The sequence below is a fragment of the Vipera berus genome (assembly GCF_964194415.1).
Source record: "Vipera berus genome assembly, chromosome: Z".
NCBI lineage: Eukaryota > Metazoa > Chordata > Lepidosauria > Squamata > Viperidae > Vipera > Vipera berus.
In genome coordinates, this window is record NC_138205.1 from 89,916,749 (window position 1) to 90,186,852 (window position 270,104).

The 270,104-nt window shown below is 38.3% G+C and overlaps 5 protein-coding genes across 8 annotated transcripts; 4 read left to right on the forward strand and 1 right to left on the reverse strand.

Moving 5' to 3' along the window:
* Window positions 1-5,333: 5,333 nt before the first annotated feature.
* Window positions 5,334-23,928, forward strand: DAZL (deleted in azoospermia like; the record flags this gene model as incomplete). Its single annotated transcript, XM_081346253.1, has 11 exons — window positions 5,334-5,384; window positions 6,129-6,269; window positions 6,624-6,715; window positions 7,294-7,345; window positions 10,380-10,446; window positions 11,134-11,264; window positions 15,064-15,141; window positions 18,011-18,058; window positions 21,434-21,538; window positions 22,844-22,942; window positions 23,875-23,928. The coding sequence occupies 11 exons, from the start codon at window positions 5,334-5,336 to the stop codon at window positions 23,926-23,928; spliced, it is 918 nt and encodes a 305-aa protein (XP_081202379.1).
* Window positions 23,929-36,685: 12,757 nt separating this feature from the next.
* RFTN1 (raftlin, lipid raft linker 1) lies at window positions 36,686-153,634 on the forward strand. Its single transcript, XM_081345669.1, has 10 exons — window positions 36,686-36,923; window positions 48,544-48,696; window positions 72,864-73,050; window positions 85,477-85,585; window positions 99,740-100,070; window positions 107,546-107,749; window positions 123,318-123,433; window positions 140,927-141,030; window positions 144,548-144,629; window positions 152,199-153,634. The coding sequence occupies exons 2-10, from the start codon at window positions 48,552-48,554 to the stop codon at window positions 152,628-152,630; spliced, it is 1,710 nt and encodes a 569-aa protein (XP_081201795.1). The 5' UTR covers window positions 36,686-36,923; window positions 48,544-48,551; the 3' UTR covers window positions 152,631-153,634.
* Window positions 153,635-159,291: 5,657 nt separating this feature from the next.
* Window positions 159,292-191,062, reverse strand: OXNAD1 (oxidoreductase NAD binding domain containing 1). Of its 4 annotated transcripts, XM_081346341.1 has the most exons (9): window positions 190,774-191,062; window positions 188,119-188,264; window positions 185,968-186,031; window positions 182,544-182,650; window positions 176,780-176,921; window positions 167,869-168,111; window positions 163,719-163,827; window positions 161,393-161,447; window positions 159,292-159,558 (listed from the first exon to the last, which is right to left on the reverse strand). In XM_081346341.1, the coding sequence occupies exons 2-9, from the start codon at window positions 188,238-188,240 to the stop codon at window positions 159,513-159,515; spliced, it is 888 nt and encodes a 295-aa protein (XP_081202467.1). In that variant the 5' UTR covers window positions 188,241-188,264; window positions 190,774-191,062; the 3' UTR covers window positions 159,292-159,512. The 4 variants fall into 4 exon arrangements, with proteins under 4 accessions (XP_081202467.1, XP_081202466.1, XP_081202469.1 ...); XM_081346340.1 differs by having other exon boundaries at window positions 159,292-161,447; XM_081346343.1 differs by having other exon boundaries at window positions 159,292-161,447; window positions 185,968-186,047.
* Window positions 191,063-191,792: 730 nt separating this feature from the next.
* On the forward strand, window positions 191,793-198,373 carry DPH3 (diphthamide biosynthesis 3). The gene is made up of 3 exons (XM_081342996.1): window positions 191,793-192,066; window positions 193,754-193,828; window positions 195,164-198,373. Exons 1-3 carry the CDS (start codon window positions 191,959-191,961, stop codon window positions 195,227-195,229), a joined length of 249 nt encoding a protein of 82 aa, XP_081199122.1. The 5' UTR covers window positions 191,793-191,958; the 3' UTR covers window positions 195,230-198,373.
* A 4,108-nt stretch (window positions 198,374-202,481) lies between these two features.
* On the forward strand, window positions 202,482-204,022 carry LOC308676980 (vitelline membrane outer layer protein 1 homolog; the record flags this gene model as incomplete). Its single annotated transcript, XM_081343057.1, has 3 exons — window positions 202,482-202,685; window positions 202,777-202,889; window positions 203,722-204,022. 3 exons carry the CDS (start codon window positions 202,482-202,484, stop codon window positions 204,020-204,022), a joined length of 618 nt encoding a protein of 205 aa, XP_081199183.1.
* Between the last annotated feature and the right edge of the window lie 66,082 nt (window positions 204,023-270,104).

The window sequence follows — 270,104 nt, forward strand, 5'->3', positions numbered from 1 at the left end:
AGCTGAAATAACCCTGAGTAAGTTTTCTATGTCTTCTAAACCTACTTGAGAAAAAGCAGGAAACGTATTCTTTAAGATCTGGCGTAACTCCTTCACATGGAGTGTTTGTGACGCTGAAAAATCATTCCCCATACTTACTGAATATTCGGTCCCGTCCTGCAAGATCCGATGAAGTGCACTATGCCTATGCCAGGCGTAAGTCTGAGGATCTCAAAGAATCACGTCGGGGTCACCACATGTGGTGGTCTCTCATGGAAAAAAAACCAGAGTCTTTCCTGCCTCAGGATGAGAGCCCAGAGCAATGTCCAAAGCTCCCTTTTATTCACAAGGAAATCACACTCATTGGATTGAGCTCGTGTATAACAAAAAAATCCTACTCTCCCATTGGCTCTGAACCTCCATGATAGTCCCCAGGCTTGGTTATGTCAGCTGCATCTTAATAGCCAACAATTAGCTGATTCACCTTGTGCTGAACAGGTGGTTTATCATGGCTTGTTTCAGCAGACTGAAAAACAATTGTTTCAGCTGTGCTTCTGCAGCCTGCAATAATTTCCCTACAGTCTTGAAGTTGCATGTGTTTTTTCTCTAGAGCAGAGGTCTTCAAACTCGGCCCTTTGATGACTCGTGGACTTCAAGTCCCAGAATTCCTCAGCCAGGCACCCTGGCTGAGGAATTCTGGGAGTTGAAGTCCACGAGTCATCAAAGGGCCGGGTTTGAAGACCCCTGCTCTAGAGGAATCACCCATATCAGGCCTAATAGCAGAAATAATCATGCAACAACTCAAATCCATAACTCTATCCACCATCCAACCAAAATTCTGGACACGCTAAGTTGATGACACCTTTGTCATCAACAAACAATCCAAAATTGAAGAAACAAATCATCTACTCAATAACATATTCCCTGGGATCAAATTCACACATGAAGACATCAACATAAGGAGACTAGACAACTCTGCTTGAAACTCATACAAATAGAACTTTACATGCGAGTGCAAGCACTGACAGCTTATGCAAGTGGAGCTGGATGAGCATGTTTGCCCACAGCTTGTGCAAGTGGAGCTGCATGTGCATGCTCTCCCGCCCCTTGTGCAAATGGAGCTCCGCATGTATGCTTGCCTCCTCCCCCACTTTCACAGTCCAGTTCCAAACAGGCTGCAGCCCAGTAGTGGGCTGAGCCCGAGAGTAGGGTTCCCCTGTTGTAGATGACTCCTGTTTTTTTCTTCTTGGAGCTGCTGAGTCTTTCATTTACTTAAGATGTTTTGAAGGGATTTAATTGATTTACACTGATTCCATGTGGTTGTAGTACTGTTGGTGGTTTCTGAAATATTCTTGATAAATGGCAGTGTTACTCTTTTTAGGACTTGTGTTGGTTGTGCTGTGTTGAGTAGTCAGGCACTTTTTGATAAAGTCCCGTGGATACCCATTTTGTTGGAATATGTTGTACAGATGTTCTGTTTTCTTTTTCTGCTGCTCAGGGTTGCTGCAATGAGTTTGTGCTCATCTAAATAAAGTTCTTATGCAGCTTTTCCTGTGCAACGTTAGATTGTTGCTTTGGTTGGTGTGCGAGGTTTTTCTGTATATTTGTATTTCTATTTTACCATTTTGATCTCTGCTGATCAGTATGTCCAGGAAAGTAAAGTGAGTTGTTGTTTTCTTCTTCTCTGGTAAAACTGGATTCCTTTGAAGATGTTGTTGTTCTAATTGGTACTTTTTATTATGGTGAAGGTGTCATCTACATATCTGATCTGTATTTTAGGTTGCATTTGTGGAAGTGCACTGACTTCTTCTAGACATTGCATAGTGACTTCCACTATAAGTCCTGAAAGCAGTGAGCTCATACCGTAGGTATACCTTTAATTTGTTGGTAATTTTATCCAACTAATTGGAAGTATGTGGTTAGGCAGAGGTTTACAAGATCCATAATCCTGAGTGTTTCAGTCTTGTATTTGGTTAAGTCAGATGTGCTGCGGAGCAATATGCTCATAGATTCTTTGACTAAGAATTCTTTGACTTTGACTAATTCTGGATCTATGGAGGTGTTTGTTGTGTAAACCGAAACATCTTTTTCTTAGCTTCTACTTTTCAATTCTGTTAATGTTTTCTTATCTCAAAGTTACACCAAACTTTCTTATTACACAGAATTTCTTTACCTAAAATAAATGGCATTTTATCTTTCTATACACATAGTATAAAGTAATAATCTTTTGCTACACAATATATATTCATTTGTTTAATTAAGAGTCAACTATTGACAGGAACTGGAATTTACACAAGCATCTTCCTATCACTCCAGTAGAAAATGAGAAGGGAGGAGTATTTATCTTTTTAGGAGATTTTTAGGATAGTGTTTTCAAAACAAGTCAAAGAGAAAAAGAAAGTACAAAATGTCATGAGTTATAGCTAGAGAAAGATAAATTCCCTAGAGTTATGAATCTAGGAATAAGTTAATTAATAGTGTTACAACTTTCTAAATATAAATCTTATTAATAGTAATTAATGAAATATTTAACTAGTAAACGTTTACAAGTAATATTTATCTAAAAATCAAATTACCCATAAGATATTGTGATTATTTTTATATACTGTTTATATACTGTTTTAATCCCTATGTATATGTACTTATTTAAAACTGTCTTTAAGAATAAAACTTTCCACAAAAACATTTTAAAACTGATGGTTCAAAAATTAAAACAATAAAAATTAAGAGAACCTCACAAATTTTCTGAACACTTGCAATAAAAAGATTTTTGAAACACACACACACATCCATGGAATAATTTAGCTACAGTACTGTGATTATAACACCCTTAGTAGCCATAAATTATAGATATATCTGTTTAAAACTTTGTGAAGAGTCAGAGAATTTAGCAAATCCATATAATAGAATGTTTTTAAAAATTCAAGAATGCACATAACTTTTTTACATGGTGTTGTCCCCCCCAGACTACAATTAAAGCTGAAACTGAATTATAAATTCGCTTCTTACAGCTACCATGATAAAGGTTGTCATGATTTTTTATGATTCTTACAAAGGATACATATGGATTACAACTATAACAACCTATACAAATAGCATGCTCCACATTTACAAATTTTTGAAAACTTGATCTATGAAGTTCTAAAACAAGCCCAGGTCTTAATTTACACCCATGAAATTGCATCTTTAAAAATTAATCAGAAGCTTGTAAGTTATACTTTGTCATGGATCTTCTGGTGGATTTACCAATAACACCAAAAAACGCCAAATATGTCTCTTGGAGTTTCAGTGTAAATGCCAAGACTCAGACACCTCACATTTTAAAGGAGATATCCACAAACCACAGTGGTTTTGGTGCATTACAAGGAATATATGTGATGTGTGATTGATGTGGTTTGCAAGGAATCAAAATTTAGGTTCATATTTTAACACTGGGTTGGTTATACTGTAAAGTAACATTTTTGTACTATGGTGACTCATTATAAATACATCTTTGACTAAAGAGCTGACTTCTATGGACTTGTTCCTGTGGAAAAAAAATATAAAGCTTTGTTGTGTGGATATATACTGGATTATAAATTTTTGTGCAATGGATGCTAAATCACAGAATCCATTTTATTTATCATGTGTAGAAATATGTATGTTTGGGTAGTAACTTTGTGTGGAGTATTTCCAAAAGTAAAATAGGATTTCATGACTTTGTATCATAAAAATATAGATTTGAACTTTTACAGTGCAGTCAAAAAGACAAGTATGATATACCCATCATTACTCTGGGAAGGATACTTCTAATTAGACCATTTTAACCTTCCTGGTTCGGTCTACTGAGAACAAATAAAAATAACAAAAATATTGGCCATTTCAGTGTGCTACAGTACTTCCAACTAACACGGATTACAAAAATCCTAAATGGAAAGATTAAAATGGTCTCACAATCAAGAGTTCTTTCTTCTCTTTTAAGCTGATCTGTTCAGATAAATAATAAAGAAACACTTCCATTGCTCGAATTTCAACAAGGGAGCCACAAGGCGACAACATGAAAGATAATTTTGGTTGTTGGTTAAGCACTAGGCTAGAAACGGAGATTGCGAGTTCTCGTCCCGCTTTAGGCATGAACTTGGTCAGTCACTCTGAGCGACTGACATCCACAACCGAACTCATCTCCCAGGGTTGTCGTTAGTATTAGGCTTGAGTTATTTATAAAGCCAAGATAAACATGAATAAACATGAACCAAGATGTACCTCAGCAGACGTGACGGGGGGAGTGAGGGGATGGGAGCTAACAGCGTAACATTATTAAACAGACCATGATGTTAACAGCGCTATGAGGGCTACCACCAATGGCTTAATAAAATAACAAAACACCTTCATGGGATTAAAAACGGAGGGAACACGAGTAAGAGAAAAGCTACGGTCCAAAGAATTCCCCCTCCCCTCTCCCCCCGCCTTCCTTTAAAAGGCAGCTCTCATCCACTCCCGAAGCTCTGGGTGTGGCAAAGCCTCGGCCGCTCACCTCGGGGCGGGGTCTAGGCAACTTTCTCATAAAGCGTCGGCTTAGGAGGCGCGCAGGTCGTGTTTTCGGGGGGAAGGGTGGGGGTTTTGTTGGGTTGTTACTTTAAAACGGGGAACACCCGTTTTAGTTATTGTTAGCTTTGCTCTGACGTGCGGTAAGATGGTAAGTTCAAGGAGACCATCGTATTTCATTCAGCCATGGGTTGGCTTTTCCGTGATACAACTCTTGTGTTTTAAAAAATGGCTTGAAGGTCCGGGGGAGAAAACGTAGTTTGGCATACGGGCTGCCTAAAGCTAAAAGATTTTATGAAACCCAGCTTTAAAAGCCACTTACCCTGGGAGATTTTGATGCAGGTTGCTCAGATGGACGAGACTGAAGGCCTAGGTCAAGCCCGGGCGTCGTGAAGAAGGAGGCAAGAAAAAGGCGGGAAGTGGCTGCGCTCGCCGTCCTTCGAGGTGGAGGCGTGCAAAGCATGTGTGGAGATGGTAGGCCACGTCGAGTGGCACAGGAAAGCCAAACGAAAACTAGGCGAAGACGCTCCTGAGGCGGAGGCGCGATCACCATTTTGTCGCCGCATGGGAGTCAACGATCGATTTATGTCCGCCTCGAGTCATTTTGTGGGGATCGCGCTAGACCACAGTTGTCAAAATCCTCTTTCCGTCCCTGGCCCCCTCGCCTGGGGGTATTTTATGGATGGAGAGCGCCTTAATTTTTGTTAATAGAATTTACGGGTGTGAAATTCTTACTGTGTTAGCGAAAACCCTATTTAAAGTGTCGGGAGATATGACTGGCCCCTTTTGGTTTCAATGGGAATTCTTCCAAGATAAACGTAGATTGGATGATGGCCAGTATTAAGGTATCAGGCTTCAATTCTTCCTGCACTTATCTCAAAGTAAGTCTTCAGAATTTGAAGAAATAGGTTGATCTCGGACATTGAATAGTGTTGCAAGTTTGGAATGGAAAAATAACGGCTGCCTTTCTTTTTCACTATGTTACCTGGAAACCGGCAAAGGCTCAATCCCAAAATAAATTAACAGCCAAGTTATAACTAACTTAAGAGTTCAGTATAGTGGGTTTTTTTTTCTTGAGCTTGGTATATATCAAGTATATATCGAGATTAATAAAATGGTTGTGTTTACTTAACGTGATCTGAAATTGTAGCCAATCCAAAATATATTTGATTAACTCATTTCATATAAGCTTCATTCAGCATAGCCCAAATTGGTAGTTCAACACTACACTCTTTAAAGAGGGCACTTCTGATCAGTTGATTGGTAGGTTGTTCCATAAAAGTTTGCTGAGTTCCTATTTGCGAATAGTAGCTTAAAAGAGTTAATATAAAGGATTGCTATAGTAAATTAACTCCAATGACCTTGGTTAAAAGGACCAAATTCCTGTTATCAAACTGAGCAGTTAATCTTGAAATTGAAAATACTCCAACACATAGCCCATAATTTTAGAGAAATGTAAAAACAAGGATCCTCTATTTTGGATCAGTAGAATATATGCTTGGGTATCCTTTGTATTGTCATAATTTGTGTCACATTTTATATATACAAGAGGAATATTTTCTAGATATAAATATAATAGTATTTAAGAAAAGAATTTTTTTAAAAACATAAAATTTGTTTTGCAGTCTACTTCAAATCAGGACTCTCAGAACATAAGTATTCCACGGGAAGAAAGCTCTCAGTTACCTGCTACCAGCCAAGGCTATGTTCTGCCTGAAGGAAAAATCATGCCAAATACCATTTTTGTGGGTGGAATAGATATAAGGGTATGTATTTATTTTGTAATGGGATTTCTGTTGTTAGGCTGTGGCTTGTGTTTTCACAAAAACTGGAAGCAGTTGAATTCTGCACAGTGAAGGTTGCAATCTCAAGTGAAAATAAGCCCATTGTCGATATTTTCTATGAAGAAACCCAGAATTGTAAAAGAAGTATTATTGTCTCCAAAATTTTCAGTGGAAGTTTCATATGTTCTTATGCTTAGTATGTGTTGGGAGTACTGCTGTTTAATAAGTATTTGATAGTAGTTTGGATTTTTTTTAAAGTTAAAAGTATTTTACTATAGGGCTTTCTGTAGTATTTCCTTCCTATGTTTAGTATGCCTTTACATAATTTATTCCTAGATGGATGAGACAGAAATTCGGAGCTTTTTTACACGATATGGCACAGTTAAAGAAGTGAAAATAATCACTGACAGAACTGGTGTATCTAAAGGGTAAGTTGGTTGGTTTGGATGGCATTGATAAAAAATAATTATGGATGTGTTAAGTAGCTACAGTACTTAGATCAAACACTAGTATTCAAAGATTAACTGGTTATAAATGATATTAATGTGGAATAGAATTAAAACTTTGTAAACTGCACTACAAGTTTTAGGCATAATTTTTTATTCTTCAATGGTGCTCAGTTTTAATTAGCCATTTCTTTGTTGCTATTATATTTAATTGTAATATTGTTACTTTATTGTGTATTAATCTATTGTAGAATCAAATGGAGGATTGATTTTTTAAAATAAAATAAAAATAGATAATATCACCAGAAATGGAGCCACAGATCAACTTTAAAAAGTTTTGCCTTCAATCTGCTTCATATTAAAAATAGCCATTAGTCTTCTAGTTTGAGAAGTGCATAAGATTTTCCTTGAAGATATAGGGATATAAACTTTCTTATTAATGTGATCCCTTTATGTCATACTTAGTTTTCTATTTTTCTAGATGCAGCCATTTTAATAGCATTGAATTACATAGTGGGATATTAATTGAATGTTAATATACTTTTGATTTGTCTTTGTAGATATGGATTTGTATCATTTTTGGACAATGTAGATGTACAGAAAATAGTAGAAGTAAGTTGTTAATTTGGGTTCTAAATGGAAAAGTTTAGAGACCTTGTATTGGTTTCTTTTTTGGAATGGAATCATAAGGAAAAAAATTTTAGATGAGATATTTGGTTAGACTGTTGATATTTAGAATTTGTTTACAATTCAGTTAATAGTACTTGGACCTAAGAAATGATTGGACTCACTATTTTGATCAGCTTTCAGGGTGAACAAAATGAAATAGATCAAGAAAACTGGATTCACTATTTTGATCAGCTTTCAGGGTGAACAAAATGAAATAGATTAAGAAAACTGGATAAGTGGTTTCCTTATATTGGATTCTGGCTTTCTGTATGTAATCCAAGTTGCAAAATTTGAGTTATTTTTACCAGAAAAGATGCAGGTGAAGATTAATTGGGTTTTGAAATGTCTCCCAGACTACCCTCAGTCTAGTTTATTTAAAATTATTTAAACTAGTATTTTCCTATTTGTGTTTCAATCCCCTATCTAAACGCTTTATTACTTTATGGCCTATGTATGTACCACATTAGGAGATATTGAAGAAAAATTTCATCTGTAATCAAAGTCTTCTATGTTCTATAGTGAATTGTAATATCAGTAGGATTTGGTTCTGTAGTGTCTTGGAAATTCACCTAAAGATTGGGCCACATAATAGATTTTACATTTCTTGCAGAAGCTGAGTCTTAGAAATTTTGTTTTCTGTTTAATTAGTTCTATTCAGTTAGTCAGTGATGCTCTTAATATATGTAATATAGCCTAACAAAAACTAGATGAGCTGCGTACATTGCTGCGTACATTATATACAAAGATAGTCATAGAATGCAACGCTCCTAATGAGAAGTTTAGAATAATTATTCAAATTCCTAAGCATAGATTGAAAAAGTTTGAGCAGAGAGACAGCTAGGTAGTACAATGATAACTATCAATCTTTGATGGCTTTAACATGTCAACACCTGTGCACGTGTCTGGCATAGTATCTCAGTACAAGGATGGACTTGAGATTGATTTCCTCACTAATCAGATGCCTCTCATAGTAAAAAATGGCTAAGTAGCTTTTTATTTATTATATAACATTTAGAGATTGTCCATCTCCCACATAGAGCAATTCTGGATAATGAACAAATAAATATAAAAACTATATAAATATATTAAAAACAGTTAAAATAAGAATAAAATAAATTAAAATTTCCAGAATTAAAAAATACAGGAGAGGCTTTAGTGAATTGCAAGATCAGGTTTTCAAGTATTTCTGAAAGATCAGGAGAGTTGATGCCCACCTTAGGTGGTTTTATAATCGTATTGCTAGCTCTTATGGTCGCAATGATTGCTTTTTTATTTAAGATATTTCCTGTGTGATTGATTATGTGCCATCAAGTCATTGTTGACTCATTTGTCAAATGGAAAAAATAAGCTAGATAGAAAAGGTTTTGTTCCTCTTTTCTTCTTTCTTTCTTTCTTTCTTTATTTATTAATGGGGCTTATATCCCGCCCTATCTCCCGAAGGACTCAGGGCGGCTAACAGCAATAATATACAATAAATACAGAAATTAAAATAAAATTAAAGTTAAAGGCCTCTGTACAATAAATTAAAATTAAAAATTAAATTAAAAATTAGAGTTAAAAATTGTAAACATAATTAAAATAAAAATTAAACATAATTAAATCCCTGTCAGTCCAGGTCAGCCAGTTGAAAAAGGAGTGTTTTGAGGCCGCGGCGAAAGGACTGGAGATCTGGGGCCATCCGAAACTCAGGGGGGAGCTGGTTCCACAGGGCTGGCGCTCCCACAGAGAAGGCCCTTCCCCTGGGGGTTGCCAGTCAACATTGTCTAGCCGACGGTACCCTGAGGAAGCCCTCTCTGTGTGAGTGTACTGGGCGATGGGAATTTGTTCCTGGTAGCAGATGGTCCTGCAAGTATCCCGGGCCTAAGCCATGTAGGGCTTTAAAGGTAAGTACCAGCACCTTAAATCTCACCCGGAGGGCAACCGGTAACCAATGCAGTGTTGGAATAACCATGATCTCTGTTCCTATACATGTAGCTGGCTAGTACTTTTCTGGCTAGTACTTTTCTACCATGGAAAGTCTTCAGTGAACCATGTGTAAGGAAGTAAGCCATAAACCCAGAAAACAAAGAAACCTAGGAGAGAGGTCATTTGGCTACAGCCAGATAAGGGCATAATCACAGTATTCCTTCACACCATTGGCTATTCCATTTAAGGCAAATTCTGACGCCTCCTGCAAATGATTGGTCATTACTGTATTTGAATCTACCTCTAACACCTATGTCCATTTAGGATAGTTTAGAAGAACACATGTGTAACCATGATTGGTCAATTTGAATAATAATAAAATGTGATTGGTTGCTTTTGCTATAAATAAACAAGGTCCACTGCTCCTCGTGGTCGAGTGTTCAGTGTGCATCCCAGGAGCAGCGGGGCCCTTCCCCCGAGAGATCTCTGTGTCCTTCTTTCATGGGCGCCAACCCTGGGCAGGAGCAGCCTCTGCCCAGCTTCACCAGCAGCTAATTTCTCAACCCGGCTGCACAAGCAGCAGCATCCCAGCAACAGCAGCATCCCAGCAACAGCAGCTTCCCTGCAATGCAGCCCACGCAGGAGGGGTGTAATATGGGAGTATCGGCATGCTCCCATCACTACATTTATGTTGACTTGTTCAGTACCATTGTTTTTTCTTGCTCTGCTGCTAAGCTTGTAAGCCGCCCTGAGTCTTCGGAGAAGGGCGGGATATAAATGGAATTAAAATAAAAAATAAAAATAAAAAATAACAGGTGGAGTACTGCAGCTCTTCTTACCTTCTCATTTTTGAACTTAGCTGTCTCAGAAGTCTAATACAGCTAGTCAATACAATTAAATTCATTTTTTGTAGCCTAAAAGAGAATTCTCTGGTGGTTTTTACATTTGCCAGTATGGAATTCTGTTACAAAATTGTTACAGACTTTAAGTAGTTGCATTAATCAAAACTTGATAATATTTAGTCTGTTGAGAAAAGTACATGAATCAAAACCTTTAAATTACTCTTTTCTAGTCACAAATAAACTTTCATGGGAAGAAGCTCAAATTGGGACCTGCAATAAGGAAACACCCAAACCTATGTGAGTATTGCTGAATTTGACAGGCTGTATAAAGAAAAGCTCTTGATAAAGCAAACAGTTTTGTTTCCAGATAAATATAAGGATGGTAAAAATACTTGGAAGCACAAACATATAACATTGATATTTGCTACTATTCTACCACCGGTCACCTGATTATTTTTGCAAGATGCATATGTGAAAATTTATTTATTTTATTAAATTTCTATACCACCCTTCTCCCGAAGGACTCAGGGTGGTGTACAGGGCAATAAAATGCAACATACAAAAGTTAAAAGAAAATTAAATTAATTAGCCCTAACAATAAATAGTTAAAATAAACCCAAACCCTTAGTCCAGGCCGGCCTGTTCAAACAACTAGGTCTTCAGGTCATGGCGGAAAGAGCGAAGGTCTGTCCAGAGCTCAACAGGCAGTTGATTCCAAAGGGCTGGCACGCCCACAGAGAATGCTCTCCCCCTGGGGGCTGCCAGCCAGCAATCCCTGACTGACGGCACCCTGAGGAGGCCTTCTCTGTGGGAGCGCACAGGACGAAGGGAAGTTGTCATTGTGCAATAAGTCTTGTGATGTAGTTCAGGTGCATACTGATAACTACTAATTTATGTGGCAATGTGAAATGTATTTGAGTATTGTAACATTTTTAACGTCGAAGAAATTTTGAGGATACAACTTTATTTTTCTTATCTCACAAGGTGCCTATCATGTGCCACCCAGGCCAATGCTTATTAATTCCCCTACACCTCAGTTCCATAGTGTTTGGAGTAACCAGGAAACATATATGCAGTCTCCAGCTGTGATGAGTCCTGTCACACAATATGTTCAGGTAAGGTTTTTAGAATGAAATTTAATTCATTTAATTGCATTTTAGAGAAAGTAAAATTGTACAACTAATTTAAAAAGGGTTCTGCTAAATTGGCATAATTTCAGATGCATGGGGTACAAGCTTATTAATATCTGAACATTTCATAAGAATATAGTGGAAACTATTCCCATTTTCTATTCCTACTTTGAAATATTCTGGGGATACTGTCAGTCCTTTTTTCCCCTTTTTGATCGTGGAGTCTGTCAGAGTTAAAGTTATATAATTGAGTAAGATGGAATTAATGTTTATTCATGTGTCATTTCCCGTATTACCTTCTGAAGGGGTCATACTATTTCTTGAGCATGTCTGGGATGTGGAGACATTGTCCTGGATTCATGATTACTGCTTGATGAACAAATGGAAGCTGTGGCCAGGAGAGCTTTTGCTCAGTTTTGATTGGTGTGCCAATTCTAGCCCTTTTTGGAATGGAAAGCTCTGGCTACAGTGATGCATACCTTTATCACCATGCAGTTAGACTTTTGTAAACTACTCAACATGGGGCTACTTTTGAAGATCACTTAAAGACTACAGGAGAGCCAAAGTGCAGTAGCCCACTTGCTAACTGTTGCTATTTCTTAAAATATTAAACTTATTTTTCAGACCTTGGGTTGAGTAGCCGTAGATTTCTGGGTACCATTCAAAATGCTATTTTTGACTTGTTTTATTGTATAGTATTTTATAACAAAATTACAAAAAATAATCAAAAATACAGAAAATAAACAGTGAAATTAAGATTGTTAATGAATTGAAAAAAGCTGAATAAATGCATAAAGAAAAGAAACTGAAGATTTTTTTAAAAAAAATCAAGCATGTAATAAGATAGAAGTCACTGGCTTATAAGAATTACCTTATGCTGTATTGTTATCAAATAGTGTTGTCTTAAAATAGTTGTAAATGGCTTGACATCAAAGTTTCAAGTTACCTACTTCTACTAGAAGTGACATGTCCAAGAGATCCTGCCAGGGGTGAGGGTGGCTAAGACCAATAAGTATTGCTTTTTATCATAATATCTGCATTCTGAAACAATATGGAAATGTATTGGCTCCATCAATGGCCTCTAGAAACCAGTGAAACGGAACATTTCCATTGGGTTTTTAGAATATTATTTGCCATCATTATTTCTTTTTTGTACTGTTATTGCTGATTTTTGCATTCTCAGTACTATATGGTATAAGGATGTAAGAACATTAATCTTGCAAAGGGCTGTGGACATCGAATCACTATTGTAGTTTTAGGCCATTCTTGAACAATTCTGAATGCTGTATCAAAAAGTGTGTCTTATCTCCCCATGGTTGTTGTGTTTCCCAGCTAAACATATCCAGCACCTGCGACTTTTCCTTATAACTTTTTTCTACTAGCCCCTTATGGTTGCTCTCCTATGAAACACTCCATTTTGGCAATGTTCTTCCTAAAATGCAATGGTCAAAACTGGATGCAACTATGTTAATACAATTTGACTAAAGTGGAATAGAGAGATACAATAACTTCTTTCCCTTTTGACTTAATGACTTCTGTTGATGCACTTTAGAATAATACTTCCTTTTGGGGTGAGCCACATCATAATGCTGGCTCATGTTAAGCTTGTGATTCACAAACATCCTTTTTTTTTACGTGTGATTATTCCTCACCCCTCCTTCCTACGTTTCATCTTGAATTTTCCTTTAGGACTTTGCATTTAACCTTATTGAAATACATCTTACTGGTTTTGTGTCATTGTTTCAGTTTGTAAATATCAATAGTGATATTATCTTCTAAGATTTCTCGTGTTATCTCTATATTTGTGTTAAATGAAAAGTTGATATATTTTTAAATCCCTCTTTCAAAATGTTTATATTGAATAACACAGAAGACCTATTGTATGTCACTCAACAGTTTCTTCCGTTCCAGTGCCATTCATTTATTCTTTTGGGGTATAGTTTTTCAGCCAGTTCTGTATCAATCTAATGGTTATGCAGTTTATATTTTTCCATATTTTCTAGTAGAATCTCCTAGAAGAGTTTTGGGTGCTTTGCTTGAAGTCAAGGTATATTGTATCTTCCACATCCATGGTCAACTAAACTGATATTCTATTAAATAAGATCATATTGATTTGACATGATATATTCTTGATAAATCCATGCCAAGTTCTCCAAAGTAATGAATTATTTTCTAAGTGATCAGAGACTGAGTTTATAATGGATCCTTTTCCTTGTTACCTAAAACTGATCAGTTTGTGGTTATATGGAGCTTCTCCCCCCCCCCTTTTGAACATTTGCTTTTCTCCAATGTTTTTGTGCCATACCCATCCTCTATAATTTCTCTTAACATTCTGGAAAGGGTCTCTAGAAAAAAGCTTCTTCAAAACTCTCAGATGAAATTGAATGAGATTCATTCATAATAAACTTACAGTACATTCATGATAAAAGGGTTTAAAGTTTTCCCCTGTTCATTCATGACCAACTCAAGAGAATGGTGCTCATCTCCAGTTCTCAGCTGAGGGATATTTTCATGTGACCAACATAAAAATGTGGATCATAGTAATCTTCCTGCCGAGTGGTATCTACTCACATTTGCATGATTTCGAACTGCTAGGTTGGAAGGAGCTGTTGTAATGGGAGCTCACCTGTTTCACAGCATTTGGATTTGATACCGAGGTTGTCAGCTTTGCAGCTGACAGGCCTAGTGTCTTAACTGCTAAGCCATCACACCGCCCATCATGATAGCCAGGTGCTTCCTAATCATCTATTTAATTCAAGTTTTATTCCTCGCTTTTGCTTATGCTCAATCAAACACATTTCTACTTGGGGGAGAAGGAAAGAAACAGAAGGTGTTGCGCTTTCCCCTCTAGCTCAGAGGTCCCCACTACCAGGCCATGGCCTCTGGCCACCAGGCTGTATGACTGGCTGGCCAGTGCAGCTGATGCTAGCCGAGCTGTGAGCCTCTCGCTGGCTGGTCTAGCAGCCCCATTTGTGGCGCGCGCATGCTCACAGCCCCGTTCAGGCACATGCAGCCACATTTGCTTGTGTGCACATGCACATATAAAGGTGCCTATCATTGGGCCGCCAAGTCAGAAAGGTTGGCAACCCCTGCTCTAGCTGTCACCTGTTCCTATTAAATAATTTTGCTTGTAGTAGCAGCTTCTTCCTTTTCTTTCTTTTACAACGATACAGAAAAAAGCCCTTTTTGTGTTTTTAGACACTTGCAATTCATAATTCTTTTGGTATTTTTATCTTCCTGCAGATACTAGCAATATTGGTTTCCTAAAATGCCTTCAATTTTTTTATCAGAAAATCTTGTCAATAATACATTTTTTTTCAGACTTGCAGGTACAGTTTCTATAGGTCTTTCTCATTCTAAATCTGCAGATGTATTTAGATAAAACTTTGTTGTACTGTACTGTTTTCAGACATCAGTGAAGACTTATATTCTGTTTTTGTGAACATGAAGATGAGAGAGCTACATGGTGCATTATTAGTATTTGTTAAATTTATTTGCTGCCAATCGCTGTGGCTTTTTGTGATATACACTATTACATTTGAAAATAGCAACCAACTAAGAATTGCTAACTAAAAAACAAAATGTTAACACAAAAGAATAAGATATTCATGAATTTAAAGCTTACCAACTGGTTGATGCACAAAATATAGTTTGTTTGGGATTATGAACCATGTTCTACCAATAAGATATTTTATGGTAGAATGTAGTTTTGTCAATGACTTCTATCTTATAACATTTTCAAAACAGATTTCCAGGTTAAGTAGTTCTGTTTTTGAACTTACAGGCCTACCCTTATGGTTCCCCAGCTTTATTAATTCAGCAACAAGTTCCTGTAGGATACCAGCCAACTTATAATTACCAGGTTTGAGTATATTTCAGTTTTGTTATCCAAAAATGGAAGTGAAACTTAGACGTTAAGTCCTATCTTAACGAAAGATGATTTAATATGGCTTTCAGATCATACTATGTGATATTTTGAAATGTAATTGTAGGAATAACTTAAGCAAGAAGAAGGTTGTACATATGCTGGGTGGTAGTAAGTCTTGATAAATATCAATTTTGTTTACTTTCAGCTGTGAGGTTTTTTGTTTCTAAACTGTGCAGTAATCCAGATTTTGAGGAGAAAAAATAAGGGGCTTATACCTTGCACCTGTCAGCAATTGTGGGACTTTTAAACTTATCTAAAACTGTACAATATTAAACAAAGTTAGAATCTTGGTACTTTAGGATTGTCTACTCCTGATTGCATATAAGATCAGGAGAATTCTCTTTAGGTTCCCTTTCAGAAGAGGCAATAAACAAGGTGCAGAAAAGCAAACTTTCAATTGCTGCTCCCTTTGGATCATTCTACCTGAGATCTGAGCATTCCATCTGATAACTGATAACCCAGTCCCAATGCTCCTGGGTTTTAGGAAGGCTATATATAAACACTTGGACTAGGGGAGGGAAGATATATTTTCAGGCTTTTCTCTCTTGCAATGGAGTTAAATTTATTAAGGAATTATTCAGTAAATGATAGATAATATTGCAGGTTCTTTTTTTCTTACGTATTAAATCTTATTTACAAAGAAAAATATGCATGCAAGCTGATCAGAGTTGGTATAGTTCAGAGCAAGAAATACAGTGAGGGAAAAATTATTTGATCCCTGCTGATTTTGTACATTTGCTCACCGACAAAGAAAGGATCAGTCTATAATTTTAATGGTAAGTTTATTTTAACAGTGAGAGAGAGAATAACAAAAAAAATCCAGAAAAATACATTTCAAAAAATATATAAATTGATTTGCATTTTAATAAGTGAAATAAGTATTTGATCCTCTATCAATCAGCAAGATTTCTGGTTCCCAGGTGTCTTTTATACAGGTAATTAGCTGAGATTAGGAGCACTCTTAAAGGGAGTGCTCCTAACCTTAGCTTGTTACCTGTATAAAAGACACTTCTCTACAGAAGCAATCAATTAATTCTATTCCAAACTCTCCACCATGGTGAAGAGCTGACCAAGGAGGTCAGGGACAAGATTGTAGACCTTACACAAGGCTGGAATGGGCTGCAAGACTATCACTGTGCAGCTTGGTGAGAAGGTGACAACAGTTAGTGTGATTATTCACAAATGGAAGAAACACAAAATAACTGTCAATCTCCCTTGGGACTCACCTCATGGAGTTTCAGTGACCATGAGAATGGTGAGGAATCAGCCCAGAACTACAGAGGAGGATCTTGTCAATGATCTCAAGGCAGCTGGGACCATAGACACAAAGAAAACAATTGGTAAAACACTGCGCCGTGAATGATTGAAATCCTGCACCCCCTGCTCAAGAACCCACATGTACAGGCCCATCTAAAGTTTGCCAGTGAACCATCTGAATGATTTAGAGGAGAACTGGGTGAAAGTGTTGTGATCAGATAAGACCAAAATCGAGCTCTTTGGCATCAACTCGCTGTGTTTGGAGGGGGAGGACTGCTTATGACCACAAGAACACTATTCCCACCATCAAACATGGAGGTGGAAACATTATGCTTTGGGAGTGTTTTTCTGCTAAGGGGACAGGACAACTTCACCTCATCAAAGGGACGATGGACGGGGCCATGTACCATCAAATCTTGGGTGAGAACCTCTTTCCCTTAGCCAGGGCATTGAAAAGGGATCGTGGATAGGTATTCTAGCATGGCAGTGACCCAAAACACAGCCAAGGCAACGAAGTGGCTGAAGAAGCGCATTAAGGTCCTGGAGTGGCCTAGCCAGTCTCCAGACTTTAGTCTCATAGAAAATCTGGAGGGAGCTGAAGGTTTGAGCTGCCAAATGTCAGCCTTGAAACCTTAATGACTTGGAGAGGATGTGCAAAAGGAGTGGGACAAAATCCGTCCTGAGATATATGCAAACCTGGTGGCCAACCACAAGAAATGTCTGACCTCTGATTACCAACTAGGGTTTTGCCACCAAGTACTAAGTCATGTTTTGTGAAGGGGTCAAATACTTATTTCACTCATTAAAATGCTAATTAATTTATAACTTTTTTGAAATGCATTTTTCTGGGGTTTTTTTGTTGTTCTGTCTCTCCCTGTTAAAATCTACCATTAAAATTATAAACTGATCCTTTCTTTGTCAGTTGGGAAACATACAAAATCAGCAGAGATCAAATAATTTTTCCCCTCACTATAAAAGCCTGACAAGCAAGCAAATAAATTTTATCATCCCTGTAAACTTCATCATTCATTTTACTATTCCTGTGTTTTGAGTTGTGTAAATCTGGTTGTTTAGCTTAGGGTACCAACTTTAAATTTGGAAAACATTCATATTTCTAAAAATTACTACTCAAAGATGCTCCACTGCAAGAGGGAAAAGCCTGAGGTGGTTTTCCCAAAAGGCAACTGGACTTTCTTAGTTTTTGTGTTTTGAAATTTTTCACTTTTCATCCAAGAAGCTTCTTGGAAGGCTACTACTGCTAAGCTTGTAAGCCGCCCTGAGTCTTCGGAGAAGGGCGGGATATAAATGGAATTAAAATTAAATTAAAAAAATTCAGTTCTTCAGCAAAATGTTTTCAAACAAAGTCCAGTTGCCTTTTGGAAAAAGCACCTTTGGGATAACCATGACTTGGATAATTGAGAATCTCCATAGACACTGCTACTCAAAGATGCATTACTGTATTCCTATTATTTTATCAAGCAAGTTAAATGCTGTATTCTGCTAAAAGTCTGTTAATAGTTTCTTTGCTTACTGTTTTTTTTTTAAGATTCCGCCACAGTGGCCTCCTGGAGAACTAAGAAATTACATCGTGCCGGTAAGTCACATTTCTTGTTTATATTTAAATTCAGTGGCTAATATTTACAATAATCAAAGGACACCTGCCATCCTTATTTATGTACTAGCTGCTGAGTGAATAATTTTATATTGGCATATATGTTAGTTTTACATGAACGTAATTTCTATGATATTTTATTAAACAGTGACATCAAGGTATTTTTGAAATTTAGCAGATATAGTCAAAGAATCCTCCAAAAATTACCTAAGTATTTGGACAGGTGTACCTGGGAAGAACACTTTCTTTAAGTAGCCTGGATCAGACTCTGTAGCACTTTTAAAAAATTGATGCTAATCTTTTATGTTTGTTAGAAAATTCTGTTTTATTATAGAAATGGTGGGAGAGGATTATTATATAGCCATACAGATTGGTAGCAGCGGATGTTTACATAACCGTACAGACTGAAATAAAGTGTACAGTATACAGTTAAATGGGCCTTGCTTCTTGACCATTTCAACTGTCACAGGAAACTCTCAGAACATAAGGGAACCATAGACTATAACCATAGATGCCATCTACTGGCTGATAATTCTGTAGTTGTTGCAATACAAAATACTTTCTAACATGTATTCCAACATCCCCACTCAACAACTGCTCCTTATAATAGTCCCAATTCAGCTCTTAGTTCTGTTTTCTGATTCTTATAATTCTTCTTGTCATTTTTCTTCCTCTTCTTGCTGTTCTGGTTGTCCATAGAGCTGCTGCTGCCGCTTTGGCCTTGGCTCTCCAAAGAGCTGGCACTGGAGCTGCTGGGGCTCTGGTTATGCTCTGGCTGGGCTGGTGGACCAGGGTCTCTTGTCTCTTTCTCTTTATGTCTCTGCAACATAGAACAGACTTTTGGCTGGGATGCCTTTATTGCTTCTGGTGTATCTGATTGAAACCTCTTGGGCCCAATGCCAGCTCTTCTTTCATTCCACTTAGTCTTTCTCAGTTAATTTCTTTATTATGTTAGGACTTCTGTGTCCAAGTCGTCTGTGACATTTGTGAATACAATTTGAATGTTTTTTTTCTCTTTGGCAGTATTAGTTACCTGATTGCAGTTTAGCTGATACAATCTATCTGTAATTTTAGCCTTTGTAAGTAAGATATCCCTTTTGTGATAACAAAACTTCCTCTTTAAAGGTCACTACATTGCCTTGTTTTGTGAGCTTCATTGACAAAAGATTAGTTTTCAAGAGCAAAGATAATATAGTACATTTTTCACAAATAACTTTCTGGTGACACTCTGAGAAATAGGACAGTAAAGAAAACCATCCCCTATTCCTTCTGATTATTTGCCCACTACCTGTGGTGATTTGTTTCTGTTTTACTCTGGCCAAGGTGAGTAATTAAATTTCTGTCATTAAGCGCTGTGAAAAATGTTTCATAACTTTCTGGTAAACCACTAAATAATAGTACTGCAATATGAAAATCTTTTATTTCTTCTCCTATACCTCTCCAAGGTGTACCTTATGTAATCCTACATATCCTGGCCTTTCATCAGCTTGATTTGATGTAGCTTTCTAATCAAATGGCAGTTTGTTGCTTAGATTAATTATTTCATGCACCTTTTGTAATCCTTTCCACATTTCTTTAGCAGTTTCACATTTGCATACATGTATGATTTGATCATTTTCTATGCTAAGAAAGATTATGCTCTGATCTTCTTTCTTTTTTTATTACAAGTTTTATTGATTTTTTAGTTTTACATCCAGGTATTTATGAAGCAATACAGTGGTTGGGTAGTTAAAAGTTAACAATAGTAAAAAAGTCATTTGTAGATAGCTCAAGTTACATCAACAAGAATTCCCTCTCCGATTCCCTTAGTTATGATAACATAGTCAAATTAATCAAATTAATACATTTCTAATTGTAACACAATCAATTAGAACAATTTTCAATATATTTTCACATATACATATCCATGCCCTATTTTTGAGTTTTACCTAATTGGAATAGGATATTCCGAACTAGCCTATAATATATAATTTTCGGGTAGCCTACATTTCCCCCATTTCTTTATACAGTAATTATCCTGTCTAAAATACATATATTGTTCATTACGCTCTGATCTTTCTCTATCCGTTCATCTGAAGACTGTTCTGGCCTAACTTCATTTATACATTTTCACGTACCTTCCCTTATTAGCACCATTTTCATCTTGAATTTCCAAGTCTGATAGTTCTGGTTTGTCAGGTTTGCAAATGAAATATTTGTCACTGGCCATTTTCTTCTATTTGTTTATTCTGTTACAGCAGGGGTCTTCAAACTTGGCCCTTTTATGACTTGTGGACTTCAACTCCCAGAATTCCTCAGCCAGCTTTGCTGGCTGAGGAATTCTGGGAGTTGAAGTCCACAAGTCATAAAAGGGCCAAGTTTGAAGACCCCTGTGTTACAGTCTTCTTTCTGTTGCTGTTTCTTGCACTTATTTGCTGTAGCTGGCTATAATTGGTTTACTTTGTTCTGTGCTGAACTTTATATTTCTCCTCTATTCTGGTTTTATACTGGTTTCATCTCTGTTTTTATAGTGATTTCATCTCTAGTCTACCTGGGTTGAAACTGGTTTACCAGGGTCCATAACCTGGTAGAAAATTCTGTTCTATTCCATAGAATTGGTAGCAGAGGATTATTATATAGCCATAGAGATTGGTAGCAGAGGATGGTTACACAGCCATATAGATAAAAAGTAGAGTGTGCAGTCACCAACGGCCTTGCTGCTTAACAGTTTCAACTATCACAGGAATCTAAAAGAAACAGATCCTAACTATAGATACAAACTAAACACTGTCCTATTCTGGCTGACTAATTCTGTAGTTGTTGCAATACAAAATACATTCTAAAATGTATTTCAATAAAGTTGCTGCTAGAAATGAACTTGAGCATTGGTTTACATGATTATTTTAACTAACTTGATTATAAATGAAGTCACGATTTCCAAGATGATGTCTTGGTATTTTTCAGTAGGGTCAAAATGCTACATGTCTGCCAAATATAGTGGTACATCAGTACTCATCATTAATTGGTTCTGGGAGGTGCGATGAGTACCTAACAATTTTTTCCCATAAGGAATAATGTAGTGAATCAAAGAACAGCTGACAGTGACAAGTTCTAGCTTGTGTGTTGTGTGTCAAACAATGAGTACCAGGACAAAATTTTCATGTGAAAATATGTTAAGTACCAAATTTAACAAGTTTCAAAGCAGTCAAGTATCTAGGTACCATTGTATAAGCAATAAATAAGTAAATGCTATAATTAAGCTTTATGTTTATTTCTAACTTGCAATATTGAATTTTTTTCCTGTAGTTTCTATTTCAGACTTCTTTGATCAGTTCATAAAGTGGATAGCATCCATTTCTATTAACTCTTTTTAAACAGGCATATACTACAGTGAATTATGGTAGTGAAATGGATGTAGGAACTGACCAAGCAGAGTGTTCTATGACTGACACTGCACAGTCATGTGCAAACAGTCCACAAAAGGTATAATGAATTATTGTGATTCGCCTTTACATAAAGAATAATTAAATTTTGGATGTGTAATAAATGAAAAGCAAGAAGCAAAATAAAAATAGTACAGGTAGTCTTTGTTTACCAACCACAATTGGAATTCACAATTCTGTCACTTAGTAAAGTGTTTACTAAGTAGGAAATCAGGTGATTGCAGCTGTACTTTCCAAGGTGTCAAGACTCATCCGTTTTGCATCTATGGTATTGTTTTTTTCCCTACTAACCACTCCCCATTCTTTGGAATGCTCACCTAGGGCTGGGATAATTAAAAAGAAGGGAATTAATGCTTGTATTTTCATTCAGTGGAGAGAAAAGGATTACAAGACAGTAAACGGACTCAATAGGGATTGAGCCTGAAGGCAATGGCATTTGTAGAGCTCTATGTAAACAGCCTGTTGTAGTCCCCATTATGTACTTGTTTACTCTCTTGTAGTCCCTCCCCAATTGCAGTAGAGGGCAGGTCAAATACCAGATATTCCCTATAGAAATTGCTTGGCTTTATTTCTCTTCCCCACAGTTAAAAATTTAGGTATATAGGAATTACAAGAGAGTATGCAGACATACAATTGGAACTACATCAGGTTGTATGTGCAATGCATTAGCAGCTGCCAGCATATTGCTTTCTGTTGTATTCCCCGTTGTATGCCTGCTTACTGACTGTAAAAGTGAACATGTGACTAAGAAACAAAACAGCAACAATGACCCAACAAGGCAATTGGTAAGCAAGGGCTATCTGTAGTGTGTTCATTGCTTTTTTTCTTAGTGTCTTATATGTAGGGTTATAAATTGATCTTCCAAAATGTTGAAACGTTGATCTGTTACATCTTCAACATCTACTAAAAAGCCTATAAATGGTCAGTTGCTAAAGCATGAGTTGACAATTTGTGTCCATATATGAACCCCCTGCATAGTGTTCATGGCTATCCAGGCCTTAAAATTTCGTGTTTATATTCAATGGCAAATGCCCAACTTTCTGCAGTGTAATTTTGTTTCGTTATTTTCCAAAGTTTCCAAAGGGTATAAATGGGAGCAAGATACCTCTTGAAGACAATTTTTAAAATGTCCATCCTTAATACATCTGACCCAAGATTAAATCTGACTCAGAAATTTGGCTGTTTTGTAATCAGATTTAGATTCATACATATAGGGCTTTCAAGGGATGAAAATGGAAGCAGATAAAGGAAACTGAGAGTTATCTCTTTATACAACATTTGTTCAGGCATTAGAAAACATCTAACACAATATTCATAATATATTAATAAAGTTTAATTGTTTTAGAAATCTGTGGATCGCAGCATACAGACAGTAGTATCGTGTCTATGTAATCCAGATAATCGGTTGAGGAACAATATTGTAACTCAAGAGGACTATCTTAAGGTATCAATAAAACTGAAAGATAAGACTGCTTAAGAGATCTGTTATTAAGAATTATTAGAGAAGGTCAAATTTACAGCGATAGTGTGTATGGGAAATATTCTGACTGCAGATTTGACAGATGGCTACAGTTAAGTACTCACCTCTTTTATAGATTTATTGTTGCATTCTAATTTGGTATTCAAATGCTGTTTATACTGTTTGATGATGGAAATTTGACAGCAGCTTCACACATCACAAAGAAGCTATAATAGAGAATGCATAAATAAATTCTACATTTACTTTCTACACTGCAGAATAAATGAATAAATAATGAATATATTATTGTAGTCACCAAAACAGTTTAGCGTAATTTAATATAAAATATAAAATATATGTTGCTACATTTTAGGTCAGTTTTGCATATCTAATTAGCATTTGATACTTAAATAACAGTCGAATAAATTATGAAAATAGCAGAAAGGTAGTCTTATATCTAAAACTCAACCAAGTATGTAGAATTAATGGCAGAGATAATCCCTTTTTTAAAATTTAAAAAAACCGAAAAGCCACCTTATAATTAACATAAGGAATCCTGTCTTAGAGAAAGTTTTTACATCAGTAATATTTATTTCCTTAGTGTCTTATAAAAAGAGTAATAGTTAATACCATTTATTTTAACCTTTACAATATGGACAAAAATGCTGTTCCAGAGGATCTTTATAATACAGTAAATAATTTGAATAAATAGCTTGTAATTGATAACTACTTGGTACCTTGCTAAATTGCCCCAGAGTATGGAAAGAAACTACACAGATAGCTTTTTTACTTTCAGGTTTTCCTTAAATTGGTTTGTTCTTTGATCCAAGAGCTCTGTTTTTAAAAGTAAATAATAAGACATTTTTAATTTGAATCTGGCTGCACTTTAATTTATTTTCTTTAATCTTCATTTGTAGGAGAAGAGAGCACATCATTTTAGAAGAAGCAGAGCTGTTCTTAAAACTGTTTGACTCAACAATATATACAGAAAACCTGAAATATTCATGTTTGTCATTTGTAAAGATAGAAAAACTTGCAGGTGACAAAACATACTTGACAATTATGTAGCCCTACTGGCAAAAGTTAATGAAGTTGGATGGAATTCATTTGAAGTTTGTATGTGATACGTTTCTCAATGTTTGAATTTATGTTATTTATTTCTAGACATGTTTACATGATTTATCTAATCTAGATTTTTCTGTATTCTAATTCCTAACCAAAAAATTTCATGTTTAACAGTTGGAGTTCTTAAACTTTCTAAATACTGGGTTGTGTTTCTAAGCTTTAAAATACATTTTACTGCATGTTGACATTTGTTTCTAACATTTTAGCTTTCTCCCAGCTCACACTTAAAATAGGAGGATCTTTTTTTTTCAAGAGATATTTTTAAAACTGTACTTGAATCAGGTGATTAAACAGACATCCAGTTGCATCTCAGTTACTGCCACAAATACATACTTAGTACAGTACAGTATTGCCTTACATATCCAATCAGTGGGGACTTCGTTCACTATCTATGTGTGCTGCTTAATTATCAGTTCTGAAACTGATAGGAATAAAAGTGTACTCATGGATGTAATTAATAGTATTAACTATACTTCATGTTACACTTTTTTATACTAGGCCATCCTGGCTAAAATTAAAATACCTTAAAATTGTGGAAAAAATGAGTACTATATGGTCTTGTGCTTTTTAAAACTGGTCACCAGCTTTAAATCAAAGAATTTGTAAAACTGTTTAATTATGTAGACTTTAGTTTTATATCAGTAAAGTTCCACAATAAACTCTTTTGAGGTGGATTCCTTTTGTCACTGCGGTTTAGCCAGGGAGAATTGCAACATATTTTTAAGAAAGTTGACATAAATATTAATACTGCTTGTTTTGATTTCATATACCATAATTCAAATAAGACTTACACATTGAGAAAGTAGTTTTGTTGTAAATGTTTAAACAGCCTTAAATTGAATTTACAAAGAAAAGTATTAAGATTGCGTTTATATACCTTTTGGTAAAATCATACTAACTTTAGGTTTGAGCATTTAGTGTTGGCAAGTGTAGTGTGTCTGATTCTTTTCTCAATCTTAAAGAATAAATAAATAATTCTATAGATAAAAGCACAAATGTATCCTTTAGCTTTCAGGAGATGGGGCAAATAAAACTCAAACATTTCTATTTACATTGTTACTGCTGCGTTTTCTGATTGTTTACAGCAGACATGTCAAACACAAGGCCCGGGGGCCGGATCCGGCCCGCGAAGTGGTTTCATGTGGCCCGCAAAGCCATCCTGGAAACAGTGAGGGAACGGCCCCCACTGCCTTGGCCCTGGCCCACAGACCCTCCTTCTGCCAGAGACCCACAGATCTGTCCCACTCCTGCCCAGGTCCCCATTGGCACCCTTGATGCAAACGATGTAGAGCTGGCCACGACCACCCAGTAGGCCATACGCACTCTAGCCACGCCCACCCAGTAGGCCACGCCCACCCTGGCCATACCCACCCGGCCCCCTGAGGGCAACCGCAATGCTGATGCGGCCCTCAATGAAATTGAGTTTGACACCCCTGGTTTACAGTCTCGAATTTACCAAGAATATGTTTTGGCTTTCACTAACTTTAGGATGTGAACGGAAATATCTATCCAAGATCACAGTGTATTGTGCTCTTCAGTTCTGCTTAGGTTAGGCTCATACAGGAAATGACATGGAGATGGGATGGATTTCAACACAGATTCTTCAGTCCTGCAAAAAGAAGTGGAATACACCTCATAAATGAAGAACCCTGGAAATACATTTGTTGAATTCAGGTTATTCTGAAATAAGCAGCACAAAGATAATGAAGTTTAAATTAAGGAGACAGACATATTTTAAAAAACATAATGGGGATGCCCTGCTGTTTAACTAGAAGGCATAATTTCTTGAGGTTTCAGGAAATCAACCCCACTGTCAGTTTGTGCTCCTAAACTGAAAGCCTGTTAGAAATGGTGTATGGGGATATAATTACAAGGTAATAAAAAAGTAAGATGTCCTGAAATAATTTGCACAGCACTAATGTATGAGAAAAGATTCTAGAATGATTGTATGCTGTGAATCAAATGCTGGGCAGATGAAGCTTAATGGTTGAGCCAACTGATAGTTAACATTTATGAAATCACAAAGCATTGAAGGGATGCTAGGTGGGATGCCGTAAATAAAACATGATTCAAATAAAACTGACAGCTGAAACATTAAAAATGAAAATGAACTATTACTCATATAAAAGGATACTATGATGAGTAATGATACATTTTAATCTACATTTAAGAGTTTTTCAAAACTTGATACTGGGAAAAATTGGAGAAATTTGAAAAAAAAAGACCGTTTCTCAAAGAAGCTTTAGATAAACCAATAGGCCTACGTGAAATGACTTGTATTTGTCTTGGTAGAGTCCTTTGTACTGCAAAGAGAACATTCTTCATTGATTTGAAGTGAAGATGGTGATCCTGTCTAAAGTGGGAAAAGCATTTGTGTATGAATTGATGTTTTCCCAGCTATTGGAACTGCCTGGGAGGCTTCAGAGAAGAGGAGAAATCATTGTGGTCATTTTGCTAAAAAGCACTGAGGGAGTGCTTCACTCAAGCTTCTCTTGAAGTGAAGGTTTGCAAATAATATCTTCAAAAAAACGTATTGCCAAAAATTTCTATATATTTTATAAAAAAAATTAAGGTTCAATAAAGCAGGGCTTTTCAACCAGTGGTACAGGTACCACCTGTGGTACATTGGCACCTGGCAGGTGGTATGCGACCATAGTAGAAAAGTGGTAGTGGGGTAGGGGAATGAGCTGAACCGCACAAGCACCACCGCACAAGCCTGAGCGAGAGATGGCTGGAGATGCAGGGCTGTCAGGGCTCAGTGGAAGCACCAGGATCAGCACTTCTTCGGGGCTGTCAGGGCTCAGAAGCTCCAGGATCAGCGCCAGGCTCCAGCTAGAGCTCTGCGCTGATCCTGGCACTTCTGCTGAGCCCAGAAGAAGCGCCGATCAGCTGGAATGTTGCAGCATCTCCAGGGTCTTGTCACAGTGTCCCAGGGTCATGTGAAGTGACCAAAACCTGCTGCAAACACCCAGCAGAGGGGGGGGGGAATAAAAACCAAACACCCCCCACCCCACCTCCGCTGGCAATCCTCAACAGAAATGCTCACAACAATAAAAACCTCGGGACAGGAGGAAGAGCGCTGCCAGGTGGGCAGGCAGGTGTCTTGCTCGGCTGTGGCTTGGGGGGCATTTTTTTCAGTGCCATTGTAACTTCAATCACTAAGCGAACTGTTAAGTCGAGGACTACTGTACTTCATCACTTTTTTCCTTTTTTTTGGTCAAGTTTTTGACACCTTGCTAGGCGACTGATGGTACTCGGATGTTGCCATATCCTAAAAGTGGTACAGTGCGTGAAAAGGTTGAAAAGCCCTGCAATAAAGGACTTGAAAGAACATTGACATATCCTAATGGATACAAATTTCCATGTATAGGCAATGTCCAGCTAATAAGACATTGTGTCTTATCTTACATTCTGCACTAAGCCCTTTTCCTTGTTCCCATCTAGGTTTGTTTTATCTGTCATCTATTTTGGGTTTTATAGTTTCCTTGTTTTTAAACGTTTTTCACAATTTATAAGTCACCCAGAGTTGCTGAGAGTGACATGGGTGACATGTACACGTTAAGATTAATATAAAAAGTTTTCATTTTGGGTCCACAGTTGCAAATGTTTTTAAGATGGGACTAGAGATGTATTAAAAATCAAGCAATTCATTTGAAAGATGTGCTGTTTCTTGCTCTTACAAATTTATTATGAAATTATCAAGTGCAGGAAATAAGTAGTTCAGAGTTCAAATGAATATATAGGTTTATTGCAAGTTTAACCTCTACAAGAATCTGAATTACTAAATTGGGGAGAGATAAGAGTCAATAGAATTCAAGATGAGCTGGACTTAAATCTCTTGGTGGCTTCTGTGGCTCAGCCTTGTCATTTTAAAGAAATATCAAACCAATTGTAAAAAGAGATGTAACAGCATCTTTGCTAAAGACTGCTCTCGCACACTTCAGATACTGAAAATATGTGGTCCTAGTTCTGAAAAGATACCTATCTGCTATAATTCTATTTGTTAATTAAAGAGTAAGGCAGCCATTTTAAACTATTTGTATTAAACTAATTCACTTTTCAAATTTGCTATTTTATAAATAATACAAAAAAAAAGAGTTTGGCAGAGGAAAATAAATGTCAGACTAAATACCAATTTCACTAATGTTAAACTCTTCTATCCCTATTGCAGAATAATCACTGGCCAGCAGATGGTGTATTAGACTAAATATTACTAAAATTTTAAGAGATAGCTTAGCAACCAATGTACAGTAATATACAGACCGTGGTTACTGTTGACATGAGCTTTTATCTCAGCTTACCAGCTGAGCTAAAATACATAAGATAAAAAAAAAATAGCATGAAGGAACATGTATGGAAGAAGTGTGTACATTCATTCCTAATACTAATAAACATACCTCCATAAACTCTTATCTCATTTAACACATACTTAATCCATACTTGAGTAAGTCAGTTTAAGGAGTTGAAAAGAAGCAAAGTTATTGTTTAAAATCTCTTTGTTCCCCATGACCTACCTTCCTTCCTTCCTTCCTTCCTTCCTCCCTCCCTCCCTCCCTTCCTCCCTCCCTCACTTGCCTTAAATTTTTCTTCTAGAATGTTTTAGAACTACTTGGTATAGGTAGCCTTGGCTAGTGTAAAGTTTGGTGGATTTTTTTAAAAAAAATCCTGATATATATGTGTGTTGCAATGTTATTCTTATGATAGATATTTTTTACTATGGACACCAGTGAGTGCAAAGATGCTATCCTTGCTTCCCACTCAGCTCCCTGTGCCACAAGAATTAACCTCTAATATCTCCCTTCCCCCGCAAAATTGGACCGATATAGGTCTAGTATTTTTTTAAAAAAGGTACGTAGCTGCATGCCAGGTTATGACTGGAAATTTCCTCATCTCAAAAAGACAAGTAAACATTCCAAGAAGTTTTCAGCAAATGGGAAGAAACAAGTCTAGTTTGCTTTTAGGTAAATTGTATTTTGTAGTTGATCACTCCATCATGGCAGTAGTCTTGGGAATAAACAAACCTTCCTCACAAATGTCATTCGTGAAAAAATAAAAGTTAAAGACTTTAGTTAAATAAAATAGCTAACTGATCCCTGTATTAGAATTTTATATTTTTATATTTTAATCTTCCATTCATCTTGGTACTTTTAATTAAATATATTTGAAAAATACTAAGAAATTCAAAATGATAAATTATTGTAATATGTGGCAGTGGTATATTTTTTATTTTTTATTGACTTATTCAATTTGTGTAGATGCCCAACTTAACCAAATGACTCTGGGTGACTTACAGTTCTATATTCTAAAACAATTAAACATTAAAATAATAAAAACCTCTACAAAAAATACAAATAGCAGCCGTGATGATTAATCAACTAATGATATAGCTGTAGGAGATCTGCATCTGCTCAATAAGCCTTAAAAACATATTTAATTTATATCCCACCTTCATTATTTTTAAGGTTTCATATGGCAAACGTACCTAATGTTTTTTCCTCCTATTTTACCCACAACAAACCTGTAAGGTGAGTTGGGCTGAGACTGAGTGACTGGCCAAGGTCACTCAGTTAGGCTTTCATTGGTAAGGCCAGGGCTGAACTCAAGTCTTCCAATTTCTAGCTTTGTGCCTTAACCACTAGACAATACTGGCTCTCTGATTTCTAATGATTGTACATTGTACTAAATGCAAAAATCATGCAAAATTCCTAAAAATAGTTCAATAGTACATTTAGTTCATTGTTGTCTACATTGGATTTTATGTTTTGTATTCTAAAGTATGACTTCTACTGTGGATAGCAACATTTCCATTACAAGGCAATGATCCTAGCAATTATTTTTTAAATAAACATTTTATTAATTTTCTAATTTTACATTCATGAGTACTTAATAAACAATGTGCTGTCTGGATCTGTTGGTAATTCAGTGGTATATATTGATTTTCTCAGTCTAGTTCCAATACTACACCATCCAGTGCTTCCTTGGTTCTCTCTTCTTCCAGTGGTATGCATTTTTCCACACTGGACATAGTATTCTGTTAATACATATACAATTAAATAAGACATCTTCATCACATTTTTCTGGTATTATACATAATATTGATAGTGTCAGTTTATAATATCTTTTTTATCCAGAACACATCTAAGTTGTATTTGCATTTAAAATCCATTTGTTCAATCAATATCCTGTTTTTCCCGCTTTTTAAAAATTTTAATTTCCCATCAGTGTTCAAAATATGTATCACTTATAATTTTCTCATAATAAATTATATTTGGGTAAAAAAAAGCTTCCCTTATTCAAACCCTTTTAAAATTTTCATATTTCCCATCTCATAACAAAGTATAATATTCTATCCTAATTATAATAATGCTTTTATTTCTAACAGTTATCTATTTTCTTAACCATATTCAAACATCTGTTTAATAATATAATATCTAATAGGTCAAAACCTCTATTTTCTTCAGTCTTATTCTTTCTTCCTTTGCCAAATAACTTTCCAAGTCAGTGCATTTGAATAATCAAGTAATTCTTCATATGTTTTTGTATATAGTTTGGAATGTGGAAGAGAATTTGATTGAAGTATTTTTGGAAGAACGCTCAACCCATTTATATTCATTAAACAGACTCCATCTTTCTCCTTCAGTTTTTCTTTTCATTTCTTGTTTGTCAATGTTCAGTATTTCTCCTAACAGCTTTATCAGCTGTTCGATCAGCTCTTCTTCCTTATCCTCAATATGTTCTGAGATCTTGACAAGTAAGATATCTTTTCCATTTCTGGTGTTATCACTACATCTCTGATTTTTCATTTGTATCTGTCTGTTAATTCCTTCCTTTAGGTCCTCCATCTTTGGATCCGTTTCTTCTAATTTCCCTTCTGTTTTCTGGATTACTAGTTCTTTCTTTGTAGTTATTTGTAAGGTTAGGTTAGAAAATTGTTCTTTTAACTCATTTGTGCTATTTTTTGTCTCATCATGAAATAAAACAATTGTCTCTTGGATTGATTTCAACGTAAAAAGAATTTCTGAGTTTCATTAACATTTCTTGCTTGTATATCAAGCTGGGGGCTTTGGAGACAAGTGTTAAAGATAGTTTTTTACCATTTGTGGCTAAGTATGGAACACCCATTTTCTTTTTATATGTAGTCTTTATAGTCCAATAGGGTCCCCAACAGAGTTAAGCAGCCCAACATCCCCCCCTTTTTCCAGCTGCAGTTTGTAAAAGTGAAAGTTTCCTGGAACAATGAAGAGTCTTATCTAAGTCCGGACTTCAAGCCAAGTTTCCTTTAAGCATAATAAATTGTAGTGCCATGATTTGCCAGATGTCATTGACACCATCTTCCAGCTTTCCAAATCCAAGCCTATTTTACAGACTTTCAAATATTTTTCTAAAAAAAGTCTCAAAAGTATTTTTATTTCCCAAATTTCAAAGCTATATATCTATATTAATTCCAAATTGATCTTGTAGCAATTAATTCACTGTTTCCGAGGGAGCGGGCCAAAAACTTCCCTCTCTCATCAGGAAGGATTCTTTGCTTTAGGCATTCTTTTTCCAGGAAAGTAGTGCAGAGGTCATAAAAAGAGGATAAAGTCTCACCCAGTTCCATCCATGTTGCTCAAAATTTGCTAGTTAGTACTTATCTTCAGTTGTCAGCAGCTTCTGACTGGCCACACGAATGTAGCCAGTCTTTCCCCCACTGGTTTGGAGGGCTTCCTCAGATCCAGTGGAAGGGCTGCCACCCCTCCGCGATCAACAAGAGTCCCCTCCTTCATTGCCTTCCGGGGTGACTTTCAACCCTTTTTAGGGTCCCCAGTGGGGAGAAATCAAACGTGGAAGACAAGAGTCCCGTCTTTATGCCGCAACGCCTAACCAGAAGTCAATTCTAGCAATTATTGATTTGCAAGAGTAGGATACCAGAATAGTTAAAGCATACTCTGTATTACCTAAAATGTAGCCCAAAAGCATTAATAATTAGAAAAACCTGGCTAACTGTTGCTTCTAAAATTCAAATACAGAACATCATGTTTATTCAATATTATAGAATAAATGCTATATGGCATGCTTAGAGGAGATTCTATAGTCTATCATACAATACAACCAGGAAACAAAAAAATGTGAGTTTTACAAAATGCAAATTCCCCAAACAAATTTACAAACCATCTACATTTAAAAAAGAAATAGTGCAAATATTTTCTTACACTATAGCCTAGTAGGGAAGTGAATATTTATCTTTATTGAAAAACATAGTAGAACAAGTGCAGATTGAAATCACTTTGGGATGAAATATTTTACAAACACTGTTTTATGAAAAGATAGATTTCAGCTTGTTTATTATTTATTATTTATTTATTATTATCATTTCTATACCGCCCTTCTCCCGAAGGACTCAGGGCGGTGTACAGGGCAAGAATAAAACACAGAAATTTACAAAAATTAAAAGATAATTAAATGCATGCCCGATTAAAATACAATTGATACATAGTAAAAAACCCCAATAAGAATGATAAAAAACCCCACCAATCCCCCCTCAGGCCAGGCCGGCTTGCTCGAACAAGTATGTTTTCAGATCGCGGCGAAAGGAGCGCAGATCGGGCGCCGTCCGGAGCTCAACCGGTAACTGGTTCCATAGCTCCGGGGCGCCCACAGAGAAGGATCTCCCCCTGGGGGCCACCAGACGGCATTCTCTGACCGGTGGCACCCTGAGGAGGCCCTCTCTGTGGGAACGCACAGGGCGCAGGGAGCTTGATGCCGGCAGCAGATGTTCCCTGAGGTACTCCGGCCCCATGCCATGGAGGGCTTTGAACACCATTACTAGCACCTTGAATCTCACCCGGAAGACAACTGGCAACCAATGCAGCTCACGGAGCAGAGGTGTCACGTGGGAGTATCGGGAAACTCCCAACACAACTCTCGCGGCTGCATTCTGTACCAGTTGGAGCCTCCGGGTGGTCCTCAAGGGAAGCCCCATGTAGAGAGCGTTGCAGTAGTCTAGACGAGAGGTCACGAGCGCGTGAGTGACCGTGCATAAATCATCCCGGCTTAGATAGGGCCGCAACTGGCGCACCAGGCGAACCTGGGCGAAAGCCCCCCTAGTCACGGCCACCATGTGATCTTCCAAGGTAAGCCGCGAATCTAGGAGGACTCCCAAGTTGCGAGCCCTATCTACGGGGGGTAATAATTCACCCCCCATAGAAAGAGATGGAATATCCGAATAGACCCGGGATGAAGGTATGCAAAGCCACTCGGTCTTGTCGGGGTTGAGTTGAAGTCTGTTCCTCCCCATCCAGACCCGAACCGCCTCCAGGCAACGGGACATCACGTTGAGGGCATCACTGGGGTGGTTTGGGGTAGAAAGGAAAAGCTGGGTATCATCAGCGTACTGATGATACCCAACTCCAAAGCCACGAATGATCTCACCCAGCGGTTTCATATAGATGTTGAACAGGAGAGGCGAGAGGACCGACCCCTGAGGAACTCCACAAACGAGAGACCTCGCGGTCGACCTCTGCCCTCCTGTCAACACCGACTGCGAGCGTCCCTGGAGATAGGAGGAGAACCACTGTAAAACCGTGCCTCCCACTCCCAATCCCCTGAGACGCCGCAGCAGGATACCATGGTCGATGGTATCGAAAGCCGCTGAGAGGTCCAATAGGACTAGAACAGAGGAATGACCCCTGTCCCGAGCCCTCCAGAGATCATTCACCAGCGCGACCAATGCCGTCTCCGTGCTGTGCCCGGGCCTGAAACCCGATTGGTACGGGTCTAGATAATCCGCTTCATCCAGGACCAAAGGGAGCTGATGCGCCACCACACTCTCAACAACCTTCGCAAGAAAGCGAAGGTTGGAGACCGGACGAAAGTTGTTCAATACAGCTGGGTCCAAGGCAGGCTTCTTGAGGAGGGGCCTCACCACCGCCTCTTTCAAGACGGCAGGGAAGCTACCCTCACTCAAAGAAGCTGATATAACTGCCTGGAACCAGCTGCGTGTCCTCTCCCGTCTAAGTCTAATGCTGTTGTGAAATATAAATAACTGCATCCTATATTGCTGATAGTAAAGACCAATGTGTATTGATCACCTACCCATCCTTTTATACTTCAGTACATTTCAGATGATACAGGGATTATCAGATGTTTAACTGATTTTGAATACTTTACTAGAAATATTGTTCAGGCTTTTTAAAATTCAGAGATCTGAAATTTTTAAATAAAAGGTCTGAATCCTTAGTCCTGTATCACTGAAGACTACTAGTATTAGATAGAACTGAAATTGCTCCTGACTGGAGTTCTTATAACAATATATTGGAAATGCTGCATTTTCACTCTTCTCCATAGGTTTTAACGCTACTATCAAAACCTATACAATTATAGGGTCCCCTATTGGGAGTGCATGCTGTTTTTTCACAGTCAGCTACACAAGTCAATGAGTAGGGGAAAAATGATGAGGTAAAGAAAGAGGGTGTGAGAGAAAAACTGCAAATGTAAAAAAGGAAATTCAAGAGGAGAAAGAACAAAAGATAAATCTGAATCAAAAGTCAGAAAGTAAATTGATTGGAAAATGTATAGGAATGTTTTCTAACTAAGGACAAGAGGCTGTTTATGTTTTTCTTTTTTGGCAGTTTTTAATTTTTCCTATTTTGTGCTAGATGGCAGCATAATTTATTGGTTATTTGTAAATGAGACTAATTATCCTCAATAAGCCCCCAGTGCAATTTCTTTTCCCTTGTGAGGTGACAGCACGCAAAATCTTTAAAGTATGCCTGCCCTGTCTAGTTGATTTTTTATGGCAATGATGACAAGGTTAGGAAGGCTAATTTTACTGTACTTGTTACATGGAGTAAGGCTACAGTTTACTCTAAGCAAAGTATATGTATTCAGATTCTAATGTCCTCTAATATTGATCTTTCTACTTATACCAGAAATAGTATTAAATTATGTAAGGCTCCTAGTTTTTTTTAAAGATAGATTTAGTCTGCCTATTAAATATTTACTTATGATCTAAATATGTAATTTACTATTTGTGGTTGTAAAGTATAACCTTTCATTAGGCTACTAGAAAATAATATTGAAAGAAAATTAACACTGCTTGGGTACTCTTGAAGGTGCCTTTTTCCTAATCTGTTTTTTTTACAAGCGAAACATATATATATATATATATATATATATATATATATATATATATATATATATATATATATATATATATATATATATATATACACACACACACACACACACACACACACACACACAACAATAAAACATACAGTATATCAAACATATATGCAGATTAAATGCTGCGTGGTATATTGAGAGATAATTGTAATAATAAATGATGAGAGATTGGTTTCATTGAATTTGTGAATGAATTAATATCTGAATGTCTGTTTTACTGAATTCCATTCCATAATTTCTTTATACTTGGAAAAAAGACCAGAAGCTTTAATAAATAGGTACAAATTAAATCCTTTTTCAGGAAACTAATAGACTGCACCATCACTGTTACTTAATTCCTACTCATATTTGAATGCAAAGGATTCCACTGCACATTTACAAAGGGACAAAAATGACACTGATATTAATCTAGAATGGCAGTATTATACGAGAAAATGATCTTGGAATTATAGTAATCTCAGGCTGCATAAAAGTTTGTGAGTGCCATGATGTTAAAAAAGTAAATACAATTTTAGGTTGGATCATTGTAAACATTTTTCCTCAAATCATGGCAATTTATTTTAATTTTATTAGGACTTATTCCAGTACTTTGCAAAGATCTAAACACCACAGTTCAAGAAAGGAAATAGAATTTAAGCCTTATGAAGGAAGATTAAGGAAACTAGAATGTTTAAATTTGGGTTGAGGTGGGAGGAACATGAATATTTGGAGCCCTGTTGTAGAAAAATTTGTTCTCTTTTAGTCCCATGGAATATACAGTAGTCTTCTTAGTATAGGAAGGTAGGCAATGTTAGGGAAACATCTGGACTCTCCTTTACTAGATGTATTGAAATAATGGCTGGACTGTCATCTTTGGCCCATTTGATATTTGATTGAATGGTGAGTCATGTTCAGCAAAAATTATTCTAAGTGACTTGCTTTCTAACCTTGTTTGCTCAAATTTCCTTCCTTTTTTTAGTGCAACTATGATTTGCTACTAGATCAAATCAGTCAAGTTATGTTTAATTAAATATAAAATCAGAATCTGAACACAGTTTCAAAGGTTGGTTAAGCCTGCCCAACTTGATACCCTCCCCATAAATTGGATTATGGCTTCCATCACTCTGATCAGCAAGGATTAAAATTATTCCGGAGGCTATTAACCCGATGCAATTCCGCAAGACCTTCACAGTTGGACGGCGGAGACTTTCTCGGAGAGTTGGTTTCTTTAACGCAACACAACCTCCGAGAAATCAGCGTTGAGGGCGGGAATCATTAGGCATGCCTAAGGGAGTGCCCCAGCCTTTAAAAGCAGCCTCTCTTCGGGGGCGAGAGGCGGCGACGGTTTTCCCATAGCGAGCAGCTTCACTTGGCTCCTCCCCGCCTTTAGCCCTGTAGTGAGTAGCGAGGAAGCAGCTTCTTTCGGAGACAAGGCGAAGCATCGCGGTTCTCAAGCTGGTTGGGCTGCTGCACCCACAGTTCTTCCTCGAGTCGAGGCACCTCCCAGGCCCGCTAGGGGTTCTTCCTCCGGCAACTGGTGAAGCGCCGAGTCTGCTGCTCAATTCCGAGAGGGTGGCGAGGAGCAAACTTTCAGCATTGGCGTCGCTGTGGGCTGCTCGGCGGAGTCTCTTCCCTAAGGAAAGCAAAGCGGAATAGCGGCGTCGATTCATAACGAGGGAAGGCGGGCAAGTCTCAGGTGCGGAAAAATGGGGCGGTGGGACTGTGGAGGCAAGCAAAATAACCCCTGAAGTAGGGAATTGGGAGCGAGGATCCGCCGGGGGGATTCGGAAAAGACGCTATTTCGTTTCCGAAATTTGTCTCGCCTTCTACTCTCTCGGTCTTCTGGGGCTTGGCGTTAAGGTCCTCGTGAAACTTTGCCGTTAGGCGGAAATGGAAAATGGGTATGCATCCACCTAAGTGCCCGTGCGTGCAGTGCTTCTGCTTTGTATCAGGTTTTTTTCTCCACACAGGTGTGAAATCTCACTCCCCGCGCGCTCCAGCTTATTATTTTTTATTATTTAAATTTGCGCAATAGACGACCTGCGGTTAGCGTTGGTTATTGGCGAATCTCGGAGCTTTTGCAGATCCGAGGATTCTATCCCTTCCAGGTTGAATTTGAAGCAGAACCATTTGGGAAACGGAGGGGGAAATGTTAAAGAGCTCCGCTCAAGCCGGCGTCTGTTGATTTCTTTGCAATTGAGGAAAGAAGAAAAAGAAACAGTGCGACAACGGATCGCGGCCTTTAATATTGGTTTTATTAAAGAATTTAAAGGAGGAAAGTTGAGAATTGGTGCTTGTGTTTTGCTAGCCTCTAGTATTGAATTACTCTTGAAAACATCTAAGGATAGCTTCTGAAGTTCCCATAATGAAAGGTAGTAAGAGAACAGGAAAATTAAGGACTTTTATATCTAACGCTTGAGGTATCGCGGCATATCCCATATTGAGTAAAAGTCTGTGCTGAAGAAATGGTTAGGGCAGAATGTCATTACATGCTATAGAAATGTACATTGGTATCGCAACAAAATAGGTTTAATTCCCCCCCCCCCCGCAGCTAGATATGACGCTTCCTCTGTGATAGATGTCATTGTTGAAGTCTAGCATAAACTTCGTTGAACACTTTTTTATTATTTGATGTTATCTCTGTGAAAGTCTTTTATGATTCTTAAGGAGGTCTGCAAATTTTCTGTTGATGCTTCTTTGGGCCTAATGCAAAGTATACAAGGATATATCAGTGTTGGTGATGTGTCTTATCTGCAGGCTTAAACGAAAGTTGTCAGTTATGGCTTTTTAAAAACTAGAAATATCTTTCACAGTGTTCTAGAAACAGCCATTGGTAGTTTTTTAAAAAATTTATCTAAATTTAATTTTGTCTAAATCTTAGCATTTTTTCCAATATACAGTAAACTATATCACCTTTCTTTAACTTTCTCTAATTTTCTATCTAAGTATCACCACAGTGACATTAGCAAAATATCTATTAGAGTTGAACATGCCAGGGCTTTAACATAAGAATATATGAAAATGCTGTTACGTCAAATCTATCATCTATCTAGTCAAGCACTGGACTTTCACAGTGTTAAAGCCAGTTCTGTAGCTGGTTTTTCTACTGAGATGTTCTATACTTTTTTGAGTGACAAATCGTAAGAAGACTGTTAATGTGGAGACACAAACCACTTAAAACTAAAGGATGTTGTGATTTTTACCGTATGAATGATGAAGTCAGGTCACAATAGAATAGGTGTATTGAGGTGCAGCAGTGCATATGCTATATTCAGGAAGCTAAATTGGCTTTGGGGAGAACTCTTTAAAGGATTTTCAGAATGCAGTGGATGTGGGATTGTAAGTATACTTATTTTGCTTGATAGAGAAGGCTCCTGTTGTATAAGCTAATAGCTATTACCACTTGTGCAAATAGCAATTGGATTTCTCAGATTTGTTCTACTTACTTATCCTACTAAAAATATATCTGGTAGTTAGAATGGCCTTAGAAGCAATCCTTTGAAAAGTTGGATTAAGCATTTAGGATCGGAGTGCCATCACAGCTTCCAGTTTGTGTTCCCCTGATCTAATCCAGCAAAGAAAAATTATAAATGGAGCAAAGAAGCAAAATCATACTTCTGGGGGGGAAAAGGTTGTAAATCAGTTTCACTGCTAATTTCTCTGCACAGATATTTAACCTATTTTGGATTAACAGGTCTGGAATTCCTTGGTTTCATTGGGGATGCTGGTAAAATATTTGTAGGTATATTTTTACTAGTTTTGCTATGAGCCTGTTTGAATAAATAAATGTCACTGCAATAAAACATAATCTATTTAAAATTAGTTTGGATTACTATAATGTAGTCTTTGTGGGGTTGCATTTTAAACAAGATTGGAAACTTCAGTTGATACAAGACATAGCCACAAGAATGCTGGAAAACATAATTTTTTTGAAATATGGCATACTATTTTTGTTTGATAGTATGGTTTTGTTTCCAATGCCAGTTCAAAGCACCCTAAAGCCAAAATTGTTTGGCTTGATTGTTTTGCTCATCCCCTGTGACCATGTAAGTTTATCCAGGCCTATTGAACTATTGATACGTGATTCTAGATGGGGGAATTACCAAGGCAAATACATTTTCATGGTAACCCCAAATCCAAGATGTTGCTAGGTCCATATTATGCATGTAACCATACATTGTCAAGGCATAGATTGGTCAGATTTTATGTCAACTATAAGAGAAAAATATTTGCTGCGGGAATAGCTATAATGCGCCAAAGGGATTTATCCTATGCTACTGCTGCATATTGGTAGTCCTCAACTTATGCCCATTCATTCAGTGACTGTTCAAAGATATAGCAGAGCTGGGAAAAAATGGACCTATGATCAGCCCTCAAAGTTTCATCCATTGCAGCACTTCTGTGATAATGTGATCATGATTTGGGCACTTGGATGCTTGCAATTACAACATTGCAGTGAGCTGCAGTCACATGATCACCATTTGAAACATTACATGATTGCTTCCCACAAGCAAAGTCAATTGAGAATTGGCAAGGAAGGTTACAAATTGCTCTAGCAAGTGCCCCCCAGCTTTTCTATGCTTGCACTGTGCCCTTTGCCCCATTGTCTTCCTGCACTCATCCAGCATCACAGTGCTTCCCCCCCCCCCCCGGCATCCTCCAACTCACCCATACCTGTTTCTGGCCACTATTACCACCACCCTGTGGCACCCCCACACTTCATAGTTGAGGCTCCCACTGCTTCCTGCTTAATAACCTGCACTTCTTGGGGTTATGACAACAATCAGACTGCTGGGATTGTAATCATCAAGCAATGCAGTTATGTGACATTGCCATTTACAATTGTATCCCTTAGTATTCCTGTATGGGAACAAATATCAACAAGAACAATAAGTTACTGAAGTTTTTAAGAATTTCAGTATTAAGGTGGGATATATGAAGCATTCTGAATCTTCAGAATATGCTATATAAATGCTAGATATTGTATCTATTGAATTATATGTATTAGTTTTCCATAGTTTGGTGCTTTCCAGATGTTAAAATCCTGGCTCCCATAGTTCCCATCGACACTGCAATTTTGGGGTTATGGGTCTGGGTGAAACAAATGGAAATGCATCCATACATATAATGTCCAATATCTGCATAGTTCACGTATCTTAATTAAGGTTTGATAACAGATTGTTTATATAATAAATGAGTAAATTACCCTGTAAAGTGCCTCAAGATCCTGGCCATTTTGAATTTCATAGAAATTTTGAAAACATTCTGTAGCACTATTCTTTATATCTCTCTACCCCCACCTCCTAACTTTATTTTCTTGGATTGATAAAATTAATTGCGCGGCATACTGTATATATACGGTCTGTTTCCAAGTTCAACAGAAAGATTTACCACTTTTTCTTCACAAAATCTTAAGACTTCAAGCCTTGTCAGAATATATGTAAATTTGCTGGGTTTTAATTTTATATATGATCTATCAGTGGGTTAATGTACAATAATACAGTGCAGTGTGCTATTATAGCATACTGTACAATAATATGCTTTTTTAAAAAAACAAGAGAGCATTAACACATAAAGCATTTCCTCACTAGTGGTTTATAGTATCTTGTAGTATGACCCAACTATTGTTGTTGCAATTTAAAGCATGTCCTCATATTGTTTTAGCTGTACAATGAAGGCTGGATAACTCTTGAAGACACCAAAAATCAATAGTGGAAAAATGACCATGTGTGACACCCTTCTCCCCAAATACAATATTTTTTGTGTGGGGTTTCTGACAGAAAACAGATTTAACAAGAGCAGAATGTGAATAGTGCCTTAAACATGGACCAAGTACTCTATCCCCACTTCCTATATAGTCACAAAAGAATTTTTTCCCAAATAGTCAGGCAAGGCAGGATATTTGGATGTCAGCAAATACGGTATTGAATAGGGAGGGAGAAACTCCTCTTTCCAATTATGATTGCTCTGAAAATTTCCTGCCTATTTGTTAATTTAGAAAAAAAAAATCAGTGGTATGAATGAATGCCCCTCCTTTAAGTTTACGTTACTCCCAGGAAAACTTGGGAGAGATAATCCTTGCTTCTGCAATGGAAATCCCCTGAAAATCCCTGCCATATGACTATTAAGGGGGAAAAAAACCTTCTGTACTCTAGAGATTTGCTGTACATGGTCTAACTCATGATTTCTCCTGAAAATCATTCCCCTTGGTAGACAGCTGTAAACTTTACAGGAAAACCTTGCTTTGTGCTAATGGCCGTTCCATTTTAAATGAAATGGCTATGTGGAAGAAGGATTTTCAGGGAGTTCTAATAAGAGGGAAGGGCTTTAACATTTAATGACAAGAAAATATTTTCATAGTTACGACAGCATAGTCCCATGCCTAGCAGTGTTTTTACTTGGTAAAAATAGTAAATTTCCCCTTTCCCCTTAAAAATGTTCAAAGAAAATAAAAAGCTTTATTTTATCCCAGTTGCTACTTTTTTAATTAATTAGTTTTCCTCCGCTTATGTATAGTCTTCGACTTACAACCATTCATTTACTGTCTGTTTGAAGTTACAGCGGCAATGAAAAAGTGACTTATGACCAGCTTTCACACTTGTGACCGTTGTAGCAAAGTTGGTTACATGAAGAACTGTTTCACCCCATTGGGAGTGGCTTTCCCCACCCACCAACTCTGTCGGCAGAGGAGGAATGCTGTGGGCCCCATCAGTCAAGGAATTCCAATTGGCGGGATCCAGGAGAAGAGCCTGTTTCCTGCCCTTTGGAATATCTTATCAGCTCCCACCCTTCTCCTTTCTGCAAGAGCTTGAAAACCTGGCTCTGCCTGACAGCTTGGTGCCCCAACAGAGGAGTATCACACTGAAGCTGGTTGCTGAATTAGGAGGCAGTCCCACAACCTCCCTGTACATCATGCTCCCTTCCGCACCATTTTTAACAATAGTTCTATTTTTGATTATAATTTCCATTTGTATTGTTTTAGGAATATTTATCTTTTATGCTCTTCATGCTCTAATCCACCCAGAGTTGTTTCATTATGAGATGGGTGGCAAATAAAACACTCTCTTTATGATCCTATAATCCTTAATTCAGAATACAGTCAGAGTGACTGAATGGAGCTGAGCATTTATTGGACGGATGTCCTTCCTGATTCCATGCAAAGTTGACAGCAGATATTTTCTCTTTGCGCCTTAAGAGAGAAACATCTGCCACTACCTAGGATTGAACTCTCAGCCTTTTAAATGAGAGACGAGCATCTTCCTATGCCGCTCATGGGTGACAAATTTAATAAATAAATAATAAAATAAATACAAATTTGGTGCTTTGCAACTGACATATGTTTATGACAGTTACACTGTTCCAGTGTCATGTGATTATCATTTGTAATGTTCCCAGCTAGCTTCTGATAGGCAAAGTCATTGGGGGGGGGGGGAACCAGATTCACTTAACAACCCCATTATTCACTACAGTGATTTGCCTAACAACCATGGCAAAAAAGTCATAAAATGGGGCATGGCTTATTTAACAACTGCCTTTCTAAGCAATGGAAATTTTGGGCTTAATTGTGGTCTTTAAGTCGGGGACTGCCTGTATTGTGATTTTCATTGGTGTTTATATTTTACTGTTAATCTTTTTTGTGAAATATTTAGTTTTATGTTACGATTCATATCTTCTTGTTCTGTCCATAGTTATTCATTTATATCTTGAAAATTTATATATACCACACCATACAATTTGACATTTGAGAAAAGCTATATTAAAGCAAGAGTTAGAAATAGGTACTTTTTTTTTTTACAAATACTTTTACAAATATTCTGGAGCTCGCATCCATGGCCACAGATCGATTTTGGGGTGTGCAAGCGGCCTGATCCGTGCTCCGGAGGCCTGGAAAATGCTTCTGCTGCCTGGATGTAGGGCTGCAGAGCAATTTTCCCCCCCCCCCCCAACTGATCTGGGCGGCAGAAGCGTTTTCCAAGCCTCTGGAGCTCGCATCCATGGCCGCCTGGCAATTTTGGGGCATGCATGAGGCCCAATCCGTGGTTCAGAGGCCTGGAAAATGCTTCTGCTGCCTGGATCTAGGGCTGCAGAGCGATTTCGCATACACCCGCCTGGCTGATCTGCATGCCATAGGTTCACCACCATGGCACTCCACAACTTTGTTGGAGAATTTATAGAAAGAATTGTGTGAAGCTGAAATTATTATATAGAAAAGGAAGAAATAATTTGAAGACATATATATGCATAAATACAGGTTGTCCTTCTTTAGTGACCATAGTGGGAACTTGCAGCTTGGTCACTAAATGACACAGTCACTAATTGGAAAGTCATGTTACTTCAACTGTGCTTACAACTTCAGATTTCCTTTGCAGTATCAGAAGTACATGAGCCCAAACAGCTGGATAAGCTGAATCAACAGGGAGAATTTCCATAATTTGACTAACAAGGATGCTAGATAAAGGGGCAAATCTTAAAGCTCTTTTTTCTTACTACTACGCCATTTCGAATGCTTACCTTTGTGCTGGGATATACTATATAGCAAGAAAAGAATGTTTGCATTTACATTCATTGGAAAAAAGGGATTAAAAGAGAATAAGCAGGCACAAATGGGAAATACATAACAAAAGGAATGTGCTGATGCTGGCAGTTTGCCTAGCCCTAGTGTGATCCTGGTTTCAAGTTCCAAGCCACTTAAAAACCAAAGATGTAAAATTGATTAAAATCTTGTTAGTTTCAGGCAGCAGCTGTGAACTGCCTAATTAAGATCACAGAGGTGAGCTTGTTAACCTGAGGTTAACATTTTTAGGGACATGCTGTGCTGCAGAAAAAAAAACATTTCAGGAAAAAAATAGGCAATCCCTTTGCTTTGTGACAAGGGGAAGGAAAAAAATGGGTCAGGGACCAGCAACATCAACATCAACATCAACTAATTGACTGTAATGGTGAACATTTGACTGAGAGGGAGAGGCTGCAAAGGTCATAAAGGTGAGCATTAGTTGTAAAATTATATTTTCATCACCCAAGGGACTTGTTAAGCAAACACATACATACATATACACATTATTCTATTCTGGGGAAAGCAACAAACAGAGCACCAAATAGTGAGCAGTAGAAATAAAAGGCAGAAGATATGAGATGAGAACAGGCAGTCCAGCTTAATACATCTTATTTCATTCACTAAATTTCTCCAGAATGTTGCTAATGTTCCTTGTTTTCATCATCTACGTAAATTGTTTTGTATACAATTGTATTTTTTCTTTAAATTTCACACATCTCTTCCTGGGTATCTTTTCTTTCCAACTTTAACTTCCGAATTGGCTCTCATTCTTTGCTTCCTCACAATACCATTCACTTTCCCTTTATGTTGAGTGATAACACCATTATCAAAAATTACTTTGCTGATGTATCATTTGTTGGTTCTCATGGAATGAGTTTAGAAACTACATAAAGAAAATCGATACATTTATATTTTAACTGTATTAATAGTATAAACATTGTTTAAGGCAGACGTGTCAAACACAAGCCCCGCGGGCCGGATGCGGCCCAATATGTGGTTCTATCCGGCCCAGGGACTTGCTCTGGAAAGAGCAAAGGACCAGCCCACCGCACCTTGGCCCAGCCCAGGCTGACCAGGTGCTGATCTACAACCTAGTTGCGGCCATCAAATTCAGAACGTGCTCAGCATTAAATCCATGGGGCAGTCCCGCCCCACCCCCTGGGTGCGTGCGCAAGCGGAGTCTGGCATCCCTGCTGGCTGTCTTGTCCCGCAGGCTGACTTCAGCCAGGACGCCAGTGCTGGCCGTCTCCTGTGCGCATACCTGTGGGACGGGGCAGAGGTGGCGAGGCAGCTCCTTGCTGGTTCCAGTGGATCTTAGGCCGAGTGCATTCTGGTTTTGATGGACGCAACCAGGTTGTAGATCAGCATCAACCCCCCCTACCAGCACCTCCCGCCTCGCAGCCACTAGGCATCCCTTTCAACGGGACCACCCCTGCCTCCCCACATGGTATAGGAATGGCCAGCAGCAGCATATTAGTGCTGGCAATCTCTCCCCCTCCCATCACCCCTTCCTGAGCACAGGGGAAGGAAAGAGATGAGAAGGTGAACAGAGGAAGGAAGGAAGAGAGGGTGGGAGGGAGGAAGGAACAAAGGAAGGAACAGGGAAAAAGTAATGGAGGGTGAGAGGAAGGAAGGAACAGAGGAAGGTAGGGAGAGTGGGAGGAGAGGAAAAAGGGAGGGAGGAAAGAAGGAACAGAGGAAGGAATGGAGGGTGAGAGGGAAGAAAGAAGGAACAGAGGAAGGAAGGAAGAAAGAGAGGGAGGGTGGGAGGGACCATGTCCCAGTGTGCGCCCCGGTCCCATCCTCCTCTGCCGAAGACACTCAGATCTGCCCCAGTCCTGCCCAGGCACCCCTGAAGTGAGTAATGTCGACCTGGCCACACCCCACCTGGCCACACCCATCCGGCGGGGTGGGACTGCCCCATGGATTTAATGCTGAACACGTTCTGGCTTTGATGGCCGCAACTAGGTTGTAGATCAACGCCTGGTCGGCCTGGGCTGGGCCAAGGTGCGGCGGGCCGGTCCTTTGCTCTTTCCAGAGCAAGTCCCCGGGCTGGATGGAACCACATATTGGGCTGCATCCGGCCCGCGACCCTTGTGTTTGACATGTTTGATTTAGACAGTAGATGGCTACTCTAGTTGTCCAAACCTGCTTCTAAGATTAGTAGATGAACTAGTGCTTAGGATATCTCTTTCTTTGAAAAAGGCATTGATTACAGTCTTTTTAGAATCTAATCCCCTCTTTGGTTGCTTTTGTTAGTCAGGCAGAGTACGGTTTCCATCTACAATGGTAGAGCCAGAGGATTTTGACCACTTTCTTGGGGTACTGTACACAGCTTTAGAAGTCTCCCAGATAATATTACAAGGAATCACCTCTGTCACCTTAATAAGGTTGTCTGACTTTCAGTTCAGAGTAAATGTGAGTAATTTTATTTGTGAAGTGCTTAGCCAGATAATCATAGTTTACACTGCCTGGATTTTCAGCCCACCCTTCTCCAAAAAGACACTTTCAAGAGTGCAGCTGGCCGATATTCTGCAAATGCAGAAAGGGCAGAGGAATAATTATGCCTTGACATCTTTATTGTCCCCATAGTAGGTTATCTGTGGGTTCTTATTTATACTAAATCACATTTACTGCTGCTGCTTTTTCCCCACTGTCAGTCACTCTAGCCTTCATTTCTTAGAGTTCTTCAGGAGTTACATAGAATCTACGGGAGGGGGAAGGTCAGGGAGAGATCTGTATAAACAAGTAAAAAATAAAGCAAAACAAAAGACATAATTGCCTTTCAGATCCTGATGGTTTCACCATTAAGAGTTTTACCACCCATTGTATTATATATACAATACAATTGATAGGATGTGAAAAAACAGCTGTTCCCTTGTTTTTTATTTAGTAGATCCTACTAAAGTTAGCTTATATGAGGATCTCCTTTCATTCTTATATGTACTGCATAATGATGTGTAATAGATTGGACTAAGAAAGAATCTTCCAAAATCAGTGATGCTCTATGGTAGACGACAGGCTTGAACCTAGGTCTTCCTAGTGCTAAACCAACTTTTGAAGAACTTATACCATATTGAATATCTTGATGTCCTTGGATAAACCACACAACCACTTTAAGCCATTTTTCTCTCTCTTCCATGAAAGACTGCCTATCCAATAGCTTTTTGTTTCTTGATAATGTTTCATGTTCTAGCACATAGGTTTGCTTGCTGTTGCTATTGATTATTATTGCCCAATTCTTATTGGAAGTGTTTTCCTTTATTTGCAAAATAATTTATTAGTTTCTGTTGCATCTTACAAAAGATAAATCAAGAGTTTCACAGCTAGTTGCTGTATGAAATGAGTAGTCTAACTCTCAGAAGTATATGCTGTATGTGATGAGGCAGAGTATTCTGCTTTTGATGCTACCCTTTTTTATCACAGCAAACTTTAGAAAGCATTTAATTTTAAATCTTGATGTTACATTTTTCTTCAATATTAGTGATGTTTACAATAATATATACGTTCTGTTAATAGTGTATGCAGCCTGGTATAGATTTTCAGTTATTAAAATGGTTGAGCATTTTAATGATTTAAGAGTTTCAAGATCATAGTATTCATGGGGCTATTATTGGATCACTTAAATAATTTGATCACTTAAATAAAAAAAATGAGTTTTTCTTCTGTCTATCATCTTACATTGTAGAATGTACTGTTTTAGAAATATTTTTCTGCTCATCATGTTTCATATAATCTTGTTTTCAGTTCATTTTTCATTTCATACAGTTTGAGGCTGATTACTAATTTAATTATCCAGAAATAGTTTAGGATGATGTTTGAGATTTTTCTCATTTTGTCTTTTAAAAAATAAAAATTGACTACAAGGTGGGTTTTTTTAATCCTCTGAGTAATTTTCAGGTGCACTTTAAGGAGCAGGAGATTTTTTTTAAAAAAACAACAATTATTTTAATAAATTGATGCTCTCTCCCCCCCCCCCCCTTTGTATTGGCTATTTTGCTATTCTCTGCCTGTTTGGGGCTTTTAAATAATTTACACTGTGGTCAGACGTCTTGTGGGGACAGTTTGGAGGGAGCAATGTTAAAAAGGGAAAGGATAATTCCCAGATTGAGGTTATAGTTCCTTTAAAAAATTGCTCCTCAGACTGCATAAGAAAAAAAAGTATGCCATAAGAAAATAAACTACCGGTATATACCAGACTTCTAATGAAATCTGGGAATCATAGCTTTACAGATAATTAAAGTTTAGGCTTCCCACCCTATTATGATCATGCAAAGTCAGATGTTGCTGCTAGCACCTCTTCTGTCGTATCCCTTTATTTGTTCTATCATTTGCCATTTATTGGAGAGAGATTGGGGAGCATTTCTCCTTATGAAAGATTGGAGACCCCTTGCATGTCTAAAAAGCTTATGAAACCAAGGTTTTAAATGGCATGAGGAATCCTTTTAGTAGGAAAGATAACTCTGCGACAAAGATATTCTTAGCAGATAGAAGATAGCAGGATGTGTACAGTGAGCGCATTTGGTTAATGTACTCCTTCCCATTCTTCTTACTGCTTGAGGAACATATTGCTTAAAGAAAGATAAATTCATAACCAGAGATGCATTTGATGTATAGGATTGAATGTAATTTAAGTATTTAATTATGCTGCTGAAAAGTCTATGAAAAGTTTAATGGTTCTTAATAAAATAAGTACACTTTGTATTAATGAAGTTATTTAGACAGCTCATCCATGTTTTTCTTCTCCCTTTCTTGCCACCAGCTTTTACAATGGGTTGCAGACTAAATAAATTGGAAAAACATGATGACAAACGGCCTGGAAACATATATTCCACTTTGAAGAGGCCCCAGGTTGAAACGAAAACTGATATTTTCTATGAATACCACTTTCTAGATTTTACAACTTTAAGTAATGGTAAGTCTTTCCTCTCTTTTCAACATACTATGCATATGTAAGTCAAAATGATAAAAGCTCAGCTTTAAAAGTTTTAACAGCATTGTATCAGTTCTACATAAGGGGACAAGCAAAGTTTTTGTGGCTTGTTTTTGAGAGGTATATATTATAGTAAACAGAGCAATGATATAATAATTGATGTGCAGAAGTGGAATTATGTGAGTTCTATGAGGTAGTTTGGATTTTTGGATCCAAATAACAAAGACATTATTATGCAGAAATGCTAGGTATTGCTCATAGTGGATTCTTGAATTTGGCTAAGTTGTTTCCAAAGTTCCCTCCAACATTGATATTCTATGATCTGATGAAAGAGGAAGAGAGATCTGATTTTCATTGTGCCCATGAAAGAGAGAAAGATGGCATGATGCATTTGTCTAGTAAACTTAGATAACCTTTAGATAAACAATTGTACAATTGTCTTTTAGCACTATTCATATATACGTTCAACAGTTCTGTGATTTAGCCTAAAGAAAAGAGTTATATTTCTGTGAGGCAATACAGAGTATTTGAAGTGAAACCAGCATTTGCAGTCAATAATTTATATTTTGTGTACATGTATTTTTTGTACCTACAAAACTATTTTGGTTATTTATAGCTTGTAACTCTCATATTGAATACATAAGAAAGTTTTCCATAGTTTGTACAAACTGACTTGTTATGTTGCAGTTTTTTAGAACTTGAATGACTGAAATGTGAATTATATATATTCATGCATCATGATGGTGATGATGGCGATGATGATGATGATGATAATAGCACCCAAGGCGCCTATTATTATTGGTACTACCTTTGCTTGCATTTGCCACAGTCGTTCTTATTTCTATTTGTAGGTCTTTGCATTTTGTTATCTTTCCTGGTTCTTTCTCTTCTTTTCTGCTGTCTCCAGTCACTGACAAGTCCACTATCCAGACATTTGTCTTTCTTTTTTTTATTGAAAAGTTTTACAAAAACAAAGTTTTACAATCCCCAAATCCCCCCCACCCCAAAACCACCCACTTCCCCCCCACTTCCCAGAGCTAAATACAGGATTATAGTTATAATAATCATATTCTAAATAAGAATTATACAAATATACAATTAACCAAATTCATAATGTGCTTTAACTCCCCTTTAACATAACTACAATCAAAGTACCAATAACAATATCCCACTAAAATCTACTCATAAGCTAAATGGAACTTTTTAGTCCCATATTTGTTCTAAATATAATCTATCCATCTCCTCCAAACTGAAATATATCTTTCCTGTGAATGATCTTTCAAATACACAAAAAATAAACATCTGCAAGATTCGAAACTTTAGACACCCATTCTTCTATAATAAACAAACTATCCTTCTTATATTCAACATCAAATTAGTTTCTTTAACATCACAATCTACAATAATACCCCATTATCCAGTGAATTCAAAATAAGACTAGCATCCCAAACCTTTTCTATCAAGGTACCTATGCATATTTATAACAAAAGATTCTTTCATATATTTTCTATAAGAACAAGTCTGTCTTTCATATTCCTTTCCCGCCATAATTCCAGATCTTCCTTCAAATCAAAAAAAGCTTTAGGCAATTTCGAATTAAAAAAGTTTTTAGAGGATCCCTTCTTGTCTTCAAACGGCACCAAAACTCCATTCCAGTCCCCCATCATAATAACAAATTTATAATCCAGTTCGATTAGTCTCTGATGTAAAAATTTAAAGAATTTTTACTATTGTTGACTTGGAGCATATAATCCAATAAAAAGAACTTAATACAATATGTGTCTCTTGTAAACAAACAACGTCATTTTTATGTTGTTTCAGACTTTCTTTCTTTTCTGTGGTGAATTTAAACCATTAACATTCCATGTCAGGAACTTCACCATCTCTGATGACCATGAGCCTTTGGAGCATGGCCTAAAGATCAGCTATTGCTCTCTTCGGACGTACTCCACCCCACAAGCTTTGAAACAGCCGCATCTTGCGTAATTGGGCCAGTTATAGGCTTTTGTTTTTGCTCTTTTTCCCTACGCTTATATGCAGCTCTTGTCATCCTCTGTTCTTTTGGGTCTTTCTTTAATGCCAAACTCTGCTCCATAGACTCCGCCTGCCGCATCTCCTCAAGAGGCAATGACATTGCCCCTTCACTCAATTGTTTATCTTCTTGTCTTACTTCTGTTCTTTTGATTCGAGGAGACGGTGGTAAGCCTGCTTTCAGGACCTTAGTATAAAAATCTTTTGCTTTTAAAATTGTATCCAATCTGTATCTGGTCCCTGCATAATTTACCACAATTCCAATAGGTATTTCCCATCTGAACTGGATTTGTCGCTTCTTAAGCTCATCAGACAGAAAGGCAAAATCTTTCCGTTTTCTAAGAATTTTTGGAGGTATCTCCTTTAAAATCATAATATCTTGGCCTGCAATTTGAATTTTTTCCCGATAAAAAGCCTGGATAATAGAATTTCTGGTTAATCTCCTGGAAAAATAAATCACTACATCTCTAGGTAAATTTTTTTGTCTAGCAATCCAGGAGTTAACCCTAAATGTCTTATCCATTTCCTTAAATAATTCTTCAGGTTCACATTTCAAAACAGGAGCCACTGCTCGTGCCACTTCCCATTCCAAGTCTTCTTTAGGATTCTCTTTGAGGCCTCTGATACGCAAAGCAAACTCCATATTCTTATATTCTAATATAGTAAGCTCGTCTTCTGTTCTGTCAATCTTGGCCTCTGCTCTGTCAATCTTCTGTTCAGCATCAATGATTTTATTTTCCAAATTCTCCACATACTCCATAGCTGAGTCCACACGATCATCCAGGCGTTCTATATGTACAGCCAGACCCTGAAGTGCGAGCACTATATCTTCCCTCATCTGATTGTTTTGGTTAACAAATTCTTCCCTTGTTTCCTTTATTTCCTGCTGCAAAACTTGTGTTAACTGCATCACAACTCGCTGAATATCTGTCAGTGTAAATGCAGGAGGTGGGGGGGAGGATGGTTGTACTGTAGGTTTGGAGATTGGAGGCCCTCCCCCATGTCTCGCAGCCATCTCTTAGGTTTCGATTTCCTCTTTCAAAGTTCAGGGGGAAAAAAGAAAGAAAAAGGAAAAAAAGAAGAAAAAGGGAAGAAAAAATAAAAATTCTCGCAAAGTTCTTAACCTTCGATAACAGGTTTTCAAATAATCAAAATCCGATACTGGGTAAAGTCAGTTGCAAATTGTATCTCTTGCATTATAGCAAAATATAACAGTTTTCACTTCGCACAGGAAAGAAACATTCCAGTGCCATTTTTACTCCATTTCAAACTTGAAACTTGAAGAAGATAATGAAGCTGAGTTAAAGTTATAATCCAACTTGAAAATTCAGATCTTCCTGCTTTGCTCTGCCTGCTTCTCAAAGAACAAAATACTCACAGTCCCATCTAAGCAGCAGGTGCAGTTGTCGCGTCTGGTTCTGCTCCTTTTGGAGCGAAAACGTCCTGAGAGCGGAGAAAGCCTGGGCTCCGAGGGGGCTCACCCTGTTATCCCCCAAACTACTTGGGAGAATCACAGGGGAGCTCTACCTCTACCCAGGCAGGCTCGCCTCTCCCTCTTCTCCCGAGGAAGAAGCTCCAGTGCCGCGGGACAGCTGATTTTCGCTGCCTCCGGGCGCTTTGACGCTTCCCAGGATCGGGCGGCTTCGGAACGCCGCCATTCGGCGCGGCAGCGCTACCGGAAGTCTCAGACATTTTCTTATCAACAGTTGTTAAGCCCAAGGTGTTATGTGGCAGGTGCTTGTCTGTTTGAATTGTAAAGTCCCAGAGCAATTTAAGAAAGTCATAGAAAATGAAAATGTTAAATTGTTCTGGGACTTTAGAATTCAAACAGATAAGTACCTGCCACATAACACTCTGGACTTAACAATTATTGATAAGAAAGACAAAAAAATCTGAGTAGTGGACTTGGCAGTGCCTGGAGACAGCAGAATAGGAGAGAAAGAACTGGAGAAGATAACAAAATACAAAGACCTACAAATAGAAATAGAAAGACTTTGGCAAAGGCAAGCAAGGGTAGTACCAATAGTAATAGGCGCTTTGGGTGCAATCCCAAAACAACTGGAGCACCAATTGAACACCATTGGCATTGACAAATTCACCATTAGTCAATTGCAAAAGGTGACCTTACTAGGAACTCTTTCCATCCTGCAACGATATCTGTAATACCATCAAACATCCACATCTGCCTATCCCAGGTCCTTGGTAAGGACTCGATAGGTAGACAAAAATGCCAAATCCAGTCTGAACATCTGGCTGACTGTGTAATGATCAATAATAATAGTAGAATTGGAAGGGACCTTGGAGGTCTTCTTTGTCCAACCCTCTGCTCAGGCAGAAGGTTCTTACATACATTTTGAGTTTTCCTTAGAAATTTATAATTCTTTTATTAAATATAATAATCTCAAACTAAATTGTGTTTTTAAAATTTACTTTATAATTCAAAGATATGACACCATTTCTTGATCTATTCAGTATTGTTTCTTTTTAAAAACATTTGCTGTCTTAAAATAGCTTATATGAAATGAGAGTTTGTGACTGAGAGCATAGTCATATAAAAATGCTCAGATTTGTGACTTAGCTGGCATTATTTTTGGAAAATTAAATTCTCTTCATTCAGTTGTAGCATTAAAGGTTTATTACTATTTTTACTTTGTAGGAAAAGGAAATGTAGAGTCTATAAAAAGAGTATGTGCTTCCTGTTTAAATTTCACAGTATGCAAAATGAGGCTAGTAACCATTGTGCAAAATAATAATGCGAATTTTGTGTCATGTCAAGAAATTATATTATGTAGCTTATAACAATACCTATTTTCTAGGCATTTTAAATTTGATCCATTTCCTGCTTAAACCTTTTAAATTTTTCAGATTTGCTTTGTCTTTTAATATTGGCAAACTTCAAATATATGAGCTACATATAAAATAAAATAAATGCAAAGGAAAGTAATGTAATCCACATGCTCTGGGTCTCATATAATATATCAAAGTGAATTGGGTTCAAAATGGGGTAAAATGTAGATTATATTGATGTAGTTAAAAATTTTTAGAGGGGGAAAAATTAAAGCTCATATAATCTTTTAACATTCAGTTATTTTTTTTCCAATCAGTTCAGATGAAATTTGAGCCTGGGTGGCCTGGATGGGGGATAACAGACTTCAACTGAATCTTGGCAAGACTGAATGCCTTTGGGTGCACACGCTTGCCAGGATCTTTGGCTCTGGATGAGGTGGCACTGCCCCAGATAGATCCGGTCCACAACTTGGGGATTCTCCTGCATTTGCAACTCCTGCTCAAGGAGCAGATGGTAGTCATGGCTAGGAGAGCCTTCACACAATTTTGTATTATGTGCTAGTTGTGGCCTTTCCTGGATCAGGATTCTTTGCGCTCAGTCGCTCAGTCCCTGATCATCTCACAGTTGGACTATTATAATGGGCTCTATCCTTGAAGTGCATCTGGAAGTTACAGCTGGTGCAAAGTGTGGCTACTGTTTGGGGACTATCCTTGAAGAGCATCTGGAAGCTACCGCTGATGCAGAGTGCAGCAGCACGGACTGTTTTGGTGGCCCCAAGAATGGTCCCTGCTGCTCTGCTTCTGGGTGCAATTAAAGGTGTTGTTGATCCCTTCACAGCATGGTCCAGGCTACTTGAGGGACCATCTCAGCTCACTGGGATTGGCCTGTCCCACTCCTACTGGTAGAGCAGGAGGTAGAGGACCTACTGCTGTGGGTCCTGTCAATCCAGTTATTTCAGCTGATGGGGTCCAGGAGGAGGGCCTTCTCTGTTGTTGTTCTATCTCTGATATGAGGCTGGTCCCAACCCTTCTATCCTTTCATAAGGGCAGAAGACCTGTCTCTGCCAGTTGGCTTGGGGCCCCAATGGTAGAGCAACACAGTGGAGGTGGTTAATTGAGTAACAGCATATCCCATCTACCTCCACTTTCCCCCTGCCCTCCCCATGTTACATTAGAATTTAACATTTGGTTTAAATTTATTTATGTTTTAATTTATATGTAAAAATACACTTTATGACTGTAAGCCACCAAGAGTTACTCTGTGCTAAGATGGGTGGCCAATAAATTTTATAAATTAGAATTAGAATTTATTAAATTTGTCAAATTTATTTGTCAAATAACCGAAGTGTGCATTGCACCAATTTCAAACCTCAGAGTTGAATAGTCCCAACTATATTTACTATGTGTTTATTAATAGGTTAACTTTGTACAGTATAAAACAATTTTCTTACTGAGAAATTTTGGATAGAGCTTCTTACGGCAACTTTTTTATTCCCATAACATCTTTACTGTATTAATGTACGCATGTTTATCATATAAAGTGCTCTCTATCCAAAGGTTTTCATATGTCCCAAGGTGTTGTTTCCCCTTACCATAATGAAACCTTAGATAATCCTAGATGGATTATACCGGTAATTGCTAGAATAAGGTATTGTAGAACTGCAAGAATTGCACAATGTTAAAAATATGGCTTTGTGAAATATGGCTTTGTTAATATGCTAAGTCATATGCCTCAACTTTGATAACTGATTGCAATTTTTCCTATAAATAATTCTGACACCGATTATTAAAAAAGAAATTGTATGTAACTAAATAGACACAAGAATCCTTATTTAGGACCCAATTTCTCTTTTTTTGTTTCTGTTTCAAGTGAAATAATCCTAGTAACACACAATTTTTATTCATTTTTTTCAATGGTTGTTTTGCCAAATTATTTGAGTATCTTACTTTCCAGTGTATGGAATAATATAATTACATTATTTCAATTAAAAAGCAGAAGAAATAAGAGATAAAATAAGTATCCTGTTAGTTTTTCATTCTCAGTATTCCATCTAGCCCATCTTTCTTTTTTCTTTCTGTATCAAGAAGCGTGTAGGAGTGGAGTAATAAGTGTAAAGTAGACCACAGTGATGCTGTGTAATTAGTTTCTGGCCCTTTTGCATTAAGTACCCAAGTGTTTTGAACTCTGGCAAACAGAGTATTCATTCTAGATAGATCAACTGGAGAGAGAATCATAATCTTGTAGCACATTTCCCCACTGCGTATAAAGATTGGCACAAGTATGGTGTTGCAATATCATTTTTCTTCTATTTCTTCTCCCCATCCTATGAATGAAACAAATATACATTCTCCTTGGATATTAGCCATATTTTCTTCTTAAACTGAAAGTATCCAGCATCAGTTGTAGGTTGTATAGCATCTGGGGTACTTCACTAGCTATTCTATCAGCAGTGCTGTCGAGTTATCTGTAGTGTTTTGGATTATCAGGTGCTTATTGGTCGCTTCAGGCTGATATGGGCATGCTTCCTCTGTTCTGGTGCACAGTGAGCCTCATCTGCCACCATTCCGCTGTTGTCTTTCACTGTGTCCCTTGTGGCTTTGGTTGTTTCCTGCCTGTCTTGTTTTTGGTGTTCTTAGTTTGTCAGCACTGCACTTCCTTTGACAAAACAAAATCGGGCTCAAGAGCAAAAGCAAAGCGGTTAGTGTGGAAGAAAGTTAACTAAAGAGGCAGGTGTGAGCATCCATGATGGTGGTGAGTCAGATGGTTAGTGCACATGGATGGCTGGCATAATTTTGTGCCAACTCAGAGATGGATAAGATGCCTCTTAATTCAGTAGGAAGGAAGATCCATACAAGGCCATATATACATCTCTCCCTTGCCAAATGCTGCTGATTGAAGATATGACAGTTACCTATCCCAGTTGCAAAAAAGGGGGTTGCAAGTAGCTCCTGTAGGAATAATATGTTATGATTGAATTATTATTTCCAGCATTTGGCCATTCTGATAGCTGGCACGTTTTAGAGGCAAGGAATTCAACTTTTTCAGCATGGCAGTTGCTGACAGTTCTTGGAATTGAAGTAATGTATAAAAACATCTGTAGTACAGAAAGATTGGAGAAGCTTAGCTTAAATGATCCATTTTGAATAGCAAATAGGAAGAAAAATCTACAGAGAATTATTATAAAAAGGCAAATATATTGTATGTGTGTATAAATTGTATGTGTGTGTATACACACACACATATTCTGAAATGATCTAGTACAAATTCTTTTGTAACAGCTAATTTGGATTATAGAATGATTTAAATAAAAATGAATTTCATAGTGGGTAAGAGAGCATGGCTTATATTGGAGAGCTTCAGTGCATGCTTCATTAGTAAGTCTGGGCATGGAAGAGTGCATCTTTTTCCTATATTCACTTCTCTCTCCAATGTATCAGAAATTAATACTGCCCATTCCTGTTTTCTGTTATATAGCTTATGAAAATATCCCAGGCTTCTATTTATGTACTGTTTTTATGTCTACAATTAGTCTAAGAAACAAAGTTTCAAGCCAATGATATTTTATTTTCAATTAAGCAGAGTAGTCTCCTTGGTACTTCCAAATAGCTAATCAGCAAATTGTAAGGAAAGCTTTTTCAGTAACTCTGCATATACACAGATGACTGTAAAAGTGTAGTTATACATGGTAAGCACTTACTTTGCATATAGAAAGAGGTACAAACTTAGTCGCTTAGTTAACAAACCATAGTTATATATGTGAACCTACTAACACTGGACAAAGTAATTAATTTAATAATAGGTGCTTCCATGTCTCTTATTTCTTATACTGTACATTTCCCCGTGATCTGGATAGCCCCCGCCCTGCTGGTGTTTTAAAGGGTTTTGAAGACCTGGCCCCTTGCATAGGCTTTTGGTAAGGGTAAGTATACCCCTCCCCCAAATATGTGGGTTTATTTCTGTTTTTGTCCAGTTTGTTGGCATCCTTGCCATCTTCATTCTTCATTTTTGTCTGTAATATTTTTGTTGTTTTAATCACTTTTATTTCCTTAGGATCAATCAATCAATCAGAATAGAGCTGGAAGGGACCTTGGAGGTCGTCTAGTCCAGCCCCCTGCTCAAGCAAGAGTCCCTATATCATTTCAGTCAAGTGGCTGTCCAGTCTCTTCTTTAAAACCTCGAGTGATGAAGAACTCATAAAGGAGTTAGACAGTATATAAATTTAATTAATAATAAGAAAAAAATGGTTAAGCATAAAGCTGCTAAGGCAGATATATCGTTAACAATTTACATATAATTCAGGTTACATACCTATGTTTGTGATTTGGCTTGCTCAACCTGAGGTAGCAGTTCATAAGAAAATACACACATAAACAGACACACACATATACATATACATATTATTTGAGAAGTACAGTACACAAATTGGGATAATTTTTTAATAACCAACTAAGGTAAGCTTGCAGTTTGGAGATTATGGCCAAGGTCCAACATGTGCATTTTGATAGATCATCTTGTAATAATGAGAAATTGCTTAAACACCCACACAACTGCTGCTTGATAGACAGATGGTTAAAATCTTTTTTTCCAAGTGGTGACAGCTTCCCTACTGAGAGAAGATGGGAAATCTTGTTTTTTGACTAAGAGTTAATGTAAACCAACTGATGATAGAGGAATGTACATTATTCTCATGGAGGGGAAAAATAAACTTTAGTGAATGTCACTAATGAACCAACAAAGATAAATTGTAATTGCTTTACCTGAGTAAGCAATTCACACATTTTATTCCATATGGTGTGGTTTCATTGTTTTTATGTTCATTTCAGACTGAATAAATTGTAGTGTTATTTAGAATTTGTTCTTCTTCAGCAAGTAGACTATGTCAAGCTCCTCAAAACATGGGATACACATACAAGTATGCTCCTGCAAAATGAGTTATCTTCCCTTGTTCCCTAGTAATTTTGTGTGCACTTTGAAGCATCTCCTTAAGGACTAGAAGACTTTTAAGAAAGGTATGGCAATGTGATGGGAAAGAGAGCTTGTAGTCAATGGAAGGTGAGGTAAGAAATGAGTCAAGTATAGTAGAGCAGGGGTCCTCAACACCCAGTCTGAATTGGCACCGGGCCACAGCATGCCAGAAACTGGGCTGTGAAAACAAGCAAAGCCCCATCTGCAAGATGCGGGTAGCATGCAAAACCATGCCCCCTCTGGTCCTCAGAAAAATCTCTCTCCACAGACCTTGTCCCTGATGCCCAAAGGTTTGGCGGCTGCTGCACTAGAGACTTCTAGCCTTTAAGGGCAGTACAGCAGCATTCCATAGTCAGTAATATGAAATGCTTTGGAGAAGTTTAATAGGATCAGTGGGTGTATATTTCCCCATGAAGGTTCAGATGATCATCCACCAGAACTATTAGTGCCTTTTACTAGTCTTTGCTTTCCTGGATCACTAAGCACTTGAAGCCTTGGTGGAGCAGTGGGCTAATGCCTCCTTAAGTAATACCAGCTGCCTGCAATTAGTGCAGGTTTGAGTCCCACCAGGCTCAAGGTTGACTCAGCCTTCTATCCTTCCGAGGTAGGTAAAATGACCCAGATTGTTGGGGGCAATAAGCTGACTTTGTAATAATGCCGCTTGGGGGGGGGGCAAAATCCCTAATAAGCAGGCATATACATAGAATTGATTTGTGCTTTAGATTGTAAGCCGCCCTGAGTCTTCGGAGAAGGGCGGGATATAAATGGGATTAAAAAAAAAGCCACTCTTTTGTATCTTTGTTATCTGAGTTAGACTACTACTATAGTTCATTTTTTTATGTGGTTGCCTCTGAAAAGCCCTTAGAAGCTGTAATTGGTACAGATACTTGCCTACTGAATGATAGTCTTTTTTAAAGCATTACATCTATCTTGTAAAAACTGTATTTGTCCATTGCCAGTTGGTTTCCAGACCGAATTCAGGGTGCTGGTGATAAAAGCCTGCATAACTTGGGCTCCTGTTATCTCTAGATTCATCTCTTCATGTAGAATATGCTTGCCTTAAATGCTTTAGGAAAGAAAAAAAATACCACAAGTGTCTAACCGAACAGAACTTGGAGGGTTTGGACTCTAGAGAACGATATTCTCAATAGTAGCCCTCTTACTTTAGAACAGCATTCCTCTTATGGTTCTCATTTCTATGCTCTTTCAGGGCGAGCTTACCTAGCAATTCATTTTCAGTGAATAATTTTTATTAATTATGTTTTAACCAATGTTTTTGCGTATCTAGTAAATAATATCTATACATACTGTTAACTGTCATTTCAGTTAGTTGAAGATGCAGAAAACCTGATAAATTTTCCCTACTTCCTTGATTTTTTTTTATAAATGTGGAATATCTTTGACAGAGTGAAATAAAGTAAATATAGAATTAACATTGAACTGTGACTTAGCTTTCCTTTTCAGAGTTGGTTTAGAATCTGGAACTATGTTGTTACAAAATTCAGTGATTTTAAAAATAACTTTAGATAATGTCATTACATTACAATATTAAAATTAAAATTAAATGCCACAAATGAAATTCAAACTGTACTATAAAGATCCAATATTTATTTATTATGTACATCTATTTATATAGCCATCCATGTTGCCATTGTGACTTTGGCCAATAACTGTAGAATTAGAGTCCCCAAACTCTTTAGATCATTGACCCCTTCATGAAGTTGCAGATTCTTCATTGATCACCAAACATTTATTATAGGAAAATAATTTAATACATTCTACTTTAACTAATACAGATAGCCCTTGATTAACAACCATTCGTTTAGTGAGTGTTCAAAGTTACACTGAAAAAAGTGATTTATGACCATTTTTCACACATCCATGGCAACATCCCCATGGTCACGTGATCAACAGTCAGATACTTGGCAACTAGTTTGTATTTATGATGGTTGCACTGTCCTGGGGTCATGTGGTCATCTTTTGCAACCTTCTGAAAGCAAAGTTAATGGGGAAGCCAGATTCAGTCAACAACCATAACTTAACAACAGCAGTGATTCACTTAACCAGTGTGGCAAGAAAGGTTGTAAAAGGGGACAAAACTTGGTTAAATGTCTTGCTTAGCAAAATTAGCAAAGTTTGGTCCAGTTTGCTTGCTAATTGTGGTTGTAAGTCGTAAGGACACCTATAGTACTACTTGCTATTACTATTACTAATAAAAAAGTAATTGAAACTGAACAAGATAAACTTGGATTCCTGAATACAAAGAAAGAAAGCATTGGCACATAAAAACCACAGTTTTAACTGTGATTAAAAGAAGAAAGTGTGGATAAGTGATGTGGCAATAGCCGAAGTTAATAGAATAGAAGACAAAGAATTGGAGAAAATCACGAAGTATCAATATCTGAAAATCGAAGCTGAAAGATTATGGCACAAACTGATAGTGGTGATTCCAGAAATTATTAGCATACTGAGTGCCATACCCAAAAGTCTTGGACATCACTTTAGAAAAATCTGTACATTGACAAAATTTATATTACTGCCAATTACAAAAAGCTGCACTGCTTGGATCCATGCAGATACTACGCTGATACATTATGACATTCTAGATTCTGGGGCAGAACTTGATGTGAATGGAGGCCGAGACCAGCTAAAAAACTGGCAGCTATAATTTCAGGTTGTTGAATATAATAATAATATCAAGCCCTTAGATCAGGCATGTCAAACTCACGATATTGCATTACGTATCGTGACTTTCCCCATTGCCGGCAATGGGGTGGGCGTGGTTTCGGCATGATGCATCTAGCCTGCGGGCTGGCAGTTTGACATGCATGCCTTAGATAGTCCCATCGAGCCTTGGGGTCAGTATTGATCATTTTGGGGAACCCTGGATTAAAGCCAACAAAGAAAACAAGCAAAAATTATAATACTCTAATAATGACATCTGAGGATAATCTAATCCAGTCTACACAGCTGCAGTCATATTAATAAAAGTCACATTGATAAGCTCACCCAAAACTTAGATATATGTCTGATAAAAATCCCAAATCCGCAGTGACTTAAGAAATGCTAGTAGAGTTAGGATAAAAACAAATAAATGGTTATTATAACACACACATAGAATTAGAAAAACCCTTCCAAATACATGTATAATTGCACATAAAATATTTATTAAATATTTATCCAAGGGGGTAGTTTGAAAAGAAAGCATAGAGCATTCTAAGGCATTTGGGATCTCATAAAGTGGTTTGTGTACAGCTGAACCTCCTGCAAAAAAATAATAATTCTATTAGCTATTTATCTTCTTTTAATGTAATGCTTTCTCTTGTAGCTGGAAATGTCACAGATTATCTTCCATAGTTAATTTATTTTTAAATTATAGTCTCCCTCTTTTAATCAACTACCATTTCTTCCCATGCCTTACACGGTTCTTCATTTTTTGATTTCTCAGTTGCAAAGCATGCTATTTTAAGCAATTAACATCAGCTATGCGAACAAAGAACTTTAACACTGCAGTGTGATTAAATAAAGCAGTGTGAACTATCCGTCTTCCAACAGTACTTCCTAAACTAAGTGAATACAGATACAATTATAAATTATTGTGTCAAGAATAATATACAGTATTAATTTACTCACAATATTTATTTTATTTTTTATTTTAATTCCATTTATATCCCGCCCTTCTCCGAAGACTCAGGGCGGCTTACAAGCTTAGCAGTAGCCTTCATTCTATGTATATGCCTGCTTATTAGGGCTTTAGGTGACTGACCATGATACATTTTCCAGGGAGTATATAAAAAATAAAAGCAAATTGGATGTTTCATATTTTATCACTTTTATGTTATACTGTGTGATACTCCGTAATGAACCTCCTCTGTGATATCATAATCTTTGAAAAAAATGAATGAATAGCAAAAATGTACATCATTTTAGGGAACATCATAGGACCCATATTTGGTATTAGCTTGGAAAATAAATGACATAGTACATATAATGGTTTTAGAGCATCATCACAAACATCTAGACTTGAAATTATAGAATTAATAAAGTTTCAGGGTTCTAGAAAATTGTTTAAAAATTGGCAGTATCAAACTTTAGGACTCATCTTGTTTTACTTCTAAGCACAGGTATGTGCTCAAGCCAAAACATCTTCAGTAAATCCTTGTTATGAGGAGAAAATAAATTTCAGCACATGGAGATTTTCAGATAACCTTAAAACAGGCTTTTGTAATTTCATCCAAATATGCAACATTTTCCCTTTGTTATTGTGATTAGATATTCCATCTGTATGTCCCTGTTTGAATTTTCTCTGTTAAAAAATTGTAAAACAACAGTTGTATCTAACAGGTGGCCAACAATTTTTAATTATATCTAGAATTACAATTAAATAAAACAGTTGCAGAAAAAAGGATCATCAATCTCTTTATAGACGACTTTTTAAGATGTTCATGAGATATAATCGTGGTAATAAATGCCCTAGATTTTAAAGACATCGCAATTTTTCTTACGTAATTGGAACTGGTCTCATCTCGTGATGTTATTTCATTTCCATTGTGTGTCATATTTATAATATGGCTAACAAGCCCCTGAAATATGATAGTATAAAATACAGTTTTTTACATTACATTGCTTACAAAAATATAATTTCAAAATGATAAGCAAACATGTAAAGTAGCGCATGGATGATTGTTTCTAAAGATTGCTTACTATCTAATACTTAGTTATCTGTCAAACCACCCAATCTTTTTCTCTCTCAACAAATGATGATCGCAAAACTGACAGGAAGTGTAAGGGGTGCAGTTTGATAACAAAAAGTCAGACAATAATGAAGCATTTTATTCAGTGAACATGTGGTGAAGAACAATGAAAATAATCTTGCAAATATGTTTTAATTTTAGCTATTGATCATTTGTAAAGCTTCATCAAGGCAGTCAACCCAGCTGGTTAAAAAAAAGAAGCAGAGCTACAGAGAAAAGACAGATGCTGTTTCTGAGCACAGCTTTCTGAAATAAACACAATACAGTACCAAAATAAAAATTATTCTGAAACAGTTCCAAACTTCACATAACAGCAGCTTAACAAGAGACTGCTTATCGTGCCATTCTTTCCCTCTTCTTTTCTCTTTTATTTCTTTTTTCTTTTTCAGATGCAGAGTACAAGTAGAGGTCAGTTTGTTTTGCATTTTAATAAAGAGTATGATGGGAGGTAACAAATTAATTCATACAATAACACTCCTTGTTATTCTTATATAAGAAAATGGTTGCAGTATCAGTAGCAGACTGATTTTTATTCTTTCATTATTATCTGCATCATCCCTTAACTTCTTCAAGATTCTATCGGTTTAATTTCCAGACTTCATACTTTATTCATAATTTTCAGATTAATTTATTTTGATATTTTCATTTGTAAATAAGTGACACCTATGGGACTTCTTCATTTTCAAATGTCTTAATCTTTTTAATGTGTGAAGGCTCCCTGTTATTTGAAATGAACTTTGTACAATGCCTATTATGAGAACTTGGTGAAAAGTTTGTTGCTTGGCACATCTGTCAAATTTCAGCCTAATGATCAAAGATACAGTTCATACGAGAAGCTAATGAGAGTTTTTCATTCCCTTCTAAGGTATTTCTTTCCTCGAGGAAAAAAAAGCTGTATCTGATCTTTGGAAATGTGCGGTCTCTGATTCCTTTCTAATATTTTTTCTTTGTAATATTTTGCATGAATTGCTGACAAGAACATTTCAGTTTAGAGCTATACAGATCATTTGTACTCAGGTTGGTACCCCACCTCCCCAAATGGACAGGAGCAAAAATTAAAATAGATGTCTTATACATAGATAGGAAACTTAAAAGTTTTACCTTGAGCATAAATTCAAGTAGTTTCATAGATTATTTCATACACAGAAATTAAGATACAATAATGTGTTTTACTCCTCATTCTTGGATATGACGTAAGCAAAGTGGATTGGATTGAATCAGTAAGACATAGGTCTATTTGAGATCAGTGGATGAGATTGTAATCATTTCGAGTAAAATCCTAAATCAAAATACACTGACTAAAGAGGATGGAAGCATAAGTAATTTCTGTCATCTGAAATCTTCATTTCATTTCAAAGTACTTGGTGCCAATTCATGATTTGCCAATAAGACTATGTCAAAACAATAGAGGGCAATGTCAGGTGCAAATAATAAGTGCAAAAAAGTCCAGGCATGGGAGGAGTCATGTTATATTACATATAATTTCCAGTCAGACTCATGGGTTGTGGGAACAAAGAGGAGTCAACCTCTTAAGCATTTATTAGCATGTTAAATCCTATGGGCATTCCACTCCAAATTTCTTCCTTTGAATTCTGATCTGAGACAACTTTGAATTCAGCATAGATGCAGCCAACAAAATGTTACCTCTAGTAATTTAGAATTGGGCAGTCTGCATGTCAGAGCAGTAATGTATGCACAGGTATTGCTTTTTAATGATAAATCTAGTTGACACTTTCAATTTGTGGATACATCCATGAAGTTAACAGGTGCGGCTTCTAACTTGAAGACTTTTAAGTTTATCTTATCTTGCACCTATTTTAAGTTGTTCACTGCTAAAATCCATTTGTCCTTGGTTTGCTCTTGTATTACAGCTGTGCTGTGTAGTTTCAAGGTCTTTGTGAATCACAAAAAAGATTTGGAGAGCAGGTGCTGATTATGGACTGCTTATTTTTATTTATTTATTTATTTTATTTATTTAGATTTATATACCGCCCTTTCCCGAAGGACTCAGGGCGGTTTACAGGGTATTTAAAAGAAAATCAATACAAACGTTAAAACAAATTAAAAAAGATTAAATAAAACCCTGAGAAAAATAAAAAAACCAGTTAAAATTAAAAAATTCTCAGCCTGGGCCAGAGAGCTCGAAGAGCTAGGTCTTCAGGTCCTGGCGGAATGAACGGAGGTCAGGGGCAGTCCTACGCTCCACAGGCAGCTGGTTCCACAGGGCAGGCGCACCCACTGAGAAGGCCCTACCCCTGGGTGTTACCCGCCGGCAATCTTTAACTGGCGGCACCCTGAGAAGACCCTCCCTGTGGGAGCGCACTGGACGAAGGGAGCTTGATGCTGGCAGCAGGTGTTCCCTCAAATATCCCGGACCCTCGCCATTTAGGGCTTTATAGGTCATCACCAGCACCTTGAATCTCACCCGAAGGGCAACCGGAAGCCAATGCAGCTCGCGGAGTAGAGGTGTTACATGGGAGTATCGGGAGACCCCCATCACGACTCGCGCGGCTGCATTCTGCACCAGCTGAAGCCTCCGGGTGGTCCTCAAGGGCAGCCCCATGTAGAGAGCGTTGCAGTAGTCTAGACAGGAGATCACAGGAACATGAGTGACTGTGCGTAGGGCATCTCGGTCCAGGTAGGGTCGCAACTGGCACACCAGGCGAACCTGGGCAAAAGCCCCCCTGGTCACAGCTCCTATATGATCTTCAAAAGTGAGCCACGAATCCAGGAGGACGCCCAAGTTGCGAGCCCTATCAACGGGGGGGTAACACCTCACCCCCCATCGTTAGAGATGGAATAGTCTGGTTGACCCGAGATGCCGGTATGCACAGCCACTCAGTCTTGGCAGGATTGAGACGAAGCCTGTTTCTCCCCATCCAGACCCGGACCGCTGATTTAAAGTTTCAGCTGCTTAGGTGGTAATAAACAAGGCCCTTTTACTGTTCCAGAAATGGTAACGTAGTAGAATACTTGCATAACATGTTGGATTTGTTGAGATTAATAAAGGATTTTATTACACACAAGTTAACCTTGTATACCAGAGAGCTAGCGGTTGGACCATTATCAGGCTTGCTTGTATGTTGCGTTGATAATTGTTATTGGTCATCTTGAGTGCCGAAGAAAAATGGAATGGGAGTATAATATGTGATACGTTTCAAAAATTGCCTGCTCTCTCTCTCTAATAAGATAGCATGGGAAGATAACCTATACCACATACATGGAGCTCAGCTCACCAAGGGACCTTGGAGGTCTTCTAATCCAAGGCAAGAGTTGTTATTCCATCTCAGACAAATAGTTGTTCAATCTTTTCTTGAAACCACCAAGGATGATTCACTCACAATCCTGGGAGGCAAGCTGTTCCATTGACTTATTGTTCTAACTGTCAGGAAGTTTTCTCTTTTATTCCAAGTTGGATTTATTTCTCTCTGGGTAGCTTCCACACATTGCTTCATATCCTGCCTCCTATTTTATTGTTTGTTTTGTGGGGGAGTGAGACTTTACTGGGTTTTCCTTTGCTATTGCTTTCATCTTCATTTCTTCATCGTCCTATTAAGAACATGAATGCAAAGTCCAATACAGTAATGTATCTGGCATTTGAAATAAATCTTGGTTTTGATTCTCTCATTAGCTACATTTTGGCACTTTTCATTGCACCACTCAGGCACTAGGATTTAACAGCCAACTACAGTTCATACAATTTCCTAACATTGTGATAGGGAGATATTACAGGTTCTGGGTTTTATTTCTGCTTCACAAAACAGATTACTACTAACCACATGGAAGAATAGTAGCTGTTTAAATGGGTTAGTGCAATTATATTTGTCCAATAACACTCAGGGCTTGCTGTCCTTTGACCTTAGACCTTTCCTAGCCTGCTAGAAACTGCCTTTACTGTACATTAAGGTATATTTGCATCCAAATTGATTTTTTTAAAGTTTTCCAGTGTCTGCTGAGGACATTGATCATATTAGCTCCATTAGCTGATTTTATAGTATTTGCTGAAGCATATAATAAATACTTTTTAAAAGCTGCCCTGTGAACTGAACAGAACAGAGCTTGGAGGCTTTAGCCAAATTTTTTCTTCCCATGAGAAAAGTCATAAACTCATATATAGTGTATGTCAATATCATTTAAATATATTGCAACACAACCTCTTATTATATTGTACAATGCTTACCGGTAACTATAGTGTGTTAGAACAACTGCCACATAGCCCAGCAATGGGAAGACTTGTCTTTGTTCCTTAACCTGAACTCCAGAGATCTTTAAAAGGTAAGTGCACTATTGGTAACATGGGGTAAGGAGCAGAGGATAGGATCCAATGGGGATGGGAACCAGGCACCCCAAGGGTCAGGAAGCAAACCACAGGCTGCCTTCAGGGAATGGCTCAAGGTTGACTCAGCCTTCCATCGTTCCGAAGTAGGTAAAATGAGGACCCAGATTGTTGGGGGCAATTAAGCTGACTTTGTAATAATGCCGCTTGGGGGTGTGTGTGAAAGCCCTAATAAGCAGGCATATACATAGAATGAAAGCTTGTAAGCCGCCCTGAGTCTTCGGAGAAGGGCGGGATATAAATGGAATTAAAATAAAATAAAAATAAAAATGGTGGAAACCTTGGGAGGCCTAGGTCAGGACCTGCACTATGCCTCCTGAGGCTTCCACTGGAGCCCCGAGGCACCCCAAACTCAGTTTAATGACCTACATATTCATTTAATGACTGCATCGGGGAGAGCTGGATGGAGGGTTGTAAATAATGTGACCACTTAATAGCCATCACAGTGTCTGACCATAAAGGGCAGGTTCAATTATTATCATGAGTCAAGGACTAGCTATGTAGCATGCTGAATAAAATCTTGACATTATTGGAAATAGTAGTCTGTATGTTATAATTCTTCTGAAAATTTTCTACTATTTCTAAATAAAATAATTTGGATAAAGATTTTATTAATAACAGCTAAGTTTCTTTCTCCCTCTGCTTACTCCAAAGTACTTCAGTATAAAAAATATCAATAAGAATATATATTAGTAGTTTTATTAATAAAAGAGTATATTTGTAGCTCAGAGTTGAAGAGAGGAGTCCTTGTGCTCTCTGAGCTTGGTTGTTTTCTTGCAGATGTTTCATTACAACTAGGCAACATCATTAATGCTACTGCTATTAATGCTACTGTTAGTGCTATTAACATCATTAGTGCTACTGCTTACTATCATTAGTAGTAAGAAGTGGGGTTTGCTGTCAGTTTATATTCTAGTGGCTTCCCTGGGGCAGTCTTAGAGATTTTTCAGTTGGGTTTTTGACTTAATTTAATTAAATTAAACATTAGAATTTAATGGCCATATTTGAATAGGTTCATTGGTCAGTAACCAACAATTATAGGAGCTGTATGTGCCTGAGCATTTTAGGTTGTAGTATCAAGGTAATAAAACTAAAGAATCTTTGCAATGAAGTACTAAACAAGTGGGGTGATCCTTTCCACTTGGCATTCAGTTTTCTGGCTTCATTTGCACAGTTACTTTCCCCTTTCATACCAGATTCTCTGTCAGTGATGTACACTGTGATCTCCCTAAAGTGTTGTTAATTTTAACAGGACAGCACTGTCATATATGCTTAAATAATTTCTCTGAATTTTTACAAACATTTAAAAAGTCATTAATATGTTAACAAAATCTAACATGCTTTCACTTTTTTTTTTAAACCAGGAAATGAAGTGCAAAAAATATAAGCATTGATAATTACTTTTATAATAACATCTAATCACAAAACTGTTGTATGTTACACCATAAACATCTTGGCATTAAAATATGATATATTTCCAAAAATGGCGCATAATTCACATGAGGTAGAATTTAATTGGTAGTCCCAGGGTTTCATTATTTCTTGCTTTGTTATAATTGTGAACTTAGGCCTATCTGTACAATATTTTTCTGATGACTATTATACAATTACAATAAAAAGGAGCTCACAGGCAATTCTTGCTTAACAACCATTAATTTGGTTACCATTTGAAATTACAGCAGTGTTGAACAAATAATACTTACACCTGTCCCTGAAGTTAACATCTATTGCAGTAGCTGTCCAGTTGTGTGATAAACATTTGGATATTTGATGGCTTACCCGGACTTACAATTGCAGGGGTGCTTCAACAACCTCTTCCATTTTTCTCCCCCTTCCATCTCTCACCTATTGTTCATCCTTCATAGTGGCATTCCTGGGAAAGTAGCACTGGGGCTGAAATAGTTTGGCTTTCAGCAGTCTTAACCAATTGCCACTGCCTTCAGGCCTATACTTCAGCCCCAATGCCAGTGGCATTGTTGCTGAAGTATTTTCTTGAACCCTGTGTTGTAGCAGCCAGCCCCGCACCCCAGCATAAAGTTCCAGCCATCCCTATTGTCCTTTACTTCACACACCCTGCTATGGCCAGCTGATCTTTTGTGTCTTCCTTCCACTCCTGACAAAGCACACCTGGCCTGACTCTATGTGAGGTAGCTGCTGGCTACTTTTTCCTGAGGTCAAGCATACCTTTCTCCAAATAGTACAGACTGTTCTCATGATATTTGATAAATTCCCTTTGCTTGCAAGTTTGTGTGAGGTTTTACTGTTTACATATATATTGAATATTAATTCAATACAGCAGATAAATCCTGAATCATGATTTGAAATGCAGCACAGTTAGAGTACATGGACCCTTGCAGCTAGAGCACTTTTCATGTAAAAACATTTCTTCCCATTCAGTAATAGATGTAATAAAGAGGATGCCCTGAGATCATTGGAGAGAATAACAAATTTTAAAGACTTTTTGTACATTTTATGTATTTATTTACTGTACTTATATGTGCCATAATCATAAGATTCGGGGGGGGGGGCTGGTTTAGGATTGCTAAGACAAATTAACAAACTTTTACCGTGCATTTTTGTGCAGTTTTTAGTATGAAAGCCAGCTGTTTTTCTACCAATGAATGAATGAACCTTTATTGTCAAAGTACAAACATGTATATACATTGAGATTGGCTGAGCCTCCCTTCGTGCCCCCACCCCCCAACTCACAGTGACACAAACCCTCCATCTTATTACACCATGTAAACTAATTGCACAACACACCAGCCTCGCAAGTCAATCATGCATAAAGTTTATAAAACTATTTCCCGTTCAAAAGCCTAACAGCCCATGGATAAAAGCTGTTCTTCAGCCTGTTGGTACGGCTGGCTATACTCCTGTATCTCCTACCCGATGGTAGGAGAGTAAAGAGGTACCGTCCAGAGTGTGAGTCATCCCTGAGAATTTTCCTCACTCTTCCAAGGCAGCGAGCCCTGGCGATGTCATCCAGTGGTGTCAGGGGACAGCCCACAATGTCTTGTGCTGTGCTTACCACCCTCTGTAATGCTTTCCTATCTGCAGCTGTCAGACCAGCATACCAAACCACAATACAGTACGAGAGGACGCTCTCTATAGTAGACCAGTAAAAGAGGGTCATTAGCTGTTGTTCTATCCTTCTGCAAGACCCTGAGAAAGTGAAGTCTCTGTTGGACCTTTCTGGCCACCTGGGTTGTATTAACTTTTAAGATCTTCACAGAGGTAGACTCCCAGAAATTTAAAGGAGGAAACTCACTCCACAAAGTCCTCCCCGATGTAAAGTGGGGCAGGCTCCTCCTTTTTCCTCCGGAAGTCTAGCACCATCTCTCTTGTCTAGCCAATGTTCAGGTGCAAGTTGTTACAACACCATATGGATAGTTTTTGTACCTCTGCCCTGTATGCTGTCTCATCCCCACCTGTAATAAGACCCACCACAGTAGTATCAGCTGCGAACTTAATTATCGCAGTAGATGGGTTGGATGATACACAGTCATATGTGTACAAAGAGTACAGGTAGGGGCTAAGCACGCAGCCCTGTGGCGAGCTGGTGCAAAGCTTCAGGGGGTGGACAAAGCAAACCCGTCCCTCACTGTTTGTAACCGGTCCCGAAGAAAGTCTTGAATCCAATTGCAGATGGAGGGGGGAAATTTCAAGTCAGTCAGCTTCTCGATGAGAGAGCTCGGCAAAATGGTGTTGAAAGCTGAGCTATAGTCAACAAAAAGCATCCTGACATAGCTTCTAGGTTTCCCAAGATGACTTGCTACAGAGTGTAAAGTAGTAGCTATGGCATCGTCTGTCGACCTGTTCTCGCTGTAGCCAAATTGATGTTTATCGAAATCCAGTGGGAGGCATGTCTTGAGATGTTGGAGAACCAGTCTTTCGAAGCATTTCATGATTACAGACAATGCAACAGGTCTGTAGTCATTCAGGCACTCAACTGCAGTTTTCTTGGGGACTGGGACAATGGTAGCTGCTTTCAAGCACGATGGTACACATGCCGTTTGCAAGGAGATGTTAAAAATCCTTGTCAGGACCCCTGCTAATTGGTCAGCACAGTTCCTAACCACTATCCCCAGCACCCCATCTGGGCCTGCGGCTTTCCTGGGATTCACAGCCTTCAATGCAGTTCTCACTTGGTCTTCAGATAGGGTGAGTTGCTGAAAATCAGAAGGCTGGCCAGCAGAGGCTACGAGGTCTGGTCTTTTTACCTTGTAGCGAGCAAAGAAGATATTGAGCTCCTCAGCCAACGAGGCACCGGTGTTAACCATGCTCCTTGTACTGCCCTTATAGTTGGTTAAGTGCTGCAGTCCCTACCACACTTGCCTTGGATTATTGTGTGCTCGGTGGTTCTCCACCTTGTGTTTATATTGCTGTTTACCATCCTAATGCCTCTTCTAAGATTTGCCCTGGCCTCTCTGTATGTGTCCCTGTCCCCTGCCTTAAAGGCAAAATCCCGGGCTCTCAGGAGTGTTCGTATCTCTGCAGTCATCCAGGGTTTACAGTTCCCGTAAACTAATGCACTTTTCTGTTGTTACACTATCAGTGCATGTTCTAATATAAGAGAGTACGGCATCTGTATATGCAACTGGCTGAGAGCACCCACTGGCCAGGTTTTGACCCTTTTCGTGGTCCAGTTTGGAGATCTTTTTATTGAAGGGAGAAAGCCAAAAATAGGCTGAGGCTTCCCTGTCACAATTTAGGAAAATGGGTGGCCTTCTGTAGTTTAAATTTTTGGCAACTGAGTGAGTAATGTGAGTAACATGCCCTCCAATTCCATGGAGCCCTTAGTTAAATTCTAAGATGTAAGTTATATATCTCTTCCTTACAGACTGGAAAAGAAAGAAGAAAACACATGTCAGAGAAAGAAATAGTGCTCTTACCTATCATGGATTCTGTTGTCATCTTTAAGCTTGCTTCAGCTTTGCCCCTCAGGTTGCTACAATAGCTGCTTTGTATGCTCACACAGAAAGTGACATGACAGTGATGTACTTTATGATGTTTATCAATATTCTTCATTGATATCAACAGCAGATACTTTAATTCTCAGTGAAGTACCAGGGTTTTATGGTTTTATAAGTTGGGTTACCAAAAATGCCCCAATTTTCCATTTTTAAGATAAGCTGGTGGCTATTGTATTTCACAATGTGGCGTTTTTTTCTAGTTTTTTGTACTGATAAAAGATATACTTGTAAATGTTTAAAATATTAATAATTGCAGAGAATAATTCAGGTCTATTGATAAATCTACTTTTTTCCCCCAGCAGAGTTACCAAGATCAGCAGTAATCAAGCTGTCTTCCTTACGTGATCTTCCACTTCAACTGCAAGACTTCTACTATCAGGGCTTCCATTTGGCTGCTATCTATCCCTTTCTGCAGCCACCTAATAAGAATGAGAAGACACTTCAGGAGCAAATCTTCAGGGCTGTACTGATCAAGAAAATGGAAAGGTAAATTGACAAAGAGATTTCCTACTGAACTTCGATCCAGGTCAGAAATCATAGCAGTGTCACGTTACTATTTATTGCACTAAGCATGAACATTTCTATAGGCTGACCATGTTTTGTGTGTTTAAGAATCTGTAGATTGGCAGCATTTTCTGAGGATAACAAGCTGAAAATGTGTTTCATATTTGAGTCAACCTAGGGCAGGGGTCAGCAACCTGAAACAGCAAAAGAGCCACTTGGAACCAGTTCCATCACACACACAAAAAAGTGGGAGCCACAGACTTCCGGTGGCGGCGCGGCGCCGGAGACAGCCCTTTCGGGCTGCCCGCGGCTCAGCTGTGTTATTTCCACCCGAAACAGCGCCGATCAGCTGTTCGGGTGGATTTGAAGCCCCCTCCTCGGGAGAAGAGGAGGGGGTGAGCCCCCAGGTAGGGGTTGAGTTCTCCGGGGCCGCCTGAGCTTAAAGCTTGGGCGGCTGAAGGATCGAACTCCCCCGTAGCCTGGGTTGCTCCCAGCTGGTCAGCGTCTCTGCTCCGTGATTTCTGGAGCGGAGCCAGGCGTTTGCGACCACCCCTGCCAGAAGGAAAGACTATGGAATAAAAGGAGCAGGCAGAGCGGTACAGGAGGAAAAGGTGAAGAGGACTTTTATTGCTGCTTTCTAGCTTAATGGATTTTATAAATTTAAAAGTGAAAGTGCGTAGTAAGTGAAAGTAAAGATGGCGGCTAAACCTCCTCCAAAAGCTCTTTGGAGTGCTGGAACTTCTCCGGTGCAACAGTCATCATTGCAAGCGTTGCTTCTTCCTGATGTATTGACACCGAAGGATTTACAAGATGCTCTTGGAAAATATGCCCAGGTAATTCTGGAAGCAATGGGTGATAAATTTGCAAAGATGGAGGAGAAGTTGGAGAAACTGGAGGAGAGAATAGAAGAGAGGATGGAAGAGAAGTTCAGAGTGATGAAGGTAGACATTTTGTCTTCAGTGTATAGAGTGGCTGAATGTGTGGAAGATTTGGATGAAAAAGTGGAAGATTTGACTCAAAAAAATGCCATATTAGAAGTAAAAGTACTGGAAAATGAAGATTTAAGAGACAAAATGGACAAAGAATTGAGTCTTGCTCAATATTACCAGATGCAGTATGCTGTTAGAATCAGAGGTTTAAAAGAGAATATTAAGGAAGATCTAAAGCAGCTGATTTCTGAGGCTCTGGAAGTAGTATTGAGTCAGCCAGCATCTGAAATAAAGGGAGGCATGGATAAAGTGTTTCGTGTGAATTCATGGATTGCCAGACAGAGAAAGCTACCTAGAGATGTGGTGGTTTATTTTGTAAAGAGGGAAATTAGAGATGAAGTTATTCAAGCTGCTTATGGTACTAAAGTCGTGATTGCTGATCAAGAAGTTTTGGTTCTAAAAGAAATTCCTCCAAAGATTTTAAGGAGAAGGAAGGATTTTACATTTTTAGTGCAAGAGCTCAAGCAACGAGATATAAGGTTCAGATGGGAGATTCCAGTTGGGTTGATGGTGATGCATGAAGGTAAAAGGTACCGTTTGACCACTGTGATGCAGGCGCGTGATTTTTACAATAACGTTTTAAAAGCAACCCCACTATCACTTCTGGAAGTTGCAAAGGGATCTGGACAAGGAGAACACCAAGAGGCTGAAGATGGACAGACAGAGGAGAATGGTGCTGGAGGAGATCAAGCTACAACTTCTTTGGATGATTCTAGAGAGCAGAGGGTGACGTGTGCTGCTTTAAAACGATCAAAAAAAAAATAAAAGAACAAGATCAGCAGAAGTCTATGGAATTTCCAAAATGTACTTACAGCCAAGTAGTGGGAGGAGCACGGCCTAAAAAAGATAGTCCTGTTTAAGCAGTGCTCCAAGAGCTTTGGGATGATATGCATGGCAACTAAATTTTTAATTTGGAACGTTAATGGACTAAATTCACCACAGAAGAGGAAGAAAGTTTTTTAATATTTAAAACAATTTAAGATAGATGTTATATGGTTGCAAGAAACGCATATTAGGGTTGTGGACCAAAAGTATTTATCGAACTCAAGGTTGGGCACGCAATTTGTTGTTTCTGCAATGAATAAGAAAAATGGAGTGGTTGTTTATCTTAAAAGTGCTTTAACAGCGGACTTAATTGAAGCAGATAAGCATGGAAGATACGTTATGATAGAGTTGCTGCTAGTAGGTAAAAAGATGCTTTTAGTTGGATTATATGCTCCTAATCAACAACAAGTTGACTTTTTTTAGTTTATTTCATACAAAGCTTATCCAGTTGGATTATAAAATTTTTATTTTTATGGGGGATTGGAATGGTGTTTTGGATGTTCAGATGGACAAGGCTGGAGCTTTAAAGCGCGTCCCAAGTCATGCTCGACTGCCTAAATCCTCTTTTGAAATGAAGGATGACTTGGAACTGCGAGATATTTGGTGTGAAAGACATTCGTATGAAAAGGATTATGACTAATGACTTTTTTTTAAGGATTAAGAAGGTGAAGATATGTGCAAGAACTATTTCTGATCATAGCCCAGTTTGGCTAGAGATTTATAAGGAGAATAAGGAGAATTTTTTTTTGTTTTTTTTATATATTCTATATTAATAGTGTTTGTAGTTATCCTATGTGAGCTAGAGAGTGATAGATTTTAGAGTCTATGGTTGTTAGCATATGGTTGTTTATGATTCTTTTTTTCTTTTTTATACCTTGTACTCAGCTCTGGGAAGTCGGGGTGGGGGGGGGGTGGGGAGGGGGGGAGGGGTAAGGAGGGAGGGATAGGGGAGGGGTAGGGGGGACTGTCAAAGATAAAATGTATGATAAAACTTTTCAATAAAAAGTGGGAGCCACAAAATGTGCACACGCATGTGTGCGCGCATACGTGCACGCACGCTCATGCGCAGAACAAAACGTGCACCAGCCCTGCCCCCGTCCACCTCTAGTATGGACGGCTCTGCCGTCCTGACTTTTCCTCCCTCAGAAAAAACTGCTTTCCCCTCGCCCTACGCTCTCTCTCTCTCTGGGACTTTTTTCTTTCTGCCTTTTGTGAAACTTTGGGATCAGCTGCTGCCCTGGATTGCTTGCACTGCGCCGATCCTTGGCAGCCCCGATGTCCGCGCCGCATCCTGTTGCCGCCTGGTGCCACCAGCTTACCGGGGGGGACTCGCAGGCCGAGACGACCGCGGAGGGCCACGTGAAGACAAGGAAGGAAACGTTCTTTCAGAGGATCCCGCCCGGGCCCCCTCGGAGACAGTGGGCCCTTCCCCAGCTGAAGGAAGCCTCGCGAGCGTCTCCCGCATTGCGGCTCCCCTGAGCCAGGAGGCACCTGTGCGGCAGCAGCAGTGGGTCTCCTGGCATCGGGCGCTGGGTCACGGCACCACATTCAGCCTGGGTGCCGCCGGAGCCACCTGAGTGCCCTGCTCCTCCCCCCGGGGCCTCCAAACCTCCGCCGACCCATTCTCTCAATGGGAATGGGGTGGCGGAGGTTCGGAGAGCTGCTGCCTTCATCCGCATTTCTTTCAGCCCCGAAAGAAACGCGGATGAAGGCAGCAGCTCTCCAAACCTCCACCGCCCCGTTTGCAGAGCTGTCCCATTGAGAGAATGGGGTGGCGGAGGTTTGGGGAGCTGCGCGCACAGCTCTCCAAACCTCCACCACCCCGTTTGCAGAGCTGCTGCCTTTGTCCATGTTTGACAAAGGCAGCAGCTCTCCAAACCGCTGCCGCCCGTTTGGAGAGCTGCTGCCTTCGTCAAACATGGACGAAGGCAGCAGCTCTGCAAACGGGGCGGTGGAGGTTTGGAGAGCTGCGCGCGCAGCTCTCCAAACTGCCGCCGCCCGTTTGGAGAGCTGCTGCCTTTGTCAAACATGGACAAAGGCAGCAGCTCTGCAAACGGGGTGGTGGAGGTTTGGAGAGCTGCGCGCGCAGCTCCCCAAACCTCCGCCACCCCATTCTCTCAATGGGACTTTTTTTACTCCCACTTGTTTTCCAGAACGGCGGAGGAGGACTGGGAGCCGCAGGAGATGGCTTAAAGAGCCGCATGCGGCTCCAGAGCCGTGGGTTGCCGACCCGTGACCTAGGGCATAATGTTAGGAGAAATTTCTTATATATTTTTGCTTCTTACTGTGACAGTTATTTAGTTAAGTGCGAAGTATTTTGCTCTTGAATATTTTCAGTGTATTTTTAATGGTAGGCAATAATGAAATGAAAATATTTCATATTCATATTAATTGAAATCATCTTTCAGTTAACAATTTTTCAATTTTGCATCTGCATAAATCTTTTAAAATAGGAAAATGGGTTGTCTTTGATTTCTGTAAAAACAATGAATGTTGATATATGCAATGTTGAGAGACCATGAGAACATTTGAAAAATTAGAGTTACCAAAAATTCAATGAAACTTGATAATTTGATAAACCATATTTTGAATACCAATGACTTAGAAAATCTTTCTCATAATTTTTTGGATAAAAGATGCACATTTTGGCAATCTCAAGAATTAGTTTTTAGGGTGACAAATACAATCTGTATATCACCCGTGCTAGTAAAAGAAGAATTATATATTTTATTGCTCTTTGAAGATGAAAATATTAAAAATAAAAATACTATCAAATTTATGCTTGTAGCAGCAAGAACATCTGTAGCCCACAAATGGAAGAAAAATTGCATGCAAACCTTAGACATTTGATATTATAAATATTTTTAATGGAAAAATTGAGAAATACAGTATACTCTGATATTGTAGTAACATATGACCGCTTTCACAGCCAGAAGCTATTCCTAGTTTCACTTTAGCTTAGGTGTATTGATCTGACAATATAGCTACCAAGAGGCGGAACATTCATATTCAGACTCTTATTAAATTACACAGCCTGTAACCTATGTAGACATAGGCTTTTATATGTTTTTAGATGATATATTACCAGAGTAGAAGAATCACATAAGATAACATCTGCAGTAATAACAGAATACAAAAGGAGGTTTGGATGGACAGTTTTCTGATTTATTTTCTTTATATAAAAAATAAAATAGAAATCCTTCGTTTCCACTTGAGATGGTTTTCACAGGAAAACTTGTCGCTGATGTTACATGTATGACTATGGCTTATAAATATGGCTTCCTAGGTTTCTGCTTTGGCATACATATTTTCCAGTGAAACAGTGACCGAGACAGGAAGATCATTTTATTATTATTTATTTATTCAGAACATTCTGAGTAAAAAGGATTCCTCTCATTCAAAGAGGGAACTCCAATCCCTCTTACAGTTAACACTATAGGAACGCGGTGGCTCAGTGGGTTAGGACGCTGAGCTTGTCGATCAGAAGGTCGGCAGTTTGGCGGGTCAAATCCCTAGTGCCGCGTAACATAGTAAGCGCCTGTTACTCGTCCCAGCTTTTGCCAACCTAGCAGTTCGAAAGCACATAAAAATGCAAGTAGAAAAATAGGGACCACTACAGTGAGAAGGTAACAGCGTTCTGTGTGCCTTTGGCATCTAGTCATGCCGGCCACATGACCACAGAGACGTCCTCGGACAAGCGCTGGCTCTTCGGCTTTGAAACGGAGATGAGCACCAGCCCCTAGAGTTGGAAACGACTAGCATGCATGTGCAGGGGAACCTTTTACAGTTAACACATCAAAGAAAATGCAAGAGAAAAGTTGATTGGACAGGACAAAAGTAACCCCTCCTTTTGATAGAAAATCAGTTACATGGAATCAAACAGGTTACATATTTGCAGCCCATAATATCACACTTGTTCATTTAAATGAATTTTGATGAAAATGGGCATAAAATTTAGGATGTCAATGAGGAAAAAAGTCATGAAGAGACAAACCAAATATCACTTAGTGCTAACAAGCTCTCTCTTATCAGAAGATAAACTCGAGATGTCCTGACCTGTGGAACAAAGACAGTTCTTTTATCTTGTAATTTAACCTTAGAAGTTATCAATCAAACGGTTAACATCATTTTTAAAAAGATAAAAATAAATCAAATTAAAATACAAAATACCTATGTTAGTCAGTACAACAGTAGTACCATGTTGGTACTACAAAGTCCATCCTGCGTGGCCCTCATTTCATCAGCCATTTTTATGGTTATCTGTGGAAGTAAAGCATTTTGCATCTTGTATTATTAGGATTTTCTGCAATACAGAATGAAGTATTTTCAGTTAAATTGCTTGATTAGGAAACATTTTAGCTAACAATATACAATTTTAAAAGCTGTAAAATTGTATGCAGTGATAGACAAATTATAAATTAGATGATAATAAAACATGTCTAATTCCAACATAGAGGGACGCGGTGGCTCAGTGGGTTAGGACGCTGAGCTTGTCGATCAGAAGGTCGGCAGTTTGGCGGGTCGAATCCCGAGTGCCGCGTAACAGAGTGAGCGCCTGTTACTCGTCCCAGCTTCTGCCAACCTAGCAGTTCGAAAGCACGTAAAAATGCAAGTAGAAAAATAGGGACCACTACGGTGGGAAGGTAACAGCGTTCCGTGCGCCTTTGGCGTCTAGTCATGCCGGCCACATGACCACGGAGACGTGCTCGGACAAGCGCTGGCTCTTCGGCTTTGAAACGGAGATGAGCACCGGCCCCTAGAGTCGGAAACGACTAGCACGCATGTGCGGGGGAACCTTTACCTTTTTAATTCCAACATTTTATTGAAGAGTTTATAGTTAGTGAAGATGTTTGACGTAAATAAAAACCAAGATTATTGGTGGCTCAGGTGTAAGTGCAAATTCATTAAGCAGCAATTTTTTGTCCTTTAAATGTAGTTAAGTTTGCTTACTATGCTCTAAAAGGCTTCTATCCTTCATCTGTCTGCCACACAGCACCACTTGTTTTGAAACTATTCCATACAGGGTGCAGTTTGTTTTTAACAGTGTCCCTGTGTTCCTATGGCCCTCCTTGTATCTATAGCTCATTTTTCATCTATCGCCACCTATAATTCCATATCAGAACAGGAATCATTTGCTGCTTTTTTTAAACAGAGAAATGTAATGTGTAATGTAACACTTGAAATAATATGTGCTGACATTAGTATTTTAGTTCTTGTTCTAATTTCATTTTAATCTGACAGATGAACATTTAAAGCTACAGATAGTCCTCAAATTAAGATCACAACTGAGCCCGAAAGTTCTGTCGCTAAGCAAGACAGTTGTTAAGTGAGTTTTCCCTATTTTATGCTATTTTTGCCACAGTTGTTAAGCAAATCATTTAATTGTTAAGCAAATCTGGCTTCCCCTATTGGCTTTGCTTGTTAAAAGCCAGCTGGAAAGGTTAAAAAATGGTGACCACATGACCCTGGGACAATGCAGCTGTCATAAATACACACCAAATACCAAGCACCCTAATTGTGATCTTATGACCATGGGATGATGCAATGGTTGTAACTGGGAAAACGAATCATAAATCATTCTTTAGTGCTGTTGTTACTTTGAATGATCACTAAAGAACTACCTTATTACGTATCTTGGAAAACACTTATTGAAACTAGTGATGGTCATGGTACAGTCCTCTTAGGCAGTTGTATGAATTTACTAAGCTGATTATTCAAATCCAATTCCCTGTGGTAACAGATGATTATATGAATTTTGAAAGGTCCAGTTCAAAGAATCACATGAGATTATTTTATAGGATTCACCTGATGTAGTATTTTTAAACTTGGCAACTTTAAGATTGTACTTCTACCGGCTGCTGGCTCAATAAATCTCTTAAATTTGCCAGTTTGAAAATATTAATTTGTAAGGGGCTTGGAGCTTTTTGAAACTGAAAGTATATAAATTGCAGTGATAAATACTAAATAAAAAGTTTTCAGTATAATTGTGTCATATTGTACATATTGCTAGACTACATACTTTTTAATTTAGCTTATCCCAAGCTGAAATATTCTCCAAATGTGTGTATTTTAACTTTCAGAACTTTCAGTCAACATCTCATAACCTGAAGATGGCCAGATCAAGAAAGGTTCTTCTAGCAGAATGAAGTGTTATTGTTGGTGCTGTTAATAATTCAGTGTTAATTATGAACTCAGAAATACTCATAACAGGCAGCTTAATAAAAATAGACCAACAGGTTGAAGTTTAATGCTTCCAAATTCAGAGTCATTCCGATTAAAGTATTATAGCCAGTAATAAACTTTAAAGCAAATTAAAATATGATTCAAATTTTGTAACACCAGGCATATTTTTTCATCTTCTGATTCTTTCTAAATCATACTGTGAATTTTCTTAATGTTATTATTATCTTATAGTTGAATCATTATATTATTAGTACACCATTTTCCATTTAATTCTATATGAAGCTTTGTTCATGAACAAAGGAGACTAAATTACAGACAATCCAGATTTTATACTTCAATATTTCACATACAGACTCTCTCACACAAATATAAAATCACCAAGGTCTCGAGCCAAACAATCTCATTATCACCTTTGTTTCCAGTGCTTTCTGTATAATAAGAAATAATGCCTGAAATTCACATAAGGCCTTGAAATGAACTGATGAAAATCCAAGATTTTTTTAAAATTATAAAAAACATATCAAAGGTTGATGAAGAAGTTTCAGAATTATAAAAAAAGAATTTTGTTGGTGACAGATATAAAGAGGTTGTAGATACGAATTTTCATCGAGGTGACTGCTTGTTCTCAGTGATTCTCACATGACAGAACAGATTCACACTGATTTACACTTTCAGGACAGCCCTGAGCTGAAGAGGAATTGCTAGGTGACAGTAGCTTATTAGAGTGCCTGTCTCTTTTACAATTTGATTCACTTCAGGCATATTGCTGGAATAAAAACACGAGGAAGAAGTATATCGCTAAGAAGGAAATAAATATAATAAAAAGGTCAATTATGGTTTCAGAGAAATATTTTGGCAATCTTGTTTTTTTGATTATCAGATAATCAGATAATCACTTGATGTTCAATTAAACAACAACAACAATAATAATATAATAATAATAGAGTTGGAAGGGTCCTTGGAGGTCATCTAGTTCAACCCTTTGCTCAGGCAGGAAACCCTATACCATTTCAGACAAATGGCTGCCAATCTCTTCTTAAAAATTTCCAGTGTTGGACCATTCACAGCTTCTGGAGGCAGGTTGTTCCACTGATTAATTGTTCTGTCAGGAAGTTTCTCCTTAGTTCTAAGTTGCTTCTCTCTTTTATTAGTTTCCATCTCTTGCTTCTTGTCCTGCCTTCAGGTGCTTTGGAGAATATATTGACTTCCTGAGATATTGGAACACTGCTATCATGTCACTCCACAGGCTAAGGCTGAGGGAAATAAGCTGCAGGAGGCTCCAGGCGAGAACCAGGAGCAGCTGCTACCTATTAGCAATGAGGAGGTAGTGTCCACATTTCCTCCTGATCCAAGGACAAATAGAACAGAGAGAAGACAGACACCCCAGTCAGCAACCTCACCTCTCATGAAGGGCTGCACTGCTACCTATTAGCAATGAGGAGGTAGTGTCCACATTTCCTCCTGATCCAAGGACAAATAGAACAGAGAGAAGACAGACACCCCAGTCAGCAACCTCACCTCTCATGAAGGGCTGCACTGGCATTGCCCTGGGTCCCAGTTCTGTGCCTTGTATGCTTGTGCCATGTATCCTGCCCTGTTTGACTCCTGGACTGCTTTCCTGGACTTGATGTATGCCCCCTCAGTTACCCAGTGACTCTTGTTGTATTGAGCTTGGAATCCGGACCTGCGCAACAGGGGTGATTTCGAAGGGCTTGTTGTGTGTGTGTGTGTGGGGGGGGTTGAATAAACACCTGTAGAATTCTTGCCATATGTGTGTTGGGGGGAGGAGCAGGGCAGCACATTTAGTGACCACTCGAAGTTACAACAGGACTGAAAAAAGTAACATGACCATTTTCCACAGAACTATTGCTGCAAACCCATAGTCATGTGATCAAAGTTCAGATATTTGGCAACTGACTCATATTTATTTATAACAGTTGCAGTGTCCTGGGTCATATGGTCACTTTTTGCCACCTGCTGACAAGCAAAGTTAATGGGGAAGCCAAATTCACTTAATGTTGCTAACAGTATAACTGCAGTGATTCACTTAACAGCTGTGCCAAGAAAGGTCCTAAAATGGGGCAAAAGTCACTTAACAACTGTCTTGCTAACAACATACATTTTGGGTTCAATTGTCATAAGTCAAGGACTATCTGTACTGGAAATATGGAACGATGAAAGAGTTATAGAATGTCAATTGCAGTTTCATAGGATATTTATTTAAAAGTAAGATCAGGAAAGAATATCTTTTGAGAGTAGCATAGCAGTTTAATATTTATATATCTAGAACATTCTGCCATTATACTATTCACCCATCCAAGCATAGGCCATTTTAACAGAATGGAAGGGATCTTGGAGGTCTTCCAGTCCAACCCGCTGCTCTGGTAGGAAATCTGTTCCATTTCAGATAAATGGTTGTCCAATCAATGTTATAAACAGACTACATTACGTCGTAATACATGACATTGAGTCTCTGGTTTGAGATCAGAACCCCAGGCACATAGAATGGGGCTTGATTCTGCTGTAATTCTGGTGCCTTTGGTGGTTTCCATCTGATTATCAAATGAAAATCCCTCTATGACATGTATGTTGTATTATTAACTTACATTCCTTACAAAGACAATTAATAATAAATATTCTCACTTATTAAAAAACTGAATTGCACTTAATCTTCATCCTGCAATCTCAATTACTACCCATAAAAACCTCACACAAAATAAATTGTAAACTAACATAATATTTTTATTAATTTTGCTTCCTAATCTTGTAAGAATCCAGGAGACTTTGAGGCTAGTAATCTAATATAACAGAGCATTTGAATGTATGAGCCAAAAAGAGCAAAATCAATAGGCAGGAGAGTGTGATATCTTAGTTTGTAAGTGCTGAATGATTATTGTATCAGTATTATGACTATATTAATATTAAATACTAATACTAAACAAAAATCAGAGGATTGCAGTAAAATTTAGGACGAGGAAATAATAGACTCGTTAAATTTTTGAAGATTTTTAAAGTAAAAATAAAGGTCTGTCCGTCTCCTGTCCTTACGTTAGGTTGTTCAGTATGGATGGCATATTATAGCATGAACAGTCTTCTGTCATTCTGGAGAACAAAAACTAAACCAATTCAGATTAAAAGAGTTTTGATTAATCATAACGAAGAATATTTTAACAATAAAACTGCTGAACAGTAAAACAAGAAAGTCTGGTCTGAAAAACATTTTTTTCTTAATTAGAAGCTGTTCTTATCCATTACTTCTGGAAACCGATATGATTCTTAGTTCTTTAAATATTCTGAAAGTACTTTCTGAGTACCTACTTACCCCTCTCCTGTTTATTGGATGAAAGTAGCAATTTTGTTCTACTTCCTTCAGAAAAACAAATGAAAGCTTGAAAGCTATAAAAGAACCAACTGTATCCTATAATTTTCAAACTGAATGTGTGTTGTATCATGAAATTTGTAGTTCTAAAGGTTTAGTAACAGAAAAGGATCAGGTAGGATAAAGTGATATGTTAGGGCTTCCCTCCGACCCCTTTTCCTGCCTGCTTGCTGCTATCCGTAATGTCCCATAGGTATACTCTAATCCTGGCTGTCTTGACAGACATTTTCACTTTTTAATTCCCTTGGCCATAGTTCTGAATGTGATAGAACTTTAGGACATTTATAGGATCCATTTTCTTTCTTTCTTTCTTTCTTTCTTTCTTTCTTTCTTTCTTTCTTTCTTTCTTTCTTTCTTTCTTTCTTTCTTTCTCTTCCTTCCTTCCTTCCTTCCTTCCTTCCTTCCTTCCTTCCTTCCTTCCTTCCTTCCTTCCTCCCTCTCTCTCTCTTTCTTTCTTTCTTAGCAAGGATATTCATTCATATATTTGAATGATATGTTTGGAAAACTCAAAAGATTATATTTTACTGTGCCTGCTATTTAGTTAATATTTAGTTATTATTTGGGCTCAAGAACAATATGTAGTTTTCATTCAGATTAGAACTCTACTTGATCAAGAAATTAAATTATTTAAAAATCAGATATAAAAGTGCACAACTGGATTTAAGGCAGTATGTAGAAACAAAGCAATATTTTACTAAGAGGTAATTTAAAATATATGAGAAAATTTAATGAGGTTGGAAAATGGTTGAATTATATGTAAATTAGATAAAGGTATAAATCATATTTTGTGATACTAAAAGTAAGGATTTTGTGTTTTTCAAATACATTAAATTCTGCTTCAAGACTATATTCAGCTTATTGTTATTGGAAATCTATAAATTTCTATACTTCCCTGTTGTATGATTTGATATCCTGTAATATGTTTATTGTAGAAATTAGAATCAATTATAAGATATACATTATATTATAAGCTTTGCATAAAACGTGACATTTTAGTGCTATGATATAATTGAGAGATCTTTTCTTTTTCAGACCTTTGCGAAGGGAACCTATCAATGAATGGAATTCTTTGGAGATTGAAAGTTGCTTCTTCTCAGATCAACTTTCAGATAAATCAAAAATACCAGACCTTATTAAAAAAGTAAGTTGATAGAAAATGCTTGTAAAATAATAAAATGTGAATGCAAAATCATGAACGGAAAGCCCCTAGAATTTATTACATCTCTGAAACCCATTGCTTTTCTTTATTTAAGTCTGCCATGCAATTTAAATAAATATTCTAATAACAATAGAGTTATCAAGTTCTAATTTTCCATGTGTATTTAAATTGCAGCTTTGTGGACGTGTCCATCTTCCTTTCTTTGCAACAATACACAGCTTTCTTACAGGATGTTCTTACCACTTCCCAGTGTAACTTGCATCCTGAGTATCCAAGTTGTAAAGTAATCTAATCCTTTTTTCAGAGCAGCCAAGATGACTTAGGTCCTGCCACCCAATTGAGCACTAAAATTTGATTGCTGTACAGCAAACCCTGCCCATTTTGTATATAAGAAAATGCAATGGATTGGATCTATGAAGGAGGAAAGTAGTGTGATGGAACAGTAGTGAAACAGCAGTTTTCCAGGCAGGAGGGAGCACATTCCAAGGAGGGGGAAACAAAAGACAATACAGCCAGTAACTAGTTTGGAGAAAGGGGATGAAATTTAGGTTAGCCACTCCTTTGAATCTCTCAGAGTATAATAATTAGGATTAGATTTGTATAGGCTTAGGCTGGTGAGATTCTGTCTATATGGTGCAAGTTTAATAGGTTTAATAAAAGTTAAAACGATCCAATTGATTCATAATCTCTTAGACTCAGTGTTCAGATTACCCTATAAACAAAGCAGAATCTTTTATAGCTAAGTTCTATAAATAACTTGCCTGGCAGACTTTTCTAACTTTTCTAAAATAGGTTCTCTTTTCATGGACGTGTTGAATTGTTAGAATAATTTGAGACGTCCTGAAATGCTTCATATTTATTCAATGTGCCTTGGAAAGCAATGCACAGAAAGAGCAATTGCCACACCCTGTGCTGGTAGTTGCAGTCATTTATTTCTGAGGCTGTTAAGAGTACAATCTGTTACAATAGCATAATTTGCAGATGCATTTTAACTGAGAGAATAAGATAATTGTTTGTGTGTGTGTGTGTGTGTGTGTTTTATAGTGAATAAAGATCATAGATTAACAAAGTAGAAATACTTAAACTGAAGTGATCTTTCAGCAACATTTGCTTTTGTTTTTATTATTTTACCAAACTATTAGTTAAATATTTTAATTTCATGTTTTTTGTCCAACAGGAAACTAATCTGGCACATATCTTAAGCATTAATAGTATCATAAAAATTAATATGATTAAGAATATAGTATTACTACATTGAATGTTTTTTTAGTATGCTAATATTTTTAAATTAACTTATTTCAATTATTTCAAATAATGAAATCTAAAGTGTTTTAATTGCTTAAGTATAACTGTCCAAGATTATCATGTATTACAGTAATTATTGATTGATTGATTTCTCTAATAGTTTAAGTACTATAAAAATTCAATTCAGTTTTCGTTAAAATAACAATTATAAAATAATTTAAAACCTAAATTAGAAAAGTTAAAATGAAAATATTCTAATACTTTACAATAAAGGTAGTCCTCGAGTTATAACCATAATACCTCCCCATTTTGGTTGCAAGTCAGTCCATTACAGTCTAAGTTGGGACAAATGTTGAATTGTCTCAAGTAACAACCATCTGTCTGCTTTCCCTAGTGCAATTGTTAAATGAACATGCTGGTCATTAGGTGGAGCATGGGGTGCCTCAGGGATGGGAGAAATTCTGAAGGCCTAATGCAGGTACAAGCCCAAGCCCTCTCCTACTCCCTGAGATACCCCATGTTCTGCTTCCTGCCCATTGGAGTCCCACATGCCCTTCCCCACTGATCACGCCCTTACCTTTTAATGTAAACCATGCTCTGGAAGCTCTGTCATATTCGGAATGAAACCAAGCTGTTCTATCCCTTGGTGTCCCTAGATTGCATGGCTGTGCCAGAAGCCATTTTCAGAGTAGCTGAAATGAATTGTGGACCCTTCAAAATGGTACTTGCTTCCAGAAGCAAAAGAGGAACAGCCTAGGGAAAAGAAGCTTGCTCTTCCCCAATCCTACTACTGATTTCTATGCATGCCCATTTCATAGTTGAATATCTTGTCAGCGAGAAACACTAGGGAAGGAAAACACTGGGCACCCCTGCTTTTCTGTTTCTGCCACTGTCCATCCTCCTGCCAATCTATTTCTGCCTTTCTGGAACAAAATACAAACCAGTTCCCTAGCCTTTTGGAGCTTTTTCCTGATGGCCAGCTGATTGGGGCAAAAAGTTTTGAGATCAGTCACCATTTCTGGTTGAAAATGGTGTCTGCTTCCAGGAGGCATGGGAAGCAGGCCTAAGCACTTCAGAGACCTGGGATAATGGGATGGGGAGAGAGGAGGTGGACGCTGCAGCATCCCCTTGGTCAATCGTAAAGGTGAATGACTGTGAGGACTGCAACCATCATAATTTTGAAACAGGTTTGTATGTAATCTGGGGGCATCCTTTGTAACTTTGAATAGTTGTTAAGTGAGCTGTCATATCTCAAGGACTACCTGTAAAATTCTTTTTCAAAGTACTTAATTTGGTTCCTAAGTTGTTTTTTTTTATATATTTGTTAAGTGTCCAGGAAACAATGTATTTATTGAACAATGTAGATACATAAAGGGACGCGGTAGCTCAGTGGGTTAGGACGCTGACCACGGAGACGTCCTCGGACAAGCGCTGGCTCTTCGGCTTTGAAACGGAGATGAGCACCGGCCCCTAGAGTCGGAAACGACTAGCATGCATGTGCGGGGGAACCTTTACCTTTACCTTAGATACATAAAGAAAACAATGGACAGGAATGCTACTATAATATATAGTATAACATTTTGAAAACATTTGTAAAACAAAAAAATTCTGGAAATTTTCATTGGGTACAATGGTGTGAAAACAAACATATGCTCTTGGCTATTTTTTCGAAGTACATATGTTCATTTTTACTTTGTGTTTTGCATTGAGATAGGAGCTTTGTGAATATAACAAAAGCATTTCATAATGTGCCCAGAAAATATGCTTTTAGCCTATTTTCCTGGTGACATTCTAGAAAGTTCATTTTTCTGGCTAAACTGAAAATAGATGTGGTAAAGGACTATAGTGCTTGACCCCAGCATTCCAGAAATTGTCTGAAGAACAGAGATTTTGAAATTAAAGCTTGCTATTTTGTATATGCATATATGATTTGTTCAATATACTTTGCATACTTCAAAATATAGTGCTTGAAAAGACATGCAGATTCAATGTAACATTTTTAGATTAAAGTACTTTAAAAGTCAAAATCACATATTTCTCCTGTTTTTTAATGCTCTGATCTAGTAAATCCATTATGTCTTATATCTTATATGTTATCCTGTGCAACATTTTGGATTCACGGACCAGAGGGTATTTCGAAGCAAAATAAATGAATCAATATAATAATCATTTGCAACATCTTAAACTTTTCCAAAATTGTGTTATCTGCATGCTTTGAAGCAAATTTTGGAAACAGAATCCAAAGTAGTGCATAGTCCTAAAATAAAACTCAAATATATGGTAATGCTTGAACATTATACGAAATACATTACATTAACTTCCAGATCAATGGAAGTTTTATCATTTCCTTCTAATTAGCCCAACTTGCAACGATTCCAAATCTTAGCACAGTTCCTGGCTGGCTGGTTACTTGGTGGCTTGGGGGGTTGATTAATTGTTGTGAAGTTGGGCCAAACTCAGTATTAGTTAATATGAACAGTTACCATTCATTTTAACTTGCTGCTAGTCTCAGCTTTTCCTGGGACACTCCAGTAATATCACTGATCCTTACCATCTTGCCCTTCCCCTCTCCGTTCTACTTTTTTCAACCTAGTCAAGCATTGTCATTTTTTCCAATCCATCATTCACTTCCATTACATGCCCAAATATGTGAGCATCTGCCTGTCAATTATTGCCATATAGTTTCATGAACATATATAATTTATTTTTTTGTTCGAATTGTGTATTTGATACTAATGACTCATGATCTATTCTACAGTCTGCACCTGGAAGTAACCAGTTTAATAGGTAATATCTTGCTTCCCATTTCCTTTTATGTATTTATTTTCTTTATTTCATTCTAATACTATACTGAACATTGATGCAGAATCTGTGTTTCTTTATTAATTTATACTTATTTAAACTTATTTGTATTTTCTACATGGTTTATGATCATAAAACAATAAAATAAATAAACCAATTAATGCAATACAATTATAAAAACACATTCATCAAGCCCCGTTAAAGTTCAGTCTATCTACATAGCAATGTCCTTTCTGAGAGCTCCTTGAAAAAAATGAAGCCTTAATTCTAATGATGGGAGAGAGAGGGACAAACTTTATCAAATCAGAAATACAATTGCAATGTATTTTCCATTACTTGGAACCTGGAGAATTTCCCCTTTTTGTGTGTGTGTTTGTGTGTGTAAGTATACACACACACATCAAAGCGGGCATATTCCACATGAAGCTGAAGGTCCTGAAGATAACAAGGATCCGAGCCATAAACAGAAGTGATAATCAGTATTTTGATTAGAGTCTGGAAGCAAAGCAACAGACATTTTAGCTTCTGCATGTAATAGTCACTCTGCTATACCAGTTAACCCAAATCGGTTAGCCACATTCTGTGCCAGCTATGGCTTGTAAGTTGTCTTCAAGGGGAACCTCATCTAGAATAGTTTAAGCAGGAAATAATAAGGTTCTGAGTCACTGTTTACAACTGGTGAATCACTAAAGTTGGCCACAAGCCCCTGGCCTTGATTTATCTTATTTAAAACAGATGTTGGCAATAAAACAAATTAACTTCACAAAATTCTACTAATTCTATCTCATATATTATTGCATTTATTTAGACAAAACCTTAATTACATTCAATTTCTTCTGGGCTTGTCATTTTAATAACCCATTAGTAGTAGTGTGTCATTAAGTTGCATTTATAATATTTATATATTTATTTATTTGTCCTTATATTTAGCTTTTCTCTTACCATCAAGAAAACCTTTGGGAAAAATATATTTGGAAAAAATAGAATTTTAAAATAATGGCTAAAAATTCTGAACTTCATTAACACGTACTACTTCTACAGACATTCCAAAAAATATAAATATACTTTTATACAATATGCTGTAAGTTACCATCTAACAGCAAATTATTTACTAATCAATGTGGTAGTGATTGGTGGGAGATTTTAACAGATGACTAGAGTTTAGCCATCTCCCAAGATTGAGTTTTGCACACTGTTGTGCCTAAGCAAGGTTGCAAGAGGGCTTATCCAGTCAAAATAGGAGCAAATTTTGACAGCTTTGACTACACTGCTTGAAACCTTGACTAAAATATCAATGATTAGAGAGTATGATTCATAGTTGAAGAACTTTTATTCTGGAGAGTTAACATAAATTAATAAGTTAATTTTTTATGTAGTGCATTTTTTATTTCAGCACTTAACTGCTAACAATTTGGATGGTTGCTAAATTAAGGTTCAAACTGTACTCTGTTAAATTGGTGAACCAGACATTTGAATTAAGAGAAGGCCACATTAATATTCTCTCTATAAAGACATTGCTTTGTTCATTTTCTTTCTCATATTTGTGAAGAAAGATTAATTGATTATGTGCTATCTTGCTAACTTTTGAAACAGATTTTTTCCAGGATGTTGTTGTTGTTAGTTGCAAAGTCATGTCCGACCCATCACAACCCCATGGACAATGTTCCTCCAGGCCTTCCTGTCCTTTACCATCTTCTGGAGTCCATTTAAGCTCACGCCTACTACTCCATCCAGCCACCTCATTCTCTGTCGCCCCTTTCTTCTATTGCCCTCAATCTTTCCCAGCACTAGGCTCTTCTCCAGTGAGTCTTTCCTTCTCATTAGGTGGTCAAAGGATCTGGCCTTCTAAAGAGCAGTTAGGGTTGATCTCCTCTAGAACTGACCAGTTTGATCGTCTTGCAGTCCAAGAGACTCGCAGGATTCTTCTCCAGCACCATAGTTCTCAATTCTTTGGCGCTCAGCCTTTCTTATGGTCCAACTTTCACAGCCATACATTGCAACTGGGAAGACCACAGCCTTGACTATACACACTTTTGTTGGCATGGTGATGTCTCTGCTTTTAAGTGTGCTGTCTAGATTTGCCATGGCTTTCCTTTCCAGGAGCAAGCGTCTTTTAATTTCTTGGCTACAGTCCCCTTCTGCAGTGATCTTGGAATCCAGGAAAATAAAATCAGTCACTACCTCCATTTCTTCCCCATCTATTTGCCAGGAATTGAGAGGGCCAGATGCTATGATCTTGGTTTTCTTAATGTTAAGTTTCAAGCCAACTTTGGCACTCTCCTTCTTCACCCGCAAGAAGAGGCTCTTTAGTTCTTCTTCACTTTCTGCCATTAGAGTGGTATCATCTGCATATCTTAGGTTGTTGATATTTCTCCGGGCAATCTTAATTCCAACTTCTGATTCATCTAGCCTTGCCTTTCTCATGATGTGCTCTGCATATAAGTTAAATAGGCAGGGTGACAGTATACAGCCTTGCCAGACTCCTTTCCCTATTTTGAACCAATCAGTGGTTCCGTGTCCAGTTCTCACTGTTGCTTCTTGATCCGCATATAGGTTTCTCAAGAGACAAATAAGATGGTCTGGTATTCCCATCTCTTTAAGAACTTGCCACAGTTTGTTGTGATCCGGACAATCAAACGCTTTTGCATAGTCAATGAAGCAGAAGTAGATGTTTTTCTGGAACTCCCTAGCTTTCTCCATGATCCAGTTCCTCTGCCAGTTCCTCTGCCTCTTCGAAATCCTGCCTGTACTTCTGGTAGTTCTCGATCCACATACTGCTGAAGTCTAGCTTGTAGGATTTTAAGCATGACTTTGCTAGCATGAGAAATGAGTGCAATGGTGCGATAGTTTGAACATTCTTTGGCACTGCCTTTCTTTGGAATTGGAATGTAAACTGATCTTTTCCAATCCTGTGGCCACTGTTGAGTTTTCTAAATTTGCTGGCAAATTGAGTGTAGCACTTTTACTGCATCGTCTTTTAAGATTTTGAATAGCTCAGCTGGAATACTGTCACCTCCACTAGCTTTGTTGTTGCTCAGTTTTCCTAAGGTCCACTTCACTTCACATTCTAGGATGTCTGGCTCGAGGTTGGTGACCACCTCATTGTGGTTATCAGGGACATTAAGTTCATTCTTGTATAGTTCTTCTGTGTAATTTTGCCACCTCTTCTTAATCTCTTCTGCCTCTGTTAGGTCCCTGCCATTTTAGTCCTTTATCATGCCCATTTTTGCATAAAATGTTCCCTTCATCTCTCCAATTTTCTTGAAGAGATCTCTGGTCCTCCCTATTCTATTGTTTTCTTCCATTTCTTTGCACTGTTCATTTAAGAAGGCATTCTTATCTCTTCTAGCTATTCTCTGGAATTCTGCATTCAGTTGGGCGTATCTTTCTTTTTCTCCCTTGCCTTTCGCTTTCCTCCTTTCCTCAGCTATTTGCAAAGCTTCCTCAGACAGCCATTTTGCTTTCTTGCATTTTTTTTTCTTTGGGATGGTTTTAGTTGCTACCTCTTGTACAATGTTGCGAACCTCCGTCCATAGTTCTTCAGGCACTCTTGTCTATCAGATCTAATTCCTTAAATCTATTTGTCACCTCTACTGTATATTTGTCAGGGATATGATTTAGTTCATACCTGAGTGGCCTAGTGCTTTTCCCTACTTTCTTCAGTTTAAGCCTAAATTTTGCAACGAGAAGCTCATGGTCTCAGCCACAGTCAGCTCCTGGTCTTGTTTTTATTGACTGTGCATAGAGTGCATAGAGTTTCTCCATCTTTGGCTGTATAGCACATATCCGATTTCTGTGTTGACCATCTGGTGATGTCCATGTGTAGAGCCGTCTCTTGGGTTGTTGAAAAAAAGTGTTTGCTATGACCATTGTATTCTCTTGACAAAATTCTATCAGCCTGTGCCCTGCTTCATTTTGTACTCCAAGGCCAAACTTGCCTGTTATTCCGGTTATCTTTTGGCTTCCTACTTTAGCATTCCAATCCCTCATGATGATAAGGACATCATTTTTTGGTGTTAGTTCTATAAGGTGCTGTAGGGCTTCATAGAACCGGTCAATTTCATCCTCTTCAGCACTGGTGGTTGGGGCATAGATTTGGACTACTGTGATATTGAATGGTTTGCCTTGGATTCGAACTGAGATCATTCTGTCATTTTGGGGATTGTATCCCAGTATTGCTTTCCCTACTCTTTTATTGACTATGAAGGCTACTCCATTTTTTCTGAGGGATTCTTCCCGCAGTAGTATACCTGATGGTCATCTGAATTAAATTCACACATTCCTGTCCATTTTAGTTCGCTGATTCCTAAGATGTCGATGTTCAGTCTTGTCATCTTTTGTTTGACCATGTCCGGCTTGCCTTGATTCATGGATCTTACATTTAAATCTTTCCATTATTGCTGTTATTGAATCTACTCTGTTTGTTGCTATCAGTTGCTGGTTCTGTTTCCTTCCAGCTTTGCCAGCTTTATGGATTTATCGAAAGTGCACAATAGGCTGATAATTTGCACCTGGTTATGTGAGTGTAAACATTGGATTAATTTAATCATTGATCTATTTGTATATTTTCTTGCTCCCCATTGCTTTTCTCCAACATCACAGTTCAAAAGCATAAAAATGCTTTTGTATCTGCTTCTATCTTTTGCATTAAGGGAAAATCTAATTTTATAATACAGACAAATGGTATTTGAGTATTTTTTCTAAGGTTTACATTGCTGTTCTACATGTGCTAGTCTGTATTTCTTGACTGAGGTTCTTTTACAGAATAGATTATCAGCATTTCATAGGTTATTGATGTTTCTTACTCCAGTTTTAAAGTCATGCTTATCTTCTTTCAATCCAGCATTCCTCAATAAAATTCAGCTTATAAATAAGGCCAGATTATACAGTTTTGTTTCATTCCTTTATTAACCTATGATGTAAATATGTGACCTCAACATGTTCCATCTGTACTGTAGCTTCTTGTCATGTATAAATTTTGCATTAAGATGATGATGATAAACAATAATAAAGTAATATTAGTGTGAAATACATTTAACCAGTGCTTTTTTTGTAAAAAAAAAAAAAAGATGCCGGAACTCACACAGGTCATACAACCCACCAAGGTTTACCTTTGTAGTTGGAAAAAAAAACCCTTCCGTTTTTAGTGTATCTAAAAGACTAGGATTTTGTTCAAGGTAAGTTTATAGTATACAATACATGATAGATTTGGAGATCTCAGAAATTAGTAGATTAGCCTAGTTTGCATATTGGCCTGAATAGTTCGTTGTTTAACTTTGGTTTATTGAATATACCAAATACTAGAAGTAACTGCTAGATGGATGGCAGACTCTAACCACTCTCCCCCCGCCCCCCAGCTCTCTGCTCTCCACCAATCCACTTTTTGGTTATCATAGTGATGCATTATTCTTGTTATGTACCTTTGTCATTGTTTATTTTATTGTTGTTATTTTACTTCTGTTTGCACACTTTTCATCTTTTTATTATTGAAAACTGCCTAAAGTAACCCCATGGCAAGATAGACAGCAAATAAATTTATAAATAAGTAAGAAAGTAAGTAAACCATATTTGGCAAATGTATGCAATCAACTACTAGACCATAATTAGTGGTATCTGTCCAATACATTAAGCTAATATAAAACTACATACTTGCTTAGCACAATGCATTAACTCATCTGTTAATTATCTCTCAGAATGATAGACTGAACATTATTATTTGTAAGACCATTACTTGCTATATCTATATCTTATTAGGCTAAATATCCATCAGATTTCATGGGACAGCAAGATATGAAGTCTTAGATATCCATCTGCGTTCTCTTAACTTTTTCTGAAACCATTCCCATAGTCGCAAAAAAGAGTGAGACCATAGTCTCTTTTTCTAAAACTCCTTCTGATTTCTGTTTCATTAAATTTGATAAAGCATTCAGTTATAAAATTACTGCAGATATTTTTATCATTAAATCCGAAGTAATATGTTTACCCCTATTACTATGTTAATATTGTTTTAAGACAGCATGACTGATATTTACTTGCTTTTTAAAAAAAGAACAGAAACCAAGCATATCCATAATAGAAATATTGTTGCCTTACATTTTTACTGTAAACTGGTAGGTCATTGTTATTCTTTTTTACAGATAGGATATTAGAGACCTGATTATTTTCCCATAAGAAGGTAATGATGTGAGTCAGTGCTTTATTCTTATTGTACAAATAAGGAATTCAGGCTGAAAAATTTAATACTAGCATTTTGCTGAGCTGGCAGTTTGAGTTATGTTACATCAAAGTACATAGATTTTGTCTATTCTCTCTTCTGTACCAAGCTAAGTCTGTGGTAATATTTTTTTAAAGAATATTTTTGGAAAACACACTAATACTTATGCCTGTTGCTCAATAATTACTTAGTGTTGGGAAGAGTGGTGGTTGACTAAAATATGCCACAATCTAGTTTGTTTTGTATTCAAAGATGCAATCGACTCTCTGGTTAACCATAAATAAGAAAACAAAATAGTTCAACTTTAGTAAAGCAGAAAAGGAAGGGAAATAGTAAGCTTTCCCCCAAAATTCTGTAAAATTTTCGGTGGTGCATTTTCTGTAGCTTTGGGAAATATTCATTTATAGCAATCCTTCATTACACTAAGTTGCTTTTTGTACTCACTGAAATTATTTGAATCAATGTGTATACATGATAACTATGCTTAATATTTAAATTTTATTTACATTAGAGGCAGAAGAAACAAGGTATTTGGAAGAAGATAGTACATCTGTACACTGATTCCATGTTACAAAAAGAAAACATATTTACATTGCTTTTGTTTGAGGTTTAGCTTTCTCATGCTGTTATATTTATCCCTTAGAATTTCAAAAGAATGTAGAAATAATCACTGCCATATCTGACATTCTAACTGACACATAAAACAACACAATTTTGCATTTTTTCAAGCCTGAAAAATATGCCAAAAGTTCAGCTTCTCATCTAAGTGAAGAGTGGATTTCATGATGGTGATATTGGAGGAGAAGGAAAAGGAGAAAAAGGAAAAGGAAGATCAAAAGAGAATTTAACATACCCTTTGACTTTTAGATAGTCACAAGCACATTAACAGCAAACAAGATAAAATTTAGAGTAGTACAGATCTCAGAAAACAAAAGGATCTTCCTTAGAAAAATATATAGAAAAGTAAGACTCTGAAAAAGAGATGATGCTGGTTTGATGTCTTTATAAATTCTCATATAAACAGACTCCAAGTTGCATAAAATGAGCAAATGGCTGAGATTGTATAAAAATAAAAACCACCAAGGACATAAATTAGATTGAAATACACTCAGGAAAAGAAATTAAGGACAGTTCTTAGCTAGCCTTTTATTTTTCCTCTAGAGAATAGCCTAGTCTTGGAACAGATTCTGCCTCTATGCCAATTTGTTAACATACAGAATCATTCCTGGAAATTCCACATTTATTGACTGATTAATCAATATGGCCATAAAACTTAAAAACTGACACTGGGTAGCTTCTAATTACCCAAACAAAAATGAAGTAAACGATTTGAATTAAAACAATACACTATGCTTTATCTGAGGCTGTGGAAAGATGTTATACAGTATTTCTGTACCCCAGCTTCTATTTGTATTTTGAAACTACAAAAAACATAGAGATCTTTGGCCTTTGTGAGCTGTTGGATGTATCTATCCCTTATGAAGATGTAGAATAGATTCTGTCTCCGAGATGTGTTCTCATGAGTGTGCTTTTGAGTCAGTGTTCACTCCAGATGACTACCTGGACTAGTCTTGGCAAGATTTTGAAAGTGGTTTTCCATTGCCTGCTTCCTAGGACTGAGAAAGAGTGACTGGGCCAAGATAACTTATATGGCACTGGGCCCAAGGTAGGACAAGAACTCATTATCTCCTAGTTTGTAACCTGGTTCCTGAACCACTACATCAAGCTTGTTTTCTCTGTCTGAAATGAGGGAATGTGCATTGGAATAGATGACAGTGAATGGGTAGTAAGAACTTATGTGTCCACCTACTATATACTATTTTCACCATTAAAAGGAAGGGGTTGCCACTAAGAAAAAGGAGTCAAGCTATTCTCCAAAGCACCTAAAGGCAGGAAAAGAAGCAATGGATGGAAACTAATCAAGCAGAGAAACGACCTAGAACTAAAAGAAATTTCCTGACAGTTAGAACAATTAATCAGTGGAACAACTTGCCTCCAGAAGTTGTGAATGCTCCAACACTGATTGGACAACTATTTGAAATGGTAGAGAGTTTTCTGCCTAAGCGTGGAGTTGAACTAGAAGACCTCCAAGGTCCCTTCCAACTCTTTTATTCTATTCTATTCTATTCTATTCTATTCTATTCTATTCTATTCTATTCTATTCTATTCTATTCTATTCTATTCTATTCTATTCTATTCTATTCTATTCTATTCTATTCTAATCATCTAAATGCATTTCTTGCCTTATTCTCTACAATATCTTGTGATAATCAGATCTCTTTCTTATAATTATCCAATTGTAGCCAAACCCACAGATTTTATAAATGTATTTCAGTACCGTTCAAAATGATTTCCAGATGAAATTTCTCATTGTTTTTCTATTATGCTACACACTGAGTCAGCATTTTTATTCTAGCACACACCATGCACCAAAGTCTTTTTCCTGAATCTGATCTCTGATATCAGAGACCTCAATAATCTTTTAGATTATTGTTCAAATTTCCCCCCAGCCTATATTACTATTCTATACTTGCATATAGATTGAACTGCATTTTCAATTTTAACTGCCATTTCTTTTTTCTTTTCCAAGCTTTTCATTTTCCTACCTGTTGCTATGATGTTTTCTCTGTATTTCTGCATCCACACAAAAATACAAAGATAAGTGCCACTATGATGCTGTTCCTGTAAAATACATTGATAATTAAGAAACATGCTCCTAGTCAGCAATTTTAGTTGAAAGAAATGTAAATAATTTCAGAAGTTTATAGTAGTAAGATTTTTTCTCTCTTTTGCTGGCAATGTTTAGAGATCATTTTTCTCATTTAGTAAAATATGTTTGTTTGTTTTTTTGTTTGTTTATTTATTTACTATTTTATTTAATACTTTATATTGAGATACAGAACAAAGCCCCTGACTCTTGAGAAATCATTTTTATCAAACTCACACCTAATAGGGTTACTAAAGTTATTTGATCATCCAATGACTTTATTTGCTAGTTAGTTTATTTAATTTAAAAAACCTGCATCATATGTTAAGTCAGCTGCCCAAATTGCAACCAACATTACGCAGGGTAAATTAAACCCAGACTCAGTTATTGGGAAGTGTGAGGGTAAACATTGAATTCATTCATTCAGAAGAAAAGATGTACTAGAGGAGAAATAAAAAAGAATGGTAGCATATTTATGAATTTCTGAGTTAGTAAATTTTCACTAAATGGAGTTTTATGAAGTGTAATTTTTTGATATTTTATAAAATAGGTATTGTTGCTGAAGGAATACTGCTGTACCTTTGTTTTCACTCACACATTCGTCTTTTCACCTAGCTCTCCCACATCCTGTACATAACTTCCCTATATACTACTTATATAATGCCTCACAATCACATCTCTTTTCTGAGTTTTTTATAGTTATTTTCTGCATAGTTGTGGTTTGTAGTTCTGCTTTCAGTGCTGCTGTAACATTTTCAGCAGTGCTAACATTTTCTCTCAGTGTCTTCTGATTTTCTATTAAAAATTAAATTATAAACCAATACAAAATTGAAGCAGTGCAGTCTTGGAGTTTAAGAAAAAAGTTCATTCTAATATAAGTAAGAACCATATAAACTTTTAGATTTTGGAGACTATTTACCTAATATAACATATATTATGAATTCAGTGCCTGATGATGGCAAAGTACCTAAAAATCTAAGAATTTTCTCTTATATTAGGGATCTTTTTATTTTTAAAGAAAAAAATGCTAATAGACTTCTTGGATTGTAGTATACCAGTCTAATGGGGCATTTTATGTACTAGAGAAAAATCCAACCATAAAATCCAACCATAAAATGTCCTCAAGGACATTTTATAAATTAAAATATTATCTCTCCTGATTTTATAGATTCAAGATGCTGCAAGTCGGGGCTTGAAATTTGTTGGGATAGTACCTCAGCATGTTTCCCAAATGAACTCCAAGAGTAGTAGTGCTGTAATATCTATCAGCAACAGCTCCAGAGAATTAAAAGATGACAAGAATCCATTAGATATTCCTGAAGATTGTGCTTCATTAAATCTTGAAAAAGGAAATGGCATTGATGTATGCAAAGTCCCAGCAGGAGAAGAAGAAGGTAGTAACCAGCAGGTGAACCCTAGTGAAGATCTAGGAGGTGAACAGGCGGTCACTGAGCATCTTAGCTTGAGCTCTCCTGGAGAACTTGGAGGGCAGCTTCACGGTGAGTATGCAGATTCTTCCTTAAGACTATTGAGAGTAGGTTGGGGTTATGGTCTTGACTTGCTGTTTCATAAATGTAATATTTTCAAGGAATGAAAAATACATGTTGCCATTCATTTTGTACTAATGATGATATTATTTTCTATATAACGGGTGATAAGCATAAATGTACTTTGGTACAAACAGAACATAAGAAATATATACGGTAATTACTGGTCTGTTTTGCTCAAAAATAAGCTAACATTTGTTTAAGATAAGTTATTTTTTTTACATTTGAATTTATGTATTAGATTCCCTTACTAAGAGAAATGTTTAGCGATATATATTGCAATATTATTGCAATTATTTCTGTCTTTTTCTTTGAAGGCTTAAGACATGTGTATATGAGATTCTCCCCTAATTTTGTTCCCACAAAATCAACTCTGAAGAGAGTTGAACGGAGAAAGACTGGCTGGCCCAAAGTCACCTATTAAACTCTGCTCAAATACGATCTCTGAGACTAAATCCTTACTTGCTTACAATGCCAGGAAAATCAAACTTGACTAAAGCTGGAAAATAGTTTACAAATACTTGCTTTTTCTGTGATTGGTGTTTAGTTTTAACTTGGATTTTGACTTGTTTCTGTGCCCTCTCCAAGGTTGTTATTAATCCCAGACAAAAGGAGGATAGCTATAAAAGGAAGCAGCTCTTAGATAAAATGTTCTTTTTTTGGTGTTTCTTCCACCTTTCTTATCTTTCCAGCGCTATCCTTTTCTCTCCTTAAAGAAACACAAAAATGTTGGAGGAGGACTGAATCACGTGTTAGAGCAATAATAATTACAAAGTACTTCTGGAAGGTGGAATATATGAGAAAACAATTCAGAATAATCCTGTTTTGAATTTTTTTTGGTGTAAGAAGAGTCAGAAAGAAACTTCTGATAGATTTTTAGTATTCTGCTATTACAAGTTACAACAATAAAGTAGTATTTATTGAATTTTGTGCCTGTTTCCTAATCTTACTTTGAAGGGCTAATTACTATATTCAATTTTCTTTCCTCTTCTAGAGTTCCTCCCTATAGCAGAATGAACTATGCATTATTCTTGACAAAAAACCCTATAAGTTTCATTTATGCAGAATATCATATCTAAAGCACGGCTTTTGTTGCCTTCTCATCAGTTAAAGTATCAGTATCTATTTTTATGGATAACCCTTCAGGAAACATGGGTTATGTCAGCTAGGCTAGGGATTTCCAGCCTTTATGGGCCAGTGGATGCATTAATCTGTGCCATGAATAGGATCATAAAATGGCTTCTATGAAGTGTATATGCTTGCTCACAAAATGTCTGCAATAGGGATGATGGCCAATCAGAAAATTTAGTATGTAACAAAAATATCTGTTTTATATAAAAGAAATTTGCTGGTCGTAAAAGCAAGTTACTGGCACAGGAACAAGAACTTAAGGCAGACTGTGACCTTGAAATGTCACAAACAAATCAAAATGCTTATTTCTTTGGAGGAGAATTAATAACGCTAAATTAACGCTAAAGCAAATTCTTGCAGCAGTCATGCCGTGAAACTAAGATTGGGGAACACATTTAGATTCTTATCTTGTGATTCTAGGATTTTCAAGTTATTAAAGTAGTGTAGTTCTTCATTTATTTATTTTTTAAAAAGCTTAGCATATAGCAAATATATTTAGTGACTGTTGGTATTATCTCAGTATTTTATTAACTTTCAAAACATCAGTTTGAAATTCTACTGTATATTGTCTTTCTGATGATATCACTACTACATAGCCATACCTGTGGAATTGAAAGGCTACAAAATAATCAGAAAAAGAAAAAGAATGAAGAAAGAAAAACTATAATATTTAGTAACAGAATGGTTACTTTCCTTTGTCCCAGATGTATATCCACACTTTATAAAAATACAGATTCTCCAGCCAAAGAACTTATATCCAATCCCCTTCCTACAAACACAGTTTGCTAAAATAATAACAAAAAACTTAAAATGTTACTCTGAGATAGAGGCAGAACAGTCCATAAATCAGGACTTAAGGGCTCCCCTGGGTCTTAACCAGTGCTAAGGTCCACTCTCCCAAAGTAGGTGGAGTTAAATCCATTTTTTCCAGTTTTATTATTATTTGGTGCTTTTATGATAATTCAGCTTTTTTAAAAATTGCAAGTTTATTATTCATCAGTAAAGGGTGTAATGTCAATGAAATTCACTGCCATCACTCCACCTAGTGATGGAAAATGCTCACACATCTTTGGGAAAGAGCATTCTGAAAGAAGCTAAAATTGATTGGAATAAAAAATATAGTAATAGGTAAATCAACACAAGAAAAGAGCAGAAGAAGCATTGAGATTCATTTGGAGAAAGCTACTGCACTTGGTAGACTTATTTAGGGGAATTGGTTAAGATTGGGTAGGGTCTGACATGTAACCAGATGGAAATAATTAGCATACATAAGAGGAAAGACAAATTAAAAGGATTAGATTTGCTACCATTGATTTTTGTATGTGTGTTACTTCACTTTTCTCCTTGCCAGTTTCTGCCAGATTCAGATTTATTTCCATTTACTTCTTCTTGACTGAAGATGGTGCACAAATCAGAGTTGTCTACGTCTCCTAAATAAAGGAAACAAATTTTGAAAACTGCAGTATATATGGAGTCACAAGGACATTAGACTAGCTCAAATGTTGAACACTGATAATTTGTAGATAATAATATTTGCAATTATGCAGATTAATAAAGTTTTACTTTTCATCATAAAGTAAATATTTAGACTCCATTTTTATTCAGACTTGTTTGGCCTGGCAGCATAATTACTTGAAAGAAAGAACCAAATTAGTAATATTCTTGTGTCAAAAATTTAAAACAGGTTCCCTGTAATTGTCATGTTTTATTTTTATCCTCCTCAGAGCTCTTACAAATTCTCTCTCTCTGTGTACATGGCATAGAATCTGCTGTTCTAGAAAGTATGCATTCTGGAATCTCTTTAGCGGATTTGATACTCTTCTTACAATCTCCTTAAATCATCAAATAAGCATTATCTTTTCCCCTCTAGGAATTTTTGTTTTTGTTTTTGTTGTTGTTGAAAATTGCCAATATCAGGCCACACTTCTAAATTACTCTTTGTGTTTAGAACTGCTGTTTAAAAGTTGAATTAGATCCCAAAGATATCTAATTAAATCAGAGTATTGTCATATAATACCTTTTACTAATTTTCATTATTGCCAAAACAATAGATACACAGCTTTACAGACTTAAATTAAATAATTCCTTCTGAAGAGTTAAACATTTAATAAACATAAACATAATAAACATTTAATAAAACTATTGATGTTTGGTAATCATACTGATTAGCCGAGGAGTTTAGCTATCATCTGACGGACAAAATCGCTCAGATTCGAGCTGGTTTGGATTCTGACTGGGCAGAGACTGACGGGGAGGAATCGAGCGGTCTAGAGAATGTTACCTGGAGTGAATTCGATCCTGTGACCCCAGATGAGGTGGACAGGATCATGAGGAGACTGAGTTCCGCCACGTGTTTATTGGACCCGTGCCCTTCCTGGCTGGTATATGCAGCCCGGGAGGAGACACGAGGCTGGTTCCAGGCAGTAATAACTGCTTCTTTGAGGGAGGGTACCTTCCCTGCCGCCTTGAAGGAGGCGGTGGTGAGACCCCTCCTCAAGAAGCCTGCCCTGGACCCGGCTATTTTGAACAACTATCGTCCAGTCTCCAACCTTCGCTTTCTTGCGAAGGTGGTTGAGAGCGTGGTGGCACTTCAGCTCCCTCTGTTCCTGGAGGAAACTGATTATCTGGACCCATACCAATCGGGCTTCAGGACCGGGTACAGCACGGAGACGGCATTGGTTGCGCTGGTGAATGATCTCTGCCGGGCTCGGGACAGGGGTTGTTCCTCTGTCCTAGTCCTATTAGACCTCTCAGCGGCTTTTGATACCATTAACCATGGTATCCTACTGCGGTGTCTCAGGGGGTTGGGAGTGGGGGGCACTGTTTTACAGTGGTTCTCCTACCTCCTGGGCCGCTTGCAGTCGGTGTTGACGGGAGGGCAGAGGTCCGCCCCGAGGCCTCTCGTTTGTGGAGTTCCTCAGGGGTCGGTCCTCCCCTCTTGTTCAACATCTATATGAAGCTGCTGGGTGAGCTCATTCGTGGTTTCGGGGTGGGGTATCATCAGTATGCTGATGATACCCAGCTTTTTCTTTCCACCCTGAACCAACCCAGTGATGCCGTCGACGTGATGTCCCATTGCCTGGAGGCAGTCCGGGTTTGGATGGGGAGAAACAGGCTTCGTCTCAATCCTGCCAAGACTGAGTGGCTGTGCATACCGGCATCTCAGACTAACCAATCTTTTCCATCGTTAACTATGGGGGGGTGAGGTGTTACCCCCCGTTGATAGGGCCCGCAACCTGGGCGTCCTCCTGGATTCACGGCTCAGTTTGGAAGATCATATAGGAGCCGTGGCCAGGGGGGCTTTTGCCCAGGTTCGCCTGGTGCGCCAGTTACGGCCCTATCTGGACCGAGATACCCTACGCACAGTCACCCATGCGCTCGTGACCTCCCGGCTAGACTACTGCAATGCTCTCTACATGGGGCTGCCCCTGAGGACCACTCGGAGACTTCAGCTGGTGCAGAATGCAGCCGTGCAAGTTGTGATGGGAGTCTCCCGATACTCCCATGTAACACCTCTTCTCCACGAGCTGCATTGGCTTCCGGTTGCCCTCCGGGTGAGATTCAAGGTGCTGGTGATGACCTATAAAGCCCTAAATGGCATGGGCCCAGATTATCTAAGGGAGCACCTACTGCCAGCGTCAATTTCCCATCGTCCTGTGCGCTCCCACAAGGAGGGCCTCCTCAGGGTACCACCGGTCAGGGATTGCCGACGGGCGATCCCCAGGGTGAGGGCGTTCTCTGTGGGCACGCCTGCCCTATGGAATCAACTGCCAACGGAACTCCGGACTGCCCCCGACCTTTGTTCATTTCGCCGGGACCTAAAAACCTGGCTCTTTGAGCTATCTGGTCTGAACTGAGGGGTTTAATGTTTTTAAATTGTGATTTTAATTTTTGCGGCTAGACTTAATTTAATTTAATTTTAATTTTATATTGTATTGTTTTTAAATTTTGCCTTGTAAACCGCCTTGAGTCCTTTGGGAGTAGGGTGGTATATAAACCGAATTAATAAATAAATAAAATAAATAATTTGAAAGTATACTCACCTGTCCAGGAAAGAAAGGTAACTAGTTGTTTGGGTACCTTCTGGCATTAACAAGAACAACTTCCCTATTGTCTTCCGATACATAGGCATTTTGCGCACAACTGTAGCCATCTTATGAACAGACAAGCATCCCATTCTCATAGTAAAATGTGAAAAGATTCAAATTACACTGTCAAAATTCAAATAAATAAATAAATAAATAAATAAATAAATAAATAAATAAAAATAAATAAATAAAAAATAAATAAATAAATCCATCTGCTCAGAATAGTTACCTATTCTTGTTTAAAGGAAAGGACAACTCAGTAAAGTAAGCAATTATAAGTAGAATAAATAATTTCAAATAGTTCAGTAATGTTACAGTAGCTGTATTCAAAAAGAATATACCAGAAAAAAATTATGAAGATTCTTGTGGTTATGCAACAGAAACATGGAGATGCAAACTAGACAGAGAGCAGCTCACTTTAAACGTTCTATTGACAGAAATATAGCTGTAACTGTATATAGAGAAACAGAGTGCTATTATTCCTACCTAGTTTATCAAAGTGTTGAGGAAAAGGTTAGAAGAAAAAAGCTGTTCTAAGTAAGCAAGGTCCCTTTATGATTAAAAACAATATAAAACAGTATTTTTTAGAAATTTTCCCAAGCATGAGGATAGTGAGGAGGCTGACAGAACAGCCTTCCCTAGTGAGATGTCTTCTACCATAGCTAGATGTTCTTCATAGTTAACATATCTGAAGGGGCTAATTTGGAGAAAGCTGCCACAGTATATGACCTTACCCTGTACAATATTCCATTAAAAAGTATAGCTGGTAAGAACTTATTATTATTTTGATCCTTAAAGTGGGGCTCAAATATTGTCTATATTCTGCAGTTTGAAAGAACATTCAGAGTGCTAAAAATGGGACAAGTGGAAAAGAATTTTTTTTTAACATTGTCATAATAACTAATGACAAGGGGGAAAATGTGCAGCAATTTTCCCAGAGGAAGAGAATGAACACTTTTCAAGCAGCCCCAGAATGTCTCATTTTTTTAATTATGAAAAACAAAAAGCATTATTTGTGTTATATCTACCAGTTTAAACATACTATTCAGGCAATATATAAAACACCACTTAACCATAAACAATAGGCTGGGAACTGCTGCATTGGGAAAAAATAACAAAATAAGTTATAGTTAATATAGCATTGCAGTGATTTACTTAAAGGAAAACAGGTACTTGATAAATTGTGATTTTCTGTACGCCAGACTTTTCATGCATTAAGAAAATGAAAGAAAAGCCAAGAATGGAAATTCCTAGATTTAAAGGAAGTAACTTTGCTTGCTTTTTCTGGATAATAATTCTGTATAGCGCTAGGAGGTCATGAAATCAAAATAAAGCAGCAACAAGTATTACTACTATCATAGCAGAAGTTTCTTTCATTGCAAAGATTTCTGAATGTTGAGAAATGTGCCCTAAGCCTAAGGCACCATTTGTTACTCTAAAACAGGACTATGTGTGGCAGGTATTTAATATTCAAAGTTTTATATCGTATTTTATCTTTATATTAAATTTTATTATTTATTCATATTTTCAATGTGATATACAACCACGATTTTTAGTAGGGTTCCTCAAATTTCACGATTACCAAAATTTGTATATTGCCCTCTCCCCTGGTGTTGCAAAATATTTTAAATTTTCAAGGGAAATACAGCTGGATTTGACCTCTGTCAGCTACTGCTCAAACTATTATTCAAATTAGTTCACAGGTACAGTTAGGGGTATTGTGAAAATATTTTTGAGATATTAGAGGCAATGTGTACCAAGACAGTTTTGCAACTTATGCTGTAATGTATCAACTCTTTTTACTCCTTCTGACATATAAAATAGTTTCCTACTTTATTTTATTTATGCAGTTATAGGTGGCAAGATATGATCATCAGACCAATGTTTTAATCTAAGTATGTTAACTATATAGAAATCAATGCTACATATTTATATTAACTACATTATGCAGATCATTATGTATAATTATTAAATAATTATGTTTGTATTAATTATCTAAAACTTTCAATTTCACATGAGAAAACTCAAGTTGTGCTTGTTAAATTTGTTATTATATTTCCTATAATATAATACAGTTTCCCAACGATGTTCTCCAGTTGTATAGGAATCATGCCCCAGGACTTTAGATCCTAGCACATCTGGAAAAAGATAATGCATCATATTTGCTAGTCCTACAATTATTATTTCTACTCTTATATTTTTGTATAGAAACTGAGATCTTGGCACTCTTCAACCAGCCAAAGGCCTTGCAGACATCCAGTCAATACTATACTGTAACTGTACCTGTAAGAATAATCAACAATGGAAAAAGCATTTGTGCCTTAGAAGCCAATTGGCTTGAGCACATGACAGAGCACTTCCGGAGAGGGAGTACATTGGTACATGGCATCTTCAGTCTTGGAATGATAAATGGTAAGAATTTTTTCTTCAGCTACTTGCCTTAATCTCCTTAAATGACTTAATCTGTGCCTTGCTTTCTTGCTTCAGTTTCAATTTCAACCTTTTTAATAGACTGAAATTATTAATGTTTTTTTAAAAAATTGTCCTTATTGCCCTTTGAAATTACATGCTGTTCTGAGTATGAATTATTGCAGTCAGGCAAGAACAATCTTTGAAGAAGCAGCACCTTTATAAGCTGCTCATTTAAATTTCTGTAAAACGTGCTATTTTGTGGAACAGTGCTAAATGGGAATGGTCTATTTAAAATTTAATAAAAAGCAAGTCATGTAAATGTTTCAATTCAAAGCCTATGAGATGTGTCTGAGAGAAAATGGACAGATTTAAAATCAGAAGGCATCTAGGTTCACTTTAGTGGGGGTCAGTTAAAGTGCTAACAGGCTACATACAAAGAACTGGGCATTCCTATGTATTAATGATAAATTACTGTGTGAGATAGGCAGATAACCATAACTATTACAGGTAGAACAACAATGTATCAAGCAATTGGAATAAATATTTACAGATCATTCATAGTTCAAATTTATCTTTCTCTTGTGCTAACCACATTCAGAAGAATGATTTTCATTCCTATCCATCAGCGAGTATGTTTAAAAGAAAACAGAAAAGGTTAATCAGTGAACCTGTTTATTATAAAAAGCAGGGATGGCCACAATTCCATCCAGCAACCAATAGGAATGCACACATTGCCTACTTCAGATTAAAGAACAACGGAGAAACGAGTGGTGCAAATTAGAAAACATTACATTGGTAGTATTGTAGCAAAACACATTTACTGGCTGCTTCTGGGCTAGGATTGGGGTGAGCTAAGGGTGGCATTGTCCATTCATGCCCTTTCAGGTGACTGGCTAAATAATAAATATTGAAACTTTTTTTCTTACATTCAGTCATGTAAAATTCTTGGAGATTGCAAAGACAGTACCTTCAGTTTTCATGGCAAGGCTTTTCAGAAGTGGTTTGTCATTGCCTCCTTCCTAGAATTGAAAGTAATTGGCCCTAGGCCATACAGATGTCTTTATGCCCAAAGAGGAAATAGAATATATGGTTCCTATACCAAACTGGCTTTGCTTGCCTACAATTAACAAGTTGTGTAGAAGATTTTGTCACTTGTACTAGTTTTTCCATTCCACCTAATATTTTTTTTAAAAAACACACAGATAGTCCTCAACTTATGACCACTACTAAGCCCAAAATTTCTGTTGCTAAGCAAAACAGTCGTTAAGTGAATTTTGGTCCTTTATTACCTTTTTGCCATAATTGTTAAGTGAATCATTGCAGTTGTTAAGTTAGTAATGCAGTTGCTACATATATCTGGCTTCCTCATTGACTTTGTTTGTCAGAAGATTACAAATAGATACCCAGTATATGCTGCAATTGTTTTTTTATTTTATAGATAGATAGATAGATAGATAGATAGATAGATAGATAGATAGATGATAGATAGATAGATAGATAGATAGATAGATAGATAGATAGATAGATAGATAGAGTGAGTCCTTTCGGTCCTTTCGTCGTGACCTAAAGACGTATCTTTTCCAACTGGCCGACCTGGACTGAGGATGGGGTTTTTTAATATTGTTTTAATTTTATTGGTTTTAGTAATTAATTATGGGGCTTTGTGATTTAATTCTTTTTTAATATTTGTATTACTGTTTTTTATAGCTGTTTTATTGTTGTGAGCTGCCCTGAGTCCTTCGGGAGATAGGGCGGCATATAAATCCCATAAATAAATAAATAGATATAGATATACAGAGATAGAGATAGATATCTATATCTATCTATCTATCTATCTATCTATCTATCTATCTATCTATCTATCTATCTAGTTGCTGTTGTTGTTAGCTGCGGTCATGTCTGACCCATCGCGACCCCATGGACAATGTTCCTCCAGGCCTTCCTGTCCTCTACCATCTTCTGGAGTCAATTTAAGCTCACGCCTACTGCTTCAGTGACTCCATCCAGCCACCTCATTCTCTGCCGTCCCCTTCTTCTATTGCCCTCGATCTTTCCCAGCATCAGGCTCTTCACCAGTGAGTCCTTCCTTCTCATTAGGTGGCCAAAGTATTTGAGTTTCAACTTCAGGATCTGGCCTTCTAAAGAGCAGTCAGGGTTGATCTCCTCTAGGACTGACCGGTTTGATCGCCTTGCAGTCCAAGGGACTTGCAGGAGTCTTCTCCAGTACCATAGTTCAAAGGCCTCAATTCTTTGGCGCTCAGCCTTTCTTATGGTCCAACTTTCATTGCCATACATTGCAACTGGGAAGACCATAGCCTTGACTATACGCACTTTTGTTGACAGGGTGATGTCTCTGCTTTTAGTGTGCTATCTAGATTTGCCATTGCTTTCCTCCCCAGGAGCAAGCGTCTTTTAATTTCTTGGCTACAGTCCCCAACTGCAGTGATCTTGGAACCCAGGAAAAAATATATATGTTGCAACTGTTGTAAGTGTGAAAAATTGTCATAAGTCTTTTTTTTCAGTGCCGTGTAACTGAGTAGTCACTAAACAAACTTGTAAGTCAAGGATTGCCTGTACACATACCAATATAGGCCAGCATTTACACCACTACACTAACTGGCTCTCTGTGGACACGATTCTATGCTATGCTATGCTGTGCGATATAAATACCATCAAAATTATTGGTAGCTAGAACATCCACATATTTTGCAACCTGTTGCATGACTGCTCTTGCTGAGTATTATTAAACCAGCTTTTTAGTTAATACCAAAGCTGATACATAATCAAGTTAAAAGTAACTTTGGGGTTTAATTTCCCATTAGCTTTGAATAAATAATTTTCTGAAAATCTACAATATTATTTTTAAGAAAAAATAACCTGTAGGTACAAATATATCATATGTAAATAAAAGTGCATTTTTAGAAACATAGTTTAGAATAAAATGCCTCTTTGCTATAATATGGGATCTTTTTCATAATATATTATTTTATTTATTATTTGGATTTATATACCGCCCCTCTCCCGAAGGACTCGGGGCGGTGTACAGGGCAATTAAAACACTATATACAAGACATAATATACAAAAATTAAAATAAATTAAACCAAATAGCCCTAAACAATAAAACACGTTCTAAAATGTAAAATGTAAAATTTAAAATCTAAAATCCCAGTCCCTCAGTCCAGGCCGGCAAGTTCAAATAGCCAAGTCTTCAGGTCGTGGGGGAAAGAGCAAAGGTCGGGAGCCATCTGGAGCTCAACAGGGAGCTGATTCCAGAGGGCAGGTGCACCCACAGAGAATGCTCTCCCCCTGGGGGCCGCCAGTCGACATTCCCTGACCGACGGCACCCTGAGGAGGCCCTCTCTGTGGGAGCGCACAGGACGATAGGAAGTTAACGCCGGCAAAAGGTACTCCCGTAAATAATCCGGACCCATGCCATTTAGGGCTTTATAGGTCATCACCAGCACCTTGAATCTCACCCGGAAGACAACTGGAAGCCAATGCAGCTCGCAGAGCAGAGGTGTTACATGGGAGTATCGGGAGACCCCCATCACAACTCGTGCGGCCGCATTCTGCACCAGCTGGAGCCTCCGAGTGGTATTCAAGGGCAGTCCCATGTAGAGAACGTTGCAGTAGTCTATCCGAGAGGTCACGAGCGCATGAGTGACTGTGCGTAGGGCATCTTGGTCCAAATAGGGCCGCAACTGGCGCACCAGGCGAACCTGGGAAAAAGCCCCCCTGGTCACAGCTCCTATATGATCTTCTAAACTGAGCTGTGAGTCAAGGAGGACACCCAAGTTGCAAGCCCTATCTACAGGGGGTAACACCTCACCCCCTATAGATAAAGATGGAATAGATTGGACAACCCGAGATGCCGGTATGCACAGCCACTCGGTCTTGTCAGGATTTAGCCAAAGCCTGTTCCTCCCCATCCAGACCCTCACTGCCTCCAGGCAACGGGACATCACGTCGAGGGCATCACCAGGTTGATCTGGGGTGGAAATAAAAAGCTGGGTATCATCGGCATACTGATGATACCCCACCCCAAAACCACGAATGATCTCACCCAGCAGCTTCATATAGATGTTGAACAGAAGGGGCGAGAGGACCGACCCCTGAGGGACTCCACAAACGAGAGGCCTCAAGGCCGACCTCTGCCCCCCTGCCAACACCAACTGCGAACAACCCAGGAGGTAGGAGGAGAACCACTGTAAAACAGTGCCACCCACTCCCAACCCCCTGAGGCGCCGCAGTAGGATACCATTGGTGGATGGTATCAAAAGCCGCTGAGAGGTCTAATAGGACTAGGACAGAGGAGCAACCCCTGTCCCGAGCCCGCCAGAGATCATTCACCAGTGCAACCAATGCCGTATCCGTGCTGTACCCGGGCCTAAAGCCCGATTGGTAGGGGTCCAGATAATCCGCTTCCTCCAGGAACAGAGGAAGCTGATGTGCCACCATGCTCTCAACAACCTTCGCTAAAAAGCGAAGGTTGGAGACCGGACGGTAGTTGTTCAAAATAGCTGGGTCCAGGGCAGGCTTCTTGAGGAGGGGCCTCACCACCGCCTCCTTCAAGGCGGCAGGGAAGCTACCCTCTCTCAAAGAAGCAGTTATGTCCCCTCCCGAGCTGCATAAACCAGCCAGGAGGGGCACGGGTCCAATAAACACGTGGTGGAACTCAGCCTCCCCATGATACTCTTTCCTTAAGAATAAAGCTTCTTCATATCAGCTGTTTTAGATCCCATGTAATGATTGCAAACCTTAAAGTCTTAATTCTGCAATTGCTCATTCACTTCACTATTATGTACTCTGGTAGAGGAAAGCAATGTTTTTGTCTTTTATTTATTCTGAGTGAAGAAATTGTGGCTTATATAATATCAAAGATTTAATAAATCTCATTGCTACTCCTTCCTACAGATTAATTTTGTGTGCTCTTAATTGTGTACATCTCAAGCATGCATATTATTATTATCATTGATAAATAATTATACAAGCAATTTTAGAGTACAGCTGTAAAATTGCCCAAAGTTTTTGCAAGGGACTGCTTTAGATATAATATGCAAGGTGGAAGGGAAATGTCCTTGGTGGATATTGGCAGTCCATTCATAAAAAGTTCCTTAGTTTTAGATCTTCACCCAGTAATGGTTTGTGATGATTGAGAAACTACAAGATAACGAGCCTTTTATTCTTGCTGTAATATAGTACTTGTTGATGCTATTATGAGAAGTGAACAGTTTGTTTGAGAATTTGGCTGGAGATCTAAAGATATTTAATATTATTGTCTTTCAACCTCTTAAAAATAACATTGTTTATTTAAGAATTATTTTCCTGTACTTCCATTAAAGAGTTCAAGGCAGTGTACGTGGGGATCTTAGGCAGATTCCTTTTGAATTACTGCTTCAATGCAGATGCATCTAGTTTTAGAAATCCTTTGATTTTTTTATTATTATTATAGTTTTTTTGCCTAGTGCTAGTGTTAATGAAGATGAGACCAGTATTGCCATTCTGATTGCAAGGGAGACTCTGCTATAAAAACCAACAGAAAGCAAATTCCTTTTTGTTATCTTCAAATAGATCTATTTTTGGCACCTAATTTCAGGATTTAGCACTATAGTTCCTAGCATGGCACTGAGGTAGGCTAGAGTCTTTTGGTGGCTACCTGTTCTGTACCAGCCTGCTACCGGCCCTGCATAAAAGGCAGGGACAACCCCTTTACAAACGGCAAGAGGCTGGAACTAAGCCTGCCAAATTTATTAACATAAAACAGAGCAAAACAAGACACCAACCATGAAACAGGAGCTATGAAACAGGAACTATTCAAGCGGTTGCCTTCAGCAAACCAGCCCTCCCACGCATTCCCCTTTTATACAGTTCAGGGCGTGGCTTCTCTCTGCCTCCTTCCGAGGTGCCCCATTGCCTTCCTCTGTTTACTCCTGATTGACTGCCTCCTGCGTCGGGCGTCCTTGAACAGGGCCAGCTGTGGGTCATCTTCATCCACGCTGTCAGGCTCATACAGCTGGGTCTCCATCGTGACCAGGTGGGAGGGGCCTGGCTGAGGGCTCTCATCAGCAAGCTCTTCAACACCCCCTTCCTCCTCTGAGTCGTCTTGACCCAACTGCCGAACCCACAGGCTGACCCTGAATCACAACACTACCAATGTTCTTGCCCTGACTTCTACCTTTAAAAAAAACTTATTTCTAAAAACATTGGAAAGCTTCATCAACTTTCTTAGAAAATAACAGTGCTCTCTGTGTTATCTGAAAGAATGCCCTCCTGACAGATAAAGAACAGAAAAAATCAGCATTCATCATTCAGAGGGATCAGGTTAGAAGAGTTGACATGTAGCATTATGATACTTTGGTGTTTTATGTCCCATGACAGCCATTTTTATTTTGAGAATCAAACCCCTGTGCAACTTTTCGGTGAGAGTATCTACAATAAATCATTAAATTCCAAATGTCTTCACTAAATCAAATAAGTTGAGAATTTCTGATCTAGTGCTCACTTTATTCTATGCGTAAAGTGAGTATGAGTAAGTACTATGTATATATTCCTTACCAGTGCTTTTTTTGTAAAAGAAAAAGGTGCCGGAACTCACACATGTCATACAACCTGCCTTGCCTACCCTACAAGATTCCATCCAAAAAAGGTGCCGGAACTCCGTTCTGAGCGTTCTATGACAAAAAAAGCCCTGTTCCTTACTTTTTATGCCCTATGGCACATTTAAAAACTCATCTGTGTTTATCTGAAACAGTTGCATATTCCATCCTCTTATCTCCTATTCCTTTTAGTTCATTTTTGTTCAGTTTTAGAAAAAAAGACTTCAGGATACAAGTCTATCCCCAGGGTTAATAGAAAGATTAAACAGAGAAATAATGCCTAATGCAAATCTTTAGAGTAGGCTTCAGTAACTAAAATGGATTTGAACCTTAATTCCACTGTCTTAATCTAGCATTTTATGCTGTCCATGTACCCTGCATTATATATAAATTATTTATATTTTTATTATCAGCATTATTGAAATGGCAGTATTTGTATGATAGTAGTGCTGTGTTACTTGCAGGAGAAAAACAGTACCCATTCAGAAATGGAGACAAATCAAAATATACAGGGATGAACTTTTCATTAAAATCAATTGGTACCTGTTTGAAAATTGTTTGGTATGGGATGAAACTTTGACTATCATTGTGGGAAATTTGTAGAGGTGGATTTAAAATGTTCAGGAATGGAAAGCGTTTCTAGCATGTTCATCAATTTAATCAAATATCTTCAGTTGACTACATCCCATGTGGAAACAAGGGCCAGCCAGCTAATTGGCTAAGTTGTACCAGTTTTAAAAACTACCAAGAGTGGAATTCAATGAAACATGTTAACACAGCACAAATATTTTACAGCCATATAATATTATTTATAGTATTTATAGTCTGTCTTGCTTCTGGGAGCTTTGAGTGCATCCATGAGAATCTCTCCTTATTTAAATCACCATAGCAATACACCCGTTGAGTCAGCTTGGATGAAAAAAGAATAACAGGCCCAAGGACACCCAGTAAGCTCAATGGTTGAGTGGGGATTGAATAAATGCCTCCCTGGTCTCAATGGAGCACCTTAAAAAGTAGCTTATTTTGTGAAGCAAATGAAAGAAGTTTCTAGAATTTTTCCTGTTGTGTTATAGCCATAAACACCATCACCAATTAAAATATTCAGTGAAAATCTTGTTGAAAATTATATTGAGGGAAAGATTTTTAAAAAATCTTTTAGAAAGGGAATTTGAAAGGGCACTTGAGCGAAAGCCTTCCTTCGGGTAGGGATGGGGTATTCTTTTTGGCAAAACTTATACATACTTATTTAAAGACAGATGGTTTGTTTTATTTTTATTTATTCTCACAGAAATGCATACTACAATTTCAAAAGTATGAATCATTAGACATGCCAAATTAAGTTGTTTTTTAATTGGATTTCTAGATCATTATCAATTATTGCTTAACATCTTAAATGATGCGTATGAAAAGCATTATCTTATTGTTTAAATACCATAGAATAGTGCATTTACAAGACTCTGGAGAGTTTTCCAAGGAATGAGAATTAAAATTCCTTCAGAAAGAGTATTGCATGTTGGCTTAACAGTTCATTTTTTTGCACAAGCAAAATAAGTTTAATTTTTTATAATGAGTCTTGAGAAGTAGAATTCATTGGTACAGATCAGCTTGCTTCTAGGCAAACTTTCTAATTGTAATTCTATAAACTATGATAAGCTAATATATTGCAGAGGTTAAGATTAGTTTCTGAGGAAAGTTAGATTTAATTTTCAGTCCAAAGAAAATCATGTTGTTATCAAATAAGAGCATTCTTTGCTTTCAGAATTACATTCAGATTGAAAAACCAGCAATAACATTGTAATAATAACAAGATGCATTTCCATTCTACAGGATATTTAGCAAATTTGATGTTAAATAAAGCCATCATCAAATGAAATGCTCAGTAATAAATGTGTATATTGAACTCAAGTAATTCCTATTTGTAGTTACCAGGAGGAGATGGAAAATTTGACTCATTGTAAAATTCTTACATACATATATAATTTTCATATAGGACATTCTACATATAGCTCAAATGCACAAACAGACAATGTCATGCATAACAACTATTTATGTGTCCTTGTTACTTATCAGGTTGTGGCAGAAAAGTCACTAAGCTACGATAGTTACAAATCATAATCAAGGAAAGAAACTCCCCTAATAAAAAAGCAGCCAAAGAAGTGGTTGTACATCTATAAATTTGCAGGACAAACACCTATAATATATATGGGCCAGTGAGTTTTATAGTAATAACTATAATGCAAAGGTTAAGCTTTGTATGGAGTGTTTAATAGTTCAAAGGAAACAGAGAACACAAGGAGACATTGCTTCCCAGTAGTATGATTGTCATCATTGCAGAAGATTTTTTTTTCATACTGCCTTATAAATCATGTGCAGGAACATTAAACTGACATTTTGCCTAGCAGAACAGCATAAAATATTTATGTACCCAAGTGAAAATAGTCTTTTGAGTTCAGTGAGGGAGCATCCCCCCATTAATAAAAAAATCAGTGATAATGGAACTTCTCTTTTAAAGGGAGGGATTAACCTTTTTGAAGGTAAAGAAAAATAATTATTATGGCAGCGCTTGAACCGAAGAGACTTAGTATTTAGTTTAATGATTATGTGATATGGTGATTAGAACAAATGAGACATCACTTGGCCTTTTAGCATTAAGTTTTATTTAAGTAAATAGGATATGTTGAGATATATAGGATTAATCACTCAAAAATATACCATAAGTAAAAACTACTCAGGGAGTTAGTGAAAACAAGAAGGTTTAAATAGATATTTTTAAAATACTGTAACACATCAGAAATTCAATTCTTGATGACTTTTCATAATTGCATTGTCAAAGTGTTGTGCAATTTGCCACTATAATGTAGTGGAAATATTTGTTTATCAAACAGAATTGCCATTATAGGAGCTCTAAGTATATGGAGGCAGGGTAGTTAATGCTGCATGAATAGTGGCACAAATTTGTAGATATTTTAAAAGCAATGTGCTTTAATTCATTTTTCTCTAATGTGATTTCAGTTGGAATGATGGCCTCTGTGTATTTCTCCAAGTTTTTATCAGAAAAAGTAGGCCAGAAATTGTGGTTTGATATCTTATATAGGCAAATGCTACAAAAAGACCTTAGAAAAGCATTAGTAAGTTGATTCAAGATCAGGCAGCGTAGACAGGAAGTAGAATTTAGTGGGCCTTTCTGCGGCTTGTTTTTGCCAGTTGCTGACATTCATTATTTAGACTTTCCTTCATTTCCCACCTTGCTTTCTTCTTCTTCTTCTTCTTCTTCTTCTTCTTCTTCTTCTTCTTCTTCTTCTTCTTCTTCTTCTTCTTCTTCTTCTTCTTCTTCTTCTTCTTCTTCTTCTTCTTCTTGGCAGCCTTTAAGTTCAATAGACATTAAGTCTATTAATATTCATTTGCTCTTGATATGGCTTACTCACAAGGCAGGTATTTTCCTTGGACCACATTTGCATCTATTATTTTATGGTTTACAGAGGCTTCAAATACATTGTGAGGTAGAGCGACACATGCCATAAGTATTTGTTGATTGCTTTAATCATTTTATCTTATGACTGGAATAAAAGAAATGTCTTGGTTATTTGCTGGTTTGTCCTTGGCACATCTCAGTAGATGTTGGATCTTCTTTAGTGATATAAGCTGACCACTGGGCAATCAGGATAAATAATCTACAGCTAGGTTCTCTTTCCATGGTATATATTTAATGGTGAATTGATACGGTTGTACTATCAGTGACCATCAAGTCAATGTCGTCTTAGTTTGATGTATGAAATATAACAAATTGAAGCCGGATGATTAGTGAAAAGTTTAAATGACTTCCCTATTAAATAATGTAGATGTAAAAATCCCATTAGATGGCTAGACACTCCTGTTCTATAGTGGAGTAACTTGTTTGTCAAGATAATAGTTTCCTGCTAATTAAGGCAATGGGCCTATATCCCCTAATGGACCTTGTTTGAGAATAGCTCTGATACCTATGAGGCAGCAAGTGTTATGAAAATCTGGTCTCTTGAGGAATAGAGCTTGGCATATAGCATACTTCACATTCTGAAATGCTCTGTCACGTCCCTCAGTTTGTGTAACTTCCATTGTTTAGCCTTCTGAATAAGATCAATCAAAAGAGCAACTAAACCCAAAAAATTGGGGATGAATTATTGATACCATATAGCATATTCAAAATGAATTGCTTTTTAATTATTAGTCAAACCAGATGGAGGTTGGCTTCTTCTTGAGATCTCTGTGGGTTACTATAAATCCTAAGTATTTGATATCTAAATAAGTCCAGGTTATATTTTAATAATAAACAGTATTGCCTTTAGTAAATGCTTAAAGACATGATGAAAATGTGCCAAATGATCTTGCCAGAAGTCCATAAAGATATCTGTATTATAAATAATACAGCTGTAAAGTCTATACCACTGTAGCACTAAATCCTTAAGCCCCTGAAAAGTTGTTGGACTTCATGGAATCAAAACAATATTACAATCAGTGCTTTTTTTCTAAACAAGAAGGTGCCAGAACTCTCATCTTGGCGGGTGCAGGAGGCGGGGGTGGGGTGGGGTGGTGGTGCTGCTGCAGTCACAGGTGCGAAGGGTGTTGGCGGCGGGCTCCCCTCCCTGGGGCCGGAGCCGGCGCGGCTGGTGCTGTGGGAGCAGCAGAGCCCACTCTATATGGCGGGGCTGCGCAATGCGGGCAGCGGAGGCGGTGCGGGCCAGGTGATGTTTTAATCTTATGATTTTAAAAATATATTTTTTCTATTGTAAGTTTCCCCAAACCTCACCATGTGGATTGCATACAAATATTATATAATTGGTAAATAAAGGTAGAACATATGTTAAATATACATCAAATGATAATATGCTTCCCTACAAAGCCAATTCTTGCTCAATGACAGACCAAGGAGTTAACTCAGAAAGGCAAGAGGAAAATCTAGAAGAGGTCTGTGCAGCTCTTCAACATCTTCATCAACGATTTGGATGAGGGGATAGATGGGGAACTCATCAAATTTGCAGACAACACCAAGCTGGTAGGAATAGCCAATACTCCAGAAGATAGGCTTAAGATACAGGAGGATCTGGACAGACTCGAACACTGGGCACTATCTAACAAAATGAAATTCAATTGTGAAAAAAGTAAGGTTCTACATTTAGGCAGGAAAAATCAAATGCACAGGTATAGTATAGGTGGTACCTTGCTCAATAGTAGTAACTGTGAGAGAGATCTCAGAGTCCTCGTGGATAATCACTTAAATATGAGCCAGCAGTGTGCTGCAGCTGCCAAAAAATCCAACACAGTGCTAGGCTGCATTAACAGAGGGATAGAATCAAGATCACGTGAAGTACTAATACCACTTTACAATGCCTTGGTAAGGCCACACCTGGAATACTGCATCCAGTTTTGGTCACCACGATGTAAAAAAGATGTTGAGACTCTAGAAAGAGTACAGAGAAGAGCAACAAAGATGATTGGGGGACTGGAGGCTAAAACATATAGGGAACGGTTGCTGGAATTGGGTATGTGTAGTTTAATGAAGAGAAGGATGAGGGGTGGCATGATAGCAGTGTTCCAATATCTCAGGGGCTACCACAAAGAAGAGGGAGTCAAGCTATTCTCCAAAGCACCTGAAAGCAAGACAAGAAGCAACGGATGGAAACTAGTCAAGGAGAGAAGCAACCTAGAACTAAGGAGAAATTTCCTGACAGTTAGAACAACTAACCAGTGGAACAACCTGCCTCCAGAAGTGATGAATGCTCCAAGACTGGAAGTTTTTAAGAAGAGACTGGCCAGCCATTTGTCTGAAATGGTATAGGGTTTCCTGCCTAAGCAGGGGGTTGGACTAGATGACCTATTGAACAAGTAAGGGCTATTGAACAAGTAGTTTTGGATTGGCTGCTTTTGGCCAAACAGGTCGAGGTCTCATTTAGCCTCCCACCTGCTTAAAAAAAAAAAGAATGCACAACAGGCCGACTCTCTTATGCATCCTGTCTACTTATAAAAGGTAAAGGTAAAGGTTCCCCCGCACATGCATGCTAGTCGTTTCCAACTCTAGGGGCCGGTGCTCATCTACGTTTCAAAGCCGAAGAGCCAGCGCTTGTCCGAGGACGTCTCCATGGTCATGTGGCCGGCATGACTAGACGCCAGAGGCGCACGGAACACTGTTACCTTCCCACCGGAGTGGTCCCTATTTTTCTACTTGCATTTTTACGTGCTTTCGAACTGCTAGGTTGGCAGAAGCTGGGACGAGTAACAGGCGCTCACTCTGCTACACGGCACTCGGGATTCGACTTATACAGGAGTATATAGTCAAACCACTGTAGAAATCACTCAGTCATTCTCTCTTGAACATACATACTCCAGAATGTGAATTTTCCTTACCCCAGCTGGATGCTTGTACTTCCATCCTGATAGGGCTCAACCAAACTTGTGAATTGTACTGTTCTCTGGGGGAGGGGCGGTGGTGTTTCCTACCAGTTCAACAACTTCTCGTCTACAAAGTTTCCTCATAATTATCCCTATGTTCAGGATTCTTGGGCGATGCTCCTTTGATCCTTGCTTCTGCTCAACGGAAGGAGAGATTCATAAGTGCAGATTTCGTTCCTTGGGGGGAGGGGCTGGAACGGTCCTTTCTTTAGTAGAAGCGGCCTGCTTTTGACGATGCTCTCGCATCTTCCTTGAGGACTTCCCACTGATGCTCACAAGCTGCTGTGGGAAACGGGATGCAAGAGAGTAAGCAGGAGCTGGGTCTGAGCCAAGGGAATAGCTGGGGAACCGACAGAGCCAAGAGCTATGCATTCTCCAGGAAGTAAAGAGGGCAGAGCAAGGGTTATCAAACCCAGCATGCTAGGAGTCGATACACAGAACTTCACCTCTTGGGTGTGGAGGAAGCCATCTGTGGACCCTTTCCAGGGGTGGAAAGTTGCTGATTTAAAAACAGGCTTCTTTTCCCAAGCCGGCTAACTGGGGAAGGAAAGAAGAAAAAAGATTATTTCTTCTTCTTCTTCTTCTTCTTCTTCTTCTTCTTCTTCTTCTTCTTCTTCTTCTTCTTCTTCTTCTTATTCTTATTATTATTATTATTATTATTATTATTATTATTATTATTATTATTATTATTATTATTATTATTATTATTAACTTGTAGAAAGGAAAGGCCCACACTGATAAATTAAAAATCTTTGTGGTCTGCAAAGGAATGCTGGTGGGCTAATCAATGATTTGGTGACTAGAGGAGCATCTACAGTGTTGGAGCTTGTGGTCATGGTAAGCCATGGAGGCACTAGGCAACATGACTTTCAGGGCAGTGGTGGTGATTTTATTACTTAAAAAAAAGTCTGTGCTCTGTCCAAGGGTGCTTGGTAGGCTGCATGTACAGGCCTGGTCTAGAATTTATTTTGGAGCATTCAACTATCTAGAGTAGGCATGTCAAACTCATTTTGTTTGAGGCAACTTTTTATAAAAGAATTGCCATTAATTTGTTTTAATAAAATAATTTAAATCAATTTTTCACTTGCTTTCAAATTAAATGAATGAGATTTTTTTTAGTACAATTGCCAAATGCAATAAACTGGTTTTAGGTATATGTTACTGGAAGGAAAAAAGCAATCCCTGTTGCGTTACTGATCTCAGAGAAACATTTGCATGTATGCAGGTATCCTTAGGGTGAGAAATATTGGTTGCAAAGTTGGCATTTCTGGATGTAATACAGATATTTTGGACTTATTTTTGTTTCTTTGCATGTTTGATATTTTTAAAAAGGCATATGCTACTGACTACGCTTATGCACATATGTAACATGATCACTGCTTGTCCAAAATTTTACTATACAGATAATACGGCCAGAAATTATTTTAGCCTTTTTAATAAATGTTGTTATTGATGTTAAGCTCACCAGGGAAAAACATCATATATTGTTATGTATATACTAGGTTAATTATTTAAAGACTGAAGTGCAACATAACTAGATTCTAAATAATCTATTTTTCAAAACACACAACAGTCCAAACACTAAAAGTAAAGTGCAAATTAAGAATATTTCATTCTTAAGAATTGTTTAGATTCAAAATAGTTTCCAAGAGTGTACAAAAGATACTATTTTTTTTCTACAATCAGCTAAATTAGACATATTACATTGAGAAAAATGTTTCTCATTTCTTCCCTGTTACCTTTGATTTCATTTCAGAGATGTTAACATAAGAAATAGATTATTTTGTTATCTAATTTTACCTTCCAAAAGACAGAAGCAGACGAAAAATGTGAGGTTCTTTCCTGTTGGCTTTTCTGAATTAGCTGTTTTAGATTCTAAAAGTTTAGTTCCTAAAGAAGTAATCCTGTAAATAATGTTAATGTCCTCCTCTAGTGCAGGCTTTTATGACTCAAGGACTTCAACTCCCAGAATTCCTGAGCCAGCATGGCTCAGCTTGGAAATCTCAGCATGGCTGGCTCAGGATTTCTGGGAGTTGAAGTCCACGAGTCATAAAAAAGAGCCAAGATTGCTAGCCCTGCAATAGGCTTAGGAAAACCAATTAGGGAGCTGGGTTGTTTTTGTGTGTGTGTGTGTGTGTGTGTGTGTGTGTGTGTGTGTGTGCGCAAAAAAAAAAAAAAGGTTTCGGAACGCCGTTCTGAGCATTCTATGAGAAAAAAAGCCCTGATTACAATAATGATAGTGGAAGCTCTACACTTTATTCATCAGTATGTTTGGGCATGTGAATGTTTCCCGTATGTGGTTTACTAGTACAAATTAAGTCCAGCACTTATCATAGTTACCAACAATGCATTGCAGAATTCAAATGGAAACTTACTAGTTCTATTACTATCATTCATGCTAATAAATTTTAGCCCTCCAGAGATATAATCCACCTTCTATTTTATAATATGGTAAGAAGAATCTTGGATTGTGATAAATAATGTACAGATTGTTGTTAACAAATAATAGCTAATAATACAGTTTATAGAACTTGTTTGTTTTGGACAGATACTTTCCAGGGCATGACAGATGGAGTATTCATCTTTGAAGATCCTTCTGTAGATGATAGCAGAAGTATGCAAGGCTATGATGCTATTGTTGTAGAGCAATGGACAATCTTAGATGTAAGTATATAATTTTGATCTATTTCTAATACCTTGATTCACAAATCTGAGAAATTAGAAATTTTAAACTAATGTCTGTATTTTTTTTAAAAAAATAATTGTTTTATTTTATTTTATTTTTATTTTTAATTCCATTTATATCCCGCCCTTCTCCGAAGACTCAGGGCGGCTTACAAGCTTATATCTTGCTTATGTTTTATCTTTGTTTTTCACCAATTAATTTCATACTGCATTAATGCTCCCACCAATGTTGTGATTGTTGATCAGCTTTAATATTTACTTTTTTATTGTGCATTCATCATGATTTCTGTTGTAGCCTTTTAAAAACAATTGCCAAGAAAATTCTCAGAAATAGTGTTTCTTACAGCAAATCTATGCAGAATAAAATTATTAATGCCGTCGCACATAACATTTACCTGAGACTTCTTACATTATTATCGGTTTGTATGGAATGTACACTTCATAAAACAAAGTTGTTGTTTTTTTTAAAAAAAGAAGAATCTTTATTATTATGTCAGGTCTCCTTATAATCTACTTATTCTTGCTTAGTTCCAAAATAGTTGGACAACTCTTGGACAAAATTAAACTATTTATTTAAATGAGATTTCAAAAAGAAAAATTATATAAAAACATTTATGTTCTGTGATTAATTTTCAAGAAGCAGCATATTCAAGCACTCAATTTTTTACAGTGACCTAATTAAATTAATATTAATAGAAAAAACAAATTCAATTCCTAATCAAAACTCAAAGAGCAAGTAGATACAACTTATTTATTTATTACATTGTAGGCTGGATGCGCCATGGCAAAACCACACCCACCCCATTGCCGGCAATGGAAAAAAAGTCACGATACGTTGCAACATGTCACATGACGTTGCGAGTTTGACACTCCTGATGTAAAACATTAAAATAGTAAAACAATAAATATTAATAAAATTAACATATATGGCTAAGGAAGTATACAATATACAATGGGGTAGAGGTAGAATCTTCTCTCAATTCATTGAAACCTCCAGTATGAAACATCCCTATTGGGAACCGAGGTCAATCAGCAGAACCTGTTTTAAATCTCAGAAGGCCAAGAAGGTGGGGGCGGATATCACTTTGAGGGGCATGATGTTCCGGTGGGCAGGAGCCGTGGGAGAAAAGGCTCATCACCTCACCAGCAGTATTTCAGAGAAATGTAGTTATCAGGCATCCTTTGTTTAATGAGGTACTTTAGCAAATCTAGCTGGAAAAAGTTTCTAAATGAAGAGCCTTAAAGATCAGTGTTTGTGGTGTGTGTGTGTGTGTGTGTGTGTGTGTGTGTGTGTGTGTGTATACGTACATACAGAAATATATTTTCAGTACACACACAAATACATGATTGATTTTTTTACCCAAAAATAGTCTTTTGAGAAACAAATTATGATGATCTAGTCAGGATTTAATTTGATTGTGATGATTGTAAACATTATGATAATATAAGAAGTCATCACTTGCAAAATCTTCACTGTCCAAATAAGATCAGGCTATAGTAATAAAGACTGCTTATTGTTTGGGTCAATCCTACTAGATTGACTTCATGGCTATTTTGTTGGTTTTAAAATAGCATTTTTTCACTGCTCTGATAAAAATTGAGCCAAGTTGTAATCCCTGTTAATTTGGATTTATTGCAAAAGTTTTGTTTTCATTATTCAGCCTTTCTTCTAGTTCCTGGATGGAGCTGAATATCAGAAGAGGGGGAAGTGTTGTTTATCACCCTGGTTTCTTACTGGTTTTAGGTCAATGTCTTGCTCCAAACTCCAGTCCTATGAACAAGAAAATTCCCAGGAATCAAAGAAACAGAGTCTCTCTTGAGTCAAGATCAGCTATTTTTTGGTTAACAATATGGAAGTTGTTTGCCTTCTTCTCAATTGTTTAAAAATGTCCCAGTCTAAAGTAGAAACCTGAGATTTCTTGGTATCCAGTCAAGTCCATCAAACAGGACTGTTTAGGTTTTGCAGGCATTAATAACTATTTGCAAGCTTAGGAGATGGGGAGGGAGAGTCCAAAATAAAAATGAAATCAGTTGACAGGAAGACCATAAATAAAATAATCTAATGTAGGGTAAAGGCACAGCAGAATTTGGGGGACAAAAACAAAGAAATGGAAACATAAGGAGGTACAAGAGGGTACTCTAAGGATATCAAAAGCAGCTGAGTGTTGCCTGTAAAGCTGCCAGCTGGTGGAAAAGCTGCCAGCAGGTGTAGGTTTCAAGGCTGCATAGTTCTGAGCACAAACATCTCTTGTTTACAACCATATAAAAGTAATTAAAATAAGAGGATGAGGAGCTCACTAAAAGAGCTGTCACATGGTGGCTGTCTTGCTTCCTCTCTCTCTGTTGTTTAAAATATTGTAGAACTTTATTTGTGCAGTTTTCCTGAGCCTAGTTTTCTAGGATATAGGGACAGATTCTAGGTCACCGAGATCAGAGATTTAGTCTTCTGAGCTTTTGGACTCATGCTGGAACCCATCCTCAGGGAATTTCTCTCTAGCAAAGGGATAGAAGTTCCCTGAGGATGGGCTCCAGCATGAGTCTGAAAGTGTGCAAGACTAAATCTCTGATCCTGGTAACCAACTCAGATTGGATCCTGCAACATTATTCTGGGACATGTATATTTGCCTTCATTCATGACAGATTCTAATATTTAGGAGAGGATGCCAAACAGAGTCTAGCAGTTTTCTTCATTAACTCCCTTGCCTCCAGAACTGCTTCTTGACTCAGTTTTACTTGGTCCAGCATCTGTGGCTTTACTGGTTTCTCTTGATCTTGCTTTAGCAGTTTCTACTCCACTTCTTCCTCTGAGGGTTTGTCAGAAGGAAGATAACACAGGTCAGTGATCTCATACTCCTGTGGAACTGTTTTCTTAATGTGCTATTTTTCTTCCATGATGGAATTTAGAGTGATAGATTTATTGTTAGACTCTCATTCAATAAATATTGGCTAAAAGTGGATGAAATATGCCTTCCAACTATTCTGAATTCAAAATTAGCATCACACTGAAGGCTGAAGTTCAACATTAGCAGCACACTGAAGTTCCTCTTAGTTTTTCCTTGGCTTTGTATATTGATATGGGTATGAAACTCTAGCACATCTTATAATTGTTATCATAAGAATTATGCAGAGCTTAAAATGTTTCTTTCTGAGTGGTCTGAGAAATGTAGTTCAAGTTGCATTTTCATATACAGTTTAATTCAACATGACCTTCCTTTGAATTTGAATGGGAATTGGCATTGTCATTCTAATGAAAAAAAACTTGGCATGCTTATTTTCTACAAATAGAGCAGCTTCACAAGTGTAAGCAACAAGAATATGTTCATCTTAGTACTCTGTATGTGTGTAAAATGTCAGTATGCAAAAAATGTAAACCTTCCAGCTGCCACAGTATGTGATTCTTGCCAGCAGTCAACAGGATGTAAGACAGCTGAGTTATTTAACCAAATGTAGAAGAAACTAATATATGGCTTTTAATAGCCACGTGTCCTACTTCCTAATTACTCCAGTTCTACAGATGTCAGACTCTTATTAATTCTAATAGGCTTTGTGTGATTTAGCATTAAATCTTTTTTCCTTGTTTTAGTTTTGCTTGCATAGATAGATCTATTGTGCTAGTCTAACAGTTAATTGAAGGTCAAGATAAGGTTGAGATTGGTGGATTTACCTGCAGTTAAAAAAGATCCAGTATCTCTTCCAAAGGTGAATTGGTGTTAAGAGTAGGGTCAGGTTTTGACAGATGGCTAAAATCATAGGTTTAATATCTGCAAGAAGGATGGGGTCTTCTGCTTTTCCACCTGCAGTAACTGATACGCTGGTATGGGGTGATGGAGACTGCAGTCCTCAGCATTCCGGCCCTGTGGATTAAGTAAGCAAGAGGTCTTTCCAGAAAAGTAGAAGAGGCTTTCCCCATTTACTTTTCTGAAAATTTAATGCCCCACATGGCCTGCTGATACACACAGATCAAAGGGGTTCTGAAAGAAAAAAACTGACTCTCCTCTGAGACCCCTGCACAACCTGCACATAAACTAAAAAAAAAACTACAGGGGAGTGATGTTCCTTTAAGCAGGAGTAATCATTTATTTCAGCCAACATGAATGTCCCTCTGTGACCTGACATGTTTTGGGATCTAGCAAAAGAAAATTTGATTTCAAACATTCATGATCTTCTCTTCAAGATCTACCCTGTATCCTGCTAGCATGCTGGCACTGCCCCTGCAATCTCTAGTGACAGAAGTTAGCAAAGAGAGCATTTCCAGCTATGCTTTTGTGGAAAACAGCCTTATACTATTTTTGAATAAGGAACATATAGCCCAGACTGGAAGGGCATACATCTTTCATGAATCAGAACAATAATTGAGGTATGATATCTAATACAAATTATTGACAATATGCTGTTGTACCTTAGAGCAGGGGTCCCCAACCTCTGGTCCGTGGACCAGTACCGGGCTGCGGCATGCCAGCAACCAGGCCACACATACAAGCAAAGCCCCATCTGCAAGATTCAGGCAGCACATAAAACCATGCCCACTCTGGTCCATGGAAAAACCTCTCTCCATGGAGCTGGTCCCTGGTGTCCAAAAGGTTGGGGACCTCTGCCTTAGAGAAATGAAGATTGGTCATACACCACAATTTTGTCATCCATAGACAATTAATGGCAATAGGCAACTATTAACATTATTTTTATTCTTCTCCACAACTGCTAGAAAAAAAAGAGGACAGTCCAGTTCAATGCCATTGCCATCCAGAATACAGCCTGTGGACCAAATACGCCACAGATCTATGTCAGAATAAAATGCTTGCATTCTTCTTTAATTCATATCAATATTCAGAATCATAAGGACTAGAGCCTTCATTTTTTGTTACCTTACTTGATGGACTATAAATTTTTCAATGGAAAATTTCCACTGAAAAAGCTTCCATGTTTTGTCTTTTGGCATTGGGCCAGCAAAGCTTATGTCAGGAGAGATGGCAAATGCCTCTTTCAAATCAGTTCATTACTGACCTCAGCTATGGAGATCAGAGAAAGGCTGTACTTGTCATGTACACAGCAAAACATCCTCAGTTCAGTGTTAGATGTGTAAATGTATTTGTTAAGTGCATAGGGATTGTGGGCCTGATAAACACAGTTTGATGTCAGCAGCCAGACAGTTGGAGCTCTGAGCAGCAGGAGGGCCAGTGGTGATGAGTGTGAAGTTCAATCTCCTGAAAGGTCCTATTTGCTATTTTTCAGAGTAAACTAGAAAGGAGGAAGGAAAAAATGAGGTATTTGTGGCTCGGGGATCTTTTTTCAATATATATTAAAAACAACCTATTAAGCGGTATACATATGTGGTTTCTTTGTGTGTATGTCTGCACATGTGTCTTCCTACCTTGAAAATCTTCAAAATGCCAGATGTCAAGTTTTGCAGAGATCACTGATAGATAAAACAATGTGGTTTGGCAGCAGTTTCTGTCTGTCACTGGAAGTACTGCAGTTTGAACATAAGGAGCATTTTTCACACTTTTTTAAAAATAAGATGTTTGGACTAAATAGTTGGTATAAAAGTAAACAACAGTCTGGATAAAAATAACTTTCCATTGTAGTTTTGCATATATTTTTATTGCATACATTTTAAAGACTTTTTAAAAAATTATAAAACCTTATAGAAAATGCTGTTAAACTTGGCTAAAATATATATGAGAAAATATAGTAAATATTAGATTAATTTAACATATCCCTAAACAAAGCATTATCATGATATATAAAAAGGCTTAGAATCATTTCTACACAGGTTAATATTTACTCAACTTTCTTTGTAGCATTTAATGTGAAGGTGTTAAAAGTATATATCAATTTGCATGCAAGTAGAAAAATAATACTATATATACTTTGGACAATCTATTGTGAGAGCATGCTACAGCTATGGGCTATCATGTGAGCTGTTTTTAAGTTGATAACATAGCTGATGGAAGAAGAGGTAACATATCTTTTCAGACAAAAACTTTCTCACAAAAAAGGGGAACTGAGGGGAACTAATGTACTAGCAAGAAAGAGCGAAGAACTGCATAGTGGCCCCAATAGGAACAAGTCAAAATAGATAAGATAGAAATAGAATACGTGCTTCTGGAGGAGATGAAGGAACACTCTTGAAATAGATCATGATAGGGTTAAAAAAACATAAAAGAAGGAAGATGACTAATGAGAGTCCTGTCTTCCTGATGTAAAAGGCTCCAGAGAAGATTGAAGACAGAAAATGTGTCCTACCATCTTGAAAGAAATAACTAGTTAATACAGTTAAAGCCCATATTTAGGTGGGGAATTTTGTAGAAATAGCTAATACTAACGGTAGCTAAAAATGGCACAAACTTTATTAGGGAACTTTACTAGTATAAATAGTTAATCTAGAATAGTTAATCTACCATATTAATCCTTGGCTAAGCATACATAAATCTGATCTCCCATTATTGTTTTACTCTGATCAGAGGAGTTAGTTATAGGAAGGTAGAAGAATGGAAGAGAATGCATCAGAAACAGATATAAATTTCTTAAATAAATGCAGGTAAAGTTAAAAGAATCTGTTTGCTGAAAGCAATGCTTATCTTTCTGCTCAAATAAAATGAAAAATCCATAAGGATTTTTAATTCTCTCTGTACTGGAATAAATCAAGCAAAATCTTTATTATATTGCATATAATGCTATGTTGGTTCATTTTTCTGTGAATCCATAAAGCCTTCAAGACATGAATGAAACTGCAGATTAGGAATTAAGGATTTGCCCCCTATTTATTTAGATAATATGTCATTGATTTTGCTCTTCCTGCATTTCAAGACAATTTAGGCTGTCTTGAAAAACAAATACAATTGCATGCATCTATTTGTCTTTTTTAGTAGAGGAGGAAGATATCCTTCCATTTAGTTTAGCTGGTGTATCTAAGTCAGCGAATGGAAGAATACCCATCTTTCTCTCCTTGGTTTTAAATGTTTGTCAATCTGATGCTTGTAACAGAATTAGGAGAAACTCTTTTTACCCATTTGTGAAGGAATGGGATCCCCGTAACTTACTGTAAATCTGTCCACTTTTCTAGGTTTCCTTTCTAGCCATTTCTCAATTTCCAAAGGATTTCAATCATATGATAATCTTATGGTAATTCAGCATTCAGATTTTCTTACTTGGTCTGATTGAGGACTGGTCTGTTTCTGTGATAATCATGGACTTGTTTCAGTTGTTACCAAGGATTGTTCCCTCACTGTTTTTGAATTAGGCAAGATGAGCATTTTTTCATGAGGGATGAGAACTTAACTCTCTAGTTAAGTTGCACAGATTCTATGATGACTTGCTACGTTCTGAACAGATAAAATGTTCATAAATTTATTTTATGAATTTTTTAAAAAAAAAACTTTAAAAAATGCAGGTAGCCCTAGTCTTATGACCGGTCACTTAGTGACCATTCAACATTAATGCAGTCCTGCTAGGCTGCATTAACAGAGGGCTAGAATCAAGATCACGTGAAATGTTAATATGACTTTACAATGCCTTGGTAAGGCCCCACTTGGAATACTGCATCCAGTTTTGGATACCATGATGTAAAAAAGATGTTGAGACTCTAGAAAGAGTACAGAGAATAGCAACAAAGATGATCGGGGGACTGGAGGCTAAAACATATAAGGAATGGCTGCTGGAATTGGTTATGTCTAGCTTAATGAAGAGAAGGTTGAGGGGTGACATGATAGCAGTGTTCCAATATCTCGGGTTGCCACAAAGAAGAGGGAGACAAGCTATTCTCCAAAGCACCTGAAAGCAGGACAAGAAGCAATGGATGGAAACTAGTCAAGGAGAGAAGCAACCTAGAACTAAGGAGAAATTTCCTGACAGTTAGAACAATTAATCAGTGGAACAACTTGCCTCCAGAAGGGGGGAATGATTCAACAGTGGAAGTTTTTAAGAAGAGACTGGACAGCCATTTGTCTGAGATGGTCTAGGGTTTCCTGCCTGAGCAGGGGGTTGGACTAGATGACCTCCAAGGTCCCTTCCAATTATTGTTATTAGTACTACTACTACTAGTAGTAGTAGTAGTAGTACAGTAGACATCCCAGTAGACTTGGTTTCAAAATTCCCATATCCATGTCTTCTTCATGATTGCTTGACTGCATTTGGGGCACTCTGAAACAGGCCTGCGTTTACAGCTGTGTTTACAGCACCTCACAGTCATGTGATCATGATTTATATTGTTGTTGCCAGAAATTAGCATTTACTTCCAGTTTCCAGCAAAATCCACCCTATTGCAAACAGTGGGCTTGCTTAATGACCAATGTGTTTGCTTTGCAATTGCCACATTTGCTCAACAACTTCCACTAAAAAGGTTATAAAATTGGGCCTGGTCATGTGGTGACCTGACTTATGACCATCACCATTTACGATTGTAATTGTGGGCTCAATTACAGCCGTAACTTGAGGACTACATGTAATAGCAAGTGGTTGTAGAAAGACTATTTTATATTGAAAAAATTATATCTCCCCCATTTACGCTGAACATCTCCCCATAGTCTAGTGAATGACGTTCAGTTGGTGCCATGTTAAATGCATACTCACTCTGGAAATATTTACTTGATCAGTTTCTCAACAGAGAAAATTTACCTACTTATGCCAGGTAACTGCTGAATCCAGGTAACAGCTGATCAACATATCTAGGCATTGGGAGTCTTTCATGAGGTTTGATTAATAACAACAACAACCTTTATTGTCACTTTGAATGTACACCAATCGGCATACATAAAAATGAAATTTCGTTGAATACAGCTAGCTGTCAAAGGGTCACCACCTCCAATATACAGTCCTTGTTCTTGGCCAGCTCAAGTTTCAGAACGTCCATTTTAGTCTCTAGGGAGTGAACGATGGCAAACAGGACAGATGGAAAGGGAGCTCCATGTGGATTAGCCCTCAAATTAGCTTGTACTCCTGCACGACAACCTCGCCTTCTTTCCTTTTTCTGATCCTGTCTCTTCCACCTTTTCCTTAAAGGGGCCTCGCTCCTTTTTGCCCCTGGAGCACACTGCTACCACCTCCAACTCCTCCAAAAGCCTTTCTCTCTTCCTCTGGGCCTGCCGACAGCCTCATCCAAGTTCCTTTGCTCCATAAGCCCTGGGACCCCTCCTCCTCTGCCTCCTTTGGAAACAGCCCTGATTTGCAACAGAATCTGTCGCTGGGCCAGCAGTCAGATCTTGCTGCCGGCAGAACAATTTCAAACATTGCCAACGACTTAACGGTCTCACCAATAGTTCCAAAACAGCTAAAAACTCAACATATCAGCAAAGATTGTCGGTCGTATGTTACCTTATATATACGTTAACTAATAAATCAGTTGTGCACAGAAACTGGTTTTGATATGGACAGGTATCCTCAAGTTGGGTTACTGCAAGTATTTTTCATGGCAGACTTCTTGAAATATTACTGAAAACTACAGCTGGTCATAAATGTAGAATAGGTTTTGGATACTTGACAAACAATTTCTCCACATTGCTTCCACTTCATAAAGGTCCTTTAGTATATTATAGAGTTGGAAGCAATAAAATATGTAAGATAATGCAGCAGTGTTTTCTAGTTAGAGTGCCTTTTCCCCTCATGTACTTGGAACACTTAACGTTAGAGATAGTCCAATGTAATAGAAATACTGTTGTTATTTTAGTTATGTAATATATGTACAATTGCAAGAAAAAGTATGTGAACCCTTTGGGATTATGTGGAGTTTTGCATGAATTGGCCATAAAATGCGCTCTAAACGTCATGTAAGTCACAACAATAGAAAAACACAGTCTGCTTAAAATAATACTATACAAACATTAGCTGTCATGTTTTAATTGAACATAAGATGGAAACATTCACAGTGCAGGGTGCAAAAAGTATGTGAACCCCTAGCCTAATGACTTCTCCAAGAGCTAATTGGAGCCAGGAGTGAGCCAACCTTGACTCCAATCAGTGTAATGATATTGGATGTGTTGCTGACAGCTGTCCTTCCCTTTAAAAACACACACCTGTTGTGGGTTTACTGGTCTCAAGAAGCACTGTCTGATGTGAATCATGCTTGCAGAAAAGAGCTCTCAGAAGACCTACGATCAAGAATTGTTGACTTGCATGAAGCTGGAAAGGGTTACAAAAGTATCTCCAAAAGCCTTGAAGTTCATGTGTCCACGGTAAGACAGACTGTCTACAAATGGAGAAAGTTTAGCACTTGCTACTCTCCCAAGGCGTGGTCGTCCTGTAAAAATGACTGCAAGAGCACAGCGCATAATGCTTAATGAGGTAAAGAAGAATCCTAGAGTGTCAGCTAAAAACCTACAGAAATCTCTGTACATTTTTGTTGACACATCTATAATAAGGAAAACATTAAACAAGAATGGAGTACATGGGAAGACACCACGGAGGAAGCCATTGCTGTCCAAAAAAAAATATTGCAGCACGTTTGAAGTTTGCAAAAGAGCACCTGGATGTTCCACAGCACTACTGGCAAAATATATTGTGGACAGATGAAACCAAAATTGAGTTGTTTGGGAAAAACACACAACACTATGTGTGGAGAAAAAAAGGCACAGCACACCAACATCAAAACCTCATCCCCATTGTAAAACATGGCGGAGGGAGCATCATGGTTTGGGGCTGCTTTGCTGCCTCAGGGCCTGGACGGATTGTTGTCATTGATGGGAAAATGAATTCCAGAGTTTATCAGGACATTTTACAGGAAAACGTACGACCATCTGTCCGCCAACTGAAGCTCCGCAGAGGATGGGTGATGCAACAGGACAATGACCCAAAGCATACAAGTAATTCAACAAAACAATGGCTTCAACAGAACAGAATACGCCTTCTGGAGTGGCCCAGTCAGAGTCCTGACCTCAACCCGATTGAAATGCTGTGGCATGACCTTAAGAGAGCGATTCACACCAGACATCCCAAGAATATTGCTACACTGAAACAGTTTTGTGAAGAGGAGTGGTCCAAAATTACTCCAGATCGTTGTGCAGGTCTGATCTGCAACTACAGGAAACGTTTGGTTGAGGTTATTGCTGCCAAAGGAGGGTCAACCAGTTATTAAGTCCAAAGGTTCACATACTTTTTCCACCCTGCACTGTGAATGTTTCCATCTTATGTTCAATTAAAACATGACAACAGCTAATGTTTGTGTAGTATTATTTTAAGCAGACTATGTTTTTCTATTGTTGTGACTTACATGACGTTTAGAGCGCATTTTATGGCCAATTCATGCAAAACTCCACATAATCCCAAAGGGTTCACATACTTTTTCTTGCAACTGTACAGTGTGAGATTGTGATACAGTGGGTGGTGTTTGCACTAAGGGTTACTGTTTGCTCCTTGTAGCCTTGTATCTTATCATCAATTATTTGTATTAAACATGATCCATGCCTTAAATAGATCTTAATGTAAACGCTTTTCTGTGCCAAAACTGCCCCAAATTAGGTCCTGTACCATATTAGATATAGGAATCATATATATTTGGTATTATGCAGTATAAAGTTACAAAATGTGTAAAAAACATTCTATGCAGACTTTCACAAGCTAGCATAATTCTGCTGTTGATGACATGGTGCTGGAAGAAATTTCAAAAGCACCCCAAAAGTTGTACATGTGTCATATAATATTGTACAGGTTATCCTTGAGGTACAATACGCCACTTAATAAACATCCTAAATTATGACAGACCTCCCCCCAAAACTACATATAAACCCATTTCAAAGTTACAATGGCTGCAAAAATCCTGCAGTCATAATCATAATCATAATTATTATTATAATAGTAAAGTTGGAAGGAACCTTGGAGGTCGTCTAGTCCAGGCAGGAAACCCTATACCATTTCAGACAAATGGCTATCCAATCTCTTCTTAAAAACTTCCAGTCTTGGAGCATTCACAGCTTCTGGAGGGAGGTTGTTCCACTGGTTAATTGTTCTAACTGTCAGGAAGTTTCTCCTTAATTCTAGGTTGCTTCTCTCCTTGATTAGTTTCCATCTATTGCTTCTTGTCCTGCCTTCTGGCACTTTAGAGAATAGCTTGACTCCCTCTTCTTTGTGGCAATCCCTGAGATATTGGAACACTGCTATCATGTCACCCCTCATCCTTCTCTTCATTAAACTAGACATACCCAATTCCAGCAGCCATTCCTTATATGTTTTAGCCTCCAGTCCCCTAATCATCTTTGTTGCTCTTCTCTGTACTCTTTCCAGAGGCTCAACATCTTTTTTACATCGTGGTGACCAAAACTGGATGCAGTATTCCAAGTGTGGCCTTACCACACTTCACGTGATCTTGATTCTATCCCTCTGTTAATGCAGCCTAGCACTGTGTTGGCTTTTTTGGCAGCTGCAGCACACTGCTGGCTCATATTTAAGTGATTGTCCACTAGGACTCTGAGATCCCTCTCACAGTTACTACTATTGAGCAAGGTACCCCCTATACCAGTGGTGGTGAACCTTTTAGAGACCGAGGGCCTAAACTGCGACCCAAAACCCACTTATGTATCGTCGGGTGCCGGGTGGGTGTTGCCCATTGGGTGTGTGTGGCCAATTGGGTAGGCATGGCCCATTGGGTGGGCATGGCTGAGGGACTGGGTGGGACTAAAAAGTTCAATCCATCAATTCCATTTTTGTGAGATCTTTTTTTCCCCGTGTGAAGTTGAAATTGAAAGTTTTTGGGGGTTTTTTGCACACAGCGGTGGAGGCCTAAAGTGAAAAGGTTTTATAAAACCCAGCTGAAGGCCAAGGACTGGGGCGATGGCACGCATGCCCACAGAGAGGGCTCTGCGTGCCATCTGTGGCATGCGTGCCATAGGTTCGCCACCACGGCCCTATACTATACCTGTACATTTGGTTTTTCTTGCCTAAATGTAGAACCTTACTTTTTTCACCACTGAATTTCATTTTGTTAGATAGCACCCAGTGTTCAAGTCTGTCCAGATCCTCCTGTATCTTAAGCCTGTCTTCTGGAGTGTTGGCTATTCCTGCCAGCTTGGTGTCATCTGCAAATTTGATGAGTTTCCCATCTATCCCTTCGTCCAAATTGTTGATGAAGATTTTGAAGATCACTGGGCCCAGAACAGAGCCCTGGGGCATCCCACTACACACTTCCATCCATGTAGATGCAGTTCCATTGAGGACCACACGCTGAATACGGCCGGTCAGCCAGCTACGAATCTATCTGGTGGTGATGCTGTCTAACCCACTTTTTTCTATCTTATCAAGTAGTAGGTTGTGATCTACTTTATCAAATGCCTTACTGAAGTCCAAGTAAATTATATCCACAGCATTCCTCTGATCCGTTACAGTCGCTCGCCATTACAATCCACCACAGGGTCACTGCATTACCCTTCCATCTCACTCCTTCCATTACATCCCACCGGAACTTTGCGGTGCTTGGGTCTCTTCCCCATATGTCTATCATGCACAACGGGTGTCTTTGAAGTTTTCCAGGCTTCATGTTGTTGGAGGAGGGTAGACCATGTGTCCCCAGGCCATGCGGCAGTGTTCCAAATGCAGCCACCATTTTGTCATGCCTGTTTGTGGGTAGGACAAAATGGCGACTGCCAGAAATATTGCTACATTTTGCTGCCTTAGATCTGCACAGTGTTGCAAAAGCTTTTGAGTGCTGCAGAAGCTTCTACAGCACAGAATAATTTGTTAAGGCAACAAAACAAAGCAGTTTGTTCCCAGACCATGCAGCAGTGATCCTAATGCAGCCACTTGTGGGCAGAACAAAATTCACAGCCACTTTTGCAACTGTAGCATGCAGCTGTGCAAAACAAGTCATTCTGGGGTTCTAAAAGGCTTCAGAGCTCTTCAAAAAGTAAGCGAAGAGAAGAATGTTTGGCCTGCTGGGGCGGGAATGAGACTTAAGATTCTGGTGGGAGTAGAAAAAAGCCTGTTGGGTCCCAAGGCATGGGAAATGGGTCATGGGCTGTTTGGGAGGTGGGAGGATCTTTAGGAGAGCCAGGGAAGCAGGCCTGCATCTATACTAGGCATCTTTCATCCAGAAGGCACCCCACACTCCACTTAACGATCCACACATTTGTTTATGTTTCCTTAGGAGAGTAGGGGTGGGGTGGTTATGACTGCTACAACATGTAACTGCAATGGGCAGACACCATTATAGTCATATCTCATCAACTACCTGGAGTTTAGAAATATTACTTTAGGAGTGATGCATTCAACAAAGGGCACTGCATTGTGGCTTTTGCTTATTTGATGTTTTCCAAGAAGTATTTGACAGGTAGTAATCAAGACTGCTTATTCATATATCTTCAACGTATAAAAGGTTAAACTGGATTGATAAACGTATACATCATCTCAGATTCTAAAGTTATTTCAATTCTACAGCTGCCAGACAATTTTGATCCAGAGATTGGAGAAAAATTACTTCAGATGCACTTTCTCTAGTCTTATACAAATGTGGATTGTATTATTTTGTTTATTACTGGTTTTATTTTAAAGTCTTATTATTGAAGAAAAAGGGGGAAATTGCTAATACATGTTGCTTTTCTTTATACTGACTTGGCCTAGATATTCTCCCATCCCATATCTCAAATTACATAGCTTTTTAGATTTTCCTAATGAGCCAAACTATTGCTGAGAATAGGGAAAAATTAATAAACACCAAAATCATGAATAAGATTGAATTCGTTTTATCTGCTACAAGAGAAGAAAACGGCTAGCTCAACATTCTCTAGTTTTTTGACACTCAAGGTGTGATCAGAGATTACTTACCAACTGCAAGAGAATGGGGAATGAGTTCATTAAAGCTGTGCTCCTTTTCACACATAAAAGAAAATGTCTTTCACTATGACTTGTAGATCAGTCTACACTTTTCCCCCCTTTGTACATATGCTTTCTCTTAAAAAAATATTTAGATCTTAACTGAGTTCTTTGGAGGTTTAAAAATGACTGCTATTATATATTTCCTTATATATGGTGTTGTAAATGTTAATTTTATTACATCTAAAGTTCTGTATGAATACATGTATGTATTTTCTTCTTTCAGTATTATTTTTAAGAATTAATTGGCCTTAAATGAAAGAGAAATAGAACCAAAATGGGGCCAGTAAAAAACAAATGATATGTATTAGATTAGAATGTAAAAAATACTTGTGGTTTTAAAAACAATAACAAAGTAATATCAAGACAGTGAAAACAGAAGTTATGACCAGATGCATCTTTCCACTGGTAATACGCCAATCATTACGGCAGTTTTACAGCCTCCAGATAAAAATGTATGTGTATATATAGGGTGGGCTGGCTGACTTTAACAACCCTGATGACAGTAGTTTAGAGGTAATCTATAGAGACATTTTTATTCCAGGTAATCTTTTATGTTTTGATCAAGTTAATATCTTTTACAGAGATTTGAAACGTTGAACAGATAAAGGGAGGGCTTTCTGGCCTTCTTTGGTGGGTGCTTCTTTCCATCTTTGTTTAATTCACTGTGCAAACATTGGACTATATTTAATAATGACATTGAAGAAAATTATATAGTTTTAATATCCAATCCTTAAAAAATTATTTTGTTTTAATTTTAATATTTCCCCCTTTTTTAGAAGAGAAGGGGAGACTAAAAGGTTTTTTTTTTTATTTTTATAATCCAGGGGTTTTTTTGTGGGTATTAGTATTGTGCTTTTTATTTCTTTTATCATATAGGATTTTTTTAAATAAAATAGGTTAGTATTTTTTTAAGTACGCACTCTTTTATATAGTAGTAATAATTGTCATTGTATAGTTATTGGATTTATACATTAAGTTAGTTATTTATAATTAGTGATTTTAAAGAAATATTGATTGTACTGTTTTATAGCTTGATAAAATAAAAATTGCAATAGATTTTTTTTTAAAGACTGATTCTCCATATCCCCATTTAGTCATGGAGTTTTATAAGAAGCCCAAATACTGTGTCCTACATTGTAACTCTGCCTCTATCCACGTCTGTATTTTTTCTTTAGTAGAAAAGAATTATGATGAAAATATGAAATGGCTCATAAGATCCAATACTTGGTACCCTCAGTGATAGTTCCACCATGACCGGATAGGAGCTACCAGGAGCAAAAAGGATGGTTAAATCTAAATCATCATAATAACAACAAGTTGTAGTGCACCCCAGTAATAAAAATAACCTTATGAGCCCACTTGACATGCCTATAGGGAAATCACCTCTGATAGCAAAGGGCAAATGTTATGGCTTCTGCAAAAAGCAAGCATGGGCAGTTGTATTGCACCAATACTTGAGTGCCTAGTTGTCAACAATACTTAGTCCTGCTCTGGGTCATGAGGAAAGGAGGTGACACCGCTAAAGAACGACTCCCTTCCCAGAGGCTCTTGGTCATTTAAAAACTGGCAACCCCCCCCCCCCCAGATATTTGTTTGGCAGCAAGACACTACAGAGCCATAATAACCAAGGCAGCGAATTTCTGCTTTGATTGTACATTCACTGTACAAAGTACATCCACTGTACTTTAGAGCCAAGAGGCCTTTTGAAGCCTGCTGACTGGTTTTCTAACAGTTGAAGTCCAAACCATCCTAAAGGGTGTTCCCTGAGGAAATGTTTCATTGTTACATTGAGATGGGCCAATTCTTAGCAAATCTACAATCAATTTATTGTATAAATTGTGATTCTACCTACTTTTTTTCCTATTCTAGATAAGACTTATGTATTTTGTTACATTACCATTTGAAGCCAAACAATCCTTTACCTATTGCATGTGTGGAAAATAATTCTGCTTGAGTTAGAGCCCAATGCATAAAGCTTTACTTAGTGCTTGTTTGCATACTTGCTAATGAAAAATAACAAATTGGTGATGTTCATGTGCCTATGTGTAATACAAAGAACAAAGCGAATTGCATTCATTTTGTTAGTTTGCTGCTGCTGCTGGGATGTAAATGACCTGGACTCATTATTGCCCTAATGTTGTTTAACACACCATGAAATGCTCTGGAAGTCAGAAGCCAGATTCCCCCTCCCCTGTGTGTCCTTGGCCCATCTGGTGTAAATAAAGAGCTTCTTGCTGTATTTTAGCTGTCATCGTGCTGTGTTTGTACAGTCCAAAGCAGGATTGCCCATGCTAGTAGAGCTGAGATTTTTGTATGGCTTGAATACTCTTTTGTCTGGAAGGAGGTAATTGTTCTCTTTCAGCTAATATTGCAGGAGGCCTTTCATCCAGGGAATCTCCAACAAAACTAAATGAATTATTCCTGTTGATCTGATTCATCAGCTGCCATATGGAAGGTTTTGGAGCATGGCAAGAAATGTGTTTCTCCGGTTTAAACAAGATTATTTATGCCTTCAGCAAGAACTGAAAAATGATCCTTCATTGCTTTTCTTTTGAGATATCAATTTCTTTCCCACTTTTGCTGAATTTGCAAAAGCAATCTAATCTATTAATAAACAGTCATTATAAAATAGAATCACTTTTAACATTTAATTCTAATAGTTTAATTTCTCTCTCCTAGGGGTTTCACATACAGGCAGATTACATCCCCTTGTTGAACTCTCTTGCAGTATATGGATGGCAGCTGACCTGTGTGCTTCCCACTCCAATTGTAAAGAAAAAGAGGTATAGTCAAGAAATGGCCTTTCCTTAAGTCTAAGAGTCAGTCATAAAAACTGTCATTGATCTTATAATAGAGATCTTCTTTGGAAGCTTTTGTACAGCCTGCACAGAAGCTACCTATATAACAATAGAGCATGAAGTGTTCAGCCCTTTCTCTTTTTGTGCTGATAATCTTGCAGTGGAAGTAGAAAGCAGTCTTTGGTAAGCACAGGGGAGACTATGCAAGCTGCAGATGCAAGTCCTATCAATTATCAGACATTATCAATTGTTTAATTTTCTTTTCCTGATGAAAGAGTGGATGAGGGCATTCTTCCTTGCTGGCTCATATCCCAGATTGTTCTTTAATGTAGGAGTGATATTCACCTGCACAACATTTCATACTTTCTCAAAGAGTCTTTAATCTCCAGACACAGGGATGCTTTTTGGAGGGGACTGTGGAAAGCTACAGGGGAACAGGAAAATTTCATCCCATGAATATAAATGATTGTCATATAATTCAAAAATACAAAAGCCATGTGGCTTCCATGCCATTTGCTGCTACTATCCCGTGTATGTCTGCCATTTATCTTTGTTCCTTTGAAGAAGTTTTCATCTTTAAATATCATTAGCACTGGATTCAGTGTGTGAGAATATTAAACCAGCATCTTGAGGCCAATAACAAACACAATTCCCCTGCTTCTCTAAAAAGTATGGAATTTTTGCTCATGTCCTTAAAATGGTAGCCAAGATTTAACATAGAATTACTGAGGCTCTTGAATAGCCCTCATTAGTATGATGCACTTAGTATGGATTGCTGTCCCCAACAGTTTATCCCAGTTATATGATCATGGGTGGTAGATCTTGCAATTTGAAGCATCTGGAAGGGAGTAATGCTGGGACTGCTTTAAATTGCACCTGTCAATACCAGAGGGGAAAAGCAAATACTTAATTCCCATCCTCATCCCCTTAAAGAAAGTGCTTGAGCACCATATAGAGTTGTTCTGTTTTTTCATAGAAAATGGCTAGGAAGTGATAGCTTGGCTTATCAACTTGAATTCATTTATCAACATGGATTATTGCTGATCCCATTTATTTTTACACTCTGTTTTCTATTACTTCAACTACATCTGTAGTAGTGTTGCTGTTACTAACCAGTCTGGAGGAACAAATTACATTAGAATTGAAGCACCCACATAGCGAACTTTTTCACTATGAACCTATTTAATCACATGTTTGAAAGTTAGTAATTGTCACATAATATGTCTATGATCTTGATAAACTGATTATATATTGAATGGCTATAGATGATAGGCTCAGTATTTGCAAATATCTTTGCAGCTATGGAATAAGCCACTCAAAGCATAATACTGAATGGTTAATTAGAAAGGCCTCCTTAGCAAATTTAAATAAGGAATTACCTTAAATGTCTTAATAGACCTGGTTAATATTTAAATAGAAGACTTCTATAAAATACCTAGGTTTTAAACCAGACAAAGAAATTGAAAAGATGTCTTGGAAGAAGGCACTGATAAAACACTTCTGTAACTGACACCTCCCTCAAAAAAAAGATGTATGTACATGTCCATTAGTCATCAGAAGTTGACCTTGACTGAAGGAAGACTTTATTTTAATAGTACATATAGTATAATGGAAAAAAAGTTGACAGTTGAAGATTTCCTACTTTGACCCAATTTAGCGTTGATTTCATGCCTGTTCCAGGTTAGGGTTGTAATTAGTGCTACAGAGCCTTTGTGATTGAGTGACAGTAGGAACACCAGTTTCAAATCTGCATCAGTGATAGAAGCTCACTGGGTAGCTTTGGAGTATGATAGAGAGATTCTCAGCCCAACCAACCTTAAAAGAATATTTTCAGGAAAAATGGGAGGAATGAGCATTTATACTCTGCCTTGAGCTTCTGGAAGGTACAAATTTGACAAATAAATTATATTCCAGACAATTACATAAGTATTCTGTGTGTATCAGTCCATTGCACATACCTCTTAATTGATGGGATATGGGCAACAGTATGTTGGAAGATTTTAATTAGAAAAATCTACCACTAAAAAAATGAAAAATACTTTATTAGATTCAAACATGTTTTTCTTTTCTCCTTTAGGCAAAAACAATAAACTCCAATTAGCCCTTAAACATAAATTAATTTATTATGGTGTATATGTTTTAATCTTTAAAGTGTGATCTTATTGTCAACACTGCTAACATCAAATAACATCGGAAACTTGACACTTATGTTGTATACAGTCTTACAGAAGTCTTTTAAGATTTCTCTGATGTATGAAGATCCTAGTTTTTCTTTTGCATTTGTGAACCAAGGAATGTTTAAAGAGATCTTTAAAACAAGGCCCATAGAATTTGGATGGAATGCAGTTAAAATATGTAAGACCATTTTTAAAATGGGTCTGGCACAGTTCTCCAACATGTAGTAAATTACAATATATATTATTTTTTAACCAAATCTTCTTTTGAAAACAGTGGGTTAGGACGCTGAGCTTGTCGATCAGAAGGTCGACAGTTTGGCGGGTCGAATCCCAAGTGCCGCATAACAAACAGAGTGAGTGCCTGTTACTCGTCCCAGCTTCTGCCAACCTAGCAGTTTGAAAGCACGTAAAAATGCAAGTAGAAAAATAGGGACCACTACGTTGGGAAGGTAACAGCGTTCCATACGCCTTTGGCGTCTAGTCATGCCGGCCACATGACCACGGAGACGTCCTCGGACAAGCGCTGGCTCTTTGGCTTTGAAACAGAGATGAGCACTGGCCCCTAGAGTTGGAAACGACTAGCACGCATGTGCGGGGGAACCTTCACCTTTACCTTAGTGTATGTGACTATATTTTTGGAGGGAGGTGGAGGTTGGACTGTGCTACCCCAAGCTTACAATCACACCTTACTATTGAGATTTCAGTTAAAGAAACAGTGAATTAAGATACAATCTGTATAGCTGACTGTTGTCAGGCAGTGAATACAACAGATGTTTTCTTTCCTTACATTCATAACAGTATGAGGATACCTGCCATAAGGGCTACTACACATTTTAAGAACTGTTTATTGATTAAAAGTTTATTTTTCAGTTCAAAAACATTTTAATAGCTAAACAGTTTTATGTGGTGCCCATATAAAGTCCTTTTACACCTTGGATGGACCTTCCAAAACCTGCTGTTGAAAGAACCTCTTGAAAGGTAACAGGAGGGAATTGTTATTAAATAACTGAGTAACCATATTAAATTCAACTTACATTAAATTTAAATCAATTTTAGTTTTTTAATGCAAGTCTGACACATCACTCAAGGCTCAAATTTTCTGACCAAACGTGGTGGTATACTTCAAATTGTATCACAATGAAAGAGAGTTCAAAAAAAAGCTTATAGAGAATTGACAAGAATAATCCTAATTGACTTAGTCTGGTGAAGAACTTAGTGTATGGATGTTTTAAAGCTAATTTTAGTGGATGGTCCTTAATTTTAAAGGGCAATATGTAGGTATGGAAAACATTCTCAGGCTAGTGTTTTTAATTTTTATTTTATAGAGATGGAAAACTAGCCACAAAGCAGATTGTCTTTCTTCAGAGACCTTTCCTGCCCCAGAAAACCAAGAGGAAGCATCCTAAGGTATATGGCCTTACACTGTTTGGTGTATTTGTCTTGGCATAGCTTTCCTATTTTAATTGAATAACTTATATTTTGGTAAGCAACATGTCAGTTGCTTATTATTTAACTTTGCTGTTATTTTCAATTATGGCTCAGTTGTCAAAGCTAATATACAGCAATAAAGTATATTGAAGATAAAAAAAGTGGAAGCAAGGACAAGGAACTTGTGGCTCAACACCTTTTAGATGGAGTAACACACAATTCCTCTTAGTCAGTCCAATCAGTCTTGAGGAATGCTAGGAATAATAATTTAACAGTAGTTGGAACATGGCTTGCTTCCTTTCCATCTCCCCAATGCGTTATTACTCTCCCTCCCTTTTGCCTTTACATATTTAAAGCCTGGACTCTGCTTTGGCTAATTAAAGGAAAGACATGCCAAAGGTAATGTCATGAAGTAAGATATTTCAGTTTATGATCTTTATTACCCAGGAAAAGAAAAAGAACCAAAATACCAAGTGTTATTTGATAGGAGTATGCCCGGATTCACAGGTAATAGTTTGAGACTTCACTTTGAGACTTTGGAATGGCCCATTTAATTGGAAACTGAGGCACATGTTGTCTAATTAGACCTGGAATGAGCTTATTTAAAATGGGAGAGTTGTTTGTCCTTTTGTTGACCATAAGAGAAATTTAAAAGGCTGTAGTGCTTTTGATTATGTCAAAATGCTACAGAATTTGCAGCTCAGTTTATAACAGGAATAAGATTGCCGAATATAATCAAAATATTTTGAACCTCTGCTTCTTCAACAACTATTATTTAAAATTCCTTTAATTTGACATAATTTGATTAAATTTGGACTGACAATAACTTGGTAACTCAGTATTCTAATTTTAATTAGATTGAGGACTGGTTGTGCAAGAACTATGATGTCCTTTCCTGAATGCAGTGAAGCAGGCTTCCACTCAGGCACATAAGCACATGAAAATCAGAATATTCAAATTATTTTTTTCTATGACTTGTTGTTTTATCAATGTATAAAATATAAAGAAAAATAAAACTAGGAAATTAAGAGAAAGAAAAAGAGAGGGGGAAGAAAATAAGAGGTACAAGGGAATAAAAAAAGGGTTGATTTCCAACTCTTTTTAGGACAATACAAAATAACATTACAGCCTCAACTTTTTACTTTAACACATTAGTATATAACCAGATATTTCTGTAACAACAAATCTATCTAATCAGCAAAAACAAAGTCAAAATTTCATTTTTTTTTAATCACAAGCACAAAATCCAGAAGTCATATCCAAATAAAAGACATAATTAAATATATTCTCCTCTTTGAATATAACAATTAATTTAATGATTTCTGCTTTATCTTCCTTGCTGTGGAAATAATATGTATTTCCGTTTGCACTTAATAATCTTTATAAACTCACCATTTATATTAACAAAATTCACGCTATTCTTTCAGATCCTTTAACTTTAAAGGAAGAAATGCTTCCCCCCCCATCCATTTTAAAAGACTAAACTTTTCTGTAAAAACATTTCTAAAATCAAAGCATTCTAATCTAATACATCTTTTTTAACTTCCTCTTAGTATACATACTTTAAAGTTCACTTTCAGACCAATAAAATTCCAACTCTAACTCATTAAATTTAGATCACTCCCTCCAAGCTACCCTCATAGAATAATTTTTTTCTTCTTGTATACATCCTTTTAAAAAATCTAAACTTTTCTTTAAGCTAATACATTTTTTTCTTTAACTTTCTCTTAACATAGATACTTTCAAATATACTTTCAATAATGTTTTACAAACTTTAGGAATTACTTAAGCATTATATATAAAGGAAAAAAATACATTTTCAAACTTTAAATTAAGACTTTCTTTCAATTACAAATATCAGACCGATAAAAATCCATCTTAATTCCAATTGACTCATTAAGTTTAAGTCACTCCTTCCAACTTGTCTTCATGGAATAAAATCTTTTTCTTCTCTGGAATGTTTGTCAAGTAGTTATAAGCTTCTCTTTTTCTCAAGGATTTCTCAACCTTGTTAATGTCCATGAGGAAAATGTCCCAAACTTGTCCATTTAAAAATTGCAGATTTTCTTGAAGCTCTTCTTTCAATTGTGTTGGGAGGTTTATATTTAAATCATCATAATAAAAATTGGTTTCAGATTTATATTGCATTTGTCAATTGCATTTGAGTCCTCTGCATTGTTAGCTACTTGTGAAATTGCTTCGGAGGTTTGGTAACTTTCTGTTTGCATCTCTGAAGTAGTTTGAAAAGGTTTTTTTTAACATCCTTGGGAGTGTAGCTGATTTATGAACTGATGGATTTTATTTAAATATTTTTCAAATACATCTCTAATAATTTGGTCCTCTATCTTCTTAATTCCCTTTTTAGTCAAAGAGTAGCTTTTTTGTAAGTCACTTAAGAATTGCTGGCCAATCAAGAATCATAAAAATCAGAAAGTTTTAGCCATTCACAGCAAAGCAGACCAACCTACAAATTACTAAAAATAATAAACTGGAAACATAGCGTTCTGCCTTTATATTTCTTCATCAACTTTATTTTTAAAAAAGATACTCCACACTTCCTTATTTTAGCTTGCCTTCAGCAGCCTTCTTCCTTGTTGTTTAACAATGAAGAAATCCCAAGAATGTCCCAGATCTTCAAAAAGTAACAACAGGCTATGGCTAATGAGAGCCTCTTTTAGCTTAATAAAGATTAATCGTCCTTAAAAATGATTAAGGCATTGTTAGTTTGAAAAATAAATTCTAAAACAGCTTCTTCTTCTATGAACTCATTGCAACCCTGTTCCTCAGCTTTTGGCATGCAGGTTGCTTCGAAGCACAGCTCCTAAAGCTACTTGCTTTACTGGAGGATCTTGAGGGATAATTCTAGAACTCTCCCTAACCTAGGAGATTCATATAAACTAAAGGAATGCCAGTTCCTTCTGTTGGTAAGTTAAAAAAGCTACAGTCCAGGGAAAAAACCCTTCGGGTTCCTTCCCTGGGTGTGTTGTCAGTTGGCCATCTTTTCACCAGAAGTCAGCATATTCAAATTATTTTTTGATGCATTTCACAAAGAAATAGTATTATGGTTTGAATAGGAGGGGGCAAATGGAATAGTGAAACTAAGTAGCATTCGTCATATTGCTAACAGATAGGCTCCAACCATTCTGTGACACAAAAGAGAAGGAAATAAATGTTTAGCATACCAAGCCACCAGTAGGTTGCCTTACAGCATTGATATCAAGGTGGTCTAGTTGTCCAGATCACTAGTACACACTGAATTAAGAGTGCAAAATCAGTTCCTGAAATCTAAGTATTTTACTAATTGTTCCTTCCTTTCCATCAGTCGTGATACCCCATTACTGTATCCCTATATAGTACCAGGTATGGGCTGCAGTTCTTGTATCTCTTTGCTGCCATTTAGTGATCATATGAATTTCTGCACCCATAATTTGATAGCACTGCTAAATCTATACTGTATTCTCCCCAGATTGTTCTAGCTCTGATTTCACTCTGATAAATCATTAGTATGCTCTGGCCACAGTAGAATTAATTTTTTTCATAGTTAAATGTGAATGATGTTTTTAAAAAAGAAAATCTAAAGTCAGGCTATCTATATGTTCCTTTTGAATGGACAGAAATTTGAAGAAAAAATCTTGATAAAATTGTGCTGCAAGGTGATTTCTGAACACGTCCGCATTTCTGTCAGAAAAAAGAAATAGGACATGAAAAAGATCAAACTGAACAAATTATCTGCATGAATTAGGAAAGTGTTCAGATGGATGATGTTGGTCCAGTTTAGCTAACTTACATAGTATTGAAGGATGCGGAGGAATTCATACTGCTAATCTCACCCTTAATTGTTCTGGGTGCTAGGAGTGTTCTTTGGGGAGCTTAATTAGCCAGAATATGTTAGGTAAGGAATTTGTTGGAGAGCAATTTTTTAAACTTGATTGTGTTAATTTTTTTATTATTGATCATCGCACAGTCAGCCAGATGTTCATATGGGATTTGGCATTTTTGTCTACTCGAGTCCTTACCAAGGATCTGGGATAGGCAGATGTGGATGTTTGATGGTATTACAGATACTGTTGCAGGATGGAAGCTGTTCCTAGTAAGGCCACCTTTTGCAATTGACTGATGGCAAATTTCTCAATGCCAGTGTTCAAGTGATGCCCCAGCTGTTTGGGGATTGCACCCAAAGCACCTATTACTATTGGTACTACCCTTGTTTGCCTTTGCCACAGTCATTCTATTTCTATTTGTAGGTCTTTGTATTTTGTTATGTTCTCCAGTTCTTTCTTTTCTATTCTGCTGTCTCCAGGCACTGCCATATCCACTATTCCAGACATGTCAAACACAAGGCCCGGGGGCCGGATCCGGCCCGCGAAATGGTTTCATGTGGCCCACGAAGCCATCCTGGAAACAGTGAGGGAACGGCCCCCACTGCCTTGGCCCTGGCCCCGAGACCCTCCTCCTGTCAGAGACCCTCAAGATCTGTCCCACTCCTGCCCAGGCCCCCATAAGCACCCTTGATGCCAACGATGTAGAGTTGGCCACGCCCACCCAGTAGGCCATACACACTCTAGCCACGCCCACCTAGTAGGCCACACCCACCCGGCCCCCTGAGGGCAACCGCAATGCTGATGCGGCCCTCAATGAAATTGAGTTTGACACCCCTGCACTATTCAGACTTTTTTGTCTTTCTTATTGACAATTGTTAAGTCCAAGGTGTTAGGTTGCAGATGCCTGACTGTTTGAATTCTGAAGTCCCAGAGCAATTTTTCATTTTTTTTATTGAAAAGTTTTACAATACATTTTTGAATACAAAAAAACCCCTCCTCCCCCTCCCCTCTCCCCAATCCCTCCCTACCCACCCCTCCCCCCTCCCTGACTTCCCAGAGCTGAATACAGGGTATAAAAATACAAACAAGCATAATCTAAAATATGCTAATAACAATAAAACATTAAATTCTGTCGCACTTTAACTCTCCATCATCAAAATATTAATAAAATAACTACTAACGTTATACATCATGTAGATCCACTACTTATTCAAATGCTAAATGAAACTTTTTAGTCCAATATTTATTCTGAATATATTCAATCCATCTCCTCCATTCCACAATGTATCTCTGTTGCGATTGGTCTTTCAAATACACTGATGCCTGTCTGTTTGAATTCTGAAGTCCCAGAGCAATTTTTCATTTTCTATGACTTTGTCTATTTTATGGTCCCACTAGTTCCTGCTTGCAGGCAAATGATATTTCTTACAGATCTTCCAATGCATCATTGTTGCTACTTTGTCATGTCGCTGCTTGTAGTCTGTGCGATTTTCTTGCAGCTGTTTACCAGGTGGTCCACTGTTTCTTCAGCTTCTTTGCATAGGCAGCACTTACTGTCTGTTGCTGTCTTCTCAATTTTGACTTCGTATGCATTTGTCCTTAAGGCTTGGTTTTGTTGCAGCCAGAATTAGTCCCTTGGTCTCTTTCTTCAACTTCCCTGCTCTTAGCCATTGCCAGGTCTTGTTATTATCTCCTTTCCCAGCTATTTTTTTTAATGTACTAGCCATGTAGTGCTTTGTCTTCCCATTCCTCCATTCTGTTCTTCGTTTGGTCTTTCTTCTAGGCCAGTTTGGTCTCTCCAGTAGTCAGTAAGCCTTTCTGATATACTAACTTCAGCGCATCTTAATCATTGTCCTTCAGATATTCTTCCAAAGCCATTTTTTCTTCTTCAACCATCTGATGTACTTGCAACATTTTATGTCCACCTATCTGCCTTGGGAGGTAGAGTCTGTCAATGTCACAGTGTGGATGAAAGGCACGATTCATTATCATTATTTTTCTGGTCTTCCTATCAATTGCTTTTAGTTCTGCTTGAGTCCAGTCCATTATTCCATCTGTATATCTAGTGACTGGAATTGCCCAGGTGTTGATTGCCTTCATGCTATTTGGTACATTGAGTTTGGACTTTTGAGATCTTTTTCACTCTCTTGATGTATTCACCTCTAATCTTTTACTTGACTTCAGTATGCTTGAAGTTGGCAGTTTGAAGGATACCCAAGTATTTATAGTAATCTTCCTGATCCAGACTCTTAATGTTATTTTCGTGGGGCATTTTGATTCCTTCAGTTTTCACTATTTTTCCTTATTTGATAGTAAGTGTGGCACATTATTATTATTATTATTATTATTATTATTATTATTATTATTATTATTATTATTATTATTATTATTATTATTATTATTATTATTATTATTATCAGCATCAGCATCAGCATCATCAGCATTATATAACTAAATAATAATAATGTACTAGTAGTATGGGACGTGGTGGCTCACTGGGTTAGGACTCTGAGCTTGTCGATCAGATGGTCGACAGTTTGGCGGGTCGAATCCCGAGTGCCGCGTAACAGAGTGAGCGCCTGTTACTCGTCCCAGCTTCTGCCAACCTAGCAGTTCGAAAGCATGTAAAAATGCAAGTAGAAAAATAGGGACCACTACGGTGGGAAGGTAACAGCGTTCCGTGCGCCTTTGGTGTCTAGTCATGCCGGCCACATGACCACGGAGACGTCCTCAGACAAGCGCTGGCTCTTCGGCTTTGAAATGGAGATGAGCACCGGCCCCTAGAGTTGGAAACGACTAGCACGCATGTGCGGGGGAACCTTTACCTTTACCTTAGTACTAGTAGTAATATTATTACCATTATTATTATATAATAACTGTTAATAATAATAACAACAACCAGACATCAATCATCTGCCTATCCCCATTCCTTGGAAAGGACTCCATAGATGGATAAAAATGCCAAATCCAGTCTAAACTTCTGAACCACTATTATGGTTTGTCACACAGATGTTCGGATTGATTTGGCGTTTTTGTCCACCTGTCAAGTACATGGGATAAGCAGATGTAGATATTTAATGGTGTTAGAGGTATTGTTACAGTATGTAAGTTGTTTCAAGTAAAGCTGCCTTTTGCAATTGGACTGATAGAGATTTTGTCAGTGATGTTCAGTGGTATTCAAGTGGTGCTCCAGTTGTTTTGGGATTGCAGCTAAGACAGCTATTACTATTGGTACTACCTTTATTTTATTTTCCTACATTTATTCTATCTCTATTTGCAGATCATTATTATAGTTATTTAATAAAAATAATTGGGAGTCCTCAGGCTTCCTGTTTTCATCTATTAAGAAAACATTCTAACTACAGTGAAAAGTTTTAGTTTGTGAACTAAGCACATTCTTTTAAGGAAAAAAATAACCTGCTGGAGCCACTAAATCACGATTAACACATTTTAAAAATACAACTGATAAAAGGCTGTTGACATTGGGAACTTACTTTTTTTTCTCCTGAGAAGTGTAAAGATGTATCTGCAGAACAGTATCTGACACTCAAAGTAATGCCCTTTTTTTTTCAAAATCACTTCTATTTAAAAAGCAAGAACCAGAAGATTGCGTTGTCTTGGTATAGGTTTTTAAAATTAAACTGATGTTAAGTTGGCAGTTGAAGAAGATTTCTTCTGATTTCTCTTCTTTTTCTAGCATAACCTGTACTATTATATTTGTTTTCAGTTTCACTGGAGGTTCTCTAAGCAAGATCAACACCAGAAGCAAGACAAGAAACCTCCAAAGGCAAAACTAAGTGCCAGAGTCCAACAGCAGCAGACAATAGAAAAGCAGGAGTCAGAAGCCACAAACAGAAGTAATTCAGAAACACAGTTCTCCACAAATGATTTGCAATTCCCAGTAATTTCATATCAGCAGCTGGCTTGTGCTGAAGACAGAACTATTGAGCCTTCCTACAACAATGAGATGTCTGCAGAAACGTGGAATGCAAGACAGAGTGGTGATCAAGACATGGGGGGCTTCTGTTTGAGCCAGAAAGGCACAGATAAAAATTGTGAAAGCCAGATGTTTCAGGAGCATTGCACCACAGCAGATGATGGGATATGTGAGGCAGAAGCTGCAGAAACTGGCTGGATCCCTGAGGTATCAGTTGATTGAGAGAGGCAAATATTTGCCAAAATAAAGAACTCATTTTGATTATCGCAGTTAAACATAACTCTACAGTAGACTTGGTTTGATAATGTTGACTTTTATAGGTACTTAGAAGAAACGTTAGAACTACTGTTTCTTCATTTTAGCAGTAGATCAAACTTATTCAGCCTTTTTTTTGCTAATCATGCAATTCCATGGGTAAATTGCTTTTGAATCAAACAAGAACACTTTATACTTAATATAATATTTTTAAATAAAGTGTTGATGTGTACCACTTTTTCATTCTCTTCCAGAGAATGGAATTTAGGAGTTTAGAAGCTTTAAATAACTGGTGATAATTAGAATTTGTCTTTTGTGCATCCATTTGTATTGTCTTTGGATTAAATACTCTTTTTCAGAATTTTAAAGCAATAATGGAGATTCATATCCACTAGTGATGGAGAAGCAAAGCACACAGTAATTTTCTATGTATCTATTTACTATTTAATCACTTAATAATCTAAACTATAAAACAATATGTTTGTTTTTCAAAAAAGCACCATATTAAATTGTATTAATTAAAAAAAGATTGGGTTCCTGTCATCTTCTTGTGTTGCAAAAAGAGGAAGCCTTGCTCAGAATTTCACGGAATAAATAGTATCAGAATGAAAGCCACTGTGATCTTGAAATATGTGGGTTGATAAGAAAAATAAATTTCCTACACAATGATTCCACACAATGTGACAATTTTCTCATATTTTGCAAATAGTGGTCTTTACAATAAAACTTGTGTAATTTGAATTTGTAAACCTCTATACTTGAATCTAATTGTACATATTTGTAGTTGCTTCTCTTATTACTGATTCATTATTGGCCGCTGTTCAGATTTTGTAATGTGTTTTGAAAATGCTGTCCTTATATAAATTGAAACATAGAGACTATAAAAATACTGTTTCTTTTCCCAGCTGGCTGATTCATGTTTGATAGTTCCCATTAGTTTTTCTGTAAAGTATTTTGATTCAATAAAACATGGTCTCTAGGTACACATCATGCATACTTAACCTGTTTTTTTTAAACTGTCAGCTTCATGTACAAGAAACAGCAATTTGCAGAACATTTTATAACAAATGTGGACTACTTCAAATGGATTACATAAAATATAATGGAAAAATAGCTTAAAGCATTTGTTCAATGCACACACCAAGACACTTCTATCCATCCCCCCAACAAGTGAAGAATGTTTATTCTAGTTACAGCTGCTTAGCTAACTATTAAGAAATAACTCCATTTACTTTTAGCAGTCAATAAACAAGAATTCCTGTTCCCCAAAGCAAGCCATGCCTTAAGCTTTTACTTCAGTACAAGTAACCTGTAATCTATGTGCATCCAAAGAGAACAGGAAAATAACATCATAAACAACTAGAAATATTTAAATCTGGATTTGCCAAACATTTTATTATCTAGAGTCCAGAGTCTAAAACATATCCCTACGCAAGGAATTCACAGGATATGGTAACAAAAAAGTCAAGATGGTGACCATGGCAATGTGGTTGACACTCTGCCTGTTTTTCATGTGTATTGTACATATAGCACCTGTGCTTTGTGGCTGCCATCTTGACTGTATCTACAGAACCTTTGAGGGAGAAAGTACACCCTCTTGAATCCGGTGTGCATACCAAAGGATCAGAAGCAGTTCTTCAATCACCAACTCTTCCCTATTTACTGCCATTTTAGTTCTGGTCAATTAAGTCTAGTTACCCTTTTGGCCAAATCAAACAACAACGGCTTAATATTAATGCTTTAGTTTTCTCCTGGTTTTTACAAAAGATATCCAAGTACACTTTCATTTATAAATGAAGTTTAGATTGCAGTTTAAGCAGAGCAAGATCAAAGAGAAGCTAAAGGAAGAGGAATCTTCATAAACCATGGTTTTTTCATAAATGTTACAATTGACATGGTTCTAATGATGGAGAATATGTTTACTGAGCAAAATTTTCTACACTGCATAGAACCAAAAATATGCTGAGTTGCTTCATTTTGAATTAAGAGCAGCATGCAGTTATCTACTCTATTAATACTAGTTCTCTGACAGATATTCTCTCCCCTTCATTCTAGCCAGTCTTTAAAGCTTCATTTTCTATATTGCAACTTCTGGTCTTTACTATCCAGTTTTTACTCTTCCATAGTTGGCTTGATCGATTATACCAGATCTACCAATGTTCACAGTGATACATATTCACTACACTTCTAGTTTCTAGTTTGAAACTTAACATTAAGAAAATCAAGATCATGGCATTCAGCCCTCTCAATTCCTGGCAAATAGGTGGGGAAGAAATGGAGGCAGTGACAGATTTTATTTTCCTGGGCTCCAAGATCACTGCAGATGGGGACTGCAGCCAAGAAATTAAAAGACGCTCCTGGGGAGGAAAGCCATGGCAAATCTAGACAGCACACTAAAAAGCAGAGACATCACCCTGCCAACAAAAGTGCATGTAGTCAAGGCTATGGTCTTCCCAGTTGCAATGTATGGCTGTGAAAGTTGGACCATAAAAAAGGCTGAGCACCAAAGAATTGAGGCCTTTGAACTATGGTGCTGGAGAAGACTCCTGCGAGTCCCTTTGACTGCAAGGAGATCAAACTAGTCAATCCTAGGAGATCAACCCTGACTGCTCTTTAGAAGGCCAGATCCTGAAGTTGAAACTCAAAATACTTTGGCCACCTAATCAGACAAAGCTGAACAATGGACCTCCTTGCCATAGTTTCCACCTGCCCATTCAACAATATTCTTCAGATATTGTATGAAGCTGAGAATCACTTTAACTGGTAACTTCTCCTTGGTTTAGCTTCAATCTATTTTATCCTGTCTAGATCCTCTCAACCTCCAGATGTTGGCACAAGATTTCCATGGTATCAGCCCAGGCTACAGTGGTGATTTATATTTAAGTATCACATTGTGGTGATACTGCACCACAAACTGAAAGATGATCTCTCCTAGCAGTTCCTCATAAATGTTAAACAACAGAAGGAAAAAACTGAATCCTGAAGCAACCAACGAGTGGGTAGCCACAGGGTTGACTTCTCCAATAATAAGCAACTGGAACTGCCCTCAAAAGGAAGGTGGAACATTGCCCCCAACTTTTGTAGGCAGTCCAGAAGGATATCATTGTCAATCATTTTTATAGCTGAAAGATCCAATAGGATCAAAAGCACTGCATTACATACCCACATCTAGGTCTCAACAATCATCCACCAACATACCAACATAACCAATGTTGTTTCAAACCTAAAGCCTAAATTGTGACTGAAGGGAATCCATATGACAAGCTCTAGGTCATTTTTAGAGCTGATTTCCCCATCAAGTTGTCAAGAGTCTTCCCTAAAAAGTGAAGTATGGAGGCTTCCCAGTAGTTATCAAGTATCAAATATGTGAGGAAGAGGCATTATGCAGTCTCTTTCAAAGCCATAGGTATTGTTTCCTTCTCCCATAAGAACTGGCTCCTTTCTTTGCCATGTTTGTTAGTTTTAAATCAAATTTTAATGTTAATATTTATCCTAATATTTTACTGTTTTATCATGTTGGTTTGTTCTTGGTTGTAGGCCTCCTCTAGGCAAGATGGGAGGCATATAAATTGAATAATAATAACATGTTGACAAGCTTCTCTTTGGCAAGTAAGGTGAAGATTGTGTGTCTTTCAGTTGTGTAGTTTTGCATTATGGGATCTTCCTTTTGGAGATATAACCAGTCCTTGTCCCCATCTGCATGAATAATCTACCCAATTAAGGAAGTTTCACATTGTAGGAAGAAAAGTCTTCATCATGGTTCCATCCAAGCTGGGGATAAACAACATAGTGACTGCTTTAGGAAGAAAGTTACAGTTTATTGCAGAGGAAAGCTAGACAGAAAGATGGTTCCAGCAGAAAAAGGACTGAACACATGTAGGGAGTGGGTTTTATACCCCTTGGACTCTTGTTTGGAGTTATTTCCTGTTTCAGGCTTTCCTATTTCCTGTGTCACATATTCTGACCTGAGTCTGGGTGTGCCTTTCTGGTATTCTTGATGGTTGTGGGTCAATCCTATTATGTCCAAAGGTCATATCCTGCTTTCCTGGGGCTGGGGTATGTAGATTTTAGGCCTTTGTCTTCCTAAGCTAGCTCCAGCCTTCTTGATGGTTTACATCTGCATGTCTATAGAACTGGTTTTCTGCTTGGTGGGAAGGAGACCTGGGCTATTAAGAAAACTGGGCATGGTTTTCTGGTTCTTCAATATCTTTTTAGAAAATATATTTTTCTGCCCTTCTAATATTTCCTTTTCTGGGGAGCTGACTTCCCTCAACATCAAATGAAAACGCTACACTCTTAAATCATTAAGATGCGTTAAGAAAATCCCAATGATCAAGAATTAAAGCCTCAGTACAAATTAATTAATAAACCACTTGGAGAATATAATTTTTGCAATTACACGGATATGCCCTATGTCCTTTTGCTTCAGAGGAAATATTGTAGGTGAAACAGATTTTAACCTTGTTTGAAGTGCTTGTGTTATTGAAAGAAGTATTTGTTATTGTAGAATTGAACACTTCAAGGCAATGCATCTTTCCTATCCTTAGCAGATAAAATTTTCATGGTGAAGAGTCCTTACCAAAATGTATTCCAAAACAGTAGGTACCCCGATGCCTGTGACATCCTATGATCAGAGAGACATATCCTTGTTACTGTGGTCTTCAGTGAGCAGAAATAAAGAATTACAGAGGGGAGAGGGGAAGAAATAAAGTCAGTAATAAAAGTCAAGAGGCCTTAAAGTTAGGGACTTCGTTAACTTTTTAGCAAAAAGGTAGGACTATGCACCTCCCCTTTGCTAAGAGATGGGCTACTGGAATATCCTAAAAAAGTAATCAATCACTTGTCAACTGCTTAAAATTATAAAAGAAATAGTTCCATTAAAAAGTTGCTACAGAAGACTGGTTTATAGTTCCACTTTAAGCTTTACAATGTTACTGTCACAGATAATCTCCCTTTTGAGGGAGATTAATTTCTTCAAGCTCAGTGAAAGCAAAATTGGCATTTCAAAGAAACAGCATCCTCGCTACTGTATTTATGCAAGTTGACAAGAATTCCCCTCCTGCTCTACTCTGCGGAAAGCCAAATAGTTCTGTCCCCTTCCCTCCGTCAGGGCTGTGACAAGATGAGGGGGCTTATATGAACACTGAGAGAACTAAAGTGTTCCAAATATATTCTTTACATAGCCAATTGGTGGAATATATCTAGGGTAGAATGTGTAAAAAAAAGTGGAGATTAACTTCAAAAATCTGTGGGGATAGGCTGTAATGGTTATTTTGTACTAAAGGAGCAGCTGATGAACATCTACAACATGTGACAGTTTTTAGATTGGTTCTTCCTGGGTTATATGACACCTTATACCCTGCATATATGTGTGGATGAATATATGCAAATGCTCACATGCATACCCATGCAAAACAATTTTAGATTGGTAAAATATTAAAATATGATATTTTTGATTTCTGCTGGAATAATTTTTAAATTTACTATGTTAAGCAACTGAGGCAAAAACCTGGTTAGGATTACCAGATGTCTAGCAAAAGGAAGACATGTTCTTGGTTTTTAACCTCATGTCTAGCAGGCATAGCCTTAAATAAAATATTATTCAGCTTTTTGAGTATTTTGGAGTTTTTACTCATTCATACTTAAGTGTATTGTGACCTTGTTAACTGTCTGCTTCTTTCTTTCCCTCATCTATCAACAGACTCAGCAGCTAGCTTTACATTATTTTATTTCCAGATTCCAGTAATCACCTTCAATCCAACCTCTATGATCCATGATTACTGAATGATCTATGATCATGATAGCCCACAGATCACATAATTCATCATTCTTATAGTGTAATTTTAAAAGTGCATCATCAATTTGATATTATTGCTAGCATATGTTTGTGAAAATACATTTTGTTATAAAAATATCACAATTGAAATTTTTTTTCCTGATAGCAGAAAAGTAATTTCCTCTATAATGCTAAGCACTTTTTTTGCAGTTTTGATGTGATTTTTGTTGAAGGTGCCAAGGATAAGCCCTTCTTCTCCTGCCCCCATTTGTCCTCTTTTTCAGAGGTTCATTTCTCCTTGGCCCATTCAGTTATCTGGTAAATTTAAATGTGGAACTGTTTTAAAATGCTTGTGAAGAGTTGTTTGTTACATGAATAGTTTTATAACTCGGTTCTTTTATGACAAGCACTCTGATGTTAGGATGCTACACAGTTCAAAATAATTGGGTGCAATACAATTCTTCCTGTGTTCAGATTATTGATCGATATTACAGAACGTGACCTAATACTTATGCAGTTGCATTCTCTTTCTCTCAGCTTTGGTTTCATTTCTATTGTGAAGTGAAATGTTATACAGAACATGTCCAGAAGATGTCCCAACAGTGCTAATTTCCTTTCTTTTAAGTTGAGGCAATGCAGGAGAAAATTAGATTGCCTAAAACTGAATGCCAATATATAGCAACATATGTAGATTCCCCAATTTGGTCCAGATGCCATAGAAACTTCCAGAGCTCCTGAACGAGTTTGAGATGTTTCCAAGTCTATAGATTTTATATAAGTAAATGAATATCAGGACAAAAGTTGTGGCAATTTTAAATTGCTTAGATAGTTGATATTAACAATGAAGTTATTTATTAAATATAATGCTGCCTCTCTCATCATCATGTGACTCTAGGTAGCTTACAACTTGGTAAAACAATATTTTTTAAAAAATTAAAAAACAGTAAAAGAAAAATATACATTAACATAGAAATTGCTAAAATGGGTGGGATATACAAAGGAGTGGTAAATGGGCTTTTATTTAATCCAGTACCCATCTCCAGAATGGCCCATGTCCCCATCTTGGCCTTAGGTCAACCAGCAAAGCCAGGTATGAATAATAAACATCCTCTGAATTGCCTATAGACATTAAAAATAAATTAATGAATAAATGGTATTATATGAAGAAAGCCATTTTAATTTACATTAGTAGAAAACCAAAATTTATTTTCTAACATTTATAAAAAAGCACAAAAAGCTTATGCTTTTTAATACATTTATTAGTCACAAAAATAATACCAGAATTTGATTTTTTTGTTGAATAATTAGAAAAAAGATATTTTTTTTATGAATCACTCAGGTTCTAGTCATCTCTCATCTGGATTACTGCAGTGCATTCTACATGGGACTACCACTGAAGACTGTTTGGAAGCTACACAATGCAGCTGCACAGACAGTTCTGGGGGCCCCTGGAGTGGCCCATCTCTGTTACATGAGTTATATCTGCTGTGGACCGGAGGATGTGTGGTTTTGTATGCTGCCTGCATCCTGCAGATGGGCTTTGCTTTTTTCTGTGGACTGGTTGCTGGCATGTGGTGGCCCCGTACTGATCCACGGACCAGGGGTTGGGGATCCCTGTTCTATTGTATTTGGGCCCACTTAAATTCCTTGCAATTCCTATAGTACAGACAATACTATACATAGCATTCCAGACTAAGGGAATATATAGCATAATTAAGTTTTTTTAAACTTTATACCACCAAACCACAGTATTAGTTTATTTAGTACCTTATGGTAAACTCAAAATTTCTTACATAATTTGTTCCTAATTGCTGCTAACACAGTAGTAACGCTGCAGACCCTTAGACACCAGCCCTTCATGATGAACTACATGGACTCAGTATATGGGAAAAAGAGCCAAAAACTCAGTTTTAATATTTCAAAGTAAATTCCATTGAAATAAATAGGATTGTCTTCCAAATAAAACTATTTAGACCTATTTTAGATAAGTACAGGACTTTCATAAGTTTATAATGAAGGTGCATATTTTAAGCTTGATGCAGTAGAATATAAATAATTCCAAGACTGAGTCCTGTGTGTGGTGTGCTGCTTTTGATCAGAAACAGGGCACACTTAAATGTTACTTTAAATTAAGTTCCATAACTTTGAGAACTGATAAAAGAGGTAATATTATGGAAATAAACTGGATCCAGACTCCATCATGTTTTGAGTAAACCACTGGAAATCAATAGCACTTCATTTATTCATGATTTGCTCAGCTCATTTCATTGATTTTAGTGGTTCTACCCCAGCACAATTAGTTTCAGATCCAATGTAATTACTGAAATGTACATTCAGAACTTTGTTTGCTAATAAGCTTGAGCAAGTTCTCTTTCCTGAAAATACAAGAAATTTCAAAAGCAACACCTTTCACTTTTCAACAGCCTTCAATAGAAAATACAAGGTGGACTGGAAATGGATAGATGAATTCCATCCTTTTATGGTAAGTTTGCCCTTCCCATATGAGACAATGGCTTAGATTTCAAGTCATTCTTCTCTTATCCCTATACCATGAAATATTGCATACATAATATTTAATTATATAGTTACATATTACATACCAAAGTTAATAAACTATTTAAGAAAATATTTTATTTTTAGAAATTGTCACTATTCAGTACATATACAAATTTAAATTGTTTCCTATTTGTTTTCCAAATCGGTTGTTAAAAATACATTTCATAATTTCATTATGAATTATTTTATTTCCACAAATGGAAAAAAGTTTACTTTGTGTAAACTTTCAGTGTTCATCAGTAAACATGCTTATATTATATCTTCATTTTTATTTTGCCTGGAGAGCTGCTGGATGTGCTACCACCACTTTTCAAAGAAAATATTGCTCTGAACCACCCCAAGGTTTTCAAGCAGCTTGGAGATGGATTCTATCATTGGAGGTGGTCCACAAACGTACCACAAAGTATTCTTGGAGATACATTTTTCTAGGTCACTTCCAGATAATCTTCCTTCTAGTAGAGAATACACAAAGTTAAGAAAACATTTATGAAGACATTTAATAGAACTATACTAATTTTTTGAAATGGGAGCTTCATAAATCATGCTAGTATAAGCATTTTCTTCTTGAATTGTTATAGCAGCCAGATCTTCCAGAAGGCATGACTTTACATGGATCACCGTTCTGCTAGGATGGCTAATGAAGCAGTAGTGCATATGCATGCATTTAAAACAACTGGGGAGATTCTTTAGAGAAGCCACACAAGAATTCCAGAGGAAGCTGATGCTTTAACATTTCAAAAGGTGCTTCAACCATGTCAAAATGCATGGATGTATCCCTTTCCAATGCTTGCTTAATATTTAATAATTTACAAACAGAAAGTAGGATGCTAGTGGGTCCTTTTCTGCTGCTACAGAAAATTTATAAGAATGTGTTTATAGTCCTTCATGTTAATTGCTATTAATAATATAATATCAAATTAAACATTTGCAATAAACATTTTCTTTAATGAAACTAGTATCAAGAAAATTGAATAAATCATTAAAAGAAATATCTGTAGAGGCTATCCATGTATCTTAGTAAGAGTCAACAGCAAGCAAAATATATATTAACTGCATTTGAAAACTGTTAACTTTCTTAAACATGCCATCCTTGCTCCAATGCCCATCTGGGAGTGAACTGTTGTCCATACTAGGACACATTTTTCAAAAAACATGCATAGCTTGCATAATGATTTCCCTCCTCTCCACATTTTACAGTCCTCACTTTCCAACCATTTGTTCAGACTGTTTAAAGTTAACAACAGTGCTAACAAAAATTAACTTTATGGCCCATTTACGACCTTTATCGTGCCCTACATGTTGTGGTGTGTCTGAACTGTTTTTTCTGTGTTTCCGCCTTCAACTCTGAGAGGGAAGACAAAAAAAGCAAATGATTTCTATAGCCTATGTTTCCTTTAGTAGAGGGGAAAAATTGGAGAGGAAAAGATTTCAAAGAGGAAACTATTTCCTCTCTCTATATTGAGAGCAATGCAATCATGTCAGTAGTGGGAAAGGTTCACACAAAAACAACAACAACCTGCCGATAGAAATGATCAGTGATTTAGACCAGCAACAGATGGGGAACTCATCAAATTTGCAGCTAACACCAAAATGGCAGGAATAGTCCAGAAAATAGGCTCAAGATACAAATGATCTTGACAAATTTGCACACTGGACCCTATTTAACAAAATGAAATTTAATAGTTCTACATTTGGGTAAGAAAAACCAAATTCACAAGTATAGAATAGGTGCTACCTGACTCAATAACTACAAGAGGGATATTGGACTCCTAGTAGACAATCACTTAAATATGAGACAGCAGTATGCTGCAGCTGCCAAAAATACCAACACAGTCCTAGGCTGCATTAATAAAAGGATAGAATCAAAATCATGTGAAATGTTAATACCACTTCATAATGCTTTGGTAAGACCACACTTAGAGTACTGTATCCAGTTTTGTTCATCACGGTATAAAAAAAGATGTTGAAAGTCTAGAAAAGGTTCAGAGAAGAGCAGCAAAGATGATTAGGGGACAGGAAGCTAAAACATAAAAAGAAAGGTTGCAAGAATTGGGTATATCTAGTATAATGAAAGAAGGATTAGAGGGTGACATGGTAGCAGTGTTCCAATATCTAAGGGGCTGCCTATTCTCCAAAGCACCTGAAGGCAGGTCAAGTAGCAATGGATGGAAAGTAATCAAGGAAAGAAGCAACCTCGAACTAAGAAGAAATTTCCTGACAGGTACAGCCATTAATCAGTGGAACAACTTGCCTCCAGAAGTTGTGGCTGCTCAAACACTGGAGATTTTTCAGAAGAGATTGAACAGTCATTTGTCTGAAATGGTATGGGGTTTTCTGCTTGAACAAGTGGTTGGACTAGACAACCTGCCCTTTGTCAGAGTAGAAATATTAGAGAGGAAGAAATTTTCAGAGAGTTAATCACGTGGTTTCCTAGTTAGTGACCACTTTGCCTAGAGCAGACATGTCAAACTCGTGATGTCACATGACGTCGCGCAATGTATCAGGACAATTTTGCCATTGTGGGCAATGGGGTGGGTGCGGTTTCCGCATGACGCATCCGGCCTGCGGGCCAGCAGTTTGACACCCCTGGCCTAGAGGCAAAGTTGCTAGTCTCAGTTAGGATCATTAAGTGAGAACTATCTGCATGCTATATTTACTTTTGTCCTCAGAGTATTAAAACTATAACTTGTCATACATTTTTAATGCATTACAAAAATACACACCCTTGATGTAAGGCAGAAATGTCTCACAAATTGGTGAATTCTGCTTGGTAATGTGGAAACTGCATGTGATTTTTCCAGGAAATGCATTTGTCAAGCCAAGAATCTGTTTCTGGAATGTGCAAGATATTTAGTCATACCACAGTCAAATAAATCAAACCAGAAGTGTTGTTTGTATGGTCCAGATTCTACAAATTTAAATAACAGTATAAAAATACTATACTTTGAACACACATTTTAAGAAAAAGGTAGTATAAGTAATTCCCCCTTTTCTTACATTAATATATTACTTCAAATTCAGGCAACAATTCCTTATAGTGGAGCTCAGATATACAAATAAATTTTCAACAAATAAGTCACCTACTTTCTAATCTAACCCTGTGCTGGTTTCTCCTTCTTACACAAAATATACTTTCAACTGTGGGTTCAGCAAAAGAAATTCAAAGTAAAAATAGAACCCATGGAAGGAATATACTCCTTTTAAAGTTCAGAAGAAAACAAGTGTCTTTTCAAATCCCTGTATACTGTTTCCAAAGGTCACTAAATGATTGTCAGAACAGCAGCTGATAGTATCTTGATTGGGCTGGACATGAGAGGCCTCCTGCAAATGTAGCTAGCATGATTTGGGAAAGAAAAGATTATACTACTGCTGCTCAGATTAGGTCAAGCAATAGAAAATACAACACATGCTATTGACATTCTTCCCCTTACCTGTTGTTGTTGTTGTTGTTAGCTGCGAAGTCGTGTCCGACCCATCGCGACCCTATGGACAACATTCCTCCAGGCCTTCCTGTCCTCTACCATCTTCTGGAGTCCATTTAAGCTCACGCCTACTGCTTCAGTGACTCCATCCAGCCACCTCATTCTCTGTCGTCCCCTTCTTCTATTGCCTTCAATCTTTCCCAGCATTAGGCTCTTCTCCAATGAGTCCTTCCTTCTCATTAGGTGGCCAAAGTATTTGAGTTTTAGCTTCAGGATCTGGCCTTCTAAAGAGCAGTCAGGATTGATCTCCTCTAGGACTGACCGGTTTGATCGCCTTGCAGTCCAAGGGACTCGCAGGAGTCTTCTCCAGCACCATAGTTCAAAGGCCTCAATTCTTTGGCGCTCAGCCTTTCTTATGGTCCAACTTTCACTGCCATACATTGCAACTGGGAAGACCATAGCCTTGACTATACGCACTTTTGTTGACAGGGTGATGTCTCTGCTTTTTAGTGTGCTGTCTAGATTTGCCATGGCTTTCCTCCCCAGGAGCAAGCGTCTTTTAATTTCTTGGCTACAGTCCCCATCTGCAGTGATCTTGGAGCCCAGGAAAATAAAATCTGTCACTACCTCCATTTCTTCCCCATCTATTTGCCAGGAATTGAGAGGGCCAGATGCCATGATCTTGGTTTTCTTAATGTTAAGTTTCAACCCAAGTTTTGCACTCTCCTTCTTCACCCGCAACAAGAGGCTCTTTAGTTCTTCTTCACTTTCTGCCATTAGAGTGGTATCATCTGCGTATCTTAGGTTGTTGATATTTCTTCCGGCAATCTTAATTCCAACTTTTGATTCATCTAGCCCTGCCTTTCTCATGATGTGCTCTGCATATAAGTTAAATAGGCAGGGCGACAGTATACAGCCTTGCCGGACTCCTTTCCCAATTTTGAACCAATCAGTGGTTCCATGTCCAGTTCTCACTGTTGCTTCTTGACCCGCATATAGATTTCTCAAGAGACAAATAAGATGGTCTGGTACTCCCATCTCCTTAAGAACTTGCCACAGTTTGTTATGATCCACACAATCAAAGGCTTTAGCGTAGTCAATGAAGCAGAAGTAGATGTTTTTCTGGAACTCTCTAGCTTTCTCCATGATCCAGCGTATGTTGGCAATTTGATCTCTAGTTCCTCTGCCTCTTCGAAATCCTGCCTGTACTTCTGGTAGTTCTCGATCCACATACTGCTGAAGTCTAGCTTGTAGGATTTTAAGCATGACTTTGCTAGCATGAGAAATGAGTGCAATGGTGCGATAGTTTGAACATTCTTTGGCACTGCCTTTCTTTGGAATTGGAATGTAAACTGATCTTTTCCAATCCTGTGGCCACTGTTGGGTTTTCCAAATTTGCTGGCAAATTGAGTGTAGCACTTTTACTGCATTGTCTTTTAAGATTTTGAATAGCTCAGCTGGAATACTGTCACCTCCACTAGCTTTGTTGTTGCTCAGCTTTTCAAAGGCCCACTTCACTTCACATTCTAGGATGTCTGGCTCGAGGTCAGTGACCACCTCATTGTGTTTATCTGGGACGTTAAGCTCATTCTTGTATAGTTCTGTGTAATTTTGCCACCTCTTCTTAATCTCTTCTGCCTCTGTTAGGTCCCTGCCATTTTGGTCCTTTATCATGCCCATTTTTGCATTAAACGTTCCCTTCATCTCTCCAATTTTCTTGAAAAGATCTCTGGTCCTTCCTATTCTATTGTTTTCTTCTATTTCTTTGCACTGTTCATTTAAGAAGGCATTCTTATCTCTTCTAGCTATTCTCTGGAATTCTGCATTCAGTTGGGCGTATCTTTCTTTTTCTCCCTTGCCTTTCGCTTCCCTCCTTTCCTCAGCTATTTGCAAAGCTTCCTCAGACAGCCATTTTGCTTTCTTGCATTTCTTTTTCTTTGGGATGGTTTTGGTTGCTACCTGTTGTACAATGTCGCGAACCTCTGTCCATAGTTCTTCAGGCACTCTGTCTATCAGATCTAATTCCTTAAATCTATTTGTCACCTCTACTGTATATTCAACAGGGATATGATTTAATTCATACCTGAGTGGCCTAGTGCTTTTCCCTACTTTCTTCAGTTTAAGCCTAAACTTTGCAAGGAGAAGCTCGTGGTCTGAGCCACAGTCAGCTCCTGGTCTTGTTTTTACTGACTGTATAGAGCTTCTCCATCTTTGGCTGCAGAGCATATAGTCAATCTGATTTCTGTGTTGACCGTCTGGAGATGTCCATGTGTAGAGCCGTCTCTTGGGTTGTTGGAAAAGAGTGTTTGCTATGACCATCGTATTCTCTTGACAAAATTCTATCAGCCTGTGCCCTGCTTCATTTTGTACTCCAAGGCCAAACTTGCCTGTTATTCCAGTTATCTTTTGGCTTCCTACTTTAGCATTCCAATCCCCCATGATGATAAGGACATCATTTTTTGGTGTTAGTTCTATAAGGTGCTGTAGGGCTTCATAGAACCGGTCAATTTCATCCTCTTCAGCACTGGTGGTTGGGGCATAGACTTGGACTACTGTGATATTGAATGGTTTGCCTTGGATTCGAACTGAGATCATTCTGTCATTTTGAGGATTGTATCCCAGTATTGCTTTTCCTACTCTTTTATTGACTATGAAGGCTACTCCATTTCTTCTGAGGGATTCTTGCCCGCAGTAGTATACCTGATGGTCATCTGAATTAAATTCACCCATTCCTGTCCATTTTAGTTCGCTGATGCCTAAGATGTCGATGTTCAGTCTTGTCATCTCTCCCCTTACCTACTATTGCATAATGCTTAGTTTTACCAAGCTGCTTCAACAACTGGACAAGTCTGATATACAATAGCAACAACAGAGTGAGCAATTTGATATCCCAGACATCTTGTAGGTCTGAACCCCCAATTTTGTAATTCCCAATGCTCCCTCTGATCATAACAATCATTTTGAAGCAGTAAAGATAAGAAATATATTTAAAACAAAGAGCGTTAATCAGGGTTCTCAAAATATTTCGGGATCTCATGAGGAAGCAAAGTTACATTTTTCAAAAACCTGATCAAACTTGCGAAGGCCTAGTTAAAAGCCTCATTCTGGGCTTTGCTCTTCATTTTACCTGAAGCAGCTGAAGTACCACATAGTTTAATAATATATTAAAAATAAATGATTATAGTTGCTTCTTGCCTAATATGATTATTAGTTTTATTTGGGGGCAGCACAAAGTTTGAAAACCTGTAAGTGTTTAAGCCCTAAATTAGCTTTAAAAAGTCCACCTGCTTACCAAAATAGAAAATTCTTTTCCTTCCTATGTTTATGACACAGCCCCACCTACTTTACATCAACCTCCTGCCCACTGCAGCTCCTGACTTCTCAAATATAAAAAGGTTAAGTGTGTCTTGTAGCTATTAAAGCAAATAATGAAATATATAACAAAACATACCCTGAACAGAAGTTCATGTACATTTTTTGCACAATAAAAGAGTTTGGCTGTTCCCACTTTGCAACTATTTCCTTTCTTCTCTTGAGTTCTGTGAAGGTCTGCGATGTGGAGCAGAATAGAAAATAAAGGATTAATGCCTACTCCACCTGCTATGAGTACAACGTTTGCTGGAAGGTCTTCAGGCTGAGGATCATAAAAGAAGTTGCCTCCAACTCGCAAAGCCACTTCTGAATTAAGAGCACACTACAGGGAAGAACAAAAAAAGGCAAAAAACAACAATATCAAAGATGGACTTCAAATAAAATCAGACAGGGAAACTCTTTTAACTGAAAAGCCATGTTAGTAGTGTTACATAGCTTACTGCAAAATAAGTCAAATTAGAGCAATCCACACATTCTTCAATCATAAGAATGTTACTTAGCTGATTTAAGTAATAATAACATATGGTTTCATTCTTCTTTGATACCATGAGATAGGTTTGAAGCAAACCAAGTTTGCTTTAAGCTTATCTCATAGAAAAACATCTTCTCAAAAGATCTTGGGAATTAGAATTCTAGTTTAGTGTTTATTTTACAACAATATACACAGATTGCGGCAGTTATTATGGTTACACAGTGTGCAATACAGTTAGCAATCACAAAGATACATAATTTTTCCAGATACATCACAATTCTGAAGAAAATATTTAAAAACAATATTAAACTAAAATAGGTAATAGGTAATAAGGTATACTCAGTTTTACTCAATCAGCCATCCTCCAGTGTTAATAAAGAATTCAGTTCCAACCCATTTGAGCAGACACCAGACTGGGGAAGAATCCAATGTAATGTGAGAGAAAGTGTGCTTTCTTCTCCATCTCTCAGCATTTCAGGACACATGCTGGACTCAAGAAGGAGAGGGAACTGCCTACTGTGGTTCTACCAATGAAAGAGATTCTGTACCAAATGAGGATAGCTGGATGCCTTACATTCTTTTTATGTTTCGTATGCATATGTATATACCCATGTATACATACATATGTGCATGCATATATTTTATGCATGTAGATGTATGAATGTGTATTTATCTGTACGTGTATAAACACACACACACACACACACACACAAACAGTATATATTTTCTCCACCAAAAGACAAACAGTGACTAAATAAAACTCACAAATGTATTACATATGAGAACTGAAATGATTTTATTACTGAAGGATAATTTAAAAGTATTTTTAAAGTAGTCAGGCCATTGGAAATTTGAAATAAAACACTCCAGTGGTTTGACTAAGACCTAGTGAGTCCCCTTAAAGCACTTCCTCTGATACAAAGACGAATCCCAATTCCAGTATGGTGTCTTCCCCTTTGTCATTAATCTAACCATTCTAACAATTGTCCTTTTTGAGTGGATGCCAGTACTGAAATTGCAGGCTGAAAAAAGAGGAATAAGCTAGCCCTAGAAACACTCTGCTCATGATAGTTAGAATCCAGGATATATTTTTCCATAAGCTGCAGAATCATGTCTATGTGCTCATCAAAATTATAATAACTATAAAACAAATGTATATAATAAAAATAATTTATCACCATTATTTTCCCCCAAGTCAAATATATTCCTATATTTATCTATCCCTATATTTCCTGACCATCTTAAGAAAAAAGCTGCACTATATTACAGACTTAATGTTAACTTTTTAACAGTGTCAAAATCCAATCCAATTTAGCACTATACTATGATTAAAGTTTCAGATCACTTTTAAAAATTAAAATATCAAAAACAATGAAAATCATAAAACAATGAAAACACAATAAACTGCTTCAAGTACAGATAGTCCTCAACTTACAACAGTTCGTTTAATGACCAAAGTTACAATGGCAGAGAAAAATGACTTATGACCATTTTTCACAGTTATGACCTTTGCAGCTTCCCCATGATCATATGATCAAAATTCAGATGCTTGGCAGGTGGTTCATATTTAAGACTGTTGCTGTGTTCCAAGATCATGTGATCACCTTTCGCAACCTTCTGACAAGCAAAGTCAATGGAGAAGCCAGATTTGCTTAACTCAAAACATTTTCTCCATATGAGAGCATCCAGACACTTGACATAAAAAAACCTTAATGATAACTAGCAGTTCTAGCATTAGCTAATGCTTTTAACTGCTTTAATTACTGTGATACTATGAGTTTAATTTAAAATATTAAAGCAGGAAGAAAAGTCCTAGGAAGTGCCTCTGAGGCAGATAATTATGAGGTTAGATTTTTGGAGTTCCCTAATGAGCAACAGAGATGTGATAGAAAATCTCCACCAGGATTTATCTAAGAATGTGTGGTACAGCCACACTGGTTCTATACATTTTCAGAATACCTTTCAAAGTCAATTATTTTATTGAAATTCCAATGGTGTGTGACAGTACCCTATTTAAGAACAGTAGGACTACTTTTTATGGCATATGGTAATGGATGGATTAGGAGTAACCTGGGAAATGAAGAGGGACAGAGAAATGGAGAGAATTGCTCAAATGATTAGATTGCATTGATTTTACACTGATCCATTAGTCAACAAAAACAGAAGAAAAGCATATTGTTCATAACACATATAAAGGGGTGTCTGTCAGAATCCATTGATATCACATTCATAAATATATGGTTAAAATATTGTGCCTACCGGGTTTTTGCCATACTTGTAGAAGGAGGGGGGGAATTGTTTATTCAGTCTATCTGTAGCTGCTTTCAAACAACCTTTGATCTGGGGGAATTAAGGGGGGAAAGTGATCTGTCTATTTGGGGCTGTAGGAAGAAGGCAATCAACAAAGGAATGCACAAAGTTCCTTTCTTCCCACCGGAAGAACCTGACAACCAGTAATTGATGGGATCCTAACCAAATGGAGTTTTGAGGGGAGGGGGGTTGAACCGGGAATGCTTATATAGAATTGAATGTGACTCAAGACCAGATCCTGTCTCATATCTCCACAACCAACCCTATCCTAGTAAACTTTTTCCTTTTGGACAACTCGGCTCCAAGAGTCCTTATTTCCTAAGATGTGGATTGGGGTGGGTCCTGACAGTGTCCCCTCCGTGATGCTTATCTTTTACAAATTATCCTTTATAAACCATAGTTTGGTAGTGAAAATGTTTAAAGCGATAAACAAGTCATCAGCCCACTAGTTTTTAGTGGACAGAAGTTTTTCTAGATCAGGGCTTTTCAACAGATTGTTCCACTTTTAGGAAATGACAATATTTGAGTACCACCAGTGCTTAGCAAGGTGTCAAAAACTTGATGACTAAAAAAGGGGGGGTTGGATTTTAGTGATTAGATTCATTTGTTGTTATAGACATGGCTAGTTTATAATATTATGGAAAAGTAAAAAGTTGAGGTTCAATACTAATGCTTTCTTCTACTGCAACAGAGGAAGTCTGTTCTTTTTCCCTTCTCCCCCTCACTTTCCCCTTTTTCCTCCCTATTGTATCCTACTATTTGCTTTTGTATTTTTGTATTTTATTCTATAATCTAATAAAATATTACAAACTATAGGAAAAAAGTACCAGTTTTAATTTCTTTGGTTGCTGTTCCTTTGCTGAATCACTTTCCCTTTGCACTGACAAATGTATAATGAATTTATCCATGTTTATTAATAAGCACCACTACCAGCTAGCTCATGGGTCTTCAAACTTGGCACTTTTAAGACTTGTGGACTTCAACTCCCAGAATTCCTCAGCCATCATGACTGGATGAGGAATTCTGGGAATTGAAGTCCACAGGTCTTAAAGTTGCTAAGTTTGTAGACTCTTGAGCTAGCTGGTCGGCCAGTCTTAGCTCTCCTTTCACAGTGTAGTAAGAATGTAAACCCCCCGCCCCCCAATCCCTTCCCTGTACCCTTAAAGACACAGGAATCAAGTGCAAAGCAAGAAAGACTCACAAAATAAAGAAACACATAAACTGTTTTTTTTTCTTTAAGCTACCCCAGGGGTGTCTCATGTCACAATATTGCAATCCCTGACTGAAAGGCTCCGGCAATTGCGAAAAGCTTTAGATTTAAAATTAAACCTGTTTACCTTCAAAGAAAACTTTCTAAAAGACATAGACAGACTCCATAAGGGGGTAAAACTAATTACATTTGTTTAAACCTATGGAACTCAACATTTTGGACTCATTGCTAGCCTAAAATAGAGACTAAAATATTCCAATAACCAAAGCACACAAAGGAGCCTCTGAATTACAAAACGCTGTAAAAACTCTACAAAAATCTTATGGTAACCCAATCAAGCTGCCAGCTGATCCAGAACTAAATAAACCCACTTCCTTTCCAACATGCTGGCTTTTCATTTCATCAGCACTGATTGCATTCTCCTGGCTGGAGAAAACAAACCAGGGGACCCTTTTCTTCCAGCAACAGCTGCTGCTTCTCTGTCCCTGTTTCCTCCCTGCCGGCTGACCTCTCCTTCTCTTTCTCTGTTGTCTTTTTTCCCCCTTTCCTGCCCAAACCACCTCCTTTTATAGCCTCTCCTCTCCTTCCCCCACTTTTTCTTCAGTTCACCTCCAGCTCTGTGCTGCTTCCGGAAGCACCAATCAGCTGGAGCCCTGCCGGCTCCTGGGGCTTCTGCCCAGCGCAGACTGTCCTGCAGCTGCAGCTGCCTCTCCCTCAGGCTTGGCTCACTTTGGCTCATTCCCCTCCCCCTACACTTGGCTAGCAGTCACGTACCACCTGCCACATAGCAAAGTACCACAGGTGGTATGCATACCACCAGTTGGAAAGCCCTGTTCTAGAGCAAAAAGGTGGCATCTAAAAAGTAAACCTATTTTATTTCATGTAAACTTTCATGAATCCCAGGCCAAGTCTTTAAATATATCTGATAAAGACTCTTTGCTATTTGAGTATTGGTCAATGAGCCCACTATCTGGCACCTTTGTATTTTAGCAAATACAAATACGCATTTAGCAAATACAAATACAAATACGTATTTAGCAAATACAAATACGCATTGCGAGTCCACTTTGAAGACGTTACCCGGGTACAGCGGGCTGAAGCCGAGATAGTTAAGCTTAGGTTCAAAGATCTTCTTCCTTCTGGTATTACCTCACACTTGTTCATTTTTAGAATAAAAATGAGACTAATTTTGTATTAGTTAATTTCTGCCACTTAAGTGTACTTTTTTGAAATATTCCACCTGCCACTATACTTATATAATTCAATAAGAGAAGACTTTTGTATAGGTGGACCATGTACTGGCAGAGATTTTATATTTGTAAGAAAGAAATAATAAGAAATAAGTAATCCCCTTCATGGATTACTGCCTTGTTGTGGTAAAGGGGCTTGCGTAATTCAATGAAGCTATGAGCTATGCCGTGCAGGGCCACCCAAGACAGACAGGTCATAGCAGAGAGTTCTGACAAAACGTGATCCACTGGACAATGAAATGGCAACCCACTCCAGTATCTTTGCCATGAAAACCCCATAGACAGTACCAAAAGGCAAAACGATATGATGCTGGAAGTACTAGTAGCACCAGAAAGAATGAAGCGACTGGGCCAAAGCCGAAAGGACGCTCAGCTGTGGATGTATCTGGTGGTGAAAGGAAAGTCTGATGCTGTAAAGATTTTTTCTCCATAGGAACCTGGAATGTAAGATCCATGAATCAAGGAAAGCTGTACGTGGTCAAACAAGACATGACAAGACTGAACATCGACATCTTAGGAATCAGCGAACTAAAATGGACAGGAATGGGTGAATTTAATTCAGATGACCATTAGGTATACTACTGCGGGCAAGAATCCCTCAGAAGAAGTGGAGTAGCCTTCATAGTCAATAAAAGAGTAGGAAAAGCAATACTGGGATACAATCCCCAAAATGACAGAATGATCTCAGTTCGAATCCAAGGCAAACCATTCAATATCACAATAGTCCAAATCTATGCCCCAACCACCGGTGCTGAAGAGGATGAAATTGACCGGTTCTATGAAGCCCTACAGCACCTTATAGAACTAACACCCAAAAATGATGTCCTTATCATCATGGGAATAACAGGCAAGTTTGGCCTTGGAGTACAAAATGAAGCAGGGCACAGGCTGACAGAATTTTGTCAAGAGAATACAATGGTCATAGCAAACACTTTTTTTCAACAACCCAAGAGACAGCTCTACACATGGACATCACCAAACAGTCAATACAGAAATCAGATTGACTATGTGCTCTGCAGCCAAAGATGGAGAAGCTCTATACAGTCAGTAAAAGCAATACCAGGAGCTGACTGTGGCTCAGACCATGAGCTTCTCGTTGCAAAATTTAGGCTTAAACTGAAGAAAGTAGGGAAAAGCGCTAGGCCACTCAGGTATGAACTAAATCATATCCCTGACAAATATACAGTAGAGGTGACCAATAGATTTAAGGAATTTGATCTGATAAGACAGAGTGCCTGAAGAACTATGGACTGAGGTTCGCAACATTGTACAGGAAGTAGCAACTAAAACCATCCCAAAGAAAAAAATGCAAGAAAGCAAAATGGCTGTCTGAGGAAGCTTTGCAAATAGCTGAGGAAAGGAGGGAAGCGAAAGGCAAGGGAGAAAAAGAAAGATACACCCAATTGAATGCAGAATTCCAGAGAATAGCTAGAAGAGATAAGAATGCCTTCTTAAATGAACAGTGCAAAGAAATAGAAGAAAACAATAGAATAGGGAGGACTAGAGATCTCTTCAAGAAAATTGGAGAGATGAAGGGAACATTTCTTGCAAAAATGGGCATGATAAATGACCAAAATGGCAGGGACCTAACAGAGGCAGAAGAGATTAAGAAGAGGTGGAAAAATTACACAGAAGAACTATACAAGAATGAGCTTAACGTCCCTGACAACCACGATGAGGTATAAAGAACTCTCTGATAAATTGAAAGACAAAAGGACAAGTATAAAAAGTGGAATGAAGGACACATAACAGAGGCAGAATATCAGCAGATAGCTTGAGCCTGCAAAGATGAAGGGAGGAAAGTTAAGGCTCAAAATGAACTAAGATTTGCAACAAAAGTCAAAAATAACAACAAAAAAACTTCTTTCAACACGTAAAAAACAAGAAAAAAGTCAAGGAAACAATTGGTCCATTAGTGAAAGTGGCAAAAGGTGTCAAGCAACAAGGAGAAAGCAGAACTACTTAACTCGGTTTTTTGTGTCCATTTTTACACAAAGGGAAAAAACAGTCCAAACTGTGAAAAACAGCACTGTAAAAAACAGATCAGAAACACAAGTTAAAATAGGCAAGAAAATGGTAAGTGAGCATCTGTCCATCCTTGATGAGTTCAAACCACCAGAACCTTGGGGATTAAATCCCAATGTTCCTAAGGAACTGGCAAGTGTGATTTCAGAACCACCAAACTATATCTTTCAAAGATCCTGGAGTACTGGGGAACTACCAGAGGACTGGAAAAGAGCTGATTTGTTCCCATCTTCAAAAAAGGGAAAAAATAGATCTAGGAAACTACAGACCTATCAGCCTGCTCAATATCTGGGAAGATTCTAGATAAGATAATCAAGCAATGAATCAGTGAACACCTAGAGGCAAACAAAGTCATTACCAAAAGCCAACATGGTTTTGTCAAAAACGGATCATGCCAGACAAATCTTATTGCATTTTTTGACAAGGTGAAAAAATTACTGGACCAGAGGAATGCTGTGGATATAATTTACTTGGATTTCAGTAAGGTATTTGATAAAGTAGACCACAACCTACTACTTAATAAGATAGAAAAATGTGGGTTAGACAGCATCACAACCAGATGGATTCGTAATTGGTTAACCAACCACACTCAATGTGTAGTCCTCAATGGAACTGCATCTACATGGAGGGAAGTGTGCAGTGGGGTACCCCAAGATTCTGTTTTAGACCCAGTACTCTTCAACATCTTCATCAATGATTTGGATGAGGGATAGATGGGGAACTCATCAAATTTGCAGATGACACCAAGCTGGCACGAATAGCCAACACTCCAGAAGATAGGCATAAGATACAGAAAGATCTTGACAGACTTAAATATTGGGTGCTAATGAAATTTAATGGTGAAAAAAGTAAGGTTCTACATTTAGGCAAGCAAAACCAAATGCACAGGTACAGTATAAATGGTACCTCACTCAACAGTAGTAACTGTGAGAGGGATCTTGGAGTCCTCTGCCAAAAAAAGCCAACATAGAGAGATAGAGTCAAGATCACATGAAATGTTAATACCACTTTATAAGGCCACACTTGGAAAATTGCATCCAGTTTTGGTCACCACAATGTAAAAAGATGTTGAGACTCTAGAAAGAATACATAGAAGAGCAACAAAGATGATTAGGGGACTGGAGGCTAAAACATACAAGGAACAGTTACTGGAATTAGGTATGTCTAGTTTAATGAAGAGAAGGACAAGGGGTGACATGATTGCAGTGTTCCAATATCTCAGGGGTTGCCACAAAGAAGAGGAAGTCAAGCTATTCAAGGCACCTGAAGACAGGACAAGAAGCAACGGATGGAAACTAATCAAAGAGAGAAGCAACCTAGAACTAAGGAGAAATTTCCTGACTGTTAGAACAATTAACCAGTGGAACAACTTGCCTCCAGAAGTGGTGAATTCTCCAACACTAGAAGTTTTTAAAGAAGAGATTGGACAACCATTTGTCTGAAATGGTATTGGATTTCCTGCCTTAGCAGGGGGTTGGAATAGAAGACCTCCAAGGTCTCTTCCAACTATTTTATTTTATTTATTTGTATTGTATTGTAAATAATCCAAACTGTACTCTAGCATTAAACTGTACTCTAGCATTAAATTTATGTCTTACAGTACAGGTAAAAGGGTAAGACAATTCAAAGTAATAATAATGCTGAATTATATATAAAACAAGATGTACAAATAAATTTAAAGAACACTAAAAACAAAATTATTAGGAGGTTTTAGCATAGATACCTGAGTATGAATCCAATGAGCAGGTGGGTGTGTTGTACGCTTTACTGCAAGTTCTAATACTCCCTCTTCTTCCAACATACCAGGACTCGAACATATTGAGAATCCACCAACAACAGGAACTCCAGGTATAAAGAAGTCTACCCTAAAATAAAATAGCTTTCCATTTAATTTCTTCTATGCAATGTCTTGGAACAGGTTTCTTTTTTACTATTTAAAACTTCTGACAAGTTTACTCAAATGTGTACAGTTTAATAATGGATTAAGCATATAGATATTTGTTAGAACCCTGCTACATAAAACTAATTACATATATAAATCTAAATAAATAAATAAATAAATAGAATGTTACATTACTCTTTGTATAGGCAAAGTTCATGGAAAATCACATAGAAGATATTTAGCTGGTAAAGCAACAATGGTAAAATACCATTAAAGACCAGCAGAATAGATCAAATGTTAGTATTATTTTCAGATTTACAAATATAAATCATAGTAGCATAATAGGTTATTGCCTAAGTCCTTTATATTCATTCAGGTAGTTCTCGACTTATAATCACAATTAGGCCTGGAATTTCAGTTGTTGAGCAAAGTGGTTGTTAAATAAGTTGTAACATGACTGCCCATGTAACTGCTTTGCTCAATGGTCCAAGCCCTTCCAATTGCTGTTATTAAACAAATACATGTATTGTTAAGTGGATGGTAAGGAGTGCAGGTGGGGCAGACTCTGGGGAGGTCCACTTAGAGGAGTTTAAAATCTTTCCTGCTGAAATCCAAGCATCGCTGAGAGAAAAGGAGTCTCCCCCAGTTGTCTGAGGCACCCCATAGTCCTTACCTTACTGGGCTGCCTCTCCATTCTCTGCTTGAATTTTGGCTCCCACATCTCTGGGGGCTAAAAGAGCTGCCTGCCCATGGATATCAGCTCTACTTTGGCAGGGTGCAAAAACAGAGGTCAGAATCTGACCTCTGTTTTTCCACCCTGCCAAAGAATTAAGCTCCACTCTGCATCCTTAAGAGAACATGTCAGTAGGGTGCAGAAATGACGGATCTGAGCTCTGTTTTCCAAGGAGGATATCAGCTCTGTGCATGGAAGGGAATTCCTTCAGCCTGGTACAGAAATAAAGCTCAAATAATCAGGATCTTAATTCTTTTCCCCCCACTGCATTGAAAGAGTTCAGCACCTCTCAGAAAGAGCTTTTTTAGCCAGCCGACAGACATGAGAATAAGTCCCGTGGCAGGCGACAGCAGCTTGTAACCTTCCCTATCACCTTCTCCATCGACAGTGATAAGAGAATTGCCTGTAGTCAGGTTTGGATGCTGTTAGTGGCAACAATTAAACTTCTTCCTACTGAAATTACTGTTGGGGGAATAACAATGGTAACTCACTAACCTGTCTAAAATTTTCCATAACAGAAAACTCAAAACAAAATCTTCAGTTGGCTTATAGAGTAAAAAATGTCTGAATCTTATTCATTTACTATATACATATCTCTGTTTTTAATTAATGCAATCAAAGCAGTTTACAATTTTTAACATAAAGGTAAATAGCCTTATAAATGATATAAGAAAGGAAAACAAAATGAGATGAAAGAGAAATAAAATTTATGTTCTAAACATAAAATTGTAATTGATCTAGATAGAGTCATGATGGCAAATATATATAGCTAAAAGGTTATTTTGTCAGCAGGGCCACAAAACGTATACTGATAGCATATACTTAAAATGTAAAGTTTCATTTCAAGAATATTATTACTACCATCCAATTTATTTCTACCTGAATCATTTTACAAATGGATAATTTCCACCTTATCAGAGATATGTTTGCCTGGCATTTTCAAAAGTTCAGTTGTAATTTGTCAATACTGCTACAATTTAATCCAATTTTATTCCAGTTTTTAAAAATAATACTTAACAAAAAGTGCCTTGAAGTATGTGCAATTATTTATTTGTATTTTATTTTTATAAACACATTTATAATCCTTATAAATTAATCCATGTATTGTAGTGCCCTCTAGTGAGGAATTATTCTGCCTGTTAAATGTTGTAAAACCAAATTATGAACATATGAAAGTTCAAATTTAGTACAAAGTGAACTCAAAGTTTAATCTGTCTTCTTTTGACAGAATATTTATTCAGCCTTGTAATTGGGTTACAAACTTGTAACCCAATTAAAAACCAGCCACCCTGAGACCATTTATCTGGACCTCATATCATTTACCTTAGAATATTATTACTGTTTCTTTTATTATTTGAAACCTTGCGGTACCTAATGCAAACTACAATTAAAACAGATTTATTTACAGAACAAATCACTATAATGCTACTATTTAGAAGAATCAGTAGAAAAGAAGACTATACAGGATATGTTTAACGCTTTATAAATATAGATTATAATGCTGTATAACCATTAAACACTAAAATAAAAAATGAATTTTTCAATCTGAAAAATGCAGTATATTGGATAATAGAAAAATGTATTTATTAATCATTAATGCAGCCGAGGACAAGAAAGCAAAGGTCCATTTAAAATATTATTGTGGCCTGACATTCATTCATTCATTCAATTTAATGGCCACCCATTTTACTGATTGATTAATTGATTGATACAATTTATTGGCCACCCATTTTACCATAAGTAACTCTGGGAGGCTTATAGTTACATCTAAGTTAAAACATAAAAAGTTAAAATTGAAGGACAAAAAGCATATGTTCCTGAAGATTTTCCAGGAAGGCATGTCATAAGTTCTGCATGTCCACAGGGACAAAAGTAAAATCAGTGCAACACAGTAATAAGAATACAGTTCTTTGTGAAATGAAACAACTTGGAGATAAAATTATTAGAATCTGATTTTTTTTAAAGAGAACTAGATAAGAGGATCTTTTGATAGATCTTTGACTTCAATGAAGTAGGTAAGGACAATCACAGAGGGGATCACCAGAACTTTGAGCTGATTGGCTACATGGAAAAAGTTCTTGGATTCCCAGGTCCTTTTTTGTTTAATTGCATATTTTTTGCATTTGCCTGTAGTAAATGGCTTTTGGGTTCTTAAAAAAAGAGCAAAATAAATCTAACAAGACTGACATTTGCTCTCCCCCACATTAGACTGTTTGCAGAAAGCGTTTCACTAATTACAGACACCAACAGCTTATAATATATTCTGTACAGAAAGCTATAGGTATTTATAAAACTAAATGCACATAAATGTTATTTATATGCATTTATTCATAATTAAGCAGAACAAATGTGCTATATAAAACAGGCTATCAAGAGAGGATGAACTGAAACCTGATTAGAGATGAAATAGGTTCTATATATAATATATGTTAGAATACTTTCTAAGCACTCCAAAGATCTTTTTCGTTTAAATGTTTCCCCCAAAAATATTTGTTGGGAGGATACAGCTTCCCCCGTCCCCTTGGACATGGATTTTTGCCTCTGTTGAACTGAATTTGCAGGCAAAACTGCATCTCCGGGAACAATCCTCATGCGTTGGACTCCGCATATCTAAATATTAACAGCCAAGGTGTACCAATTAAGATATTAGACTCTACTCCATTCTCCACCAGAGCAATTCATTTAATGTCTTTTGGGCCAGTCACTCACTCTCAATCCAATTACCTCACAGGATTGTTGTAAGGAAAATAGGAAGGAGTCATATATTACCTGAGCTTCCAAGTGAAAGGCAGGATATGAATAAACGACAACACTTTTATTTTTCTACATGGTGTCCTACCTCTTTATGGAGTTCAACAGAAACTGTCTAATTTCTGAATGTCAAAGTCAATGTCATAATCCATTGTCAAAGTCATCTACATAACCCAATCCATTCAATATTATTTGCATAAGTATGGATGAAATTTAATATTCATTTATTGGGCATAAACTGCACTGATAGTATTTTTAAATGAAAGACAGTGTTTCCAAGTGACTGCAAATCAGACTTTTCTTAATTTTGGTATTATACATGCCTTATATTTGTCTATTTCATTTTCTGGTTTCTTTTTCAACTATTTTTAGTTGTAAATACAGAAATATTTGAAAAAATATTGATATAAATGAAAAATCAAATTGCATAATATATAATTTTAATTTTAAAGAAAAAAAGCAACAGTAATTTTTAGTAAACATATAAGCAAAGAACAAGTAATCAGGCAGAAATGTAACCTTTACAGTATCAGATTACTGCTGAACACAGCAGAACTTTCAACAGTATAATAGGTACTGTGATGAAATTTCAACAAAGCATCAAATTGTGAAGCCAAATATTTCAGAAAGTAAGTGTAACCCTAACTATGTAGCTCCTCTGTGCGACAGAAATATTCATTGAGGGGGAAAAAATGTGTATGTTTGAAAGAATAGGAGGCTTCTAGCCATTTTATCGCAAATGTAAATCTATTAACCTTTTCCTGCCACTTCTGTTTCTCGGTACTATTCATTCGATCATAAGCAATCTTACTAGCTGCACTGGTGGAACGTTAGCATGCCAAACAGAATTAGAATAATTTAAAAGGAAGATAATGAAAAGAGTAATTATAATTAAAGAACTCAGTTTTCAGTATGATGATTACCAAAACATTTTTGAAGGGTAAATGTTTGCCTAAGAACCAACACGCACAAATTTAGTATGCATCTGTGCACATGTGCAAAGGGTGCTGCAAATTGCTCTACAAACATGAATTATTGCAATCAACATCTTGTTTTCTTCTTCTAAATGCAAAAGACTGCAAAATTAACACTACTAGTAACTCATGCTATTAACATCCTACAGAAGAAGTTTGATCTTATAAAACCTACTTGCCAGATAGATTGATAATATAAAGCAAAAGCAAAAATATGAACAAGAAAAGTGTCCAGACTGAAAAATACAGTATTCAGTTTGATATAAAAATGTACCTGAATTTTTCAGAGAAAACATTCAGATCTTGAAAATGTTCATATGATTAAATAACAAATTGTAATTTCCAAGAAAAAATACTGTCATTCTATTTTTCAAAGATTATATCATTATCCTGTATTCTACAAGGCAGTATATATGGAGTCTATCATGATTTTATCCTCACAGAAACCCTGTGATATAGCATAAAGTGAGCAACAATGAGTGGCCAAAATCACCAGTAATTTCCATGGTTAAACCTTCTCTCCTTGTTTCTAATCAATATCCTATCCAGGTAAGATACTAGGTAATTCATTTTAGAAAGCTTCTTCTAAAAATGGAAGAGCATGTTTCCTTCCTTCCTTCCTTCCTTCCTTCCCTCTCTCCCTCCTTCCTTCCATCTGATATAGTAAAAATACCACTGAATTTAATCCAATGATTAGGTTACAGACTAACAAAATAAAAGTAGTACTGCTGACTTTTTCTTTCTCAAATAGCAAATAGCTTTGCATCTTCTCAAATGAGATTTCTTATGTACATGCTGTTGTTTCTCAATAACGTTCGCTTACAAATAGTCATATGGCTTTTGACCCTTTGTGTTAATGCAAATAAAACAGAAAGCTCTCTTTAGAGTAGAGTAGGTTTAAGGATTTTTTTATGTAGGACCATTTCCAAAGAGATACAAGGCTAAACAACATGTGAGGAAATTGCTGCAATTGCAATATATTCTATTTGCAAATCAGTTCATTCAAAGGTGACAAAATTAAACATTTGCACATGCCTCTAATAAACATTAATAATTTGATGTCAATAAAAAATGATAATTTGGGTATAAAAATAGAATTTCATTAACTTCTCTTTCTATTTAATATATACAGATCAAAGAATCTTACCATTGTCCTGCCTTAAAAGTAAATTCCTTATCTGTCACTGCCAAACGGAGTCTTTTAACTGTTTCAGATTCATTGCTGATGCCACACACTTTTGCTTTAGAAATCATCTAAAAAGACAAAAACCATCATCATAACTACCATCAATATTTCAGGAAATAAACACAAAATTCAGAACAAAAAATAATTGTTTCTGGATCCTTCCAAGCATGAAACACCAATTGTGAATTGGGATAATTATGATTTCTACTGGCTTCTTACACTGCTACTATTATTAGATGCAACTATCTCACATTTATAGAAATTTTAAGTTCTAATCTTATTGAAGATAATGAAGCTGAGGTTTTAACAAGATTAAGAATTCAAAAAGAAGCAAAGACTAGGCTTCCTCATTCATTCTTTCATTTTTTATGAACGCCCCCATATATATATATGACTATGGGCAACTTACAAAAGATTAAACCACACCCTTCTCACCTTTGGCTTTAGCATTTTTAATCCAGAAATTCATCTATAAATGTCAAGATCCTTACATTAGGTCATTCCTTTATAGCAAAGTTAGATATTTGCGGCTTATATAAAGCCGCAGTTCCTATTTTTTGTGCTTTTAACAAAAATACATATTTAGCCTCAAATTAGCTTAATACACCTATTTTTTTAATCCTAAGAAACTAAAAAAAAGGGGTTGAACATTCTATTCCAGAGACTCATAGCCCCATTTCTGGCATGCCTTTTGCAGCTTAGATTAAAAACACAAAGTTTAAAATGCAGCTCTTGCTGAAAAAAACCGCTTCTTTCCTGTATTCTCTGGGAGGAAAACAATAAAATCATTATTGAATAAAAAGCATAATTCTAAATAACCACAGACAAAATATTGAAGCAAAATAAATTCCTATTTTTATTATGTTTTATGAGATATTTACTACACTGTTTCCTCTGGGACCATCCCCCATCTCTTTCCCCCTCCCAATTTTTCTGATAGCAGTATTAGCAGATTGCATGATTCAAGAGCAGCTACAAATTTGTGGCTGGGTGGGACTTGAACACAAATTATTTGGAACATAGCCAGCAATAGATTTTATATAACTTCTAATCAATCCAGTGATAACATTTTGTTTTCTTACTTTCTGCTGTTTCCTCTGAATTTCATAGTGTGGCAATCAGCTCGTAGAATATAATTTGGAATTGTTTGTTAAGCTACAAAACATATTAATTAGCCTAAACCTAAAGTTCTTAAGATGAGTCATGCAAGTCGAAAAGTACAGAAAATATTAAAATGATAAACTACATCAAACTACAATTATGAGTATTTCATTTCCCAGCCAGAAGAACTGGAGTCCAACAAATGAAATTTGGCCAGCTATGTCTTAATTTAAAACATATGGCAGGAAACAATTTCTGCATAAAAATAGTTGAGCATTTCTACTTTCTTGTAAAACAACAGGATACTTGCCAAGTAAATGCTATCATACTTTTTCTTACTTTAAGACTTAATTTTTTTTAAGAAACATATATTTCTTAATTAGACTTGCTCTCATGATGCTTATATAATATTCTCCTTAACACAGAAACCCCAGAGTAAGAATAAGTCTAACATTAATATGTCACATTAATTTATAACTGACTTCTGAACTGGATCTTGCACACAATGTTGTTAGAAAAAAGTGATGTCCCTTTGGTTTTTAAATAATCCACAAAATGTTTATTTGTTTGATTTATACGACGGCTTATCTTGCCAAAGTGACTCTGAACATCAGAAAATATTTTTGTTCCCACAGTTTCCAAGAATTGGAAATGTATAGCCCAATGCAGCTCAGCTGTTTCCATTAATTTATTTTGCCAGTGATAGCAGCTAAACAAATGTGAAAAGTGCTTTGCTTACTGCTATGTACAAAGTGAGAACTATACCAAAGTACCCTCCTGACAATGTCAGGAGTATCATATACTATAAGAGAAATCATCAAGAGTTACCACTCTAGATATAACCCTTAGTGAACCAGTTATCCAAATGTACTTCTTTACTCCCATTGACAGACAAAGCCAAGTAGAACAAACTGAACATCAGAATACCAGAACACTGTTCATTCATAAGTTGTACTGTATACGTTAAAGCAGGACCACAATTATAAGAAATATTATTCTTCAAATTTTGCTACTCAATGTCTCATATTGGGGAGGCAAAATATACATTGTAAGCCAGAATACTCATTCACACACCCAATTAGTACAGTCAGAGTTTAAGACCTTGTGTGGTGTGGAGCCAGGTTACTTGCGAGACCACTTTTCTTAGGGGTTGCTACTTATCCCATCAGCTCTGTCAGAGTGGGCATACTCCACTTTCTCTGAGTGAAGAGTGCCACCATGAAGCAATGTCACTAGATGAGTCCTAGGTAATGTACCTTTGTCATGGAATTTGTGTTATAAAAGAGCTGCAACATCCACCCACCCTCGCCAAAGTTATAGATGGCCCCAACCTCGCCAGTACTTCAGAAGGAATCAAGTTGTTAGCTCTAGAGTCCTAGCATGGATGTAAGGTGAGGATGTCCTTTGAGATTTTCAACAAGAGGAGCTCAACTTGTGGTTTTACAATTGTCAGTGTTTTACTGTATATGTTTGCCATTCAGATTGTCGGTAGATGGTGGCCTAATAAATTTGATAAATAAATAAAAAAGGAAACATCCTGCATCATCTGGAAACAATAATTTTCTCAGTTCTTTTTTTCTAGCTACATTTATTGTTTCAATGGCACTTATTTTGTAAGCCGACTCTAGAAGGCTCACAACAATCCACAAAATATGGTCAAAAATGTATTCTTCCCCCAAGTACCAAACCAAACAACCTTAAACTTCATCTCCATCTTATTCCAATGCTTGGGGGCAAGAGCCAGGTGTAAGATTAAAAGGGTAAGGACACCTTTGATCTCCAGTGGGAGACTGGTCAGAGGACCGGAATGGCCATGAAGAATACACAATCTAAGGTCCCATCAGATAGCAACAATTAATAGAGCGGGCCTGGGGTGCACTCACCCTGTCTAATCTAATAGGATAGGCAAATGCACACAGAGAGATGCTACAGTATATGGGCTTTAAAGGTGATTAGCAGCAACCTGAATTGTACCCGGAAAGCAACTGAAAACATGTGCAGCCAGTTGTGTTACTTGGGTAAATTGTGGGATCCTCAAAACTGTGCATACCACTGCATTCTACATCACTTGCAGCTTTCAGGCGGTCTTTAAGGGCAGCTCCATGCACAGTACATTGCAATAATCCAAAAGAGAGGTAACTAAAATATGGATGACCATGCAGCAAGTTGCAAAGGATTATAGATGAAAACAAATGATTATAGAGAAGGGTCAAATTATTACCAAATTTATCCAATATTTTCACCATATATAGCACATTTCATGCTCATACACTACAATACCAACCTCATGTCGAAAATCATTTGCTGTTCTTTCCAGATGATCTGATTTTCTTCTGGATTTCATTTTGCTATAAATAAGGCAAACTGAGATGTATCATTACTCAATATAATTTTACAGCTTGAACTGATCACTGAACACTCTTTAAAATAGTAACTTCAGACTCATTGATCTCTAACTATGATATCATAAGAATGTGTCCCTTGGACTGACAAAAATCTATGTAATTGCTTACTGTTTTCAACAGCAATCTGATTGCATTATTTGGAGACTAAAAAACAAAGCATATAGTCATGAAAATACTAGTGCCCAGTATTTAATACTTAGAAGTACACTGCTTCTGAACAATGCTTTGTTGCATTATTAAGACTTGAAAATCATCCATTACATTTTCTAAATCTTTAAAAAAAACCAAATCCTATTGACCCAGTTTATATTCATGAAGCAGAATGAGTTGTTAAAATAGAAAATCTGTATTCTTGAATTAAGCTTAACTACTTTTTAAATAATTTTATTATCAAATAGGCCAGGTGTGTCAAACTTAATTTCATTGAGGGCCGCGTCAGCACTGTGGTTGCGCTCGGGGGGCTAGTAGGATATGGCCAGGATGGACGTGGCCTACTGGCTGGGCATGGCTGGGGGGGGCATGGCTACTAGGTGGGTGTGCCCAACTCAACGTAGCTCGCGTCAGGGGCACCTATGAGGTCCTGAGCAGGACAGGGATGGATCTGAGGGTATCTGGCGGAGTGGGGGGGACTGAAGCAAGCATCAGGGCATGGTCCACTGGAGGAGGCTCACCGTCCCTCTCAGGCTGTATGTGTGTGTGTGGGGGGGGGTTAGACGGTGGCATAGGTTGCCCAGAGCCCTGGGCAGCAGAGGTCAACCACCCAGCCCTCGAGCTTCTGCGGCACCAGGACCCCACAGCCCAGCTTAGTGCAGCCCCACTTCCCCGAGGGGATGCCCAGCTGTACTTACCTCCTTCTTCCTTCCTTCCTTTACTTTCCGTTTCCCTCCCTTCCTCCTTCTCTGCCTCCCTCTTTCTCATTCCCATCTCCTTCCTTCCTCCCTCCATACTGCCCAGTGGATGGGACCCGGCCAGTGGGATGAATGGCAGGCAAATGGGAGCACGTGGTGGCACAAGCCAAGTGCTGGCAGGGGCCAGCTACCAGTCGCTATCTCTGCCATGTGGTAGGGCCGGAGAGGGGAACAAGGCACTCACGTTGCATGCAGAGCCACAGCCTGGAACTGCCGGCGGCCAGCAACATGTGAGCCACCCCATCAAGGATGGCTGCATCCCAAGCCCTGCGGCACAAGGCTGACAGAACTCCATGGCCTGAGTGAGGAGAGGAGAGACCCAGCAAAGTGGGGCTGGACGTGGTGAGATGTGGCCCGGCAAAGCAGAGGTGGAGGAGAAGAGAAGAGGTCCGGCAAAGTGGGGTAAAGCTGGGTGTGATGGAGTGAGGCCAGGAGGGGTGGGGTGAGACAAATGAGCTGCAGCTGCTGCTGTGTACCACCAGCCCCCAAGTGCTCACCATTTACTATGCATGCGCTGGGGTGGGCCAGGGCTGGGGCAGCAGAGGCTGATCCCTTGCCATTTCTGGGACAGTCCCATGGGCCAAATCTGTTGTTTGACATGTCTGCAACCAGTCATAAATGGAAGCTGGTCATCAAGCATCCCAGCTGCGATCAAGTATCCACAGAGATGATGCAAAGGTCCCTAAGTGTGAGTATAGGTCATGTTACTTTTTCTGAGGCCATCGTAATTTTAAACCATCATTAAACAAATGGTCGTAAATAAAAGACTACTTGTAAACCTCTTTTGTTAAGCAGCAGATCTGTTGCTAATCATGTGTATAACATGATCCCATGTATTAACCTGAGAAAGTAATTTATTATTTCTGCCCATAGTAATTTCAGAACCTTCATCTCCCATTTAATCATACTTTACTGAAAAACTGTACTAAACTGTTTAATAAAACTGTTTCACTCCAAACAAGGTAAGTCCTAAAATCAGCCTGTTGATCCAAATTTCATTATACTATATTCTAGAAGATGATGGTTAGCAACTAATTCTTTATTCAATTTTTAAAGAAAAGTAATACCAGTGCTATGTTAATATTTTCATTTCACAGTAGTACTTAATATTTGATAGCTCACCCATTTATTGTGCAGTATCTTATAGCTGCCAGTCTTAGACACAAGTATGAAGAATAGCAGGGAAGAATTCTATTGGCACTTTTCATTAATATAGGCAAACCAAAAGCTGTTATACATATCATAATGTTCTTTTATGTTAAATTTTCCTGTAAAGGCAATTTAAAATAATATTTGCATCGATTTTTCAATAAACAAATATTGGCAGTAATGTCAAATAGTCAAGCTGTAAACTTTTAAAGCACACTAAGTATCATCAGAAGTATTACTTTGGCACTTTGCTTCAAAGAAAATAAATGAACTTTTAGACTGCTGCTGACATCACAGAAATATGTAGACCATTATTCACATCATAAAGATCATATCCCTCTCAATCTGTGGCTGTTTCAAAGACACCCAAGCAGGAAACAATATTTGTGTCATATATGGGATCCTCCAACTTATTAAGGTATTTGTTGGGGGGAAAACCAGTATCAAAGATTGGACTCAAAGAAACTCAAGAAGAGGGAGGATGTAGACCAGTTAGTAATATTATTTGTTAGTGTTGAACACAGTTATATCCCAATGAACCAATTCTGCTAGAATTATCCAGCTAATGAACTAAAGGTTTACATTTCAATTAAGAACTTGTTAAAAACCTACATTAAGCAATTCCATACGTATTTACTGAAAAATCCCATTATGTTTAGTAAAGTTGATTCTCAACCTAACTTAACCTACATTGCTAATCCCTCATGCTATTAATGTCAAAATCTTGTTTTGGTAAATTTGATATTGTCTATTTTATTTCTAAATCTCATGAACTTAAAATGAACAGTGTAAGGCAAGTTACAAATGATAACTTGGAGAAGTCTTCAACATAGTCAAAGTAATTGCCACAAAATGTGAATTTCATCCATAATTCCTAGAATTCATTTCTCAATTTTTATGTGAAAGAAAATATGAGTAAAAACACCTATTGCAGAATCTTTGGATATTTTTTTGCTATTTTCTATGAAAAATGTTAGTTTCTCTGCTTCCAACTTTTAAAACAATTCTGCTTGATCCTATCATTATCTCAGACTCTTTTCTGAAACTGAATATGTATCAAGTTCTTGTTCTGAGAGTTCATTCCATATCTGATGAAGTGGGTTAAGATTTCTGGACTTATTTAATTGTAAGCTTGTTTATTTTTATTTTATTTTTTATTTATTTTTATATAAAATAAAATCTTTATTATTTTTACAAATAACCCAAAGCGACAACATATTTAACAAACCTTCCTCCTCCTATTTTTCCCACAACAACAACCCTGTGAGGTGGATTGGGTTGAGAGAGTATGACTGGCCCAAGGTTACCCAGCTGGCTTTCATGGCTAAGACTGGATTTAAACTTATGATCTTCCACTTTGTAGCCTGGTGCCTTAGCCACTAGACTATACTGGCTCTTTTAAAATTCCCCAAAGCTCTTAATATTTTGCTAACATTTCATTACATTGTTATAGTAATCATTTTAACACTGCTTATTATACTTGTACTAAATAAGAACTGTACTGTACAAATAAGCATTTGTTTCTTTTTCCTACATATTCTGTAACATTAACTATTTGTAATGAACAATAGTGACATCTGCTGGCACTTAAAATCTCTTATGTTAAAACATTTCAAACATCCACTTTTAGAAAGAGCAAATAAAACTTTCCCAATGTTTATTCTTATGACATAAGATGGATAATGTCTGGAACAACAGTAATTGGGTTTCTGTGTGACTTCTTAAAACCATAAATTTGTCTTGGTTCCCATTATAAATTAAGTTATGGAACATCCCCTTCTTCCTGGTTTTTTCTTGAATTCCCAATCTACCCTATAGTGTTGGCATTTCCTGATGATTTCTCATCAGGAACTCAGTTTTTATAAGCCAAAGTCAATTATGTGCTGCTGTGACTGCTTCCATTACATAAGGCTAATATTTTGTGTTATACATTGAATATCTTTATACTTTCCTCATTAAGAACTACCATTAACTTCAAAAATCCTGTTTCAGTGTAACAACTTAGATTACATAATATACTAAGCAAAAATGGAATTTGCTTGCTTGCAACTTAGAATGCTCTGCAGGCTCAGCCATTATGATTGGTAAAGGATGGTTAATGATTAATGATATTGTAGGAACTCAGCCAACTGGGATTTTGTTAACCGTAATTCGGCGCCCTGAGTCCTTCGGGAGAAGGGCGGTATAGAAATCAAATTATTAAATTATTAAATTAAAATATGTTTTAGGGTGCTGTATAGCCACTGCCTTAAAGTCACTACCATTCCTGCTGATTACGACCTACAAGAGTTGAATTCTGAAGGCTGCCTAACCATCTTCTGGATATATTCACTAATTAATGTAATTATTTCTGAACAACAGTAGTAATTTATTCATCCTACATTAGATAAACAGTAGCTCAGCTGGTCCATTTGGAAAGAAATCAATGAAAAACCAGATACATAACTGGATTATAAACACATTAATTGGGCTTCCTAAAGCTATTGCTGCTTGAAGATGGTTGCGTCTGCAACCCAATACACAGAAAGGTCATTTCAAACTGTCAATAGGCCTGAAGAGCAGGAACAGATCAACTCAGAATTCACGGGCTGCCTCTGGCCCCATTCAGCCGTCTTTCGTCCGACTCACCTCACAGGGCGAGAAGTGCCCAACAGGGTGCTCATTTCACAAGCAGATTTTACTAAATGGGATCCAGGTTCTGTTTTTGACCGCGAACCCTTATTTCTTCATTATGGATTAAGCATTATTTTAGACAGATCTTCCTTTTCTCTTCAGCTTTGACAGACTGCATTTATTTCTCCAGCGCTTCCTTGAACGCCACTTCTTCTTCCAGCTAAATTTCCAGCCTAACTACATCATTTAGAAGCCAGCAACAACACTTGAGCACCTTCCTCAAAGTCCTAAGGAAATAACCGGCACCCGGAGAAATTCAGCGGAAACGGTCCCTAAAAGAGGAGGCACCATTCCAGCTCTGATTTCGGCACTTCCGGTTTAAATGATTCTGCTTTTGCAGGTCGGTGACATTTCATGCTTTTTAGGCCTAACTCTTAAGACTAGCGAATAAATGGACAATTTCTACAGAGGAGTCAAGGTCAGAGCGATATTACTGTGGGCTTAATAGGAATGAGATATATATATAAAAGACCATCCGACATGGAGGTGAAAAACACCGCCTTTTAATTTCAAGCAGAGGAACAAAGCGCATATCACCCTACAGCAGTGATTCTTAATCTCGGCAGGTTTAAGTTGTGTTGGACTTCAACTCCTAGAGTTGTTGGCTAAGGAATTCTGAAAGTGAGGCCATCTCAAAGTTGCCAGGGATGAGAAAAACTGCTCTATACTTTCTAGTTCTATAACTTAGGGGTGGGATTATAGGAATCCTTTATTATTACGTAAGCCGGAGTTCTGATGTGCTGCTGGCCTCCCCTCGCCCCCAGCAAGAACGTGATCCGCCCTCTACAATCTTGGAGTCTCATTGGTCACTTTTTTTCTTTTAATAGGATGACACCGCTGTTCGAACCCATGAGCAATGCAACGGATACAGGATTTCTTTCTATATTTTACAGCTCTATAGCTTTTTGTCTTGAGCACGAGTTCTACCTCGCTCATTTTTATTGGATATCATGCGACTAGAGAGGTTGTCAAATCTCATCTTGAATGCTTATTGGCTAGAAATCATTCGTAGCTTCAATCCGGAACAAATATGGTGGTGGTGAAGGTTTAGATTGCTTTATTTTAGTGCCGTTGCCGGTTTTCCTGGACACGCGGCGCTGGCTACGTTTGGCGGAGGGAGGCAAAGAATCGCCCTGCGACATGTCCATTTTCCACGACGAAGTGGAGATAGAGGACTTCGAGTACGATGAAGATACGGAGACCTACAGCTATCCGTGCCCCTGTGGAGACCGCTTTCTTATTACGCGGGTAAGGGGATGAGTGAGCCAGTCATTTCTAGGGACGAGAGACATTGCCATGTGACATACATTTTTACGTGAGCATTTCTCATCTTGGAGCAAACCATCAAAATACAGATTGTCCTTGACTGTTCGTCATGTAGGAAAGTAGAACTGCGAACATAGGCGACCATTAAGCCTGCTGCCCTTTCCGTCTTCTGCAAGATAGGCACTGGAGCAGTGGTTTTCAAATTAGCAACTTTACGATGGGTGGACTTCAACTCCCAAAATTGCCAGCACGCCAAGTTTGATAAACATTGCTTTAGAGCTTTCCGGATATGTTTGGACTCCAAGCACTTCTGGTTTAGGATTGAGGAGGTTGTAGCCAGTACATCTAGAAAGTGCCAAGTTGGGGAGCCCTGATGCTTCTCCTGTGTTCAGTCACAGTGGTTATAAAATATTGTAATAATTTGTTCCAACTGAGAGAGATGTTCAAACATAGCCAATGGGAACTTGGTACACTGATAATAGGGCAAGGCAGATTGGATATAATATTATTAAATTAAAAAAAGATTGATAAGCCTGAGAAGCTTTAGATGGACAGAAGCATTTTAATGCAGTGCCATCCTAACCTGGGTTTAAAAATCAGGATCCGCAGTTTAATCTTACCTCAAAACTAAATTGGATCAATTAATATAGCAATAAATAATGTAGACTTTGTGTTCCTGTGGCAAGGATAGACATTCTTCAGCCTTGAGGGAACTGTTGTGGGTATTTATTGTTCTTTTCTGAGTTGAAAGATTTCTTCAGAATGTTATAATTTAGTTGAGTCTGTCCGGAGAAATGTCCACATTTACCCAAGCTGTGCACTTCAGCACTATGATTTTGGGAAATAATTTGTATAGATATGGTTGAACAGATAAAAATTAATTTGTGATCATAGGAAATTGAGATCTATTATTAGTTCTCTTCTGATGAACATATGCCCTAAGCTAAAATTAGAACAGTGTCTAAATGTCTACACTGCTAAGATCTAACGAGGTAGAGTTTGAAAGAAGTAAGCATTTAACTGGTTTTTAAAATGAAGCTTTTAAGTCAGTCCTATATAGATATTATGGTAAGTATGACCAGGAAGAGACTTTTTTTCAGAGAAGATAATATTAATAAATCACTTAAACAAAACACTCTCAAGGACATCTGCCACCTAGAGCAGTACTGAATTTGTAAGTGAATTATTGAACTGAGTTCAGGGCCTTTAGAGGAAACTTTAATGCCTTTTTGTTTTGGAGTTCTGTTGTTTTGGAGTTCTTTTCTCTTGAGAAATCCAAAACAAGATTGAGATTGAGATTATATATAATAAATTAACATTTCTTTTCTCACTCTTTCCAGGGTGCTCAACCAGTTGTAATATTGTGCAGATTCATAGAAGACATCTTTAAAATTCAAAATACTTAGATTTTGAGGTGAAAAAAGCATGTTGCTTTTTGGCAGAAAAATTAGCATATGGGCAGTTGGCTTTATATGTATCCTGATATTCTACCTACTGACTTCAAACTTTAGCAGGAGGAGTTCAGTGATTTGAAACCCCATACAGTTGTGAGAAGTGTTTTGTTATTTCAGAAATATGTAGCAGACAGGACCTGGATTTTGCCATCTTCTTTTTACACATTAAATGGCTATGCTTTATTAAGACGTCAAATTTTTATGTATTATTGCAGGAAGATCTGGAGAATGGAGAAGATGTAGCAACCTGCCCAAGTTGTTCACTTATAGTCAAAGTGATCTACGACAAGGTGAGGAATGTACTTGTTTTAGACTATGTTTTCAAAACTGGTGACATTTTATTCAAGGTCAATAACCAGCAAAGATCATCTAGAGTCATTGGGAGTTAGATGGCATATAAGTTTATTTATTATGTAGCTACAGTACTTAAACAATACATAATAACTAGCCAAATACAATGAGCGATAAAATATCTAATCTTTGGGGTGTCTCTCTTAATAAATTCTTCTCCCTCTTATTTTGAATGCATAGTAATTCTAAAAGATAATTATAGGATAATTCTTGGATTGCGACCTATGACTTTTAATCATTCACTGAAGATTCACTATAGTCCAGGCAAGAAGTTCAATGAATAATTAGTACCACTATTCATTTTATCTCACCTGCCTTCAAACCTAGTTAAATGATTTCACCTGTTAGTTATGAAATAGAGGTTGGTATACAAGAGGATGATGATGCAAAAAACAATATTACGAGGGCAATTTGGAAATAAACCTTATCAATGACAGACACTCGCAGATACAGAACTTTTATTATATACATTAGAAAACTACAACATTACATTACTTTTCAACATAATCACCATTCAAATTGAGGCACTTGTCATAACCTCTGACAAGGTTTCAAATTCTTTAGTAGTAGTCGCTCAGCGCCAAATCTGAGCTATGGAGGGGGGGGCAGTGATCAAGAATATCCCAACAGAACGGCTTCAAAAGTTCTTGGGTGCATCTAGTGGTGTGCGGATGAGCATTATCGTAAACAAACATCACACTGGAAGTGGTGCCATAGAAAATCCCACCAAATGTTAAGATGCCAAAGGAGTACTACTAGTGAAGTGCATGGAGTGTGGTTCGACCATCAGTTCAGAAGTCTACTGTGAAACGTTATGAAAACTCAGACGAGCCATCCATAGCAAGCATCGGGACATGCTGACTTCTGGTGTGGTGTTGATTCACGATAATGCTTGCCTGCACACTGCTAGATGCACCCAAGAACTTTTGAATCAGTTCTGTCGGGATGTTTTTGATTACCCCCCCCCCATAGCCCAGATTTGGCGCCGAGCAACTAATAGTAAGGAATTTCAAACCTTGAAAGATGGTGTGACAAGTGCCTCAGTTTTAGTGGCACTTATATCGAAAAGTTTTCTTTCCCCATGATATTAAGTGCTCTCTTTTTCAGTGATCTTGTTTGTAGAACCATCAGAAAGTTATTTTTTGCCATTAAGATAAATGATTCATTATTTGGATGTTTCTATTTAATTTGTACCAGCCATATTAATACATATACAATATATGTATGTACTTACCATACATACATTAATATATGTGTCTTCTTTTTTATTTCAGGAACAGTTCATGTGTGGCGAAGAAGTCTCACCACTTACAGAAAGCAAAAAATTAGTTAAATGCTGATACTCATTCAGTAAATAATGTTATTGAATAGCATGGCAATGATTGGACAGAAAGGATACCTGTTCTGAAGACTTCATCCTTTATGCTTTAGTAATTTATTGCATATCAATAGCTACTTCAACTCAGACGGGAATCGATGTGGAAAAAAACTGTGTTTGCTTGTGCATAAAGAGACAGTGCAAATATTTGATATTTGAAAGTAGTGAATAATCAGGTTTAAGGCTGAAAATGAAGATGGTAGACATGTATATAGGTATCATGAATGCTTCTTGAATTCTTCTATTGAACCTGGACTCTAATTCCTCTGACAAAATATAAAATGTAAACTATTGGTTTTGTGTTTTAACAAAGAAAAACTGCAGCTTGTTTTATAAGATGGAAACAGTAATACAAATTCATCCCTATAATATGCACCATCTCTCATATAACTGAGGCTATAGGCTTGTTGAAAAACACAGCTGGTAGTTGTTTGAGGAAGACTACTAGGTGAGGAGCCATGATGTCTCAGGAGGGGAGTGGTATTCTAGAAAGTGAAGGGTGTCATGGAGAAGATTTGCTGTCCAATCCATCCCCCAGATATTTGTTCCATATGAGGGTATGACATTCTCAACAGGCCTTCTCTGGGTAACTATCATGGTCACTCAATTGGGCAAGATCAAAGAAGCAAGAACTGTATAGACTTCATTAATTAAGATATCATTAATGTGAATTTTAGAATAAATGCAGAATTTTGGAAACAGAGGAATTTACCACCCTCATTTAAACTCGGTTCATTAAGATGAATCTTTTTGAATGATTTGAAATTCCTTTTCTCGGGTTTCTTGCTATCTCAGCTGAATTGCTGCTTATAAAATAAACTGCCAAACCCTCTGTCTCTTGTTATGTCCATTCCCCACAGTCTTTCACAATAACCAGGCTGAGCCAGCAAATTTAAGTTTTAACAAGCCATTATTTGATTTATCCTTCATGCTACATTTAAAATGACTTTATCACTAATAGCCAGCACTCTGACTTGAGTCAAGAATCCACTGATAACCAGTGCTGCAACATTAAAATTGGTGTTATTTTTGACTGCTATATACCAACTGCACTTTTCTTATTGTCTCATGGGTAGCACCACACAAAAGTATGTAGTAGAATCCAGTTATAGTAATCAGTGAGTTACTTATGTCAGTCTACTCTAGTCATGTAGAGGTGTAAATATTAACTAAAGCCCCTGTCATGGCATCCACCACCTTCTTGAAGCAGGGATACCCACAGTTCACAAACGTCCCTTGGGGGAAGAGTATAAAAACCTAAATCAATATCAGATCTAATGTGAGCAGATTGGCAGGGTGTTTACTCATGACTAGTAACTCTCTTGTGGGATTTAATCTCAACTTGTTTCTGTCTTCATCCAGATCCTTACAGCCTGTAGACACCAGTTCAGGACTTTAATGGTATCTCCAGCTCCTCTTGGGGTGATGATGTACAATTAAAAGTAAAGTATTGAGGAAGATTGATCCTGAACTGATAGATATTTTCCACTAGTTTTATGTAGAAATTTAACAATGTAGGGGAGAGCACGCAGACCTCATACTGAACTTGAGCACTTTCTCCATGATCACTGACTAGAACTGCAGTTCAGATAGGGGCACAGCAATGGAACTGCCAGTTCCTAATCCTTGTAGGTGGTCCAAAGGGACAGCGTGCTTCATGGTATCAATTGCTGCTGAAAGATTAATAGGATCTAGGAAGCTTACTTAATCTAGGGTTTATCAAGATTATAAACGAACCTTGATTGGCAAGGGCCTAGAGATAATCCATTTCTTTGAGGATCGTCTAAAATGATTTGCTGTCACCTTAAGCTTCCCTAAAAGGTTGAAAACCAGACAAAATTTATCAAGCATTACTCAGTTCTAGTATATTCAAAATAAGATCCACTACTGCATCTGTCAAAACAGGCAGCAGCATTCTCTCTCAAGCATTGATTCCTTGATTCCATTCACAACTTGCCAGAACACCCAAAAGACTTGGGGAAAAGTGTGGATCCAACCCAACAGCAATGGAATTAAAACTAGAGAACCAATTCAGACTGAGGCCCATAGCCCAGCATTTGTTTCTTTCAGTGGCCAGTCAGATAGCTATGATTGGAGAGGGAGATATATACTGCTCCCACTATTACTCACCAGAACTGATATATGGAAGTAATACTGAATCTTGGGGATGAATAGTTCCTGATAGATGTGTCTTCCAAGAATTTCTCCAATGCTCTTTTAAAGCTATCCTAATTACTATAGCACAATCTCATACCTTATTACATATTCTGTGGTAGTAATGGCTCTCTGTGTTCTTCCCCACATTCTTTGTATAAGCCAGGAGTGTGTGAGCCCTAAGAGCAGGTGTTCTATCTATAACAGCACCTCTACAACTGTTAGTTTGAATATGTTGTGTCAAAAATACCTTTTGTGGAGAAAGTTACAAATAAGTTCTGGTTTTGAATAAATGTGGTTTTATCGTAGAAGCAATACATTAGGGAAGGGATATGTTGTGTAAATAGTGTTGTATGGTTACAAAAACAATATGTAGAGGTGAACAGTTCAGCCTTCCCCAAATGCCAGTAAGTCCCACCATCCATTTACCTTTGGCAGTTACGAAGGCATCTTGAGAATATATATGACTGCGGCTTTAATTTTGCTTCATAAGAAAGTGCTTGGTGCAACATCCACAATCTGCCAAATTTCTGTGATGTACCTGCTAAGGGGCAGTAACAAACAATATAGAAAACTATTTGTGTAAAAGAGAAAGATTGTGTATAGGTATGTGGTTGTGTATCTAGAATTATCTTGTTACAGCAGAGTGATAAACTATGGGTTACTAATAACTAACATTAGCAAAATTTGACTATAGTGAAAACTGATCTCATGTCTCTATGGAATTATTAGTGTAGAAAAAAGTATCAACAGGTTTATAGAAAACCAAATTCTGCCCTACACCCACTCCCAGAAGAGCCCAATGCTAGCTATCTCTTTAAGGAAATAAAAATGGGAAAGGGATGTTTTTGGTGAAAATGATAGAAAGACAAGTATCCATTTCCCCACATGTGTCATTTCTGACTACTTTTGTATTGATATGCCAAGCTGCCTTCTGACAATGGGTTGTAAATAAACAGCTTCTTGAAAAAACAGACCGTTTCTTTTACTCAACAAATATCACTTTATATGCTATATATATATTTAATTTTAGGGAAAATATATTAGTCTTCAGTAACTATACTTCAATATTACTTTAACATCAAGCCTCACTTGAGAAATAATATATTTTTAAATTAAACTGACCTTCACAGTGATAGGGACATTACACTTCAATTGCCAATGTATGTAGCTCTTTTTCAGGGGGGGAAAAGAAATCTAAAAACATAGTCTAGCTTTATTTTCTTGACTTTGTTGACTGGGTAAGGTAGGCAGATATATAATGAATACATGCAGAAATAATACTATGAGATATGATAGAAACATACTAGATGTTTTTAATTGATGAAATGTAGATTTTGTGTTTTAAGAATTCTCAGGTGCATCTCAGTATGAGCAAAGATAACTTATTAAATATTAAGTTGAAATGGTCTGTAGACTTATTCAGTAGTCTATTTACTATTATTATTTAAATGATTTCCATAGATAAGTATTTTAAAACTTCAATGTTCATATTGCAGGCAACAATTTTGTCCTGTTTTCTCATATACCAGAAATCAGTTTATGAAATCTGTTTGCATTATAGTAAGCTTGAACATTTTATAAATGGAACAGATACAAATTTAACAAAGTTCATACCAGTTTTATCTATATTCATTTATAAATTTAATAAAGATTTAAACAGCATAGTGTTCTCTGTACTTTGCTTTCTAAAACTACCTATAGCTTATAGTTACTGAAGGGATAAGATAGCTCCTGTTTACAGATATGTGTTACACATATAAATGTGAGTTTATTTATAGTTTTATACTGTTTAGGAAGACTTCACACATTTTAAACACAAATTTATTTTGTCTACAATTCCAAAACTACTATCACAGTGATGCAGTGCTATTCAAAATTAAACTAACTAACTCCTGTTAAAAGTATTGCTTGAATTTCTTGGAAACTTATTTTCCTTTCCCATTTCCAAGATAGAAAGGAAGTCTTAGAAAAACCCTGTAAGACCAGAGCTTCTCAAGGCATTCCATCTCTGCCTCATTTTACTTTTTGACACCAACTACCATAGTCTCACCAGGAAGTGGGGGTTAGAAAATCAGAAAGATTGAAATGGAGAAGACCACCCACCTCTTTTGTCTGGGACGCTGCTGACCTCAGATGTCCTATTACAAACATTTAGCCTTTTCCACTCTGGGAGGATAGAAGAAGAGGAAGTGTCAGTCTCACAATCTTCTTTGCAGCAGACAACAACACATGAATGGCCACCCAACTGAATAAGAAAGATCCAACTGTGCAGGTATAGTGTGGTAACTGACTGGAGAAGCTGATGCCTTAGTTGTTTATGCTATCAAAACAGACTAAAAATCAGAAGACAAGCAAAGACTATCTTAGAAATAATCTCAGTTGGCAATTCTTGAGCAGCAATAGCTCATGCTAACATTGACAGTACCCATCCAGACCAAATAAAAAAATGCAGCCTCTTTCTGTGACCTCTTCTTGCAATGCAAGGTAAGATTCCCAACTTGAAATTCTCTCTACAGTATATTCCTACAAAAGTCTTATTCTGATCACTTCATAATACACATAAAAGACTCATTGGTAAAGTGCCAGCAGTTGGTAATCTGATAAAATGATAAAGAACATTCTACATACTGTATAGGAATTTTTGTAATGCTTAAATAGCAAGACTGACAGGTTAATACATTCAATGATCGAAACCAGAAAAACTACCCAACAATACACTTTCAAATGAACTTTCATTCCAATGATCGGTTTCATAACCTTCAAAGTTAAGCTAAATAAGCTTTAGTAAATGAGTTTGTCTATCAAACCCATCCAGGTCTGTATCAACATGTTCCAACAGCAGAGACATTCCTGTCAGTAGCACCTGTAAAATTAAATATTCACTTCTGATAAATTAATCCAAATCTATGCAATCTACAGTGATGATAACTGAAGTTTCTTTGTAGGTCTCTGAACTCTCGCTAAATAATAAGATATATTTATATAACTTGAACTGTCAACAATATTGATTTTTTAAAATTATGTGTTTGAATTATTTAATGTAGGTTTACCTGAACCCAAAAATTTTAAACATTTAGCCTTGATGTTTGATATTAGATTACCAGTAGTGTTTGCTCATTTTTGTGCCACATCTGAGTACAAGGTTATCGCTGCTGTAGTTCTAGGGCTAATAGGCAAAAAACCCCAACAATATAAGAAATTATTTAGAATAAATTTTTCTGAGTATTTTGTGTGTGTTTGTGTGTGTATGTGTGTGTATATATCACACACACACACACACACACACACAAACAAACAAACAGAGAGAGAGCTACTAGATTATTGAAGGAGAAGATTCAAACATTCATTTTAGGAATCTTACCTTGCACTGTTTTAATTCTATGCTTAAGCCAATGGGAAAAATAAACTGGAATATGAATTAAATTTAGAGCATGTCATATTGCAGATCTATTACAGAATACAGTTTTCATCTTAAATAGCTATGTAAGGTGGAATCATTATGAAGTTAGTGACCATCTCTTTCTCTTCACCATAGCATAATTGAAAATTCCTTAATGTATGTAGTTAATCTTGTGTTCTCAGCTCGCTGAGTAAACATTGGTTTGTGTGTGTGTGTGTGTGTGTGTGTGTGTGTGTGTGTGTGTACATATGTATCATTAGTTACAGGTGTTCTGATCCAATAATAATAATAAAAGCTTGTAGGAAAAACTCTATTAAGTAATTATATCAGTGATATATTATTAAAAGGCCCTTTATTCTTGAAGGAAGATTAATTTGTGCAATTTGAATCTTGGACAAAAATAAAATTAATTCATATATAATTGATTAAAGTAATATCCTAGGCCTATTTTATGAAGTGATTTGATGAGAGATTTTGACTGACTTTGGAGCTGCTAAACAAAGATGTTGGTTGAAAAAAGTTTGGAATCTGGTCTAAATGTAATGTGAAACTGAATGTTACATTAATTTGCTTGTTCACTGTACAGAGAATTCTAATTCTAACAGTGTATTTCTCTGTATATTTTTTAAACTCAAGGGTAGATGCACAAGGTTGCAACACATCTTTTGCCACCTCCCTGTCCTACCTGCTTTTTGAGTTTTTAAAAAATATTTTAATTTTTAAAAAATCATAAATGGGTAGCTTGCATGCTGCATACTAATGTACTATTTTCTTCCATTTTCTTTATTTATAAAAATCTGTCGGTCACATAGAATCCTGACTGGCATGCTTAGGGTGAAAAAAACCTTGATGGGTAGTTGGTTCAGATGTATGCTTTCTTCATCAGAATAAAAAAGACAAAAATGTGTTCTAGATGGCAAACAAGCAATATGACAAACTTGGCTTCAGATAATTAGCCACCTTGTGACAGGACAATTTTCCCCCCAGCAGCTATTCAGTATAAGAACATATATACGTTTATTTGTTCTCTTACTTGCCACTTTTTCTCCCAAATATACTTCAAAATATTATTATAAGCTGAGCAGCATATAAATTTCATACATACATACATACATACATACATACATACATACATACATACATACATCTACTAGCCCACCAGAATTATTCATTCTAGATAAGAAAATTATGAAGGTTGTAATCTGAATTGAAACATATTTATTTGGAATGTAATAAAATAAAACCAGATTTCCTCAATTTCTTCCGAACAAATTAAAGATATCTTTATGACAATCATGAATCCTGTGTTCACAAAGTAAGAATGTACAAATGATTTAAACAGATTAATATCTGGAATTTTCACAGATGTTTAGACTAAATAATTGTCTCTTTTGATCATTAAAGAGAAAAATAGAGTATGAATTACTTTTATGCCTGGTACACGTTTTTCAGGGACAAACCTGAGGGAAATATTCCAGATTCAGTTAGCAATTTGAGTTAATAAATGTTTGTTGCTAACTGTTAATGTATGTTTATTTTTCCAAGCAGAATCTATCATTGCATTGACACCTGTGAAGATAAACTAAGGTATAAAGTACAAACAGCATAACATTTTCAGCCCTCTTCATTTCTTTGGCTAGCCTGCATAAAAAAGAAAATGCAGCCTCTTTCTGTCGCCCTTGTTCTTGTTTCTGTATGCCTTGCATCGGCTGTGGATAGGCAATATATCAGTGCTAATGGTACCTTTGCAAACCGAAGGGATTATAATTCGATAACAGTTAAAAATGGAGGACGTTGGGGGCTTTGGACATGGATTGACAAGTGTCCACCAGGATCGTATGCCATTGGATTTAGCATAAGGGTAAACCTATGTGCAGTGCTCATTTAGACACTGAATTAATTTACAAACTTGCTATCTGAATCTCAGTGTCTTTTTCCTCTTATTGCATTAGGTGGAAGAATATAGAGGAGCTAGTGATGACACTTCACTCAATGGAATCCGATTATTCTGTTCTACTGACCAAACCAATAATATTATGTATACTGTTGAATCTGAACCGGGAGAGTAAGTTTTGTTATCTCCAAATATCTCTGATTTGTTTAATTTTATAGAAAATTAGACATTGACACAAAAAGTGTTGCTTCTAGACTACCCTTTTTAAATATTTATCTTCTCAGTGAGCACGGAGGAAGCAATTCTGTTTTCTGTATACTAATAAAAATCTAATGGAATTAACATTACTCAGTTGAAAGTACAAATATGTCTTATAAATGTTACTGAAAAAATGATCATGCTATTTTTATGCTTGTTCTAGACTAAATAGACACTGTTCAACTTTTTTTTAAATGGAAGGAGTTTAAAAAGTTTTATAAAACGCAGTTTGTTGAATCACTAGCTTTCTTTTACAGCACATTAGGCAAAAAAAAATAGATGTGTTTGGAATTGATGTGATGAAGAATGTAGAAATCACATCAAGGGTTTGTGAAGTAATATAACCTACTAATTCCTATTTAAGTGACAGGTGGTTACTTGCTTGCTACTTATTTAAATGCATTCCTTAACAGATATTATCAGCTAAAATCTAATCACAGGAAACGCTGAAATCTAGATGCCATTCCTGAATTACCTGTGATTGGTTTGTTTTGGTTGTAAAAGGTTTTTTTATATATAAACTAAGAAAGACTGCCTATTAAATGGTCCTTAAATTCAGTGGAGAATATAGACAACCAGTAGTTAGACTTATCATGATAAAGTTTGCAATCACTTGTGTAAGCTCAAAACAGGCATATTTTATTGTTTCTTAAACAATTCACACACACAAGGCATAAAATAAACTTACTGTGAGAGACAATCTCTTTTGAAAGAGATGTTGCTGATATCTTCTTCTTTTTTCCAGATATGGACACTGGTCAGGAATTAGATGGTGTCCACGTGATGGTGTTTTACGTTCTTTTCAGCTGAAAGTTGAACCAGAGCAAGGAGCTTTAGATGACACAGCAGTAAACAACATTCGATTCCGTTGCAGCAATGGTCTTCAAATTGAAGAAGCTGGTGGTTCATTTGGTGAATACAGTGAGTGGAGTACACCCTGTGAGAGAGGAGGAATTTGTGGCCTTCAAACTAAGCAGGAGCCCTACCAGGGCATTTTTGTAGATGATACAGCCTTAAATGATGTTCGCTTCTTCTGCTGTGAATAAATTCTGTAGAGTCAAAGCAGTCATTTTAGCATGATTAAATGACTATGCAATGAATATGCATTTGTTTCTTGTTTGTTGTATTTTTCCATCAAGAAAATAATTAATGATGAGTAGAATGTGTGTGTATGCATGGGGGTGTAATAAGTAATACAAAATTTTTATTCTCTAACAGTGATCATGCTTTAAATAAATTGGTATTTTCATTTTATTTATTTACAACATTCTCTGAAGGTAGAATACTATCTGAGGGCTCATATACACTGGTTTACTGATATAGTGTACATATTTATATATGTATATATGTGTGCGCCTATATGTGTACTCACACACACACACCACACACAAGGCAAATTAGTCCTGAACTAACCATCTCACATTTTTAAGGTTGCATAAGATTAAATTTCAGGCTTGTTCTCATGATGAACGTTTAAATAGTTGGGATATCTATTTTTATAATTTGATTATCTACTCAATAGTTGAAAATAAAAATGAAAATGAAAAGCTGACAGCACAGGCCAAGTGCTCACCCTTGTGACTATATGTATTGTTATTAATTAATGGAATAATATGCCAGTGAATGAATTATCAATGCCATAAAAATGATTATCAGTTAAATAACTTAAACCAGGATTTTCTTAACAGTGCATTTGCAGTTAGCAAGCAACAAGAAAAATGGATGTTTAGAAAACCTATTTTAAATATTCTATTCTAATTGCAGAACTACACGTGTTTGAAATCAAAATATTTATGTAATATGGAAGATATTTGTTTCCTTCTGAACAAATGGTGTGAGACTATCAAAGAATCCTAGGTGCATTCATCCAGAGCTGCCTCTGGATGATAAAATGTCCACCAATCATTCTACTAACATGAGCTTAAGTTGGAGATGGGGGTATAAGAGGGAGGTTTTGAAAAGTTTAGCCATCTGTCACAATATTGAAATGCAAGGCACGCTGTCCGCCAGGAGGCAGTACATGGCTTTGGTCTCAATTGGAACAATGTGATTCCAATGAAATGAAACTAGTGATGATTGTAATTGAAAACACCACATTGGATATACTCAGGGCTTTTTTTCTCATAGAACGCTCAGAACGGAGTTCCGGCACCTTTTTTGGATGGAACCTTGTAGGGTAGGCAAGGTGGGTTGTATGACATGTGTGAGTTCCGGCGCCTTTTTCTTTTACAAAAAAAACACTGAGCATATACTATTTACCATTTAAAAATAGACATGTCTCCCTCCTTCAGGGGTGAATGGGGATGGACATCGTGAAACCTTATACACACACACACACACACACATATATATAAGGTGATATAACATCTCTCTTTCTCTTTATTTCTCTTTCTATCTCTTTCTCTCTCCCTCTGCCTCTCAGAGAAGGGAAGGTAATAATTATATATCTTTCTGATAGATTTGCAATGTAAGCGCTGCTCTGCAACCTTGCTGCAATCTGCTTGTCAGATCCTTGTAAAAGTAAATGCTCCAATAGGCAGGTCATTCTGCATGGTAGTGCAGCACCTCACATAGCAATTTCCCTATAAGGACTTTTGTGTCTATATTGAGCTAACAGGCGAGATCCTAATTTACACCCCATTCTTAATACACAGGATTGATAGAGAGAAGAGTAGGCCTGGCTTTCTCTAAAGTAACAAGAGAGGAAGGGATACATCCACATGGGACAAAAGCAAAGTCAATCAATAAGGTATAGAAGACAAGACAATGGAAGCCAATTCTGTATTATTGTTGCCAAGAAAGCAGCCTGGAGATAAACATATACATACACATATACATATGCACATACACATGCACATGTACATATATAGTCGCCAAAGTTGACAATAGTCTAGTGATTAAGGCATCAGGCTGGAAACCAGGAAACTGTAGTTCCAGTCCCACCTTAGCCAAGAAAGCCAGCTGGGTAAATCTGGCCCAGACATTCTCTCTCAGCCCAATTCATCTCACAAGGTTGTTGTTGGGGAAAAAGAGGAGGAGGGAGTATTCTCCTGGATTCTGGATTGGATTTTTCTTTGATAAGCTTCCATCTGCTACTTCTTGTCCCAACCTCAGAATAGGTCGACTCCTGCCTCTCTGTGACAGCCTCTCAAATATTGAGACTGCTATTATGTCACCCCTAGTCCACCCCACCAAATTCCCACAATCATTCATCATATGCTTTTGCTTTCAGGCCCCTAATCATCTTTGTTTTCCTTCTCTGCATTGTTTTTAAAGTCGCAACATATTTTTTGTATCATGTTGACCAGAACTGGATGTAGTATTCCAAGTGTGGTCTTACTAGTGCAGTACAAAACAATACTAATACTTCATATAATTTTGATACTATTTTCTGTTGATGGAGCCTAGGACTGTATTGGCTTTTTTGGCTGCTGCAGCACATTGTTAGCTGTACTTAAGTGATTGTCCATTAGGACTCTTAGATCTCTCTCACAATTACTGTGGCTGAGACAGGTGCCACCTATTTTATACCCCTGCTTTTGTTTTTTCTTACCTAAGTGGTAAAACCTTATATTTCTCACCACTGAATTGCATTTTGTTGGATAGGATGTTTTTGAACTTTGGTGTTGGAGAAGACTCCTGACAATATTATAGACCATGGGTGTCAAACTTGCCATGTTACGTGACATGTCGCAACGTATTGTGACTTTTTTTGCATTGCCGAAGCTGGGGCGGGCACAGCCTCCATATGATGCAACTGGCCCGCAGGCCAGCAGTTTGACACCCCTGCAATAGACAGTCAAAAAAACAAATAGATGCCTCATCAAACAAATTAACTCAGAATTCTCACTGAACCAGGTTCAATTTATCCTATTTCAGACACATCAAAGAGAAGGCACTAATACTGGGGAAAATAGAAATAATGAGAAAAAGAGACTAACCGTAAAAGGATAGACTCCATTGCAGTAGTGATAAATGCACTGTTGGAAGATCCGAAAGACCAAGTTACAGTAGAGACAGATAACCATGGAGAAAATCTTTGTGGTTGTTAACAGCTGATTTGAACTTGATAGCACATGATCAATAATCAATTAATACTATCATAATCTTTAATAACTCCCAATAGTTTACATCAAGGAAACAAAAAACCTACATTAAAAATGGAAGTGAACAAAAATATTACTAATTCATACCTAGAGACATTTATCTAAACTGATTTTGTAACCAATGGATTTGTCTGTTAACACTGTGTAAGGAAGGAAAATGCATTTATTACACATAAAGTCCTTTTTATGATAGACATTGACGATATACTCTTTGCGTGTGTGTATGTGTGCCTCCAGAGCCCAGATTCATGCCCACGGAGCGATTTTGCAGCTGCCCAGTGGCCCAATCTGGGCTTCAGAGGCCTTTTCCAAACCCCAAGAGCCCGGATCGGGCCACTGGGAGGCTGCAAAATCACTCCTTGGCTATGGATCTGGACTCTGGAGGCTTGGAAAAGGCCTCCAGAGCCCGGATTGGGCTACTGGAGGGCCACAAAATCGCTCCATAAAGTAGCTTCTTCTCCCCCTCCCCCACTCCGTAAAGGACTTTTGACTGGAGTCGCAGCTGTGCGTGATATTTGTGAACAAATATGATTAAGAAACAGCAATGTGGAATTTTCCACATTTTGGATCATTAAAATTGATTTCTAATGATCAAAATTAATTTTATCTTGGAATTATCTTCTCTACTAATCTCTCGCTCTCAGTATCACTTTCTATTTACAGCGGGTTTTGTTTTGTTTTTGCACACAGCAAAACCCTTTGCTGAGTGAAAGGACTCCATATCCAGCTCATTAAAAACCATGTTGGGCCTTACTAATAATGGAATTCTTTGTTGTAATCCTCTTATTAAATGGAAAATACTTTCTTTGTACATGCAGCCTTTTTCAGACAATGCAACTGATTACATAATTTAGTCTTAATTGTATCATATTCCCTTAGGTAAAGGTAAAGGTAAAGGTTCCCCCGCACATGCGTGCTAGTCGTTTCCGACTCTAGGGGCCGGTGCTCATCTCCGTTTCAAAGCCGAAGAGCCAGCGCTTGTCCGAGGACGTCTCCGTGGTCATGTGGCCGGCATGACTAGATGCCAAAGGCGCACGGAACGCTGTTACCTTCCCACCGGAGTGGTCCCTATTTTTCTACTTGCATTTTTTACATGCTTTCGAACTGCTAGGTTGGCAGAAGCTGGGATGAGTAACAGGCGCTCACTCTGTTACGCGGCACTCGGGATTTGACCCGCCAAACTGCCGACCTTCTGATCGACAAGTAGTAAGGTATATAATTAGAGGAAGCTGTGCCATCTGATGAAACTAAAGGAGAACTTTTATCCTGGCAAGGAGCAATCTATGAGCCCCTGTTTCAATTATAACAGCTTCTTTTATATACTTAAACCTAAAACATAAAAAGTGAGCTTTAACTATTTGTCCCTGAGGTATTCATTCTTCATTCCTGGAATGAAAATAGTCTGGTTGGAAAGGGTGGTTAATAACTGCCATCTTCATAACAGATTGGTCTGAAGCTCTTAGTCCCAGGGCAATTTGTGTTTGGGAATAGAGGAGACCACAGCCCAATTTAGCAACAGTGATAATGAGGTAAAATGTCAGTTCCTTACTTTTTCTTTCACAAACAAGAAACTCAATATATCTTAAGATTGGCAAGTCAAGAACAACTTGCAGCATCTATAATAAACCTGATTATATCAACATGACATTTCATTGATAATGCCATCATGTATATATATAAAGAAGAATAGTCAAACACCAGGATACATATAAACCAACTGTTTAATAAACTTAGCTTTCATAGGCTAACTGCGAGTTACCGGTCTACTCACCCCGGTTGGCCGTATTACTTCTAGTTGTCTCACATCCGTCCGTGTGTTCCTGGATTCAGGAATCATAAGCAAGCTCCCAAACCTCCGGGATTTCACTCTGATGATGTTGGCAGGAATATATATATTCCTAGTAGCATCTCAGTAAGATTTATGAATCAGTACTATATTTTTAAAAATCTGACAATGAAGGTAAGTGGATCCCTTTATTTGCACTTTATTTGGGTGACTGAGATTGGCGGGAGGAGATAGGCAGGTGTGGGAGCCCCAGTGCCCTTGGGGTCGTAAGTGCCAGTAGGCTGCCAACCACAAACTTTTTCTCGTGTAACTGCAGTGTTCTGCAAAGGCTATAACTTTGGCATGGGTCAGAAGTCTTTTAGTGCAGTGCTGTTGGAATTTCGGACAGTTACTAAATGAATGGTTTAAGTCGATGACTACCTGTATAAGCTACATTAAGAGCTTTCAAATCAAATTAAAATAATTTTTATTTTATTTAAATAAAATAATATTATTAAATTTTTATTATTTTTTATGTGTTGATTTATTTCAGGTTACTTTTATGCCACTTCAACCAGGATAATCAAAATAGTTTAGAAGTAGGACAAAGTAGAAAACATTTGCCAAAATAAATAGCTATGCACTCCAAAATTTCTTATGTACCACCTCACAGAGTGCAGGTATCCTTTACAAATGCTCTGAATCAAAACACATTGGTCAGGCAGGTTCTATTCAAAACAAGTAGATTGTAGAAATCCAGTTTCTAAACTATACTGGACTTTATGGGTTCCTATCAGCATTCTGAATTGCACCAAGGAGTAAACTAATAACCAATATAGTTCTTTCAGCACAGATGTTCTGTGAGAGTATTGAGAAGCTACCTAGGCCTCTATAAAGTACATCAAGTGTACTTCCCAGACAGTCTCATGTATGCTGAATTACATTCTAGTTGCAAGGTAAAATGGGCATGAAACAAATGATATCCTGCTCCAGGAAGGATTATTGATACATTAGTAGATAGTGGGCAAGGGGCTTTCTGGCTACAGTCTCTGCCTATTGATTCCACAAGAACTGTGAGTCCACAGTTTTAAACCAACTCTATTTGGAGCAGCGTGCAGCCCCATCTAATGCTAAAAATGGAACTATCTTGGAATTGGTTGGCTTCTGGATCAACAATCAGTCCATCTTGTTTTGGTTTAGCTTCAACTAAATCCTTACAGTTTCCAGGTAAGTGTAGAGCTGTGATCCTTGGCTATTGATATTTATCAGATAAGCAACAGCTTAAAAATAAACAGTAGTATTTAAAAAGAAGGTTTTATTATAACACCTGAATTATTCCTACATTTGCCAGTGGAGGTCACCAACTGCATACTTTGTTAAAGAGCAGCACCCATTATTAAGCTTCAATTTAAAATCTGGTATCTGCCTGATTAAAGAGTACCACTGTTTCCACTAAAACAGGAATGGGGAATAAGTACTTCCAGATTTTGTAGAACAACCATTGGTAGCATACAGGAGTAATAGGAATCCTACTGATATTACTGTAGTTTAGCAACATCTGGAAGGTTACAATTTCTCACCTATGCACTACACAGATGTTCTATGATGATGTTCTTAAGATCAGAATCTGAAAGAAATTAATTAGGAATCCAAATCAAAATATTCCACATGGATAGTTGTATACAAACAGATACACCGAAGAGAACTCCACAATCTCTCTGAGCAATTGGTTCAATTGTTAAACTGCTCTTACTGCATAGGAGGTCCCCCTTACAAACATTTACAAGGAATTTGTAATTTAAACCTACTGTCCTTATTCTCCACTTTGGTCTGGGAGAGAATAAGTCTTGATCATCTTCAATATATGTCATGGAGAAAATCTATTCATATGGTCATTAGGAGTTGAAAACTACATGATGGTACATAATCAATCATCTTCAATGTGATAGCATTGAAATATGCTGTCATATCTCATTTCAATGGTCTTTTCCAAGGCTAAATATGCTCACATCCTTTGATCTCTTTATATAGTTTATAGTTCCTGACAATTTTCACTACCATTTTCTGAATGTTTTCCAACTGTTTGAAAGTGAAGCTTTCCCCAAATGACACATGAAGATGTATATTTGCTCATTCATTTGTCTATGAACTGGTATACTCAGCTGGAAATCCTTATTATTTGCCAGACTACCTCATTGTCATGTCACATTTTAAAAAACAACCTACAAAACTCAGAAAGAGCCAGGTACCACGTTTTAGGACCAACAGATTTATGTGATGTGTAATTTTTTAAATTTTTTAATTGGATTTTATAGGGTTGGGGATAAGATAGGTTCGGGCTGGGGTTGGGGTCAGGATTGGGATTAGGACAGGGTTAGGGTCAACATTGGGGTTATCGCCCGGTAACATTTTCAATATTTAGCAAACAGACTACTGTCTGGGTACATATATTTAAGTAACAATAGTTAATATAGTAATAGATAGTAGATAATAGATACTAAGTATGATTAGTTATCATAGACAATATTAATTAATCAATCCATAACATTCATCTTACTAGAATGTATTCAAAATAACATATCACATTCCTTTCTCCCTAGTTCGCTTTCTTAGCCATTGATAGAAGTTACCCCATGTTCTAAAGTAAACTGAATCTTCTTTCTCTTTAATCTCTAAAGTCAATCTATCCATTTCTGCACATTCTAGAATTTTCTTAGTTAGTACTTCTTCAGTTGGTAACTTTTCATTTTTCCAATATTGGGCAAATACTATCATTGCTGCTGTTAATACATGTAATATTAAATATTCGCTCATAATTAGCTCCTAATATTCCTAACAAGAACAGTTCTGGTTTAAAATCTATCTGTTTTTTAGTCATCCTTTCCAACCATACATGTATCTTAACCCAAAACTTTTTTGCTTTGGGGCATGTCCACCAGATATGATAATAAGTACCTGGCCTTTGTTTACATTTCCAACAGTTACTTGAAGTATTTTTAAACATTTTTGCTAATCTTATTGGTGTCATATGCCATCTATAAAACATTTTGTACAAGTTTTCTTTATATGGCACTGCTTTAGTTGATTTAATATTTCTGTCCCATAGTTTTTGCCAGTCTTCCAAGTCTATAGAGTATCCAAAGTTCTTTGCCCATGTTATCATTGTTTCTTTTACTTGTTCTTCTTCCGTCTTTAAATTTAGCAGAAATTTATAAAGTTTCTTAATCAACTTTTTGTCTGTTTGATCAAATTCTGTTTGTTCTTTATAAAATCCCATTTTTTTCTTATCTTTTTCATATCTCATTTGAATTTGCAAATATGGCCACCATAGTAAATCAATACCTTGTAAGTCTTGTCTATCTTTCAGCTTTCCTTCATTATCCCAGATATCTTTATAAGTCACGACTTTGTCATAATTAATTAAATTAGGGTAGGCAAAAGCTTCCATTGTTGAAAGCCATTCAGGTATCTTAATATAAATTTTATCTTTTATTCTTTTCCATTCTAACAGAAGAGCATTCCTTATAAAATGGTTTTGAAAATATCTGTGTATTTTATTCTTCCCGTACCACAGAAAGACATGCCAACCAATCTGTAGATCATGCTCCTCTAGGTACAATAGTCTTTTATTTCTAAGTGTTATCCTTTTTTTAAGCCATGTTTAAACAGCTGCTTGGTAATATAATCTCCAGTCCAGGAATCCACTATCTTTAGCTTCTTGTAACATTTTCACTTTAATTTGTGCTTTTTTCCCTTGCCAGATAAATCTCAATATTGTTGCATTCAGGTCATAAAAAAACCCTTCCAATTTTATAGGGATCGTTTGAAATAGGAAGAGCATTTCCGGTAAAAATTTTCATTTTCACTGTAGCTATTCTTCCTAACATAGACAGTTGGAGATTTTTCCAATTCTCCATATCCAATTTTATTTGTTTTAACAATCTTTCATAGTTATCTTCTTTTAGTGTTACTGATCTGTAAATTTTCATGAGCTTCACTTCATCAGATGTTCTCTGTTAGTGTCTATTAATTATTGAGTTAACAAGACATTATTTTAACAACCCCAATATTATAAAAAAGAGCAATTGTTGACCAGATGAAAACATAACAGCCCAGCAAACTAGGACAAAATGGCTCTCCAGGGCAGCAATAGGATGAGAAGGTAATGCAGCCAAGTCAGTGCTGGGATTTCGCCTAAAATGCTGGAAATACTCTGAGGGGCTTAAGAAGACTTGGGTTAGGAAACAGCAGTTTTGAATCACAGCTGAAAAAAGGCCAACATGGGATGCATTTGTAGTGGGCTAGGACTTGGAGGAAAATAACACTCAGGGGTATAAGTGGCCTGTACAGTGATGAGCCATGCAGGAAATGAGGATGTACTCTTAGGAATTATTACTCTGGGAACAGCACAGTCAAGAATTTTATTTTTTGAGATCTGGAAGATCAGGTTTAAATAAGAAGCTTTGCTTACAAAGGGTGTACTTCAGGCAGTTTCCTGTGCAGAGAAATTTGTCTGCTAGCTGCTTCATTAAATTCATGAGTTTCTATGTCAGTTATAGTCTATTATTTATTTATTTATTTATTTACAATATGTATACATTGCCTCACCATTAGTTTCTGGCTAGCATAATACAATGCAAGTAAGTAAAACAATAAAATTAAAAACTAGCAGCAAGAATAACAATGCAAATCAAAACATGCACACAGAACATTCAAATCCTTTAGTTCAGTTAGGGCCCAATGGCTGGCAGAACAAAAGTGTTTTTAATTCTCTGAGAAAAGCAAGATCAGAGAATACCTCAGGGAAGCATATTCAATAACAAGGAGAAAAGGATTGTGACTTCATTCAGATATTTCATTTTCCTAATGGAGTAGCTACAGGGTACTTTCAGTGAGCCTTCTTGAGATGCTTGGACTGAATGGGAAGAGTCAACTTTGGACAAAGAACTGGAGTAGGAATTCTGGGTCTTGTCTTTCCTTGCCCATCTGTTGCCTTCTGCTCTGTTGTTTGATCATAAGGTATCCTTTCATTTGGTATGGTTTCTCTTGGCTTTAGGTTATTTTAGTGTAGTGTATGCTGTTAAGCACACACAGGAAATACCAGCACAGCAGGGGGCTGGACAGCTCTAGGCTATAACTGCTTCGGCGGGAAAGCTTGAATAGAGCGAGTCGTTGACAGCCCCAGGCATGGTCAGCTCTGGCGGGAAGCCAGGGTTTAAATCCATTGGCCACCTGCACTGGCGGGAAGCCCAGATTCAAATCTATTGGTCACCATTCACCTGGGCAGGTATAAGAGACGCCAGGTAGACCCCTTTGCCCCAGCTTCATCCACGATCCAAATAAAGAACTACTACCCAGCTCAAGTGTCCGTCTCTCTGTGCGACCACGCGACATTGCATTTAGGATATAACTTTTAACTCCTGGCAACTGCATGTTGGCTGTTACTATCAAAACTAAAAGCCAGCAACAAGAGAAATAGACATTTCTGTGAGCCATGGGTCTTGTCCAATGGGTCTTTGTCAAGATCAAAGTCATGCCAATTGTTATATTAAAAATCATTTGTGTATGCCTTGCATTACACTTTCTCTGATTTCATGGCAACTATCCTTAACTATCCTGTTAATAGATTTTCATCCTGCTTTTAATTTGCTATGGATGCTTCATCACTAGTGTTATTAGACCATACAATCCTATGGCTACTTGTTAGATTAATTTAAAACTTAAAAGAATCCACTTCGAAAATAATGGGAAAAGGGATATTCGTTTATCAAAAAGTCAATTAGGGATAGTTATAATTGAATTGATTTCCCTTTTATTCTAAAATAAAAAAGTCCTTATGGTTTTCTTCCATCTATTGTTCTGTAACTGCAAACATAATCTTTACATGTAATTAGAGACAGAACAGAAGAGAGTTTATGTTGAGACAGAACTGACAATTTTTCTTCCTCTCTTCAGATGGCTTAAATTCAGTGAGATCAATTAACATAACCTACTCAGCCTCCCACTTACTTCACTCATGAATACACACTTTACCAGATGTATGTATGTGTTTCCTTGGTCAATGACCTCCCTATCCTCACTCTCTTAAATCAAAACCTTGCAAACAATGGACATATGAAGAGGGCAGCAAATATAGCTGAAAGCTAATAAAAGTACACAGCTCATCAGTTCAGCCCATCTTTCCCTGTCCTGTCCTGTCTAGCCCTGCTCTGACCTGTCTTACTTTTGTGCTACTCATCCAGGACACAATTCAGGGTTGCATACACCAATGTGTAACACATTAAAAAAATAATAAAAGATGTAGAAAAGATAAACTAAGACAAAACTATATAAACACACAAAGTGTTGTGGAAGAAACTTATCCAGTGAGACATACCATACTACTCCCAGATCCAATGCCTGAGGAACAAAACATTCTTTATTGTCTTGAAGAAGGCAAGGGGCATCCAGACCTCAGAAAGAATGTCAATCTGAACTGCACAGAGAAAGCATGTCTTCTGGGACTCACCAGATAAGTGACAAGCCTTGAAGCATGCTGTTTTACAACTTCCTAAACAAGAGACTGCTGACTCTTAAAGCATGTTTTGTTGCCAAGTTTAATGTTGACTGCATTCTCATTCAGTCTACCAGATAATATCAAAAATAAAGCAATCCATTCAAATTCACAGTATTTCTTAGTGATCTTTATAGTGATCTTTCCTTCCATGTGATTGGGATGGCAGGGTCTCTTCTCCTTGATCAATGTGACAGCCCTATGAGATAGATCAAATGTAGTGAGTTTTGCAGCTGTATGGAAATTTAGATGTAGGTCTCCCCAACATTTTAATCCAGTTTTGTCCTGCCTACTATTTACCTAATGGATTCTTTGTAATTATCATAATTTTTTGTCAAAAAGAAATTTGGGTACCAGTATATCTCCAAGGTGCAAAGTTAGAGAAAATTAGAGGGGGAAAAAAGAAAAAGAAAATTGTGGTAAACATATACTGACCTATTTCTTAAAGAAAACCTGCAGAAATTTGATGCTGTTGTGTGAAAATCTACTATGTGAAAACAACATTCATTGTTATTACAGTCCTTGAGTTATGACCATAATGGAGCCTGCCAAAAAACAAATTGAACTTGTGACTAACCACATTTTACAACATTTTTTGTGGTGATTGTAAACAAACACCATGGTCATTAAGCGAATGGGGGCAGTTTTGCTAAAAATGGAAATAAATGTCATTTTTCAGCAAAACCATAAAACATCGTTAGATGACCATGGGATGCTGCAGACAGCCAGAAATGTGATCTGGTTGCCAAGCATATGACCTGTATTCACATGACTGTGTGGGTGGGTGATTGTTGAAACTTCAAATGTGAGTTATATGTACCATCCTGGTATGTCCATTGGAACTTTGAATTGTCACTAAGCAACCAGTTGTAAGTTGAGGATTACCTGTATATACATGGTTATGAATTACAGACTTACCAATGTATAATTAGGTTGAAAATGTATTAAGTGCAATTATGGAAAGAGATCATCATCATCACCAGCACCACCACCACCACTGCAGTATTTTCATCATCTTCATGAAATGTTGCCATTCAAACTATATCATTACCCAAAGGACCATATTCTCATTTTTATTATTAATGCTAATCATCCATTCCAGATGAACCTGGAGTGCCCATGAGACAGAATTTAAATAAATACTTATTCTTTTAATCAGTTTAAATATATGGAGGTGGAAGAGTGAAAAATAGAATCTATCGACGGAGACCATAATAATTTATCAAGCCACTTAGAATACTGGCAACTTCTTTTTCCTTGTTGGAGAAAATAAAATGGGCAAAGCAGATAAATAGATTTTCGTTAAATCAGGGATTGCTGGCAGTGGACTTTTGGAAAAAAAGATTCTCCTTCAAACTCCAACAAGCAAACTGCCGGACCCATTCAACAAAAGAATTTCCTGATCTCTTTTTGAAATTCTGTTGCTGGAGTGTCAAATCATTGTCATATCTTTTATAGCAGAAAGCATAATCCATTGATGTACTTCATTTCAAAATGGCTTGAGAGAACTGCTCTTTTCACAGCATTCCCTTCTAAGATATGTCACTTATGAAGGATTATTTCCTATAAAACAGGAGTGGGGAATTTTTTTCCAGCCAGATGATAGTAATTGCCTTCTGGTGATTCCTGTAAGCAATAGGTAGAGTTTATTTTGTACAAGGATTGCTTGACAGGGTAACTTTTTTGGTTTTAAAATGTTATTGGCATTCTGGTGAATTTACTGTAGAGTTAGGTGTTCATGATGTCTATGGTTAAAGTCAATGACAGGATTAATTTATGGTGAGTGGTAGTGGTAATCTTAAAAATTATGTTACAATAAAGGTTACTTAGCAGGTAGCTTTTAGGATAAAACATTTCTATTGTTAATAAAATAATAAAATAATTATTATTAAAATAATTCTGTTGGTTTATTGAAGTAAAGGTTAGGGCTAAACTCCCTTAAGGCTTAAATTTAATCTACTTTGATTAGAGTTAAATACTTTTTGTCAATTAGTGATAGTCTTAAATTACAGTAGAGATGACTTACTAGGGGAATTGTTAAGGCAGAAACTTTTTATTGGCATTAGGGTGATGATAAGATTACAGATTACTTTGAGATCTATGGTTCAATTTGGTGTGACGATCAGTTTAATAAAACATTAATGAAAGCTTCTTGGCCATTCTAACTGGTTCTGGATCTTTTCCAGTCATCCCTTTCTCTTCTTTTTATCAATTATTTTAGCTTATGGGAGCATTCCAGTGGCAGCTGACCATGCTTGTATACAGGCATATGCCACTACTTGAAAAACATACTTATACATTATGCTTATGCACTCATCTTGATAGTGAAATCAAAGTTGGTTCATTTTCCTTATGTTAAAATTAGTACCTCATCATTCTAGAGCTTTTTTCTGTTTAACGTCTCTCTGGATCAATTTCCCCTTGAATCATGAATGGAGTTTGAGCTCTAGATATTTAAACTGCTCTCATAAAACTTATTTTCTTAGGAGATGTAGGAAGCTGGGAAAACATGTTGGTTTTTGTTGAAGCCAGCATGTAGATTAATTTATTTGAATTTTGCTTAAAGTCTGCTATTCTCGCTACCTGCTTGGCCCTATTGTTACCCAATCCTTTATTTAAAAATGGAAAAAAGGTTAAGAGCAGAAGCTGCTTTAGTGTGACTTCTCCTCTCATGCATTAATAACAAGGGGATATAATTCCACTAGGAAGAATTTCAGAAAGTAGATAGGACAAGGAACATGTAATTGGGCATAGTCTAAATCCCACTGATATTTTTAAGATATAGTACATTTGTATTCTTGAGTCAAGTTTACGCTTTTGTTTCAGTTACTCAATCAGGGACTTCCATGGGGTGTGGGGTATTAAAAAAATCATGATGGCAGCTACGATTACATATCTGGACACCATCTGAACTCCCCCTGTGAAGCACTGGATGCCCTCCAGTACATTTAATAATGCTTACATCCCAATGATTTTGGTGAGAAATCATCCATTTCAGTCCCTAGGTTTACATCTATGAGACAGTGTTAATTCAGCTCAGTAAATAGATGAAGAATGCCAACTGCATGTAAGTAATATAATTATGCATAAGAGGGTAGTCAACAATGGAAGCATTTGTACACCCAAATTTAGTGGACTTTGAAAAAATCTGGACATGTAGAGATATTCTAAACTCTGAAGGAAATTTAAAACTTAAACAAGAAATGTTTTAATGTCTTTATGCTGTAAGCTGCCAGAGTCGTTGGATACGAGATAAGTGGCAAATAAATTTCATAAATAAACAGATAAATAAATAGTGCTGTTTTGCTGTAGATTTTCCTCTGATGTAGGCAGTTCCATTTGGTAGAAAAACTGAAATCCAATGAATCCCCAGAGCAATAGGTTACAGAAGGCTGTTCCAGATAACTCTTTTCTTGTGGCATAAATTCATCTTTTTATGTTGTCAAACTCTATGAAGCTGGCAGCCTGGAAAGAATTTTCTGGGTCCTAGAGTAATGCATCATAATTTCGAAAGCCTACTGAAGTAATTGTCCTGTATAATTTATACCTAGTGTAATTAAGGTCCGGTTATTTTGAATCTCATTCTCATGCTTCCTTGCTACACAGGATTCCAAAATCTCTTCTGAGATGTTGCTAATAATTATTTTAACACATTTATATAAAGTTAAAATTTGAAATCAGTTTCAAATGTTCACTTGGTGATGGGCTTTATATTATTCCCATATCCTCACAAACACGTGCTTTTGCTCTAAAATAGAATAGATTGTGAATAGTATCATCAAAATTTAAAATTAACATTGAGAGGTCCAAAAGATAAAGCAAATGGTTAATGAATGGTATCATAGGATGATGAGAGAGAAATAGCAAAATTATAAAATAGCTTAAATAACTGTGAAGAATGTCAAAACTTCGAGCAAAATATGGGCTGAATGATTCATAATCTGTGAGGTGCACATTATAATTGCTGCACAACCTGATGCTGTAGAATTGTTGGCATTTTCTTACCACATCTCAGGAATTTATTTTGTTTTATTTCCTGCAGATTTAATAATAGAATCAGGAAGAAGAACATCTTTTCTGTTTCTTGAGTAAGCATATAAAGATAGCCAAAGGCACTCTCCACCAGAAGCAGTTATCCTGATTACCAAGAAGGAGAGGATGTAGAGATGTCTGAACAACTGCCATCAGAAAAGAAATTGGACTATGACAATGAAACTATGGAGCTGATTTTACCTTCAGGTGCCAGGATTGGTCACCGTTCCTTGATGAGATATTACAAGCAGCGATTTGGTTCTTCACGAGCATTGGTGGTTTCCAGAAATAAACAGACAGTGGGCAGAGTGCTGCAGCAGTATAAAGCCATCGGTTGGACAAGCAACTCAGGAGCAGCTCTGGCTTAGGAGCGTGACATGCAGTACCTTCAAAGGATGAAAGCAAAGTGGATGCTGAAAACCAGCATGCAAAATAACATTACAAAGCAGATGCATTTCTGCTCACAAGTCCAGTTCTAAGAGCACAATATAAAGTGTTCAGTATTGGGAGTATTGATGCCGCAAATATATGGCTGATGCCTTACCAGTGGTTGCGTTTAGGCTGCTATTTCAAATATTTTAATTGTTGTCAATCAGACCTGCCCAATAAAGGATATGCATAAAATGTGTTGTAAAAAAAAAGAATATGAATAGCATTCATTGTATAGCTGTCACTGATTATAAAAGCCAGAGCAACTTTGAGTATCAAGGTCTTATGAATCTCCTGTCAGCAATCATAAGTGTGAAGTCACCAGACTACATTAACTAGCTTGTCATTCACTTGTCATATGATCATTTTTGGAAATTTTCTTAATCCAATAGCAGAATACATTACAGATAAACTTAGAGTTACAACTGTAATGGAACCTGCCTGTTCTGTCCTCACTAAACGTTACCCTGTGTGCAGCTTGACATGCAGCTAAACCCACCTATCCTCCAATAAAAGAGACCATGTACTTAGATTTGGATGCTTTATTAAGGGAACAGGATGGGTGAAACTGAGAAAAATAGAAATACATATAAGAACCCAAATACAAAATAAGCAGTTTTGAGGTGCTGATGAGCATAACAATTAACAAATACAGATAAATCTAAATCTCACCAGCAATGCTGTGTGAATGGGATGTGGATTTTTGTCCTCAGATGAACATGTGCCACAGATTGAGCTGTATTCTTCCTGGTGCTTCTGTTTCTTTCCAAATGCTAAAGGAAATGGAGTCTGGCTTCCCAGGATGCACTAGAGAGCTTGTAACAACAGTATATACACAAATTATGTACTGGGGCATGACACTGCCTATTATGGTTGAAGTTGTGATGAATTGCCTTGCTAAATGATCTGTTGAAGTCTAGGAGGGCACTATGGCAGGAGGTTCTTCCAGGTGGAAGACATTTCTTTGTGAAAGTTGTGCAAAACGGGTCAGGCTTTGATCATGCTGTCCCTCCATCACTACCACCACCTTGACTTTGATTCCAACCCTCTCCCATCCCCACCCCTCACACAAATGCTTCTATTTGTTGCTGTTCTTTGGTCAAATGGGAAGCTAATCACCATGTTTATAATTTATTTTTTTAAAGAACTTTCTTCTTGAAATCACAGAGGATTGAGAAGCCCACTGGGATGTCACAAACAATTCAAGTTGCTGATGATATCCCAAAACCAAATTAACAAGAGGGGACTGCAGAGAATGTAGAGCACAATAATTGAATTTTAGAAGATTCAGACATTGAAAGTATTAGTGGTAACATATTAGTTCAGGTAGTAGGAAAAACAATAAACAAACCAAGCCTTGGAGAATCAGATCCCAAGAAGCCAACCAGGAAAATTTTTGAAGAAGAGAACTATTATTATCCTTTTTCACTTGGGGGGTTTAAGGCAAAGTGCATTTGTTTCCCTTTTGTGAGCTACATAGCGATGTGGGAAGTCAAACTCCCCCCCCAGAGAAGGAAATATTAAAAGGGCAGAATATTATATTTCCTCAAAGGACCTTAAAAAGGCAGAAAAGCATGCTCAGTTTTTCTTAATAGCCCCAAGTCTCCCTCCCTCAAGCAGAAACCAGCTCTGTAAAAATGCAGATATCACAATCCTTTCAGAAAGACTGGCACCTGGAAGCTTGGAGCTGATGGGATTAGAAAGACAAAGATCCCTAGAATCAATAATCCCTCACACAAAAAATCCAACATAGGACATAGTCATCAGCCACACCCCCAGGGAAGCAGGATATGACCTTTGGGACATAATAGGATTAACCCACCACCATCAGAATACCAGAAAGAAACACTCAGACTCAGGTCAAATTCATGCCACAGGAACAACTCCAAAGAAAAGCTCAAGAAGGTATAAAAACCCACCACTCCTTACTACATGTGGTCAGCTTTCCCAGAGCCACTTGCTGTCTGGCTTTGCTCTTCAATAAACTCCAACCTTCTTTCTAAAGCAGTCTCCATTGTATTTATTCCCAGCTTGGACTGGACCCTGATGAAGATTTTTCTTTCTACAATGGCTGAATAAAAACAAAACTCTAGCTGGTAGTGGTAAGGCTGGAGCTAGTAATTTGCAGCAACTAGAGTAAGTGAAACTAGTTTGGTATAGATTGTTTTGCTTTATGCTCTAAGACTTGGACTGTGTTTGACTTGCCTCATGTGCTGAAGAAAGCAGCTGCCTGGGTTCAACCTCTTCAGAAAACAGATATTTCTTCTTTCCCCAATTTCTTCTTCTTTTTTTTTCTTGACAACTAGGAGTTCTACAAAGGGAAGTGTCAATTATAACAAAATGGCAGGCACACCAGGTAATCAAGCCTAATTCTATTTTGCATCCATGTGGTGTGTACGATAAATATTAAAAGAGAGTGGGACTACAATTGCTCAGTTTTGTCTGTTGTTTTGATGTTAAAACTCTTCGAATGCATTCCCCTGTTTTCAACTGACTTCTAATTTTTTGACCTTGCTGGCTACAATCAAGATTTAAAATTCATAGTGTATCAGTAATGCTTCTGTGCCCATACTGGGAATAGGATCTGGTTTTTAGCAGTTTCCTGGTAAGTCAGGGTAATAGACAGAACTAGTTCAATTTTCCTTCCTCTGTAAATTATTGGAAGGATTTCTTCAGAGTAAAGTAGTTGGTGGCAGTGTAGCTAATTGGCTCTGTCCAGGAACTGTGAGAGGTTGATATAGAAAGCTCAAGCCTCCATATTCTGTGTGTACATCGAATCATAGGTATAATGTTTTTGTCTTTTGATATGAATAGAGCACATTTTAAAAGTCCTCTGAGTAACTGCAAAATGGTCCAGCATTTGAATAATACTTTTGCCATGGAACTTCCCACTTTAGATTAGCCTTTCAAACAGAATGCAAACTTTCTTGTAGCCAGGATGGGGTTGACAAATCTGTACATGTCTTGAAACAGAGTGGCAATGAACCTTAGAGAGAGAAGTTTTGAAATGTTTGTGCCTTTCCTATAAGAACTGTTGTACTGTATAGCAGGCAAGAAGTAAATTAAATAGTAGAGCTATTCCTTTAGCACTCATTTCTAAGAGTCAGAAGAGGGTTAAAAAGAAAAAGAAAGAAAGGTATATTCATAATCAAAGAGCAGAACTACAAACTGATGTTTCACATTAACAGGATTCAAATAAACCTGTTTTTTCATGGCATCTTCCCTAATGAGATCTATAATTCAGTACAGTAAACAGAACAAGATAATAAATTATCAGAAATCTAAACTTTGGGCATTTGCAAAAAAAGCTCAAAGAACAAAAGTGAGTTATAGATGGAAATAGAATACAACAGATGCTCTCCTTTAAGTATATGGGAATAGTTTTTCATGCCAAGGAAAGTTGGCAATTTCGTATATTACTCAAATTGCTTTAAAACCCACAGGGTCTATCAAGACGTTATTTTACATCAAAGGGGAAAGGAAGATTAATATCATTGGCCCCAAAACCTTTGAGGTTAAAAACCATGTTTTATGGGGCTTCCAGGTAGAAATATACCAAGTAGCATGTTTCCATATATGGGGATGACAGTGAGCCAAAGATCACTAGATGGGCAGTGTGCCTGAATAACAGAGCTATTCTGGATAAGGAGAAAGCCTTGAGATCAGCCACTGCAGCTCTGGAGGGCAGCTCCTCATGAGGAAACTAGCAGAATCTGGAGGGACCCAGTAGGCAACCTACAAAGTGCCGGGAGCTATGAAAGAAATACAACATGTTCACAGCCTGAGGCAAAGTCTGTTTAAAGGACACTGAATTTGCCCAATCCACTCTCTAAAAGACTTTTGACTGGAAAAAAATTAAAGTGAGGAAAGACCTTTGATACAGAAGAATCCATCCTAGTGAGTATACCTTGGAGAAAGATAAAATAAAAAAGCTAGGGAATAACTATATGGGTATAAAAGGATTTAATAGCTAAAAGCTTGCCAGGAGTTTGGAGTGCAACCATTAAAAATTGGCAAAGAAAATATTTAAATTTGGAGTATTCTTTATTTAAATCATTTTTGAGGGAATTAAATAAATAATACATACCTCTACTAGCAAAAGAACTATTTAAATTTGCTAAGGAGAAGGACTGGCTGACTTTGTTAAATGAAGAGATTAATAGAAGGGGGGGGGGAAGGGAAACTGGCAGTTGGAAAAAAATTATTTGTGATAATATTTATATAGCCATCTATCTCCCAGATTTATGATTCAGGGCAACGTACAGTAGCAAAGAAAAACATAAAAACTAACAATGAAAAATTCAACAATTAAACACAGTCAAACCTGCTAATAACAGAGTAGCAGAGTTATTCTGATGGGCAATAAAGCCATTGAAGTAACTTACCACTGCTTTGGGGCCTTTAAGCCTGTTGGCACAACCATGTTTTAAAGGATTTTCTAAAGCATATCAGACATGGGGTCAGTTTCACCTGAGGGGAATCCTTCTACAGGCCAAAGCAGAAAAGGCCCATCTCCTGGCTCCTGTCAGATGACACTCCATAGTGGATGGGACCTGCAGCGAATTTCTTCCACCAGACCTAACGGAAGGGCAGAAGTAATTGAAGTGGGCACACTCCCTCACTAACTCATCCCCACACTATGAAGAGCTTTAAAGATCTAAACTAACATCTTGAACTGCACTCAGGAGCAAACTGGTAACCAATGCAGTTTGTGAAGCAGAGGTGTCGTGTGCCGTTTTAGGGCATACATGGCTGTCTGTGCCACTGCATTTTGCACCACCAATATGCTTTATGGGTATGTTGCAATGGTTTATCTGGGAGATGACCAGGGCATGATTGATTCTGAGCAAGAATCCCAGTCCAGGCACATATGTAACTGATGCATAACAAAACCATACAAAGAGTTTGACTCCTGTGGCTACAGATTACAGAAGACATAGTGTTGTGTACATAGTTATGGGAGTGGTTTCCCTGCGGCAGGAAAACCTAGTGCAATCATTGGCTGTTACTTCCCGGTGGGAGATTCGGAGCCGGGGATTGGTTATGTTTAAAAGAAACCTAGTATATAAGGTAGGGTTCAACGGCTGCTAGCCAGTTGACCCATGTGAGTTCTAATAAACGTTCCTTGTAGACATCGCTGTCTCCGCTCGTCATTCCGGACTTAACAGTGGCGATGAAGGTGGGATTTGACGGCAGAACAGCGAAAGAACCGAGGAAGCTGACAGAGCGAAAAGCGGGAAATTTAAACCACAGTCAACCGAGCGACAAGCGAACTGAGCCTACAGAATGGCGCAAGTTGGTTCCATGAAGGAGTTTGACCCTAACTACCCTGAAGACTGGGAAGAATATGTCGGTCAAGTCGAGGGGTACATGCTGGTCAACGGGATCACGGAGGACAGGAAGAAGGCGGCGGCCCTCCTAACCATCAGCGGCACTCCAGTTTACGGGTGGCCGTCGGCCTGTGCCAACCCCTGCCGGTCTCCAGCGTATCGTACGCCGACCTGTTGGCCAAACTGAGGGTCCATTTCACCCCTAAACGGTCGGAACTGTTCTGGCGGAGAATATTTGAGAAGCGGAACCAACGGCCGGGCGAATCCATACAACAATTTGTGGCGGCAGTCCGAGAAGCAGCCCTGCGCTGTAAATACGACAACCTCGAGATTCGCATCAGGGACCGAGTGGTTTTGGGGCTGCGAGACGAACACTTGCAAAACAGAATTATCTCTAAGCCCACAGGCAACCTCCAGGAAGTCTTAGACGAGCTACTCACGTACGAGTCTACAGGCAGACGCGACCCCCCCTACAACAGCACGGCTGCCCCAGCCGAAATAAACCTGGAGAGCCATGTGGACGGTGGGGAGGTGGACTACCAGTGGGAAGCCGAGATCGCCGAAGTAGCCCGAAGGTTCGGAAAGATGGCGCCGAGACCACCACGAGCCGAAGGACCCGACCAGAGCAGAAGACAACAACCCCCAGCGCTCCAACGACCCCAGAGGGACAACCCAACCAGACCTCGCGACCCAGAGACGCAGTGTGGAAGCTGTGGGGGAAATCACCAACGATCGACGTGCCGATTCAGAAACGCCAAATGCCGGGGGTGTGGAAAAACGGGCCACATCCAGGCCATCTGCCAAAGCCGACCGTGCGACAACCGCCTCCACGAGCTCGACGCTTGGGCCTCAGGTGAGGTAACCCCCGAACGGAGTGGCGGAGAGACCCCTAGGCCTAAGGCACGCACTTCCAACCCGGGGGCTGGGGTGGGGGTCAACCACGTGGGAAGCCCTAGATTTAAACACACCCCTAGAATTAACCATATTTTGAGGCCTAAATTAAGAATAGAAGTCCTACTGCAAGGCATTCCTTGCAAGATGGAAGTGGACTCCGGGGCCTCGGTATCTATAATTTCTAGGGACACCCTTAGGTATATAGTAAACAGGAGCGGCCAGAGAATTCCCCTTAAACCCACCAATTTACAATTAGCCGACTTCCAGAAATCACCTATAGAATTAGTGGGAGAGGCTACCATTAAGGTTAAATACAAAGGGTTTAGTGGATTATTAACTGTTCTAGTCACCGAGGGCCAGAGAACTAGCCTTGTAGGCCTTAATTGGTTCTCGGCCCTGGGCATCTGGGTGGGGGGAATTAACACCATTCAGAATAAAACCCTAAAATCTGTCTGCGATAACTTTGCAGACGTATTTGACGGGTCGTTAGGGAGGTACAAGGGACCCCCCATTAATTTTAATTTAGACCCCGCAGTCAGGCCCATTAGGCTTAAGGCCCGGAGGGTGCCTTTCGCCCTTAAACAGAAAATCGAGGCCAAACTAGATAAGCTAGCAGGCCAGGGCGTTTTAGAACCTGTAGAAGGGGGCCTGTGGGAGACACCGATCGTCACACCCCTGAAACCAAACGGGGATGTGAGGATCTGTGCTGACTATAAGGCCACCCTGAACCTCGCCATGAAAAAGCATGCTTACCCGGTCCCGACGGTGAAGCAGGTCCTCGCGACGATCCAGGACGGCGCCATTTTCGCCAAGCTCGACTTGGCGCAGGCGTATTTACAACTTACTGTGTCTAAGGAAGCCGCCGAGGCTCAAACGATAGTTACCCACAAGGGGGCGTTCCGCGTTCACAGACTTCAGTTCGGGATAGCTGCAGCTCCTGGCATCTTCCAGGAGGTGATGGAGAGGACCTTGAAGGGCATTCCAGGTGTATGCCCTTACTTCGACGATGTCCTCATCGCTGGAAAAACTGAGGACATCCTAGCTGAGAGGCTAGAAAAGGTATTGGGGAAGTTTAGGGAGGCAGGTTTGAAATTAAAAAAGGATAAGTGCTGCATAGGGGTAAAATCAACAGAATTCTTAGGGTTTAGAATTGATGCACTAGGAATCCACCCTACAGAGGGAAAAATTAGGGCAATAAAATTAGCCCCAGAACCCAAGAACAAGGCAGAATTACAAGCATTTCTAGGCTTAATTATTTTTTATCACACATTTCTGCCTCACAAAGCAGCTATCGCTGAACCCCTCCATAGACTTTTAGACAGAAAGACCCCCTGGCAGTGGCAACAGAAACACAGGACCAGTTTTCAAACACTAAAGGACATACTGTCTAGCAATTCTACAGTCACCCACTTTATAGAAAACAAACCCATATTCTTAGCATGTGATGCTTCCCCTTACGGAGTGGGAGCAGTTATAAGCCACATGGATGAGCAGGGCCAACAGAGGCCTATAGCATATTACTCCAGGACCTTAACAAAGGCTGAACGGAATTATGCACAGATTGACAGGGAAGCATTGGCCATCGTGGCAGGCGTAAAATAGGTTCCACGATTACCTGTATGGTAGGGACTTTACCATTTACACTGACCATAAACCCCTGCTAGGGTTATTCACTACCGATAGACAGACACCACAAATAATGTCACCCAGGATGCTCAGATGGTCAATTTTCCTTTCTGCATACACATTCTCAATTAAACACAGGCCGGGCAAAGAGATGGGTCACGCTGATGCCCTCAGCAGGTTACCTCTAGAGGATACAGGTACAGACCCCGCACCTGTGGGACAAATCATGTCCCTACAAGAACTCTCAGAGTGCCCTCTGACTGCCAGGGACATTGCAGCAGCTACCAGAAAAGATTCCATACTCAGCAGAATTGCAGCGTGGGTACAAGGTGGGTGGCCTAGCAAAAACCCTGACCCTAAGTTCACACCGTATGTTAGAAGGAAGGACGAATTGTCATCACATTTAGGATGCATCTTGTGGGGCAACAGGGTTGTTATACCAGAGAGTCATAGAAACACAGTGATTGGGGAATTACACGAAGGGCACCCTGGAATTGTGCGTATGAAGGCCCTAGCTAGAAGCCACGTATGGTGGCCAGGGTTAGACACAGCCATAGAGGACAAAGTAGCTGGGTGCTACCTGTGTCAGCGATCTAGACCAGAGCAAGCACACACAACGGTACACAAATGGGAAGAGGCCAGGAACCCGTGGTCTAGGATCCATATTGACTTCGCTGGCCCATTCCAAGGCCTCACATTCCTAGTAGTAGTGGATAGCTACTCCCGGTGGTTGGAGGTCGTGCCCGTTAAGTCCATGACGTCAGCCAAAACCATACAGGTCTTACGGGGACTCTTTGCCACTCACGGGTTACCTGACGTAATTGTTTCTGACAACGGGCCCCAATTCACATCTAATGAATTTCAGGACTTCCTCAAGGCCAACTGGATTAGGCACGCGACTTCAGCACCCTTCCACCCCTCCTCCAATGGCTTGGCAGAACGGAACGTCAGAACAACCAAGGACGCCCTCAGATGAATCATCCACGGCGACTGGCATCAGAGACTGGCTCAGTTCCTGCTGGCCCAACACACTACACTGTGTGCGGCCACAGGGACGAGCCCTGCGGAGATGAGGTGGGGCAGGCGATTGATAACGAAATTGGACAGACTGCACCCTGACAGACTACCTGCAGAACACGACCCGGCTACCCCAACCAGGTCTCTGAACATTGGGGACATGGTGTGGGCTAGAAATTATGGACAAGGGGACAAATGGGCACAAGGGGTCGTGATTGACAAAACCGGTCCTTTATCTTATTTAATTGAGGGGGAAGGGAATCACCTGATTAGGAGACACATCGATCAGTTAAGGTAAAGGGCCCCTGAAGGTGTAGAAGCCAACAAAGAGAGGGAAAACACGACAACTGACAATGCACTTTCCCCAGCCAAAGGTAACAAAGCACCAGGGGGTAAAGGGAGGAGAATACAATTCAGGTCAATTGAAGCAACCCCCCAGGATTGTAACGCAAGGATAGAAATAGCGCCCCCTGACAGCCCACCTGGGTCATCCAGTCAACCCAATATACCCCAACAACAACAACAACAATCACAACAACAGGCCAATACGGAAACACCACCAGATCCGCCCACACAAACAACAGGGTCAGAGGAGGTAGTCAACGGCGGTATTGAAGGATCCCCAGCAGTTAGTACGGCCAGCCGATATCCAGCCAGGCAACATAAACCCCCTAGCTATCTGAAGGATTATGTCAAATAGTAAATCTCATCCGGGGGGAAGGGGTGTTGTGTACATAGTTATGGGAGTGGTTTCCCTGCGGCGGGAAAACCTAGTGCAATCATTGGCTGTTACTTCCCGGCGGGAGATTCGGAGCCGGGGATTGGTTATGTTTAAAAGAAACCTAGTATATAAGGTAGGGTTCAACGGCTGCTAGCCAGTTGACCCATGTGAGTTCTAATAAACGTTCCTTGTAGACATCGCTGTCTCCGCTCGTCATTCCGGACTTAACACATAGTATCATGTGACTATAGATGTATGGAGTTTCAAAAGGGTTTAAAGATTTACATACATTGTGGGGGAAGCCTTTCTTTTAAATTTTACTCTTTCTGGATTGCAAATAATAAAATAAATGACTACTACTAGAACGGCAGTGAAAGCTACAGAAAGGAGGAGAGGGTCATTTACAGAAGAACACTAGACGTAAAATAGGGGATTATAACAGAGTCTTTGCAAAAGATATATTTAAAAATAGGGAAGAATGTAGCAGACATTTGCAGCATCTAAAGGAAACCCCAATACAGGTCTGAAACTTGAAGTGCCCAAAACAGCAGCAAGGACAAGCCATGAAATACTGGTTAAACGTTTCCCCATAGGCTGGTACTGCCAAGTCTGATAAATAATCACCTTTCACATTGACATCAGCAGTGGAACAGACCCTAAAGTTATCCGAGCTTCTCATAGAATCACTTCTGTCCTCTGTTTGTGATCAGGCTGTAAAGATAGTGCTTCAAAGGCAAAATGACATTGAACACCAAACTGAAGTTAGTTAGCATCCTTTATCAAAGTAGCAGCATTTGATAGTAAAGGCATCTGGGAGTTTGCAAGTTATCTATGTGCACCAACTTTCTCTAGGTTGTGGAACTACTTCTTTATTGCCAAGCAAAACATCTTGCCACTGGCGTCACAACAGGGCAGACTGCACCTGCCTGTGCTATTCTGGAGAAATCAGAATACCGACTATGTGTTGTATTACTGCAATTTTTATCAGAACCCCGCAAAGATTATTTATCATTCTTATAGCAATGTTTCTGAAGATGTACAACATTCTCCTACTCCCTTCAGATTCCAACTATGTCAATACCAATACTATAGCTACTTTTTGTGTGTTGCAGTGAAAATAAGGCAATAAAAACAATGCATTCTATATTTTACTTCGTTTGTTTTATTATTTTCAGGCTAGCTTATCTTTTTTATAAACAATGCTTGTTGCTACTCTTGTTATTGCAAAGGTGAATGGAACACTATCGTATTTTGTACAGCTGTGGAATTTTCCCTCCTGTGCCTTTTAAAGATGTTATTTTGAAAAATACCAAAATTTTATCATTTTAGTTCTCACAGCCTTGGAATATGATATGTTGGAAAAGCAACCTGGTTTTCAGAAATAATAACAGTAATTCATATTCTGCATTAGACATATTTAAGTGATATTCCGCCATTATGAGGCAGAATACACAATGTAGATCACTTTCTAAAATGAACATATTTTGAATAATTCCCTGTGAAGCCACATCCTTAAAAGCTAAAATATCCAGTATATTCTCTCCCCATTTATGTGCATGAGATGGGTTTGATTATTTTGAATCATTGCTTCACTTACTTAAATCCTCTCTTATCTCCTATTTTGCTCATGCTGTCCTAGTTACCAATCCTAGAGAAAATAATTATAAGTTAGCAAATGATGAAAACAGGAAATGCATTTTTACAATAAGAAAACTATGACTTGTATTCCCTTAAAAACTGCCATTTGTTATAATCTTAATTGGAACTATGGAGTGAGCTGCAGTCCACAATATCTTAAACAAATTTATTGGTTTTTAAGGGGCTTGGCTGAAAAACACTAAGTTATTATCTCTCTGGAATATATAATGGCTGCATGCAATCCTGTCCATATGGTCAATGCAATTGAAACATAAATTCTACTCTATATGCTTTATGTTTAGGAACAGAATGGTCCTTGAAGTTCTGATAGAAAATGAATGTTCTAAATATTTCAAATGGTCCTTCTGCACACAGAAGGCCTGTTACTGTCTTTTTATTTATTTCTTAATACTTTATGAAGGCAAATTTAAGTATTAATAGTAGGATGACTATTTCACAATTATGGAGATGGAATGGATATTCTAGCAATTTGCTAGCCTTAAATATTTGCTATCATACCAGAGTCATTTTTCTAAACTCATGGGAAATATTTGTAGAATTTGCCTATATTTTCAGGTAAATATAGAGGCTTCTTCATTGCAAATTCCACAAAACAATATGCAAATATATATTATAACTACATTACAATCTGTGTACACACACAGCAATGCATACATGGCAAAATATACATGGCAAAACAAATGTGATTTACAGAGATCTTATGAGTTAGCTGAATATTAATCTTTTCTTGTTCTTTTGGCTACTCCATCAAGTCTCTGTTCTTCTGATCCCCCCTAATGTTCAACAGGTAAAATAGCAGACTTGATTTCTCCCAGCATTGAAACCAGAATGGCTCCACAAACCATGGTTTAAAAATCTTAGTTGATAAGAATCCAGCCAACTGTATACTATTTGTCAAATAGATCACATAGTTATGTTAACTTACTATATTCTGTATAACCTGTATGCCCTTCCTCTTCTCCAAACTGTTTTCCCTTGGAGAAGGGAAAAAAGAAAAGCAGTTAAATGGGTTTTTTTAATTGATTGGTCAATTCCTAGCCTAGCCAGATATTGTTAATACCTTTGCATTCTTTCACGTATATGGTAGAATATTATTACAAGGTTAAAAAATTAATGTAGCATTGTAAATCATCTGGAGTTTTACCTTCTTCTCTCTTACACCCTCGAGGTCAGATTCCCCTTTCTCTTCTTTTTCATTAATGAGATATTCAGACCAGTATTTCTTTATTTATTCCACCTTTCATTTACAGTAGAATACTCCAGGGCTTTTCAACTTTTTCACCCATTGTACCACTTTTAGGATATGGCAACATCTGAGTACCACCAGTTGCCTAGCAAGGTGTCAAAAACTTGATGACCAAAAAAAGAAGGGAAAAAGTGATGAAGTACAGGTACTCCTTGACTTACAACAGTTCGCTTAGTGACTGTTCGAAGTTACAATGGCACTGAAAAAAGTGTCCCCCAAGCCACAGCCAAGCAAGACACCTGCCTGCCCGCCCAGTGGCGCTCTTCCTCCTGTCCAAGGTTTTCATTGTTCTGAGCATTTCTGTTGAGGATTGGCAGCGGAGGTGGGGGGTGTTTGGTTTTTATTCCCCCCATCTGCTTGGTGGTTGCAGTAGGTTTTGGTCACTTCACATGATCCTGGGACACTGTGACCGTCATAAATATGAATCAGCTGCCAAGCATCTGAATGTAAATCACAAGACCCTGAAGATGTTGCAACGTTCCAGCTGATTGGCGCTTCTTCTGGACTCAGCAGAAGCACTGGGATCAGCACCAAGCTCCAGCTGGAGCCTGGTGCTGATCCTGGTGCGTCCACCAAGGCCTAACAGCCCCGAAGAAGCACTGATCCTGGTGCTTCCTCTGAGCCCTGACAGCCCTGCAGCTCCAGCCATGTCTCGCTCAGGCTTGTGGGGTGCTGCCACCAGTTCAGCTCATTCCCCACCCCCGTTACAACTAAATAATAATAATGTATTAGTAGTACTAGTAGTATGGGACGTGGTGGCTCAGTGGGTTAGGACGCTGAGCTTGTCGATCAGATGGTCAGCAGTTTGGCGGGTCGAATCCCAAGTGCCCCATAACAGAGTGAGCGCCTGTTACTCGTCCCAGCTTCTGCCAATCTAGCAGTTCGAAAGCATGTAAAAATGCAAGTAGAAAAATAGGGACCACTACGGTGGGAAGGTAACAGCGTTCCGTGCGCCTTTGGCGTCTAGTCATTTATTTATTTATTTTTATTTTAATCCCATTTATATCCCGCCCTTCTCCGAAGACTCAGGGCGGCTTACAATTTAAGCACAAATCAATGTGCTTAGCAAATAGCCTTCATTCTATGTATATGCCTGCTTATTAGGGCTTTTGCCCCCCCCCCAAGCGGCATTATTACAAAGTCAGCTTATTGCCCCCAACAATCTGGGTCCTCATTTTACCTACCTCGGAAGGATGGAAGGCTGAGTCAACCTTGAGCCTGGTGGGATGTGAACCTGCACTAATTGCAGGCAGCTGGTGTTACTTAAGGAGGCATTAGCCCACTGCTCCACCAAGGCTCTTATCATGCCAGCCACATGACCACGGAGAAGTCCTCGGACAAGCGCTGGCTCTTCGACTTTGAAACGGAGATGAGCACCGGCCCCTAGAGTTGGAAATGACTAGCATGCATGTGCGGGGGAACCGTTACGTTTACCTTATCCTTAGTAAGATGGTGAGCCCATTCAGAGAAATTATTTTCATCCTGCAAAATGATATTAGAGTAATTATTTCTTAATACAAAGAAGAGTTCCTTGGAGTGATTGAATGCACAAGATTCAACTTTAATCCCTAGCTTGTCTAGTTTAAAAATATGCAAAACATCTGGAAAAGGCCCTTTTTATTGTGGGCCTTTTCTTTCTTTCAAGAGCTGGAGTTGGTCAGTTTGGGAATAAATAAAATGTTATAATTCAGTGACTTGATTTACACAATGGACTAAGACATAACCAAACAACTTGGTTGTTTTAGTACAATGTGTGCCTCAACCACCAAAATAAATATAACTATATATTTTATGAGCACAGGAAAGATTTCTTTGAAGAAAGTAGAAAGAGTAAATCTGTTTTATAGTTTTATTGCACTCTAGCATTTGGAGACATAGTCTCATAGGATATTTACATTGTAGGTAACTTAGTAATTTAGATATTATAGAAAACTTTTAAAACGTGACATTTGAACATAATCAGCAGTTTTAGAGTTCACGCTAAAGAGTGTTGCTTCTCTTCAAGTCTGAGCAGTAGCTATTGTTGAATAGTGGATGATATTTGGTTTGGAACACATTTTTGGCACGACCCCCATTTATCTTAAAAGGGCTTACTTTTATTCAGGGTCAAGACTACAACTATGATCTAACCAAGATGAAAATAAGAAAACAAAAACTGAGAGATAATTTTCAACATTCTCAAGGTATCTTTTCTTCAGTATTATCCACCCAGCCACAAATATTCTGAGATTATCACTGAGTGGAATGCAGGCCACAGGAAATGTTTTCTTGTTCCTACCATCACAATGGTCTTGTCTAATTGTAAGCCACATTTCTCTTTATCTACTTGGCTTTAATCTATTGATTTAAAACTTACTGTGCCAGTAGTAATAATTATTTGGAAGAAAAAGAGAGAATGTGGATGCAGACAGCTTTATGATATAAACATTTATTTGCGGCAAAAGTTCACGAAAGAAAAAATGCAACAGCCACTTAAAATATAGTTGCAAACTTCAGAAACGCCTTACTATTATTTTCCCCTCTTGAAGCTAGGAAAAGGATCTGCTATGTTTGATAGATCCGAAGCAAATTGAAAACTTAGTAGAAAGGGGATATATCCTCACTTATTCCTGTTCTATCTTAATGTTGCTTCACTCAAGGAAATTCCTGTCAATCAGAAATTATGAGTACAGGTACTAAAGTTTGCTTATACAGGTAGTTGTCAGTTCACTACCACAGCAATTCAGTTACTGAGCAAAGCAATTCCTAAGAGAAACCATTAAGTGAAACTTCTTATTATCTTACTTTAGCTTTCTTTGCTTTACAAAATAAATAATCATAAATACAAGGACTGGTTATAAAAGTATTTTTATCACTGTCATAACAGAAAGTGGAAAGAGGGGCACATAACTAAGTCAGAATATCAGCAAATAGCCCGAGCCTGCAAAGATGAAGTGAGGAAAGCTAAGGCTCAAAATGAACTAAGGCTTGCAACAAAAGTCAAAAATAACAAAAAAGCTTCTTTCAACATATAAAAAACAAGAAAAAAGTTAAGGAAATGATTGGTCCATTAATGGGGGAAAATGGCAAGAAGGTGACAAGCCACAGGGAGAAAGCAGAACTATTTCACTTGTTTTTTGCATCTGTCTTTACACAAAGGGAAAAAACAGTCCAATCTACCAAAACCAGTGCCATAAAAAACAGAATAGAAACGCAAGTTAAGATAGGCAAGAAAATGGTAAGTGGGCACCCGTCCAGCCTAAAGGTAAAGGTAAAGGTGCGTGCTAGTCGTTTCCAACTCTAGGGGCTGGTGCTCATTTCTGTTTCAAAGGCGAAGACCCAGCGCTTGTCCGAGGATGTCTCTGTGGTCATGTGGCTGGCATGACTAGACGCCAAAGGCGCACGGAACGCTGTACCTTCCCACCGTAGTGGTCCCTATTTTTCTACTTGCATTTTTACATGCTTTCGAACTGTTAGGTTGGCAGAAGCTGGGACGGGTAACAGGCGCTCACTCTGTTACGTGGCACTTGGGATTCGACCCGCCAAACTGCCAACCATCTGATTGACAAGCTCAGTGTCCTAACCCACTGAGCCACCACGTCCAGCCTAGACGTGTTCAAATCACCAGGACCAGATGGATTACACCCCAAAGTTCTCAAGGAACTGGCAGACGTGATCTCACAACCACTGAACTATATTTTTCAAAGATCCTGGAGCACTGGGGAACTACCAGAGGACTGTAAGAGAGTAGTTCCCATCTTCAAAAAAGGGAAAAACATAGATCCAGGAAACTACAGACCTATCAGCCTGACCTCAATACCTGGGAAGATTCTGGAAAAGATAATCAAACAACAAATCAGCGAACACCTTGATGCAAACAAAGTCATCACTAAAAGTCAACATAGGTTTGTCAAAAAGAGATCATGCCAGACGAATCTCATTGCATTCTTTGACCAAGTGAAAAAATTAGTGGACCAGAGGAATGCTGTAGATATAATTTACTTGGACTTCAGTAAGGTATTTGATAAAGTAGATCACAACCTACTACTTGATAGAAAAATGTGGGTTAGATAGCATCACCACCAGATGGATTCGTAGCTGGCTGACAGGCCGTACTCAGCGTGTGGTCCTCAATAGAAATGCATCTACATGGAAGGAAGTATGTAGTGGGGTGCCCCAGGGCTCTATTCTGGGCCCAGTGCTCTTCAACATCTTCATCAATGATTTGGATGAGGGGATAGAAGGGGAACTCATCAAATTTGCAGACGACACCAAGCTGGCAGGAATAGCCAATACTCCAGAAGATAGGCTTAAAATACAGGAGGATCTGGACAGACTGGAACACTGGGCGCTATCTAACAAAATGAAATTCAATGGTGAAAAAAGTAAGGTTCTACATTTAGGCTGGAAAAATCAAATGCACAGGTATAGTATAGGTGGTACCTTGCTCAATAGTAGTAATTGTGAGAGGGATCTCGGAGTCCTAGTAGACAATCACTTCAATATGAGCCAGCAGTGTGCTGCAGTTGCCAAAAAAGCCAATACAGTGCTAGGCTGCATTAACAGAGGGATAGAATCAAGATCACGTGAAGTACTAATACCATTTTACAATGCCTTGGTAAGGCCACACCTGGAATACTGCATCCAGTTTTGGTCACCATGATGTAAAAAAGATGTTGAGACTCTAGAAAGGGTACAGAGAAGGGCAACAAAGATGATTGGGGGACTGGAAGCTAAAACATATAGGGAACGGTTGCTGGAATTGGATATGTGTAGTTTAACGAAGAGAAGGGTGAGGGGTGACATGATAGCAGTGTTCCAATATCTCAGGGGCTGCCACAAAGAAGAGGGAGTCAAGCTATTCTCCAAAGCACCTGAAAGCAAGACAAGAAGCAATGGGTGGAATAGTCAAGGAGAGAAGCAACCTAGAACTAAGGAGAAACTTCCTGACAGAACAATTAACCAGTGGAACAGCCTGCCTCCAGAAGTGGTGAATGCTCCAACACTGGAAGTTTTTAAGAGGAGACTGGACAGCCATTTGCCTGAAATGGTATAGGGTTTCCTGCCTTAGCAGGGGGTTGGACTACATGACTCCAAGGTCCCTTCCAACTACTAGTACTACTACTACTACTACTACTACTTCTTCTTCTTCTTCTTCTTCTTCTTCTTCTTATTATTATTATTATTATTATTATTATTATTATTATTATTATTATTATTATTATTATTATTATTATTATTATTATTATTATTCCCCTTCATGGATTACTGCCTTGTCGTGGCGAAGGGGCTTGCGTAATTCAATGAAGCTATGAGCTATGCCGTGCAGGGCCACCCAAGACGGAAAGGTCATAGCAGAGAGTTCTGACAAAACGTGATCCACTGGAGAAGGAAATGGCAAACCACTCCAGTATCTTTGCCATGAAAACCCTATGGACAGTACCAAAAGGCAAAATGATATGACGCTGGAAGATGAGCCCCTCAGGTCGGAAGGCGTCCAATATGCTACTGGGGAAGAGCAGAGGGCTAGTACTAGTAGCGCCAGAAAGAATGAAGCGACTGGGCCAAAGCCGAAAGGACGCTCAGCTGTGGATATGGCTGGTGGTGAAAGGAAAGTCCGATGCTGTAAAGATTTTTTCTCCATAGGAACCTGGAATGTAAGATCCATGAATCAAGGAAAGCTGGACGTGGTCAAACAAGAGATGACAAGACTAAACATTGACATCTTAGGTATCAGCGAACTAAAATGGACAGGAATGGGTGAATTTAATTCAGATAACCATCAGGTATACTACTGCGGGCAAGAATCCCTCAGATGAAATGGAGTAGCCTTCATAGTCAATAAAAGAGTAGGAAAAGCAATACTGGGATACAATCCTCAAAATGACAGAATGATCTCAGTTCGAATCCAAGGCAAACCATTCAATATCACAGTAGTCCAAGTCTATGCCCCAACCACCGGTGCTGAAGAGGATGAAATTGACCGGTTCTATGAAGCCCTACAGCACCTTATAGAACTAACACCAAAAAATGATGTCCTTATCATCATGGGGGATTGGAACGCTAAAGTAGGAAGCCAAAAGATAACTGGAATAACAGGCAAGTTTGGCCTTGGAGTACAAAATGAAGCAGGGCACATTGAATTTTGTCAAGAGAATACGATGGTCATAGCAAACACTCTTTTCCAACAACCCAAGAGACGGCTTTACACATGGACATCACCAGACGGTCAACACAGAAATCAGATTGACTATATGCTCTGCAGCCAAAGATGGAGAAGCTCTATACAGTCAGTAAAAACAAGACCAAGAGCTGACTGTGGCTCAGACCATGAGCTTCTTGTTGCAAAGTTTAGGCTTAAATTAAAAAAAGTAGGGAAAAGCGCTAGGCCAGTCAGGTATGAATTAAATCATATCCCTGTTGAATATACAGTAGAGGTGACAAATAGATTTAAGGAATTAGATCTGATAGACAGTGCCTGAAGAACTATGGACAGAGGTTCGCAACATTGTACAACAGGTAGCAACCAAAACCATCCCAAAGAAAAAGAAATGCAAGAAAGCAAAATGGCTGTCTGAGGAAGCTTTGCAAATAGCTGAGGAAAGGAGGGAAGCAAAAGGCAAGGGAGAAAAAGAAAGATATGCCCAATTAAATGCAGAATTCCAAAGAATAGCTAGAAGAGATAAGAATGCCTTCTTAAATGAACAATGCAAAGAAATAGAAGAAAACAATAGAATAGGGAGGACCAGAGATCTTTTCAAGAAAATTGGAGAGATGAAAGGAACGTTTCATGCAAAAATGGGCATGATAAAGGACCAAAATGGCAGGGACCTCACAGAGGCAGAAGAGATTAAGAAGAGGTGGCAAAATTACACAGAAGAACTATACAAGAATGAGCTTAACGTCCCTGATAATCACAATGAGGTGGTCACTGACCTCAAGCCAGACATCCTAGAATGTGAAGTGAAGTGGGCCTTAGAAAAGCTGAGCAACAACAAAGCTAGTGGAAGTGACAGTATTCCAGCTGAGCTATTCAAAATCTTAAAAGACGATGCAGTAAAAGTGCTACACTCAATTTGCCAGCAAATTTGGAAAACTCAACAGTGGCCACAGGATTGGAAAAGATCAGTTTACATTCCAATTCCAAAGAAAGACAGTGACAAAGAATGTTCAAACTATCGCACCATTTCACTCATTTCTCATGCTAGTAAAGTTATGCTTAAAATCCTACAAGCTAGACTCCAGCAGTATGTGGATCGAGAACTACCAGAAGTACAGGCAGGATTTCGAAGAGGCAGAGGAACTAGAGATCAAATTGCTAATATACGCGGATCATGGAGAAAGCTAGAGAGTTCCAGAAAAACATCTACTTCTGTTTCATTGACTATGCTAAAGCCTTTGATTGTGTGGATCATAACAAACTCTGGCAAGTCCTTAAAGAGATGGGCATACCAGACCATCTTATTTGTCTCTTGAGAAATCTATATGCAGGCCAAGAAGCAACAGTGAGAACTGGACACGGAACCACTGATTGGTTCAAAATTGGGAAAGGAGTCCGGCAAGGCTGTATACTGTCGCCTTGCCTATTTAACTTATATGCAGAGCACATCATGAGAAAGGCAGGGCTAGATGAATCAAAAGTTGGAATTAAGATTGCCGGAAGAAACATCAACAACCTAAGATATGCAGATGATACCACTCTAATGGCAGAAAGTGAAGAAGAACTAAAGAGCCTCTTGTTGGGAGTGAAGAAGGAGAGTGCAAAACCTGGGTTGAAACTAAACATTAAGAAAACCAAGATCATGGCATCTGGCCCTCTCAATTCCTGGCAAATAGATGGGGAAGAAATGGAGGTAGTGACAGATTTTATTTTCCTGGGCTCCAAGATCACTGCAGATGGGGACTGTAGCCAAGAAATTAAAAGACGCTTGCTCCTTGGGAGGAAAGCCATGGCAAATCTAGACAGCACACTAAAAAGCAGAGACATCACCCTGTCAACAAAAGTGCGTACAGTCAAGGCTATGGTCTTCCCAGTTGCAATGTATGGCAGTGAAAGCTGGACCATAAGAAAGGCTGAGCGCCAAAGAATTGAAGCCTTTGAACTATGGTGCTGGAGAAGACTCCTGCGAGTTCTTTGGACTGCAAGGCGATCAAACCGGTCAGTCCTAGAGGAGATCAACCCTGACTGCTCTTTAGAAGGCCAGATCCTGAAGCTAAAACTCAAATACTTTGGCCACCTAATGAGAAGGAAGGACTCACTGGAGAAGAGCCTAATGCTGGGAAAGATTGAGGGCAATAGAAGAAGGGGACGACAGAGAATGAGGTGGCTGGATGGAGTCACTGAAGCAGTAGGCGTGAGCCTAGATGGACTCCAGAAGATGGTAGAAGACAGGAAGGCCTGGAGGAACATTGTCCATAGGGTCGCGATGGGTCGGACACGACTTTGCAACTAACAACAACAACATTATTATTATTATTATTATTATTATTATTATTATTATTATTATTATTATTATTATTATTATTATTATTATTATTATTATTATTACCCAACATGTAACATCATCAGTGCTGGTAACAAGTTTGGTTTGCTTTCAGTTCATATTCTTATAGTTTGCCCTGGCAGTGTTGGTGGGAGTTGTCTTGGTGGGTTTCTGGATTTTTTTGGTTGGGCTATTTACTGTTCGCTTGTTTGGAAGTTCTTTGATTGGCGTATTATTCACTTGTTTGTTGGTCTGATGTAATCTTGGTGTTAATATATATTCATCTGGGTGTTAATTGCTAGTGGGGAATTGTTTGGGTCTTCCCCTGCCCCCCACCGGCACCGCCTTGGCCTTGTTGATATTATCTTTTGCACAGTATGTAGATGTTGTTTACATCTATGTGTCTATTATTGGCCAATTTGTCAGAGTAGCAGGCTTCCAGGAAATCTCTACTATTTATGGTCTAAGATGGTCATGGCTTCCTAGTTGAAACTAACGTTCTGTACATATGTGATTTGTCCATATGTGAAATTATGAAATTAAAGAGTTTACATCATGTCTTCTGACTGCTAGTTGGTGTTCATGGATGTTTTCTGCTAATATTTTGCTGTTTGTCATTCATATGGCTGTTGTAGATTTTACACTGTATGTTGTAGATAACTCCTTTTTTTTCTCCTTCTAGGGCTGATGGGTCTTTTGGTTTATTTAAGAGATATTGGAGGGCTTTAGTCGGTTTATGTGCTATGTTGATGTCATGTGGTTATAATAATTTGTTGATGGTTTCTGTGATGTTTTTGATGTAATACAGTGATCCTTTTTACAGCTTGGGTTAGTTGTGCTACATTGGGTTGAATAATCAGGCACTTTTTTATTAAATTGCATAGATATCCATTTTGTTTGAAGATGTATAGATGATCTATTTGCTTTTACTGGTGTTCAGGGTTGCGCACAGCTTCTCTTGTGGGAGAGGTTGGGTTATTACTTTGATATTGGAGCACTTTGTTAGCATGGGTGGTTTTTTGGTACATTTGTATTTCTAGTTTGCCACTGTAGTCTCTGCTGATAAAGATATCGAGGAGCATAGCATGCTGTTTATTTCTTCCCTTATGTATTGAATTCCTTTGAAGATGTTGTTGATGGTTTGTGGGTGTTTGCTAATTGGTCTTTTTTATTATGGTAAAGGTGTCAACTACATACATGGGTTATACATGTGGAAGTGCTATCAATTCCAAACATTGCATGATGACCTCCACTATGACTCCTGAAAGTGATGATCCTGTGAGTGTACCTTTGATTTGTTGATACGTTTGTCTGTTGAATTGAAAGTATGTGGTTAGGCAGAGGTCGATGATATATGATTATGGGTGTTTCAATCTTTGTGTATTTAATTAGGTAGTGTGCTCTGTGGAGCAATGTTATCATAGATTTTTTGGCTAATTCTGGGTCTATGGAAATGAAAAGGGCTGTGACATCAACTAGGACCATGAATTCTCATAGTTTCTAATTGAAAGTATATTTAGCAGCAGTCTATTTTATCACCACCTAAAAAATCAATACAGCTAACAGTTACTCTTTTAATATTTGTAATTGTATAGCTTCAAAAGCTGTAAATACATATATTAGAAGAGTGCTACTTATCACAAGCAGAATGAGTTTTTTATCACAAGAAATGGACAGGGCTATCCACATGTCATTATGTCTGGCTTACCATGTGGCAGGGAAATATTCCAAGGCAAAAAGCCACATTTTCCCCTGACTTCTTGCTGTAAACAAAATTCTAATTTATAGTTTAGGGGGAAAAGGGGATTTTATACCATTTGAAGCTGATTGTTTCAAATGTATTCATAATTCCTTCCTATTTATCCATAGTTCTGCCTCAAAGGCATAGGGCCAAATCTCTGAATTAGAAATGCATACTGTTTGGCAAGCTTTGCAAACATGCAGGGGGTTGATTGTCTTCCCCTGCAGAGATGCAGTGACCGAGAAGAAAGCCTTGAGTGGAAGAACAGGATAAAAGGTTAACTTTTTGTCCATTGTTGACTATTTAAAGACACAAAAGTGCTGCTAGAAAAAGGTGAAAAGTTTATTCCACACTGAAAGAATGAGCATCCATCCAGCATTCATCTGTTATTAAAATTGAAAGCAACGTATTTTGCCCATCTTCTCTCCCCTGCTGACTGAAAGCTGTGGACTACAAAAAAACCTGCTGGGTATAAATCTGACTGATTTTTATAAAGAGAAAAAGCCTTAAAACATTAAGAAGCACTCTGGTAGAGCTCTAGTAATTCAGAACTGCAACACTGACCATAGTGAGCTTTAAGGTATTCCAGTTATTGTATAGTGAGTCTCAATGACCATTCTTTAGTGCACTTTCTCACACGTTCGTAGGGATAATATGCCAACATCTTTTGTTTTCTTTTATGAGGTCTACATATTAAAGTTGCAGTACTCTCCTGGGAAGATGAACACTCTAATGAAACTAGGAAACTTTATAGCAAGTTAGATTGTTTGTATGTCTAATACAGATAGCTCTTGACTTATGACCATTTGTTCAGTGACCATTCAAATGTATGATGTCACTGAAAAAAGAGACTTACAACCCATGCTTGAAGTTACTTACTACACATGCTTGGAGTTACAGCTATTGCCACATCCCCTAGTCACATGATAAAAATTTGGGTCCTTAACAGGCTGCCCACACTTATGACTTCAAAGGCACTGCAACTCCCCCCACCCCGCCTATTATCCCTCTGATCTCAGCTGCCCACCATCCTGACTTACCAATGCAAGGAAAATGGCCATGGCCTAAGAAGTCTCACTGCCCACCTAGCCTGCTGCCCATCTAGCCTGCAAAGCTGTCCAGAGCCAAGAAAATAGGGTGCAAAGCACCCTACTTACCTTTGCTATTCTTCTCCAGCTGCTGACACAGCCTTCTTATTAATATTGCCCCAGGCCATTCTCCAAGTGGGCTCCATTCTCACAATCCTTCAGAAGCTTCCTTTTCCAAATCATGCAATATGAAGGAGATATTAGAAGATTGCAAAAATGGTATCTTGCTCTTCTCCTTTGAAAGCCTCCATCTCCAAATTGAGCGATTTGGAGAAGAAGGCTTCTGAAGGAGTGTGAGAATACAGCCCCCTTGAAGAGTGGTAATAGGTGGCTTCCATGAGAAGGCCATGCCTCACATACCGTAACTGGGTGCACCTTTCAACTGCTGGACTAAAATGGAGAAGGTAAGTGGAACACTTTGCTTGTGCTGATGGGCCAGGTAGACAGTTGGGCACTGCAGCATCCTGCCAACTCATGTGTGGTCTGCACCAGTCCTCCCAGAGCCTCCCCCCACTTCCCAATGCTCCTTACCTGGAACTCCATCTGCTTAATGTTCAAAAGATTGCTTAACAATCCTAACCAGGAATGCTGGAATGTAGGTTGTTGAGCGAATTGGTTACATGATATCTCACTTATAAACTGCTTCACTCAACAACCGAGATTCCAGACCATTCGTGATTGTAAGTCAAGAACTATTTTTACTTTTGATTGGTCTGGTTGGTTTGAGTCTCTTAAGATCTCATTTTTAATGTCTTATAGATATATTTGCTGATCTATGCTTAGATGCTGCTTCAATCCTAAAATGGCTCTAGGAAGCTTAAATAGGATTAAAACTTCAAGAGAAAAAAAAAGATAGGGAAGTAGAAATAGAAACAAAATCAGCAATAACATGGTGTGTACTAGGGACTGGGAATTAAACAAACATAATTTCCAGTAACCATCAGGAGAGAACTGATCACATCATCTGTTTCTTGATAATTTTAATTGCAGATATGATAGATTGAATATGGGACCATCTGTGTACAAAACATATACTCTAATGCTGACCTATCATTTTGTCATAAACAGAAGTTTGGGCAGAAGGCAATTTCATGTTAAAGAATTTGAGGAGGGGAAAAAATAACTATATTGCCATGTTACAAACTATACAAATAGTACTCAGCATGCCCACAGCCTCACAATATCAGTGAATGTGCTATCTAGATAATTGTGGTATTTGGAGGTGCAAAATATACACCACCAAATACATTTTAATGCTCTGAAAATAGGAGACACTCACAACAATCATCACTTTGAAGGAACATGTATCCTGAGTAAAACAAATAAAAAAGCTGAATTTTAGAAATTACTATTAGGTAAGAGAACTTAAGAAATGGGTGGACAACAATTTCCTTATAAACCATCTGATTAAATACCATAAGTCAGGGGTGTCAAACTCAATTTCATTGAGGGCTGCATCAGCACTGCAGTTGCCCTCAGGAGGCCAGGTGGGTGTGGCCAGGGTAGGCACAGCCTACTAAGTGGCTGTGGCTGGAGTGCGTGTGGCCTACTGGGTGGGCATGGCCAGCTCTACATCATTCGCATCAAGGGTACCTATGGGGGCCTGGGCAGGAGTGGGACAGATCTGAGGGTCTCTGGCAGAAGGAGATGGGACCAGGCCAAGTGCCAAGGCATGGTCCACTGGAGGAGCCTCACTGTTCCTCTCAGGTCATGCGGGGGGGGGGGGCTGGACGGTGGCAAGGAAGTCAAATGCCCAGCCCAGCCCTCAAGCACCTGTGGCATTAAACCCAGCCCCACTTCCCCAGGGGGGCACCCAGCTGCACTTACCTCCTCCTCAAGGCTGCTGCTGTGCTTGCTCTCCTTAGCCAGGTTGCTCATGATAGGTACAAAGGCAAAGTCAAGAGGGAGGGCCACTCCCTCTCCATGTGAGGAGACCTGGCTTTATATCCAAAGCTTCCTTAGCAATAGGATGGGAGACCCCCAAGGATAGGCCAGGAGGAGGGGGCAAGGGCATGGTGAAAGGGCAGCAGGGAAGGACTAAGGCAGGACTTCCCTCAGACCCACACTCTCCTTCCTTCCTTCCTTCCTTCCTTCCTTCCTCCCTTCCTCCCTTCCTTCCTTCCTTCCTTCCTTCCTTCCTTCCTTCCTTCCTTCCTTCCTTCCTTCCTTCCTTCCTTCCTTCCTTCCTGTGGTGGGAAAATATTTGAGATGAGGGAGAAAACAGGCAAGAAACAAAGCTGTGGAAGTGTCATCCTTTGTGAGGAATGAAGAAATGCACCATTGTCTGGAAATGGCCAGCATATGGCCCTTGCCTACTTCACATATCCGGCTTGGTGGGCTCTGGAGGAGGGGATGCCATGAGCAGCATGAGAGTTGATGTTACCTGCGCAATGCTGCCCAACCCCCAGGCGGCCCGGTTTTGGCAGGCAGCAGGACACTCTCTTCACATTGCCAAGAGGCTGAGCCGGGTGGCATGAATCTGAAGAGAAGCACAATGCTGCCAGCCCCTAGCCTGCCCAAAGTAGGCAGGGCCATGTGCTGGCCACTTCCAGGCAATGGTGCATTTCTTCATTCCTCACAAAGGGTGATGCCTCCCCAGCGTGCGCACAGGGGGCGGGGCTGACACGGCAGGGGCTGATCTCTCACTGTTTCCAGATGTCCTTGTGGAGCTAAGACTGAATACGTTTCAGCATAGATGGCCATCATGAAATTGTACATTGGCTCCCAGCCGGCCTGGGCCAGGGCCAAGGGATCGGGGGCTGTTCCCTGACTGTTTCCAGGATGGCTTCACGGGCTACATGAAACCACTTCGCGGGCCAGATCCAGCCCCTGGGCCTTGTGTTTGACATGTCTTCCATAAGTGTTGGTGTTAACTCTTAGTGAACAGAAATATTTTCTGTAGGATGGTTTGTCCTCAGTCTGGCCCTTCAGTTCTCTATGCTGTATTCATTGTCAATGCAATTGGGTCAATCAACCTTGCTTCTGCTCTCATTCATTTGCTATAGGAGTTAGTATGTTTTGCCACATACTGTGGCATTTTGTACTGGGTATATGTTACCCACGAAGACCATCAGCTTCCCATTTATTTAAAGACATTCCACAGGTTGACATAGTGATCATGATTACAGGGCTTTCTATAGTCAGTGAAGCACATACTGACTTTTTTATATTATTTGGTTTTCTCAATTAACAGTGTGCATTAGGAATAATGTTTCTTATCTCTTGGCTATTTCTAAAATCAGTTTGAACATCTGGCATTTCTTTTTCCATGGAAAATTTTAATCTGCATTGGATAAGCCTAAATTTCATGTTACTACTGTCTGAAAGTACGGTAAGCAAAGTTCTACAACTTGGCAATAACAGGTATCTTGGCAAATAGGTATCTTTCTGCTTCAACTAGGCAGCTAAAATAGTTTATAGTTAGTTTATAGTTTATTATATTTGTATACCACCCTTCTCCCGAAGGACTCAGGGCGGTGAACAGGGCACATATAAAATACAAGGTACAAAAGTTAAAAAGAGAATTAAATACAAAGCCCAAGCTAAAACAATAAATAATAATGTAAAAAACCACAATAAAAACCCCAACACATCCCCCATCAGGCCAGGCCGGCTTGTTCAAATAAATAGGTCTTCAGATCGCGTCGGAAGGAGCGAAGGTCGGGCGCCATCTGGAGCTCAACCGGCAACCAATTCCATAAGTCCGGGGCGCCCACAGAGAAGGCCCTCCCCCTGGGGGCCACCAGACGACATTCTCTGACCGGTGGCACCCTGAGGAGGCCCTCTCTGTGGGAACGCACAGGGCGGAGGGAAGTTGACGCCGGCAGCAGGTGATCCCTGAGGTACTCCAGACCCATGCCATGTAGGGCCTTGAAAACCATTACCAAAACCTTGAATCTCACTCGGAAGACAACTGGCAGCCAATGCAGCTCGCGGAGCAGAGGTGTAACATGGGAGTATCGGGAGACTCCCAAATAACCTCACGCCTTGAGAGATTCCACTAATATATATTCTCGATGTACACACATACCTCCCACCAAGATGAGGCAGAATAGAAGAATTTGGGGGACAGCCATAATGCCCAGAACATTAAAATATTTTTTGTTATTTTCTTTACCTTCTAGAATGATTTCTTTTTAATCAAATATTACTTCAGCATTACAATACAGTAGGCAGTTACTTTTGCTTAAGAGTGCTACTGAATATATATTAGTTCTAAATGTGTTAAGATCGAAAAGGGAAAGTGTAACACTTTTCACGTGTGGATTGCTTCTGTCTCCATCTTTAGTTGCTGAAGTTGTAGAAGCGGATTCCAGATTTCAGAACAATTGTTCAGAAAATTAGGAGCTTCCATGGAAACAGATATAAAACTGCATAAAAACATTCTTTTTGTAAGTATGCACTATCCTGAAAATAACTGCCTACACTCACCTAGATTTAGAACCTGATTTTTCTTAAAAATAACAGAATATGATAATCTAAGCTTAAAATATTCTCTAGAATTTATTCCTACACCTGATTAAGTTCACACCATTTGAAGCATGAATCTTAACTACGGCAGTCTTAGCCAACAGCCCATCATTTGTTTGGTTTTCCAGTCCTCATTTTTATAACTGTTTCTTGATTTTTGTATAGAAATATTATTTTGTGCAACTACATTTTGTTTGTTTTGTTTTTCTCAGAAGACCAGACTATAGCAGGATAATGTACATTTGTTAGAGGTGACCAAATACTTTGGTTGATAATATGATAGTATAATAATACAGAAAGGGTCATGTTAAACTCATAAGCAGGTTAGGATTTTCAGGCTTTCCCCCACTTCAGTTTTGACTTCTGCTCAGTGTGGAACTCATCTTTTTTTATCTCCAGGTCAATAAACAGCAATTGATAATTTGCAGTTCTACCTATTTATATTTCAATTGCCATTAAACTGCTACTTTCATTGCGACTGTAGAAACTAGAAAGAAGTGATTTTCAATTGTTTCATTAGGCTTGTATTTTGTTTGTCTGATGGCACCCAAGAAACTCCCTCTATCATCTTCTCCTACAAAGATGATAGTTTCGATAACTACTGAGAAAACTGTAATGGCTTAATGTTCTTTTGGAAATTAGAGACAACACACAAAATTTTAAATATAGTTTTGAGACTAGACATGGCTGTGGATAGAATATATTAACTGGAAGACCACAAGAAATTGCTTTTTAATTGATTTTATTGAAAACAATTAAAATTCTCAGAATAAATAAAAACACAGTCTTAGCTGGTCAATTTTTAAGAAGAGGCAGAAAAAGACTTCCAGGTGATTCTGTTTATGGAAATTCTAATACATGAAATGTTGGCTTCACCAGAATGTTATCAACTGGATACCGAGTCATGCTCATCACATTCAGTAGGCAGTTCTAAGTCCCATATGCTTTCCCCAGATTATATCAAGGAATTTCAACCAAGTAGAAAAATATTTAATAAAACACTATAATGCTTCAAATTTGAAAATGAAAGAGTGCTTAGATAGTTGGATTTATGAAGAACTTTCATCAGCAACATTTTAAAGTAACTTACCTTTTGCTGAGAATATCTGGTTACCTTCCACAACATGTTTTTGTCTTCAAAATGAAGCAATACACTGTCCTAATACTTAACATAATGAGAAATATTGCTTAGGAATCTTCAATATTTAATTTCAGATGTGATGTTCTTGAATTGTAACTGGCTGACTAATCACATTCAACATGTTGTCCTTAATGGAACTATATCTACATGGAGGGAAGTATGCAGTGAGGTATCCCAAGGCTCTGTCTTAGGCCCAGTACTCTTCAATATCTTCATCAATGACTTATAAAAGGGAAACTCATCAAATTACTCTTTGCTTTATAAATGCTCTCCCTTCTATGAATATTTCCTTTTTTAAAATAATTTTATCAAAGGGTTTAATGAAACAAAAGGTAATAGAAACTATGAGAAAAAATATCAAAAAGAATTCCTTACCCTCTTCATGATAATATAAACAATTTCCTATCTTTATACTTTTTCTTAGCTAGTAAATATAAAACTCTTCATCTCATAACCCATTTCTTAACAATAGGCAAACAAAATAAGTAACATTTTCTTCAATCCAGTTACCAGCAAAAGATTCATGAAGAGCTTGTAAGATGTTAACATTAATTAACTACTACTGCTAAGCTTGTAAGCCGCCCTGAGTCTTCGGAGAAGGGCGGGATATAAATGGAATTAAAATAAATAAAAATAAATAAAATGTATAAAACTCAACATTCCACATCTCATCCCTTAACTACAACAAAGCATTCATATTCTTCTCAAGAAAACTTTGCTGCATATCTTTTTGTGTAATATCTTCATTTGGTAACAGAAGACACAACATAGCTTCCATTTCATGATAACAACCTTTTGTGCAGTTTTTCAAAGATATCTGTAAACATTATAAATTGTTTGCCTTATGACTCCAAAATCAAAAACAATTTTTTTCTTTTCTACGAGCATACATTTTCTTAAAACAGTTTCAAAATCTTAATGAAGTCCAAAACTCTACCTTTTTTTTAACCCTTAGAGCTTTCTGTAGCCAAAACTTTATCTTACTTTGTGCTCTTTAAGTTCTTAGAAGTTATAAAAATAAATTTTCATATTCTTATATTGAGGATTAAGAGCATTCCTTTTCCCAGTGTTTCCAATCTTGCCGTTCCAAAGGGTTCTAACTTTCTTAAATCCGCTAATAGGCAATTTTTGAAAATAGTTAGCAAGGGAAGGGGATTTACTTACTGGAAGGGATCCTTGGTGTTCTCTGAGCTTAGTTGTTTTCTTGCAGAAGTTTCATTACTGAAATTAGTAACATCATCAGTGCTAGGACCCAGATTGTTGGGGGCAATAAGCTGACTTTGTAAAAATGCCACTTGGGGGGCGGGCGGGGCGAAAGCCCTAATAAGCAGGCATATACATAGAATGAAGGCTATTGCTAAGCACATTGATTTGTGCTTTAAATTGTAAGCCGCCCTGAGTCTTCGGAGAAGGGCGGGATATAAATGGGATTAAATAAATAGTAAGGAGTGGGGTTTGCTCTCACTTTATATTCTAGTGGCTTGCCCTGTCAGTGTTGGTGGTGATAGTCTTAGAGATTCTTTGGTTGGGTGGTTTATTGTTGGCTTGTTTGGCAGTTCCTTGATTGGGATATTTTTTCCTTGATTGTTTGTTTGATGTTAATCTTAAGAGTAGATCTATGCTCATCTGGATATTGATTGCTGGTAGGGAGTGTTTTGGTCTTTTTCTTCTCTTTTTGTGTTGTTGATTGTCTCTTTTGCATAGTATATAAATATTGTTTCTGTCTATGTGTCTAAGGTAAAGGTAAAGGTTCCCCCGCACATGCGTGCTAGTCGTTTCCAACTCTAGGGGCTGGTGCGCATCTCTGTTTCAAAGCCGAAGAGCCAGCGCTTGTCCGAGGACGTCTCCGTGGTCATGTGGCCGGCATGACTAGACGCCAAAGGTGCACAGAACGCTGTTACCTTCCCACCATAGTGGTCCCTATTTTTCTACTTGCATTTTTACGTGCTTTCAAACTGCTAGGTTGGCAGAAGCTGGGATGAGTAACAGGCGCTCACTCTGTTACGTGGCACTCGGGATTCAACCCACCAAACTAACGACTTTCTGATCGACAAGCTCAGCGTCCTAACACACTGAGCCACCGCGTCCCTCGTCTATGTGTCTATTGATAGCTAATTTGTCAGAGTGCAAGGCCTCTAGAAATTCTCTAGCATTTTTGCACTTGGCTTGTTCTAGGATGGTGACAGTTTCCCAACTGAAACTATGGTTAGGTTTGTTCATATGTCATGAAATTAAAGAGTTTTCATCATGACATATACAAAACATATAGTGTTCTCGAAGGGGTCTGATTTGGACATGGAGCAAATTGGTGAATTTCCCCATTTCCTAGTTTTCCTCTCTGTCCAAATGAGATCAATGTCTTGCGGTCTCTCCATGAGGAAAGAGGACAACCACAAGGAGAAATAGTTTGGGCAATCTCATGTTGTTTGTTTAATCCAGAGAAGGTCAAAGGAAACCAATCTGCTACAGCTATTTTGTACATCAGATGAGTAGTCTTCAGTTGACCATCTTCCCCTGGAAGTTCCTGTCTGTGAATATTTTCATTTTCTCTTTTTCTAATTGAATATGCAAAATACTAAGAGAAAGCTAAAACAATTAGACCATTTACAAAAAATAGACCTAATGGCTGTCCTACACAGTCATCATCCTAAATAATTCTATACAGCATCTAGGCAAAAACCTAGCAGAGTGCATCCATGAACGTGAATTGGCAGTCAGAAGACATGAAGAAAACTCCTTGATGTTACAACTATATTCAGATTCAACTATAGTTTCACTGGAAATTTGAGTATCCTAGATCAAGCTAAATTAAAAAATGCTAGGAACTTCCTGTAAATGTGGCATTCAGACTCATCAGTCACCAAGAGACATATAGAAATAAATTGTATTTATATACCTTTTCAAAGAGACAATAAAAAATCTAAAAAGAAAACAAAAGGATCAAAACATGTCCTCTCAAGATAAGCAGATTAGCAGGGATTAATATTAGGCAAACAAGCAGAAAACAATACCTTAATCAAAGAACTAATAAGGAGAAAAGTTGGCAGGGCAAGTTACTACATATAAACAGGAAGCAAACTTATAGATGATGTTACTTAATTGGATAATACATTTGCAAACTACCAAGTTTAGAAAGCATCAAAGCATCAATCTTGAACTCCCTATATTCACTTTTATTGAGTCATCATATTCAAATCAGCCACAATGGCACTAGCTTTAAAAAATATTTATTCTAGATTTTATATTTCTAAAATATGACCATCCTTTCCTAGAATTTTTTAGCATCTCAAAATAGAACCATTTATTTAGGAAGACAATATTAGTAATGTGCCTTTATGCCTGTATATTTAAGAGCACATTAGGAAAATGTGGTATTCTAATAAATAGCTCCTATTTATATTATAATGTTTTGGGGCACTTATTTCTAAATGCAGGTATTTCTCTTAGAACTAGTCACTTAGTTCAAAGTTCAACATACCCCCCCCCCAAAGCTGCTTATAATTTCGGTTCAAAGTTATGGCTGATGAAGTACCCCTGTAGTCATTCACCCTTACAACTAGCTGCAGGGAGACTGCAGTGTCCCTGCAACCTATACCCCCCATCCATTCCGCCCCACCAGATTCCTGCAGCCACTGATTCATCCAGGCTACCTATAGTGGCAACCTGCATACCTCTAGCTTTCTTCCCATCAAGCCATCCAGGCAGTGGCGTAGCGTGGGTTGTCAGCACCCAGGGCAAGGCAAGTAATTTGCGCCCCCTAACCCGTGGATTTTAGCACTCGAGTCTGCCGCAGGGAGCCCCGCATCCTGGGCGTCCGCCGCACCCCCCACCCACGCCTCCCCCGGGAAAAGGAGGAAGGTCCGGCATCCCCTCCCTCACGTGCGGCAGAAGCGCCGGGACCGAGGCCGTGCCAGGAGGCGGGTGGCGCAGCGGAGCCTCCGCTTCGGAGCTGGCGGGGGGGCGGCTGGGGGCGCCGCCGTCCCTTTCTTACCTCTGATGCCTGGAAGAGAGCGGGACCCGCCAGCGCATCTGCCCGTCTCGCTCAGGCATGCACCGCGGCTGGCCGGGGCTTCCGCCGGGGGCGCATCCGGGCGCGGGGAGCGAGGGAGGGGACCGGCACGACGCCCCGTGAGCTTGGCAGCCCTTGGCCGGAGCTGCGGCTGAGCCTGGAGCCGCACCAGCCTGCACCTGCTGCCCCGGGAGAGCTCGGCTCGCTCCTCTGACCCCCCTCCCGCCACCGCCGCCCCCTCAGCCACGTGCGCCGGGCCGCCACCGCGGGGGCCGCTCTAGCGCGGAGAGGGGGAGGCCGGTCCCCGTTCGGCCCGCCAGCCCCGGGAGAGCCCCGCGCGAGCGCCTCGCCAGCCGCTGAACTCTGGTCTCAAACCTTCGTCCGGAGAGCAGGAGATTCAAGCAACCGTGACGAGTGCTGAGTTTCCAAGAATGGTTTATTAAGCAAAAGCAAACGAACTCCAAACGGAACAAAGCCAGCGTTGGCTGCTACCCGCATCCAACGCTGTTAAATACACATTGCATGTACACACCCACGCCCCACCCGGCCGCACCCACTTCCGCCCATCCCCTACTTAACTCCCGTTTCCCCCAAACACCTCCCTTTGCGACACGCCCCGCCACCCGGCACCCTCCACCTCCCAGGTGAGTTTCCTCGCGAACGCTCGTCCCGTCGCCGCTAGACACCACCCCCACACCCGTCCCTGGTCCCGGCACCTTTCCTCCTGTTGCAATCACAGCTTCCCCCTGCCGTTTGCCCCCCCTTCGCAAGGCTGACGAGCCCCCAGTCCTCTTGTTTTGAAAACGGGCTCCGCTGCCGTGGGCCCCGCCCGCCAGCACCGCAAGGGCCGATTCCACAGCTGGTTTGGGCCCATGATCCTGCGAGGCCACCGTAGCCGGCAGGGCGGGGCCGGGCTGCACGACGCACGCGCGCACCGTCGTGGCTCCAGCCGGCTCGGCGTGCACGTGTGGAGGCCGTTGTTGCTGCCGCAGCCGTTGGGGTGTTCTCTCGGCCCGGGCCCCACCGAGGACGTCAGTGCCAGGAACAGGTGAAGCCGGCGCCAGTGAGTGTCGCGCCCGTGGCGCCGCTGGGCGCCGAGCCCACGGGGCGCGACATGCCGCCCCTCCTACCAGGGCCCCTCCTGCAGGGGAAGACATAAGAGGTAAGCAATCGTCCACCCAGTCCGCGGTGTTCCCCCGTCCTCCCCTTGGCTTCCCAGGGTGCAATCGGTGAAATGCCCGCACCAACCGGGGAGCATGTACATCTGCGTCCCCTACCCATGTCGCTTCCTCCACAGGGTATCCCTTCCACCTGACTAGGTACTGGACACCCCCCCTACGAACCCTGGAGTCAAGAATCTCTTGGACCTCATAATGGTCGCCATGGGTGGGCCCAGGCCCACCCTCCCCCATTGCCGTTGAGGCTGTGGTGGCAGGCTTTAGTAGGCTACTGTGGAACACTGGGTGAAGTTTGCCTAGGATCTTCGGTAGTCGTAGCCGTACTGTTACGGGGTTAATTACTTGTACCACCCGGAATGGCCCGATGTATTTGGGCCCTAACTTTTTACAGGGGACATGGCCACGTAGATACTTGGTAGACAGGTAGACCAAATCCCCCACCTTCGGGACTGCGAACGCTTTTCGTTTCTTATCAGCCTGCTCCCTATACGTTACTGCAGCCCGCTCCAGCGCTTTTTTCGCTGCACCCCAGGCCTCCTCAATTTGCCTCATCCATTCCTGTGGCTGACAGGGGACTTCGTTCCCCGGGCTGCACTCGGGGATGGGGACAAAATCGTTACCCATGACCACTTTGAAGGGGGAAAACCCCGTACTGCTATGTACAGCGTTGTTATACGCTACTTCCGCAAACGCTAAAAGGTCCACCCAGTTGGTTTGCTGGTACGATACGTAGCAACGTAGATATCGCTCAACGGCGGCATTTGCCTGTTCCGCTGCGCCATTGGTGCTAGGGTGGTACGCCGTGCTGAGTCCTTGGGTTGACCCGATGAATCTAACAAATTCCCTCCAGAAACGCGCCATGAACTGTACTCCCCTGTCCGAAATGATACGGCGCGGTACCCCATGTAAACGGTAGATGTGAGTTACAAAGAGCCAAGCCAATCGACGTGCTGAGGGCAACCCTTTACAGGGAATAAAGTGGGCCTGCTTAGAAAATAAGTCCACCACTGTCCAAATAACATTATGGCCCTTACTTTCGGGTAACTCAACAATGAAGTCCATGGCTATATCCTGCCATGGACGAGTAGGGTCGGCCACTCTCTGTAGGAGGCCCAAAGGTTTTCCCACCATAGGTCTAGTGGTAGCACAAACGTGGCATCGCCGCACGTAGTCCTCCACCGTTTTCGCCATGTGTGGCCACCAAAACTGCCGATGTGCCAGATGCAGGGTCTTCAGAAACCCATAGTGTCCAGCTTGCTTGGTGTCGTGACACCGATACAGCACTCGTTCCCGCAAAGGGGCTGGTACATAGATTCGGGTCCCATGCCAAGCTAAGCCATCACGCAAGGTCACAAGCTCTGGGTGGGTCTGTAGCCAGGTGTCCCCCTGAAGGGTCTTCCGAAGGTCCTCACAGAACTCGTCCTGTGCTGCTAGAGCAGTGTTCCCCTCCTGAACTGGACCTACACACCCACGCCCCACCCGGCCGCACCCACTTCCGCCCATCCCCTACTTAACTCCCGTTTCCCCCAAACACCTCCCTTTGCGACACGCCCCGCCACCCGGCACCCTCCACCTCCCAGGTGAGTTTCCTCGCGAATGCTCGTCCCGTCGCCGCTAGACACCACCCCCACACACGTCCCTGGTCCCGGCACCTTTCCTCCTGTTGCAATCACAGCTTCCCCCTGCCGTTTGCCCCCCCTTCGCAAGGCTGACGAGCCCCCAGTCCTCTTGTTTTGAAAACGGGCTCCGCTGCCGTGGGCCCCGCCCGCCAGCACCGCAAGGGCCGATTCCACAGCTGGTTTGGGCCCATGATCCTGCGAGGCCACCGTAGCCGGCAGGGCGGGGCCGGGCTGCACGACGCACGCGCGCACCGTCGGGGCTCCAGCCGGCTCGGCGTGCACGTGTGGAGGCCGTTGTTGCTGCCGCAGCCGTTGGGGTGTTCTCTCGGCCCGGGCCCCACCGAGGACGTCAGTGCCAGGAACAGGTGAAGCCGGCGCCGGTGAGTGTCGCGCCCGTGGCGCCGCTGGGCGCCGAGCCCGCGGGGCGCGACATCTGGCTTTTGAGCAGGAGCGACCTTGCCCTGCTTGCCCTTGCCCGGCGCCGGGAGCAGCCGCCGCCGACCGCCCCGCTTTTCGCAAGCCCCGCTACGCCGCCGCCACCTGCCGCGGGGTGAGGGAGTCGGGGCCGCACCAGCGGGCGCTTCTCTGGCAGTGGGGCATGCTGGTGCCCTGCACTGCGCTCCGTCTGCGGGGGCCGCCCTGGGAAAGGTAGAAGTGCAGCTGTGGTCTGGGATGGCTCCGAGCCCTGTCTGGCCGGCTTTGTGCCTCCGTCCCCCAAGAGTAGCTGGTTGTGAGTTGCTGCTTCCCCGAGTGCGCCTCAGCCCCGGATCCCCCCGCGGGACTCCAGCCGCGCGAAGGGCGCTTTGGCACGTCTTCCATCCCTCCTGAGTGCGAGCGCGCCCCCCCCAGATGTTGCGCCCGGTGCGGCCGCCCCCCCCTGCACCCCCCACGCTACGCCACTGCATCCAGGCAAGCTCAGGCCAGTTGTACTGTGTGCAAATCAGCTGCAATCAGCCTGAGCTTTCATGGGTATCTAGGTGGGAAGGAAACAGAAAACTTGCAAGCTGCAGCTGCTTCACACATGCCGCAACAGCTACAGAAAGTCTGAGCTCCTTTCAGTGGCTGGGTGGGAAGGAAGCTGTAGGCTTGCAAGTAGTAGCCAATTTGTGCATGCTATGGCTGGCCTGAGCTTCCCTGGGTGGGTGGGAAGGAAGCTGTAGACCTGCAGGGATGATGGTGGGGAAGCAAAAGCAGGCCCAAGGCCTGCATGGGTCCTGAGGGACAGGAAGTAGGGCACCGGGTACCTCAGGAAGTGGGGGAATTCTTGGAAGGCCTGCAATAGATTACCCTGAGCCTGCTCTAGGCCTCCCAGGCCTTCCCTACCCTTGAAGCACCCCATGTTCCACTTAATGAGAGCACTGGGGACAGTAAGCATGGGGTTAAGTAAGCAAAGTGATAGCATGGGTTCTTTGCTTAATGTCTGTCACTATAGTCGCTTGTGACTATAATAGGCAGGTTCGATTGCAATCGTAATAAGATCTATCTGTACTCAGATATTTGAGTTTCATTATTTATAGCTTATGAAAGCAGCTACCATTGTCCCAGTCCCCAAGAAAACTGCAGTTGAGTGCCTGAATGACTACAGACCTGTTGCATTAATGTCTGTAGTCATGAAATGCTTTGAAAGACTGGTTCTCTAACATCTCAGGACATGCCTCCCACTGGATTTCGACAAACATAAATTGGCCTACAGGGGGAACAGGTCGACAGACGATGCCATAGCTACTGCTTTACACTCTGTAGCAAGTCCTCTTGAGAAACCTGGAAGCTACGTCAGGATGCTTTTTGTTGATTATAGCTTGGCTTTCAACACCATTTTAATGAACACTCTCATCAAAAAGCTGACTGACTTGAAATTTTCCTCTTCCATCTGCGATTGGATTCAAAAATTTAATGTTATGTACTGGGCTTGTGGTGATACACCACGTGTGTTAATGGAACAGCTAACGGCTCTCCAGCAACCCAGACTAGCTGTCTCCTGTCCTGCAATTGGCTAGCCCCAGGTGGCAAGAGTGGGTTCAAACCTATTGGCTGCTGCCTAGGGGGTAGACTATATATTGTGGCTGGTTGCAGCCCATGTTTCAGTACAGTTCTAGCAAGAATAAAGTATGAGTTATCCTGTACTCAGCCTCGTGTCATCATTCCTGCACCCAAGAGCCCACTACTTAACAGTGGCGATGAGGGTGGGATCCTGCTTCGCTGATTAAGAGCTGAAGTCAATGAGGGGTCGGCAGCACATGCCGGAGGGAAGAAGCATTTCCCCCCCCCCCTAGGCCGGCTAGCAAGCCACACTAGCAGCCTCACGCTCAGCAGAAGCATTCCCTGAGCCTAGAAGCAGGATCAGAAGATCGTAGGAATCTGAAGGAAGAATGCCGAAGGTCGGCAAATTAAGAGAATTTGACGTGAAGCATCTGGAAGAATGGCCATCTTACCTTTCGCAAGTAGAAAACTATCTGAGAACAAATCAGATCGCGGAGAAAGGTCTGAAGGCCGCAACATTGTTTTGCCTGTGTGGCCCAGCAACCTTTGATTTGGCAGAGAATCTTTTCGTGCCGACACCCATCGAAGCAGTCTCATACGCAGACCTTAAAAAGGAGCTAACCGGGCACTTCCAGCCCAAGATGTCAGAGATGGCGTGGAGATTCAAATTCGACCAAAGAGTGCAGCTACCCGGGGAGACAGCTTTGGAGTTCATTGCGGCCTAAGACAGGCCGCACGCCTTTGCAAGTTCTCAAACTTAGAAGAACGACTAAGAGACTGGCTTGTCTGTGGCCTTCGGGACAGAACGCTTCAGCAGACTGTTTGCTAGACTCAATTTAACGTTTTCCGAGGCACAGGACGAGGTGATGGCCAACGAAGCCGCCGGGGGTGCAGTGCAGACAGTTCAGCCCACCAAACTTTCAAAAGTCGAAGAATCAGTCCATCCTGAGGTCGCCAAATGTGCCGGAGAATCGTCAGAAGAAGAACCTGAAATCAACAAACTCCAAAGGCAACCCAATGTACAACATTGCAACAGCCACCAGCAAGAGGACGGTTACAAGGCAGTTCTCTTACTGAGATGTAAGGGGTGCGGAGGCAACCATATTCGCACCAACTGCAGATTTCGTTCGGCCATGTGTAGAGCTTGTAGAAGAACAGGCCACATCGCGGTGGTTTGCAGAGCCCGCCAGAGAGACCGGCCACCCAAACACCAGTCAGAGGAACTGACTAGGAGAGGTACTGGGGCCCAGAGTCCAGTTAGTGTGGGATTCTTCAGAAGCTGGAGAAGCGTTTGCCACACCGGGGCTCAACACCCCCTCAAGCCCAAACTTAAGCTCTTAGTAGAGCTACAAGGAGTTCCATGTAAGATGGAATTGGACTCCGGCTCTGTAGTCTCAATCATTTCGCAAGACACATTTGACTTCGTGTGTAGGCGCAGTAACAATTGCGCTAAACTAAGACCCTCAGATATCATTTTAATGGATTTTCAAAATACTCACGTTAAACTTAAGGGTGAAGCCACCGTATTGGTAAGATTTAAAGGGTTTTTGGGGCACCTGGATGTAATAGTAGTAGGGGGCCAGAGAACAAGTCTCATTGGACTTGATTGGTTTGATGCCTTAGGTATTCAGATTCGGTTTGTAAATCCCATTCCAATGAGTCACATAAATTAAATTTACCTGATAAGGTGCCTATGAATGAGTTACTTACTGGAACAGACTGTCTGTTTGCAATATAATCTTCCATTTTCTGCTGCTTCAAAGGCTTGGATAAACTCTGCTGCAGTACTGTCTCTTCCTTCTTTTCCCCATTCAAGTTTGTTAAAACAGAATATAAAGTCCAGGCGTTTGCGGATGATTTGGTGTTTATTCTTGAAGAACCTATGAATTCGGGTAAGCGTCTTTTGGAGAGGTTGGAGGAGTACGGAGAGGTGTCAGGGTTACAGATTAACAAAGAAAAGACAAAAGTCATGGTAAAGAATATGACAATAGCGCAAAGGGTGGAGCTGCAAGGCAAGTTGGGGCTGCAGGTGGAACGTAAGGTAAAATACCTTGGAATCTGGCTCACAAAACGGTGCTCCTCAATTAAAGAAAATAATTATCAAAAATTACTGGTACAAATATCCAAGGACTTGGAGAAGTGGAACAAATTGTCCCTGTCTCTATTTGGTAGAATAGCATTAATAAAGACGCAGGTTTTGTCGAGATTTCTCTTTCTTTTCCAAACAGCTCCTGTGAAGTTAGACAATTCGTTTTTTAAGAACTTGGAGAGACTTGTTTCAAAATTTGTTTGGGCAAATAAAAAAGCTCGGGTTAAGGCTAAGATAATGCAAGGACCAAAGGCAGAAGGAGGACTTGGGCTCCCTAATTGTAAGTATTATTATGTTGCAGCGTTGTTAGTTTGGATAAGGGAGTGGATGACTCTCCAAAATAGGCAATTGTTAGCGTTAGAGGGACATGATCTAGCCCAAGGGTGGCATGCCCATTTGTGGCGGGAGTCAGGAAGCCCACCGAAATATTTTATTAGACATTATTTGCGTAATATACTATTAGGGGCTTGGTCGTTGGTTAGGAAGAAGTTTTATACGAGGACACCGTGTTGGCTGTCCCCAGTGGAAGCATTGACCTTCCCTAATGTGTTTAATCCAGAAAAAAGGGTGATTTATAAAGTATTATTACATTCAAATGGAGAATTAAAATCTAAATTGCAATTGCAGGAACAGGGTATCCAGGTAGATTGGTGGGTGTATATGCAGCTTCGCAGTCGGTTCATGAAGGAGAGAGTGGTGCCAGGGATTACTAGAGAAGCTCAAGGATTCGATCAGATTCTTTTCAGGAAAAGTGAGAAGTTGCTGGCAAAATGTTACTCCTTACTATTGGATTTGGATGGGTTAAATGAGCTTACAGAGGGCTTTAGGGTCGCCTGGGAAAGGAATCTGGGTTATCAAATTGAACGTGATAAGTGGCGGTCCATTCGGGAGAAAAATGTTAGGCTAACGAAATCTACTGCGTATAAGGAGAACGTTTATAAGATGATGTTTCGTTGGCATCTCCCGCCAGCTAGGTTGGGTAAAATGTTTTTGGGTGTGTTCCCAGCATGTTGGAAGTGTGGAGAAAGAGAAGGCACCTATTACCACCAGTGGTGGACCTGCGGCGAAGCGAGGAAGTATTGGCATCGGCTTCATATATGGATGAATGAGATTTTAGGATATTCTGTTAAATTGGCTCCTGAGACATTTTTGTTAGGCTTAAAACCAGACAACCTGAATAGATCTGTATGGTATTTGATGTCGCATTTGTTAACGGCGGCACGCATATTATGGGCTCAATACTGGAAAAATTCTGTTAGCCCTCCCGAGGATCTGTTAATTAAGAAATTTATTGATTGTGCGGAATCGGACCATTTGACCATGCTGTTGAAAGATAAGGGGGATACAGATTATTATCTATCTTGGAGACCATGGTATGAATGGTTGACAAAAAGGGATGGTTATGGGAAGGATTGATTATACAATGTAATAGCAATTTGTCTAAATCATTAGAATGTTTATTATTATGTTTTGTATTTCTTTTTAAAAAAAGAATTTTAATAAGCACTGCGATGTATTGTTATGATGTAGTTGTGGATGGTTTCAATAAAATAAAAAATATATTGGGAAAAAAGTTTGTTAAAACAGGTTTAAAAATAAGTTTAAAACTAGGTTTTAAAAAGGTTAAAATGGGTTAAAATGGGTTTAAAAGGTTAAAAAGGGGTAGGTTAAAAATACAATATTAAAAGAGGTTAAAAAGTTAAAATAAAAATAAAGTAAAATAAAATAAAACTTTTTTCAATGGTAATTAAAAACCAGCATCCTCTTTCAGTAGAAGATATAATGAAATTTATTACCCATGCAAAATAATATATAAACATCACATCTAGTCGTCTTCCTGGTATTTAGGGAATGCTCAATCAATATGTTAAGGGAGCTTAACATAAAAAGAACCAATAATGTTTCCACACTGAAACATGAATGAAAGCCATTTTTAATCCATCCAAAGAATCGCCTTTGAGAAAATAGTGGATGATATTGTTCAAATGGAAAGTTCCTTTATATAAAGCACCCCAAAGTTCTCAAGGAACTGGCAGACGTGATCTCAGAACCACTGAACTATATTTTTCAAAGATCCTGGAGCACTGGGGAACTACCAGAGGACTGGAAGAGAGCTGATATAGTTCCCATCTTCAAAAAAGGAAAAAACATAGATCCAGGAAACTACAGACCTATCAGCCTGACCTCAATACCTGGGAAGATTCTGGAAAAGATAATCAAACAACAAATCAGCGAACACCTTGATGCAAACAAAGTCATCACTAAAAGTCAACATGGGTTTGTCAAAAACAGATCATGCCAGACAAATCTTATTGTATTCTTTGACCAAGTGACAAAATTAGTGGACCAGAGGAATGCTGTAGATATAATTTACTTGGACTTCAGTAAGGCATTTGATAAAGTAGATCACAACCTACTACTTGATAAGATAGAAAAATGTGGGTTAGATAGCATCACCACCAGATGGATTCGTAGCTGGCTGACAGGCCGTACTCAGCGTGTGGTCCTCAATGGAACCGCATCTACATGGAAGGAAGTATGTAGTGGGGTGCCCCAGGGCTGTTCTGGGCCCAGTGCTGTTCAACATCTTCACCAACGATTTGGATGAGGGGATAGAAGGGGAACTCATCAAATTTGCAGATGACACCAAGCTGGCAGAAATAGCCAATACTCCAGAAGATAGGCTTAAAATACAGGAGGATCTGGACAGACTGGAACACTGGGCGCTATCTAACAAAACATATAGGGAACGGTTGCTGGAATTGGGTATGTGTAGTTTAACAAAGAGAAGGGTGAGGGGTGACATGATAGCAGTGTTCCAATATATCAGGGGCTGCCACAAAGAAGAGGGAGTCAAGCTATTCTCCAAAGCACCTGAAAGCAGGACAAGAAGCAATGGATGGAAACTAGTCAAAGAGAGAAGCAACCTAGAACTAAGGAGAAACTTCCTGACAGTTAGAACAATTAACCAATGGAACATCCTGCCTCCAGAAGTGGTGAATGCTCCAACACTGGAAGTTTTTAAGAGGAGACTGGACAGCCATTTGCCTGAAATGGTATAGGGTTTCCTGCCTGAGCAGGGGGTTGGACTAGATGACCTCCAAGGTCCCTTCCAACTTACTTATTATTATTATTATTATTATTATTATTATTATTATTATTATTATTATTATTATTATTATTATTATTATTATTATTATTATTATTATTATTATATAATTGGGATATTTATTTCACACATTTATTAAGATATATTTGTGTAACAAAGAGTATTAAAATACAGCTAATAATTTATTAAGTTAATTCACATATTGAATGAACATATTACACTTGTTGCATAAGTGGATCTCCATTTAAATGCAGAGAAAGCTATCCTAAACTAAGATATTTATGAAGCAAATGACATTGTAAATAATGTAAGATCAAATTTACTATATAAGAAATGCATGAGATTATATTACAACACCTGCAGCACTTGTAGACCAAAGGCTATCAACTACTGATCTGTTATATTAATCTATCAGATTGATAGATTAATGAATGATGAATGAAATATGACTCTCTCCATAATTCAAGTTTATGGTTCCTGGAGCCCAGAATTCTCCAGATGCCATATTGAGACTTTGTTCTGAACTATTTTTTTAGTCTAATTATTATATTCATATTCTGCCTCTCTGCTTATATAAGCACTAAAGCTGAATAGTTTGGTCTACTGGATAAGACATCAGCCTAGAAACCAAGAGACTGTAAGTTTCAGTCCAGCCTGAGGCATGAAAGATGGCTGGTGACATAGGGCCAGTCACACTCTCTCAACTCATACTCACAAGTTGTTGTTATGGGGAAAGGAAAAGGAGGAAGGAGTGTTGGGTATGTTCACCACCTTAAATTATATAAAAATAATGAAGGCAGGATAAAAATAAAACAAATGTAGTGGAACAATTTGATTCCTGGGCCATGGTGCAGTGACAGCCAGAATGATGAGTCACCTGAAGCAATGAATCATAATAAAATAAGGAAATATATTTAGTTATTTTAAATATTTAGGACAATATTAAATAGTTCTTTATTTTTATAGTTTGGTTATTTTTAATCATGCTTTTGTGAACAGTTGAGATTATGTTCATGGAAAAACAATTTTTAAAACAATTTACAAAAACATTACTAAAATTAGGCTACCACTGCTTAAGATGACACACCATACTTTTGACTGCAGTTATTCTATGTTTAAAAAGTAAAAACAACATTGATTGCATTTCATAGCATGCAGAAAATTAAATTAATATGTGAATTTTATCTTGGATTGGGTTCACACAAAGAGTTAAGCCATATTGTGATAAATTTGGCTTTGATTTATTTAGGGTAATTTAAAAACCATTATTTCATGATCTTATGCTAGTCCGACTGTGACTTACATAAGAAACCTTAATAAACTAATCCATGTCTCAGCATAATGTGTAAACCAAGTCAGTGTCTTTATTATGGCCAATCTTTATTTGGCCATAAACTAACAAATAAAATCAAAATTACAATTAAGGTAAAAAAGAAACATATAAAATGGGAAAAATATTTAAGAAAAATTGGAAGAGTTACTATAGTGTAGTGTATAAACTGTACAGCAGTGCTTAGCTGTGATCAACAAAATGAAATCAGAATGAACATATAGTAACAACTTAAGATAAAGTAAATCAGAACTGCCAGGATTTTAAAGAATTATGATAATAATTCCTGGCAAGCAGCTATGAAGACGGAGCAAGACAGAATAAAGTATTTTATCATATCCTCCACCATATGGACACTCCTCTTTTGACACTCCTCATGGAAACAGTCTCTATTCAAAAGGGATATTTGGATATATATTTTCAATAACAGTTGTGCAAGATGGAGAGGCATTAAATCTGGCCAAGGATAAAGCCTAAATAATTTTGGAATCATTATACGTCTTAGGTATCTGGCTGGTTGGAAACCATCAATATGCAGAATGTTTCAAAAAGATGTTCTTAGGTAGATCTGATTGCAGCTCTAAATCAATGACAATGGTGGTGCAGTGGTTAGAATGCAGTATTGTAGGCTACTTCTGCCAACTGCTGGCTGCCAGCATTTGGCAGTTTGATTCTCACTGGCTCAGGGTTGACTCAGCCTTCCAAGATTGTTGGGGGCAACATGCTGCCTCTGTAAACCACTTAGAGAGGGCTGTAAAGCACTGTGAAGCGGTATATATGTCTACGTGCTGTTGCTATTGCTGCTTTTTGAGAACAGCTAGCACTTCATGGCCTGACAGAGTAATGACTGCCCATGTAAAATCATATGATTACAAACTGGCATGCATCATCTAGATTAGGAAGGCTGGAAGCTTTGGTCATAATTATAGAGGCCAGTATCTTAATACAAATGCAAATTAATAGTGATCCCCAACTGAACACTCATCCTCTGCCTCCTGAGATGCATCTCATATCTGACATTGTATTTTATATCTTTTAGGATTAGTAACTCACAGAAGACTTGTGCCCTTATCTTCCAGAACTTGGTTTTGGGGGGAAATGTTATCAATAGCAAAATTAAATTCAAATTCCTTGCTTTATCCACAGCTACATTTGCAGGAAATAACTGCTCAGAATCATCTTAAAGTGCAAGATCGGGTGGCAAATAAATTTAATCATCATCATCACCATCATCCTCATCCCCAGTAAGGTACTACCTTAACATGGTTGTGAGACTTGTGTGCTCTGAGGAAGATGAGAGAAGATAGCATACTGTAGAAACTATACAGCAGTGCCTCTCCAGGTCCTTGGAAAGGACTCAATAGGTAGACAAAAATGCCAAATCCAGTCTGAAGATCTGGCTGACTATGCAACAAACCATAATAATAAATGGTAGCTCTTTTATAACTCTTATGTTATGCATATGGCATACAAATTTCATTAGACTACAAAATTCATTTAAAGTTCTTATCAGAAGTTATGTTTGTCAAATGAAACAAAAGCAAACCAATAGAGCTCGAAATACAAAGCAATAACTGTACTATCTTTTTTACTTTCCAGAAAACTGTATACATGAAGATATTGATTAGAAATTGTTCCAGCTTTGGCATAATTTCCATATATAAATTAGATTTTTGAACAATGAAGCTGTAGAGTTGCAGTATTAATACACTATTATGCAATAAACATATTTAAAAGTGATATTGATTTTAAATAAGCTTTTTCTACAACCATGAATTTTGCTCTTAAATTGGACTGAAGATTCAAATAATGCTCTAATACATCATTCTCCTTTCCTAGCTAATGACTGCACTGTTACATAGAAATTTTTAATGTTTTTGAGATTCAGATGAAACCTTAAATACTATTAAAATGTAGTATTCCACAATATACAAAGATGTAATTCTATAATATCTTGAAACAAACTCTAACAAAGGTATCTGGAAATCAAACTCAATGGGATTCACAAAGATTGCTGTTTTACATTAATTTGGCATATAAGAAAAATAATGAATTGCATTGATTGTGATATATATTTATTCATTCATTTATACTGAAACCAATTCAGGAGACTCGCAACTTTTAAAAAATAAATTTAAACAACAAATATACTATAGCTAATTTTTGGTGGAGTAACAATATCTTTAATACTTCTCTTTTGAGCTACAACAAGCAAGTTCAGAGACTAATATAACAGAAATAATTAAAAAGTGCAAGAAAAGTACAAAGAAAAAAGCTAGATTAAATATTGGCAAGAAAGAAATCTGCCCACTGCTGTAGTAAGTTGCTAGATAGATATGATTAAGTTTGCTTTTGTTGTTCACTGTTTATGTATTAAGTAGAATTATCACTTCCTTTCATAGTGACACATTATAAATTATTTAGGTTCTTAGCCTTCATTTTTTTAGTAAATTCCTTTAAAAATAATTTAAAAATTACTAAATTGATAAGTGCAGGCCAAACCTAAACCTCCTAAGCACTGCTAGAATTTCTCATTAGCTGCAAAGTTGAAAATTATATAATTTAGTATTTCCAATGGATAAAGTGAACAAAGGTTGGGGAAGCCTCCAACTTTTGGACCAATTTCACCTCACAACTGATTGCATAACTGAATATATAGGAAGAATCCTACACATAACTAGGGATTATATTTACCCCAAGATTCAATTCTGTGAAGGAACACATCTCTGTTTTGCCCCTTCCAAACCACCTGGCCACCTCTCACACCTTCTGGAATGAACACAGTTTTTGTGATTTCACACAGCTATTCCAGAGCATTCTTGGACATGCAGAAATTAACTTCCTTAGATAATAGGATTTAAGTTAATGTCTGATAGACATAGATTGTGGCTTGAGCTGCAATATTTTACTGTCTAAGGTGAAATACAAAACAATGCTTATTCCCATTTTCTGTATTGAAACTAAGCAGTCTGCCAATTGAATCATTAATTTAATGTTGGGACTGGAACAGTATTTTTCAGCAAGCTAGCTTAAATAGAAGAGGGCAGATCATATGAAAAAAAGTATACTGTATTCCCAATCTTACTGCAGCTACACCGATTACATTTATTGCCTAATTTGTAAACAGAATTTAGCATGAAAGATCTAAGAGGTATTTGTCTCCTTGATCTAAATAATGACAGCCTCAGGTTGTGTATTGCTCCTTTCCTTGCATTTGGATAGAGAATCAAGCAATGATCAGCAGAGTGTAGTTATATTCTTTAGATTCAAAATGGAAAATCTGATAGAAAGATGTACCAATATATTATTGCCAGAAATAGAAGCAAAGTGGGTAAAGTGATATCCACAGACTAATTTACAAGAAGCTATAACATAAGTGTCAGATATTATCTTATAGTATTATCTAGCTGAAAATCCAGGAAAGACAAATGAAGTTAGAGTTTAACCAGATATGTCTTATTGTACAGAGGTTTCTGACTTTTAGAGGCTGATTTCCTAAATAAGTTTCAAACATTTCTTTACAAAATCAGTCCCTTTTTTGATATTCTTTTAAAATGAATGTTGTATAGAGATACTGGGAAACAATTTTTTTTTTCAAATTTCCTTGGCATTTCTCAGCAATCGGAAATTAGCAGCAGAGGTCAAATGTGGTTGGCACTCTGGCTACAAACCAGAAACTGATATGCTTCACATATTGATATTCCCAGTTTAATGAAAAAAGTTACATTGCAAGATCTATTCTTGAATTGAATTTGTATGTCAGCCGGAAGAGTATTATACAATAAGTAGGACTGTATGATAAACTTGAACTATTGTGTATTTAACTCAGTCATTGTGCATTTAGCTTGAATTATGGTACAACTGGCCCTATGCTTAAGGATGGATTGTCCTTAAACCAGGATGTTCTTAACCTAGGGACTTGCTGTATTGGACATTTCTTTTTTTTTTTAGATAGGCATTACATATTTACTCTCTCACTCATTTTTTTTGCAATGAGCTCTCTAAATAGGTCTTTATAAATATAAAAGCACTTTTAGAATTATTTGTTTCCTTGTATCATTCTTATATTAAAATCATTCTTGATTTTAATTGCTATATCCCCTTTAATTTTTTTAACTTGCAGATGTAATTTTTACAGGAATTCTGGGTTAATAAACATGGCAGAAGTTTGTAGGAACTAAGGTTATAACACTACAGAGCAGTTATTGGAATGATTTCTTGAAATCTACCTCCAAATAACTACAAATTCCAGATTGTAAAATCTAGTTTTAGAAATGTCAGACTATTAGAATTATGCAAATATCAGGCTGAGGGCAACAGCAACAAAACATGCAAATTTAATAGGTCATAAAACTTAGCTGATGAACAAGAATTTAGAACATGGCTGGCTAGATTTTTTTTTAAAAAACAACTTTGATCTGCTATTGCTAAACTTGGAGAACTGTAGCAATTTAATCAGCAAATTTTAAAACTAAGTAATCAATCCCAAACCTACTGCATTTTTGATAATAGATTCTCTAAGGTACATCGATTATATTATGGTTCGATGAGTTATGTGATCCAATTATGATTTACACATTAATCTATTGTTAAGCAATCATGATTTAGCATGTCTGAGCACCTCATTCTAATTGGTTGTTGTTGTTAGTTGCGAAGTCGTGTCCGACCCATCGCGACCCTATGGACAACGTTCCTCCAGGCCTTCCTGTCCTCTACCATCTTCTGGAGTCCATTTAAGCTCACGCCTACTGCTTCAGTGACTCCATCCAGCCACCTCATTCTCTGTCGTCCCCTTCTTCTATTGCCCTCAATCTTTCCCAGCATTAGGCTCTTCTCCAGTGAGTCCTTCCTTCTCATTAGGTGGCCAAAGTATTTGAGTTTTAGCTTCAGGATCTGGCCTTCTAAAGAGCAGTCAGGGTTGATCTCCTCTAGGACTGACCGGTTTGATCACCTTGCAGTCCAAGGAACTCGCAGGAGTCTTCTCCAGCACCATAGTTCAAAGGCTTCAATTCTTTGGCGCTCAGCCTTTCTTATGGTCCAGCTTTCACTGCCATACATTGCAACTGGGAAGACCATAGCCTTGACTATACGCACTTTTGTTGACAGGGTGATGTCTCTGCTTTTTAGTGTGCTGTCTAGATTTGTCATGGCTTTCCTCCCGAGGAGCAAGCGTCTTTTAATTTCTTGGCTACAGTCCCCATCTGCAGTGATCTTGGAGCCCAGGAAAATAAAATCTGTCACTACCTCCATTTCTTCCCCATCTATTTGCCAGGAATTGAGAGGGCCAGATGCCATGATCTTGGTTTTCTTAATGTTTAGTTTCAACCCAAGTTTTGCACTCTCCTTCTTCACCCGCAACAAGAGGCTCTTTAGTTCTTCTTCACTTTCTGCCATTAGAGTGGTATCATCTGCATATCTTAGGTTGTTGATGTTTCTTCTGGCAATCTTAATTCCAACTTTTGATTCATCTAGCCCTGCCTTTCTCATGATGTGCTCTGCATATAAGTTAAATAGGCAAGGCGACAGTATACAGC

Excerpts from the sequence above, each read along its gene's own strand:
- OXNAD1 (XM_081346340.1), bottom strand. The coding sequence starts at position 188,240 with ATGATATGTATAACAGCTTTTGGTTTGCCTATATTAATGAAAAGTGCC. Across the intron at positions 186,032-188,118 it reads AGATACTGCACAATAAATGG|CAAAATGAAATCCAGAAGAA; the intron begins GTGAGCTATCAA and ends CCTTATTTATAG. Across the intron at positions 176,922-182,543 it reads ACTTTTAAGGCAGGACAATG|GGTAGACTTCTTTATACCTG; the intron begins GTAAGATTCTTT and ends ATTTTATTTTAG.
- DPH3 (XM_081342996.1), top strand. The coding sequence starts at position 191,959 with ATGTCCATTTTCCACGACGAAGTGGAGATAGAGGACTTCGAGTACGAT. Across the intron at positions 192,067-193,753 it reads ACCGCTTTCTTATTACGCGG|GAAGATCTGGAGAATGGAGA; the intron begins GTAAGGGGATGA and ends GTATTATTGCAG. Across the intron at positions 193,829-195,163 it reads TCAAAGTGATCTACGACAAG|GAACAGTTCATGTGTGGCGA; the intron begins GTGAGGAATGTA and ends TTTTTATTTCAG.
- RFTN1 (XM_081345669.1), top strand. The coding sequence starts at position 48,552 with ATGGGTTGCAGACTAAATAAATTGGAAAAACATGATGACAAACGGCCT. Across the intron at positions 73,051-85,476 it reads CTGATCAAGAAAATGGAAAG|ACCTTTGCGAAGGGAACCTA; the intron begins GTAAATTGACAA and ends TTTCTTTTTCAG. Across the intron at positions 107,750-123,317 it reads CAGTCTTGGAATGATAAATG|ATACTTTCCAGGGCATGACA; the intron begins GTAAGAATTTTT and ends TGTTTTGGACAG.